General features: G+C 43.3%; 5 protein-coding genes across 7 annotated transcripts in view; 3 read left to right on the forward strand and 2 right to left on the reverse strand.

Annotated features, from left to right (window-relative positions):
• The first annotated feature begins 25565 nt into the window (after positions 1–25565).
• Positions 25566–81464, forward strand: PSTPIP2 (proline-serine-threonine phosphatase interacting protein 2). The gene is made up of 15 exons (XM_070736425.1): positions 25566–25783; positions 41123–41223; positions 45785–45862; positions 50171–50205; positions 52764–52870; positions 64030–64092; positions 64814–64912; positions 67044–67089; positions 70479–70558; positions 75041–75139; positions 76072–76168; positions 77301–77379; positions 78478–78512; positions 80254–80316; positions 80979–81464. Exons 1-14 carry the CDS (start codon positions 25751–25753, stop codon positions 80304–80306), a joined length of 1005 nt encoding a protein of 334 aa, XP_070592526.1. The 5' UTR covers positions 25566–25750; the 3' UTR covers positions 80307–80316; positions 80979–81464.
• Positions 81465–88881: 7417 nt separating this feature from the next.
• On the forward strand, positions 88882–200856 carry EPG5 (ectopic P-granules 5 autophagy tethering factor). The gene is made up of 44 exons (XM_070743629.1): positions 88882–89024; positions 98875–99711; positions 102393–102639; positions 104336–104472; positions 107027–107134; positions 108687–108760; positions 110647–110752; positions 113792–113906; positions 116418–116568; positions 117432–117587; positions 117768–117925; positions 118602–118756; positions 120337–120477; positions 122474–122641; positions 125268–125387; positions 130085–130332; positions 133228–133368; positions 134752–134896; positions 136638–136835; positions 139247–139357; positions 142515–142634; positions 142720–142886; positions 144445–144672; positions 145829–145952; positions 150640–150784; positions 154020–154191; positions 158602–158764; positions 164754–164896; positions 165384–165540; positions 166670–166864; positions 167996–168209; positions 171091–171251; positions 173965–174172; positions 178446–178521; positions 179338–179441; positions 181524–181699; positions 182724–182909; positions 187884–188093; positions 189110–189254; positions 191156–191398; positions 192751–192970; positions 193585–193800; positions 198639–198753; positions 200135–200856. The coding sequence occupies exons 1-44, from the start codon at positions 88968–88970 to the stop codon at positions 200315–200317; spliced, it is 7644 nt and encodes a 2547-aa protein (XP_070599730.1). The 5' UTR covers positions 88882–88967; the 3' UTR covers positions 200318–200856.
• On the forward strand, positions 183038–184758 carry LOC139163265 (ribosome biogenesis regulatory protein homolog). The gene is made up of 2 exons (XM_070744217.1): positions 183038–183217; positions 184135–184758. The coding sequence occupies exons 1-2, from the start codon at positions 183038–183040 to the stop codon at positions 184756–184758; spliced, it is 804 nt and encodes a 267-aa protein (XP_070600318.1).
• Positions 200857–218180: 17324 nt separating the features above from the next.
• SIGLEC15 (sialic acid binding Ig like lectin 15) lies at positions 218181–224113 on the reverse strand. The gene is made up of 4 exons (XM_070736921.1): positions 224056–224113; positions 221352–221735; positions 219580–219939; positions 218181–218203 (listed from the first exon to the last, which is right to left on the reverse strand). Exons 1-4 carry the CDS (start codon positions 224111–224113, stop codon positions 218181–218183), a joined length of 825 nt encoding a protein of 274 aa, XP_070593022.1.
• Positions 224114–238432: 14319 nt separating this feature from the next.
• Positions 238433–263046, reverse strand: part of SLC14A1 (solute carrier family 14 member 1 (Kidd blood group)) — a 54825-nt gene continuing 30211 nt past the window's right edge. For all 3 annotated transcript variants that reach the window (XM_070736429.1, XM_070736426.1, XM_070736428.1), the window contains 7 exons: positions 260372–260561; positions 258858–258986; positions 256645–256837; positions 243829–243976; positions 242579–242713; positions 241535–241584; positions 238433–238979 (listed from right to left, as the gene is read on the reverse strand). In XM_070736429.1, coding sequence (XP_070592530.1) covers positions 238797–238979; positions 241535–241584; positions 242579–242713; positions 243829–243976; positions 256645–256837; positions 258858–258986; positions 260372–260561 — 1028 coding nt within the window. In that variant the 3' untranslated portion in view covers positions 238433–238796. The remainder of the gene's footprint in view (positions 238980–241534; positions 241585–242578; positions 242714–243828; positions 243977–256644; positions 256838–258857; positions 258987–260371; positions 260562–263046) is intronic.

Below are 263046 nucleotides of genomic sequence, written 5' to 3' on the forward strand. Positions count from 1 at the left end.
GCACTTGGGGAAAAGGAATCCTCAATCTGAGTATTACATTGGCAGTTCTGTGTTAGCAAAAACTTCAGAAGAGAAGGATTTAGGGGTAGTGATTTCTGACAGTCTCAAAATGGGTGAGCAGTGTGGTCGGGCGGTAGGAAAGGCAAGTAGGATGCTTGGCTGCATAGCTAGAGGTATAACAAGCAGGAAGAGGGAGATTGTGATCCCCTTATATAGAGCGCTGGTGAGACCACATTTGGAGTACTGTGTTCAGTTCTGGAGACCTCACCTACAAAAAGATATTGACAAAATTGAACGGGTCCAAAGACGGGCTACAAGAATGGTGGAAGGTCTTAAGTATAAAACGTATCAGGAAAGACTTCATGAACTCAATCTGTATAGTCTGGAGGACAGAAGGAAAAGGGGGGACATGATCGAAACATTTAAATATGTTAAAGGGTTAAATAGGGTTCAGGAGGGAAGTGTTTTTAATAGGAAAGTGAACACAAGAACAAGGGGACACAATCTGAAGTTAGTTGGGGGAAAGATCAAAGGCAACATGAGAAAATATTATTTTACTGAAAGAGTAGTAGATCCTTGGAACAAACTTCCAGCAGACGTGGTTGGTAAATCCACAGTAACCGAATTTAAACATGCCTGGGATAAACATATATCCATTGTAAGATAAAATACAGGAAATAGTATAAGGGCAGACTAGATGGACCATGAGGTCTTTTTCTGCTGTCAGTCTTCTATGTTTCTATGTTTCTAAGACATAGAAACATAGAAGACTGACGGCAGAAAAAGACCTCATGGTCCATCTAGTCTGCCCTTTTACTATTTCCTGTATTTTATCTTACAATGGATATATGTTTATCCCAGGCATGTTTAAATTCGGTTACTGTGGATTTACCAACCACGTCTGCTGGAAGTTTGTTCCAAGGATCTACTACTCTTTCAGTCAAATAATATTTTCTCATGTTGCCTTTGATCTTTCCCCCAACTAACTTCATATTGTGTCCCCTTGTTCTTGTGTTCACTTTCCTGTTAAAAACACTTCCCTCCTGAACCCTATTTAACCCTTTAACATATTTAAATGTTTCGATCATGTCCCCCCTTTTCCTTCTGTCCTCCAGACTATACAGATTGAGTTCATTAAGTCTTTCCTGATACGTTTTATGCTTAAGACCTCCCACCATTCTTGTAGCCCGTCTTTGGACCCGTTCAATTTTGTCAATATCTTTTTGTAGGTGAGATCTCCAGAACTGAACACAGTATTCCAAATGTGGTCTCACCAGCGCTCTGTATAAGGGGATCACAATCTCCCTCTTCCTGCTTGTTATACCTCTAGCTATGCAGCCAAGCATCCTGCTTGCCATTCCTACATCATGGATATAACACTAATCAAGGTGAGATCCAACCTAAAATCTGGAAGAAATTAATCAGCGGAAGTTGGGGGTGTTTCATCATTGTGATCTAAGGTGTCTCCTGCTTGATCAGGAGTTTGGACTAAGTCAGTGTTTCTCAATTTTTTTCTGTTACGCCCCCCCCTTCCAGGAAGTAAACATTTCGTGCCCCCCTCCTCGATCTTTTGGCGGGATGATTGCAATATTCGCCAAGTTTCCACTGCAAAAACCCGTGGCTTATCAGCATGATTGAGTTGTAATGTGTTTAAGTGATGCCTTAATTTATTATGGCTTCATGCTGTCCGGTGCCAACATTTTTACACACAGTAGACATATCGGTTTTTCCTCACATCTAACTGTAGTCACATTGAAGCCAAGTGCTACATACCCTTTGTCATACTTCCTTGTCTTAGCTTTCAGGAGACTTGGATTTGTCTCATTATCTCCGCCTATCTCTTCAATCCTGTTAAATATTTTTCCAGGGTGTCTCTTAAGGGTTTGTTATATGCACTTCATTCAATTCAATTATTTATTAGATTTGTATGCCGCCCCTCTCCGTAGACTTGGGGCGGCTCAAAACAATAATAACACAATATAAAACAAATCTAATAATTAAAAGTCATTTAAAAACCCCTTATTAAAAAGAAAACATACACACAAACATACCATGCATAAACTGTATAGGCCCGAGGGAGATGTCTCAGTTCCCCCATGCCTGGCGGCAGAGGTGGGTTTTAAGAAGTTTACGAAAGATGAGGAGGGTGGGGGCAATTCTAATCTCCGGGGGGGAGCTGGTTCCAAAGGGTCGGGGCCACCACAGAGAAGGCTCTTCCCCTGGGTCCCGTCAGACGACATTGTTTAGTCGACGGGACCCAGGAAAGGCCAACTCTCTGGGACCTAACCGGTCGCTGGGATTCGTGCGGCAGAAGGCGGTCTCAGAGATATTCTGGCCCGATGCCATGAAGGGTCATAACCAACACTTTGAATTGTGACCGGAAACTGATCGGCAACCAATGCAGACTGCGGAGTGTTGGTGAAACATGGGCATACCTAGGTAAGCCCATGACTGCTCTCACAGCTGCATTTTGCACGATCTGAAATTTCCGAACACTCTTCAAAGGTAGCCCCACATAGAGAGCATTACAGTAGTCGAGCCTCGAGGTGATGAGGGCATGAGTGACTGTGAGCAGTGACTCCTGGTCCAAGTAGGGCCGCAACTGGTGCTCCTAATTTGTGCTGTGTACTATTCGGTGCAAAAAAAAAATCTACTTGTAGCAATGCCTCCCCGGGGGCCCGCCCCACTATTTGAGAAACACTGGACTAAGTGTTGGTTATTACCTTTAAAGCCCTACATGGATTAGGACTAGACTACCCATGGAACCGCCTTCTGCTACACACCTCCCAGCAGCCAATAAGGGCCCACAGAGTTGCCTTCCCCAGGTCCCGTCTACCAAACAATAGCCCAATAGAGCCCAAAACACAGCGGAGGAGCTGGTCAGCTGTGCTTCGGGGCGAAGAAATTAATAATAATAATAATAATAATTTATTAGATTTGTATGCCGCCCCTCTCCGAAGACTCGGGGCGGCTCACAACAACGATAAAAACAATATTATAATGGCACAAATCTAATATTAAAAAACTAAAAACCCTATCATAATTAAAAACCAAACAGCACATACATACCAAACATAAATTATAATAAGCCTGGGGGAAAGATGTCTCAAATCCCTCATGCCTGGCGGTATAGCTGGGTCTTAAGTAGTTTACTGAAGATAAGGAGGGTGGGAGCAGTTCTAATCTCCCAGGGGAGTTGATTCCAGAGGGGCAGGGCCGCCACAGAGAAGGCTCTTCCCCGGGGTCCCGCCAGACGACATTGTTTAGTCAATGGGACCCGGAGAAGGCCAACTCTGTGGGACCTTATTGGCCGCTGGGATTCGTGCGGTAGCAGACGGTTCCAGAGGTACTCTGGTCCAATGCCATGTAGGGCTTTAAAGGTCATGACCAACACTTTGAATTGTGACCGGAAACTGATCGGCAGCCAATGCAGGACACGGAGTGTTGTAGATACATGGGCGAATCTGGGAAGCCCCACGACAGCTCTCGCGGCCGCGTTAAAGCTCAGGATTTACCCGCGGACGGGCTTTTTTCAAATGGAAAAGGAAAAGCCATCCAAAGATGGAAAAATTCACTGAAGATTCTAAAAGATGGCGGCGCCAGTATCGGGTTGCTACCACTACGGATGAGGATGGCACATTGGTAACGAACGTTGGGCTGCGTGCGCAGCTTCTATTCTGCATGCGTGGTTTTGCTTCTGTGCATGCGCAGGAAGCAAAATCTTGCTGGATGCGCGCATGAGAGAGATTGGTGATTCTTTGCTTCTACGCATGTGCGGAAGCAAACCGCTGAAATCTCAGTGATCAGTGACTTTTTGCTTCTGCGTATACGCAGAAGTAACACACTGGGTATGCGCGCAAGCAGGCAGAAGTAAAGCGGTGGGTGTAGTGCAGCGTTAGCGGGAATGCGAATCTGCCCCCGGCAGCATCCACAGACCAGCACTGGATAGAACCTGATCCGTGACATCATTGTCACGTCACTAGCAGTGGATCGCTAACGGTTCAGGCAATCTTGTCTGAACTTACTTACTTACTTACTTACTTACTTACTTACTTACTTACTTACTTACTTACTTATTGGATTGTATGCCGCCCCTCTCCGTGGACTCGGGGCGGCTAACAACAGTGATAAAAACAGCATGTGACAATCCAATACTAAAACAACTAAAAAACCCTTATTATAAAACCAGACATACATACAGACATACCATGCATAAATTGTAGAGGCCTAGGGGGAAAGAATATCTCAGTTCCCCCATGCCTGACGGCAGAGGTGGGTTTTAAGGAGCTTACGAAAGGCGAGGAGGGTGGGGGCGATTCTGATCTCCAGGGGGAGTTGATTCCAGAGGGCCGGGGCCGCCACAGAGAAGGCTCTTCCCCTGGGTCCCGCCAAACAACATTGTTTAGTTGACGGGACCCGGAGAAGACCAACTCTGTGGGACCTAATGGGTCGCTGGGATTCGTGCGGCAGAACTGGGGGGAATCCACCCCCTGGTCTGAAATCCTGCCTATTTCAGTTGCAAATTTAGGGCTTCATGACAGCAAGTGATTCAGGACAGCTGTGCTATTCCTCCTTTCCCATCTAAGTCATCTCCAAGGGTGTCCATTGATGAGCAAAAGACCCGCTCCCTTCTTAACCAGGGGGGAGTTGGGGAGCAAAGGACCATCTAAAAACGCTCAGCGTGGGGGCGGGTGAGAGCCGCTGCGACCTGGGCGTCTCCCAAGGACTCCTGCCCAGCTGAGGACCGGAGGGGGCTGCTGGCGGCTATTTAAAACCTCCCAAGACGCCAGAAACGCCGAGGACCATCTAAAAACGCTCAGCGTGGGGGCGGGTGAGAGCCGCTGCGACCTGGGCGTCTCCCAAGGACTCCTGCCCAGCTGAGGACCGGAGGGGGCTGCTGGCGGCTATTTAAAACCTCCCAAGACGCCAGAAACGCCGAGGACCATCTAAAAACGCTCAGCGTGGGGGCGGGTGAGAGCCGCTGCGACCTGGGCGTCTCTCAAGGACTCCTGCCCAGCTGAGGACCGGAGGGGGCTGCTGGCGGCTATTTAAAACCTCCCAAGACGCCAGAAATGCCGAGGACCATCTAAAAACGCTCAGCGTGGGGGCGGGTGAGAGCCGCTGCGACCTGGGCGTCTCCCAAGGACTCCTGCCCAGCTGAGGACCGGAGGGGGCTGCTGGCGGTTTTTTCTTTTTTTTCTTTTTCTTTTCCGGTTCCGGCGGAGCAGTGGGAATGAAGGAGGGATGCCGCTGCTCCGCTGGACTACGGTGATAACAACAATAATATAGGTGATTTTGAATTGGTTTGAACGCCTGTGTGCATGTTTAGTGAGTTGGAAGTTCCTTGTCTCGGTGTCCGGTTCCTGTGTGGCGTCCTCTCCTTGGTTTTGCTGTGGGAGAGTTGAGAGCTGGGAGCCTCGATCAGCTGGGGCTCGGAAGATGGCGGCCGCTGTGGAGCGAGCGAACTTGACAGCCAGGCAGACCGAGACGCCGAGCAGCTGTGAGGTGGGTGCGCTCGGCGCTGGAGAAGACCTGGCGGACGGAGGACCGACCATTGCAATAGGAGAGAGGAGATTGAAAGGAGACCAAGGGAGGAGGACTGGTAGATCAAGGTCTGGTGGTGGGAGAGTTTTACAGACATGGACGCCCCCCTCCCTAGTCTGGAAGGGGGGGAGAGAGAGAGATGCTGAATGATCCCTGATTTTTGAATAACCTCTGCCCCTGAGAACTTGGCACTTTGAGAAAATTGGCACTTTTGAGGAACTTGGCACTTTGAAAAACTTGGCACTTGAAAAACTTGACACTTTGGGAAACTTGGCACTTTGAGAACTTTAGCACTTTATTAGTTGCTGCTGACCGGATTTCCTAAGCGAATTGAACTATTCATTATTACCTATGTTTGTATTCTCTGTATTTTTATTGTTATTTTATTCAGTTTTTTAATAGTGTTTTAATATTAATATTGTTTTTAATTGCTATTTTATATTGCTATCAATTTAATTGGTTTTAACATAATTGGGGTTTTATATAATGAGTGACTGGGATACGTATACTTATGGGTATGAATGGAATGACTGGTATGACTGGGTGGGTGGGGGTGGGGGGGTTATAGTATGGATGAGTTGATTGATAGTAGTGTGAATGATAGATTTGGCCCACCTGACGCCCGGGAGACGGGAGAGGGAGGGGCACCGATCTCTGGGGTGGCAGAGGGTCGGAATATTCCAGTGTTGCTGGGGAGAGGCAGATATGGCGGGGGCCACAGAGTTAGCCGTTCCAGGGGAACGAGGGACCGTTGCTTAATAACGGTCCCCTGTTCTGGCTCTGTGAGCCCAACCTTGGGTACTGGTGATGAGTGTAACTCTGGCCCTGGGCTCAGGTTGCTGCTGTTGAATGCCAGGTCGGTGGTTAATAAAGCTCTCCTCATCCGGGATTTGATCCTGGATGAGGAGGCCGACCTGGCATGTATTACTGAAACCTGGCTGGGCCCGGAGGGAGGTGTTCCTCTCTCTGAAATTTGCCCAGCCGGGTTTCAGATATGGCATCAACCGCGACCCCAGGGGAGGGGGGGAGGAGTGGCTATTGTAGCCAGGGAGAGCCTTTGCCTGCGTAGACTCATTGCTCCGGAAATAGCGGGTTGCGAGTCTCTCTTGATGAAGTTGGACTTAGGAGTTCAGGTGGGCTTATTCCTCACGTACCTGCCTCCCAGCTGCGTGTCAAAAGCCCTGCCTGTGCTACTCGAGGAGGTAGCCGGGTTGGCGGTAGAGTTCCCCAGACTTATTGTCTTGGGGGACTTCAATCTGCCGTCACTCGGCGAAACCTCTGGGTTGGCACAGGAGTTCATGGCCACCATGACAGCCGTGGACCTGACTCAAGTAGTTCAGGGTCCGACTCACGAGGGAGGGCACGCACCTGACATGGTATTCCTTTCCGAGCAATTGAGTAATGGTCTGAGACTAAGGGGCTTAGAAGTGTTGCCTTTGTCATGGTCAGACCATTTCCTACTACGGCTTGACTTCCTGGCTCCAATCCTCCCCCGCAGGGAGGCGGAACCAATGAAGATGTTCCGCCCCAGGCGCCTGATGGACCCAGAGGGCTTTCAGACGGCGCTTGGGGTTATTCCAGAGGCACTCGTCCACAGTTCGGCGGAGTCTCTCGCGGAGGCCTGGAACAGGGCTGCAGCGGGGGCTCTTGACCGGATTGCGCCTTTGCGACCTCTCCATGGCGCTAGACCCCGTAGAGCCCCATGGTTCAACGAGGAGCTCCGGGAGTTGAAACGCCAAAAGAGACGTCTAGAGAAGCGATGGAGGAAGAGTAGGTCTGAATCCGATCGAACACTTGTAAGAGCTTTTATTAAGACTTACAAAGTGGCGCTCAAGGCGGCAAGATGCGCGTACCATGCCGCCTTGATTGCATCAGCGGAATCCCGCCCGGCCGCTCTGTTTAGGGTGACCCGCTCCCTTCTTAACCAGGGGGGAGTTGGGGAGCCCTTGCAGAGTAGTGCCGAGGAGTTTAACACGTTTTTCGCTGATAAAGTCGCTCAGATCCGGGCCGACCTCGACTCCAATTGTAAAACAGAGTCGACTGACAACGAGTCAGTCGAGGTGACTGGGGCACGTACTTGTCCACCTGTCTGGGAAGAGTTTGATCTGGTGACACCTGATGAAGTGGACAAGGCCATTGGAGCTGTGAGTTCCGCCACCTGTTTACTGGATCCGTGTCCCTCCTGGTTGGTTTCGGCCAGCAGGGAGGTGACACGGAGCTGGGCCCAGGAGATTACCAACGCTTCCTTGGGGAGGGGAGTTTTTCCATCACTCTATAAAGAAGCGCTTGTGCGCCCCCTCCTCAAGAGGCCCTCCCTGGACCCAGCCGTACTTAACAACTATCGTCCAGTCTCCAACCTTCCCTTTATGGGGAAGGTTGTCGAGAAGGTGGTGGCACTCCAGCTCCAGCGGTCCTTGGAAGAAGCCGATTATCTAGGTCCCCAGCAGTCGGGTTTCAGGGCCGGTTACGGCACGGAAACCGCTTTGGTCGCGTTGATGGATGATCTCTGGCGGGCCCGGGACAGGGGTTTATCCTCTGTCCTGGTGCTCCTTGACCTCTCAGCGGCTTTCGATACCATCGACCATGGTATCCTTCTGCACCGGCTGGAGGGGTTGGGAGTGGGAGGCACTGTCCTTCAGTGGTTCTCTTCCTACCTCTCTGGCCGGTCGCAGTCGGTGTTAGTGGGGGGCCAGAGGTCGACTCCTAGGTTTCTCCCTTGTGGGGTACCTCAGGGGTCGGTCCTCTCCCCCCTGCTATTCAACATCTACATGAAACCGCTGGGCGAGATCATCCAAGGACATGGGGTGAGGTATCATCAATATGCGGATGATACCCAGCTTTACATCTCCACCCCATGCCCAGTCAACGAAGCGGTGGAAGTGATGTGCCGGTGCCTGGAGGCTGTTGGGGCCTGGATGGGTGTCAACAGACTCAAGCTCAACCCGGATAAGACGGAGTGGCTGTGGGTTCTGCCTCCCAAGGACAATCCCATCTGTCCGTCCATCACCCTGGGGGGGGAATTATTGACCCCCTCGGAGAGGGTCCGCAACTTGGGCGTCCTCCTCGATCCACAGCTCACATTAGAACAACATCTTTCAGCTGTGGCGAGGGGGGCGTTTGCCCAGGTTCGCCTGGTGCACCAGTTGCGGCCCTATCTGGACCGGGACTCATTGCTCACAGTCACTCATGCCCTCATCACCTCGAGGTTCGACTACTGTAATGCTCTCTACATGGGGCTACCTTTGAAAAGTGTTCGGAAACTTCAGATCGTGCAAAATGCAGCTGCGAGAGCAGTCATGGGCCTACCTAGGTATGCCCATGTTTCACCATCACTCCGCAGTCTGCATTGGTTGCCGATCAATTTCCGGTCACAATTCAAAGTGTTGGTTATGACCTTTAAAGCCCTTCATGGCATCGGACCAGAATATCTCCGAGACCGCCTCCTGCCGCACGAATCCCAGCGACCGATTAGGTCCCACAGAGTGGGCCTTCTCCGGGTCCCGTCAACTAAACAATGTCGGTTGGCGGGCCCCAGGGGAAGAGCCTTCTCTGTGGCGGCCCCGGCCCTCTGGAACCAACTCCCCCCGGAGATTAGAACTGCCCCTACTCTTCCTGCCTTCCGTAAACTCCTTAAAACCCACCTTTGCCGTCAGGCATGGGGGAACTGAAACATCTCCCCCTGGGCACGTTTAATTTATGCATGGTATGTTTGTGTGTGTGACTGTTAGCATATGGGGTTTTTTAAATATTTAAATATTTTAAATTTGTCTGATTGCTTATGATTTGTTTTTTACATGTTGTGAGCCGCCCCGAGTCTTCGGAGAGGGGCGGCATACAAATCTAAGTAATAAATAAATAAATAAATAAATGTGCTTCAGAAATGAGCACATGACGCATGAAATCGCAAAAGGTTAACAGAGTCAGCAGTGGAGGAAAAAATATCTTGTCATTAACTCACCCTGCAAAGCATTAAGAGACCCATTTCCATGTGCTGGCAAGCAAGTTCTGTCGTTCTTTCTTTCTTTCTTTCTTTCTTTCTTTCTTTCTTTCTTTCTTTCCTTCCTTCCTTTCCTTCCTTCCTTCCTTCCTTTCCTTCCTTCCTTCCTTCCCTTCCTTCCTTCCTTTCCTTCCTTCCTACCTTCCTACCTTCCTTCCTTCCTTCCTACCTTCCTTCCTACCTTCCTTCTTTCCTTCCTTCCTTCCTTCCTTTCCTTCCTTCCTTCCTTTCCTTCCTTCCTTCCTTTCCTTCCTTCCTTTCCTGCCTTCCTACCTTCCTTTCCTTCCTTCCTTCCTTTCCTTCCTTCCTTTCCTGCCTTCCTACCTTCCTTCCTTCCTTCCTTCCTACCTTCCTTCCTTCCTTTCCTTCCTTTCCTCTTATTTCTATTTTTTAAAATTTTTCTTTTTTCCCCCCTTCCTCCTTTCTCCCCCCCTCTTTTTGTGTTGGTTGCTTGTGCAGGGTTTTTTTTCCTGTTAAAGTTGTTCGATTTGTATACTGCAATTTTGATACTGTATATGTTTTCAATAAAATATTTTAAACCTTTAAAAAAAAACAAATCAAACTATATATAATAGAGAAAAAGAAAAAGATAATATACCAGCGAAAAGATAATATACCAGCAGTCGGTTGCTCCCAGTTCAGCCCAGTTCTGCAAACTGGTAGCACCGGCAGCAGGAGGCTCCGCCTACATCTCCCGTCAATGCAGGCTAAACGGTAGCAACAGGTTTTAGAACTCACTACTGAAACATACTCCCATGTTTTGGCATGTGGTAAAACAATGGAAGGTTGGCTTCAAATACAGTAAGTCCTTGAATCCTCAGGTCCAGGATTCAGCCTAAAAGTTTTCTTCCTAAGTGAATCACTGCAGTTGTTGGATTTGTATTGTTTTTGTTGTGAGCCTCTCCGAATCCTAGGAAAGTGGCATCATACAAATCTAATAAACAAATAAATAAATAAATAAATAAATAAATAAATAAATAATAAAATAAAATAAATAAATAAAATAAAATAAAATAATAAAATAAAATAAATAAAATAAATAAAATAAATAAAATAAATAAAATAAATAAAATAAAATAAAATAAAATAAAATAAAATAAAATAAAAACACGGTTGCAAAGTGAATCCAGCTTTGCTCCTTGACTTGGCTCGTCAGAAGGCTGAAAAAGGGGATTTAATTTAATATAATTTAGTTGACTTATACGCCCCCCAATCCCTTGGGACTCAGCGGGACTTATGACATGATCCTGGGATAAGGAAACTGTCATAACTGTCAAAATGTTGGTTATGACCTATAAAGCCCTTCATGGCATCGGACCAGAATATCTCTGGGGCCGCCTTCTGCCGCACAAATCCCAGTGACCGATTAGGTCCCACAGAGTGGGCCTTCTCCGGGTCCCATCAGCTAAACAATGTCGTCTGGCGGGTCCCAGGGGAAGAGCCTTCTCTGTGGCGGCCCCGACTCTCTGGAACCAGCTCCCCCGGAGATTAGAATTGCCCCCACCCTCCTTGCTTTCCGTAAACTCCTTAAAACTCACCTCTGCCGTCAGGCATGGGGGAATTGAGGCATTCCCCCCTCCCCCGGGCCTATACAATTTATGTATGGTATGTCTGTGTGTATGTCTGGTTTAATAATGGGGTCTTTTAATGTTTTTTAAATTTATTAGATTTGTTATGAATTGTTCTATTGTATGTTGTGAGCTGCCCCGAGTCTACGGAGAGGGGCGGCATACAAATCGAATGAATGAATGAATGAATGAATGAATGAATGAATGAATAAATAAATAAATAAATAAATAACTCGCTCAGTTGTCAAACATCTGGATTTTGATCAATGTTGCACTGCTGCAAACGGTCAAGTGCAAAAGGGTGGCTTGATTTGGAACAAGTTACATCCTGCAATTATACCTTTAATATTATTAAACAACATCCTCTTAGCCAATATCACTGAAGAAAGGTGATGAAAACCCACACAAACACACAACCAAGAATGAAACGGACCCTTTGGTTCATACAGGAATTCTAACCATTATATCCATTATACCCTCAAAATGGCACTATAGAGCATTGCACACCAAGACAATTAGATACAAAAAACAGTTTTTCCTCGAACGCCATCACTGCTAAACAAATATTTACCTCATCACTGTCAATATTTCCGTCACTACTATTCACTAAGGCTGCATTACTATTACTCTTAGTCTTTTCTCATCATTCCTATCACCCATCTCCACCCATTTATGAGTGTATGACTGTAACCTGTTGCTTGTACCCTTACGATTTATATTAATATTGTTTCCTGATGGCTTATCTGAACCCTATGACAATATTGTGTTGTACCTCATGATTCTTGACAAACGTGTCTTGCCTTTTATGTACTCTGAGAGCATCTGCACCAAAGACAAATTCCTTGTGTGTCCAATCACATTTGGCCAATAAAGAATTCTGTTCTGTTCTGTTCTATTTACTGACCCCTCACATCCTGGACATAAACTGTTTAAACTCCTACCCTCAAAATGTCACTACAGAGCACTGAACAACAATACAACTAGACACAAGAACAGTGTCCCCCCCCCCAAATGCCATAATTCCCTCAACACTGTCAAACTGTTTACTAAGTCTACACTACTATTTCCACTAGTTTTTTCTCATCATTCCTATCACCCATTTCCTCCCATTTATGAAAATATGAAAAATGTGCCGTGGCTCAAAAAAGGTTGGGAAACACTGACATAGGGGAAGGTTTTGTAGGGAAGGTTTGCCTGTTTGCCGATGACTCTAAATAAGATTTTTATTAATATTGATTATTTCCTCATTTCCTCATTGCTTATTTGACCCCTATGACAATCATTAAGTGTTGTACCTTATGATTTTTGACGTGTACACTGACAGCATATGTTCCAAGACAAATTCCTTGTTTGTCCAATCACACTTGGCCAATAAAGAATTCTATTCTATTCTAATTTTCTATTCTTTATTCTCTATTCTATTCTACTCTATTCTATTCTAATTTTCTATTCTTTATTCTCTATTCTACTCTATTCTATTCTACTCTACTCTATTCTAATTTTCTATTCTTTATTCTCTATTCTACTCTTCCTCCCTTTTGTATGACTTCCAACAGTTTCGGTTGGGACGTGCATCTCATTCCCATTTCTCTGTGACGAAGTTTTTGGCATTATCCAAGAGGTTGCAGGAAATTATAAGCAGGGAGCGTGTTTGGGTTTTCCCCATCTCCGATCTTACTCCATAGACAAGACTGCAGGTAGCTGTTGTATTTTACCGGTGGGTAAACCACCTTGAGCCCAAAACACAGCCCTGTTCACACCCGTTGCTAATGTCCCACCACAATGCCTCAACTTCAGGAGGGAAAGGAAGCATGGAGTTAATGTGGAGTACTTTTGCTGTGGCGGGAAGGACGTTCGCGAAGGAAACAACTTTACCGAAGGAGGTAAGGAACAGCTACAATTGATCTTGGTGAATAATTTAATTTTGAGCACTGTATCTCTGTCTGGGCTTGTCTAGCACACCCACAATCTGTGCAAAGAAGGTGATAGGATTGTGATCTAGCGAAGCTTGTTAAGTGGATCATAAATCATATACTTCAATATAAATTTTTAAATGCTGCCTTTCCTGTGTATATTTTCTGCTTAGAGTGAAGGCTTTAAATTAAAGTTTCTCAACTGAGATCAGTAAATAGAATAGAATAGAATAATGCCTCATTGATTGTCCAGCTGATTAATTATTGTCTAGTTAATTAATAGTTAATAGTGAAATAATAGTCTAGATTGACTTTTTAGAATTTAAATAATTAATTAGAATTTAGAATGGACTGGATTGGACTGGACTAGACTAGAATTCTTTATTGACCAAGTGCAAAAGGAATTTGTCTTTGGTGCAGATGCTCTCAGTGTACATAAAAGAAAATATACATTTGTCAAGTATCATGAGGTACAACACTTAATGATTGTCATAGGGGTCAAATGAGCAATGAGGAAACAATCAGTATTAATAATCGTAAGGATACAAGCAACAAGTTACAGTCATACAGTCATAAGTGGGAGGAAATGGGTGATAAGAATGATGAGAAAAAACTAGTAGTAATAGTAGTGCAGATTTAGTAAATAGTTTGACAGTGTTTAACTATTTTAATTGATATTAATTGATTAGAGTTACATTGTTAACAGATTAATTAATCATAATTGATTAATTTTAAAATATTACTGATGTATTAATTACCTGATTAGCAATGCTCAATTAATTGATTGTCCATATGATTAATTATTGCCTAATCAATTACTTACCATAATTAGCAATATTTAATTAACTGATTGTTAATTAATTGGTTGTTTGTTAATTAATTAATAGTCTAGATTGATTTACTAGAATATAAAAAGTTAATTGGAATTTAATTATTTTAATTGATTAGAGCAGTGTTTTTCAACCAGTGTGCCGCGGCACACTAGTGTGCCGCGAGACCTGGTCAGGTGTGCCGCGAAGCTCAGAGAGAAAGAAAGCAAGAGAGAGAAAGAAAGCAAGAGAGAGAGAAAGCAAGAGAGAGAAAGAAAGCAAGAGAGAGAGAAAGCAAGAGAGAGAGAGAAAGCAAGAGAGAGAGAAAGCAAGAGAGAGAAAGAAAGCAAGAGAGAGAGAAAGCAAGAGAGAGAAAGAAAGCAAGAGAGAAAGAGCGAGAGAGAGAGAGAGAGAAAGAGAACAAGAGAGAGAAAGAAAGCAAGTGAGAGAGAAAGAACAAGAGAAAGAAAGAGAGAGAAAGAGAGACAAAGAAAGCAAGAGACGGAGGGAAGGAGAGAGAGAGAGAAAGACATAGAGGGAGGGAGGGAGAGAGAGAGCAAAAAAGAGAGGAAGGAAGAGAAAGAAAGAGGGATGGAGAGAGAGAGAAAGAAAGAGGAAGGAAGGGAGAGAAAGAGGGAGGGAGAAAGAAATAGAGTGAAGGGGGGGAAGAGAGAGAGAGAGAATTTTTTTGTCCAAACTTTTTTTAGCAGCCCCCTCCCCCCCCCCGCTCAATGTGCCCCAGGGTTTCGTAAATGTAAAAAATGTGCCGCGGCTCAAAAAAGGTTGAAAATCACTGGATTAGAGTGACATTGTGTACTGATCTACTGTTAATAGATTAATTATTGTGAATATTGCAACACTGACTTATTGTGAGTTTTAAAAGAAATTAAATTTTCTTTTAATTTTCAATTTAATTTTTTAAATTTAAATAAAAGTAAACTTTTTAAAGAAATTAAAAATGAGTGGAACCCCGATCACTTAATTTTTCCACATCTTGCAACCATCCGTGGCAATTTAGCTGCGAGAGCTTAATAAACTTCTTCAATGAAAAGTGAAATGTCTTCAAATAAAAACCAGAAAGTCCAGTTATCTCTGGGGGAAAAAAGCACTTTTGGACAACCTGGACCTGGGTGGTTCTTGCAACCGTTTATCATATGGTTTTAGCTTTCAGTGCCTTAATCATCTTTGTTGCTCTTCTCTGCACTCTTTCTAGAGTCTCAACATCTTTTTTTTATAGTGTAGTGACGAAAACTGGATGCAGTATTCTACTGCTACTCTAATACTCTTACTAAGACTTTATATCCATAATGGTGAACCTATGGCACAGGTAGCAAGACTTTGCCATATTTCAGCTCCAGCATGCATGTGTGCTGGCCAGCTAATTTTTGGTCTTTTTGTCCCCTGGAAGCTTCCTTGAAGCCCCGGAGGCAAAAAAAAATCAGAAGTTCAGAGGAACACACTTCCTGTTTGCCGTTGTGCTGGGGGTTTTTGCACTCTGGAGGGTTTAGGGAAGCTTCCTGAACCCCCAGAGTGCAAAAAACAGCACAAAGGGCAAACTGGAAGTGCATTTTCCAAACTTCTGGTCTGCCTGATGTTGTGGTTAGCTCTGGCCCAGCTCCTTCCCCAAGAACTGAGGAGGTGGATGCTGCGGAAACATCAACATGTCATAGGCCTGTTTTGCTGCTGACAGAGTCAGATGGTGAATTGTCCTCTGCAGAAGGAAGTGGTGGTGAGATGAAGGAGGGGGGCTTGGAAGACAGCCCAGGAAGAAGTCAATCATCCTTATCTTCCTTAGATTCGGATGAGGAAATAATGATAGACCCACGCTTGCGTAGAGCTATACATAGGAGTGAACAGCTTCAAAAGTATTATAGGAGATAATTGAGTCCACCTGTGGTTGGGTGGGGTTTAAGTAATTAGGGCTGCTGTTAAATTGACAGCGTGCTGGCCTCGCAGTGTGGAGATTATCTGATCATACTGGTTTGGACCGTGACTTGCTGTTTCAGACCTCTGTTAATTTTTCAAGATTTTGAAACCAAGGCAGAGCAAAGCGTGTGTGTTTCAACTCGTGGAAGAAGGAGGGCTGTGACGTTTCTTCACAGCTGCTAGCTAAGTACTTAAGGACTGTTTAAGGGGTTTTTACAGCCTACACGTTTGTTTTGGGAAGAGTGCTCTTTGCAATACAAAAAGGGTGCTTTGTTTCTTTTGAATTTTGTGATAAAAAACATTGTTTTTGAATTTTCAAGTGTGTTTGTGTATGTGTGTGAATTTTTTACCCTTGAATTTTCGGGAGGCTCATACCATAGAGCCCTGCTGAACACCTGTTGTGCTGTTTTTTGCACTTCGGAGCTTCTGGAAGCTTCCCTGAACCCCCTGGAGTGCAAAAAACAGCACAAACGCAAACGGGAAGTGCATTTTCCCGAACTTCCTGTTTGCTTGTTTGGGCACTTTTTTCACCTACCAGGGTTTAGAAAGGCCTGTGCGCATGCAGGAGGGGGACAGCATGTATGTGTGTGTGTGTGGGGGGGGTCCACATGTGTGGGGGTGCGCAGGTGTGGTGTGGAGGGAAGAGGTAGGGCACATGCACACAAGGTAGCACACACACATACACACACACACACACCCTTTTCGCATGTGAATCAAAAAAGTTTCCAGGATAACACACTATGGGCAAAATTGTGCCCTAGAATGTGCAGTATTTACTACTCCTTTTTTAAAAAAAATATATTTTATTGATTTTTCATAAAAAGACAAAAAAAACAGACGAACATTGAGCATATACAGGGGCTACAGTTGCCCCGCTCAAAGTAGGAGTCTTCCTAATACAGTGATCCCCCGTTTATTGCGTCCCCAACCATTGCGAACAGGGTACTTCGCTATTTTTCAACCCAGAAGTCAAAATACCATCTACGCATGCGTGCCCGTGGACACGCATGCGTAGATGGCAACCGGGAGATCAGCTGCTGGGCGGCTTCCCTGAGTCTTCCCCCTCTTGCTGGCGTCAGCGAGGAGTTTCCCCACCGCCCACGCAAACTCCTCGCTGCCGCCCGCCCTTCGCCCGCCCACGCCGTTCGTTCTCGCCGCTTTCGAGCTGAATCCGGGAGCGAATTCGCTCCTGGATTCAGCTCGAAAGCGGCGAGAATGAACGGCGTGGAAAAGGCGTTCCTTGCCGTTCGTTCTCGCCGCTTTCGAGCTGAATCCGGGAGCGAATTCGCTCCTGGATTCAGCTCGAAAGCGGCGAGAATGAACGGCGTGGAAAAGGCGTTCCTTGCCGTTCGTTCTCGCCGCTTTCGAGCTGAATCCGGGAGCGAATTCGCTCCCGGATTCAGCTCGAAAGCGGCGAGAATGAACGGCGTGGAAAAGGCGTTCCTTGCCGTTCGTTCTCGCCGCTTTCGAGCTGAATCCGGGAGCGAATTCGCTCCCGGATTCAGCTCGAAAGCGGCGAGAATGAACGGCGTGGAAAAGGCGTTCCTTGCCGTTCGTTCTCGCCGCTTTCGAGCTGAATCCGGGAGCGAATTCGCTCCCGGATTCAGCTCGAAAGCGGCGAGAATGAACGGCGTGGAAAAGGCGTTCCTTGCCGTTCGTTCTCGCCGCTTTCGAGCTGAATCCGGGAGCGAATTCGCTCCCGGATTCAGCTCGAAAGCGGCGAGAATGAACGGCGTGGAAAAGGCGTTCCTTGCCGTTCGTTCTCGCCGCTTTCGAGCTGAATCCGGGAGCGAATTCGCTCCCGGATTCAGCTCGAAAGCGGCGAGAGCCAGCGCCCCCCGGACCCCCAACCCGGGTTTGGGGGGCTGCTAGGAAGCCATCCATGCCGGCGGCAAACAGCCGCGCCGCCCCCAATCTTCGGCTCCTCGCTAGCGCTGTGGGAATAAAAACACCATCTGCACATGCGCAGAAGGTGTTTTTACTTCCGCATCGCTACTTCGCGAAAACCCGCTCGTTGCGGGGGCTCCTGGAACGGAACCCTCGCAATGAGCGGGGGATCACTGTACAGAAAAGAGAAAACTAAAGTTTATAATATCAATACAAAAATTATGTTCAGATTTCTTATATATTAAGGCATTGCTAAGAAGTAAATTCATGTATATATTCTTTTTATTCAATTCATTTACTATTCTTTTTATTCAACCATATATAAATCCTCTCCCAAGTTTTATAAAAGTCTGATTCTTCTTTATTATTATTATTTATTGGATTTGTATGCCGCCCCTCTCCGGAGACTCGGGGCGGCTAACAGCAATAACAAGACAGCATACAATAATAATCCAATACTAAAAACAATTAAAAACACATTATTATAAAAACCAAACATACACACAGACATACCGTGATTAAAATTGTAAAGGCCTAGGGGGAAAGAGTATCTCAATTCCCCCATGCCTGGCGGCAGAGATGGGTTTTAAGTAGTTTACGAAAGGCAAGGAGGGTGGGGGCAACTCTGATATCTGGGGGGAGTTGGTTCCAGAGGGCCGGGGCCGCCACAGAGAAGGCTTTTCCCCTGGGTCCCGCCAAGCGGCATTGTTTAGTTGACGGGACCCGGGGAAGACCAACTCTGTGGGACCTAACTGGTCGCTGGGATTCGTGCAGCAGAAGACGGTCCCTGAGATAATCTGGTTCGGTGCCATGAAGGGCTTTATAGGTCATAACCAACACTTTGAATTGTGACCGGAAATTGATCGGCAACCAGTGCAGACTGCGGAGTGTTGGTATAACATGGGCATATTTGGGAAAGCCCATGATTGCTCTCGCAGCTGCATTCTGCACGATCTGAAGTTCTTGATTGTTTAACCACCTCGTCATCATGTACATCTCTGCACGCTCTATAATTCTCCTAATACAGAAGCTGGAAACTGAGAAAGGGAGGCTGTACAATTGTAATTACACACACACACACACACACGACCACACACACACACACACGACCACACACACAGAGTGTATCCATGTGGCTACACAATAGGCAGGCGCTTCTGCACTGCACTTTGTAAGATCTGGAAAAGGGCAGGTTGCAATTAGTCAACCACACTCATTAGCATAGAATGGAAACTCTACCTGTCCTTCCTGTAACGAGGATTAGCAGTGTTACTAAAAATACAGCTGAACAACACGGAAGGTCACCCAGGAGAATGTTGGTTCCATGTTCAAGAGTCATGAGGAAGAGCTCCCTCGTGCCTCCGGTCTCTGGTTGCTGATCACGGAAAACAGAATATTTGAATATTCTGAATAGGAATATGGCTTTAAAAAAAAACCTGTGGGATTTAAATTATTTTTAAATTTATTTTTTAGAGGTTTTAATACTGATAGCAGTCTACAAGTATATGAGGGAACATGATAGCAGTCTACAAGTATATGAGGGGATGTCACAGAGAGGAGGGGATCACTTTATTCTCCAGGGCACCAGAGGGCCGGACGAGGAACAACGGATGGAAGCTGACCAAGGAGAGATTCAACATGGAGATAAGGACGAACTTCCTGACGGTCAGAGCGATCAACCAATGGAACAACCTAGCGGACGTTGTGAACTCCAACACTCTGGACATTTTTAAGAGAAGAGTGAACTGCCACTTGACTGGTGTGCTATAGGGTTCCTGCTTGGGCAGGGGGTTGAACTTGATGGCCTTCATGGTCCCTTTCAACTCTAACAATAAATAAATAAAAATAAATACTGTTTATATGGTTTACTTTTTGTTCTGAGCCGCCTGGAGTCCCTAGGGCAGCGATGGCAAATCTTTTTCTGTTCGGGTGCCAAAAGGACATAGGCGCATGCAATGTACCCACACCGATAATGCAACTGGCCCTCCTGCAAATGCGTGCAGACTGAAACCTCCGGACTTCCAGTAGGTCCGTTGGGCTATTTTTCGCCCTCCCCAGGCTTCAAGAAAGTCTCCCGAGTCTGTGGATGGCGAAAAACAGGCTCAACGGGCCTAACAGACTCCTGTAGCCTGGACAGGCAAAAAAATGCCCCAATGGGCCTAACTTCTGGTAGGCCTGTTGGGCCTGTTTTTTGCCCTCCACATTCTCCGGAGGCTTTCCTAAAGCCTGGGGAGGGTGAAAATGGTTTGTAAGTTTATCAGGAAAGACTTAATGAACTCAATCTGTATAGTCTGGAGGACAGAAGGAGAAGGGGGGACATGATTGAAACATTTAAATATGTTAAAGGGTTAAATAAGGTTCAGGAGGGAAGTGTTTTCCATAGGAAAGTGAACACAAGAACAAGGGGACACAATCTGAAGTTAGTTGGGGGAAAGATCAAAAGCAACGTGAGAAAATATTATTTCACTGAAAGAGTAGTAGATCCTTGGAACAAACTTCCAGCAGACGTGGTTGGTAAATCCACAGTAACTGAATTTAAACATGCCTGGGATAAACATATATCCATTGTAAGATAAAATACAGGAAATAGTATAAGGGCAGACTAGGTGGACCATGAGGTCTTTTTCTGCCGTCAGTCTTCTATGTTTCTATAGGGCCACCTGTTGTAAAATGAGGCAAACTCATTTAACAAATGTCTCATTTAAGTGAAATTTTGGGTACCATTGTGGTCGTAAATTGAGGACTTCCTTCCTAAACTTATGATCATTTTTATATGATGGTTGCGGCTTCCCTGTGGTCACATGATTAAAAGTGAGACACTTAGCTACTGACTCATATTTACAACGGTTACCATGTCCTGAAGTCATGTCATCACTAGTGATGGGCGAACCCAACAGTGTTCGGGTTCGGCGAGTTCAGCCGAACTTGCCGTGAATTTCGGGTGAGTTCGCCGAACTCGAACACTCTGTGACGTCAAAGCTCCGCCCCCGGAATGGTGGCAAGAAAGCTTAGAACTACGTCGCCTTAAACACGACCTAAGCAGAGCCCATAAAGTCATCTGCTACACCATCCTTCCTTTCAATGACTACTTCAGCTTCAACCACAACAACACTAGAGCACACAACAGATACAAACTTAAAGTAAACCGCTCTAAACTCGACTGCAGGAAATACGACTTCAGTCACCAAGGAGTTGAGGCGTGGAATTCACTACCTGACTCTGTAGTATCATCACCTAACCCCCAAAACTTTACTCTTAGACTATCCACTGTTGACCTCTCCCGATTCCTAAGAGGTCAGTAAGGGGTGTGCATAAGTGCACCAGAGTGCCTTCCGTCCCCTGTCCTAATGTTCAATTCAATTTATTAGATTTGTATAGAAACATAGAAACATAGAAGACTGACGGCAGAAAAAGACCTCATGATCCATCTAGTCTGCCCTTATACTATTTCCTGTATTTTACCTTACAATGGATATATGTTTATCCCAGGCATGTTTAAATTCAGTTACTGTGGATTTACCAACTACGTCTGCTGGAAGTTTGTTCCAAGGATCTACTACTCTTTCAGTCAAATAATATTTTCTCAAGTTTCTTCTGATCTGTCCCCCAACTAACTTCAGATTGTGTCCCCTTGTTCTTGTGTTCACTTTCCTATTAAAAACACTTCCCTCCTGAACCTTATTTAACCCTTTAACATATTTAAATGTTTCGATCATGTCCCCCCTTTTCCTTCTGTCCTCCAGACTATACAGATTGAGTTCATTAAGTCTTTCCTGATACGTTTTATGCTTAAGACCTTCCACCATTCTTGTAGCCCGTCTTTGGACCCGTTCAATTTTGTCAATATCTTTTTGTAGAACTGAACACAGGATTCCAAATGTGGTCTCACCAGCGCTCTATATAAGGGGATCACAATCTCCCTCTTCCTGCTTGTTATACCTCTAGCTATGCAGCCAAGCATCCTACTTGCTTTTCCTACCGCCCGACCACACTGCTCACCCATTTTGAGACTGCCGGAAATCACTACCCCTAAATCCTTCTCTTCTGAAGTTTTTGCTAACACAGAACTGCCAATGCAATACAGTTACTCAGATTGAGGATTCCTTTTCCCCAAGTATGCCGCCCCTCTCCGAAGACTCTCTTACTAGTATCATGTACCTGTATATAAACACTGTTATCTCTTTGTATACCACCAATATCTACTTGACAAAACAAACAAACAAACAATAAATAAATAAATAAATAAAAATGAGACAAAACTCACTTAGGAATTGTCTCTCTCAGCCACAGAAATTCTGGGCTCAATTGCAGTTGTAAGCTGAGAACTACCTGCCTGCAGTAAAACTCCAGTAGAATTGCTGAAATAGACATATGTGCCCTACCCATAAATGACTAATTAACCCATCAAGCAGGAACTCTTTGAAATTATGGATAAAGGCCAAGGAGGAGTTGTTGAGGTGTCTTTGATCTCCAGGCAAAACACTTCAGTAAAGCAAATTGATAGCTTTTAAAGGGCCTGTCTATCTGAGCAAAATGCCCCATGGGTTCCTCAGACAATTCTTGGGAAGTTATAAATTAAAATCCAAACTGTGCCCAGAGCAACACTGATTTTATCACCTGAACAAAAGAGAAGGAAGAGAGAGAGAGAGAGATAGAGAGAGAGGTTAAAAGATAGAAACATAGAAGTCTGATGGCAGAAAAAGACCTCATGGTCCATCTAGTCTGCCCTTATACTATTTTCTGTATTTTATCTTACAATGGATATATATTTATCCCAGGCATGTTTAAATTCAGTTACTGTGGATTTATCTACCACGTCTGCTGGAAGTTTGTTCCAAGGATCTACTACTCTTTCAGTAAAATAATATTTTCTCATGTTGCTTTTGATCTTTCCCCCCAACTAACTTCAGATTGTGTCCCCTTGTTCTTGTGTTCACTTTCCTATTAAAAACACTTCCCTCCTGGACATTATTTATTTATATTAAGTGATATTTATTTATTTTTATTTATTTATGTATTGCTCAAACAATTATAGGATGGTAATTTGTACAAACAGAACATTAGATAAGTAATGATAAAAAGTAATGATAGAAGACAATAGAAGAGTAGGACAGGGACGGCAGGCACAATGGTGCACTTGTGCACGCCCCTTGTTGTGTAACGTTATCTAAAATTGCACTGCAGACTCTATTATTCCATTAAACAAATCTGTATTATTTTTAATGTGCCAGAGTTTATAATTCTTGCGACTCTGATTCTAACAACTGCAGCATGTTATTTACTATGAGGCTTCACTTGTAACAGTAGATTTATCGTTGTTGTAAAGACAGCCTAGAACCACAAATTGCAGCTTGCTTAAAGGAACGAGCCTTGTGGCTGAAGACTTCTAGCAATTTTCTAAGTATAGACCTGGCTTTGGAAAGATTGATGAAAAGAAGCACAGTCGTGGGCTATTTACATTCTGGGGATGCAAATGAACTCCAAACCTCACTCTTTTCTAATTTTGTGTGCAGTTGATGGACTTTTTGTGTGCAGTTGATGGAGTTATTAAGAATTCATTAAGTAATTAGTAATTAATTAGTAATTAATTAGTAATTAAGAACCTAATCCTACGTAGCTTCTGCTCTGGCAATCTCACACTACTTACCAGAGCTTACAAAACTTTTGCCAGACCTCGAATACAGCTCATCTGTTTGGAACCCATATCGCATCTCAGACATCAACACCCTTGAAAATGTCCAAAGATACTTCACCAGAAGAGCCCTTCACTCCTCCACTCGAAATAGAATACCCTACGAGACTAGACTTACAATCCTGGGCCTAGAAAGTTTAGAACTAAGACGCCTTAAACAAGATCTAAGTATTGCCCACAAGATCATATGCTGCAACGTCCTGCCTGTCGACGACTACTTCAGCTTCAACCGCAACAACACAAGAGCACATAACAGATTTAAACTTAATATTAACCGCTCCAAACTTGACTGTAAAAAATATGACTTCAGTAACCGAGTTGTGGAAGCGTGGAACTCATTACCGGACTCCATAGTGTCATCCCCAAACCCCCAATACTTTACCCTTGGATTATCCACGGTTGACCTATCCAGATTCCTAAGACGTCAGTAAGGGGCGAGTACAAGTGCACTAGAGTGCCTTCCGTCCCCTGTCCTATTGCTCTCCTATATTTCCTATACCTTTCTTCTATTCCTATATCTCTTCTTCTATTCTTTCATTGATATGTTCTATTACTATATCTTCTTTTCTATTATTTCTTAGATATATTTTACTATGAGTATCTCCTCTATAACCTTCATCATTTATTTTACTATGTGTATATATATATATATATACCCACTAAATCCCTCATTGTGTATTGGACAAAATAAATAAATAAATAAATAAATAAAATAAATAAGTGTGTGTGTCTGAAATTTGTACCCTTGAATTTTCGGGAGGCTCCTACCAGAGAGCCTGGCAGAACAGACAGGAGTGGGGTTTATTTATTATTTATTTATTTATTTGATTTTTATGCCGCCCTTCTCCTTAGACTCAGGGTGGCTTACAATATGTTAGCAATAGCACTTCTTAACAGAACCAGCATATTGCCCCCACAATGGAGAGGAGGAAGAGGAAGATGACCAGAATCCTTGGTGCTCTCTGAGCTTTCTTGCTTTTTTGCAGATGTTTCACTACCCAACTAATTAATGTCATCAGCGCCAGGAGTGGGGTTTGCTTTTTGTTTATTATTTATTTATTAATTCAATTTCTATGCCACCCTTCTCCTGTGACTCATATACGGTTTATATGCAGTGCACAGTCTGTAGATATTCTTAGCCCTGAGGATGTTACCTAGTTTGGGAAATGAAACAATCTTCAACAAAACAACCAAAGTCAAGAGAGCACCGAGGAGTCCTTAAATATTTTTTTTTAAAGTGTTTTAAAAATCCCCCTTTTTAAAAGCTGCGGGGTTGCTGCGTTCAGGAGAATTTGTCAAGAATCCTGCTCCGTCTGAGGGCTTTTGATCCGCTCTCTGAGGGAGATGGAAGTATGTTGCATGTTGTTATATGTTGTAAGCCCCTCCAGTCCTCGGAGAATAGAGCAGAACAGAACAGAGTAGAGTAGAATAAAATAGAATAGAATAGAACAGAACAGAACAAAGTAGAGTAGAGTAGAGTAGAGTAGAATAGAATAAAATAGAATAGAACAGAACAGAGTAGAATAGAATAGAATAGAGTAGAGTAGAATAGAATTATTGGTCAAGTGTGATTGGACACACAAGGAATTTGTCTTGGTGCAGATGCTCTCAGTGTACCTGAAAGAAAATATAGATTTGTCAAGAATCATGAGGTACAACACTTAAAGATTGTCATAGGGGTCAAATAAGCAATGAGGAAACAATATTAATACACATCTTAGGATACAAGCAACAAGTTACAGTCATACAGTCCTAAGTGGAAGGAATTGGGTTATAGGAATGATGAGGAAAAAACTAGTAGTACTGTACTAGAAGTGCAGAGGGCATATAAATGAAATAAATAAATAAATAAATAAATAAGTTTGAGTGAATGAATGAATGAATGAATAAATAAATAAGTTTGAGTGAGTGAGTGAGTGAGTGAATGAATGAATGAATAAATAAACAAACTACAAATATTGGTCTTTTGAGACTGAAGGGCGCCAATGCAATGCATTAAAATTTTATTTTTTTTACAAAAAGGTGAATTTAAATTTAAAAAAAGTTTTAAGAACTTTTTTTAAAAAAAACCCTTTAGTCTACCGATCTGCCCCCCCTCCCTCTCCCCCCAAATCGCAGAGCCTCGATTCCTGCCAGGCCTGCTGAGTCAAGGTTAAAAACCGACCAAGCCTTCCCCCCAATTGTGTTGCGATTTGTCGATTGTGTCAAAAACCAGCGGCCGAAGGAAAAAGGCGGCTAGCCGGCAGTTCCCCTCTGCGGCCGCCCGGCGCCCTCGGTGGCAACTTGGGCGAGCGGGCGGAGACTCGGCCGGCGGCCCGTCCCTTCCTTCCCGGGAGGGAGAGGAAACGGGGATCCCAGCCGTCCAGACCGTCGGATACTCGAGCTTCGCCTTTCGCCCCTCGGCAGCCGCCGCCATGAGGGAAACCCTCTTCAAGGACAACTTCTGGGTGGGTGAGCACCGGGGCGGCGGTAGGGGGGAGGCGGGGGGTCCGCCCCGCTTGCAGCCACCGCCGACGGGGGTCCCGCCTCGGTCGGTGGGAAGCGGAAGGCTGCTCCGGAGGGACTCGGGGAACGGCTGGAGACGGGGAGAGAAGCGGGGGGCGGCCGGTTTGGGGAAGGCCGCTTCGGTGATGGGGAACCGTCGCCGCCTTGGTTCGAGGGGACGGGGACGGGACGCCTGTTTTCGGGATCGGGGTGGCAGCTCGGGAACGAACGGGTTTCTCACGATGCTTTTGAGGGAGTTTTCCTCAGAAAGTTTTCTTATGGGTTGAACTAAGCCAGCTGGAGTATCTATTTAATTTTTTTAATTTAATTTATTTTATTTTAATTTTATATATGTATGTATGTTTGTATTGGTTGTTGTTGTTATTATTATTATTATTATTAATTAATTAATTAATTTTAATTTTATTCATGTATGTATGTATGTTTGTATTGATGATGATGATGATAATGATTTAGAGTATAGAGTAGTAGTAGTATAGAGTAGTAGATGCTTGGAACAAACTTCCAACAGACGTGGTTGGTAAATCCACCGGAACTGAATTTAAACATGCCTGGGATAAACATCTATCTATCCTAAGATAAAATACAAGAAATAGTATAAAGGCAGACTAGATGGACCGTGAGGTCTTTTTCTGCCGTCAATCTTCTATGTTTCTATTATTATTATTATTATTATTATTATTATTATTATTATTATTATTATTATTATTAGAATAGAATAGAGTACAATAATAAACATATATCCATTGTAAGATAAAATACAGAAAATAGTATAAGGGCAGACTAGATGGACCATGAGGTCTTTTTCTGCCGTCAGACTTCTATGTTTCTATTATTATTATTATTATTATTATTATTATTATTATTATTATTATTATTATTATTATTATTATTATTATTAATAGAATAGAATAGAATAGAATAGAATAATAAACATATATCCATTGTAAGATAAAATACAGAAAATAGTATAAGGGCAGACTAGATGGACCATGAGGTCTTTTTCTGCCGTCAATCTTCTATGTTTCTATTATGATTATGATTATGATTATTATTATTATTATTATAGAATAGAGTACAATAATAAACATATATCCATCCTAAGATAAAATACAGAAAATAGTATAAGGGCAGACTAGATGGACCATGAGGTCTTTTTCTGCTGTCAATCTTCTATGTTTCTATTATTATTATTATTATTATTATTATTATTATTATTATTATTATTATAGAATAGAGTACAATAATAAACATATATCCATCCTAAGATAAAATACAGAAAATAGTATAAGGGCAGACTAGATGGACCATGAGGTCTTTTTCTGCCGTCAATCTTCTATGTTTCTATTATTATTATTATTATTATTATTATTATTATTATTATTATTATTATTATTATTATTATAGAATAGAGTACAATAATAAACATATATCCATCCTAAGATAAAATACAGAAAATAGTATAAGGGCAGACTAGATGGACCATGAGGTCTTTTTCTGCTGTGAGACTTATGTGTTTCTATGTTTCTATGTTTCTACAATAGAATAGAATAGAATTTTTATTGGCCAAGTGTGATTGGACACACAAGGAATTTGTCTTGGTGCATATTATTGGTGCTTATTATCATTATCATTAGTATTATCATTATTATTAATTAGATTTGTATGCCGCCCCTCTCCGTGGACTCAGAACGGCTCACGACAAAATAACACAGTATAACAAAGCTAATATTAAAAAGCATTTAAATTGGATTGATTTGGATTCATATGCTGTCCTTCTCCGAAGACTCGGGGTGGCTTACAACATATAAAAAAACAATGTACATTGGAATCCAATTAATTAAAATTAAAATCTAAAAACCAATTAAAATACACTCATATCATTATATGCCGCCCCAAGTTTTCGGAGAGGGGCAGCATATAAATCCAATAAATAAATAAATAAATAAAAAAAATATCCATTCCATCCACAAACAATTCGACTTCTATTGCAAATATTTTTTTCTGCGGACCACCAACATTTTCTCACGGACCACCAGTGGCTACCATAGACCACTGGTTGTTGACCACTGGTCTAGAGAAAAAAGAATTATTGGGGGGGGGGGCGGAAAACATGGTAGCAATAGCACTTTTATACCGCTTCACGGTGCTTTGACAACCCACTCTAGGTGGTTTACAGAGGCAGCCTCTTGTCCCCAGAAATTTGGCTCCTTATTTTACCCACCTTGGAAGGATGGAAGGCTGAGTGAACCTTGAGCCTGGTGAGATTCGAACTGCCAAATTGCAGGCAGCCGGGAGTCAGCAGTAGTAGTAACTTACAGTGCTGCATTGATAACAGTCTTCCAATATTTGAGGGGCTGCCATAAAGAGGAAGGGGTCGACCTATCCTCCAAAGCAGTGTTTCCCAACCTTGGCAACTTGAAGATATTTGGACTTCAACTCCCAGAATTCCCCAGCCAGCGAATGCTGGCTGGGGAATTCTGGGAGTTGAAGTCAGATATCTCCAAGTTGCCAAGGTTAGGAAACACTGCTCCAAAGCACCAGAAGGCAAGGCAAGAAACTAATCAATCTGAAAGTAAGGAGAAACTTTCTAACAGGGAGGACAATTAACCAGTGGAATGACTTGCCACCAGAAGTTGGGGAGGGGTGCTTCATCACTGGAGGTTTTTAAGAAGAGACCAGACAGTCACTTGTCTGAAATGGCTTAGACCAGAGCTAGGCAAAGATGGTTCTTCTATGACTTGTGGACTTCAACTCCCAGAATTCCTGAGCCAGTCATGCTAGCTCAGGAATTCTGGGAATTGAAGTCCACATGTGATAGAAGAGCCAACTCTGCCTACCCCTGGCTTAGATCCATATTTCTCAACCTATAGTGGATTAATTAAAGCATCAGACTAGTGCAGGAAGCGGGAAACCATGAGTTGTCTAGTCCCGTCATAGGCACGAAAGCCATCTGGGTGACTTTGGGGTCAGTTACTCTCTTTCTCAACTCAAAACCAAGTGACAGGGTGGTGGTTGTAGAAACAAACAGGAGGAAGATGCATTGCCTGTTTTCATTGCCTTGAGTTTATAAAAGTAACAAAAAGAGCCGAGGTGGCGCAGCAGGTAGAGTGCAGTACTGCAGGCCACTGAAGCTGACTGTAGATCTGTAGGTCAGCGGTTCAAATCTCATCACCGGCTCGAGGTTGACTCAACCTTCCATCCTTCCGAGGTGGGTAAAATGAGGACCCGGATTGTGGGAGCAATAAGCTGGCTCTGTTTTTAAAAAGTGCTATTTCTAACATGTTGTAAGCCGCCCTGAGTCCAAGGAGAAGGGCAGCATAAAAATCGAATGAATGAATGAATGAATGAATGGATGGATGGATGGATGGATGGATGGAGAGATAGATAGATAGATAGGCAGGATATAAACAAACAAATAAGCAAATAAATACTCCTTGCCAGCTTGAAGACGTGTCGTTGGTTTATGGATAGCTTCAAGGCAGGATCAGACAGATTCATGGATGCTAAGTTGTTGAAACGGATGTCCATGTGCCGCCTCTATGTTGGTTGAGGGCAGGCAGGATTCCCTTGAGTACATTTGTTGGAGGTCAAGGGAAAGGGAGGATTTTGCCTTCTCTTTCTGCTCAAGATCCCCATGGACAATTGTGACACAGAATGCTGGACTCGCTGGGCTTTGGCCTGATTCAGCATGGCTCTTCTTATGTTCTTATGTGGACTTCAACTCCCAGAATTCCTCAGTCAGCTGTGCAGAACTAAAAAAAAGAGACAAATTTCCCATGGTGTTGGGAAATAAAGCTTCTATTCTGGCGCCTTGGAACATATGTTTACAATCCGACCAATCAGGAGTTTACCGTGGGGCTGTCCCTCTGACCTTCCTGCCAATCAGCCTAAAGCTCTGTTGAGAGAATTGGCGCTAGACTTATTGTTGGGGGTCACCACAACCCGAGGAACTGAATTAAGGAGTCGCAGCAGTAGAAGGGTTGAGAACCACTGCCAAAATTTCATCTCTCTACATCTATAGTTGTATGGTTGGTCTGCCGGAAACTGCAGGAACTTCAGTGCCTTTTGGGGGATCCAAAATTCTGATGTTTAATTAAATTAAAACACTTTGAATTGTGACCGGAAATTGATCGGCAACCAATGCAGACTGCGGAGTGTTGGTGTAACATGGTCAAGAGCCTCCGCTGCAGCCTTGTTCCAGGCCTCGGCAAGAGACTCCGCCGAACTGTGGATGAGTGCCTCTGGAATAACCCTCTGAAAGCCCTCTGGGTCCATCAGGCGCCTGGGGCGGAACTGCCTAATCGGTTCTGTCTCCCTGCGGGGAAGGATTGGAGCCAGGAAGTCAAGCCGCAGTAGAAAATGGTCTGACCATGACAAAGACAACACTTCTAAGCCCCTTGATATCAGACCATTACTCAATTGCTCAGAGAGGAATACCATGTCGGATGCGTGCCCCCCCTCGTGAGTCGGACCCTGTACTACTTGAGTCAGGTCCATGGCTGTCATGGTGGCCATGAACTCCTGCGCTCACCCAGAGATTTCACCGAATGACGGCATGTTAAAATCCCCCAAGACAATGAGTCTGGGGAATCCCACCGCCAACCTGGCCACCTCCTCGAGCAGCACAGACAGGGCTGTTGACCCGCAGCTGGGAGGCAGGTATGTGAGCAACAAGCCCACCTGAACCCCTAGGTCCAACTTCACTAGGAAGGACTCACAACCCGCAAACTACTGCGTATGAGCAGAAAGCAAACCCTACACTCACTAGCTCTGATGATGTTGCCTAGTTAGGTAATCAGATGTCTGCCAAAAACTCAGAAAATACCAAGGATTCTGCAATTCAAGCCTGAGGTACAAATATTCTTTTCTATTGAAATGGCTTGGAAAATTACCCCAGAAGACCAGTCACTTTTGACTTCAGGAGAAACTTCCTCAAAAGACAGGATTCGTTTTTTAAAAAAAGGAAGCTATTTACAAGAAGCCAGGACACCCAAAAATTATTTTAAACTTTAAGCTTTAAACTCCAGAAAAAAATACGAAGGCAGGAAGGGCTCAAGAAAGTCGCGCAGGTTGCCAGGGAGTTTAAGAGCAAATCTCTAAAAGTAAAAAGCGAGCTTTTCTGCAGAGAACAAAGTTCTACCAGATCAAAAAACCAAACCAAACCAAAATATTGTATTTCTCAAAAACTGAAACACAAAACATCCAGCATGTATGCAAAAAAAAAAAAAAAAGGGAAGCTGCAAATGATATTCAAAAATATTTGAATACGCAAAGTCTAGGAAATTAGCAAAGGGTTTAGTTTCTGGATATGTTATTTGCATTGATCTTTTTCACCCGAAGGTGAAGAGGTCATAATGTTTTCCTGGATGAATACTGTATTTCAGAAAGGGACGAAAAGAAGACCCACAAAAGCTACGTTTTTCCAAACCTTATTGGAAAGAAAAGATGAACAAATGAGCAGATGCATATGTTTTCTGCTGAACTTGTGTCCCACGTCAGGAGCAAAGGAAACTGACCTTTGGGCGGTCACTCTCCCTCAGCCCTAAGAAGAAAACAATGTAAACCTCTTCTGCAGAAACCTTGACAAAATAGAATAGAATAATAGATTTGGAAGGAACTTTCTGACGGTAAGGGTGATAAACCGGTGGAACAGTTTGCCACAGGAGGTGGTGAGCTCGCCTTCACTGGAGGTCTTCAAACAGAGACTGGACAGTCATACTTTCTGCATTGAGATACAGTATTACCTATGGATTTTTAATTCCTGACACCCAGTAGCCGGTAAGGGCCCACAGAGTTGGTCTTCTCTGGGTCCCGTCAGCCAATCAGTGTCGGCTAGTGGGTCTGCCGGCGAGGGCCTTCTCCGTGGCTGCTCCAACTCTCTGGAACTAGTTACCTTCTCAGATATGGAGCACCCCAACCCTACTGACCCTCCAGAAAGCGGTAAAGAGTGGGCTTTTCCGGCAGGCTGTGGGCCGTAGATCCGATGATGGTAACCACCGAGATCCGGCCATAAAGAGTATGCAAGGGTTTCACTCTTTCATTTTAATTGTTTTTAAAGTGTTTTACAGGTTTTTAGTATTATTTGGATGTTATATTTTTGGTTGTAAGGAGCCCAGAGTCCTTAGGGAGAAAGAAACAAAGGAAGGAAGGAAGGAAGGAAGGAAAGAAGGAAGGAAGGAAGGAAAGAAAGAAAGAAAGAAAGAAAGAAGGAAAGAAAGAAAGAAGGAAAGAAAAGAAAGAAAGAAGGAAAGAAAAGAAAGAAAGAAGGAAAGAAAAGAAAGAAAGAAGGAAGGAAAGAAGGAAGGAAAGAAAAGAAAGAAAGAAGGAAAGAAAAGAAGGAAAGAAAAGAAAGAAAGAAAGAAAAGAGAAAGAAGGAAAGAAAGAAAGAAAGAAAGAAAGGAAGAAAGAAAGGAAGAAAGAAAGAAAAAAGAAAGAAGGAAAGAAAGAAAGAAAGAAGAAGGAAAAAAAAAGAATTGCTTGTTTCTCACGCTGGCAGGGAAGTGCTCCAAACGGTAGTGGCCCTTTTGGGTTTGTTATGTAAACTTTTGAGGAAATTGAAATTTTAAAAGAGAACTGAAGGCAGACCGACCCACCACGCTACCAAGAAACTTAGCAATAATCCCCCAAATGGGCCATGCCATCAATAGTTTAATCTTTAACATAGTGTTTCTTAACCTAGATGCTTCCAAGTAGGGGCACTCCACTTCCCAAAATTCCCAGCTAGGGCTACGTAGGCTGGGATTTCTGGGAGTTGAAGTCAACATGTCTGGAAAACTGCCCAAATTGAAAAAGAGTGTTTTAATCTTCAGGCCTCCCTCCTTGATCCTAAGAGAATGCATTTGGGGGGCAAAAGAACACCTGGCATCCTGAACCTCTCTCTCTTTCTTTCTTTCTTTCTTTCTTTCTTTCTTTCTTTCTTTCTTTCTTTCTTTCTTTCTTTCTTTCTTTCTTATTTATTTACTTACTTACTTACTTACTTACTTACTTACTTACTTACTTACTTACTTACTTACTTACTTAGTCAAACAATTATAGGGTGGTAATTTGTACATATTAAACATTAGATAAGTAATGATAAAAAGTAACAAAGGGGACAGGGACGGTAGGCTTATGCACGCCCCTTACAGACCTCTTAGAAAGGGGGAGAGGTCAATTGTAGATAGTCTAAGGTTAAAGGTTTTGGGGTTAGGAGTAGAAACCACAGAATCAGGTAGTGCATTCCAGGTGATGATTACTCTGTTGCTGAAGTCGTATTTTTTGCAGTCACGTTTGGAGGGGTTGACATTTAGTTTAAATCTATTTCGTGTTTGTGTGTTGTTGCGGTTGAAGGTGAAGTAGTCGTTAACAGGTAGGACATTTTGGTATATGATTTTATGAACTATAGTTCAGTCAGAACGGAGACGATGCAGTTGTAAGTTGTGTAATCGATGAATTTCAAGTCTGGCGGAGTAAGGAATTTTGTTGTGAGAAGAGGAATGAAGGACTCTTCTTGTGAAATATTTCTGGACTCTCTCAGTTGTGTTGATGTCAGATATGCAGTGTGGATTCTGAAGTAGATCCAGAGACAGGGTTAGGTGAGAACGGTTCCTTTATTTCAGCTCAGTAAGGTAAGTGACTTCAGCGGATACCGTCTGCTCTACCTGGGAGAAACCGCTTCTTTTATACATTTGCGGTTCCCGCCAAAGAGAGAGCAGCCGCGTCTGAGCCAATCAGGAGCGACTTCCTGATTCTTGCTCAGACAGCGTTTCCACACGGAACCAAACTATTTACAAGGATACAACACCCCTCCCTCCTTAGTCAGGATACATCAATCACGAAAGCCACGTGACGAAGTCATCCAATCTGCTGGGTCTTCGCGAGGCTCGCTCCGACCTGCGCAGTTCAATTGAGTCCTCGCTGCCGACGGTGGAGGTCGGTTCGTTTGCGCTTTCCCGGTGCGGCTGGGGCCTGGTTTGGGCTCCGGCCTGCTGGGTTGATCTAACCGGCACAAGACTGACCTCGGAGGATGAAGATGGTTCGGCGTCGCTGGAGGATCCTTCCTGACCCGATAAGTCCATTTGCCAGTCTATTAAATCGGGTTGCGCGTTACAGTCTGTTAAAGTGGGAGGATCTGTTTCAGCGGGTTGTTCCGATGAGTTTCCCATGCGCTTACGTACATGGTCAATGTGCCGCTTCCACATTCGACCATCCTCTAACTTAACAATATATGTTTTTGGAGCGGTCTGTTGTACAATTTTTCCTTTCATCCAATTTACACTCCCATCAAAATTCTTTACAAACACATTTTGCCCCAAATACATTTGTCTCTCAGGGTTCACATACATAGGATTTTTGGTACAAAACCTTGGGTGTAACCTATCCAGGGGGGACCTCAGTTTCCTTCCCATCAGTATCTCAGCAGGGCTTATCTGCGTGTGAGAGTTTGGGGTAATATGCTGGGTTAACAAAAACTGGTCCAAATTCTGTTGTACATCTCCAGGGCCTGATCTGCGTAAAGCTTCCTTTGCCACCCGAACGTAACGTTCTGCCAAACCATTAGCCCAGGGTGAGTAAGGTGAGATAAGCGCATGTCTGATTCCTAAATTATCTAAGAACAATTCAAATTGCCTGGCTGTCAATTGGGGCCCATTGTCAGACACTAAGATATCAGGACAACCATGGGTGGCAAACAAACGGCGCAGAACCTTAATGGTGGCACTTGTAGTTATATTGTTCATTGCTATGATTTCCACCCACTTGGAAAATGCATCAACTACTATTAGAAAGTATTGTGACCCCACTGGCCCTGCAAAATCAATATGGACCCTGGAGCATGGCCCTGCCGGTTGTTCCCACTCTGCTGGAGTTGTTTTGGGGGGATTAGGCCGTGACTCTTGGCATGGATCACATTTGGCTACCCAGTTTTCAATATCAGTGTCCAAACCTGGCCACCATAAGTGCCCCCTAGCTAGGCCCTTCATCCTGACAATCCCAGGATGGCCCACATGCAACATTTTGAGTACTTTGGTCTTTAGACTTCCAGGAATGATTACTCTATCACCCCACAACAGGCAACCTTTTACATATGACAATTCTAGTCTTTTGGTTTTGAAATCACACAATTCAGGTTCCACAGAGTCGTTCTGCCACCCCTTAAGTACACAGTTTACTACCTTTTTTAGGATTGGGTCTTGCTGCGTGTGTGCAGCCACTTCCCTTGCAGTGGTTAGTGGGTTGTCTTCAAGTTCTATCATTAGGACATCCGCAGACGGGGCAGGGTCCTCTACTAACTCTGCCATGGGGCACCTACTGAGACCATCTGCATGGTTGATGGTTTTACCCCCTTTATGAATGAGCTCGTACTGGTATCCTGAGAGGAAAAGGGCCCATCTGATTAACCTTGGGGACATAAATGGGGGAGTAGGTTTGTTGGGGGCTAAGAGGCCTAGTAAGGGCTTGTGGTCGGTAACCAATTAAAAACTCCTGCCAAAGAGGTAATTATGGAACTTCTTCACTCCTGCCACTAAAGCTAGAGCCTCCTTATCGAGTTGGCTGTAATTCCTCTCAGTATTGGTCATTGTTCTCGAAAAGAAGGCAATTGGGGCCTCTGTATTATTTGGTAAAACGTGTGTCAAGACCCCTCCCACGCCATATGGGGAAGCATCGCACGTAAGCCTGATGGGTAGCGAAGTACTATACTGGACTACCACACTTTTAGAAGTTAGCAACTGTTTAATTTGTATAAAGGCTTCGTGTTCAGTTCTCCCCCATGTCCAAGGGGTTTCCTTCTGGAGCAAACGGTGTAGAGGCTCTGCTGCTGTTGCCTTCTGTTTTAAAAAGACGGAGTAAAAGTTAAGAAGGCCTAAAAAAGCTTGCAATTCTGTCTTATTTTGTGGTTCTGGGGCTTCTCTAATGGCTCTCAATTTTTCAGTAGTGGGGTGGATACCTTCCCCATCGATTTTATAACCTAGGAATTCTACACTGTTGGTTCCCCACACACATTTGTCAGGTTTGATTCTTAGCCCTTTGTCCTGCAGTCTCTGAAGTACTTCCCTTATTCTTTTGTTGAGCTGCTCTTGGTTTTCCCCTGCAATTAAGATGTCATCAAAATAGGGAATGGCCCCTTTAATCCCTGATAACAACCGTTCCATTATGCTTTGGAATATCCCTGGGGCTATGCTTACTCCAAACTGTAATCTGGTACATTTAAAGGCACCCCTGTGGGTTACAATTGTCTGTGTGCGTGCTGTCGGTTCATCGACAGGGAGCTGTTGGTAAGCTTGCGCTAAATCGATTTTTGCGAACCTTTTCCCTTCCCCCAGGGAGTGAAGGAGCTGTTGTACCACAGGAATGGGGTAAGGGTGATGTTGGAGGGCTTTGTTGAGCGTAGATTTATAGTCAGCGCAAACCCTTAAGGAGCCATCAGGTTTCAGAGGCGTGACTATGGGTGTTTCCCATGGCCCCTGCTCTACAGGAATTAAAATGCCTTGGCTTATGAGCTTATCCAGCTGTAGGTCTAGTTTGGGGAGGAGCGGAAGGGGTACCCTGCGAGGTTTGAGCCGTACAGGCGGGACCTTGGGGTCAATAGAAAACGAGATAGGGGACCCTTTATACGATCCCAAGGTGGGGCTAAACACTTCTGGGAATTCTTGTAAAAAGTTAGGCATGCTATCAGAGTTAACAGTACAAATACCAGAAATTTCAATTCCCAAAGGTTCCATCCAAGCCAACCCCAGGAGGGAGTGTTTAGCCCCTGTAACAACAATCATTGGTAGGGTACATTTAACATTTTTAAACACGATAGGTACATTCACTTGGCCTAAAACATGAATTATTCCCCCTTGAAAATCTCTAATTACCAACGAGGTTTGTACTAGCTCAGATTTGGAGAGGTTAGGCATATATAGTTTAAGCTTTTCCCACGGCATAATGGTGTATTTAGACCCCGTATCAAGTTCCATAGAACATGGTTTGTTGTTCAAAAGCAGGGAAATTACAATTTTGCCCCCATTTTTTGTTGCTGTGTTATTCACAGAAAATTGATTGTTACCTCTTGAGTAGTCGCGGTTAGCGGTTGGGTAGTTCTTGCGGCCGGAAAACCGGAAAGACCGGTTTTCGCGCGGTTGAGGTGTTTGATTCTGGAAACAGTGAGGACGCGGAGTGGAGAAGGCTTTTTCAGGCACAGCTGCTCTGCAGGCTTCGGCGATATGGCCGCGTCGGTTGCAGCGGCGGCAAATGGCGTCCCGGAAAGGGCATCGTTGGCGCGGATGGTTTCCTCGGCAGCCGGCACAGGGGGCGACGGGGCGAGGGTACCTGGGATGTCTTGGCTGGTCCTGTTGCAGCAGGAAACAGCTGTCCTCGTTGAGAGCTGGTGGGCTGAGGTCGTCTGGGGCCTCGGCGCGGGAAAACGTGGAGTCGATCTTGGCGATGACCTCCCGCTTGTCGTGCTCCTTCAGTTCTTTGGCAGCAGCGTCGGCGACCTCTGCGGTTTGAGCCAGCTTGATTACTGCCTGTAGGGTCGGCTCGTCTTCGGTGAGGAGTTTGTTCCTGACCGTGGCATTTCTCATGCCAAAGATTAAGGCATCGGTGAGGCGAGCTTCCGGTTATCAAACTTGCATTTTGCAAGCACCGTTCGAAGTCGCGTTGCGAATTGATTGATGGATTCCGATTCGAGCTGAGCCATTCTGGAAAATTGGTGCCGGAAAACGACGGCTGGTTTCGTTGGCTTGAAATGGCTCGCAAGCTTGGCTTGCAGGACGTCCCAAGCGGCGGATTTGGCTGGCAGCGGGTCGGTGAGCGTCTGGGCGAGGTCGAAGATTTCTGGACCGCAGTAGTTCAGGAAGATGGCCCGCTTTCGTTCGGCGTCGGCGTCCCTTATTCCCGCTGCCTCGAGGAAGATCTCGAACTTGGCTATGTAGGCGTCCCAGGAGGATTTCTCCGGGTCGAAGAACTCGGGAGCCCGGCCGATCTGTAGGTTGTTCATTCTGCACGCGTGGTTCTTCCGTCCGTCGTCGCCAGTGAAGTAGACCCAGAGACAGGGTTAGGTGAGAACGGTTCCTTTATTTCAGCTCAGTAAGGTAAGTGACTTCAGCGGATACCGTCTGCTCTACCTGGGAGAAACCGCTTCTTTTATACATTTGCGGTTCCCGCCAAAGAGAGAGCAGCCGCGTCTGAGCCAATCAGGAGCGACTTCCTGATTCTCGCTCAGACAGCGTTTCCACACGGAACCAAACTATTTACAAGGATACAACAGATTCCATACAGGCGAGCTGTATTCTAGGATTGGTCTGACAAATATTTTGTAAGCTCTCATTAGCAGTTCAATATTACCAGAGAAGAACGCTGGAAATAAAATGGAGGCTGTTTACAAGGAAAGAAGGTCTCTGTTTATTTGGTTTTCCAGAAACTTCAGTGACAACAGAAATGTTTCTGGGGTGGCTGAGAAAATGGCTCAATGAGTGGATGGATCTTTAAAAAAAAAAAAAAAAAAATTATTACATCTTTAACATACAAACATTTAAACACCATACAAACAACATTGAACATTTACAATTTCCTATATACATAAAAAATTAATCTTTTACAATTCTATTTACTATGCTTTTTTTTTTTAGTTTCCACCCAATTGTACAGTTTCTCCCACACTCTGTAGTAGTCCTTATTTTGTTGATTTTGTATTTCATATGTTAATTTGCTAAATTTGGCGCAGTCTAACATTTTTTTAATGACCATTTCTTCGTTTGGAGTCTTTTCTTGTTTCCATACTTGTGCATAAGCCAATCTTGTAGCTGTAAGTATGTGATTTATTAAATAATAATTTTCTTTACTATGTTTGCCTCTAATTATTCCTAGTAAGTACATTTCTGGTTTCATCTCAAGTTTGTAGTCCAATATTTCTTCCATCCATGTCTGAATTTGGGTGCAGAATTTTTTTGCTTCCGTACATTGCCACCAAATGTGGAAGCATGTTCCTACCTCTTTTTTGCACTTCCAACATTTGTTGCTTACATTCACATTTATTTTGGCTAAGCGCGCTGGCGCGTAGTGCCATCGAAAAAACATTTTACAGAGGTTTTCTTTATAGGGTATTGATAGCATCATTTTATAGTTTACTGACCATAATTTTTCCCAGTCTTCCAGTTGGATCGCATAGCCAAAGTTGGTCATCCAAGCTATCATATTGGGTTTAACTATTTTTTCAATGTTTTCGTAGTTTAGTAGATAATTATACATTTGGGTAATGATTTTTTTGTCAGGACCTGTTAATATTTTATCTATTTCATTTTGTTTTTTACATATTCCGAATTTCACTAAGTCTTTTTTGTATCTACTTTGAATTTGGTAATATGGTAGCCAATCTATAACTATGCCTTCATTTTTAAGTCTTTCTCTAGTTTTTAGACTTCCTTTAATATTTAAGAGGACTTCATATGTTATCATTTGTTTTTGGCTAATTATATTTGGATGGATCTTGATTAGATTGTGGGGCTTTGTGATATGAGATGCTCCAGAGAGTTGCTCAATGTACTCAGCCACCTCTAGGCCTAGGACTGTTGACTCTCCATCTGAGAGCTGATGGACGGTCCAGGCTCCACCTATGTCTTTCTATCGTGGCTGGCTCCATTCCCTCCTAACTCTCAGAGCTCTCAGGTTGCCTTGATGCTGGCCCTGACCCCCGCCCCCCCGACTCCTCTGATTTGGTTGCCGGAGGCGCCAGCGGCTGACAGGCCACATGTTAGGCCAAAGCCATTGTTGACTTGGAGATTTTGGCCTGCCACACTTTACCCTTTAGAACAGTGATGGCGAACCTATGGCATGGGTGGACAGTGTGATCAAGTGGTAGAGAAAGCAAGTAGGATGCTTGGCTGCATAGCTAGAGGTATAACAAGCAGGAAAAGGGAGATTGTGATACCGCTATATAGAGCCCTGGTGAGACCACATTTGGAACACTGTGTTCAGTTCTGGAGACCTCACCTACAAAAAGATATTGATAAAACTGAACGGGTCCAAAGACGGGCTACAAAAATGGTGGGAGGCCTTAAGCATAAAACGTATCAGGAAAAACTTAATGAACTCAATCTGTATAGTCTGGAGGACAGAAGGGAAAGTGGGGACATGATCGAAACATTTAAATATGTTAAATAAGGTTCAGGAGGGAAGTGTTTTCAATAGGAAAATGAACACAAGAACAAGGGGGCACAATCTGAGGTTAGTTGGGGGAACGATCAGAAGCAACGTGAGAAAATATTATTTGACTGAAAGAGTAGTAGATCCTTGGAACAAACCTCTAGCAGACGTGGTTGGTAAATCCACAGGACCTGAATTTAAACATGCCTGGGATAAACATCTATCCATCCTAAGATAAAATACAGTAAATAGTATAAAGGAAGACTAGATAGACCATGAGGTCTTTTTCTGCCATCAATCTTCTATGTTTCTATGTTTCTCTATTTGATGGGTCTGACAGCTGAGCGATTAGCAGATGCTGAGCTGGTCAGATGGAACCACCAAGCTCAGAAACCACCAAGGACCCCACATACCCTGTTGGCACCCGAGCCAAAAAAGGTTCACCATCACTGCTTTAGAATGTATTCTTGCTAGAGGAACTTGGAAGGGCTGTTGCATGAGAGATGTAGGATGTAGCCATAACAAATTCCTTCTAGATTCTCAAGGTCATCTTTTGTTCAGTACCTGCCCGGAAGCTGATGGGAGTAGCGGACACATTAGCAGAAGACAACTGGTCAACCTGATGGACTTGTGGGTGTGGGAGCAAGGGAATGAACTTTAAACTGGGTGGAGAAACCCTTGTGCTTTAGATTCGGGTTTCTCACACCCACAACATTTTACCCTTAGACTATCCACAGTTGACCTCTCCAGATTCCTAAGAGGTCAGTAAGGGGCATACATAAGCACACTAGCGTGCCTTTCGTCCCCTGTCCTATAGTCTCTCCTATATCTCCTATATCCTCTCTTTTATCCCTATATCTTTTCTTCTATTCTCTCATTGATATATTTTATTCCTATGTTTTCTATTCTTTCTTTGATATATTTTACTTCGAGTGTATCCTCTATAACCTTCATTGTGTATTATTGTGTATTGGACAAAATAAATAAATAAAAAATAAAATAAATGTGCCAGCGTGGCTCTTTTAATAAATTGGAACTAAGAGGTAATCCGTGCCTCGGACTCTGATTTCAGATGCTATTTGGAACCCTGACATCACAACAGGTTGCTTCTTTTCACTAACATGGAAAATGCATGTTATTTACCTAACAAAGTTTTAAACTTTCTTTTTCAGACAACAGATTTGGTCAGCACAACCGGATATGACAGCATTGTCCAACACTTGAACGACGGCAGGAAGAACTGCAAAGAGTTTGAAGACTTTTTGCGAGAAAGGTATGTATTACTGCTCACGAACTTTCTAGCTCCAATACTTGATTTATGAACACCCGCTTAGTGAACATTTGTAATTATGACGGACTTATGGAGAGCTGCTTATGATCCTGTTTCAAACTTCTGATGGCTGGCCACACACTTTTGCTCTAGCGGTCACACATCGATCGCAAAGTAAAGTTATATATATATAAAGTAATAAAATGGTTTATACAAGAAACATCCCCGATTGGTGGTGGGGTATGAATGTTTGTCTGGTGGTGGGCACAATTCACAAAGCACTTGTTTTATGTTGTGTGAGTCTTATATTGTAATTAAAACTAATTTTTTTTAAAAAAAGCAAAGTAAAGTTAGACTTAGGTAAGAAAAACCAAAAGGACACATATAGACGGAGTGAAACCAGGCTTCGTAGAAGTAACTGCGGGAGGGATCTTGGAGACTTAGTGGACAACCAACTAAATTTTTTTTTTAAATTTAATATTTTAATTGATTTTTACAATGACAATATATCAGTAAAACATTCACAGAACATATAGCAATGTGCTCAGTTCTCAAAGTGCCCACCACCAAACAACATTCATACCCCTCCACCAAAATGGGGCATATTTTCTATATACCATTTTAACTCAAGGGCAGTATATCTATTTACATATTATATAAAGATTAGTATAATATTCTTTATTTATTCTAATTTATTCTTTATACCTTGGTCTCGAATTCTACTAACCACATGCCCTCTTGCCTTGTTCCAACAATCAATTAAATATAATCCAATAGTGTGTGGCAGCGGCCAAAAAAGCCAATGCAATCCTAAACTGCATTAACACAGGGATACTCTTAAGATCAAGTGAGGTAGTAGTAGAGTAGAGTAGAGTAGAGTAGAGTAGAGCGCTGGTGAGACCACATTTGGAATACTGTGTTCAGTTCTAGAGACCTCACCTACAAAAAGATATTGACAAAATTGAACGGGTCCAAAGACGGGCTACAAGAATCGTGGAAGGTCTTAAGCATAAAACGTATCAGGAAAGACTTCATGAACTCAATCTGTAGAGTCTGGAGGACAGAAGGGAAAGGGGGGACATGATCGAAACATTTAAATATGTTAAAGGGTTAAATAAGGTTCAGGAGGGAAGTGTTTTTAATAGGAAAGTGAACACAAGAACAAGGGGACACAATCTCAAGTTAGTTGGGGGAAAGATCAAAAGCAACGTGAGAAAATATTATTTCACTGAAAGAGTAGTAGATCCTTGGAACAAACTTCCAGCAGACGTGGTTGGTAAATCCACAGTAACTGAATTTAAACATGCCTTGGATAAACATATATCCATTGTAAGATAAAATACAGGAAATGGTATAAGGGCAGACTAGATGGACCATGAGGCCTTTTCCCGCCGTCAGTCTTCTATGTAGAGTAGAATAGAATTTTATTGGCCAAGTGTGATTGGACACACAAGGAATTTGTCTTGCTGCTGATGCTCTCAGCATATATAAAAGGAAAAGATATATTTGTCAAGAATCATGTAGTACAACACTTAATGATTGTCATAGGGGTCGAATAAGCAATGAAGAAACAATCAATATTAATATTAATAAAAATCGTAGGATACAAGCAACAAGTTATAGTCGTACAGTCCTAAGTGGGAGGAAAAGGATGATAGGAATGATGAGAAAAACTAGTAGAAATAGAAGTGCAGATTTAGTAGAAAGTCTGACAGTGTTGGGGGAATTATTTGTTTAGCAGAGTGATGGCTTTCGGGGAAAAAACTGTTCTTGTGTCTAGTTGTCTTGGTGTGCAGTGCTCTGTAACGACGTTTTGAGGGTAGGAGTTGAACCAGTTTATGTCCAGGATACGAGGGGTCAGTACATATTTTCCCCACCCTCTTTTTGACTCGTGCAGTATACAGGTCCTCATGGAAGGCAGCTTGGCTGCTCTATAAAGCCTTATTAAGACCACCCCTGGAGTACTGCATCTAGTTTTGGTCACCCCACTATAAAAAAGATGTTGAGTCCAGAAGAGAGCAACCAAGATGATTGGGGGGACTGGGGACTAAAACATACAAAGAGTGCATCGAAGGCCTGCCGTGTTTGGCGCTACCGTTGCGCCCTCTGAGGTGGGTGCGGGCGTGTCCAGGTGGCGCATGCACCCATCGGCGCGAGATTTGGTTTCTGTGCATGCGCAGTAAACGAAATATCATGGGAGGACACGCGAATGAGCAAGAACAAGGGGACACAATCTGAAGTTAGTTGGGGGAACAATCAAAAGCAACATGAGAAAATATTATTTTACTGAAAGAGTAGTAGATGCTTGGAACAAACTTCCAGCAGACGTGGTTGGTAAATCCACAGTCACTGAATTTAAACATGCCTGGGATAAACGTATATCCATCCTAAGATAAAATACAGGAAATAGTATAAGGGCAGACTAGATGGATCATGAGGTCTTTTTCTGCCGTCAGTCTTCTATGTTTCTATGTTTCTGCGCATGCCCAGAAGCGAAATATCGTGAGAGCACATGCGAATGAGCAAGATTTCGGTGATTTTCACCGATATTGTTTCTTCTGCGTATGCGCAGCAATCCTGGCATGCCCACCCCTGCCTGTGCAGTCATATCCTGGGTCAGATGTAGTTTCCATGTGGTGTTTTCAAAGGCCATCCCACGTAGAGCACAAATTTCACCCGCTTTTAACAACCAAATTTGGAGTCTTGAACTAGGGTTGAAAACAGGAGCAGTTGGTTTCTCCAGAGTGCTCTCTGCTGATCTTTACGTTTTTGAAAAGCAGATCTCTTGAATTTTGCCTATTTTTTAGTTGAATTTTAGCGGCTGATCCTTGGCAGGGTGCGTTGCTGGCATTTCCAGTGCGCTCCTGGTGATCAGATATTCATTCATTCATTCATTCATTCATTCATTCATTCATTCATTCATTCATTCATTCATTCATTCAATTTTTATGCCGCCCTTCTCCTTAGACTCAGGGCGGCTTACAACATGTTAGCAATAGCACTTTTTTTAACAGAGCCAGCCTATTGCTCCCACAATCCAGGTCCTCATTTTACCCAACTCGGAAGGATGGAAGGCTGAGTCAACCTTGAGCCGGTGATGAGATTTGAACTGCTGACCTACAGATCTAAAGTCAGCTTCAGTGGCCTGCAGTACAGCACATAGAAACATAGAAACATAGAAACATAGAAGATTGACGGCAGAAAAAAACCTCATGATCCATCTAGTCTGCCCTTATGCTATTGTCTGTATTTTATCTTAGGATGGATATATGTTTATCTCAGGCATGTTTAAATTCAGTTACTGTGGATTTATCAACCACGTCTGCTGGAAGTTTGTTCCAAGGATCTACTGCTCTTTCAGTAAAATAATATAGCACTCTACCTGCTGCGCCACCCCGGCTCTTATATTTATATATTTATTTATATTTAACTGGATTTGTATGCCGCCATTCTCCGAGGGCTCGGGGCGGCTCACAGCATATATAGTAGACATAGCAATACAATAAATAAATTCAATTAATTTTTTTTAAAAAAAATTCTAAAACATTGTAAAAAACATTCATTAACATTCACCCAATAACTTACACTTAAAACATTCATTGGTCAGGGGGAAGATCTAATTACCCCAGGCCTGGCGACAAAGATGAGTTTTTAAACTCTTTCGGAAGCAAGGAGGGTGGGGGCAGTGCGAATCTCTGGGGGGAGCTGATTCCAGAGGACCGGGACCCCCACAGAGAAGGCTCTTCCCCTAGGTCCTACCACCCGACATTGTTTGGTCAATGGGACCCTAAGGAGACCAACTCTGTGGGACCTCACTGGACGCTGGGATTCGTGCGGCAGGAGGCGGTCTCGGAGATAATGTGGTCCTATGCCATGTAGGGCTTTATAGGTTATAACCTATAGCCCAGATGTGGGTGCACACACATCTGGCAGGTGGGCACGCATGCATCGGCGCAAGTTTCAGCTTCTGCCCATGTGCAGGAAGACAAATCTCATGGAAGGATGCTCAAGTTATGAGAGTTTTTGCCGATTTTGGGTTATTTCTTTGCTTCCGCACAAATCTGAAATCTCGTCCACGCAAACGTCCTCCTGTAATATTTGTGCCTGCCCACCATTAAATTGTTTTTAACTATTGGATTTGTACTTCTTTTGTGTTGTGAGCTGCTCCGACTCTTCGGAGAGGAGCGGCATACAAATCTAATTAATAATAATACTAATAATACTAATACAGTAATACTAATAATACTAATACAGTAATACTAATAATACTAATAATACTAATAATACTAATAATACTAATAATACTAATAATACTAATAATACTAATAATACTAATAATACTAATAATACTAATAATACTAATAATACTAATAATACTAATGATGATGATGATAATAATAATAATAATAATAATAATAATAATAATAATAATATGGTTCTGTGTGCGTAGCTACATTTTCGCTACCTCTCTATAGAGTGGGCCATACCGGCTGGAACCCATTACTGGTCAGAGGTCTTCGCTGGCCTAGATCCTGAATTTTACACCAATCTTTATTTGTTTCAGGGCTTCTGTAGAAGAGAGATATGGGAAGGAGCTGATCAACTTGTCACGGAAGAAGCCCTGTGGACAGACAGAGCTAAAGTAAGCCAAGACCACTTTTTTGGGGGGGAAAATGGGGTTGGAGAAACGTCTTAGCCATAATTCTTGGTCAAATATCACGTTACTCACCTAGACTGGCAATTTATCTCTAGTTTAAAAAAACAGGTCCAGATGAACTTCTGAAAATAGAAACATAGAAGATTGATGGCAGAAAAAGACCTCATGGTCCATCTAGTCTGCCCTTATACTATTTCCTGTATTTTATCTTAGGATGGATCTATATTTATCCCAGGCATGTTTAAATTCAGTGACTGTGGATTTACCAACCACGTCTGCTGGAAGTTTGTTCCAAGCATCTACTACTCTTTCAGTAAAATAATATTTTCTCACGTTGCTTCTGATCTTTCCCAGGGAAGGAAATCTTATTTGAAGCCCTTGCTTGGATGGTGTATTTATTTTTGAATAATGACTCACCTATCAACGGTTGCATCCATGCAGGAACGAATTCATAGGAAGCCTCTACTGAGCAATTATAATCACTTTGCTATTTGTTCTGGTTGGTCAAGTGGGAATACCTCCAAAGGTAGAAATTCAGTTCCTAATTTGGTAGGAAAACGCAGTTATGGAAAGACAACTTGTCTTTGGCTTGGTATGTGGCTAGCACCTGAGGGCAGGACAAGAAGCAGTGGGTGAAAACTAAACCAGGAGAGAAGCAACTTAGAACTCAGGAGAAAATTCCTGACAGTTAGAACAATTGATCAGTGGAACGGCTTGCCTCCAGAAGTTGTGAATGCGCCAAAACTGGAAGTTTTTAAGATGTTGGATATCCATTTGTCTGAAGTAGTGTAGGGTCTCCTGCCCAAGGTGGGGTTTGGACTAGAAGACTTCCAAGGTCTCTTGCAACTCTGTTGTTGTTGTTTCTGCTGCTGCTGTTGTTATTATTATTATTACTCGCCATCACTGTTATCAAGTTTGTAACCCAATGCTAGAATCAGTGGGGCAGTGATGGATAACCTATGGCATGGGTGTCACAGGTGGCACACAGAGCCATATCTGCTGGAACATGAGCTGTTGCCCTAGCTCAGCTCCAATGTGCATGTTTGTGCCGGCCAGCTGATTTTTGGCTTACACAGATGCTCTAGGAGGGTGTTTTTGGGTTCCAGAGAGCCTCTGGGTGGATGGGGGAGGGCATTTTTACCCTCCCCCAGCTCCAGAGAAATCTTTGGAGCCTGGAGAAGGACGAAACACGAGCCTACTGGGCCCACCAGAAGTTGGGAAACAGGTTGTTTCTGGCCTCCAGAAGGCCTCCGGGGGGGTGGGAGGAGCGTTTTCGCCCTCCCCAGGCATTGAATTATGGGTAGTGTTGTACATACTCTTGATCAGTTGGAGGACGATGAAGATATTGAGGACTCGGATTCAGATAGTGTTTATGAAGTAGTGGGGGGGCCGGGGTTACAGGTAGTAGAACAGGTGGGAGGCCAGCCACAGGATGGGGCTATGAGTTCAGGATCTAGCGAGGGAGAATCAGACGCTTGCTGGGTTAACCCTAAATTCAGAAGGATTCAGAAACGTAGAGAGCAAAGGTCTGGACGAAGATATTAAGGAGAGGAATGGGTTAAATATTGTAGTGAGATAATTGGCACGTCAGGGGGCTAGTGGAGAAGAAGGGTGGAGTTTCAACGTTGCTGAAAAGAAATATGGAGGGGTTTTCGCCACGCTAAAATAAGCCAAGTATTTTGTATTGTATTTAGTCAGTGCTGCTGTCTTTTTTAAAGCTATGTAGTTAGGAAATAAATCTTGTCTAAGTGAAGCAGGAAAAGGAATGTGAGAAATGCGGGTAAGAGAGAGATAACGGACCGAGTGATGTCTGGAATGTGTTGAAAATACAGGAGAGCAAAGAAATAAACGGAGTTGCTTTACTCATGAAATGATGCATTTAATTAGAGTTATTTGTAATGACTAAACTTCTACCAGAAACCAGAACAGGTGTGGGCGCTCGCGCATGCCATCACTGCAGTAGGCCAACTTGGTTTAATCACTAGGCCAGCCTGGTTTAATCTCAAAGCAATCAGGGAACAGGGTGTGAACCTGGAAAGGGCAAACATTTGGATTTTCCGTTGTTTTAAGGCAGAGGTCCCCAAACTTTTTACACATGGGGCCAGTTCACTGTCCCTCGGACTGTTGGAGGGCCGGACTATAAAAAAAAACTATGAACAAATTCCTATGCACACTACACATACCTTGTTTTAAAGTAAAAAATAACATGGGAATGTACTACAGTAGTACCCCTAGATACGAGCATAATTCGTTCCATAAGGGAGCTTATATCTCGAGGCAACTCGTATCTGGAACAAGTTGTTTTTCCCCTCCGAGATTATCAAAAGCAAGGATTCTTGCGCCACCTAGTGGACGCTCGGCTCGTATCCCGAATTTCAGCTCAGAACTAGAACAGAAATGTCTCTCCCCTCCTGGCTCGTATCTTGAAATGCTCGCATGTGGAGCATAGTTCCCTCTAAGCTGAGCAGTGAGCAATCGCTCACTTAAAAATCATCATCAACTCAGAGTTTTCCAAACCTGCCCAGAAGCCGAGAGGGAAAGAGTGAGAGGGAAGGAGAGAGAGAGGAAGAGAGAGAAACAAAAAAAAGAGAGGAAGGAAAAGAGAAAGAAAAAGAATGGGAGTAAGGAAGAGAGAAAGAAAATCAAAATCTAGTTTGAAACTAGCTCAACTATTTAAGTGGCATTTTGATATTGATAGAGTTTCCCTATTATGAGCTCACTGTTATAGACACACAGTACAGTAGGGTGGGGTTTTTATTTGTTTGTTTGTTTGTTTGTTTATTTATTTAATATTTCTGTGCCGCCCAGTCCCAAAGGGACTGCCGCTCAGACACTATACTTTTCCGCCCCCCCAAAAAAAAAATTAGAGGGAACACTGATGTGGAGCAGCTCGTAATTAGAGGTACTACTGTATTTAGAGGGGGGAGAAGGTCTGAAATTCATATATGAAATTCATAATGGTTAATAAATCAGAAATATAATTGGTGTTGCACTTTTTGAAGGAACATTAAGGAGGAAATTTAATTTAAAAAAATGAATGTAACTGGATGACAAAATTAGAAAAAAAAATTTTGCAACTTTTTTGATGATTGATATGAGTTACTAACAAAATACTGCATTTTATTCACGGAAAATTAGGTGGTACACTGTGTTGTTTGAATGTATGTTGAGAGAAAAATTAAAAAAAATTACCACCACCCCAAAACAGTCCTTCCTTCCTCTGTCCCTCCATTCATTTCATTCTTCCTTTCTTCTTTTCTTCCTTGTTCCCTCCATTTCTCCTTCCTTCCTTCCCTCCTTCATTCCTCTCCACTTCTACTTCCCTCCCTGTCTTTCCCTTTTCTTTCTTTCTCTCTCTCTTTTCCCTGTGCTCTTGTCACTCACCGGCGGGCCGGATAAATGGCCTCAGTGGGCCGCATGTGGCCCACGGGCCATAGTTTGGGGACCGCTGTTTTAAGGAGCATGTTGCTCCCCCTTTCATCCCTCCAACACAGACATAGCACATATTTGTTTTACAAGCCATTTGCTGGTTTGTATATTTGCAAGGCAGCAAAATGTGTTTTGCTTCTCCACGGTTTAGATCAGGGATTCCCAACTGGGGGTCGGGACCCCTTTAGGGGTCGAACGACCGTTTCTCAGGGGTTGCCTAAGATCATGGGAAAAGACAAATTTCCCCTGGTGTTAGGAACTAAAGCTTCTATTCTGGCACCTTGGAACATATTTTACAATCCGGCCAATCAGGTGTTTACAGTGGGAGTGTCCCTCTGACCTTCCTGCCAATCAGCTTAAAGCTCTGTTGGGAGAATTGGCCCTAGACTTATGGTTGGGGGCCACCACAACATGAGGAACTGAATTAAGGGTTCGTGGCATTAGAAAAATGGGGAACCACTGATTCAGAGGATCAGAGGGGCCAACTAAGAAGGTAGTCAACTCATTCATCGTGCGCTAGTGCATTGTATGAACTTGACCTGGTGCATGAGGCACGCAAGGTTCTTCTTCTGGATTTTTGCATTTTGAGTGTCCTTGGGATGATTGAGAAATGTTTCCTGGGCCACTCAGAGAAGTCACAGGCAAAGGAGGAAAGAGAAGTTCAGAAATTTATCTGACTTGTAGAGCTACGTTTTGAGTTTCATAACTTGCCTAATCAGATGTTGAAATTGAATTCATTTCTGAAAGCCCGTATCAAAGTCTTGGGATTTTTTTTTGTGTGTGTGTGTGTCTGTGTGTTTTTCGGTGACATCCGCACAATTTCACGGTTGCTCAACCTCATTGTCAGTTTTCCTTTCATTTTAGCACCCTCAGAAGAGCCCTGGAGGTTTTCAAGCAACGTAAGTTACAAAAGTTGAACTTTGTCTGTGGGGGAATAAATCAGCTTTATCTGTGGATTCTGCCTCTGCACCAGCCGCAATTTCCATAATACCCAGATAAGGTGGCCATATCACCATACATGATGATTAATAACCCAGGGACATTTGCTGCCGCACGAATCCCAGCGACCGATTAGGTCCCACAGAGAGGGCCTTCTCTGGGTCCCGTCAACTAAACAATGTCGGTTGGCGGGCCCCAGGGGAAGAGCCTTCTCTGTGGCGGCCCCGGCCCTCTGGAACCAACTCCCCCCGGAGATTAGAACCGCCCCTACTCTCCTTGCCTTCCGTAAGCTCCTTAAGACCCACCTTTGTCGTCAGGCATGAGGGAACTGAGACATCTCCCCCGGGCATATACAATTTATGAATGGTATGTCTGGATGTATGTTTATTTAGAAAATGGGGTTTTTAAAATATTTTTAAACAGTAATTTAGATTTGTCGTAAATTGTTTTTCACTTTGTTGTGAGCCGCCCTGAGTCTGCGGAGAGGGGCGGCATACAAATCTAAATAATAAATAAATAAATAAATGATGGTTGGAGGGAAAACCAGTGGAGGTTCTATATAGTAGAAGAGTAGATCAAGGTGGAGAATAGGACAGAATAAAATAATAGAATAGAACTGACAATAGAATAGAATATAGAATACAATAGAACATAGAATAATAATAATAATAATAATAATAATAATAATAATAATAATAATAATTTATTAGATTTGTATGCCGACCCTCTCTGGAGACTCGGGGCGGCTCACAGCAATAATAATAACAATATGACAATGTAATAAATCTATTTTTAAATTTACTTATTCTGATTTTATGTATAGTGGGACTGGTCTCGGGGTGTCACACGACTTTCGTTGCCAATGACAATTCGTTGTTTTTGACAATGACAATAAATTTATTATTATTATTATTTACTTAACCAAAAATATCATAAAATTGAATACAATCGCATGGCAGCAATAGCAGTAGCACTTAGATTTATACACTGATTCACGGTTCTCTACATACCTCTCTAAGCAGTTTACAGAATCAGCCTATTGCCCCCAACAATCTGGCTCCTCATTTTACTGAACTTGGAAGGATGGAAGGATGAGTGAACTTTGAACCTGGAGTGATTTGAACAGCCAAATTTCAGTCAGCTGGCAGTCCGCAGAAGTAGCCTGCAGTACTGCACTTTAACCACTGTGCCACCATGTCTCATGATGCCTTCACTGCTTAACGACATATTTCCCAGTGCCAATTGTGGTTGTAAATCGAGAACGTACACACATACACAAAAGTCAAGCCAAGGCAATTTCTCACCTTGCCAGAAATTTCAAGGAAGGAATCCAAGAAATTGCAAGATAAGCAAGGAATTTCTTGCTCACTCAAATTACTTTCTCTGAGCTCCTATTTTGCTAGCAGGTGTTCACATTATTTCTGCAAAGTCACCTCTGTCCTCCTTTAGGTACACATTTAACCAATCAAATAAAACCTTATTTCTTGGATTCACTCAAATAATAGCGCTCAACCTAGTTTCCTTCATAGCACAGCCAGTGGCAATTAAAGCAAGCAGGAGCTATTGTTTAGCTTGATGTGTGTAGTAAATAGCAATAGCATTTAGACTTATATACCACTTCGCAGGACTTTACAGCCTTTCTAAATGATTTACAGAGTCAGCATGTTGCCCCTAATAATCTGGGTCCTCATTTTACTGACTTTGGAAGGATGGAAGGCTGAGTGAACCTTGAGCCTGGTGAGACTTGAACTGCTAGATTAGAGAAAGAGATAAGAGAAAGAGAGATGAGAAATAGATAGATTAGATAGATAGGTGATAGATAGATAGATAGATAGATAGATAGATAGATAGATAGATAGATAGATACCGTAGATAGATGAATAGAAATAGAAACAGCACTTAGACTTATATACCACTTCACAAGATTTTGCAGCCTTCTCTAAGTGGTTTATAGAGTCAGCATACAACAAAAAAGAGCCGGGGTGGCGCAGCAGGTAGAGTGCTGTACTGCAGGCCACTGAAGCTGACTGTAGATCTGAAGGTCAGCAGTTCAAATCTCATCACCGGCTCAAGGTTGACTCATCCTTCCATCCTTCCGGGGTGGGTAAAATGAGGACCCGGATTGTGGGGGCAATATGCTGGCTCTGTTAAGAAGTGCTATTGCTAACATGTTGTAAGCCGCCCTGAGTCTAAGGAGAAGGGCGGCATAAAAATTGAATAAATAAATAAATGGAATAAATAAATATGCGTCCTTGGAAGGGTGGAAGGTTGAGTCAACCTTGAGTTGGTGAGAATCTTATTGAAGGTGAACCATGGTTACGTTGGACTTTGTTTTAAGAAGTGTGAATCCAACCATTGTGATTTGTAACCCAGATTTATGCTTAACTCTGAACTGTGAAGTTTGGTAATTGTAGTATAAAGGCATTGACCGTGTTTAAGCAAATTATAGCTTTGCGCAAGGCACGTTTCTCACCAATAAACCTGGCTTTCCTACCTGAGTTGATGCTCTTACTTCTAGGAGTGGAGACTGTTGGCCAAGCCCATATGCAGCTAGCCCAGAATATCAGGGAAGAAGCAAAGAAAATGGAGGATTTCAGAGAAAAGCAAAAACTCCATCGTAAAAAGGTGAGGAATTGGGAGGAGAGGGACGGGGGTGGGGGGAGATTTATTGTTGGATGAAAAATCCAGTTCCAGTTCCAAGCCGGGAATAAAATAGAGGCTGCTTAAGAAAGAAGGTTTATTGATGAGCAGATCCAACCACAGCATGCAGTTCTGGGACAAAATGGCTAATGGATCTTTATAGATTTCTGGGTTTTTGTGTTTGAGATGCTCCAGGGGGTTGTGGAATGTAGTGAGCCTTGTGTCTTTTGCTATTCTATTTTTGCTATTCTAAATTAATTAATTTAAATTAAGGTGGTGGGTAAATCCTATTATGTCCTAAAGGTCATGCTCTGTTCTTAGAATTTGGGTGGAGGATAATTCTTAATTCCATGATTTGGAGCTTAAGGTGTTTTGTTTATGATTAGATCATCCCAGTCTTTCTTAATTGGTACAAAATAGCCATCTCTAAGCATCTGCTGGAGGCTGTTTTACTGCGGGAAAACTGGGGCTGCTTTCTGCCTTTAAGAACATGTTTCTCCATTTCCCCTTTAAACAAATATTGTATCCTTCCTCTCTTAATATTAAGAACGAAGAATATTTAATCTGGGCAAAGCTATGCGTGAGTCTTCCTGCTGTATATTTCAGAATATCAGCAATAATTGTAGATTATGATGGCAAGGTCTCATTTGTTGAATATGGTGGTTACGACCAAGGTTACTGGGCAACTTCCCAGCCCATCCAGGGAGTCATTCGATTGCAGGCATCTACAACCTTGGTAAATTTATGACTGGTGAGCTTCAACACCCAGAATTCTGCAGCCAGACCTGCTTTGAACAGTCGATCTATACCAGAGGTCACCAACCTGGGTAACTTTATACCTTGTGGACATGTTGGCTGAGGAATTCTGTTGTAACTTCAAATGGTCACCAAGCGAACTTGTGAGAGGGATTTTGCAGTCTTAGTGGACAACCAGTTAAATATTAGCCAGCAGTGTATGGCGGAAGCCAATGCAATCCTAAATTGCATTAACAGAAGGATTTATTTATTTATTTAATTTGACTTCTATGCCGCTCAATCCTGAAAAACTCAGGGCAGCTCATAATGATATATTATATTATTTATGACAATAATAAAAAGAAGTCAAGAAGAAATGAGCATTTACCAAAATCCTGATTAAAATTTTTAAAAAACGATTTCAACAACACGCACTCAACATTCATACCAAATTCATATATATGGACAAGCTACTGGATTGATTTAGGGCCCCCAGGCCTACCGGTATAGCCAAGTCTTCGTGGCTTTACGAAAGGCCAGCAGGGTGGGGGCCGTACAGACCCCGGGGAGGGGGAGTTGATTCCATAAAGTCGGGGCAGCTACAGAGAAGGCCCTGCCCCACATTCCTGCCAACCTACATTGCTTAGCTGACGGGACCTGGGGGAGGCCGACTTTGTGTCTAATTGGTCTCTGAGAGGTATGTGGCAGGAGATGGTCCCGTAAATAATCTGGCCCTGAGCCATATAGAGCTTTATAGGTACAATCAAGATTAAAGGAGCTACTAATACCATGGTCTAAAGCCTTAGTAAGACCACATCTGGAATGCTGCATCCAGTTTTGGTCACCACACAATAAAAAAAAGTAAAGCAGTGGTTCTCAACCTTTCTAATGCCGCAACCCCTTAATACAGTTCTTCATGTTGTGGTGACCCCCAACCATAAGTCTAGCACCAATTCTCCCAACAGAGAGCTGATTGGTAGGAAGGACAGAGGGACATCCTCCACTGTAAACGCCTGATTGGTCGGCTTGTAAAATATGTTCCAAGGCGCCAGAATAGAAGCTTTAGTTCCTAACACCACGGAAAATTTGTCTTTTCCCATGGTCTTAGGCAACCCCTGTAAAACAACCCCCAAAGGGGTCCCGATCCCCAAGTTAAGAACCACTGCTGTAAAGAGCAATTAACACAATTAGAGGACTGGAGGCTATATAATAATAATTATAATAATTTATTAGATTTGTATGCCGCCCCTCTCCGAAGACTCGGGGCAGCTCACAACAATTAAAAAAACACCCAATATTATAGCAAAACAAATCTAATATTAAAAAAGAAGCATATAAAACCCTATCATATTTAAAAACCAAACAAAACATATATACCAAACATAAAATATAAAGAGCCTGGGGGAAAGGTGTCTCAACTCCCCCATGCCTGGGGGTATAGGTGAGTCTTGAGTAGTTTACGAAAGACAAGGAGGGTGGGGGCAGTTCTAATCTCCCGGGGGAGTTGATTCCAGAGGGCCGGGGCCGCCACAGAGAAGGCTCTTCCCCTGGGGCCCGCCAAACGACATTGTTTAGTCGACGGGACCCGGAGAAGGCCAACTCTGTGGGACCTAACCAGTCGCTGGGATTGATGCTTAGGTTATATCTCAAAGGTCAGAATTAAAAAGCTGCCAATTTTTAGTTTTTACTGTCGAAGGACATCCCCATGGGCTAGTTTTTCCCCTCCTCCACTAGGCGTAAGCTGAGTTTGAACATAGCACAGAGTGGAGGAAGAAACAGGTCTATTACAGGAAATATTCCTTAGTGTGTGGTGGCATTTCTCAACCATAATAGCTTCAAGAGGCATGGAAGTCTCGGACTTCCCCAGCAAACATAGGCAGGTTCCCACGTGGGAATTCCCATGGCTGTCTGGGGAATTATTGAAGTCAAGAGATCTTCAAGATGCCAAGATTGAGAAACATTGGGTTTACAGGAAGGGGAAACACAAAAAAGAAACTCAGAGTAACTCCACAGATTAAACATAGCTCCATATGGCTGAAAGGGACCTCAGATGTCTAGTTGTCCAAACCCCTCCCCAAGGCAAGAGACCTTAGGACTGTATGACTGTAATTTGTTGCTTGTATCCTAAGATTTTTATTAATATTGATTGTTTCAACTCCAAATACAAACTGAATAATCAAATTATCACAGATAATCCCCACTCGGTTAAAGACCTTGGTATACTAATAACAAAAGATTTAAGTGCCAAAGCCCACTGCAACAATATAGCCAAGAAGGCTTCAAGAGTTGTAAACCTAATCCTACGTAGCTTCTGCTCTGGCAATCTCACACTACTTACCAGAGCTTACAAAACTTTTGCCAGACCCATCCTCGAATACAGCTCATCTGTTTGGAACCCATATCGCATCTCAGACATTAACACCCTTGAAAATGTCCAAAGATACTTCACCAGAAGAGCCCTTCACTCCTCCACTCGAAATAGAATACCCTATGAGTCTAGACTTTCAATCCGGGGCCTAGAAAGTTTAGAACTAAGACGCCTTAATGAAGATCTAAGTATTGCCCACAAGATCATATGCTGCAACGTCCTGCCTGTCGGCGACTACTTCAGCTTCAACCACAACAACACAAGAACACACAACAGATTTAAACTTAATTTTAACCGCTCCAAACTTGACTGTAAAAAATATGACTTCAGTAACCAAGTTGTCGAAGCGTGGAACTCATTACTGGACTCCATAGTGTCATCCCCAAACCCCCAACACTTTACCCTTAGATTATCTACGGTTGACCTATCCAGATTCCTACGAGGTCAGTAAGGGGCGAGTACAAGTGCATTAGAGTGCCTTCCGTCCCCTGTCCTATTGCTCTCCTGTATCTCCTATACCTTTCTTCTATTCCTATATCTCTTCTTCTATTCTTTCATTGATATGTTCTATTCCTATAACTTCTCTTCTATTATTTCTTAGATATATTTTACTATGAGTATCTCCTCTATAACCTTCATCATGTATTTTACTATGTGTATATAGATATAGTATACCCACTAAAACCCTCATTTGACCCCTATGACAATCATTAAGTGTTGTACCACATGATTCTTGACAAATATATCTTTTTCTTTTATGTACGTTGAGCATATGCACCAAGACAAATTCCTTGTATGTCCAATCACACTGGGCCAATAAAATTCTATTCTATTCTATTCTATTCTATTCTACCCACGATAGCAGACCTATGGCACACGTGCCACAGGCGGAATGCGGAGCAATATCGGAGGGCACATCAGATGTTGCTCTATGTCAGTTCCAGAATGTATGCACGCGCTGGTCATCTGATTTTCAGCCTTAGGGAAGGCTGTTTCTCCCTCCGCATGCTTCCCTGAAGCCCCGGAGTGCAAAAAAACCTACCCAATGGACAAACAGCAAGTTCGGAAAACGCACTTCCGGTTTGCCCGTTGTGCTATTTTGGGCACTCTGGAAGGTTCAGGGAAGCTTCCTGAAGCTCCAGAGTGCAAAAAACAGCACAACGGGCAAACCGGAAGTGCCTTTTCCGAACTTCCAGTTGGCCCATTTGGCTGTTTTTAATTATTTATTTATTACAGTGATCCCTCGTTTATCGCGGGGGTATGCGTTCCAAGACCACCCGTGAAAAACGAATTTTCGTGAAGTAGAGGAAAGATATTTATTTATGCATTTAACGAGTATTTGGACGTTTAAAACCCACAGTCATTCTATAACGTTTCTCAGCTGGAACTACATGTGATATCCTACCAGTACTGTAGAAGAATTTTATGAATTTTTAATGGATTTAAAATTTTCAATGGATTTAACGGATTTAAGCCCGCTTTGAAAACCCGCGAAGTAGTGAATCCGCGAAAGATGAACCGCAAAGTAGGGAGGGTGAAGTAGACCCAGAGACAGGGTTTTGAGCAATCGGTACTTTTATTCAGCTCAGAGAACAAGTGACAGCTCAGCAAGGTAAAGTGACAATTCAGCGAGTACCGACTGGCTCTGCCGGGAGAAACCGCTTCTTTTATACTTTTGCGGTTCCCGCCAAAGCTAGAGCCGGCCGCGTCTGAGCCAATCAGGAGCGACTTCCTGCTTGGGCTCAGACAGCGCTGGAAAAGAGGAACAAACTATTTACAGCGTTACAAGGTAGCCATTCCAGGATACAACACCCCTCCCCTCATAGTTGGACTCATCCATCAAGAAAGCCATGTGACGAAGTCGTCCAATCGGTGAGGCCTCCGAGGCTCTCGCGCTGACCTGCGCAGTCCAATTTCTCCTTCGCCACTGACTGTGGAGGATGGCTCGCCGCTGCTCTCCCGGTGCGGCGGACTTGGCCTGGCGGGCCCAACGAAGGCTTCGGAGGACGAGGATGGCTCGGCGTCGCTGGATGGTTCCCCCTGGCCCGATAAGTCTCTTTGCGTGTTTATTAGTTCGGGCAATGTACTAAAGTCTGTTGAGGGGGGAGAGTTCAAGTCAGCGGTCTGTTGCAATTGATTTTCAGTTCGTTTCCGAATGTGGTCTATGTGTCGTTTCCACAAACGACCATCCTCCAGTTTAACAACATAAGTCTTGGGTGCGTTTTGCTTAACAATAATTCCCTTCATCCAGTTTACATTTCCATCAAAACATTTTACATATACATTTTGTCCCAAATACATTTCTCTTTCTGGTTTCATACACATTTGGTTATTATTAACACAGAACCTTGGATTTAACCTGTCTAATGGTGACCTCAACTTTCTTCCCATCAATAACTCTGCAGGGCTTACATGTGTGTGCGAGTTAGGGGTAATGTGCTGGGTTAATAAGAATTGGTCCAAGTTCTGTTGCACATCCCCAGGGCCTGACCTGTGCAATGCCTCCTTTGCCACCCTTACGTAACGTTCTGCCAACCCGTTAGCCCAGGGCGAGTAAGGCGAGATGAGGGCATGCCTGACCCCTAGGCCATCTAGGAATAATTCGAATTGCCTGGCTGTTAGCTGTGGCCCATTGTCAGACACTAAGAGATCAGGGCAACCATGGGAAGCAAACAGTCTGCTCAATACCTTGATAGTGGCACTTGTGGTTATGTTGTTCATTGCTATTATTTCCAACCATTTGGAGAAAGCATCAACCACTATTAGAAAGTACTGAGACCCCACTGGGCCAGCAAAATCAATGTGGATCCTAGACCAAGGACCAGCAGGCTGTTCCCACTCAGCCGGAGTTGTTTTGGGGGGACTGGGCCTTGACTCTTGGCATGGGTCACACTTTGAAACCCAACTTTCAATATCAGCATCTAGCCCTGGCCACCATAAATGCCCCCTTGCTAGGCTCTTCATCCTGACAATCCCAGGATGGCCCACGTGTAACATTCTGAGTACCTTTTCCCTTAGGCGTTTGGGGATGATCACTCTATCCCCCCACAGCAAACAACCTTTTACATATGATAATTCAAGCCTTTTGTTTTTAAAATCACACAATTCAGGTTTAACAATATCATTTTGCCATCCCTTTAGAACACAGTTCACCACTTGTTTAAGGATTTGGTCTTGCTGCGTGTGTGCAGCTACCTCTTTTGCTGTGGTTAGTGGGTTTTCCTCGAGTTCTATCATTAGCACATCTGTGGCAGGAACAGGGTCTTCTACTAAGTCTGCTATGGGGCATCTGCTGAGGCCGTCTGCATGATTGATTTCCTTCCCCCCCTTGTGGGTGAGCTCATACTGATACCCTGAGAGGAAAAGGGCCCATCTGATTAGTCTTGGAGACATAAAAGGTGGAGTGGGCTTGTTGGGGGCTAGCAGGCCTAGTAGGGGTTTGTGGTCAGTGACTAGCTCAAAGCTTCTTCCAAAAATGTAATTGTGAAACTTCTTTACCCCTGCCACTAATGCTAGAGCCTCCTTGTCTAACTGGCTATAATTCCTCTCCGTGCTGGTCATGGTTCTTGAAAAAAATGCTATTGGGGCCTCTGTCTTATTGGGTAGAACGTGAGCTAAAACTCCTCCTATGCCGTACGGTGAAGCGTCGCACGTGAGCCTAATGGGTAGTGAAGCACTATATTGGACTACTACGCTTTTAGAAGTTAATAAATTTTTTATTTGACAAAAAGCTTCACGTTCAGTTTTCCCCCATGTCCAGCGGGCTTCCTTCTGGAGTAAACGATGGAGAGGCTCTGCTACTGTTGCCTTCTGCTTTAAGAAAACGGAATAAAAATTAAGGAGGCCCAAAAATGCCTGCAACTCACTCTTATCTCGTGGCTCTGGGGCTTCTCTAATTGCTCTCAGCTTCTCTGATGTGGGGTGGATACCTTCTTTATCTATCTTATACCCAAGGAATTCAATACTGTCAGTTCCCCAGACACATTTATCAGGCTTGATTCGTAACCCTTTGTCCTGTAGCCTCTTAAGTACTTCCCTTATTCTTTTGTTCACTTGTTCCTGGTTTTCCCCTGCAATTAAGATGTCATCAAAATATGGAATTGCCCCATTTACCCCTGACAATAGGCGTTCCATGATGCTCTGGAATATTCCTGGGGCTATGCTTACCCCAAACTGTAACCTCGTGCATTTGAAAGCCCCCCTGTGCGTTACAATCGTTTGAGCGTTTGCTGTTTGTTCATCGACCGGAAGTTGCTGGTAAGCCTGCGCCAGGTCGATCTTTGCGAACCTTTTCCCCTCCCCCAGGGAGTGTAAGAGTTGTTGCACAACCGGAATGGGGTAGGGGTGGTGTTGGAGTGCCTTATTCAGGGTTGATTTGTAATCAGCGCAAACTCTTAAGGAGCCATCTGGCTTCAGGGGTGTCACTATGGGAGTTTCCCATGGCCCCTGTTCCACAGGGACTAAGATACCTTGACTAATGAGTTTGTCCAGCTGTATGTCTAGCTTGGGGAGAAGCGGAAGGGGGACCCTGCGAGGTTTCAGTCTAACCGGTGGGACCTTGGGGTCAATAGAGAAAGATATAGGGGGTCCCTTATACAATCCCAAGGTGGGGCTGAACACTTCAGGGAACTCTTTTACAAAGTTAGGCATAATATCACAGTTTACATTACACACACCCGAAATTTCGATCCCCAACGGTTCCATCCACGCTAGACCTAGCAGGGAGTGTTTGGCCCCCGTCACAATAAGCATGGGAAGGGTACATTTAACATTCTTAAATGCAATAGGTACATTTGCTGTTCCCAGGACCGAGATTACCCCCCCTTGGAAGTCTCTGATCACCAACGAGGTTTGAATTAGGTCAGCCTTAGACACATTAGGCATATATAGCTTAAATTTTTCCCAGGGCATGATGGTATATCTCGAGCCCGTATCCAGCTCCATTGAGCAAGGCTGGTTATTTAGTAACAATGAGATAACAATTTTAGCCCCCTTTTTGGTTGCCGTGTTATTCACGGAAAATTGAGAGTTACCTCTATTGTAGTCTCGGTTAGCGGTGGAGTAGTTCCTTTGACCCGAGTTGCGGAACGGTCTCCTTTCTCGCGATTGGGGGGGGTGGTTTTGAGGTCGCTGGTATTGTTGTGTGGCAAACGTTTCTTCTGGTGCCGTTGCCCTGCATGCGATGGCGATGTGGCCTCTCCGGTTGCAACGGTGGCAAGTAGCGTCTCAGAAAGGGCATCGATGGCGCTGGTGATTTCCCCGGCAGCCCGCGCAGGGGGCTGGGTGAGTAGCTCTAGGGTGTCTCGGCTGGTCTTGCAGGAGGAGGCAGTTGTCCCCGTTGCTAGTTGGCTGGCTGCGGTCGTCTGTTCCCATGGCGCTGGGAGACTCGGCGTCGATTTTGGCAATGATTTCTCGCCTTCCGTGCTCTTTTAATTCTCTTGCCGCTGCGTCGGCTGCTTCCGCGGTTTGCGCTAATTTAATCACGGTTTGTAGAGTCGGCTCTTCTTCGGTGAGGAGTTTATTTCTCACTGAGTTGCTCTTCATGCCGAAAACCAAGGCGTCGGTGAGGCGAGCTTCCGGGTCTTGAAACTTGCATTGAGCAAGTACCGTTCGAAGCCGCGTTGTGAATTGGCTGATCGACTCGGTTTCTCTCTGAGCCATCATGTGAAATTGATGCCGGTAAACCATGGCTGGTCTGGTTGGTTTGAAATGGCTCGCTAGTTTCTGTTGAAGGACGTCCCACGCTGTGGCTCTTGCTTGTTCTGGTTCGGTGAGAGTTTGGGCGAGTCTACGGATCTCTGCGCCGCAGTAGTTGAGAAAAATAGCCCGTCTGCGATCGGCTCCGGCGTCCTGCATTCCCGCCGCCTCGAGGAATATCTCGAAGGTGGCCATGTACTCGTCCCATGTCATTTTCTCGGAATCGAAGAGTTCTGGAGCCTGGCCGATCTGGATTTTGTCCATGTTGCACGCGAAGTTTCTTCCGTTCGTTCGTCGCCAGTGAAGTAGACCCAGAGACAGGGTTTTGAGCAATCGGTACTTTTATTCAGCTCAGAGAACAAGTGACAGCTCAGCAAGGTAAAGTGACAATTCAGCGAGTACCGACTGGCTCTGCCGGGAGAAACCGCTTCTTTTATACTTTTGCGGTTCCCGCCAAAGCTAGAGCCGGCCGCGTCTGAGCCAATCAGGAGCGACTTCCTGCTTGGGCTCAGACAGCGCTGGAAAAGAGGAACAAACTATTTACAGCGTTACAAGGTAGCCATTCCAGGATACAACAGAGGGATTACTGTAGTATTCGGATTTGCATGCGTGTGTCCTCACGTGAGATTTTGCTTGCTTCGCATGCTCAGAAGCCAAATCTCATGCCGGATGGATGCGCGTGTGTGCAACGGCCTCAGAAGGTCGCACCAGTAGTCCCGAAGATGAGCGGCCCTTCACTGTCTACGGGCCAGATCCGGCCTGTGGCAGTGCTTAGATGTGGCCCGAAGGCCTAATGAAGAAATGGGAAGGAAGGAAGGAAGGAAGGAGGGAGGGAAGGAAGGAAGGAAGCAAGGAAGGAAGCAAGGAAGGAAGCAAGGAAGGAAGCAAGGAAGCAAAGAAGGAAGGAAGCAAAGAAGGAAGCAAGCAAGGAAGGAAGGAAGCAAGGAAGGAAGCAAGCAAAGAAGGAAGGAAGCAAGGAAGGAAGGAAAGAAGATTATAATAAGAGTGAGGGGGGTTGTGAAGGAAATCAGGCATCGGAGGGTGCACCGTTAGCTCCAAAGACAGCAGGCCTTCCTTGAACAACACTGAAAAAAATGACTTATGATCGTTTTTCACATTAGCAACCCTGTCCGCATGATCAAAATACCGATGCTTGGCCACTACGTTGTGTTTATGATGGTTGCAGTGTCATGTGATTTCCCCCTTTGTTGACCTGACAAGCAAGGTTCACGGGGAAGCTAGATTCATTTAACAGATTTGTTCCGTGTGTTACCACGGAGTCCCAGGGGAAGAGCCTTCTCTGTGGTGGCCCCGACCCTCTGGAACCAACTCCCCCCGGAGATTAGAACTGCCCCCACCCTCCTTGCCTTCCGTAAACTCCTTAAACCTCACCTCTGCCGTCAGGCATGGGGGAATTGAGGCATTCCTCCCCCTCCCCCCCCGGGCCTATATAATTTATGGATGGTGTGACTGTGTGTATGACTGGTTTAATAATGGTTTTTTTTAATGTTTGTTGAATTTATTAGATTTGTTGTGAATTGTCTTATTGTATGCTGTGAGCCGCCCCGAGTCTACGGAGAGGTGCGGCATACAAATCTAATAAATAAATAAATAAATAAATAAGCCTAATGATTGCCGCACGAATCCCAGCGACCGGTTAGGTCCCACAGAGTTGGCCTTCTCCAGGTCCCGTCGACTAAGCAATGTCGTTCGGCGGGACCCAAGAGAAGAGCCTTCTCTGTGGCGGCCCCGACCCTCTGGAACCAGCTCCCCCCAGATATCAGAGTTGCCCCCACCCTCCTTGCCTTTCGCAAGCTCCTTAAAACCCACCTCTGTCGTCAGGCATGGGGGAATTGAAATTTACCTGCCCCCTAGGCTTATAGAATTTATACATGGTGTGCTTGTATGTATGAGTGGTTTTTTTAAAATTGGGGTTTTTTAGATTGTTTTTTAATATTAGATTTGTTTACATTGTCTTTTTATATTGTTGTTAGCCGTCCCGAGTCTCACGTGATTGGGCGGCATAGAAGTCGAATAAATTAAATTATATTAATTTAGCAGTGGAAATTTTGGGCTTAAAGTCAAGGATTCGGAGTCTTCGGAGTCTTCGGAGTCTTCGGAGTCTTCGGAGAGGGGCGGCATACAAATCTAACAAATTATTATTAATTATTATTATTCCTTGCAAGTTGAAACTCTCTCGGGTTAACAGAGAATTGCTCTCTGCAAGGTTAAAAATAAAAGAGTCATTTTTCCATTCCTGATGTGCGGTCTTCTATTTTTAGAAGGGGGAAATGTTTTGCCTGGAAACAAACTGTGGTCATTTTATTTTTATTTCCCTCCACAGATTGAACTCATAATGGACGCCATTCATAAAAACCGGAATCTGCAGTACAAGAAGACCTTGGAAGTGAGTTTGATGCCTCCCTTCCGTTTATTAAAATACGTGATAAAAATCATCTGTCCCTGTCAGCTTGCTCTATTTTTTTGCAATTCCAGTGCAGTCGGGCGGTAGGGAAAGCAAGTAGGATGCTTGGCTGCATAGCTAGAGGTATAACAAGCAGGAAGAGGGAGATTGTGATCCCCTTATATAGAGCGCTGGTGAGACCCCATTTGGAATACTGTGTTCAGTTCTGGAGACCTCACCTACAAAAAGATATAGAAAAAATTGAACGGGTCCAAAGATGGGCTACAAGAATGGTGGAAGGTCTTAAGCATAAAATGTATCAGGAAAGACTTAATGAACTCAATCTGTATAGTCTGGAGGACAGAAGGAAAAGGGGGGACATGATCGAAACATTTAAATATGTTCAAGGGTTAAATAAGGTTCAGGAGGGAAGTGTTTTTAATAGGAAAGTGAACACAAGAACAAGGGGACACAATCTGAAGTTAGTTGGGGGAAAGATCAAAAGCAACATGAGAAAATATTATTTTACTGAAAGAGTAGTAGATCCTTGGAACAAACTTCCAGCAGACGTGGTAGATAAATCCACAGTAACTGAATTTAAACATGCCTGGGATAAACATATATCCATCCTAAGATAAAATACAGGAAATAGTATAAGGGCAGACTAGATGGACCATGAGGTCTTTTTCTGCTGTCAGATTTCTATGTTTCTATGTTTCCTTAGGGCAAGAGGCTCTACGAACAACGATGCAGAGACAAAGACGAAGCCGAGCAAGCCGTTCACCGGAGCACCAACCTGGTCACACCGAAGCAGCAGGAGAAGGTAGAGAGGGGATCCAGGCAGGCCAAGCAGAACGTGTGAATAGAGGGGTACCTCTACTTAAGAACTTAATTCGTTCCGTGACCAGGTTCTTAAGTAGAAAAGTTTGTAAGTAGAAGCAATTTTTCCCATCGGAATCAATGTAAAAGCAAATAATGCGTGCAAACCCATTAGGAAAGAAATAAAAGCTCGGAATTTGGGTGGGAGGAGGAGGAGGAGGAAGAAGAGGAGGAGGAGAGTCATTGCCCAGAGCGAAGGGAGCGTTTCTTTTCTTTGGGCGCTGGCAGAGGTTGTTTATTATGATGATTATGATTGTGATTGTGATTGTGATTATGATTTGATTATGATTATGATTATTATGTCAGTACAAAACAGCAAACGAGATCACTATGCTGGATTTCGTATTTCATCACCAGTCGGGCGCTTCCCAAGCACCTAGGACTGCGTGACATAGCGGCGAATTATGTTTGCCGATCCCAGTAAAGCGGCCTTTTGCAATTGACAGATGGAGATTTTGTCAATTCCGATGGTTTTCAAATGTCCGCTGAGATCCTTTGGCACTGCGCCCAGCATGCCAAGTACCCCCGGGACCACTTTCACGGGATTATTATTATTATTATTATTATTATTATTATTATATTAATTAGATTTGTATGCCGCCCCTCTCCGTAGACTCGGGGTGGCTTACAGCAATGATAAAAACAATATATAATGACAAATCTAATAGTTAGAATCTAAAATAACAATAATACATTTAAAAAGTCTAAAAAACAAGGAACCCCAATATATAAAAAAACATACATACAGTCATATCATACACAGAAAACTACATAGGCAGGGGGAGATGTTTCAGTTCCCCCACGCTTGACGACAGAGGTGGGTTTTAAGGAGTTTACAAAAGGCAAGGAGGGTGGGGGCAGTTCTAATCTCTGGAGGGAGCTGATTCCAGAGGGTCAGAGCCGCCACAGAGAAGGCTCTTTCTCTGGGTCCCGCCAAACGACATTGTTTAGTTGACGGGACCCGGAGGAGACCAACTCTGTGGGACCTAACCGGTCGCTGGGATTCGTGCGGCAGAAGGCGGTCTCGTAGATACCCTGGTCCGGTGCCATCAAGGGCTTTATAGGTGATTATAGGTTTATTCCCTCTCCAAGTGGCCAGAGAAAGGAAAACGTTCCGTTCGCTCTGGACTACCAAAGCCTCCTTAAGCGTTACCAAAAGGCTCCTCTGGCAGCCCAGAAAAGCCCGAGATGGCCTTACATCCTTCCGAGGTGGGTAAAATGAGGACCCGGATTGTAGGGGCAATATCCTGGCTCTGTTAAAAAGTGCTATTGCTAACATGTTGTAAGCTGCCCTGAGTCTAAGGAGAAGGGCGGCATAAAAATCAAATAAATAAATAAATGGCCGGGATTAAAGGGGGAATGGCAGGAAACTGGCCAGGCCTTCGTGCCGCTCCCAAATTTATTTATTTATTTATTTATTTATTTATTTATTTATTTATTCATTCATTCATTCATTCATTCATTCATTCATTCATTCATTCATTCATTCATTCATTGGATTTGTATGCCGCCCCTCTCCGCAGACTCGGGGCAGCTAACAACAGTAATAAAACAGTATATGACAATAATCTAATACTAAAAACAGTTAAAAACCCATTATATAAAAACCAATCATACATACAGACATACCATGCATAAAATTGTAAAGGCCTAGGGGGAAGTGTATCTCAATTCCCCCATGCCTGGCGGCAGAGGTGGGTTTTAAGCAGCTTACGAAAGGCAAGGAGGGTGGGGGCAATTCTAATCTCTGGGGGGGAGTTGGTTCCAGAGGGCCGCCACAGAGAAGGCTCTTCCCCTGGGTCCCGCCAAGCGACATTGTTTGGTTGATGGGACCCGGAGAAGACCCACTCTATTTCCTCACTTAGCAACATAAATTTTGGGCTCAACTGTGGTCGTGCGTCCAGGACTACTTGTATTGATTTCATTATGCTCAATCCAGCTATAACGGAGTCTTTTGTTTTTCCTATCAAAATACTGAAGTAAATTTTCTCTCTTTTTTCCCTCCTTCTCAAAATTAACATGTTGCTTGCCTGTTGTTATTTATCGCCCCCAATTATTTTTTTCTTCCTTTTCAGTTGTTTGTGAAATTAGCTCAGGCCAAGACTGCCTTGGAAGATTCAGGTGAGTTGTTCTGCCTCTTAAGAGATTTTCCAATTTTCAAACCAGTTTCCACATAGAGTAGAGTAGAGTAGGGTAGAGTAGAATAGAATAGAATAGAATAGAATAGAAAAGAAAATATGGAATAGGATAGAAAATATGGAATGGAATGGAATGGAAGAGAAGAGAATAGCAGAGTTGGAAGGGACTTTGGAGGTCTTCTAGTCCAACATCATCTTTCGGCTGTCGCGAGGAGGGTGTTTGCCCAGGTTCGCCTGGTGCACCAGTTGCGGCCCTATTTGGACCGGAACTTACTGCTCACAGTCGCTCATGCCCTCATCACCTCGAGGTTCGATTACTGCAACGCTCTCTACATGGGGCTACCTTTGAAAAGTGTTCGAAAACTTCAGATCGTGCAGAACGCAGCCGCGAGAGCCGTCGTGGGGCTTCCAAGATTTGCCCACATTTCTTCAACACTCCGTGGCCTGCATTGGCTGCCAATCAGTTTCCGGTCACAATTCAAAGTGTTGTTCATGACCTTTAAAGCCCTGCATGGCATGGGACCAGATTACCTCTGGAACCGCCTGCTACCGCATGAATGCCAGCGACCGATAAGGTCCCACAGAGTTGGCCTTCTCCGGGTCCCGTCGACTAAACAATGTCGTTTGGCGGACCCCAGGGGAAGAGCCTTCTCTGTGGCAGCCCCGGCCCTCTGAAACCAACTCCACCCGGAGATTAGAACTGCCCCCACCCTCCCTGTCTTTCGTAAACTACTCAAGACTCATTTATGCCACCAGGCATGGGGGAGTTAAGATATTCCTTCCTCCTAGGCCATTACAAGATATGCATGGTATGTTTGTGTGTATGTTTGGTTTTATTATAAGGGTTTTTAGTTGTTTTATTAATTGGATTGTTACATGCTGTTTTTATCATTGTTGTTAGCTGCCCCGAGTCTGCGGAGAGGGGTGGCATACAAATCCAATAAATAAATGAATGAATGAATGAACGAACAAACAAACAAACAAACAAACAAACAAACAAACCCCCTAACTCAGGCAGGAAACCCTACATCACTTCAGACAAGCAGTTGTCTAATCTCTTAAAAACGTCCAGGGTTGGAGCATTCACAACTTCTGGAGGCAAGCTGTTCCACTGATTGTTCTCACTATCAGGACATTTCTCTTTAGTTCTAAGTTGCTTCTTTCCTTGATGAGTTTCCACCCATTATTAAGCTTAGTGATAGGAAGTTAGGGGTCAGTCAGTGTCTTAGCATGTGTTTAAATCTAAATTTGATTTATTTGAGCATAACATGTTGTGTCAACACAGCAATTGTGGGTGAGTTCTGATTTAGGATGCGTTATTTTGCATGAACTCAGGCTGTACAAAATATAGGGGGTTTTTTTTAAATAAAAAGAATAGGAGTGAAAAAAGGAAGGAAATTGCTTAAAATGTATATAAATATAGACAGATGAAGGAACTTCAACTCTGTTGGTTAAATATCTTCTTCCTTGGTTTGGAGTTAGGTGGGGGGAGACATAAGTAGAATCAACAATAAACTCTGCTTTTTAATTGTGTTAGCATAAATTGCCAGTTCACATTATCAAAGGCTTTCTGTGCATTTAGGAAGACCAATGCAATTTGCTTCTGTGGGTAATAATAATAATAATAATAATAATAATAATAATAATAATAATAATAATAATTTATTAGATTTGTATGCCACCCTCTCCGAAGACTCGGGGCTGCTCACAACAATAATAAAAACAATGTTACAGTGGAACAAATCTAATATTAAAAGAGAAAAAAATATAAAACTCCATCATTTAAAACCAAACAACACATACATACCAAACATAAAATATAGAAGCCTGGGGGAGGCGATATGTATCTTGTAATATTCGATATGTATTTCGTAATATTCCAATGTGATAATTATTATCAATATGATTGTTAAGAGTATTATATCTACTATAATATTATGTTTTCAATACGTTAAGAGGGAGAAATGAATAGAGTTATAATGCTGATTATTATTATTGTAAGATTAGAGAACTATTATCAATGTAATGGATACTGTGATTTTGACTAATAGCAAAGAGACATTTGTACCCAAATGACACACTGTTTAATGGAAGATGATATGTTCAAGTTTTAAAAAAATCTATTAAAAAGAGAAAAAAGAAACTTTTAGATTTTTTCCACATTTTTCCTAGGAATGATTTGTCCGGGATAATAAAAACTCTCCTTTCTTGATCACGGGGTTGGTCTAGAAAACCTTAAAGGGCCCTTCCAGCCTTGTGGGTCTATTTTCTATGAACCCAAGACATTGATCAGATTTGTAAGAATTTCCAAATGTCCCATTGCTCAAGAAACGCTACACCATTTCATAGAAATGGTTGTCCAACATCTTAAAAACTTCCAGTGTTGGAGCATTCACAACTTCTGGAGGCCAACTTGTTTCACTAGTTAATTATTCTAACTGTCAGGAAATTTCTCCTTAGTTCTAAGTTGCTTCTCTCCTTGATTAGTTTCCACCCATTGCTTCTTGTTCTACTCTCAGGTGCTTTGGAGAATAGGTTGACTCCCTCTTTTTTGGGGCAACCCCTGAGATATTGGCACACTGCTATTATTATTATTATTATTATTTATTATTATTTATTAGATTTGTATGCCGCCCCTCTCCGTAGACTCGGGGCGGCTCACAACAATAACAAAGACAATGTAAGAACAAATCTAATAATTTAAAAAACACTAAAAAACCCATTATTAAAAGCAAACATACACACAAACATTCCATGTATAAACTGTATAGGCCCAGGGGACATGTCTCAGTTCCCCCATGCCTGACGGCAGAGATGGGTCTTAAGAACTTTACAAAAGGCAAGGAGGGTGGGGGCAGTTCTAATCTCTGGGGGGAGCTGGTCCCAGAGGGTCGGGGCCGCCACAGAGAAGGCTCTTCCCCTGGGTCCCGCCAAATGACAGTTTAGTCAACGGGACCCGGAAAAGGCCAACTCTGTGGGACCTAACTGGTCGCTGGGATTTGTGCGGTAGAAGGCGGTCCCGGAGATATTCTGGTCCGATGCTATCATGTCTCTCCTGGTCCTTCTTTTCATTAAACTAGACATACCCAGTTCCTGCAACAATTCTTCATAGGTTTTAGCCTCCAGTCCCTAATCATCTTTGTTGCTCTTCTCTGCACTCTTTCTAGAGTCTCAACATCCTTTTTACATCGTGGTGACCAAAACTGAATGCAGTATTCCAAGTGTGGCCTTACCAAGGCCTTATAAATTGGTATTAACACTTCATGAGATCTTGATTCTATCCCTCTGTTAATGCAGCCTAGAACTGTGTTGGCTTTTTTTGGCAGCTGCAGCACACAACTGGATAACTTTATTGTTGTTTCCCATTTGCAGACAGGATGTATCAGAACAACGTCAACGCTCTGGAAAAGATTAGGGAAGAATGGCAGAATGAGCACATGAAGGCTTGCGAGGTAAGCAAAAGTCAACACAACAAACTAAAGCAGAAATCTTGTTTCTCAGTGCGATGTTTAAGGTGGGCGTGATAGAGAGGTTTCTCAGATAGTTGTGTGGCAGGAGTCTGCACCGTTTTTATGTATGTATGTATGTATGTATGTATGTATGTATGTATGTATGTATGTATGTATTTATTTATTTATTTATTTATTTATTTATTTATTTATTTATTTATTAGAGTTGAAAGGGACCTTACAGGTCATCAAGTTCAACCCCCTGCCTGAGCAGGAAATCCTACATCACCCCAGCCAAATGGCAGTCCAATCTCCTCTTGAAAATGTCCAAAGTTGGGGAGTCCACAACCTCTGCTGGCAGGCCGTTCCACTGGTTGATCGCTCTCACCGTCAGGAAATTCTTCCTTATCTCCAGGTTGAATCTTTCCTTGATCAGCTTCCAACCATTGTTCCTCGTCCGGCCCTCTGGTACCCTGGAAAATAGTGTGTCCCCCTCCTCTCTGTGGCAACCCCTTAAGTACCTGTATGCAGCTATCGTCCCCCCTAGCCCTTCTTTTTACTAGGATATCAATGCCCAGTTTATTTATTTTTATTTTTATTTATTTATTTATTTTGCCCAATACACAATGAGGGTTTTAGTGGGTATACTGTATACACATAGTAAAATACATGATGAAGGTTATAGAGGAGATACTCATAGTAAAATATATCCAAGAAATAATAGAAAAGAAGGTATAGTAATAGAACATATCAATGAAAGAATAGAAGAAGAGATATAGGAATAGAAGAAAGGTATAGGAGATATAGGAGAGCAATAGGACAGGGGACGGAAGGCACTCTAGTGCACTTGTACTCGCCCCTTACTGACCTCTTAGGAATCTGGATAGGTCAACCGTAGATAATCTAAGGGTAAAGAGTTGGGGGTTTGGGGATGACACTATGGAGTCCGGTAATGAGTTCCACGCTTCGACAACTCGGTTACTGAAGTCCTATTTTTTACAGTCAAGTTTGGAGCGGTTAATATTAAGTTTAAATCTGTTGTGTGCTCTTGTGTTGTTGTGGTTCAAGCTGAAGTAGTCGCCGACAGGCAGGACGTTGCAGCATATGACCTTGTGGGCAATACTTAGATCTTGTTTAAGGCGTCTTAGTTCTAGGATTTCTAGGCCCAGGATTGAAAGTCTAGTCTCGTAGGGTATTCTGTTTCGAGTGGAGTTCCAGCAACCTTTCCTCGTATGACCTGGTCTCTAGTCCCCTTGTCATTTTAGTTGCTCTTTTCTGCACCCTTCTAAGTTTCTAAGTTCCGTTCTGTCTTCTCTGTGTTGTTTTTACAAAAAAATAAGATATTCAGCTGAACCAACAGTTTAGTTGCTGATTCAGTTATATTTTTGAATGTTTGGTAGAGACCTTTGCGGACTCAGCCTGTAATTTAGCAGCTGCATGTAAAATACTTTCACATATGGGTATAGTTTATTTTGGAGAACCCAAGGAAGGAAGATTTTTCTTAACCAGCAAAGGAGAAGCCAACGAGGCGGAAAGCCAAACAGGTTTAAGAAAACGGATTTCCCCCTCTCCCATCCCAAATAGATGCTAGAATACATTTTTAATAATATTTACCATATTTTTCAAAGTACAGTGGTACCTCTACTTTAGAACTTAATTCGTTCCGTGACCAGGTTCTTAAGTAGAAAAGTTTGTAAGTAGAAGCAATTTTTCATCTGTTTCTTTCTGCACACACCTGATGATCGGGCGGTAGGAAAAGCAAGTAGGATGCTTGGCTGCATAGCTAGAGGTATAACAAGCAGGAAGAGGGAGATTGTGATCCCGCTATATAGAGCACTGTTGAGACCACATTTGGAATACTGTGTTCAGTTCTGGAGACCTCACCTACAAAAAGATATTGACAAAATTGAACGGGTCCAAAGACGGGCTACAAGAATGGTGGAAGGTCTTAAGCATAAAACGTATCAGGAAAGACTTAATGAACTCAATCTGTATAGTCTGGAGGACAGAAGGAAAAGGGGGGACATGATCGAAACATTTAAATATGTTAAAGGGTTAAGTAAGGTCCAGGAGGGAAGTGTTTTTAATAGGAAAGTGTACACAAGAACAAGGGGACATAATCTAAGGTTAGTTGGAGGAAAGATCAAAAGCAACATGAGAAAATATTATTTTACTGAAAGAGTAGTAGATCCTTGGAACAAACTTCCAGCAGATGTGGTTGGTAAATCCACAGTAACTGAATTTAAACATGCCTGGGATAAACATATATCCACCCTAAGATAAAATACAGGAAATAGTATAAGGGCAGACTAGATGGACCATGAGGTCTTTTTCTGCCGTCAGTCTTCTATGTTTCTATGTTTGTATGATGGCGCATAAGGTGCCCACTTGTTTATAATGTTTTTATTGTTAGGAAAGAAAACGCTTTATTTCCACAGTTACTTTGGTGTTGAACCAGAAAAGTAATGTGTATTTTATGGGTTTGCCTTTGATTAAAAACTGTTTCTTTTAATTTATATTAAGAGTTTGAATTCTTAACAGATATATCCCAAAGGTGCTATTTCAAGAGACAACTGGACATTCTGGTTTTTCTTTGAATATGTTTTGCTTCTCATCCAAGATGCTCTGATTGGATATTGAGGAAGGGAAGGATTTATATTCCTTGCAGACAGCTGGTCATTTTTAGTCTTTGACAGATTCATTCAGGCCACTTGATAAAATTGATTGTGATACCGCTGTATAGAGTGCTGGTGAGACCACATTTGGAGTACTGTGTCCAGTTCTGGAGACCTCACCTACAAAAAGATATTGACAAAATTGAACAGGTCCAAAGACGGGCTACAAGAATGGTGGAAGGTCTTAAGCATAAAACGTATCAGGAAAGACTTCATGAACTCAATCTGTATAGTCTGGAGGACAGAAGGAAAAGGGGGGACATGATCGAAACATTTAAATATGTTAAAGGGTTAAATAAGGTCCAGGAGGGAAGTGTTTTTAATAGGAAAGTGAACACAAGAACAAGGGGACACAATCTGAAGTTAGTTGGGGGAAAGATCAAAAGCAACATGAGAAAATATTATTTGACTGAAAGAGTAGTAGATCCTTGGAACAAACTTCCAGCAGACGTGGTTGGTAAATCCACAGGAACTGAATTTAAACATGCCTGGGATAAACATATATCTATCCTAAGATAAAATACAGAAAATAGTATAAGGGCAGACTAGATGGACCATGAGGTCTTTTTCTGCCGTCAGACTTCTATGTTTCTATGTTTCTATGTGTTTAGATCTGGCCCGCAGGCCTACTGAAGAAAAGGAAGGAAGGAAGGAAGATTATAATAAGTGAGGGAGGTTTTGAAGGAAATCAAGCATCGGAGCGTGCACCATTAGCTCCAAAGACAGCAGTCCTTCCCTGAAGAACACTGAAAAAAATGACTTACGATTGTTTTTCACACTTGCAATCCTGTCCGCATGATCAAAATACCAATGCTTGGTATTTAAATGTTTCGATCATGTCCCCCGTTTTCCTTCTGTCCTCCAGACTATACAGATTGAGTTCATTAAGTCTTTCCTGATACGTTTTATGCTTAAGACCTTCCACCATTCTTGTAGCCCATCTTTGGACCCGTTCCATTTTGTCAATATCTTTTTGTAGGTGAGGTCTCCAGAACTGAACACAGTATTCCAAATGGGGTCTCGTCAGTGCTCTATACAGTGGGATCACAATCTCCCTCTTCTTGCTTGTTATACCTCTAGCTATGCAGCCAAGCATCCTAATTGCTTTCCCTACCGCCTGACTGCACTGTTCACCCATTTTGAGACTGTCAGAAATCACCACCCCTAAATCCTTCTCTTCTGACGTTTTTGCTAACACAGAACTGCCAATACAATACTCAGATTGAGGATTCCTTTTCCCCAAGTGCATTATTTTACATCTGGAAACATTAAACTGCAGTTTCCATTGCTGGTAAAGCTACTAGCATTTACCATATTACAGACGCCTCCAGGAATATCAAAGTGTACTATACTCTTCAAGGAGTATAAACCCCTCCATCCCCCACCATCCTGTCAGAACTGAAGAACCTTCTTGGGTGAGAAGTGAAACATCTTCAAAAGAAAACCCCCCCAGAAAGTTCAGTTGCCTCTTGAAAAAAGCACCTTGGGGACAACCTGGATGATGGAGAATCTCCATAGCCCCGAGTCTACGGAGAGGGGCGGCATACAAATCTAATACACACACACATACATACATACATACATCATTCAATCATTCAGTCATTCAATCAATCATCATTCATTCATTCATTCATTCATTCATTCATTCATTCAATCAATCATTCAATCATTCAATCATTCAATCATTCAATCATTCAATCATTCAATCATTCAATCATTCAATCAATCAATCAATCAATCAATCAATCAATCAATCAATCTGCTTCTTTGAGGAATTCACCTGCTGATCTTCCTCTGCTGTCTCCCGCAGTTCTTCGAGAGTCAAGAATGCGAGCGGATTAACTATTTTCGGAACGCCATTTGGTTGCATGTCAATCAGCTGTCGGAAGGTTGTGTCAAGAATGATGACGTAAGAAAAGGAGCATCTATTCCTACCTTCTGTAGATCTGGCATTGGTGTTTTCAGACTACAGGAGAGGGGTGCGGACGGTGGCCAAGTGGTGGAGCTCTCGCCCCACAGTCAGGAGGCTGTGAGTTTGATCCTAGGTAGAGGCAGATATTTCTCTCTCTCTACACAATGAGAATATATCTCCTCAACAAAACTCCGCATTGGCAACAAGAAGGGCATCTGGCCAGTAAAATCTCAGCTCCATTCACTTGACCAGACTCCACCCTGCAAGGGATTAAGGTTTCATTAAAAGATGATGATAATGATGATTCTCAGACTACAGGTAGTCTTTGATGTAATTTAATTTAATTTACTTAAGATGCATAAACAGAGGAATACACTCCAAGACAAGGGAGGTGCTAATACTATTGGTATGTCTCGGTGTAGCTAGGCTATGAGACCTTTGACATACACTGAGCAGAGAATTTTAACAGAGTGTGGATGTGTGGTAAAGCCAAAGAAAAACAGACACAGACTTAGTTATGCTTAATAAGTACTATTTACATATATACAAAACAGAAACAATCCATAACAAGCACTAAGCCATACAATATAATAAGCACTAAGCAAACACACTCCCCCCTCAAGGCAAAGCAAAAACGAATGAGCATTAAAGCAACATTGAGGGAAGGAGTACTGGCGCCCTCTTATGGCGAACCAGCCCAAAATATTTAAAGTGATAGTACAAGAGACTACAATAGGTAGTTTACAATGGCAAACCCTAACAACCATGTACCTTGTACTAACAAATACCACTCTATAAGGCCCTAGTTAGACCCACCTAGAGTACTGCAGTTCTCCTCCAACGGCAGCATTTTGATTTGGGAGTAAAGGAGTGGTTCAAGGTGTGTCATTTTCCTGCCACTCAAAGCCATGTTCTCCTCTCTATGACAGAACTACGAAGAGATCCGCAAAGCCCTCGAGCAGTGCAGCATCGGGAACGACATAGAGTGTTTTGTACATATTCGCAAGACCGGCAATCTTCCTCCAGGTAAAGAGATAGATGCCCATTACCCAAGGACTCATGGCCAAACGGTGCTCAATTTTTGTCTTTAAAACATGTAAAGGAATTGGGAGGTGATTTTTTTTGGGGGGGGGGGAAGTATAGGACTGTGATGGCAAGCCTGTGGCACAGATGCCACAGGTAGCACGTGGAGCCATATGTGCTGGTACACGAGCCGTTGCCCTAGCTCAATTCCAACATGCATGTGTGTGCCGGCCAGCTGATTTTTGGCTCGCACAGAGGCTCTGGGAGGGCGTTTTTGGCTTCCAGAGAGCATCCAGGGGGATGGGGGAGGGTGTCTTTACCATCTCCCGGCTCCAGGGAAGACTTTGGAGCCTGGGGAGAGCGAAACACATGTTTTGGTAGAAAAAATATATAATTCAGAATACGCTTACAAACCCCAGAATATTTCTCACCAGTGGCTCAAAATTCTAAGAATTGTAATCTCAGTACCAGAATATCTCCGGGACCGCCTTCTGCCGCACAAATCCCAGCGACCAGTTAGGTCCCACAGAGTTGGCCTTCTCCGGGTCCCGTCGACTAAACAATGTCGTCTGGCGGGACCCAGGGGAAGAGCCTTCTCTGTGGTCGCCCCGACCCTCTGGAACCAGCTCCCCCCGGAGATTAGGATTGCCCCCACCCTCCTTGCCTTTTGTAAACTTCTTAAAACCCACCTCTGCCGTCAGGCATGGGGGAATTGAGATATCTCCCCCAGGCCTATATAATTTTTGTATGGTATGTTTGTGTGTATGTCTTGTTTTTAAATAAGGGTTTTTTAGATATTTTTAAATATTAGATTTGTTATTATACATTGTTTTTATTATTGCTGTGAGCCGCCCCGAGTCTATGGAGAGGGGCGGCATACAAATCTAATAATAATAATAATAATAATAATAATAATAATAATAATAATAATAATAATAATTATTATTATTATTATTATTATTATTTATTAGATTTGTATGCCACCCCTCTCCGAAGACTAATAATAATAATAATAATAATAATAATAATAATAATAATAATAATATCCTATCCAATGTGGGCCAGTATTACTTTGTATTACTTTGAAAAACAAGTTGACATTTTTTTAAAAAAATATTGTTTCTGTTTTTTGCAGTTCCCGTAGTCTACGAAAATTATTATAACACACAGAGGAACGCAGTGCCCAGAAGAAGCCAAGTTCCAGCGCCTGGCCCGTAAGAACAAAAAAGCATGGTTTAAAAAATCCTAATGTTCATTTCAGTTATTTACTTAGTTGTTTTATGCCAGTGATGGTGAACCTTTTCGGCATCGCGTGCCCAAACTGGAATGCGCCCGTTTGTGCGTGTATGCACGCATGCCACAGCGTGGAAAAACCAAAGACCAGCTAGCCAGCATGCACATGCCTGTTTTTTGGCTGGTTTTAGGCATTTGGGGGGCTGTTTTCGGGGCAAAAACGGACCGGAAATCGGTTTTGGGCCATTTTGGGGGTGGTTTTTGGTGCTCTGGCTCTTGCAAAGACCAGCTGGTTGGCGCATATGTGCATGCCAGAAACCAGAAGAACATACGCAGAAGCAAAAAATCATTGAAATCTTGCTTGTGTGTGTCCTGGATTCTGGTTAGAACTTTGGTTAAATTGCAAAAGCAGGCAGAATGATGGCGCACTTGCGCTTCCGAACTCTTAGGGAAGGTAAGTAGATTTCACTGCTGATTTAGGATAAACGTCATGCCCTTTGTTGAGGCTTGTTTGAGAGCTAATTGTGCTGGCTTGGCTTAAACCAGGTTGTTTGAAGTTGGGTTGGACTGATTTACCTGTATCTTGGTCCTGAAGAGACCAAGGCTGAAGAGACCTTCTTTTGTGTGATAGAGAAATTATTTTCTCTATCACACAACACTAGGACGAGGGGGCACTCCCTAAAGGTCATAAGTAAGATACTGAGGACAAATCAAGGGAAATATTTCTTCACCCAGAGGGTCCTTGGTTTATGGAATTCACTTCCAGAAGAGGTTGTGACAGCTATGAGCCTGGAAAGCTTCAAGGCAGGATTAGACAGATTCATGGATGCCAAGTGTATCGATGGTTATTGAAACGGACGTCCATGTGCCGCCTCTATGATGGTTGAGGCAGGCAGGATTCCCTTGGGTCCCATTTGTTGAGGGTCAAGGGAAAGGGAGGGTTTTGCCTTCTCTTTCTGCTCAAGATCCCCATGGACAATTGGTGGGCCACTGCGTGACACAGAATGCTGGACTCGATGGGCTTTGGCCCGATTCAAGCATGGCTCTTCTGATGTTCTTATGTTCTTCTCCTCCTGTAGGAGACCCCAGATGCCCATCCCTTCCAAAGAACCAGGTGAGTAAACCTTGCACGCCCCATCACGTCTTCCATTTTCTTTTGCAAATTTGGTTACCATGGATGGAGAACTCCAAAGAAAAATTCCAGCCTTGCTGAAAATGGAAATTAAGTGAGGAAAGAGAGAGAGCTCATGATAGCTTGTTAATTTCCCCGTCCCCTTCTGCTTTCCCTCCAACATTATGGAAAAAAAGGTGCATGGAAATTTCCCATGTAGCTAGTCCTCAATTTATGAATGGTCGCTTAGCGACCGTTCAAAGTTACAACAGATCACCCTCCTAAAAAGGTACTTATTATGACCCAGAGTCGAAGCGCCAACTCTCCAAGGTCATGTGATCACATTTGGGCCACTCAGTACTATCAAACCACAGCCATTTGCAGCATCCCAGTCACGTGATCGTGGTTTATATGCTGGTTTGTTTGTTTTTTGCGGGAAATTGGGATTTTTGCAGGAAACTGAGTCCTTCGGGATTGGGTGGCATAGAAGTCAAATATATAAATAAATAAATAAATAAATAAATTTACTTCCAGTTTCCAGCAAAAAAAGTCCATGACAGACGGTGACTTTCCTTGTGTTCTTTCCTGGTGATTCATTTAAGAACCGCTGCAAAAAAATGTCATAAAATCAGGAATTGGTCCGGTGATGATCTACTTAATGATTGTGATGACTTCAAGCTGTGGAAAGTTGAGGACTACCTGCATGGTGGACAAAGAGAGCCTTAGAAGGCAGGGAGGGTTAATTTTGGGTCCTTAAATGATAACGTTCAGTTCCTGACCTTCATTTGAATTGTCTCCAGCTGCTTGTAATAAACATTTTGTGAATCTCCTGATCTTCCTTAGCAGACTTTACACCTCTGTGATATTTCCTAAATCGGTTTTTTTTATCTTAAATTTTGTATTTATTCTGTTGTAAACTGCCCTGAGTCAGATGAGAAGTGTGATATAGAAATCTATCTGTCTGTCTGTCTGTCTGTCTGTCCGTCTGTATCTAGATCAGTGGTTCTCAACCTTTCTAATGTTGCGACCCCTGAATACAGTCCCTCATGTTGTGGTGACCCCCAACCATAAGCCTAGCACCAATTCTCCCAACAGAACTTTAAGCTGATTGGCAGGAAGGTCAGAGGGACACCCCCACTGTAAACACCTGATTAGTTGGATTGTAAAAATATGTTCCAAGAATAGAAGCATTAGATCCTAACACCATAGGAAATTTGTCTTTTCCCAGGGTCTTAGGCAACCCCTGTGAAATGGTAATTCGATCCCCAAAGGGGTCCTGATCCCCAGGTTGAGAACCACTGATCTAGATCTATCTATCTATCTATCTATCTATCTATCTATCTATCTATCTATCTATCTATCTATCTCTGTCTCTTTCTCTCTCTACCTTTGTCTGTCTGTCTGTCTGTCTGTCTGTCTCTCTCTCTCTATCTATCTTCTCTCTCTCTAATCTGTCTGTCTGTCTGTCTGTCTGTCTGTCTGTCTATCAATCTATCTATCTAGATCTCTCTCTCTTTCTCTCCCTATCTATCTACCTATCTACCGTCCATCCATCCATCCATCTATCTATCTCTATCCCTCCTTCTCTCCTTCCCTCTATCTCTCCCTCCCTCTATCCTATCCATCTATATAAATAACCAACCAACCAACCAACTGGGTGGTTAATCAAGCAGAGTTTTGCCATTTTAAGTTTGGGCTCAGACAATTTTACCCTATGGATTAATTGTCACCTTTCTTTTTATAGGGGATGCTAACTATGCTTCCGTGGATGGATATAGCTTAATTCATCCCCATTAGCCCAGAGATGGTAAGTTTGGCAATTTAAATAATAATAATAATAATCATAATCATAATCATAATCATAATATAGAAAAGGAATTTAAAGAGCTTATCTAATTAAGCATATTACTGAAGTAGAATAATACAGAATATCTCTGAGTTTATATAATCGCTTAAGGCAGTGAGTCAACCTTGAGCCGGTGATGAGATTTGAAGCACTGACCTACAGATATACAGTCAGCTTCAGTGGCCTGCAGTACAGCACTCTACCTGCTGCGCCACCCCGGCTCATTTAGTGACCAAAGTTACGACGGCACTGGAAAAAAATTGACTAATGACAATTTTTCACCCTTAACGACCATTGCAAGCATCTCCTTGGTCACATGATCAAAATTCAGATGCTTGTCAAGTGATTCATAGTTATGACGGTCGCAATGACCCCGGGGTCATATGATCCCCTTTTGTGATTTTTTGACAACGGGGATGCCAGATTCGCTTAGCCACCATATTACTAACTGCACAACTGCAATGATTCACTTAACGTTTGGGCCAAGGAAGGTTGAAAAATAGAGCAAAACTCACTTAGCAACAAGACATTTGGGGCTCAATTGTGGTTGTAAGTTGAGGATTATCTGTAGACGGATCCAGTCTGCATTTTTCTCACCCTCTGATCCTTTTCTTCCTTCCTAGATCTTGGAGTCTTTTCATTTGACGATACCTCTATGAGGAAATTAAATAGCAGCATTTTAAAAGCTGTCTCCATATATATATATATATATACATTTCCTAAATGGAGTTTTTGCTCTTTTGGGGGTGCATTAATTATTGTTCTAAAAACACAATCAGAGGTGAACATTTTGGAAAGTTGGAGGATGGTTCCACAGCAAAAATGAACCTAGTTTTCTGGCAAATAACACCAATATTCCGTTGTTTTATTCATTTATTCAGTGGTGAAATCTACTTACCTTGTGTACTGGTTTTGGACGCGCATGATTTGCATGTGCACCACTGGCTTTTTCACCCTCTGCGCATTGGGCTTTTTCACCCTCTGCGTATGACCAGAAGGCTTTGCGCTTCTGCAGGGATTAAAAAATTAAAACGGCTCTCGGTCTCCGGTAATTTTCCAAGGCTCAAAAACTCACTTCTTTGAAATAAAACTCTCTTTATTGTTTCAAACAAGCGTGATATATGTATAGATTGTAAAGCAAAGTCCAGTAGCAAAAAAGAACACGGTTCTATCTCAACTTCGGCTGGGACTCTAGGAAGCTAACCAACTAAATATGAGCCAGTAATGTGCAGCAGCGGTTAAAAAGCCAACATCATCATAAGCTGCATCGACAGGGGGATACACTCTGTTCTGTTGAGCTCTCTGGTAGAATCCTCCCAAAAATGCACAGATACAATTTCAGACACACACACAGGTTTGAAAATTCAAAACAATGTTCTTTATAATGTAAATACACTTAAACCAAGCCCTCTTTTGGTATAGCAAAGAGCACTGGTCTCCAAACAAACTGGTCATTTGTACAAGTCCCTTATCAGTTCTGTGATACTTAGCTTGCAGCTGTGAGGCAATTCACAGTCCTTCTTTTTTCACAAAGTGAAACACACTTTGCTCTGGTTTAGTTTCAAAGCGGGGAAAAATCAGCACACAAAAGGTCAAAGTCAGTAAAGCAGTCACGAAACCCAATGATCAGATAATCCTCCACAATGGCCAAACCCACAGGCTGCTCTTTATAGCAGCCTCACTAATGACCACAGCCCCACCCAACCACAGGTGGCCTCATTTTCTTTGATAATACTCTCTCAGTTGTTGTTGCCTATGCATCGCTCTCCGCATGCGTGGCTGTATCATTAACTCTTGTTCTGAATCCAAGGATGAGCTAGATAATTGATCTCCTTCTGAGGTGTCTGCCACACTCTCCTCCTCCCTGTCACTCATGTCTTCTTGGTCAGAGGAGCCTTCATCAGCAGATTCCACCGGGGGCAAAACAGGCCTGCAGCATGTGGATGTCTCCCCCACATCCACAGTCCTTGGGGCAGGAGCTGGGCCAGAGCTAACCACAACACACTCCAAGACTAGGGAGGTATTAATACCACTCTATAATGCCCTAGTCCAGAGGTAGGCAAAGTTGTCTCTTCTGTGACTTGTGGACTTCAACTCCCAGAATTCCTGAGCCAATCATGCTAGCTCAGGAATTCTGGGAGTTGAAGTCCACATGTCATAGAAGAGCCCACTTTGCCTACCCCTGCCCTAGTCAGACCTCACCTGGAGTATTGCATTCAGTTCTGGTCGCCACACTTCAAAAGAGACATAGAAACTCTGGAAAAGCTACAGAAAAGAGCAACCAAAATGATAAGGGGACTAGAAACCAAGACATACGAAGAGAGGTTGCAGGAACTGGGCATGGACAGTCTAGGGAAAAGAAGGGCCAGGGGAGACATGATAGCAGCATACAGGTACTTAAGGGGTTGCTACGGAGAGGAGGGGGTCACACTGTTTTCCAGGGCACCAGTGGGCCAGACAAGGAACAACGGATGGAAGCTGACCAAGGAGAGATTCCTGAAATTCTTCGATTAGACAACTTACAACTCCGTCGTCTCCGTTCTGACTTAACTATAGTTCATAAAATCATATACCTGTTAACGACTACTTCACCTTCAACCGCAACAACACACGAGCACGAAATCGATATAAACTAAATGTCAACCTCTCCAAACGAGACTGCAAAAAATACAATTTCAGCAACAATCAATGCCTGGAATGCATCACCTGACTCTGGTTCCTACTCCTAACTCCAAAACCTTTAACTTCAGACTATCTACAATCGACCTCTCCCCCTTTCTAAGAGGTCTGTAAGGGGCGTGCATAAGCGCACCACTGTGCCTACTGTCCCTGTCCCATTGTCTTCTATCGCTACTTTTTATCATTACTTACTAATGTTTTATTTGTACAAATTACCATCTTTTAATTGTTTGACAAAATAAATAATAAAATAAAACAAACAAATAAATAAAATAAATAAAAATTCATCCTGTAAATAAGGAAGAACTTCCTGACGGTCAGAGCGATCAATGGAACGGCCTAACAGCAGAGGTTGTGAACGCTCCAACTCTCAACATTTTCAAGAGGACATTGGACTGCCATCTTGTGAGTGACATAGGGGAAGGTCTGGTAGGGAAGGTTTGCCTATTTGCCGATGACTCTAAAGTGTGCAATAGGGTTGATATTCCTGGAGGCGTCGGCAATATGGTAAATGATTTAGCTTTACTAGATAAATGGTCAAAGCAATGGAAACTGCAGTTTAATGTTTCCAAATGTAAAATAATGCACTTGGGGAAAAGGAATCCTCAATCTGACTATTGTATTGGCAGTTCTGTGTTAGCAAATACGTCAAAAGAAAAGGATTTAGGGGTAGTGATTTCTGACAGTCTCAAAATGGGTGAACAGTGCAGTCAGGCAGTAGGGAAAGCAAGTAGGATGCTTGGCTGCATAGCTAGAGGTATAACAAGCAGGAAGAGGGAGATTATGATCCCGCTATATAGAATGCTGGTGAGACCACATTTGGAATACTGTGTTCAGTTCTGGAGACCTCACCTACAAAAAGATATTGACAAAATTGAACGAGTCCAAAGACGGGCTACAAGAATGGTGGAAGGTCTTAAGCATAAAACGTATCAGGAAAGACTTCATGAACTCAATCTGTATAGTCTGGAGGACAGAAGGAAAAGGGGGGACATGATCGAAACATTTAAATATATTAAAGGGTTAAATAAGGTCCAGGAGGGAAGTGTTTTTAATAGGAAAGTGAACACAAGAACAAGGGGACACAATCTGAGGTTAGTTGGGGGAAAGATCAAAAGCAACATGAGAAAATATTATTTTACTGAAAGAGTAGTAGATCCTTGGAACAAACTTCCAGCAGACGTGGTAGATAAATCCACAGTAACTGAATTTAAACATGCCTGGGATAAACATAGATCCATCCTAAGATAAAATACAGAAAATAGTATAAGGGCAGACTAGATGGACCATGGGGTCTTTTTCTGCCGTCAGACTTCTATGTTTCTATGTTTCTATCTGGCTGGGGATGTGTAGGGTTTCCTGCTTGAGCAGGGGGTTGGACTTGATGACCTGCAGGCTCCCTTTCAACTCAAATAAACAAAAAAAAAAGCGAGTCAACATTACAATCCTCTTAAATTTCCAAGATAACACGGCTAATAAATAAAAACATGAATCCAAGGCTCACTGGCAACTTACAAACACACAGATGCAGTTTCAGAACATTTCTGGAAGACAAAAGCCCTGATTTTAACGTTTCTGTTTAGGGACGACAAAAGGTCTCGGCCATTCCTTGTAACAATGTTATTATTATTATTTATTATTATTATTTATTAAATTTGTATGCCGCCCCTCTCCATAGACTCGGGGCGGCTCACAACAATAGTAGCGAAACAATATGTAATACAAATCTAATAATTTAAACTAAAAACCCATAATTTAAAAACATGCACACAACACACCATACATAAACAATATAGGCCTGGGGAAGTTATCTCAGTTTCCCCATGCCTGACGGCAGAGGTGGGTTTTAAGGAGTTTACGAAAGGCAAGGAGGGTGGGGGCAATTTTAATCTCAGGGGGGAGCTGGTTTCAGAGGGTCGGGGCCGCCACAAAGAAGACTCTTCCCCTGGGACCCGCCAGACGACATTGTTTAGTCGACGGGACCCGGAGAAGGCCAACTCTCTAGAACCTAATCGGTCACTGGGATTCGTGCGGCAGAAGGCGGTCCCAGAGATATTCTTGTCCGATGCTATGAAGGGCTTTATAGGTCAAAACCAATGTTGTGTGTCCACACCTCCTATTTCCCAGCCACCCTTCTTTATGTATCTTGGAAGTGACATCACCCACCAAAGAGCTACAGCAGAATTAATACTTTTTACTCTGGACTTCCTCTTGCCTTTTTGCCATCCTTCTATAGCAGTGATGGAGAACCTATGGCCTGGGAGCCACGGGTGGCACACGGAGCCATATCTGCTGGCACGTGAGCTTTTGTCCTAGCTCTGCTCCAATGTGCATGTCTGTGCCAGCTGATTTTTGGCTTGCACGGAGGCTCTGGAAGGGAATTTTTGGCTTTCCAGAGAGCCTCCAAGAGGATGGGTGAGGGCATTTTTACCCTCTACTGGGCCTACCAGAAGTTGGGAAACTGACCATTTCTGGCTTCCAGAGGGCCTCTGGTGGGTGAAAGAAGCTGTTTTCGCCCTCTCCAGGCATTGAATTATTTTTTATTTATTTATTTTGTCCAATACACAATGGGAGTTTTAGTGTGTGTGTGTGTGTGTGTGTGTATATATATTAAGTGTGTGTGTGTATATATATATATTAAAATTAAGGGAGACTAGGATGGCACCATTTCGGCCTTGTTCTGGCCTCATCAGCTAGCCACACCCTTACTGGGATTTGATCCGGCAGCCTCTGAATTAACCTCTAGGCCACCAGACCTGATCCCTTCTGTTCTGTGCCAGGGAGGGGCTATATGTTTTATATATATATAAAGGGGATATATATAGAAGAGGGAGTCAAATTATTCTCCAAAGCTCTTGAGGTTAGGACAAGAAGCAATGGGTGGAAACTAAACAAGGAGAGAAGCAACTTAGAACTAAGGAGAAATTTTCTGACAGTTAGAACAATTAACCAGTGGAACAGCTTGCCTCCAGAAGTTGTGAATGCTCCAACACTGGAAGATTTTAAGAAGATGTTGGATAAACATTGGTCTGAAGTGGTGTAGGGTTTCCTGCCTAAGCAGGGGGTTCACCTAGACCAGTGGTTTTCAACCTTTTTTGAGCCACGGCACATTTTTTACATTTACAAAACCATGGGGCACATTGAGGGGAGGTGGGCAGCTAAAAAAAGTTTGGACAAAAAAACCCTCTCTTCCTTTTGCTCTATTTCTCTCTCCCTCTTTCTCTCCCTCTTTTTTTCTCTCTCCATCCCTTTCTTTCTCTCTTCCTTCTTTCTTCTTTTTTGCTCTTTCTCTCTCCCTCCCTCCCTCTATGTCTTTCTCTCTCCCACCTTCCCTCCCTCTCTCTCTTTCTTTCTTTCTCTCTCTTGCTCTCTCTCTTGCTTTCTTTCTCTCTTGTTCTCTTTCTCACTCTCTTTCTTTCTTTCTCTCTCTTGCTTGCTTTCTCTTTTGTTTTCTTTCTCTCTCTCTTGCTCTTTCTTTCTTTCTCTCTTTCTTTCTTTCTCTTGTTTTCTTTCTCTCTCTGAGCTTCGCGGCACACCTGACCATGTCTCGCGGCACACTAGTGTGCCACGGCACACTGGTTGAAAAACACTGACCTAGACGATCTCCAAGGTCCCTTCCAACTCTGTTGTTCTATTATTCTACAAAGCCCAAGAAAATAGACGTGGTCTACAAGGACTATAAAATTGCACATTAAGAATTTGCATCAGGCAGAGCTGAAAAATCTGAAAAGAAATGAAGAAACACTTGTTTTAAAAGCAGTAAGTAAGTAAGTAGTCTACGAGTCTACAGAGAGGGGCGGCATACAAACCCAATAAATTATTATTATTATTATTATTTATTATTATTATTATTATTATTAATAATTATTATTAATTATTAAGTAAGTAAGTAAGTAAGTAAGTAAGTAAGTAAGTAAGTAAGTAAGTAAGTAAGTAAGTAAGTAAGTAAGTAAGTAAATAAGTAAATAAGTAAGGTAAGTAAATAGTAAATAAAATAATATTTTTTTTTAAAGGAGAAACCTTTCCCATTCTAACCAGCAGGGGTCACTCTTCCACGTTGCAATGTTATGACTTCGCAGGACTCCCCTTCCTCCGTGATGATTGATGGAGAAGAATGTCGGTAGACTTAAAAAAAGTGTGGAGAAGGGCATTTTTTACGGTGCTTGTTTGCAAAATGGAGAGCGCCCTAAAAATTTCCCAAAAGAGACGCAATAATCCTTCATCGTTGCAAATGAATCATGTTAAAATGTCAAAACTAATAGAAACCTTATTTTTTTAATTTGCTTTCCTTGCACATCCACGAAGGGGGCGGTCCTTCATGGCCTCCACTCCCAGAAAGCGTAGGGATAAAATAAGCCTTGAACTCCAATTGACATCTTAGAATAGAATAGAATTCTTTATTGGCCAAGTGTGATTGGACACACAAGGAATTTGTCTTTGGTGCATATGCTCTCAGTGTACATAAAGGAAAAGATACATGTCTAGGGACAAATTCAAAGAGTTTTCTCAGAAATAAGAGTGCAGTTTCCCATGTCTTATTTGAATTATTTGTTTGTCAAACACATACAAGATGGCAGGTATAGATATAAACAAACATAAACAAAGAAAATAAGTTTCCTGATTGCTTATTTGACCCCTATGACAGTCATTAACCCCTATGACAGTCATTAAGTGCTGTACTTCATGATTCTTGACAAATGTGTATTTTCTTTTATGTAAACTGAGAGCATATTCACCAAGGACAAATTCCTTGTATGTCCAATCACACTTGGCCAATAAAGAATTCTATTCTATTCTATCCTATATTTCTATTCCATTCAACTCCATATTTTCCATTCTATTCTATTCCATTCCATGTTCTATTCTAATCTATACAGTGGTACCCCTATTAAAGAACTTAATATGTTCCATGACCAGGTTCTTAAGTAGAAACATTTGTAATTTTTCCCATAGGAATCAATGTAAAAGCAAATAATGTGTGCAAACCCATTTGGAAAGAAATAAAAGCTCGGCATTTGGGTGGGAGGAGGAGGAGGAAGAAGAAGAGGACAGTTGCTATCCAGAGTTTAAGGGAGCATTTCTTTTCTCTGGGCGCTGGCTGAGGTTTATTCCCTCTCCAAGCGCCCAGAGAAAGGAAAATGCTTCGTTCACTCTGAACTGCCAAAGCCTCCTTAAGCGCCACCAAAAGCTCCTCTGGCAGCCCAGAAAAGCCCAAGATGGCCGGGATTGAAGCAGGAATGGCAGGAAACTGGCCGGGCCTTCGTGCCGCTTTCAAATTTCCTGGGAAATTTTTCCGGGCTCAGATTCTATTCTATATAAAAAAGTAAGGTTAAATGGGGACAGTAAGACAGCTGGTGTGTTTATGCAGGTCCCTTTCCCGTTTTCAGGTTAACCAGCCTCGTCTGGGATTTCCTGGTGGTCTCCCATCCTTCCTGCTTGCTGAGCTATTCCAATATGCAGACGCCCTGTAGGTGCTGCCACCTTCTAACAGGGGAGCCCCTATACGCCATTCTCTTCTTAAGGAGTGTTTTTAAGCAGCGTTTCTGCCTCTCAGAAGCTTGGAAGAGGGGTGGACTTCAACTCCCAGAATCCAGAGAATTTTTTTTCCCCACCGGGGAATCCTGGGAGTTAAAGTCCCACCTCCTCTTCCTGGCGTTTCAGGCGGAAGAAAGCGAGGCTTGAAGCCGGAAGTGGGCGTGGTTATGCTTTCCGATATGCATGAGGCGAAAGGCAGGTGAAGGGTGGGAGGTGTCACGTTCTCCTCTCATTGGAGGCGGAAGCTGCGCGCCGGCGGGCGCCTCTTCCCTTTTCCTGCGTTTAGAGGGCCCTGCTTCTTCGATCACGTGATCCTGGCCACGCCCCTCCGCCTCTTTAGGCACCGCACAGAAACAACAAGCCCGGAGGAAGAAGGGGCGAAGCGGCAGCCGGGCGGGATGGCGGAGGCGGTCAAGCCCCGCAGCCGGAGCAAAACCAGCCGAGCCAGAGTGAAGGTAACCCGGGGACTACAATACCCATAATCCCCTTCCCCTCCCCAGGAACAACACCCCCCCCCCCCATTTTTTTTAATCCACCTTAACACTCTCCGCTTTGGATGATGGGTCGGACCACGGAGTCTATGCTTCCCAGCGGACGTCAGTTGGGGTGGACTACAACGCCCATCGCTCCTGTTTTAAGACAGCCAATTGGCAGTGCAGTGGGCGGCGGTGCGTGTGTGGAGAGAGAGAGAGAGAAGGAGACTTCATCTCCCCCAAATATCGAATGACCCCAAAGGGTGGCTCGGCTGTGGATGTTGGGGGTTGTAATCCCACCCTCATATTCTCTCCCCCCTCCCATTTGGCTGTGGGCAGGGAGGTGCGTGAAGCCCAGAAATATCGTTTCAAGGGCTCAGTAAGATAGACTGCTCCTGGCCGTGGAGGTTCTCTTGGCCCCTCTAATGAGCAGGGATATTTATGTGTGTGTGTGTATGCATGTATATATGTGTGTGTACATACATACATATATCTCTGTGTAGTGTGTTTGTGTGTGTATTGTGTGATTTTTTGTCCCGTTTCTTTTTATTATCAGCAAAAATATGTTACCTATATCAGTGTTTCCCAACCTTGGCAACTTGTAAATATTTGGACTTCAACTCCAGATATCTTCAAGTTGCCACGGTTGGGAAACACTGACCTATATATGTATATGTGTGTGTGTCCATCTATTAACTCTCTATCATCACTATCATCTATCTATTATCATCTATCTATCCATCTATCTCTAAATCTGTCATCTATTAGTGATCTGTCATCTATCTCTATATATTTATCATCTATCTATATCTAATAACAATAATAACTAAAACAACAGTTGGAAGATACCTTGGACGTCTTCTAGTCCAACCCACTGCGTAGACATCTAAGCTAAGGCATCTATCTATCATCTATCTATCTATCTATCTATCTATCTATCTATCTATCTATCTATCTATCTATCATCTATCTATATCTATATCTATCTATCTATCTATCTATCTATCTATCTATCTATCTATCTATCTATCTATCTATCTACTCTCTCTCTCTCTCTAGTCTGTCTATCTATCCATCCATCTATCCATCCATCCATCTATCTATCTAATCTATCATCTATCTATCTTTATATCTCTATCATCTGTCTGTCTGTTATATATATAATTTTTATTTATTGAATTGCTACATCACCTATTCCACCCAACTGGTCGGATAGACTTCTCCTACTCCTCCAGAAAGAAAGCTTCATTGGATCACATGTCATCAATTCAGCCTTGAAAAAACCATTCCCAGCCTTGTAATTGGAGCAAGGTCATCATCCCATCTGTGTGTTTCATTAGAGCAAAATCATCACAGCTGTGTGTGTGTGTGTGTGTGTGTGTCTCCACTTGGGCCAGGTGAGGGGGGCTGGACTTCAACTCCCAGAATTCCTCCACCCAGTCCAGCTGAGATGGAGAAACCCTCATTCTTACTGGGTGATGGAGGGAGGAAAAAGCTGCCTTATCTTCTGGCAGTGCTGAAGTCCAGCCAGCCTTTGGATAAAAGGGGGGTACAGATAGTCTTCAACTTACATCAACTCATTTAGTGACCATTTGAAGTTACAACGGCACTGGAAAAACAGTGACTTACGACTGTTTTTCACTTATGACTGTTTTTCACACTTATGACCATTGCACCATCCCCATCGTGGTGACGTGGCCAAAATCCAGATGCTTGGCAACTGACTCATGTCGATGACGGTGGCAGTGTCTCCGTGTGTCATGTAATATTACCTTTTGTGACTTTCTGACAATGGGGAAGCCAGATTCACTTAACAACCGTGTTGCGAATTTAATGCCCACGATTCACTGAGGCAAGAAAGGCTGTGAAATGGGGCAAAACTCCACAGCTGTCTTAATGATAGAAATTTTGGGCTTGATTTTGGTCGTAAGTCGAGGACTACCTGGGATCCTGTTCCCCCCATACATCCCAGGGCATTGATGGTGAACCTATAGGCACAGATGCCACAGGTGGCACGTGGAGTCATATGTGCCAGCAAGCGAGTTGTTGCCCTAGCTCAGCTCCATCATGCATGTGCACCCTGGCAAGCTGATTTTTGGCACGCCTGGAGGCTCTGGGAGGGCGTTTTTGGCTTCCGGAGGGCCTCCTGGGGGATGGAGGAGGGCGGTTTTGCCATCCCCAGGCTCCAAGGAAGCCATGCTCTCTACCTTTGAAAAAAGTTCGGAAACTTCAGATTGTGCAGAATGCAGCTGCGAGAGCAATCATGGGCTTTCCTAAATAAGCCCATGTCACACCAACACTCCGCAGTCTGCATTGGTTGCCGATCAATTTCATGTCACAATTCAAAGTGTTGGTTATGACCTATAAAGCCCTTCATGGCATTGGACCAGAATATCTCCAGGACCGCCTTCTGCCGCACAAATCCCAGCGACCAGTTAGGTCACAGAGTTGGCCTTCTCCAGGTCCCGTTGACTAAACAATGTCGGCTGGCGGGCCCCAGGGGAAGAGCCTTCTCTGTGGTGGCCCCGACCATCTGGAACCAGCTCCCCCCGGAGATTAGGCTTGCTCCCACCCTCCTTGCCTTTCGTAAACTTCTTAAGACCCACCTCTGCAGTCAGGCATGGGGGAATTGAGACATCTCCCCCAGGCGTATATAATTTGTGTAGGGTATGTTGTGTGTATGTTTTTTAATTATGGGGTTTTTTAGATTTTAAATATTAGATTTGTGTTTTACATTGTGTTTACTTTTGCTGTGAGCCGCCCCGAGTCTACGGAGAGGGGCGGCATACAGATTTAATTATTATTAATAATAATAATAATAATAATAATAATAATAATAATAATAATGGAGAGGGTGAAAAACGGTCCTACCGGGCCCACCAGAAGTTGGGAAACAGGCTGTTTCTGGCCTCCAGGGAGGGGCAGGGAAGGCAATTTTCACCCCACCACCCAGGCACTGAATGATGGCTGTGGGCACTCGTGCAGGTACGATAGTGAGTGCACATACACTTTCGGCACCCAAGGGGAAAAAGGTTGGCTGGGCAGCTGATTTTCAGCCTTGGGGAAGGCTATTTTGCTCTACGGAGGCTTCAAGGAAGCTTCCCTGAAGCCCTGGAGTGTGAAAAACAGCCCAACGGGTAAACCGGAAGTTCAGAAAAACGGACTTCCAGTTTCCCCATTGTGCTGGGTTTTTTGCACTCCGGAGGCTTCAGGGAAGCTTCCTGAAGCCCCAGATGCCAAAAAACAGCCTAACAGGCAAACAGGAAGTCCATTTTCTGAACTTCCTGTTTCCCCTTTGGGCCGTTTATTCACCGTCCCAGGCTTCAGTGAGGCCTGTGCGCATATGCGGGGCGGGTTGTGGGAAGTGCAAGGGTGTGTGCATGCGTGCAGGGAGGGAATGAGTGTGGGTACGTGCACACGCGCTAATGCACACCCACCCACTCACTTTTTTGGCACGCGAACCAAAAGTTTGCCATCACTGTCGCAGGGGATTTTTGTGGCTAAACCTAACCAGACAATTGGGGTCAATTCATCTGCTGCCAATGGAGAGGAAGCCTTAGATCAGGGGGTCCCCAAACATGGCAACTTTAAGACTTGAGGACTTCAACTCCCAGAATTCTCCAACCAGCTATGGAGACCTCTGTCCTAGATGATCCTTTTGCAGTGAGTCTGCTGGGAGAATTTTGCCTTTTTCATTTCTTGCAGATTTGTGTGTGTGTGTGTGTGTGTGTGTGTTATTTGTGGGTGTTACAAGCAATCCTGGACTTAACCCTTCCTTTAGAGACCATTTGAAGTCTCTAGAAAAAATGACTTATGACCTGTTTTCACACTTAACAACTGTTGCAACATCAGGTGATCAAAATTCAGGCATCTGACAACAGGTGTGTCTTCATAATAATTGCACTGTCCGGTGCATCCATTTGTGGTCACCTTTCCCAAGCAACTTCTGACAAGGTCATGGGGATTATCTAGATTGATTTAATGACCCCATGATTCACTCACAAGCTGCCGTGATTCGCTTAAGGACAATGGCAAACAATGTTGTAAAATGGGACACAATTTGAACTGCCTTGCTTTTAGCAACTAAAAGTGTTCGGAATAGGACGGCATAGAAATCAATCAATCAATCAATCAATCAATCAATCTTTGGCTCAATCTGTGTTAGCAAAAACTTCAGAAGAGAAGGGTTTGGACATATGATCCATGAGACTATATAATTTGTGTATGGTATGTTGTGTGTATGTTTTTTAATTTTGTGTTTTTTAGTTTTTTAAATATTAGATTTGTATTTTACATTGTGTTCACTATTGTTGTGAACCGCCCCGAGTCTACAGAGAGGGGCAGCATACAAATGTAATAATAATAATAATAATAATAATAATAATAATAATAATAATAATAATAATCCAATAAGGCTTTCTTTCTGGAGGAGAAGTCTATCTAACCAGCAGTGTAGTACAGTAATTCAATAAATAATATACATACATACTGTACATACATACATACTTACATACGGACAGTATGGTCAGGCGTAGGGAAAGCAAATTGAATGCTTGGCTGCATAGCTAGAGGTATAACAAGCAGGAAGAGGGAGATTATGATCCCGCTATATAGAGGGCTGGTGAGACCCCATTTGGAATACTGTGTTCAGTTCTGGAGACTTCACCTACAAAAAGATATTGACAAAATTGAATGGGTCCAAAGACGGGCTACAAGAATGGTGGAAGGTCTTAAGCATAAAGCGTATCAGGAAAGACTTAATGAACTCAATCTGTATAGTCTGGAGGACAGAAGGAAAAGGGGGGACATGATCGAAACATTTAAACATGTTAAAGGGTTAAATAAGGTTCAGGAGGGAAGTGTTTTCAATAGGAAAGTGAACACAAGAACAAGGGGGCACAATCTGAGGTTAGTTGGGGAAAAGATCAGAAGCAAGGTGAGAAAATATTATTTTACCGAAAGAGTAGTCAATGCTTGGAACAAACTTCCAGAAGACGTGGTTGGTAAATCCACAATAACTGAATTTAAACATACCTAGGATAAACATATATCCATCCTAAGATAAAATACAGGGAATAATATAAAGGCAGAGTAGATGGACCAGGAGGTCTTTTTCTGCTGTCAGTCTTCTACGTTTCTATGTTTCAATCGTGATTGTAAGTCAAGGACTACCTGTAGGGAAGGACAGGGTGTGGGTGAGACCAGGGGTGATCATGAGATCTACCCCGTGAAGGGTTGCCGTCACTGGCAACTACTGGTAAGCCTCCTCGCTGCGCGTGTGCCTGAAGCAAAATCTCGCATGATTTTGGCAATTTTCGGCGATATTTCTGCTTCCGTATATGCAGAGAAGCAAAAAATCGCCGAAATTTGCGAGAGATTTTGCTTCGAACCCATGCGCAGAAGTGAAATCTCATGAGCGCATGCACGCACATACATCGGGCATGGAGATGTGCATGCAACTCCATTTTTTCTAATGGAGCGCCGATGCCACCCGTACCAGGTGCCGCCCGTCCCTGGACGTGCCATGTGGGGAGCCACGCATTGTGCGCCATGCACGCCCACATGCAGTGCTTTTAAAAAGCTGCACATATGCAGAAAGGGAAAAACAAGATGGCAGCACCACTGGCGCCACCGAGAAAACAGCTTGTGTGTGACAGGCCTGGGCTTCTGCCCGTTCCAGTGACCCAGGCTGCCAAGTTACTAATGGTTCTATAGAACCGGTCCGAATTGGTAGGAACGCACTTCTTGGCGAGACCTCCTTCAAGCAGAGGTGGCACCAGTGTGCATTTATTTATTTATTTATTGGATTTGTATGCCGCCCCTCTCCGGAGACTCGTGAGAACGCATGAGAAGCTTCTAGAAAAGGCATTTTATCAAATGCACACACCTTTCCCGGAGATCCTGAAAGCAGCTGCTGTGTGTTTTTTCAGGACATCCGTGATTATGTGTCACTGGCACAAAGGCGTGTTTACCTGGGGAAAATTAAAGACTAAATGAATCCTACAAATGAAGTTGTTAACATATAAGAAGGCTTGCTGCCTTGAATATTCTGCTGGCCATCTTCATTTGATATTTCTACCCCAGGGAGCCCCAAACTTTTTGGACCTCAGGGATCACCGCCGTATTATAATTTTAAATCCCACGGACCCGAATTCGTAATTTTAAGTCTCGCGGACAACTAATGTGTGGGTTTTTTTAAAAAAAAGATAAATATGTTTGTAAAAATAATGAGATCTTCCTTTTTTATTAATATTAAATGCACCTATTTAATATAACAATCACAAATGCTTATTTAACACATTTAAAGGTTGTTTTAGTTGTAACAACATTATTTAAGTTAGTGTAATTATTGCAAAATAATTGAAGTTTATTTGACAGTGGGTTGCTGATGTTGGGAAAGTCAGTCCCATATTCCAGAGCTCTTGCTGTAGTCTCTTCCCTCCCCTCTCCTCCCCTCTCTTTTTCTTTCCTTTCCTTCTTTCCTTCCCTTCCCCTCTTTCTCCTTCTACCTTTCCTTTCCTTCTTCCCTTCCCTTTCATTCCCTTTCCTTCTTTCCTTTCTTTTCCTTTTCCTTCCCTTCCCTTCTTTCCTCTTCTACCTTTCCTCTCGTTCTTTCCTTTCATTCTTTCATTCCTCCATTCCCTTCTTTCCTTTCCTCTTCTATCTTTCCTTTCATTATTTCCTTTCATTTTTTATTTTCCTTCTTCCCTTCCCTTTTTCCTTTCCTCTTTTTCCTTTCCTTCTTCCTTTTCCTCTTTCCTTTCTTTCCTTTTTCCTTCCCTTCTCCATGGAGGGGCTGGAAATCTCTGACCTCTGATGCCCCGCTACAGCTGAGAGAAGCACTTCACCCCGGCTTCTCAAGAGACAAGCACAATGGGACACTATGTACTGTACAACTTCATCTCAAAAGATTCTTGCATAGAAGTCAAATTTTTATTCTTTTTTAGGCAGGAAGAGAGGGAAGGAACCCTTCCGCCATAGATGCTTCCCCTATTTTTGTTTCCCCCCCCCCCAAAAAAAAAATATTAATTGCAGGGCAGGTAGTCCTCAACTTCACAACACCACAATTGAGCCCTAAAAGCTGCCAGTTTTGACCAGTCTGTTGCAAAAAAAAAAAAGGCACAAAAGCAGCTTTCTTCTTGGCCCAGCAACTTCTCTGCATTTTTAATCGCTAGATTAGAGACTCGTTTGAAAGGCCTGGAAATACAGGAAGCCTTCGACCTGCTGCCCCAGTGGAGCCCCGGAATTTCTGCTGCCAAGGGAAACGTCACTTAAGTGGAGATTCGCCCCGTTTTGCGACCATTCTTTGCCGTAACTGTGAAGCACATTCCTTCAGTTTCGTGTAATCTGGTTGTGAAGTGAATCTGGCAATCACTGCAACCGTCGGAAGTACATGCCAGTGGCCCTTGAATTCTGATCATGTGACCATGTGGATGTTGTGTGGAAAAACGGTCACAAGTCGCTTTCCCCCCCCAGTGATGATGATTTATTTATTTTATTATTTTATTTTATTTATTTACTTTATTAATTAATTAATTAATTAATTAATTAATTAATTGGATTTGTATGCCGCCCCTCTCCGTAGACTCGGGGCGGCTCACAACAATAACAAGAACAATGTAAGAACAAATCTAATAATTTAAAAAACGCTAAAAAACCCATTATTTAAAAGCAAACATACACACAAACATTCCATGTATAAACTATATAGGTCCAGGGGAGATGTCTCAGTTCCCCCATGCCTGACGGCAGAGATGGATCTTAAGAACTTTACGAAAGGCAAGGAGGGTGGGGGCAGTTCTAATCTCCGGGGGGAGCTGGTTCCAGAGGGTCGGGGCCGCCACAGAGAAGGCTCTTCTCCTGGGTCCCGCCAAACGACATTGTTTAGTCGACGGGACCCCGAGAAGGCCAACTCTGTGGGACCTAACCGGTCGCTGGGATTCGTGCAGCAGAAGGCGGTCCCTGAGATAATCTGGTCCGATGCCATGAAGGGCTTTATAGGTCACAACCAACACTTTGAATTGTGACCGGAAATTGATCGGCAACCAATGCAGACTGCGGAGTGTTGGTGTAACATGGGCATACTTAGAGAAGCCCATAATTGCTCTCGCAGTTGCATTCTGCACGATCTGAAGTTTACGAACACTTTTCAAAGGTAGCCCCGTGTAGAGAGTGTTACAGTAGTCACACTAAATCAGAGTTTATGGTTTAAATCAGAGTTCAGATTAGCCTGGAGAATACTGGGGGTGGAACTCCCCAAGTCTTAAAGATGCCAAGTTTGGGAAACCTACCAGTAGTGGGTTGCACATGTTATGGCACACACTATAGTGTGGTAGCTGAAATGGATATGCGCATGTATCTCCCGTCCCCGCCATGTGCACCCATGCAAGGTTCATCTTGTGCATATGTGCCGGAAGTGAAATCTTGTGCAAGGACACTTGCACGCTTGAGATTTTGCACACTTTTGCACACTCTAAAATACCTAATTTCTTAAAACCAATCACTCCCATTTCACCCTATCGTGCATATAAATTCATTCATCGGATGAGGCTAGATGTTAAACTTAATGGCCCCAAGCCTGTCAGCAAAGATGGATTTTAAGGCCTTGCGGAAGGCCAGGAGGGTGGGGGCGGTATGAATCTCTGGAGGGAGTTGGTTCCAGAGGGCCGGGGCCACCACACAGAAGGCTCTTCCCCTAGGTCCCACTAGGCGGCATTGTCCATTTGATGGGACCTGGAGAAGGCTAACTCTGTGGGACCTGACCGGCCGTTGGGATACATGAGGCAGAAAACGGTCTCTATGGGAACTTGGGAGCCCTTTGGTGTTCAAAAACAATGGTGGTTTGTGAAACCTTTCCTGGATCAGGGTTGGGAGTTATAAAACCAAGGCCAATTGAGTAACATGGCCCTCATGTGATTCCCCCCCCTCCTTGGCACATACCGTTTTTTACTTGTGTGTCTTGTGATAGACAGCTTTTTTTTATTAACTAGGGAAGTCTTTTGCTAGCGAGGAGAGATATTTCAAAATAACAAGAAGTTGCTAAATAAGGATTTTGCTCCCCCCTCGTTCGTTGCAATAGCTTTAAACAGAGAGGAAAATACCAATAGCTGGAGGTGAAAGGAAAGATCTTGGCCTGGTCAGGCTTTTTGGTGTGTGTTACTCTCATGTCTATTATTTCAGCTGTTTCGAAACATGCAGGAATATAGGTGTAAAAATTACAATTTATTCCATCCTCGATAAGACCAGAGGTTGGTTGGTTGGTTGGTTGGTTGGTTGGTTGGTTGGTTTCTTTCTTTCTTTCTTTCTTTCTTTCTTTCTTTCTTTCTTTCTTTCTTTCTTTCTTTCTTTCTTTCTTTCTTTCTTTCTTTCTTTCTTTCTTTCTTTCTATGCCGCCCTGATTGAAAGATTGTAATATTGTTTGATTTAAGGTGGTAAAAAGCAGAATAAATAATGTATATAAATTAAATCACCAGGGCTAATTCTCCCCCCCCCCCGCCATCTCTAGTAGCCATAAAAATGACCATGGAGATAATGTGTTCAATGAATGAGAATATTTTAACTTGAATATTGCTTTGTGTGTGTGTGTGTATGTGTGTGTCAACATGTGTTTGTTTGTTGTGTTTACGTTCTTTTTTTCTATATTGTTTTTTTAAATATATCTATTTCAATAATTTATATTTTTTAATTTTAAAAAGGGTGAATGATCTTTACTAATTTGGGTAAAACCAATGTTGCTATCACTTGACTGTATGGAATAGGAATTTTCCATTGTGCCTTTATTCCTGATGATTAGTTTTGTTTTGTTTTAAAAAACTGTTTTAATTCCCGCTAGGAAAAGAAGAAGAAGAACGAAGAGAAAGAGAGCGAGACCGCCGAACTGCCTTTGTGCAAACAGATTGACAAAGAGGTTTTGCGTGAGAAAAGCGTGTCTGAAGGACTCGTTTCAGAATCTAAGCCCTGCCCTCAAGCAACCCGGAAGGAAACCGGGAACACGGACACCCAAGTGCCACCGAGCGTGCTCACTCCTAAAAATGAAGGACCCCAAACCCAACCTCCCCTGGGTGCAAAACATTTGCAGGAGGAGAAAGACGCTGCAACAGCGGATGGGCAGGAACTCAAGGAAGGAACAGTTAACGTCAAGAGGACCTGTGACTCGTTGGCCAAAGATATTCCACCCACGGAAAGTGCACCCCGTAGTAGCCCCGTGGAGCATCCACTTGCCCCTCCCTCCGAAAAGGTCCATGCCCCCGTCTCCGTTCCCCAAACGGGAGCGAAAACCCACACGGAGACCCCTGTCTTGAAAATGCTATACCCCGATCTCTCAGCGTTGTTATCCGAGGAACTGCCCGGTTTCCCCTTCCAGCTGCCGCCCCTTGGGGAAAGACTGTACCCCGTGCTTCCTGTAGATCCCGAACCGATTCCTTTTACCAAAGAGCAGCTGAAGGTTTTGGAGCCCTGTTCCTGGCTGGCGAACGTCGAAGCTTACGTGGAGGAATTTGGCAGCAGGGCCTACCAGGACCGGCACGAGTTTTATGAGCTGGTGTTGAATTACTGCCGGTGTCGGAAACAGTTGCTGCTGGCTGAAGCCAAACTGCAAAGCCTTTACCTGGATGGCGAAAGCATCAAAGAGCGCCTGTGGACTTTCAGAGATAAGCAAGAGAGTGCCCAGGTGCGGGGTTAGGGAAGCTGGTTTTGGACAGAGTAACAGAAGAGTTGGAATTTCATTTAACACTTAAAGACGGGCTACAAGAATGGTGGAAGGTCTTAAGCATAAAACGTATCAGGAAAGACTTAATGAACTCAATCTGTATAGTCTGGAGCAGTGTTTCCCAACCTTGGCTACTTGAAGATATCTGGACTTCAACTCCCAGAATTCCCAAGCCAGCGAATGCTGGCTGGGGAATTCTGGGAGTTGAAGTCCAAATATCTTCAAGTGGCCAAGGTTGGGAAACCTTGGTCTGGAGGACAGAAGGAAAAGGGGGGACATGATCGAAACATTTAAATATCTTAAAGGGTTAAATAAGGTTCAGGAGGGAAGTGTTTTTAATAGGAAAGTGAACACAAGAACAAGGGGGCACAATCTGAAGTTAGTTGGGGGAAAGATCAAAAGCAACATGAGAAAATATTATTTTACTGAAAGAGTAGTAGATCCTTGGAACAAACTTCCAGCAGACGTGATTGGTAAATCCACAGTAACTGAATTTAAACATGCCTGGGATAAACATACAGTATATCCATTGTAAGATAAAATACAGGAAATAGTATAAAGGGCAGACTAGATGGACCATGAGGTCTTTTTCTGCCGTCAGTCTTCTATGTTTCTATGATCGTCACAGGGGTCAAATAAGCAATGAGGAAACAATCAATATTAATAAAAACCTTAAGGATACAAGCAGCAAGTTAGAATCGTGCAGTCCTAAGTGGGAGGAGATGGGTGATAGGCATGATGAGAAAAAACTAGTAGTAATAGAAGCACAGACTTAGTAAATAGTTTGACAGTGTTGAGGGAATTATTTGTTTAGCAGAGTGATGACGTTCAGGAAAAAACTGTTCTTGTGTCTAGTTGTCTTGGTGTGCAGTGCTCTGAAGCGACGTTTTAGAATAGAACAGAATAGAATTTTATTGGCCAAGTGTGATTGGACACACAAGGAATTTGTCTTGGTGCAGATGCTCTCAGTGTACATAAAAGAAAAAGATTCATTTGTCAAGAATCATGTGGTACAACACTTAATGATTGTCATAGGGGTTAAATAAGCAATGAAGAAACAATCAATACAGTGTTCCCTCGATTTTCGCGGGGGATGCGTTCCGAGACCGCCCGCGAAAGTCGAATTTCCGCGAAGTAGAGATGCGGAAGTAAATACACTATTTTTGGCTATGAACAGTATCACAAGCCTTCCCTTAACACTTTAAACCCCTAAATTGCAATTTCCCATTCCCTTAACAACCATTTAGATTATTACTCACCCTGTTTATTTATTAAAGTTTATTTAAAAAAATATTTATTAAAGACAAACAAAAGTTTGGCAATGACATATGATGTCATCAGGCGGGAAAAACCGTGGTACTGTATAGGGAAAAAACCCATTAAGTATTTTTTAATTAATATTTTTGAAAAGCCGTGGTATAGACTTTTCGGGAAGTTTGAACCTGCGAAAATCGAGGGAACGTATTAATAAAAATCTTAGGATACAAGTAACAAGTTACAGTCATACAGTCCTAAGTGGGAGGAAAAGGATGATAGGAATGATGAGAAAAACTAGTAGAAATAGAAGTGCAGATTTAGTAAAAAGTCTGACAGTGTTGAGGGAATTATTTGTTTAGTAGAGTGATGGCGTTCGGGGAAAAACTGTTCTTTTGTCTAGTTGTCTTGGTGTGCAGTGCTCTGTAGCGAGGTTTTGAGGGTAGGAGTTGAAACAATTTGTGTCCAGGATGCGAGGGGTCAGTAAATATTTTCCCCACCCTCTTTTTGACTCGTGCAGTATACAGGTCCTCAATGGAAGGCAGGTTGGCAGCAATTGCTTTTTCTGCAGTTCTGATTCTCCTCTGAAGTCTGTGTCGGTCCTGTTGGGCTGCAGCACCAAACCAGACAGTGATAGAGGTGCAGATGACAGACTCAGTGATTCCTCTGTAGAACTGTAGAACTGTATACAGGTTCTCAATGAAAGGCAGGTTGGCAGCCATTGTTTTTCCTGCAGTTTTGATGATCCTCTGAAGTCTGGGAAGAGTTTTGTGGCTCCCGGTGTTTTCTTTTCTGTGGAAAACAGATCCAAATGGCTCTCTGAGTGTTGACGATCTCTGACCTATTATTTATTTATTTAATTATATATTAGATTTCTATGCCGCCCCTTTCCTCAGACTCAGGGCGGCTCGCGACAGGAATAAATACAAAAACATGTAGAAATCTAAATCTAAAATACACTCTAGAATCTAAAACATGTATTTTTTTCCTTTGCGAATGGAAATGACTGATTTTAAATGTTTGGAGTTTTAAAAGAAATTTTAGCTATATTACTTGGATTTTTAGATATGCACACTGTATATTGTTTTAATATGTTGTGAGCCGCCCGGAGTCCTCGCAGAGGGGCGGTGTATAAATAATAATAATAATAATAATAATAATAATAATAATAATAATAATAATAATAACCGCTTGCGTGGCTGCATTCTGCACTCTTCAAAGTATTCGGAAACTCCGGAAACTCCGAGATACTTTTGCAGTATCCTTCCCCTGCCACACTCACCAAGCCACGCCCCCAGAACCGGTAGTAAAAAAAAAAGTTGGATTTCACCACTGCTCCACCCTCTTACCGTTTTGCAGCTTCTTTGCTGAACTTCTGCTTCTTTCAGGGTGTCTGTGCCGATCAGTGCAAAGTGTCGGGCTTCCACCGATACCAGACGGTGGAGATGAACGAAGCCGCTTTGGGAGACCTGAAGAAGCTCTTCGATGCCCAGACCGAACACCTGCACCAGGTCCTGGCTCTGCACCTGTACACCTCGGTGTTGTCCCGCTTGCAAGTCGAATCTTACCTTTACAACCTGCTGAGGGGCTCTCCCTTGCTAAAGGCGGTGGGACTTCAGCAGCAGGACTCAGCAGGTGGGTCACCTGACAGCTCCACTAGATTGACCAGACCAGGGCTAGGCAAAGTTGGCTCTTCTATGACATGTGGACTTCAACTCCCAGAATTCTTGAGCTAGTATGATTGGCTCAGGAATTCTGGAAGTTGAACTTCACAAGTCATAGAAGAGCCAACTCTGCCTACCCCTGGACCAGATCGTCAAATCAAATCCCCCCTGGCCCTGAAGGCTAAAACTTCCTTTACAGGTAGTCCTTAACTTTCCCAAAGTTGCCAAGCATCTGGTTTTTTTAAAAAAATCCTTATTAATTTTCCAACGTTAAAAAACACAAATACAAATACAATCAATATTAATATAAATCATAAGAACAGAAGCAACAATCTACGGAGAGGGGCGGCATACAAATCTAATAAATAAATAAATAAACAAGTTATAGTCATACAGTCATAAGTGAAAGTAGATGGTTGCTGGGAACAATGAAAAGACTAATAGGAACAGTAGTGCAGACTTAGTAAATAGTTTGACAGTGTGGAGGGAATTATTTGTTTAGCAGAGTGATGGCGTTTGGGGGGAAATTATTTATTTATTTATTCAATTTTTATGCCACCCTTCTTCTTAGACTCAGGGAGTCTACGCAGAGGGGTGGCATATAAATCTAATAAATAAATAATAATAATAATAAAAAAACCATGTTAGCAGTAGTACTTTTTAACAAAGCCAGCCTATTGTCCCCACAATCCAGGTCCTCATTTTATCTACCTCGGAAGGATAGAAGGCTAAGTCAACCTTGAGCCGGTGATGAGATTTGAACTGCTGACCTACAGATCTACAGATCTAAAGTCAGCTTCAGTGGCCTGCAGTACAGCACTCTACCTGCTGCGCCACCCCGACTCTTGTTCTTGTGTCTAGTTGTCTTGGTGCGCAGTGCTCTGTAGCGACGTTTTGAGAGTAAGAAACAATTTATGTCCAGGAAGCGAGGGGTCAGTAAATTTTCACAAACCTCCTTTTGACTCGTGTAGTTCCCCCCCAACCTCCTCACTGTCTGATTCTTCTGCCAACTCCACTGACTGCTGGCGGGTCACAAAAATAGCTAGGATTTATTTATTTATTTATTTATTTATTTATGATTGATTGATTGATTGATTGATTGATTGGATTTGTATGCCGCCTCTCTCCGTAGACTCGGGGCGGCTAACAACAGTGACAAAAAACAGAATGTAAAAATCCAATATTACAACAGTTAAAAACCCTTGTTATAAAACCAATCATACATACAAACATACCATGCATAAATTGTAGAGGCCTAGGGGGAAAGAATATCTCAATCCCCCCATGCCTGACGGCAGAGGTGGGTTTTGAGGAGCTTACGAAAGGCAAGGAGGGTGGGAGCTATTCTAATCTCTGGGGGGAGTTGGTTCCAGAGGGTCGGGGCCGCCACAGAGAAGGCTCTTCCCCTGGGCCCCGCCAACTGACATTGTTTAGATGACGGGACCCGGAGAAGGCCCACTCTGTGGGACCTAACTGGTCGCTGGGATTCGTGCGGCAGAAGGCGGTCCCTGAGATAAACTGGCCCGGTGCTATGGAGGGCTTTATAGGATGTAGGATGCTAATCATGTTCTGCACCGAGAACCCCAAATAACCAGGATCACCATAAATTATGCTCTTCCCCACCTCCATGGGTCTCTTAGAACCATTTTTCCCTACTTTTTTTGCAGCTCTGAAAACCGTGGAATCCCCTTCTTCAGACATGGAGTCCTTGAAAGACTGCATCAGCGTCCTCTTCAGCTTCACCCGTCGAGTCACAGAAGATCCACAGTTCCAGAGCGATGTCCTCTTGTGGCTTCGGAGGCTGGTGAGGAATCTTGTTTTTTGTCGACATCCAGGTCACAAGTCAGAGCTAGATTTCATTGAGCCCTAGGCCTGGCTTAAGAGGACCTGTTAGAATGCTTGCAAATAGAAACATAGAAGACTGACGGCAGAAAAAGACCTCATGATCCATCTAGTCTGCCCTTATACTATTTTCTGTATTTTATCTTAGGATGGATATATGTTTATCCCAGGCATGTTTAAATTCAGTTACTGTGGATTTACCAACCACGTCTGCTGGAAGTTTGCTCCAAGCATCTACTACTCTTTCAGTAAAACAATATTTTCTCATGTTGCTTCTGATCTTTCCCCCAACTAACTTCAGATTGTGTCCCCTTGGTCTTGTGTTCACTTTCCTATTAAAAACACTTCCCTCCTGGACCTTATTTAACCCTTTAACATATTTAAATATTTTGATCATGTCCCCCCTTTTCCTTCTGTCCTCCAGACTATACAGATTGAGTTCATGAAGTCTTTCCTGATACGTTTTATGCTTAAGACCTTCCACCATTCTTGTAGCCCATCTATGGACCCCTTCAATTTTGTCAATGCCTTTTTGTAGGTGAGGTCTCCAGAACTGAACACAGGATTCCAAATGGGGTCTCACCAGGGCTCTATATAGCGGGATCACAATCTCCCTCTTCCTGCTTGTTATACCTCTAGCTATGCAGCCAAGCATCCTACTTGCTTTTCCTACCGCTCTCCCATTTTGAGACTGTCAGAAATCACGACCCCTAAATTATGTATAATATTCCTGGAACAAACTTATACAGAATAGATGTGGCAGTGGTAGCTATTCAGCCAATAAACCAGACTAATAAAAGTATAGAGATATTATTTACATATATTCCATACAGGAGTCAGTAAACAGTCCAATTCATGAACAGATGCATCAAATAATCATATACAAACCAAGTATCAGAACACACAGTTCTATACACACAGCAGCTAAACAATAATACAGTGGTATCTCTACTTAAGAACTTAATTCGTTCCGTGACCAGGTTCTTAAGTAGAAAATTTTGTAAGTAGAAGCAATTTTTCCTACATGAATCAATGTAAAAGCAAATAATGTGTGAAAACTCATTAGGAAAGAAATAAAAGCTCAGAATTTGGGTGGGAGGAGGAGGAAGAAGAAGAGGAGGAGGACAGTCGTTGGCCAGAGCGAAGGGAGCGTTTCTTTTCTCTGGGCGCTGACTGAGGTTTATTGCCTCTCCAAGCGCCCAGAGAAAGGAAAATGCTTTGTTCGCTCTGGACTGCCAAAGCCCCCTTAAGCACTACCGAAAGCCTCCTCTGGCAGCCCAGAAAAGCCCGAGATGGATTAAAGGGGGAATGGCAGGAAACTGGCAAGGCCCTCGTGCCGCTCCCAAATTTCCTGAGAAATTTTTCCACGCTCGGGTTCTTAAGTAGAAAATGGTTCTTAAGAAGAGGCAAAAAAATCTTGAACACCCGGTTCTTATGTAGAAAAGTTCTTAAGTAGACTAAAGAATGCCGTCTAGTGAGACCCAGGGGAAGAACCTTCTCTGTGGCGGCCCCGGCCCTCTGGAATCAACTTCCCCCTGAGATCAGGACTGCCCCCACTCTCCTTGCCTTTCGTAAATCTTTGAAAACCCACTTATGTTGCCAGGCATGGGGAAATTAGCACACTTCTTAGCTATTGAGGTTTATGCATGGTTTGTTTGGTTTGTATGATTGTTTTTTATAAGGGTTTTTAAACTGTTTTTTAAATATTGGATTTGTATTCATTGTATTGTTTTCCTTGTTGTGAGCCGCTTTGAGTCCTTGGAGAGGGGCGGCATACAAATCTAATAAATAATAATAATAATAATAATAATAATAATAATAATAATAATATGTGTGTATGCTAATAGGCTTTTTCAGTTTTTTAAATGTAATTCTTAATTTTTTTAAAAGAAATATTTTTATTAATTTTTAACAAGTTTAATATACACACAACATAAAACAGTGCATAGTGAAATGTGCCCACCACCCAGACACACACACATACCCCACCACCAAATCGGGGGTGTTTCTTATAAACCCCACTTTAAGCCAAGAGCAATATATCTATTTACATATTATAGAGTGATTCCAATTTATTTCTTGTAGCTTGGTCTCGGATTCTACTCGTCATATATCTTCTTACTTTGTCCCACCGTCCCATCAGTTGTCTCAAGTCAGTTTCATTATCCGAATTTATCCTTTTATCCATAATTTCAAATTGAATATGGTCCACCATGTACCTATACCAATTTTGCATTGTCCATTTTGTCGCGTTCTTCCAACCCAAAACTATTACTGCCTGAGCACTTTCTATTGCTGCTTGTTTTATTTCTCTAAATTCTCCCATCGCATTGCTTTTAACTAGTACTGCCATTTTATTAGTGATTGTCCATTGTATATTAATTAATTCTTAATTTTAATTTTAATTAACCATATCTCGATGTATGCTATTTTTATATGTTGTAAGCCGCCCCGAGTCTTCAGAGAGGGGTGGCATATAAATTTTAAAAATAATAATAATAAAATAATAATTCCAGGTGTCCATCTTGCAAAGGGTGGCTTCTCCAGGAGACCACCTTTTCCTCTTAAACCACATCCTCCGGTGTCCAGCTGGTGTCAGCAAATGGGCTGCTCTGTTTGTTCAGGTGAATACACTTGATTTACTATGTGAGGAAATGTTTCTTAAGCTGTGGGCTTTTCTTGGTGGACAAAACCTGTCTGTGTGGTTGCTCAGAGTCCAAAATGAATCAATGCAGGGGTGGAATTCAGCAGGTACTGACAAGGTTCTGGAGAACCTGTAGTGGAAATTTTGAGTCCTTTGGAGAACTGGAAAATGCTACCTCTGGCTGGATCCAGAGTAGGGTGGGAATGGGGATTTTGCAGTATCCTTCCCTCAGGAGTGGGGAAGAAATGGGGATTTTGCAGTATCCTTCCCTCAGGAGTGGGGAAGAAATGGGGATTTTGCAGTATCCTTCCCTCAGGAGTGGGGAAGAAATGGGGATTTTGCAGTATCCTTCCCTCAGGAGTGGGGAAGAAATGCGGATTTTGCAATATCCTTCCCGCAGAAGTGAGGAGGGAATGGGGATTTTTCAGTATCCTTCCCTCAGAAGTGGGGAAGAAATGGGGATTTTGCAATATCCTTCCCTCAGGAGTGAGGAGGGAATGGGGATTTTGCAGTATCCTTCCCTCAGGAGGAGGGAATGGGGATTTTGCAGTATCCTTCCCCTCAGGAGTGGGGAAGAAATGGGGATTTTGCAGTATCCTTCCCTCAGAAGTGAGGAGGGAATGGGGATTTTGCAGTATCCTTCCCTCAGGAGTGGGGAAGAAATGGGGATTTTGCAGTATCCTTCCCTCAGGAGTTGGGAGGGAATGGGGATTTTGCAGTATCCTTCCCTCAGGAGTGAGGAGGGAATGGGGATTTTGCAGTATCCTTCCCTCAGGAGTGAGGAGGGAATGTGGATTTTGCAGTATCCTTCCCTCAGGAGTGGGGAAGAAATGGGGATTTTGCAATATCCTTCCCTCAGGAGTGGGGAAGAAATGGTGATTTTGCAGTATCCTTCCCTCAGGAGTGAGGAGGGAATGGGGATTTTGCAGTATCCTTCCCTCAGGAGTTGGGAGGGAATGTGGATTTTGCAGTATCCTTCCCTCAGGAGTGAGGAGGGAATGTGGATTTTGCAGTATCCTTCCCTCAGGAGTGGGGAGGGAATGTGGATTTTGCAGTATCCTTCCCTCAGGAGTGAGGAGGGTATGGGGATTTTGCAGTATTCTTCCCACAGGAGTGGGATGGGAATGGGGATTTTGCAGTATCCTTCCTTCAGGAATAGGGACAAAATGGAGATTTTGCGGTATCCTCCCTCAAGAGTGTGATCGGAATGGGGATTTTGCAGTATCCTTCCCTCAGGAGTGAGGAGGGAATGGGGATTTTGCAGTATCCTTCCCTCAGGAGTGAGGAGGGAATGGGGATTTTGCAGTATCCTCCCCTCAGGAGTGAGGAGGGAATGGAGATTTTGCAGTACCCTCCCCTCAGGAGTGAGGAGGGAATGGAGATTTTGCAGTATCCTCCCCTCAGGAGTAGGGAGGGAATGGAGATTTTGCAGTATTCCTCCCCCAGGACTGGGTGGGGATAAGGATAGTATCCTTACGGCTGTTACTATGATTATACACCCTAATTTCACTCTTGTCCCTCTTTTGTTTCAGATCCAGGTTCTGGGTAACCCACCTGGTGTATTTCACTTCATGCAGGCCCTCGCTTTGCTCATGTCTCCTGCCAAGTAGGTTCAAAGTGCAAAACGTGTTTCTTGGAGGGGGGCAGGGGGAAAGAAATAACACAATAACAATTGGAAAGGACCTTGGAGGCAATGTTCCCTCTAATTTTTTTCCAGTGTGGGCGGAAAAGTATAGTGTCTGAGCGACAGTCCCTTTGGGACTGGGCGGCATAGAAGTATAAGTAAGTAAGTAAGTAAGTAAGTAAGTAAGTAAGTAAGTAAGTAAGTAAGTAAGTAAGTAAGTAATAAATAAATAAATAAATAAATAAGAAAAAAATTCTCTTTTTTTATTAAAAGAAATTAATAATAAAACCAAACCAAAATCTATTACTATTATTACTATCTTCTCCTCTTTTTCCATCCCTGTCTCCTCCCCCCCTTGTGTGTGTGTGTGTGTGTTTGAACTCTTGAACCATTTCCAATAACAGGTGAGCTATTGGAAATGGTTCAACAGTTTACACACACACACACACACACACACACACAAACGGCTGGGGTTTTTTTTTCTCTGTTATTATTTGGGTGCTTTTTACCATATGCTTTAAATCAAGAGTCATTTCTCTCTCTTTCTCTCCCCCCCTCTTGCTTGCCTGCCCTGCCTCTACTGCAGCCCTCTTGCTGAAAGTCTGGGACGAAAGCGCTCCCAGTGAAGGGGCTGCGAGAGGGGCGGGGCGGGCATTTCCGAAGCGCACGGAGAAAGCCCTCTCTCGCAGCCCCCTGGCTGGGAGTGCTTTTGTCCCGCGGGCAGGCAGCAGGATGGGGAGCGCACCCCCGTGGAAAAGGGTGCGCGCACGCGCACTCACGCAACTTACAGGGAACGCTGCTTGGAGGTCTTCTAGTCCAACCCTCTACTCAAGCTTATACCATACCAGACAAATGGCTATCCATTCTTTTCTTGAAAGCCTCCATTAATGGAGCACCCATAACTGCTAAAAGGCCAGCCATTCCATCCTCGCTGTTAGGAGGTTTCTCCTTAATTCCAGGTTGCTCCTTTCCGGGATCAGTTTCCCTTCAATGCTTCTTGTCCAGCCTTTGGGTGCTTGGGAGAATTGTTTGACCCTCTCTTCTTTGTGGCATCCCCTCAAAACTGCATTCAGTTTTGGTCGCCACGATGCAAAAAGGATCTCGAGACTCTAGGAAGAGTGCAAAAAAGAGCAAAAAAAGATGATTAGGGGACTGGAGGCTAAAACATATGAAGGAAGGTTTTAGGAACTGGATATGTCTAATTTAATGAAAAGAAGGACCAGGGGAGACAGGATAGCAGTGTTCCAATATCTTAGGGGTTGCCACAAAGAAGAAGGAGTCAGGCTATTTTCCAAAGCACCTGAGGATAAAAGAAGAAGCAATGGGTGGAAACTAAACAAGGAGACTTATCAATTTCCCTTATGCGTTGATGTGTCTTCCTAATTTTCTTTTCTTTTCTTTTTTAATAAACTTTATTGGATTTTTCATAAAAAGACAAAACCAACAAACATACATTTAACATAAATTTGGGGTTGCAATACCCCTGCTTATTCTAGAAGTTAAGTTTCCAAACAGAAAAAGAATACCTTATTAATACTTTAAGTCAACTTAATACTTTAAGTGAAAAGAAGAAACTCTATTTGATCTTATATATATATAAAAAAACTTTCATTTATAGACTAAATCAAACACAAAATGTAAGTCATACATTCTTCTTTTTCTTATTTATCCATATATACACTTTATTCCATACTACATAAAATTCTGATTCTTCTTGGTCTTTTAACCGTATTGTCATCATATCCATTTCAGTGCAATCTAATATTTTCTTGATAACCTCTTCTCCTTTGGGGATATTTTCCCCTTTCCAATTTTGCGCATGTGTGTCTTCCTAATTTTCAAAGCCCACCATGTTTTACCTGCTGCAGAAATCGAGCGGAATTTATGTGCCATATGAAGCCGAGCGAACGAAGGCCTTCGTCCCCGGGGGCGGAATCTGGAAACTGGACTTTAGTGGATGAAGGTGGAGAAGAGGTATCTTGAAAAGAGGATTTTAATGTCCTTTGAGCTCAATCTCACTGTAGATTTCTCTCCATCTTTATGATTAGTTTGGGGTTTAATTTTCCAGAGAAGCATGTTGTAACTTGGCTGCATTTTCAAAAATGCTGACCAGTACTGCATGAACGCCATAGCAGGAAACACAGTGAGTTTATTATATTATTATTAAATGAATCCCTTCATTTTTGCCTGCTTTGAATCCCAGCGAGGGGAGCCTCAGGGGAATCCCAGTGCTTCGGCTGGCAACGGAAGTCTGGAGGCGGGGGATTCCCAGCGGCGCAAGGCAAAAGGGGTGACTTTTGGGATGGGGTTGCAAGCATTTCTAATACAAATCTAATAAATAATAATAATAATAATAATAATAATAATAATAATAATAATAATAATAATTTGCTTTTACATTGATTCCTATGGGGAAAATTGCTTCGTCTTACGAACTTTTCATCTTACGAACCTGGTCACAGAACTAATTAAGTTCGTAAGACGAGGTATCACTGTATTCCCCTTTCGGAATACATAGCAAACACACATTGGCAAAAGGAAACTTATAATATTCAAATACAGTGATACCTCTACTTACGAACTTAATTCGTTCTTTGACCAGGTTCTTAAGTAGAAACGTTTGTAAGAAGAAGCCATTTTCCCCATAGAAATCAATGTAAAAGCAAATAATGTGTGTGACTGAGGAAAACACAGGGAGGGTGGAGGCCATGTTTCCTCCCAGGAGATTCCTAGAAAGGCCCCACGGAGGCTTCTCCCTGTCTTTTCCGGCCCTGTTTCCTCCCAGGAGATTCCTAGAGAGGCCCCACAGAGGCTTCTCCCCACCTTTTCTGGCTCTGTTTCCTCCCAGGAGATTCCTGGAGAGGCCCCACAGAGGCTTCTCCCCACCTTTTCTGGCTCTGTTTCCTCCCAGGAGATTCCTAGAGAGGCCCCACAGAGGCTTCTCCCTGCCTTTTCTGGTTACAGTTTTGGAGGCTCGGGTTTGTAAATGGCAAATGGTTCTTGAGAAGAGGCAAAAGAAATCTTAAACACCCGGTTCTTATCTAGAAAAATTCGTAAGTAGAGGTGTTCTTAGGTAGAGGTACCACTGTATATATATACAGTGATCCCTCGAGTTTCGCGTCCTCGAGCATCGCGAAAGGGCTATATCGCGAGTTTTCAACCCGGAAGTAAACTCCACCATCTGCGCATGCGTGCCCTTTTTTTCTATGGCCACGCATGCGTAGATGGTGGAGTTTCCCCAGCTGGGGTCCGCTTCCCAGCTGGGAAGCGATAAGAGCAACGGGGTGGCCGGGGGAAGGCCGGGCGGCGTGCGCGCGGGGTCCGCTTCCCAGCTGGGAAGCAATAAGAGCAACGGGGCGGGCGGGGGAAGGGCGCGCGGTGCGCGCGCGAGGTCCGCTTCCCAGCTGGGAAGCAATGAGAGCAACGGGGTGGGTGGGGGAAGGCCGGGCGGCGCGCGCGCGCGAGGTCCGCTTCCCAGCTGGGAAGCAATGAGAGCAACGGGGTGGGTGGGGGAAGGCCGGGCGGCGCGCGCGCGCGAGGTCCGCTTCCCAGCTGGGAAGCAATGAGAGCAACGGGGTGGGTGGGGGAAGGCCGGGCGGCGCGCGCGCGAGGTCCGCTTCCCAGCTGGGAAGCAATGAGAGCAACGGGGTGGGTGGGGGAAGGCCGGGCGGCGCGCGCGCGAGGTCCGCTTCCCAGCTGGGAAGCAATGAGAGCAACGGGGTGGGTGGGGGAAGGCCGGGCGGCGCGCGCGCGAGGTCCGCTTCCCAGCTGGGAAGCAATGAGAGCAACGGGATGGGTGGGGGAAGGCCGGGCGGCGCGCGCGCGAGGTCCGCTTCCCAGCTGGGAAGCAATGAGAGCAACGGGGTGGGCGGGGGAAGGCCGGGCGGCGCGCGCGTGGGGGCCGCTTCCCAGCTGGGAAGCAGCGAGAGCAACGGGGTGGGCGGGCGAAGGCTGGGCAGCACGCGCGCGGACAAGCGGCAGCAGCGAGGCGGCGGGGAAACCCCAATCTTCGGCTCCTCGCTGCTGCGGTGGAAGTAAAAACACCATCTGCGCATGCGCAGATGGTGTTTTTACTTCCGCACCGCTACTTCGCGAAAAATCGATCATCGCTTGGGGTCCTGGAACGGAACCCTCGCGATGATCGAGGGACCACTGTATATTATATAGACCATTATATAGAAATATAAAACTCACTTTTGCAAAAGGAGACATATATAATGTTCAAATATATTATATAGACCATTATATAGAAATATATAGTGGTCTATATAATATATATATTTGAATATTATATGTTTCCTTTTGCAAAGGTGTGTTTGCTATGTATTTATTTTTATATGTATTTACATTATATATACCCGATTGCATTTCTAACATTTCATTGACTTATTCTTAAACATTTTTGCTAACTTCTTTGATGACATTTAAAGTTGCCAAGATTGGAGACCCTGCTCTAACCACTGTGCTACTGTGCAACATAGTTGGCTTCGTGTCTAGGGTAGGACTAGAACTCCTCATCTCCCAGTTTTAGCCTAGCACATTAAACCACTACATCAAACCGGCTCAGCCGTAACACAGAAACATAGAAGTCTGACGGCAGAAAAAGACCTCATGGTCCATCTAGTCTGCCCTTATCCTATTTCCTGTATTTTATCTTAGGGTGGATCTATGTTTATCCCAGGCATGTTTAAATTCAGTTACTGTGGATTTATCAACCACGTCTGCTGGAAGTTTGTTCCAAGCATCTACTACTCTTTCAGTAAACTAATATTTTCTCACGTTGCTTTTGATCTTTCCCCCAACTAACTTCAGATTGTGTCCCCTTGTTCTTGTGTTCACTTTCCTATTAAAAACACTTCCCTCCTGAACCTTATTTAACCCTTTAACATATTTAAATGTTTCGATCATGTCCCCCTTTTTCCTTCTGTCCTCCAGACTATACAGATTGAGTTCATGAAGTCTTTCCTAACACTATAAAATTCAGGGTTTTGATTCAGGTTTCGTTCACCCTAGGATGAAGATCCCGAAACCAGCTGGGTTCTTCTTCTAGAAGATGACTTGGTAGCCCTTTTGTCTCAGTTTCCCTTTCGCGAACTCTTCCAGCATATGCTTGGCTTCGATGCTGAAGGTGAGCAAGTTTATAAAGTTTATAATTCTTTATAAACTATAATTATAATGCTTTATAATTCTCTATTCACAATATTTTTTTTAAAAAAAATAAATTAAAATGAGAAACAGCTGTTTTTTCAGCAGGAGTCATTTGGGAATGAAGAGCTGAGGAGGTTTCTCTTGTCTTGAACTCCATTTTCACTAGCAGAGATACTGCTAGTGACCTTCTCTGTTTTCAGGGTGGTCCCAAGGGCCAGATTGAAGCACCCCGCGGGCCAGATCCTGCCCTTAGGCCAGTGATGGTGAAGGGCATGTGAGCCGTTGCCCTAGCTCAGCTCCAACGTACATGTGTGTGCCGGCCATCTGATTTTTGGCTCTCAGAAAGGCTCTGGGATGGGGGAGGGCGTTTTCACCCTCCCCCGGATCCAGGATGTTCTGCCAGACTCTCTGGTAGGAGCCTCCCCAAAATTCAAAGGTACAAATTTCAGACGCACGCACACACGTTTGAAAATTCAAAACAATGTTCTTTATCACAAAATTCAAAATAAACTAAGCACTCTTTTTGTGTTGCAAAGAGCACTCGTCCCAAAACAACCTGGTAGTCTGTACAAGTCCCTTATCAGTTCGTAAGTACTTAGCTTGCAGCTGTGAAGAAAGTCACAGCCCTTCTTCTTCCACCAAGTGAAACACACTTTGCTCTGCTTTGGTTTCAAAGTGGTGAAAAGTCAACAAACAAAGGCCGGAGTCAGCAAGACATTCATGAAACACAAGGATCAGATAATTCTCCACAACGGCCAAACCCACACGCTGCTATTTATAGCAGCAGCACTAATTACTGGAGCCCCACCCAACCACAGGTGGCCTCATTTTCTCTTGTAATAATCCTTTAGTTGTTGCTTCCTATGCATCACTATGCATGCGTGGATGCGTCATTAATTCTTGTTCAGAATCCAGAGATGATACAGATGATTGATCTCCTCTTCGGCTGTCTGCCAAACTCTCCTCCTCCCTGTCACTCAGGCCTCCTTGGTAAGAGGAGACTTCGTCGGCAGATTCCACTGGGAGCAAAACAGGCCTGCAGCATGTGGATGTCTCCCCCACCTCCACCTCCACATTCCTTGGGGCAGGAGCTGGGCCAGAGCTGACCACAACACAGGAAAGCCTTTGGTGACTGGGGAGGGTGAAATACGAGCCTACTGGGCCCACCAGAAGTTGGGAACACAGGCCGTTTCCGGCCTCCAGAGGGCCTCCGGGGGGCAGGGGAGGCTGTTTTTGCCCTGCCCAAGCATTATGGGTGTGGGCACTTGTGCATACGCGATAGTGCATGGGCACGCTCTTTCAGCACCCGAGGAAAAAAAGGTTAATCATCACTGCCCTAAGCCTTGAGATTGACACCCCTGCCTTACAGGCTCCTAGCTTATCTTATTTTGTAATATTTAACATTGTTAATGCCTGTTGTTTGCATTTTATAATGCTATAAGCTACCCTTTCACATGACAGTGAAATTGGTGGCTTCTTGCTCACCTTAGCTGTAGCTTGTGCACTAATTGCCTTTTATTTTATTTTGTTATTATTTAGTTATTTATTTATATAATAATAATAATAATAATAATAATAATAATAATAATAATAATAATTTATTAGATTTGTATGCTGCCCCTCTCCGCAGACTCGGGATGGCTCACAACAATAATAATAACAATATGACAATGTAACAAATCTAATATTTAAAAAAAACACCTAAAAACCCCATCATTAAAACCATTCAACACAAGCATACCATATATAAAACTATATAAGCCTGGGGGAGATATCTCAATTCCCCCATGCCTGGCGATAGAGGTGGGTCTTAAGCAATTTAAGAAAGACAAAGAGGGTGGGGGCAGTTCTGATCTCTGGGGGGAGTTGATTCCAGAGGGCTGGGGCCACCACAGAGAAGGCTCTTCCCCTGGGTCCCACCAGACGACATTGTTTAGTTGACAGGACCCGGAGAAGGCCAACTCTGTGGGACTTTATCAGCTGCTGGGATTTGTGCGGCAGAAGATGGTTCCGGAGGTGTTCTGCTCCAATGCCGTATAAGGCTTTATAGGTCATTACCAACACTTTGAATTGCGAATTTGTTTATTAGTTAGTTAGTTAGTTAAATTTATAGGCTGCCCTTTTCCAAGAGGACTCAGGGCAATGTACAGCAATAAAAAATACAAATAAAACACCGTTAAAACCCCCAATATAAATATCCATACTTCAGTCATTCAATGCTACTGGCCAGAGCATATATAAATAATAACAACTGAGTTGGAAGGGACCTTGGAGGTCTTCTAGTCCAACCTCCTGCTTAGGCAGGAATCCCTGCACTACTTCAGACAGATGGTTATCTAACATCTGCTTAAAAACTTCCAGTGTTGGGGCATTCACAGTTTCTGGAGGCAAGCTGTTCCACGGATGAACTGACAGTCAGGAAATTTCTCCTTAGCTCTAAGTTGCTTCTCTCCTTGTTTAGTTTCCACTAAAAATGCTTTCCTGTGAACAGGCAGCTACGTCTCGGAGAAAACGACTTCCCAAGAGATGATGAAGATCCTTACCTTCGCTAATTCCGTTGTGAACCTCCTTGCTGTGGGGCTGGAAACCTTCAACCGAGCCCGTTACAGGCAGTTTGTCAAACGGATCGGCCATCTCATCAGGTGAGGATGAGCTGCTGTCCTCTTTCCCTCATGAAACCCTTGGCTCCGTGATGGCGAAACTATGGAAGCTATGCCAAGTGGCACGCGGAGCCATATCAGCTCCAGATCGCATGTTGCTTTTGATCTTTCCCCCAACTAACTTCAGAAGAAGAAAACAAAGGACAAAGTCAGAGGAACATTAGGGGTTTGGGGTTTTTTTGCTATCAGTTTTCTATGTTTTGATATTGATAAAATTGAACGGGGTCCAAAGACGGGCTACAAAAATGGTGGAAGGTCGTAAGTATAAAACCTATCAGGAAAGACTTCATGAGCTCAATCTGTATGGTCTGGAGGACAGAAGGGAAAGCGGGGGACAGGATCGAAACATTTAAATATGTTAAAGGGTGAAATGAGGTCCAGGAGGGAAGTGTTTTTAATAGGAAACACAAGAACAAGGGGACACAATCTGAAGTGAGTTGGGGGAAAGATCAGAAGCAACGTGAGAAAAGATTATTTCACTGAAAGAGTAGTAGATGCTTGGAACAAACCTCCAGCAGACGTGGTTGGTAAATCCACAGTAACTGAATTTAAACATGCCTGGGATAAACATAGATCCATCCTAAGATAAAATACAGGAAATAGTATAAGGGCAGACTAGATGGACCGTGAGGTCTTTTTCTGCCGTCAATATTCTATGTTTCTATGTTTGATGGGGCTGAGGGCTGAGCGCTTAACAGATGCTGACCTGGTCAGATGGAATCACCAGGATCAGAAACCACCAAGGACCCCACAGTTCAAACCCTGAGCTACATATATTCTTTCTCATTGGAAACCCCCCCCCCCTGCCCCTTCTCTTTTTCTCTGTCTCCCAACTGTTCCTATAGGATGACCGTGTGCCACGTGAGTGATCACTGGGCCCAGTTTGTCAGCCGGGCCAAGGAGAGTAGCTCCGCGATGCAGCCGTATCCCTTGAAGAAGCTGCAAGTGGAATTTGACGAGTTTTTCCTGAGGGCCGTACTCCATGTCCTGAAAGCGAAAAGGTTGGGAAAAGCATCTGGAATGGAGCTCGCCCCATTGTTTTTTTATTATTGGATTGTACATGTTGTGTTTATTACTGTTGTTAGCTGCCCCGAGTCTGCGGAGAGGGGCGGCATACAAATCCAATAAATTATTATTATTATTATTAATTATTATTATTGGCTTTCAACCCCTCCCTGCAGACTTGGAGTCTGGCTCTTCATGTCCGAGATGCCTTACGGGACAGTCTCCAGCGACATGCTTTGGAAGCTCTTCTCCATCATGCACTGCGACGAAAGCGAAGATCTGGAGAAGTTCAGTTCCACCATGCAGCTGGCTGAGTGCAAGCAGAAACTCAAAGGTTTCCTTCTTCTTTTATATCCTTCTTGGGTAGAAGCTCTTGGGCAAGGCCTCTCTTGGAGCCCATGGCTTTCGGTGCATGTTTTGGAAATGGCAGATGTTCATCCAACCAAAAGATATTGACAAAATTGAACGGGTCCAAAGACGGGCTACAAGAATGGTGGAAGGTCTTAAGCATAAAACCTATCAGGAAAGACTTAATGAACTCAATCTGTATAGTCTGGAGGACAGAAGGAAAAGGGGGGACATGATCGAAACATTTAAATATGTGAAAGGGTTGAATAAGGTCCAGGAGGGAAGTGTTTATAATAGGAAAGTGAACACAAGAACAAGCGGACACAATCTGAAGTTAGTTGGGGGGAAGATCAAAAGCAACGTGAGAAAATATTATTTTACTGAAAGAATAGTAGATGCTTGGAACAAACTTCCAGCAGACGTGGTTGGTAAATCCACAGTCACTGAATTTAAACATGCCTGGGATAAACATATATCCATCCTAAGATAAAATACAGGAAATATTATAAGGTTAGACTAGATGGACCATGAGGTCTTTTTCTGCCGTCAGTCTTCTATGTTTCTATGTTTCACAGCCAATATAGGCAGTCCTCGAATTAACAGCTGTTCATTTAGTGCAGCCCATCACTGGATATAACTGTGATCTGTTGTGGCGCCAACAGATCCGGCCCACCTGGAGACCTTTGAGCGCTACCTGCAATCAATGAACAGCTCCGAGGAGATCTGCCTGCTGACCACCTTCGCCCAGATGGCCCAGACCAAACGGGAGGACGTTGACGAGGACTTCGTGAAAGTGGTGGTGCTGGAGATCTACGAGGTGAGCAAGAAACAGGCGGAGGAGCTGGTGGTGGTGGGCTGGTGGCTTTGATGATCCCCTGAGAGCATTTTCAAGGCAGGGGGCTTGCAAGGCCAAGGTGGCAGCGTTAGGAAGGAGGCGGTGTGATGTTTCCATCGGTTGAGGTGACCCTAAGTTAGGGGTCTGCAACCTTGGCAACTTTAAGACTTGTGGACTTCAACTCCTAGAATTCCCCCGCCAGCTGGCTAGGGGATTCTGGGAGTTGAAGTTCACTGATCTTAAAGCAATAGAGATTGATTGATTGATGTATTTATGTATATATATGTCACATGTTGTTTTGCTGAATTTGAAAATTAAGGGAGACTAGGATAGATCTATTTCGGCCTTATTTTGGCCTCATCAGCTAACCATGGGACTTGAATCTGCAACCTTGTAAGAATTATCCTCTAGGCTACAGTATCCAATCCCATATATATATAATTGGATTTGTATGCTGCCCCTCTCCGAGGACTCGGGGCGGCTCACAACATATCAAAGAAAGCGTGACAATACATCTAGATCCAATTAATATACCATTAAAAAAGCTAAAAGTTCTAATATTATTAAAAGCATTCATTAGCATTCACTCCGTGAAAACACACTAAAATGTGTTGAGATGATATTTATATTTCATTTTTTTTAATTTTACTTTATTTTTTAATTTAATTTAATTATATTGTTTTATTATTTATTATTTTATTTTACATTACATTACATACTTTGTGTTCTGCCTGACCGGCCTCAAGCAATGATTAACGGTCCAGGAAAGAAGGTCAGACACACACGTGCATAGTCAGTCAGCAAACTTGTATTAAACAGTAAAGAAAAAGTCTAAAGCAAACGGTCCTTACTTTCAGGAGTAACACACAGGTTGAGTTGAAAATTCAGCCAGCTACAAAGTTCAGGGAAAAGCAAACAAATACAAAAGTCACGTAGCATAAATGTTCCAAGAGGTCTCTGAATTTTCACCGCACAAAAGCAGCAGCTTGTCCCATAGTTTTCAACTCCCACAACGCTGAGTTGAAATCCAAGAGCAGAAACTTCAAAGCAGGAACAACGACGGGGACCCCGTTCCCTTTTTATGCCGTTAGCCCTCATTAAGGGAACCCCACCCAGCCCAGATGTGCTTATCATGCCTTATCATGCTTCTTAAAGCGACCCCTTCTTTGTAAGGCCCTTCGGTTGCGTAAATTAATGTATTGTCCTGCAGACAAACTGAGAGAGGACAAACTGTCCGACGAACTGCCAGCCCCTTCCCCTGAGCTGTCTGCTAATTCTTCCTGGCTCTCTGCCCCATCTTCCTGGCTGTCAGCCAGGCTTTCACAGTCACTGTGTGCCGCGTCTCCCCCATCTGTGGGGGCAACGGCTGGTCCAGGCCCAAACACAACACTTTGGGGTCACCTCAACATGAGGAACTGTATTAAGGGGGTCACGGCATTGGAAAGGTTGAGAACCACTGATGTAGAAGATGTTGGGAAGGGCATTAAGTCTTGGTTACAGTTGGTGGAGGAATGTGTTTCTGGGATACTCTTCTTTTTAAAAAAATAATAATCTCCCCTCAGGTATCTTATGTCAGTCTTTCCACAAGAGAAACTTTTTCAAAAGTTGGCCGAGAGCTTCTGGCTGCTATAACTGCTGTCCATACGAATATGATTTCTGTCCTGCTGGATCGAGTCAGGGAGACCATTGACAGAGTTGGCATGGTAAGTATTCCCCAAATCTTTGAGCAAAGCCACAAACAAACTCAAACCCCGTCTAAGGGAAAATTGTGTGCCAAGACCAAGAATTCCTCCCTCCCTCTTTTTTTAAACTTCTTTCCTTCCTTTCTCCCTCTTTCTTTTTCCTTCCTTCCTGCCTGCCTTCCTTCCTTCCTTCCTTCCTTCCTTCCTTCCTTCCTTCCTTCCTTCTTCCCTCACTTCCCACTCCCTCTTTTTTATTTCCCCCCTTCCTCTGTTTTTCTTTTCCTTCTTCCCTCCCTCCCTCCCGTCTTTCTTTCTTTTTCTTTCTTTCTTTCTTTCTTTCTTTCTTTCTTTCTTTCTTTCTTTCTTTCTTTCCTTCTTTCTTTCTTTTTTCTTTCTCCCTTCCTTCCTTTTTTCCTTCCTTTCTTTTTCCTTTCTCTCTCCCTCCCTTCCTTCTTCCTTTCCTTTTTTCCTCCCTCCCTCCCTTCCCAGCAATAAAACCCTCTACAAAACCAAATAAACTGTGACTCAACGCTGGTAACAATCAGACCAACCACTCAATGGACTCTTTGACACCCTATTGTCTCCAGGCCGTGTCTTCGGGGCCTTTAGCATAATGTCAAAAGCAGGAGCCAGTATTATTTCCACTGGAATGGATGTTCCACAGGGAGGGAGCCACCACAAAGAAGGCCCTTCTTGGTTCCACCAGCTGGAGCTTCTTAAAAGAGGAGACCCATAACATTCCCTGTCTCCCCACCATGGTGGGTTGAGTAGATGTAAGCAGCTCTTCAAGTTATTTTCCTCCTCTGCCAGGAAGGATGATAGCTTTTCTATCCTTTGGAAAATGTAGCAGCTTGTACATCTAATTTTTTCTTCTTGGCTGATACATTAGGCACTTGTTTTTCTTCTAGACATTACAAAATAAGAAAGTGCCTTAAATAAGTTTTAGCCAACCCTTAAATTGATTGTGCATCATTAACTTCTGTTTTTTTTTTAAAAAAAACTTTATTAAGTTTTTTTATTAATATACAAAACAGACATACAAAAATATATAAAAGAAAAAAACACGAAGATAACTAATCACTTTCACAACTTTTTCAAAGTATTTCCAAATCTATTTCCAAATTTCTTTTAACATTCATTAATATTTATCTAGATCTTTAAAACAGTGTTTTTCAACCAGTGTGCCGCGAGACATGGTCAGGTGTGCTGCGAAGCTCAGAGAGAAAGAAAGAGAGAGAGAAAGCAAGAGAGAAAGAAAGCAAGAGAGAAAGAAAGCAAGAGAGAGAAAGAAAGAGAGAGAGAGAAAGAGAACAATAGAGAAAGAAAGCAAGCAAGAGAGAGATAGAAAACAAGAGAAAGAAAGAGAGAGAGAGCGAAAGAGAGAAAGAAAGCAAGAGAGAGAGAAAGAGAGGGAGGGAAGGAGAGAGAGAAAGACATAGAGGAAGGGAGGGAGCGAGAAAGCAAAAAACAGGAAGGAAGGAAGGGAAAGAAAGGGATGGGGAGAGAGAGAGAAAGAGGAAGAAAGGGATAGAAAGAGGGAGGGAGAAAGAAATAGAGTGAAGGGGAGGAAGAGAGAGAGATAATTTTTTTGTCCAAACTTTTTTTAACCGCCCCCCCCCCCCCCCGCTCAATGTGCCCCAGGGTTTCGTAAATGTAAAAAATGTGCCGCGGCTCAAAAAAGGTTGAAAATCACTGCTTTAAAAAATTGAGTTTCGTAATATATTTTCCAGAACCATTTCTTCCATTTTACTTTCATATAATTCACTTGTTTATCATAGGAAAAACAGAGTAATAACTTTTATAGTTTCATCATGGATAGTCCTCATTTTATAACCAAATTTTAAGGTTTTTATTATGTTTTAACCAGATATACCATCTGTTCTGTTAACGTTTTATTGAGGTTTAGCGACCCGACAGAGAGATTTTTTCCCCTGACTATGCTTTTAAAGTTATGCCTTCATAACTCCACTGCAATTCTGTCCTCACCTTTTGTCTTCATGCTTTCTTTTCTTGTCAGGTTACTCTTTATTTGTTTAAAGAACTGCCAATGCTTCTCTGGAAATCCTCGGCTTCCGAGATCGCCTTGATCCGTGACTGGCTTCTCAATTACAGCCTGACAGAAGTCGAAAATAAACTTGCATGCATTATCCTGGAAGAGATGAACTGGGGCCCTGGCAACCAACAAGTGTGTATAAACTTTTTTTATTTTATTTTATTTTATTTTTTTATTTTATTTATTTTTATTTATTTTTTTTATTTATTTATTTATTTATTTTTTATTTATTTATTTAATTTATTATATTTATTTATTTATTTATTTATTATATTTATTATATTTATTTATACTTAGTAAATTTACAGTTAATCCATGGAACAGCTTGTCTCTAGAAGTTATGGTTTCTCCATCACTGGAAGTTTTAAAGAAGATGTTGGGTAACCATTTGTCTGAAGTGGTGTAGGGTTTCCTGCCTAAGCAGGGGGGTTGGACTAGAAGACCTCCAAGGCCTCTCCCTATTCTATTCTGTTCTGTTCTGTTCTATTCCGTTCTGTTCCGTTCCATGTTTTGTCCTATTCATTTACAGTGGTACCTCGGTTCTCGAACGCCTTGGTTTTTGTACATTTCGGATACCGAACAAAATTTTCTGCAAAACTTTGCTTCGGTATCCGAACAAAAATTCGGATGCTGAACAGAAAATTTTGTTTACTATCCGAAATGTGCGACCAGGGCAGCTTTGCAAAGCAGCTGCCACAAGGTCTGAGGGGATGGGGTGAGAGGGAGTCGGGATCTGACACGCCCCTCCTGGCCGCCCTCTTAACAGCCTCCCAATCTCTACCATCTAACTGCTCCAAGCTGCAGGACGGGTAGGGCTGGCTGCAATACTGGCAGCTTCGGAGGGCTCCTTTCCTCAGCGGTTCAGTTCGTTACCTCCAGGCAGCTGCCCCAACTTTTTCCTTCCCGGCGGCGGTGGCTCCGGCGGCTTCCCTTCGAGGAGCAGCAGCAGCAGCAGCGTCAGGAACGTCACATGATGAAGGGAAGCCATCGGAGCCGCCACCGCCGGGAAGGAAAAAGTTGGTGCAGCTGCCTGGAGGTGACGAACTGAAACGCTGAGGAAAGGAGCCCTCCGAAGCTGCCGGTATTGGAGCCAGCCCTACCCTTCCTGCAGCTTGGAGCAGTTAGATGGTAGAGACTGGGAGGCTGTTAAGAGGGCGGCCAGGAGGGGCGTGTCGGATCCCGACTCCCATTCCCTCTCACCCTGTCCCCTCAGATCTTTATCCCATAGGAAATAGAGGAAATACTGTAGATTTAATTGGTCCTCAGCAAGTCAATGGGCTGGGAACCAATTAAATCCATTTCCATTATTTCCTATGGGATAAATTAATTCGGTTCTCGACCAAATTGGTTCTCGACCACACTTCCGGAACAAATTGTGGTCGAGAACCGAGGTACCACTGTATTTATTTTATTTTTTTTGTCAAACAATTATAGGGTGATAATTTGTACAAATAAAACATTAGATAAGTAATGATATAAAATAACCAAAGAAGACAATAGGACAGGGACGGTAGGCACAGTGGTGCGCTTATGCACGCCCCTTACAGACCTCTTAGAAAGAGGGAGAGGTCAATTGTAGATAGTCTAAGGTTAAAGATTTTGGGGTTAGGAGTAGAAACCACAGAATCAGGTGGTGCATTCCAGGCGTTGATTACTCTGTTGCTGAAGTCGTATTTTTTGCAGTCAAGTTTGGAACGGTTAACATTTAGTTTAAATCAATTTCGTGTTTGTGTGTTGTTGTGGTTGAAGGTTAAGTGGTCGTTAACAGGTAGGACATTTTGTTATATGATTTTATGAACTATAATTAAGTCGGAACGGAGACGACGGAGTTGTAAGTTGTCTAAACCAAGAATTTCAAGTCTGGCGGAGTAAGGTGTTTTGTTGTGAGAAGAGGAGTGAAGGACTCTTCTTGTGAAATATTTCTGGACTCTCTCAATTGTGTTGATGTCAGATATGCAATGTGGGTTCCATACAGGCGAGCTGTATTCTAGGATTGGTCTGACAAATGTTTTGTAAGCTCTTGTTAGCAGTTCAAAATTACCAGAGAAGAAGCTGCGAAGGATTAGGTTAACAACTCTTAAAGCCTTTTTGGCAACGTTGTGGCAGTGGGCTCTAGGACTTAGGCCTTTGGATATGAGTACGCCAAGGTCCTTGACAGATTGAGGGTTATCAATAAGTTCAATTCCTCCAAGTTTATATTTAGTATTCTGATTCTTTTTACCAATGTGTAAGACAGAGCATTTAGTGGTGGAGATTTGAAGTTGCCAGGTTTTAGACCATTCTGCTACATGGTCAAGGTCTTTTTGAAGGGTAGCAGCATTGTCGGTGGTATTCTATTCTATTCTATTCTATTCTATTCTAGCCGCTCTGAGTCTCCAGAGAGGGGCGGCATACAAATCTAATAAATAAATACATACATACATACATACATACATACATACATACATACATACATACTACACTGCACTCTATTCTTCCATGCCATTCCATATTTTCTGTTCTATTCTATTCTATTCTATTCTACTAAGCAGGCCACCTCTTTTATTTTAGCAATAGCAGAGCCTCTTGCACAGTTCAAGGTTGAAATGTTGGGATTTTGGCGTTCTCTCAGCTTCGATGCTTTGCAAATGTTTCCCGTCAATCGTTTCAAATGTCACCCCTAATTTGGCGATGAAATGTTTGCAAGAAGAAAACCAAACTGAGCTTGACGCCATAATCCCAGCATTCCTCTAAGGGCTATTGCTGTGTTTTTGAGCAGGGCCACCTTCACATCAGCCCAGCAGTCCACACGGAGGTTGCGTTGATGATCTTAGAAGCGTATCAGAAGTATCTCCCCCAGAAGCCGTACAGCGGACTCCTCTCCGAGAGCTTCAAACAGGTACCTCCCTTTCGCTGCTTTTGAACCTCTCCTGGTTGAAGTGATAAATCACGTTTGACATCGTTGCTAAAAGAAGCAATTTTATGGGTTCTGACAGTACCCTGGGACCTTAAATTAAAAAAAACCCCTGATCTCAGATGGACTGCTTGGTTCTCTTTCACCTTGGTTGTTTTCTTAAAGACATTTCATTACCCAACTATGTAACATCCTCAGTGTTAGTGAGTATGGGACTTGCTCCCTATTTATGCAGTGTAAGTTACTCTATATCAGGGATCTCCAGACTTGGCAACTTTAAGACTTATTTATTTATTTATTCATTCAATTTTTATGCCACCCTTCTCCTTAGACTCAGGGCGGCTTACAACATGTTAGCAATAGCACTTTTTAACAGAGCCTGCACATTACCCCCACAATCCGGGTCCTCATTTTACCCACCTCGGAAGGATGGAAGGCTGAGTCAACCTTGAAGGCATTTATTTATTTATTTATTAGATTTGTATGCCGCCCCTCTCCATAGACTCGGGGCGGCTAACAACAACAATAAAACAGCATATGTCAAATCTAATATTTAAAATAACTAAAAATCCTTATTAAAAACCAAAGGGGGAAGGAATATCTCAATTCCCCCATGCCTGACGACAGAGGTGGGTTTTAAGGAGCTTACGAAAGGCAAGGAGGGTGGGAGCAATTCTGATCTCTGGGGGGAGCTGGTTCCAGAGGGTCGGGGCCGCCACAGAGAAGGCTCTTCCCCTGGGTCCCGCCAAACGACATTGTTTAGTCGACGGGATCCGGAGAAGGCCAACTCTGTGGGACCTAACTGATCGCTGGGATTTGTGCGGCAGAAGCGGTCCCGATATTCTGGTCCGATGCCATGTAGGGCTTTATAGGTCATTACCAACACTTTGAATTGTGACCGGAAACTGATCGGCAGCCAGTGCAGGCCGTGAAGTGTTGATGAGACATGGGTGTACCTAGGGAAGCCCATGACTGCTCTCGCGGCCGCATTCTGCACGATCGGGAGTTTCCGAACACTTTTTAAAGGTAGCCCCGTGTAGAGAGTGTTGCAGTAGTCGAATCTCAAGGTGATGAGGGCATGAGCGACTGTGAGTAATGACTTTATCAGAAGGTTGGACTAGAACAGATTTCCCAAACCTTTCCGGCGTGGTGGCCTGGGGGGTGCGGTGGGGGAAATTGGGGATAGTTTTGTGAGTGGGGTAGGTGTATGTGTGCATATGTATGAGCATGGACTAAACAATGTCGGCTGTTGGGAAGAGCCTTCTCTGTGGCGGCCCCAACCCTCTGGAACCAGCTCTCCCAGAGATTAGGATTGCCCCCATACTCCTTGCCTTTCGTAAACTCCTTAAAACCCACCTCTGCCATCAGGCATGGGGGAACTGAGAAATCTCCCCTTGCCTATTTAGTTTTATGTATGGTATGTTTCTGTGTATGATTTTTAAATAAAGGGGCTTTTAGACTTTTAATGTTAGATTTGTTATTTTAGACTTTTAATATTAGATTTGTCACTGTATATTGTTTTATCACTGTTGTGAGCCACCCCGAGTCTGCGGAGAGGGGTGGCATACAAATCTAAATAATAATAATAATAATAATAATAATAATAATAATAATAATAATAATAATAATAATGGTCCCAAGCGTCTTGACACTTGCACTAGTGAACCCATGAGAGCTCGCAAGGCTCATACAAGTGAGGCTCCATCACACTCACTTAAGTGGGGGACGTTCACATGAGTGGGGCCCCAAGCTCCCGTATTGCTTGCGCAAGTGGAACTGTGCACCCATGTGCACGCACCAGCCAGCAACTTGCGCAACCCAGTTGCAAATAGGCTGTCAATCAGTAGTTGGCCCTGTTATTGTATTAGCAGAATAATCTTTGTTTAACAAGGTTGTGCACACACAGAAATGTTTAGATTGAGATTAGTTGTAAATAACTCAGCCACACACAGATACACTGACTAAAATTAAAGTTTACTTTGAGAAACAACATTCAGGTAAACAGTCTAAAGTCATACACGTAAGTCAGAATAACAATCCAAATACAGTGATCCCTCGATTTTCGCGATCTCGATCTTCGCGAAACGCTATATCGCAATTTTTCCACCCGATGACGTCACTCTCTTCCTTCCTTTCTCATCTTTCTTTCTCTCTCTCTTTCTCTCTTGCTTCTTCCTCTCTCACACTCTCTTCCTCCCTCTCTCATTTCTTTCTTTCCTTCTCTCTCTTTCTCTATCTCTCCCCCTCTTGCTGGCGGGCGGCGGGCGGCGGGCGGGCGAGCAGGGGCATCAGCGAGGAGCCGGGGTTTCCCCTTTGCGTGGGCGGCTGGGAAACCCCGATCTTCGTCTGCTCGCTGCTGCTGCGCCGAGCAGATCAGCTGCTGGGCGGCCGAAGGAACCTTCCCTGGGTCTTCCCCCTCTTGCTGGCGGGCGGGCGAGCGGCGGGCATCAGTGAGAAGCCGGGGTTTCCCCTTTGCGTGGGCGGCCGGGAAGACCCAGGGAAGGTTCCTTCAGCCGCCCAGCAGCTGATCTGCTCGGTAGCGCAGCAGCAGCGAGGAGCCGAATCGGGGTTTCCCCTTTGCGTGGGCGGCGGGGAACGCAAACTCCACCATCTACGCATGCGCGGCCATAGAAAAAAAGGGCACGCATGCGCAGATGGTGTTTTTACTTCCGCAACCCTACATCGCAAAAAATCGATTATCGCGAGGGGTCTTGGAACGGAACCCTTGCGATAATAGAGGGATCACTGTATTACTAAGTAAATAGTCTTTCTTACCAGTTGTCTTTGTCATAATCAGTAAACAAGATATAAATCCTAAAGTCATTTTAGCTATAATATATACAGTGGTACCTCTACCTAAGAATGCCTCTACTTACGAACTTTTCTAGATAAGACCCGGATGTTCAAGATTTTTTTGCCTCTTCTCAAGAACCATTTTCGAAATACAAACTCGAGCCTCCGAAACTGTAACTGGAAAAGGCAGGGAGAAGCCTCCGTGGAGCCTCTCTAGGAATCTCCTGGGAGGAAACAGGGCTAGAAAAGGCAGGGAGAAGAAGCCTCTGTGGGGTCTCTCTAGGAATCTCCTGGGAGGAAACAGGCCAGAAAAGGTAGAGAGAAGCCTCCGTGGGGCCTCTTTAGGAATCTCCTGGGAGAAAACAGGGCCGGAAAAAGCAGGGAGAAGCCTCTGTGGGGCCTCTCTAGGAATCTCCTGGGTTGAAACGGGGCCCGAAAAGGTAGGGAGATGCCTGGGTGGGGCCTCTCTAGGAATCTCCTGGGTTGAAACGAGGCAGGAAAAGGCAGGGAGAAGCCTCGGTGGGGCCTCTCTAGGAATCTCCTGGGTTGAAACGGGGCCTGAAAAGGCAGGGAGAAGCCTCGGTGGGGCCTCTCTAGGAATCTCCTGGGTTGAAACGGGGCAGGAAAAGGCGGGGAGTTGCCTGGGTGGGGCCTCTCTAGGAATCTCCTGGGTTGAAACGGGGCCCGAAAAGGCAGGGAGAAGCCTCGGTGGGGCCTCTCTAGGAATCTCCTGGGTTGAAACGGGGCAGGAAAAGGTGGGGAGTTGCCTGGGTGGGGCCTCTCTAGGAATCTCCTGGGAGGAAACAGGGCCTCCACCCTCCCTGTGGTTTCCCCAATCGCACACATTATTTGCTTTTACATTGATTCCTATGGGAAAAATTGCTTCTCCTTACAAACGTTTCTACTTAAGAACCTGATCACAGAACGAATTAAGTTCATAAGTAGAGGTACCAATGTAACTACAATACAGGGACATTGCAGAGAAAATGCAGAGCAAACCTAACAGTGAATAGCCCGACAAAGAGAAACAGAGAGGGTGACTCAGAGAAATAAGCTGTGAACTCTATCTCCCTCTTGTGGCAGGCTGCAGCACCTCAGCTAAATAGACATAGCTCAGTTACAATACATATTGTTGGTTTATATACAGTGATCCCCCGGTTATTGCGTCCCCGACCATTGCGAACAGGGTAATTTGCGATTTTTGAACCCGGAAGTCAAAACACCATCTGCGCATGCGTGCCCTTTTTTTCTATGGGCACGCATGCGTAGATGGCGCCGGGCAGATCAGCTGCTGGGCGGCTTCCCTGGGTCTTCCCCCTCTTGCTGGCGGGAGGGCGAAGCCCCCCCCCAGCACCCGCTCGCCCGCCCTTCGCCCTTCGCCCGGGAAGTTCGCCAGGAGTCAGCGGAGAACGGCGCGCCTGTTTTAAAACGATCGGAGCCAGCCGGCTCCGATCGTTTTAAAACAGGCGCGCCGTTCTCCGCTGACTCCTAAAGCGGGGAAGTTCGCCAGGAGTCAGCGGAGAACGACGCGGCTGTTTTAAAATGATCGGAGCCGGCCTGGGGGGATTGGAGCCGGCCTGGGGGGGCTTTCCCTTTCAGGGCGGGCGAGCGGCGGGCGCGGCAGCAGCGAGGAGTTTGCGTGGGCAGCGGAGAAACCCCAATCTTTGGCTCCTCGCTGCTGGGAAGTAAAAACACCATCTGCGCAGCGCTACTTCGCGAAAACCCGCTCGTTGCGGGGGGTCCTGGAACGGAACCCTCGCAATGATCGGGGGATCACTGTATTGCCATCCCAGCCATTATGGACAGAGTCCTAACGGGTCCCACCAGTTGAAGACCTCCAAGATCGCTTCCAACTCTTATTATTCTGTTGTGTCGCTTCTGTTTACCAGGTCTCCTATTTGGCCAGCATTGTCCGTTATGGCGAGACGGCAGAAAGCTCCTTTAATCAGTGGGCCTGGGGGATGATTTTGAGATTAAAGCTGCACATGAACGATTATGGGGTGCAGGGACCCTGGGCTCCAGCACCCATACCTGACCTGACAGATTCACCCATCTTTCACCCGCTGCTGAAGGCGGTCAGATCTAGTCTCCCAATTGGCTGCTATCTTGCATTGGCTATGTCCACGGCCGGCCACAGGTAAAAATTCATTTTCTTTGTACTTATAATTCAGGTTTCCTAAAAACATTCGTAGTTCCTTGAGGCTCCGATAACTTTTTCCCCCACCTTATGGCTAAGTTTGGCTGTCGGGGTCAGCCAGGATTGTAAATATTATTATTATTATTATTATTATTATTATTATTATTATTATTATTATTATTATTATTATTATTATTGGGAAAAGGAATCCTCAATCTGAGTATTGCATTGGCAGTTCTGTGTTAGCAAAAACTTCAGAAGAGAAGGATTTAGGGGTAGTGATTTCTGACAGTCTCAAAATGGGTGAGCAGTGTGGTCAGGCGGTAGGAAAAGCAAGTAGGATGCTTGGCTGCATAGCTAGAGGTATAACAAGCAGGAAGAGGGAGATTGTGATCCCCTTATATAGAGCGCTGGTGAGACCACATTTGGAGTACTGTGTTCAGTTCTGGAGACCTCACCTACAAAAAGATATTGAGAAAATTGAACGGGTCCAAAGACGGGCTACAAGAATGGTGGAAGGTCTTAAGCATAAAACGTATCAGGAAAGACTTAATGAACTCAACCTGTATAGTCTGGAGGACAGAAGGAAAAGGGGGGACATGATCAAAATATTTAAATATGTTAAAGGGTTAAATAAGGTCCAGGAGGGAAGTGTTTTTAATAGGAAAGTGAACACAAGAACAAGGGGACACAATCTGAAGTTAGTTGGGGGAATGATCAAAGGCAACACGAGAAAATATTATTTTACTGAAAGAGTAGTAGATCCTTGGAACAAACTTCCAGCAGACGTGGTTGGTAAATCCACAGTAACTGAATTTAAACATGCCTGGGATAAACATATATCCATTGTAAGATAAAATACAGGACCATGAGGTCTTTTTCTGCCATCAGTCTTCTATCTTTCTATTATTATTTATTGGATTTGTATGCTGCCCCTCTCTGTAGACTCGGGGCGGCTAACAACAGTAGTACAAAAGAGCATGTAAATCCAATACTAAAACAGTTAAAAAACCCTTATTTGTAAAACCATACATACATACAAACAAATAATTCTGGTTTTAGTCACAACGTTTTCCTTTGTGTGAATTTCATGCGGCTTTCTCAACCAGCATGATCCGAGCATATCAGTGGTTTTGTGGGACTGCTTTACAAATACAGATCATTGTGACTTCCCCATGTGCCGTCTGCTTAAGAACCACAGGGCAGCAAAAAGAGCAGGATTGGAAATTTACGGCTGAAAACACAAGACAGGGCAGGCTCAGTAACAGTTCTTCTCATTGCCCGTGGCAAAACCTGCCAATCAAGTCTCATTCCATCAGAAAAAAAATATGTTAGCAAACTGGAGCTTCTGTGTTGCTGATTTTATTCAGTAAAATATTTTGTCAGGGTTCCAAAAAGCATCTGAAATTAAATCAAGAGTCCGAGGCATAGCATTCTTCAAAGTTCCAATGTATTAGCAGAGCCATGTTGGCACATTTGTGAAAAAACCCGAATTTAAGTTTAAAAGTTCATTCCCTTGTTCCCATACCTACAAGTTCATCACGTTTGACCAGTCTCCTTAGCGTGTCCATTACTCCCATCCACTTCAGGGTGGGTGTTGAACAAAGGATGACCTTGAGACTCTAGAAGGAATTTGTTATGGCTACATTTCTACTTCCCTCATGCAGCAACCCCTCCCAAATTCCCACAGCACGAATACAGTCTAATGCCTAATATGTGGCAGGCCAAAGTCCCCAAATGAAATGATGACTTTGGCCTGATAGGTTGCTTGAAATCGTCCCATTTTTTTCTCTTATTTTAGAATTACATAGAAACATAGAAGATTGACGGCAGAAAAAGACCTCATGGTCCATCTAGTCTGCCCTTATACTATTTCCTGTATTTTATCTTAGGATGGATATATGTTTATCTCAGGCATGTTTAAATTCAATTACTGTGGATTTACCAACCACGTCTGCTGGAAGTTTGTTCCAAGCATCTATTACTCTTTCAGTAAAATAATATTTTCTCAAGTTACTTCTAATCTTTCCCCCAACTAACCTCAGATTGTGCCCCCCTTGCTCTTGTGTTCACTTTCCTATTAAAAACACTTTCCTCCTGAACCTTATTTAACTTTTTAACATATTTAAATATTTTGACCATGTCCCCCCTTTTCGTTCTGTCCTCCAGACTATACAGATTGAGTTAATGAAGTCTTTCCTGATAAGTTTTATGCTTAAGACCTTCCACCATTTTTGTAGCCCGTCTTTGGACCCGTTCAATTTTATCAATATCTTTTTGTAGGTGAGGTCTCCAGAACTGAACTCAGTATTTCAAATGTGGTCTCACCAGTGCTCTATACAGCGGGATCACAATCTCCCTCTTCCTGCTTGTTATACTTCTAGCTATGCAGCCAAGCATTCTACTTGCTTTCCCTACCGCCTGACTGCACTGTCCACCCATTTTGAGACTGCCAGAAATCACTACCCCTAAATCCTTCTCTTCTGAAATTTTTGCTAACACAGAACTGCCAATACAATGCTCAGATAGAGGATTCCTTTCCCCCAAGTGCATTATTTTACATTTGGAAACATTAAACTGCAGTTTCCATTGCTTTGACCACGTATCTAGTAAAGCTAAATCATTTGCCATATTACACATGCCTCCAGAAATGTCAACACTATCGCACACTTTAGAGTCATTGGCAAATAGGCAAACCTTCCCTACCAAACCTTCTCCTATGTCACTCACAAATACACAAATACTGTATATTAAAAAGAATTGCAATTCTCAAAGTCCTCTTTATAGGAAACCATGGTAGTTAAACCAGTGTAGGACTAATTAATTACAAACAGGTGGGCAGTTGGATAGAACAACTGAGAGTCCATTTTCCTATCTCGTCTGCTTGTTTGACAGCATTGAGAAGTTCTGTGCCGAAGGGATCCCTTATTTGGGCATCCTGGTCCAATCACGGCATTTGAGAACCGTCGTTCACGTCCTGGATAAAGTGTTGCTTCTGTTCTACCCGTGCCATTATTACCTTCTCAAGAACGAAAAGTGAGTTTATCACGGTTTGGCTGTTTATCACGGCTTGAACTTGTATCATGGCTTGGCTGTCCTTTTATTGTTTATTAATTGTTTATTGATTGATTTTGTCCAATACACAATGAGGGTTTTAGTGGGTATACACATAGTAAATTACATAATGAAGGTTATAGAGGATATACTCATAGTGAAATATATCTAAGAAAGAAGAGAATAGAACATATAGGAATAGAACATATCAAGGAAAGAATAGAAGAAGAGATATAGGAATAGAAGAAAGGTATAGGAGATATAGGAGAGCAATAGGACAGGGGACAGAAGGCACTCTAGTGCACTTATGCACCCCCCTTACTGACCTCTTAGGAATCTGGAGTATCTCCTCTATAACCTTCATCATGTATTTTACTATGTGTATATATATATATTGGATTGAATACTGTAGCCTAGAGGATAATTCTCTGCCTTACAAGGCAAAGGTTGCAGGTTCAAGTCCCAGTGGGTATGGCTAGCCGATGAGGTCAAAATAAGGCCGAAATAGATCTATCCTAGTCTCCCTTAATTTTCAAATTCAGCAAAAAAATATGTGACACATACAGATAGAATTGTGGGCTATCAATAAAATTAACTGCCTTGGAAATGGTTCTGGGTTGGGCCGAGAGGCAAATAAGGAGCTGTGATGTTCCTTCAATACACCAGGGTGATTCGACAGAAAAATATGTAACCCTTCCCTGCTGCAGAGCTAAAGGGATTGGATACTGTAGCCTAGAGGATAATTCTCTGCCTTACAAGGCAAAGGTTGCAGGTTCAAATCCCAGTGGGTATGGCTAGCTGATGAGACCAAAATAAGGCTGAAATAGATCTCTCCTAGTCTGCCTTAATTTTCAAATTCTGCAAAAAAACATGTGACTTATATATAATCATCAATACCAAATTACTGTTGTACACTGTTTTATTGTCGCTGTTAGGCGCCCCGAGTCTCTGGAGAGGGGCGGCATACAAACCCAATAAATAAATAAATAAACAAACAAACAAACAAACAAACAAACAAACAAACACACCCACTAAAACCCTCATTGTGTATTGGACAAAATAAATAAATAAATAAATAAATAAATATGCTCTCAATGTACATAAAAGAAAATATACATTTGTCAAGAATCACGAGGTACAACAATTAATGATTGTCATGGGGTCAAATAATCAGGAAACAATAAATATTAATATAAATCGTAAGAATACAAGCAACAAGTTACAGTCATGCAGTCGTAAGTGGGAGGAAATGGGTGATAGGAACGATGAGAAAAAACTAGTAGTAATAGTAGTGCAGACTTAGACTTAGTAAATTGTTTGGATTGGTTTATTCTATCCTATTCTATTTGTTTGTGGCTTCCCTAGGTTTCTCTCCTTCTTCCACCAGTTCCTTCAGCTGGACAGCGGGGTTCCTCAAGGGATGACTCAGCAGATGACCCAAAGGGTGACTCAGCATTTGACCAGCACGAGTTACGGCAAAAACATTAAGCTGTTGAACTCCATGATTCAGGTCAGGAAATAGCCATGGCAATATAGATTTACAGTGTTCCCTCGATTTTCGCGGGTTCGAACTTCGCGAAACGTCTATACCACGGTTTTTCAAAAATATTAATTACAAAATACTTCGCGGTTTCCCCCCCTATACCATGGTTTTTCCCGCCTGATGACGTCATATGTCATTGCCAAACTTTCGTCTGCCTTTAAAAAACATTTTTTTAAAATAAACTTTAATAAATAAACATGGTGAGTAATAATCTAAATGGTTGCTAAGGGAATGGGAAATTGTAATTTAGGGGTTTAAAGTGTTAAGGGAAGGCTTGTGATACTGTTCATAGCCAAAAATAGTGTATTTACTTGCGCATCTCTAATTCGCAGAAATTCGACTTTCGCGGGCAGTGTCAGAACGCATCCCCCACGAAAATCGAGAGAACACTGTATATATCGTTTTACAGCCCTCTCTAAGCGGTTTTTAGTATCAGCATATTCCTTCCCCCCAAAAATTGGGCTCCTCGTTTTACCTTCCTCGGAAGGAGGGAAGGCTGAGGGTCAACCCTGAAATTGGCCGAATTGTGGCCATTTTCTTCTGTATCTTTTCTCCAGGACAGTGATGGTGAACTTTTTTGGTTTGCGGGCCATAAAGGGATGTGTTTGCATGCACGTGTACTCACACCCATTCCCCCCCCCATTCATGTGCCCCCTGCCCCCCCGCTTCCCCTGCGCCTTGCAGGAGATGGGTGGGTAGGATTCCGGTCTTCCAAAAAACAGCAGTTAAAACCTGGCTTTTCTGGCAGGCGTGGGATTAGGAATGATTGAGCCTATGCATGGTTATTTATGTATTTTAATGCTATTTGTTCTTTTTATTGCTGTTGTACTTTATACTGTTTTTATTTTGTTACGATTACTGTGAGGCACCCAGAGTCCAACTTGAGTTGGGCAGCATGTCAATAGGAAGGAAGGAAGGAAGGAGGAAGGGAGAGAGGAAGGGAGGAGAGGGTGGGAGGGAGAGTGGAAGGAAAGGAAAAAAAGGAAGGAAGGAAGGAAGAAAAGGAAAGAGGGAGGGAGGGAGGATGGAAGGAAGGAAAGGAAGGAAGGAAGAAAGAAAGGAAAGGAAGGTAGAAGGAAAGAAGGAAGGTAGGAAGGAAAGAAAGAAAGAAGGGAAGGAAGAAAGAAGGAAGGAAGGAAAGAATGAATGAAAGAAAGAAAGAAAGAAGGAAGGAGGAAGGGAGAGAGGAAGGGAGGAGAGGGTGGGAGGGAGGGAGAGTGGAAGGAAAGGGAAAAAAGGAAAGGAAGGAGGGAAGAAAAGGAAAGAGGGAGGGAGGGAGGATAGAAGGAAAGAAAGGAAGGAAGGAAGAAAGGAAAGGAAGGAAGAAGGAAGGAAGGTAGGAAGGAAGGAAAGAAAGATGGGAAGGAAGGAAGAAAGAAAGAAAGAAGAAAGAAAGAAAGAAAAAGATAGAAAGAAAGAAAAAGAAATTCCCATGAGTTTGCTAGGGATCCTCCAACAAGCAGAGTCAATGGAGGGGAAGCCAAGACTACATGACTCCCTTAACAACTGTTGTGGTTTGCTTAACAACCATGGTAAAAAAGGGTCATAAAACGAGGCTGAACTCACTTAACAACCTCCTTAGCAGTGGTTATTTTGACCTCAATTGTGGTCCTAAATTGAGGGCTCCCTATATAGGATCTTTTCCTCTTTTTTTTTTTTTTACTGTGAGCCCAATTGTCGCTCTCTCCTTTTTTATTTTTTTTGACAGAGCCATGTTTTTATGAGCAGCCATCCCAGCGGAATCGGCCCGGCTGCTGTGTTGGAATTCTGGGTCCAGGTCTTGACCACCCAACCGCTCTGGCACAAGGAGAAAGCCGTCCTCGAACTGATGGACGGTTTGTGCCAAGCCGCATTTCAGTTCAACCAAGAGGATTGCGTGCAGAAGTTGCTCTATCAACAACACAAGGTAGAAACATAATAAACATAGAAGATTGACGGCAGAAAAAGACCTCCTGGTCCATCTAGTCTGCCCTTATACTATTTCCTGTATTTTTATCTTAGGGTGGATATATGTTTATCCCAGGCATGTTTAAATTCAGTTACTGTGGATTTACCAACCACGTCTGCTGGAAGTTTGTTTCAAGCATCTACTACTCTTTCAGTGAAATAATACAGTGGTACCTCTACTTACAAATACATCTACCTACAAACTTTTCTAGAAGAACCGGGTGTTTTTTTGCCTCTTCTCAAGAACCATTTTCCACTTACAAACCTGAGCCTCCGAAACTTTAACCAGAAAAGGCAGGGAGAAGCCTCCGTGGGGCCTCTCTAGGAATGTCCTGGGAGGAAACAGGGCCAGAAAAGGCAGGGAGAAGCCTCCGTGGGGCCTCTCTAGGAATGTCCTGGGAGGAAACAGGGCCAGAAAAGGCAGGGAGAAGCCTCCGTGGGGCCTCTCTAGGAATCTCCTGGGAGGAAATAGGGCCGGAAAAGACGGGGAGAAGCCTCCGTGGGGCCTCTCTAGGAATCTCCCGGGAGGAAACAGGGCCTCCACCCTCCCTGTGGTTTCCCCAATCGCACACATTATTTGCTTTTACATTGATTCCTATGGGAAAAATTGCTTCTTCTTACAAACTTTTCTACTTAAGAACCTGGTGACAGAACGAATTAAGTTCGTAAGTAGAGGTACCACTGTGTATTCTCATGTTGCTTCCGATCTTTCCCCAACTAACCTCAGATTGTGCCCCCTTGCTCTTGTGTTCACTTTCCTACTAAAAACACTTCCCTCCTGAACCTTATTTAACCCTTTGACATATTTAATGTAGGGGTAGGTGTCCCCATCCTCTCCAACCTTTCCATGAATTGGGAGAAGAATTCTGGTCCCAAACACGACAAATTCTCTGAAGTTAACTCAGATTCCTTTATTAGGAGTGCCATTAGAAATCTCCTTTTGATTAGAACACACACACAAAGTGGCACACACACACACACTCACTCACACACTCACTCACATACAAACCGAAGTCATGACTCCAATTTCCTTGTTTACAGAGAAAGGAAAATTGGATTGTTACCATTCTCTAAGAATGAGTCTCTTAATGGGAGCTGATTAAACACAGTCTATGGATTAAAAATATGGGCATATTTTTTTGGAACGATGGTTGTAAACGAATCTCCCTGTTGTATCTTAACCTGGCAACATCACATAATTTGCTCATTAGCAAAACTACAATTGTCTGAATTGTCACAATGCCTTAAGCCGTAAACTGTATTTTGCAACTGTAATGGCTGGGTTTACAGCATAGAATAGAATAGAATAGAATAGAATAACAGAGTTGGAAGGGACCTTGGAGGTCTTCTAGTCCAACCCCCTGCCTAGCAGGAAACCCTACATCACTTTAGACAAATGGTTATCCAATCTCTTCTTAAAAACTTCCAGTGTTGGAACATTTACAACTTCTGGAGTCAAGCTGTTCCACTGATTAATTGTTCTAAGTGTTAGGAACTTTCTCCTTAGTTCTGAGTTGCTTTTTGTTCTGCCCTCTGGTACTTTGGAGAATAGCTTGATTCCCTCTTCTTTGTGGCAACCGTTGGCATATTGCAATACTGCTATCATATCACTTTTAGTCCTTCTTTTCCTTAAACTAGACATGCCCAGTTCCTGCAACCATTCTTCATGTTTTAGCCTCCAGTTCCCTAATCATTTTTGTTGCTCTTCTCTGCACTCTTTCTAGAGTCTCAACATCCTTTTTGCATCGTGGCGACCAAAACAGAATGCAGGATTCCAAGTGTGGCCTTACCAAGGCCTTATAAAGTGGTATTAACACTTGGTGTGATATGGACGTTGCCAGATTCAAATAAGTTGCATGATGGCTAGACACGATTCTTTAAAGTGTATTTTCCAGGGGCTCTAACTAGGGATCGACATTAATTTTTAGAAATTTCAGTCCTGGAATTTTTTTTATGTTCCTTTGTCATGGAAGGACTCAGCTTTGCTTTAACCCACGTATCTGTCAGAGTTGCGTTCAGAAGTTTACTGATCAGATGCAGAAAAATTACCAGGAACTGGAGACTTTGAAGAACGAAGACAATGCAGCAGGAAGTCTCTTTTTTGTATCAAATCTATATTCTCTATTTTCTATGAACAGACCACAATATTATCTTACTATACAACACCACCATTCACTACAACTAACCATGAACCACTACAAACCACACACTAACTACAACTATGCAAAAGTGCATTTCTGTTTATACAATTCTAAACCAATCAGGTTGTAGCTTACTCATCGTGACTACAGCCTTTCAGCTGTAAATAGAATATTACTTCAGGACAGTGTTGATCCCGACAGTATCTTCTCTTTTCTTCAAATCTCCCAGAATGCTTTGGGCTACCACAGTGACAAAGGGCTGCTGTCTTCTTTGGTCAGCTGGATTGTGGCAGGAAACATCACACCTTCCTTCATCGAGGGAAATGTTAATTCCACGCAGGTAAGAAAGCAACCTGGAGTTGATGAGCTAATGTTTAGCTTGGGGTTTTTGGCCCATTCTGGTAGAAAATGACCAAACAATGTCGTTTGGCGGGCCCCAGGGGAAGAGCCTTCTCTGCAGCGGCCCCGGCCCTCTGGAATCAACTCCCCCCGGAGATTAGAACGGCCCCCACCCTCCTTGTCTTTCGCAAGTTACTCAAGACCCACCTATATCGCCAGGCATGGGGGAATTAAAACATCTCCCCCAGGCTTTCTTATATTTTATGTTTGGTATGTATGTGTTGTATGGTTTTTAAATTGTTGGGGTTTTTTAATATAATTTTATTATTAGATTTGTTCCATTATTATACTATTTTTATTATTGTTGTGAACCGCCCCGAGTCTTCGGAGAGGGGCGGCATACAAATCTAATAAATTGAATTGAATTGAATTGAATTGAAATGACCAGGTGGAGATTGAAGGTGGAGTCAAACATGCCATCAGTTTTGAATCTTTACATACCATAAGAGGCCTAAGTCCTTGCCACTGTGTATTCCGTTGACTCTTATCTAGCACCAGTTCCCCCTTTCCCTTCTGACCTCCAGACTGTTCTGCCAGGCTCTCTGATAGGAGCCTCCCGAAAATTCAAGGGTACAAATTTCAGACACACACACAAACGTTTGAAAATTCAAAACAATGTTCTTTATCACAAAATTCAAAATAAACTAAGCACTCTTTTTTATATTGCAAAGAGCACTCTTCCCCAAACAACCGTGTAGTCTGTACAATTTTCCTTAAGCAGTCATTAAGTACTTAGCTAGCAGCTGTGAAGAAACTTCACACCCCTTCTTCCAACGAAGTGAGAAACACACACACACACACGTTGCTCTGCTTTGGTTTCAAAGGCGTGAAAAATCAACAAAGTCCAGCAACACAAGATTCCTGACGAACTCCGATCAGATATTCTTCCACAACAGCCAAACCCACATGCTGCTATTTATAGCAGCAGCCCTAATTACTGGAACCCCACCCAGGTGGCCTCCCTTATTTCCTGTAATATGTTCTTATTTGGTCTCTTCTTCGCATAATTCTGCGCTTGCGTGGGTCCAAAATGTCATCATCTGAATCAACGGAAGATAAGGGAGATTGACTGCCTTGGCTGTGTGCCAAGCCCCCCTCTGCCGAGTCACTCCCACCTTCTTCTTCGTCCGAGGAAACTAAACTCTGAACTGATTCTGTCGGCAATAACACAGGCTTGTGACATGTTGAATTTCCCCCTGCCTCCACCTCCCCATTCCCTTGGGCAGGAGCTGGGTCAGAGCCAACCACAACACAGACTATACAGATTGAGTTCATTAAGTCTTTCCTGATAAGTTCTATGCTTAAGACCGTCCACCATTGTTGTAACCCGTCTTTGGACCCAGATGATATGGAAATTTGACATATGTATATGGTTGGATATTGGTATTGTGTTTTGTTATTTACATATGTTTTATCCTAAGGTGGAGAAGAAAAAAATTATACCCAGAACGAGCTGATTCCCAGAATGAGCTGGAGATAGGTGGTGGGAATACATTGCCTTTTTAGCAATGGGGAAGAGCCTTCTCTGTGGCGGCCCCGACCCTCTGGAACCAGCTCCCCCCTGAGATTAAAATTGCCCCCACCCTCCTTGCCTTTCGTAAACTCCTTAAAACCCAGCTCTGCCGTCAGGCATGGGGAAGCTGAAATAACTTCCCCAGGCCTATATTGTTTATGTATGGTGTGTTGTGTGCATGTTTTTAAATTATGGGTTTTTAGTTTAAATTATTAGATTTGTATTACATATTGTTTTGCTACTATTGTTGTGAGCCGCCCCGAGTCTACGGAGAGGGGCGGCATACAAATTTAATTAAATAATAATAATAATAATAATAATAATAATAATAATAATAGCATTTAGACTTTTACAGCCCCCTCTAAGCGGTTTACAGAACCAGCATATTTCCTCCAACAATCTGGGTCCTCATTTTACCCACCTGGGAAGGATGGATGGCTGAGTCAACTTGAGACGGTGGTGAGATTTGAACTGCTGAACTACAGCTAGCAGTTATTTATTTATTTATTATTCGAGTTGAAAGGGACCTTACAGGTCATCAAGTTCAACCCCCTGCCTGAGCAGGAAATCCTACATCACCCCAGCCAAATGACAGTCCAATCTCCTCTTGAAAGTGTCCAAAGTTGGGGAGTCCACAACTTCCGTTGGCAGTCCGTTCCACTGGTTGATCGCTCTCACTGTCAGGAAATTCTTTCTTATCTCCAGGTTGAATCTTTCCTTGGTCAGTTTCCAACCGTTGTTCCTCGTCCGGCCCTCTGGTGCCCTGGAAAACAGTGTGTCCCCCTCCTCTCTGTGGCAACCCCTCAAGTACCTGTATACAGCTATCATGTCCCCCCTAACCCTTCTTTTTACTAGACTATCCATGCCCAGTTCCAGCAACCTTTCCTCGTATGACCTGGTCTCTAGTCCCTTTATCATTTTAGTTGCTCTTTTCTGCACCCTCTCCAGAGTCTCTATATTTCATTTCATTTCATTTCATTTTATTGGATTTGTATGCCGCCCCTCTCCGTAGACTCAGGGCGGCTAACAACAGTAATAAAAACAACGTGCGACAATCCAATACTAAAGAAGCTAAAAACCCTTATTTTAAAAACCAATCATACATACAAACGTACCATACATAAATTGTGGAAGCCGAGGGGGAAAGAATATCCTAATTCCCCCATGCATGACGACAAAGGTGGGTTTTACGAAGCTTGCGAAAGGCAAGAAGGGTGGGGGCTATTCTAATCTCTGGGGGGAGTTGGTTCCAGAGGGCCGGGGCCACCACAGAGAAGGCTCTTCCCCTGGGTCCCGCCAAACAACATTGTTTAGTTGACGGGACCCGGAGAAGGCCAACTCTGTGGGACCTAATTATATATCTTTTTTGAAGTCTGGTCACCACACTTAGCTGAAGTAGTTAGTAGTTAGTTAGCTGAAGTAGCCTGCAGTGCTGCACTCTAACCACTGTGCCACCCCGGCCTTTGTTGTTTGTACTGGACTTTCGTCCTTTTGAGCCACCCAAAGTCACTGACAGTGTGTTGGGCAGCAGTATAAATTATTTTAAAATAAATAAAGAGTTCAATGTTGCTTTTGTAATTTACAGGTTTGGTTTGCCTGGAGCGTTCTGAATATGGAGTCAATATTTGAAGAGGATTCTCAGCTCCGTAGAGTTGTAGTGAGGGAGTTGGTTACCAATTCCGTTTCGCCAGATCAGGCTCTGAAGGTAAATCGGAGAATTATTCTTGATTTATGTAGTAACACGTCTCAGAATGATGTATTTACCCATCCTCCCTCCCTCCCTCCTGCAGAAAGCTCAGGCCCAGCTGAAGTTGCCAGTTGTGCCTTCTCTCCAGCGCCTGCTGATTTACCGATGGGCTCACCAAGCCCTAAGCACTCCAGTGGATCACCCTCTCCTTCCTCTTATTTGCCAAAAATTCTTCCTTCTCTATTTGCAACGCCCGGGATTGCAAGATGGGTGAGTGATAGTTGATTAACAACGGGAGACTTTGTTGAATTGTGTGAATTGTTTTGAATGTTGAAAGCCCCCTTCTTCAAATGGTCTAGGCTTCTAGTTTCAAGAGAGCCAGTTGGGTCCAGTGGTTAAAGCACCAGGATAGAAATTATGAGACTCTGAATTCTAGTCTCGCCTTAGGCATCAAAGCCAGCTGTATGACTTTGGACCAATCAAAGCCAGCTGTTATGACTTTGGGCCAATCACCAGGAGGCTTTGAGTTCTAGTCCCACCTTAGGCATCAAAGCCAGCTGTATGACTTTGGACCAATCAAAGCCAGCTGTACGACTTTGGGCCAATCACCAGGAGACTTTGAGTTCTAGTCCCACCTTAGGCATCAAAGCCAGCTGTATGACTTTGGACCAATCAAAGCCAGCTGTTATGACTTTGGGCCAATCACCAGGAGGCTTTGAGTTCTAATTCCGCCTTAGGCATCAAAGTCATCTGGGTGACTTTGGGCCAATCACCAGAAGACTGTGAGTTCTAATCCCACCTTAGACTTTAGGAGGGGAGTCCAAAGGTGAGGGGTCAGTAAATATTTTCACAGCCCTCTTTTGGACTCTTGCAGTATGCAGGTTGGCAGCAAAAGGCACAGAAATACAGTGATACCTCTACTTACGAACTTAATTCGTTCCGCGACCAGGTTCTTAAGTAGAAAAGTTTGTAAGAAGAAGCAATTTTTCCCATAGGAATCAATGTAAAACAAATAATTTGTGCGATTGGGAAAACCAGAAGGAGGTTGGAAGCCTTGTTTCCTCCCAGGAGATTCCTAGAGAGGCCCCATGGAGGCTTCTCTCTGCCTTTTCCGGCCCTGTTTCCTCCCAGGAGATTCCTAGAGAGGCCCCATCGAGGCTTCTCCCTGCCTTTTCCGGCCCTGTTTCCTCCCAGGAGATTCCTAGAGAGGCCCCATGGAGGCTTCTCTCTGCCTTTTCCGGCCCTGTTTCCTCCCAGGAGATTCCTAGAGAGGCCCCATCGAGGCTTCTCCCTGCCTTTTCCGGCCCTGTTTCCTCCCAGGAGATTCCTAGAGAGGCCCCATCAAGGCTTCTCTCTGCCTTTTCCGGCCCTGTTTCCTCCCAGGAGATTCCTAGAGAGGCCCCATCGAGGCTTCTCCCTGCCTTTTCCGGCCCTGTTTCCTCCCAGGAGATTCCTAGAGAGGCCCCATCGAGTCTTCTCTCTGCCTTTTCCGGCCCTGTTTCCTCCCAGGAGATTCCTAGAGAGGCCCCATGGAGGCTTCTCTCTGCCTTTTCCGGCCCTGTTTCTTCCCAGGAGATTCCTAGAGAGGCCCCATCAAGGCTTCTCCCTGCCTTTTCCGGTTACATTTTCAGAGGCCCGGGTTTGTGAGTGGAAAATGGTTCTTGAGAAGAGACAAAAAAATCTTGAACACCTGGTTCTTATCTAGAAAAGTTCATAAGTAGAGGCGTTCTTAGGTAGAGGTACCACTGTATACCGTTATTTACGTACCAGGAACAGTAAAATGGGTTGGTTTGTGTTGGTTGCAAACAACAGAATTTCTTCTTTGAAGGCTACCCAAAGATGGCTGCATTGGGAAGAGGTTTTTCCAGAGTCCTGTTCAACTCAGCCTGTTGAATGATCTGAAGCAGCATCTGATTGAGGCCACTGACTTCCACCACGCAGCCAGCAAAATGCTCCAGTTGGACAGCCCAGCGGGTGGAAGCGAAAAACCAACAGCGAAAGGGTTCAGCAAAGCCAATTACGTGACTTTCCTAGAACTTCACAAAGACCTTGTCAGGTAACCTTTGATGGCCTTTAAGCTGGTGTTTCTTCAAGTTAACCTCCGTTAAGTCCAAGATCCATGGACTCATGCAGGTTGGGTGTGTTCTATTCTGGGCCTACTCAGATGGAAAACCAAGGAAGAATTCCACTCAATCCTCCACTCTAAAGTATGCAATAGGGTTGATATTTCTGGAGGCGTCTGTAATATGGTAAATGATTTAGCTTTACTAGATAAATGGTCAAAGCAATGGAAACTGCAGTTTAATGTTTCCAAATGTAAAATAATGCACTTGGGGAAAAGGAATCCTCAATCTGAGTATTGTATTGGCAGTTCTGTGTTAGCAAAAGCTTCAGAAGAGAAGGATTTAGGGGTAGTGACTTCTAACAGTCTCAAAATGGGTGAACAGTGCAGTCAGGCGGTAGGGAAAGCAAGTAGGATGCTTGGCTGCATAGCTAGAGGTATAACAAGCAGGAAGAGGGAGATTATGATCCCGCTGTATAGAGTGCTGGTGAGACCACATTTGGAATACTGTGTTCAGTTCTGGAGACCTCACCTACAAAAAGATATTGACAAAATGGAACGGGTCCAAAGAGGGGCTACAAGAATGGTGGAAGGTCTTAAGCACAAAACGTATCAGGAAAGACTTCATGAACTCAATCTGTATAGTCTGGAGGACAGAACGAAAAGGGGGGACATGATCGAAACATTTAAAATATGTTAAAGGGTTAAATAAGGTTCAGGAGGGAAGTGTTTTTAATAGGAAAGTGAACACAAGAATAAGGGGACACAATCTGAAGTTAGTTGGGGGAAAGATCAAAAGCAACATGAGAAAATATTATTTTGCTGAAAGAGTAGTAGATCCTTGGAACAAACTTCCTGCAGACGTGATTGGTAAATCCACAGTCACTGAATTTAAACATGCCTGGGATAAACATATATCCATTGTAAGATAAAATACAGGAAATAGTATAAGGGCAAACTAGATGGACCATGAGGTCTTTTTCTGCTGTCAGTCTTCTATGTTCTATGTTCTAATTTTTTCTGTGGACCACCAAAATTTTCTTGTGGACCAGCAGTGGTCCATGGACCCCCTGTTGGTGTCTCCTGCGTTACACAACGGCCAAAAAATTGAGCTCCTGCTTCAAACCTTCTCTCTTGGATATGTTTTCAGGCTTTTTTCCACCTTTGTTCTGTGGCTGGAAGAAGAAAAGTTTCAGAAAGGAGACACATACATTCCTTCTTTGCCCAAGCAATATGATAGACATCGGCTTGCCAAGATCATGCAGAACCAGCAGGTAAAAACAAATGGACCAGGTGGGTTTATGCTGTGTTGAGGATGATTTTGAAAGCATTCCTTGGCACTTTTTTTTTTTTAGAATAAACTTTATTGATTTTCTTAAAATTGACAAACATACAAACATACAACATAAAATTGGGGTTGCAAATACCCCACTTATTCAAGAAGTCAAATTGCAATACAGAAAAAAGAATACATTATTAATATGTTAAATCAAGCTATTATTTTAAGTGAAAAGAAGAAATTTTATGTTACCTTATTATAAAAAAAACCGTAAACTTCATATCTAAGCAAAGTACAAACACAAAAATTAAGTCCTAACCATACTACTATTGTGCATTTTTTAATTCTTCTTTTTGTCTATCCATGTATACACTTTATTCCAAATCACATAAAATTCAGATTCTTCTTGGTTATTTAACCGTCTTGTCATCATATCCATTTCAGCGCAGTCTAATATTTTCTTAATAACCTCCTCTTCTTTGGGAATATCTTCCCCCTTCCAATTTTGCGCATATACTATCCTGGCCGCTGTCATTATGTGAATAACTAGATGTAAAATATCTTTCTTATACAGTATTTCTGTTTAGTTATACCTAATAAGTAAAATTCTGGAGTTTTTTCTATCTCTTGCTTTATTATTTCTTTTATTATTCTTTCTATCATTTTCCAATATGTCTTGGCTTTGCTACAGCTCCACCATTGATGATAATATGAACCTATTTTTTACACTTCCAGCATAATGGGGACATAGTAGGGAACATTTTTGCAATTCTACTTGGTGGAAGATGCCACCTATAAAACATCTTAATTTGATTTTCCTTTAGCGATACCGACTTTGTCATTTTCCAATTAAAAGTCCAGACTCTTTCCCATGTATCTAAATCAATTTCTCTGCCGATATTTCTACATCAACTTATCATGTTGTCCTGCCAATGCAATACTCAGATTGAAAAGGAATCCTCAATCTGAGTATTGCATTGGCAGTTCTGTGTTAGCAAAAACTTCAGAAGAGAAGGATTTAGGGGGAGTGATTTCTGACAGTCTCAAAATGGGTGAGCAGTGTGGTCGAGCAGTAGGAAAAGCAAGTAGGATGCTTGGCTGCATAGCTAGAGGTATAACAAGCAGGAAGAGGGAGATTGTGATCCCCTTATATAGAGCGCTGGTGAGACCACATTTGGAATACTGTGTTCAGTTCTGGAGACCTCACCTACAAAAAGATATAGAAAAAATTGAACGGGTCCAAAGATGGGCTACAAGAATGGTGGAAGGTCTTAAGCATAAAATGTATCAGGAAAGACTTAATGAACTCAATCTGTATAGTCTGGAGGACAGAAGGAAAAGGGGGGACATGATCGAAACATTTAAATATGTTAAAGGGTTAAATAAGGTTTAGGAGGGAAGTGTTTTTAATAGGAAAGTGAACACAAGAACAAGGGGACACAATCTGAAGTTAGTTGGGGGAAAGATCAAAAGCAACGTGAGGAAATATTATTTCACTGAAAGAGTAGTAGATCCTTGGAACAAACTTCCAGCAGACGTGGTTGGTAAATCCACAGTAACTGAATTTAAACATGCCTGGGATAAACATGGATCCATTGTAAGATAAAATACAGGAAATAGTATAAGGGCAGACTAGATGGACCATGAGGTCTTTTTCTGCCGTCAGTCTTCTATGTTTCTATGTCCTTTAAGGTTAAGTCTATATTTTTGTGACCAATCATATATTTATATGCTTTCCCAATTAGTTTAGTCTGTTTTGTAATTAATAAATTAATAAATTACTCTTATTAAAGACATAAACCTTGCTGTCCCTCTGAAATTTAGTCTGAATTTGAATAAATTGCCACCAATCTATTTTAATCCCTTCTTCCTGTGGTTTATTCCTTGATTGTAATTTCATTTGATCATCTAACAAATCTTTATACCTGAATATTTTCATTTCCTGTATCGATTTAGGGTACTTCTTAGCTACTTCTTTGACACCTTCTGAAACCTACCTTGGAATACCTTGAAATACCACACTTTAGATTTAGATTACTAGAGTTGGAAGGCACCTTGTAGGTCATTTAGTTCAACCCCCTGCTCAAGTAGGCGTCCCCACGCCATAGCTCCCAGCGACCAATTAGAGCCCACAACACTGGAAGTTTTAAAGAAGATATTAGAGGTTGGACTAGAAGACCTCCAAGGACCCTTCCAACTGTTTTATTCTGGGTCTGGCTGCCGATCAGTTTCCGGTCACAATTCAAAGTGTTGGTAATGACCTTTAAAGCCCTACATGGCATTGGACCAGAATACCTCCGGAACCGCCTTCTACCGCACGAATCCCAGTGGCCGATAAGGTCCCACAGAGTTGGCCTTCTCCGCGTCCCGTCGACCAAACAATGTCGTCTGGCGGGCCCCAGGGGAAGAGTCTTCTCTGTGGTGGCCCTGGCCCTCTGGAATCAACTCCCCCCAGAGATTAGAACGGCCCCCACCCTCCTTGTCTTTCGCAAATTACTCAAGACCCACCTATATCGCCAGGCATGGGGGAACTGAGACACCTCCCCCAGGCTTTTATATTTTATGTTTGGTATGTATGTGCTGTATGGTTTTTTAATTGTTGGGGTTTTATATATCTTTTTTCTTTTAATATTAGATTTGTCTTACTGTTATATTCTCTTTTACTATTGTTGTGAGCCGCCCCGAGTCTCCGGAGAGAGGCGGCATTCAAATCTAATAAATTATTATTGTTATTATTATTATTCTGCTTTGGGTATTAATTACACAAGTGTGATCAGTGAAGGGCTGGAAAAAAAATTATTACCACATTGTGGGCGTGGCTTATTTTGTGGGTGTGGCTTGCCAGCCGTGTGACCAGTCAGGATTAGCTTGATGATCATGTGACCAGGGGATGCTTAAAGGTCATGTGACTGGCTTAAAGGTGGCGTCAAGGATTTGGGTTAGGGTGCCTGGCCTCTCCTCGCCTCCAAGAGATACATTTTCCCTATTTACTATTACTGAACATCCAAAATATACTCTTTAATTCTACATATATATATGCCATATGTGTACATACATATTTCACACAGCCACACAGAAATATACATTTATTTATTTATTTATTTATTTATTTATTTATTTTATTTATTTATTTATTATTTATTATTTATTTATTTATTTATTTATTTATTTATTTATTTATTTATTTATTTATTTATTTATTTATTTATTAGATTTGTATGCTGCCCCTCTCCGAAGACTCGGGGCGGCTAACAACAGTATAAAAAGACAATGTAAACAAATCTAATATTAAAAATAATCTTAAAAAACCCAATTTAAAGAACCACTCATACATACAAGCATACATGTATAAATTCTATAAGCCTAGGGGGAAGGGAAATTTCAATTCCCCCATGCCTGATGACAGAGGTGGGTTTTAAGGAGCTTGCGAAAGGCAAGGAGGGTGGGGGCAACTCTGATATCTGGGGGGAGCTGGTTCCAGAGGGCTGGGGCCGCCACAGAGAAGGCTCTTCTCCTGGGTCCCACCAAACGACATTGCTTAGTCGACGGGACCCGGAGAAGGCCAATTCTGTGGGACCTAATCGGTCGCTGGGATTCGTGTGGCAGGAGGCGGTCTCGGAGATATTCTGGTCCAATGCCATGAAGGGCTTTAAAGGTCATAACCAACACTTTGAATTGTGACCGGAAACTGATCGGCAGCCAATGCAGACTGCGGAGTGATGGTGAAACATGGGCATACCTAGGTAAGCCCATGACTGCTCTCGCAGCTGCATTCTGCACGATCTGAAGTTTCCGAACACTTTTCAAAGGTAGCCCCATGTAGAGAGCGTTACAGTAGTCGAACCTCGAGGTGATGAGGGCATGAGTGACTGTGAGCAGTGAGTCCCGGTCCAAATAGGGCCGCAACTGGTGCACCAAGCGAACCTGGGCAAACGCCCCCCTCGCCACAGCTGAAAGATGGTTCTCTAATGTGAGTTGTAGATCGAGGAGGACGTCCAAGTTGCCCCCCCAGGCTGATGGACGGACGGATGGAATTGTCCTTGGGAGGCAAAACCCACAGCCACTCCTCCGTCTTATCAGGGTTGAGTTTGAGTCTGTTGACACCCATCCAGGCCCCAACAGCCTCCAGACACCGGCACATCACTTCCACTGCTTCACTGACTGGACAAGGGGTGGAGATGTAAAGCTGGGTATCATCAGCGTACTGATGATACCTCACCCCATGCCCTTGGATGATCTCACTCAGCGGTTTCATGTAGATATTGAATAGCATTGTGTACTATATAAATCTACATACAAATCTAAGTAATAAATAAATAAATAAAGTGTATGTACACACACACACACACGCACAGCTCTTCTAAAATTATACACATCCAACCTCATTTACTGCGATAGGAAAAACATGCCCAGAAAAAAAAGAAAAAAAAATGTTTTTTCCCTACCGGTTCTGCGTACCTGACCGTACCCGTAGGAGCCCATCACTGAATGTGATTCCGCTTGTGCGGGGGGAGGGGGGGCCATAGTGCTTCCATTTCATTTGACATCCACTCTGCTTGGCAGCCATCCCAACACAGGGTTAAATTGAAGTGAGGGCTTGAATCGATCTGGCTGGCAATAAAAATGTCCAATTCTTCTTAACTGCTGTTTCTTGCTGTTTTTCCCCTGCTGCTGGCGTGAAGGATCTCTGGATGGAATTTGTCAACGTTCAGCAGATACAGTGTGAATTCCAGGAAGCCTTAGACCTCTGGTTTCGAGTCAGAGTGGGACCCCTTCCTGCCTCCAGTGCTTCTCCAGTGCAGACAGACTTCACGGACCCTTTGTTAGGTATTTTATTTTTGTTTTCTTATTTTCTTATTTTCTTATTTTTTTCTTATTTTCTTATTGTTTTCTTATTTTCTTTCTTTCTTTCTTTCCTTCTTATTTTCTTATTTTCTTTCTTTCTTTCTTTCTTTCCTCCCTTTCTTCCTTCCTTCCTTCCTTTTTTCTTTCTTTCTTTCTTTCTTTCTTTCTTTCTTTCTTTCTTTCTTTCTTTCAACTGCCCCCACCCTCCTTGTCTTTCGTAAATTACTCAAGACCCATCTATACCGCCAGGCATGGGGGAGTTGAGACACCTTTCCCCCAGGCTTTTTTATATTTATGTTTGGATATGTATGTGTTGTTTGCTTTTTAAATATGATAGGGTTTTTATGTGCTTTTTAATATTAGATTTATTTTCGCTGGAATATTGTTTTTATTGTTGTTGTGAGCCGCCCCGAGTCTTCGGACAGGGGCGGCATACAAATCTAATAAATTGAATTGAATTGAATTTCCTTCCTTCCTTCCTTCCTTCCTTCCTTCCTTCCTTCCTTCCTTCCTACCTACCTACCTACCTACCTACCTACCTACCTACAGTATTTTTTGGAGTATAAGATGCACCGGAGTATAAGACATGCCTTAGTTTTGCGGGAGGAAAATAGGGAAAATTACCAGATATTCATCTGGTTAGCATCCTTAGTCTGGTCAGCTTTAGCACATTATTGTATCCCAATAACAATGAAAGAGCTTGCAAGCCAGTAAGAACTGGGAACATCGTTAGCACCTGGTTAGGGCTGGAAAGAAATATTTGGAGCAAGTTAGAGCAATAAAAAAAACCTGCAAAGACTTAGGGCTTGGAAAACATTCTTCGTAGAGTAACAATGAAAGAGCTTGCAAGTGGGTAAGAACTGGGAAGATCGTTAGCACCTGGTTAGGGCTGGAAAGAAACTTATTCTGAGCAAGTTGGAGCAATGAAAAAAAAACCTGCCAAAGATTTAGGGCTTGGAAAACATTCTTTGCAGAGAGTAACAATGAAAAAACCTGCAAGATAAGAGCTGGGAAAATCGTTAGCACCTGGTTAGGGCTGGAAAAAAAAGCTTAGAAAAAAGCTACAGAGTATAAGACACACCTGAATTTTAAGCCTCTTTTAGGGAGGAAAAATACGGTACATACATACATACATACATACATACATACATACATACATACAATTATAGAGCCCTTGCGGAGTTGAGCGGCATAGAAATCAAATAAATAAATAATAATAATAAATAAATGTACAGTGATACCTCGTCATCATACAAACTTTTCGAGAAACAAACCCGGGGTTTAAGATTTTTTTGCCTCTTCTTACAAATTATTTTCACCTTACAAACCCACCGCCGCCACTGAGATGCCCCGCCTCCGGACTTCCGTTGCTAGCGAAGCACCCGTTTTTGCACTGCTGGGATTCCCCTGAGGCTCCCCTCCATGGGAAACCCCACCTCTGGACTTCCGTGTTTTTGTGATGCTGCAGGGGAATCCCAGCAGCGCAAAAACGGGCGCTTTGCTGGCAATGGAAGTCTGGAGGTGGGGTTTCCCAGCGAGGGGAGCCTCAGTGAAATCACAGCATCGCAAAAACACAGATGTCCGGAAGTGGGGTTTCGAGGACTTTGATTCTCCTGCTGGGATTCCCCTGCAGCATCGCAAAAACACCGAAGTCCGGAGGTGGGGTTTCCCATGGAAGGGAGCCTCAGGGGAATCCCAGGAGCGCAAAAACGGGCTGGCAAAAGGGGTGAATTTTGGGCTTGCACGCATTAATCGCTTTTCCATTGATTCCTATGGGAAACATTGTTTCGTCTTACAAACTTTTCACCTTAAGAACCTCGTCCTGGAACCAATTCAGTTTGTAAGACAAGGTATCACTGTATTTGATGGCCCATCTCGCTTGTGATGATTCCATGTGGCTTATGGAAATAAAGCTTCAATAATAAAACCCAACAAAACCTTTTTTTCCTCTGGGGGCAACAGTGACACCAACCACTTGATAGGCTCCATATCTCCCTGGAAGTTCCCAGGCCTGCTGGCAAAACCACGTCTTCGGGATCTTCCGGAAGAGTATCAAGATGGAGGCCAGTCTTATTTTTGCAGGGATGATGTTCCACAGAGAAGGAGCCAACATGGAGAAGGCCCTTCTTCATGGTTTCACTAGATCACAGTTCCTCAGGATCACCTGAATAGCGCAGATGGGAACCTTCTAGGAACTCCTAAAAGGACCATGTTGTAAACAGTACAATAGAATAGAATAGAACAGGATGTGTTATTTGAGTGTTCCCTTTATTTTTTTGAGCAGTACAGTGTTCCCTCGATTTTCGCGGGGGATGCGTTCCGAGACTGCCCGCGAAAGTCGAATTTCCGCGAAGTAGAGATGCGGAAGTAAATACACTATTTTTGGCTATGAACAGTATCACCAGCCTTCCCTTAACACTTTAAACCAGTGGTCCCCAACGTTTTTTCCACCAGGGACCAGTTTCAGCAAGGCAATTTTTCTATGGCCCGGTGGGGGCGGAAAGGGGTGTGGTTGGGGGCGGGATTAAGCATGGGGGTGCTGGTCCTTCCCGCCCCTCTTTCCCGCCATCGCCCTGTGGCCGGCAGAACCTGCCTCCCAAACCCTCTTGCCCGGCGGCAGGTGAAGCGCTGGAGGGAGGGGGTCAGGCCGGCCCTCCTGCCTCCCCCCCCAGCCAAAAACGCAAAGGCGTGCCACGGCAGAAGCCAATTGAGGCTTGAGCCTCCCGGTCCTTCCCGCCCCTCTGTCCCGTCCATCACCCTGTGGCCGGCAGAACCTGCCTCCCGAGGCCTCTTTCCCAGCGGGAGATGAAGCACTGGAGGGAGGGGGCGGCGGCAGGAGGACTGGCAGCTGCTGACTCCACGGCCCGGTGCAACATGCCCCGCGGCCCGGTACTGGTCCGCGGCCCGGTGGTTGGAGACCCCTGCTTTAAACCCCTAAGCTGCAATTTCTCATTCCCTTAGCAACCATTTAGATTATTACTCACCATGTTTATTTATTAAAGTTTATTAAAAAAAATATTTATTAAAAGCAGACTAAAGTTTGGCGATGACGCATGACGTCATTGGGCGGGAAAAACCATGGTAAGGGGGGGAAAAACAGCAAAATAATTTTTAATTAATATTTTTGAAAAACCGTGGTATAGCCGTTACGCGAAGTTCGAACCCGCAAAAATCGAGGGACCACTGTATATTTATGTTTTCCCTTTTTCCCCCCCAGCTAAGGAGAGGATTATCAGCAGCTTGAAGAAGTCCGATGCGCCCCAACCCCCTCTAGCTGTTCAGCCAATGAAAGCGCCCGTATCTGTCATTTCTCCCGCGAGCTTGGTAAACCAGCACGAAGCCAAAGAATTGACTTGCACTAACCTCAGGATCTTTCAACAGCATGCTAAGTAAGGATTTTTCTTATTCTCTTCTTGTGTTTGGTTTTCCCTCTTCTGATATATTTAATATTTAATTCCGTATTTAATTCTGGTGCCCTTTAAGTACATCCAGACGGACTAGGGGTGATTTGATAGTAATCCTCCAATATATAGAGCGCTGGTGAGACCCCATTTGGAATACTGTGTTCAGTTCCGGAGACCTCACCTACAAAAAGATATTGGTTGGTTATGACCTATAAAGCCCTTCATGGCACCGGGCCAGATTATCTCAGGGACCGCCTTCTGCCGCACGAATCCCAGTGACCAGTTAGGTCCGACAGAGTGGGCTTTCTCCGGGTCCCGTCAACTGAACAGTATTGGTTGGCGGGGCCCACGGGAAGAGCCTTCTCTGTGGCGGCCCCGGCCCTCTGGAACCAACTCCCCCCAGAGATTAGAATAGCCCCCACCCTCCTTGCCTTTCGTAAGCTCCTCAAAACCCACCTCTGCCGTCAGGCATGGTGGAACTAAGATAATCTTTCCCCCTAGGCTTCTACAATTTATGCATGGTATGTTTGTATGTATGATTGGTTTTATAACAAGGGTTTTTAGCTGTTTTAGTATTGGATTTTTACATTCTGTTTTTGTCACTGTTGTTAGCTGCCCCGAGTCCACGGAGAGGGACGGCATACAAATCCAATCAATCAATCAATCAATCAATCAATAAATAAATAAATAAATAAAATAAAAAGATATGGATCAAATTGAACGGGTCCAAAGACGGGCTACAAAAATGGTGGAAGATCTCAAGCATAAAACTTATCTTTTTTAAAAATTAATATTTTTATTGATTTTTATAATATAAAACACACATATAACATGTGCTCAGTGATCCCACCACCAGACAATCAATCATACCCCACCACCAGTTGGGGGTATTTCTTGTATAAATCATTTAAACCCAAGAGTGAAATGTTTCTTTACATATTATAGAGTAAAGACCGGCTACAAAAATGGTGGAAGGTCTTGAGCATAAAACCTATCAGGAAAGACTTCATGAACTCAATCTGTATAGTATGGAGGACAGAAGGGAAAGGGGGACATGATCGAAACATTTAAATATGTTAAAGGGTTAAATAATGTTCAGGAGGGAAGTGTTTTTAATAGGAAACACACGAACAGTGGGGCACAATCTGAAGTGAGTTGGGGGAAAGATCAGAAGCAACGTGAGAAAATATTATTTTACAGAAAGAGTAGTAGATGCTCAGAACAAATTTCCAGCAGACATGGTTGGTAAATCCACAGTAACTGAATTTAAACATGCCCGGGATGAACATATATCCATCCTAAGATAAAATACAGGAAATAGTATAAGGGCAGACTAGGTGGACCATGAGGCCTTTTTCTGCTGTCAATCTTCTATGTTTGTAATATTTGAGGGGTTGTCCTAGAAGAGAAGGGGTGTGTTAATAATATTATTATTATTATTATTATTATTATTATTATTATTATTATTAATTAAATTTATATGCTGCCCCTCTCTGTCCCCTCTCTGTTGCCAGTCTCTAGTGTGGCTCAGTAGAAATAAAGAAAGAGTCCCGGTATACTGCACTCTAACCACTGAGCCTTGGTGGTGCAGTGGTTAGAGTGCAGCACTGCAAGCTGCTTCTGCTGACTGCTGGCTGTAGTTTACCAGTTCAAATCTCACCAGACTCAAGGTTGACTCAGCCTTCCATCCTTCCGAGGTGGGTAAAATGAGGACGCAGATTGTTGGGGTCAAGAGTCTGGTTCTGTAAACCGCTTAGAGAGGGCTGGGAAAGCACTGTGGAGTGGTTAGACTTTATAAGTCTAAGAGCTATTGCTATTTGTCTCAATAAGATATATGCTTTTATGCAACTGGAAAAAAAATTGGACCCACTCAAAGTCAGAGGGAACCCTGAACACATTTTGACCGTATTTACCGTATTTTTCGGACTATAAGAGGCACTGGTGTGTAAGACCAGAGATGTGGATTCCTGCTGGTTCGCACCGGTTTGCCCGAACTGGTAGCAAACTGCTGGTGATGTCACGGAGTCAGTTTGATCGGGGGCCGTCGATGGATGCCACCATCTTTCTTTCTTTTTTATTTTTTTATTTTTTTGGGGGGGGGTTATGGGATTTTTTTGCTGTTTTTTTCTTTTGCGCATGTGCAGAAGCCGAGCCCCAGCACTGTGCATGCGCTGCCATCTTGTTTTTGGCTTTTTTTTGCTTGGCTTTAAAAAAGAGAAATCAGACTGGCTGATTGACTGACAAATAATAAAATAAAAAAATAAAATAAAATAAAAAATAAAATAAAATAAAATAATAAAATAATAAAATAATAAAATAATAAAATAATAAAATAAATATAAAATATAAAATAAATATAAAATATAAAATAAATATAAAATATAAAATATAAAATAATATAAAATAATATATAAAATAATATAAATAAAATATAAAATAATATAAATAAAATAAATAAAATAATAAAATAATAAAATAAAATAAATAAATAAAATAAATAAAATAAATAAAATAAATAAAATAAATAAAATAAAATAAATAAGTAAAGTAAAGTAAATAAAATAAAATAAAATACATAACATAACATAACAAACATAAAATTCCTCAGAGACTTCTTGCCAGGAATTAATTTACAGCTTTGATGCTGGGCATCATGAAAAGGTAAATTTATATCTTATAATTCATATACTTATAGCACCAAGATTAAGCTTTGCACAAAATTGGAAAAAAGAAAATATACCAACAGAACAAATGGTAATGAGAAAGATACTAGAATGCGCAAAATGAGTAAAATGACAATGGAATTGCAAAATAAACAGGGAAAGGACTATTTATTTATTTATTTATTTATTGGATTTGTATGCCGCCCCTCTCCAGAGACTCGGGGCGGCTAACAGCGACAATAAAACAGTGTACAATAGTAATTTGGTATTGATGATTAAAAATCAATTAATATAAAAACCAAACATACATACATACATACCATGCATAGAATTGTAAAGGCCTAGGGGGAAAGAGGATCTCAATTCCCCCATGCCTGGCGGCAGAGGTGGGTTTTAAGTTGTTTACGAAAGGCAAGGAGGGTGCTGGCAGTTCTAATCTCTGGGGGGAGTTGGTTCCAGAGGGCTGGGGCCGCCACAGAGAAGGCTCTTCCCCTGGGTCCCGCCAGGCGACATTGCTTAGTTGACGGGACCCGGAGAAGATCCACTCTGTGGGACCTAACTGGTCGCTGGGATTCATGCAGCAGAAGGCGGTCCCTGAGGTAATCTGGTCGGGTGCCATGAAGGGCTTTATAGGTCATAACCAACACTTTGAATTGTGACCGGAAACTGATCGGCAACCAATGCAGACTGTGGAGTGTTGGTGTAACATGGGCATATTTGGGAAAGCCCATGATTGCTCTCGCAGCTGCATTCTGCACGATCTGAAGTTTCCGAACATTTTTCAAAGGTAGCCCCATGTAGAGAGTGTTACAGTAGTCAAGCCTCGAGGTGATGAGGGCATGAGTGACTGTGAGCAGTGACTCACGGTCCAAGTAGGGTCGCAACTGGTGCACAAGGCGAACCTGGGCAAACGTCCCCCTCGCCACAGCTGAAAGATGTTTCTCTAATGTCAGCTGTGGATCGAGGAGGACGCCCAAGTTGCGAACCTTCTCTGCGGGGGCCAGTGATTCTCCCCCCAGGGTAATGGATGGACAGATGGAGTTGTCCTTGGGAGGTAAGATCCACAGCCACTCCGTCTTGTCTGGGTTGAGTTTGAGCTTGTTGACACTCATCCAGGCCCTAACATCCTCCAGGCACCGGCCCATCACTTCCACTGCTTCGTTGGCTGGACATGGGGTGGAGATGTATAACTGGGTATCATCGGCGTATTGATGATACCTCACCCCATGCCCTTGGATGATCTCACCTAGCGGTTTCATTATACCGTATGGGGAAAATTATACAATTGGATGGAGAAAAAAACAGAAATGAACAAACTAAACAAAATAAAAGAAGACAATGCAGAAAAGGCAATGTAAAAACAACATTAATTCAAAATGTACACGTTTCCATAAACTGCTTGTATGTATTGTATGATGTGTCTATTTTTTGTGTTTGTTTGTTTTTTGTTTCCAAATATTCAATAAAATAAAATAAATATTAAAATAATAATAATTTATATCTTTGCGACTTGAAGCTCTCGGCCTGGCAATTAGCAAAGGGCTGATAAGGTCTGTTTTTGCAATTTATCCTTGGAAATATTATTGCCTGGACTTTTCCCCATGTGAATGCCATGAATTCATAGTAGCTAAATAAAGAAGAGGGTTTTTCAGGACAAAGAATCTGTTGGTTCTGCTAAGGCTGGGTCAGAACAGCGGCTCAACTCTGATGGATGGCTGTTGTTAAATTTTAGACTGGCAGCTCTTCGGGAATCCCAGCAAGTGGCTTCCAGTAGCGAAATCCTGGACACTCTGCCAAAACTTTATACCAACCGAGAAGAACAGGTCACTCTTCACCTGGAATGTCGGGGTGGATCTGGTAAAAGTTGCCACGGAGCAGCTCATGTAACAATCCAGGTTAGAACAGAATTCCCCCATCTCTTTCTCTTTGAAGATTTCAATCTAACCCTCCCTCTAATGTCTGCCTGTTCTGTAGATCAGTGTTTCCCAACCTTGACAACTTGAAGATATCTGGACTTCAACTCCCAGAATCCCCCAGCCAGCATTCGCTGGCTGGGGAATTCTGGGAGTTGAAGTCCAGATATTTTGAAGTTGCCATGGTTGGGAAACACTGCTATAGATCCCTGGGGGCCCTAAATCAACCACTAGCTTGTCCATATATATGAATTTGGTATGAATGACTAGTACCTATTGCTGAATTGTCTTTTTAAATTGTAATTAGGATTATAGAAATTACTCGGTTTTTTCCTTGACTTCTTTTTACTATTGTCATTGTTTTTTTGGGTTTTTTTATATTTTTATTTATTTTATATGACTTACATTTAGACTTCAAACAATACATTAAACATTTACACTTGATATACAGTATTTACAAAATTTATTTTTTAACAATTCTATTTACTATATCTTTTTCTTAATTTCCACCCAGTTGTAAATTTCCCCCCACACTTTGTAATAGTCCTTATTTTGTTGGTTTTGAATTTCGTATGTTAATTTACTAAATTTGGCGCAGTCTAATATTTTTTTAATTACCGTTTCTTTGTTTGGAATCTTATCTTGTTTCCAGACTTGTGCATATGCTAATCTTGCAGCGGTAAGTAAGTGATTTATTAAGTAGTAATTTTCTTTGCTATGTTTGCCTCTAATTATTCCTAATAAGTACATTTCCGGTTTTATTTCAATTTTATAGCCCAATATTTCTTCCATCCATGCCCTAATTTGAATCCAAATTTTTTTTGCTTCGTTACATTGCCACCATATGTGGTAGTATGTTCCCACTTCTTTTTTACACTTCCAACATTTGTTACTAATGCTTACATTCATTTTGGCTAGGCGCGTTGGCGCATAATGCCATCGGAAGAACATTTTATAAAGATTTTCTTTATATGGTGTTGACAAAGTCATCTTATAGTTAACTGACCATAATTTTTCCCAGTCTTCTAGCTGAATTGCATATCCAAAGTTAGTCATCCAAGATATCATATTAGGTTTAACAATTTCTTCAATGTTTTCATAGTTTAATAGATAAATATACAATTTGGTTATAAATTTTTTGTCAGATCCTGTCAATATTTTGTCTATTTCCTTTTGTTTATTACATATTCCGAATTTTACCAAGTCCCTTTTATATCTACTTTGAATTTGGTAATATGGAAGCCAATCTATTACTATGCCTTCCTCTTTAAGTCTTTCTCTAGTTTTAAGACTTCCTTTAGTATTTAATAGGACTTCGTAGGTTATTTTTTGTTCTTGGCTAATTATATTTGGATGAATTTGAGCTTCTAGAGTGGATAGCCATCTGGGTATTTCATTATAGTGTTTTTTCCTGACTTTCCGCCAGTGTGTCAATAGTGTATTCCGAATTTGGTGCCGTTTAAACTGAGAATGTGCGTGCCATCCTTCATTTATATCATGGCCTTCTATTGTTAGAATTCTAGGATTTTCAAGGTTGACCCATTCTTTAATCCATAGTAATTTAGTGGCTTGGTGGTATATTTCTAAGTTGGGTAAACTGAATCCTCCTCTTGTTCTTAAATCTTGTAGGCTTTCATGTTTATTCTTGGTTTTTTGTTGCACCAGATAAATTTAGAAATTATTTTATTTATTTTAGCAAAGAACGATTTGTTTAATTGTATTGGTGCTGTTTGGAAGAGATAGAGCCACCTTGGAAGTATATTAGACTTTATTGTATTGATCCTTCCCATTAAGGATAAATTTAACTTTGACCATTTTTCTAAATCTTCTTTTGTTTTTGTTAATAATTTCATATAATTTAGTTCTTTCAGTGTCATTGTTATTGTAATTTTATATTGTGTTGAGTCCTTCGGGATTGGGCGGCAGAGAAGTTGTTGTGGTTAGCTCTGGCCCAGCTCCTGCCCCAAGGACTGTGGATGTGGGGGAGACATCCACATGCCGCAGGCCTGTTTTGCTCCCGGTGGAATCTGCTGATGAAGGCTCCTCTGACCAAGAAGACATGAGTGACAGGGAGGAGGAGAGTGTGGCAGACAGCTCAGAAGGAGATCAATTATCTAGCTCCTCCTTGGATTCAGAACAAGAGTTAATGATACAGCCACGCATGCGGAGAGCGATGCATAGGCAGCAACAACTGAGAGATTATTATCAAAGAAAATGAGGCCACCTGTGGTTGGGTGGGGCTGTGGTAATTAGTGAGGCTGCTATAAATAGCAGCCTGTGGGTTTGGCCATTGTGGAGGATTATCTGATCTGTTGTGTTTCGTGCCTGCCTTGCTGACTTTGACCTTTTGTGTGCTGATTTTTCCCCGCTTTGAAACTAAACCAGAGCAAAGTGTGTTTCACTTTGTGAAAGAAGGAGGACTGTGAATTGCCTCACAGCTGCAAGCTAAGTATCTCAGAACTGATAAGGGACTTGTACAAATTACCAGTTTGTTTGGAGACAAGTGCTCTTTTCTATACAAAAAGAGGGCTTAGTTTATTTGAATTTTTGGTATAAAGAACATTGTTTTGAATTTTCAAATGTGCATGTGTCTGAAATTTGTATCTGTGAATTTTCGGGAGGATTCTACCAGAGAGCTCGACAGAACAGAAGTCAAATTAATTAATTAAATAAATAAAATTTCAAAATAAATAAGTTTGGGGGGGAGTTTGCTTGGGGAGAGGGTGTCATGCAACCATTGGTCTAGAGCCGTGATGACGAACCTATGGCACACATGCCACAGGTGGCAACACGTATCCATATCCAAGGGCACGTGAGGCATTGCCCTACGTCAGCTCCAGCGCGCATGCTTACCCTAGCCATCTGATTTTCGGCCTGAGGGAAGGCCATTTCGCTCTCTGGAGGCCTCAGCGAAGCTTCCCTGAAGGCCCGGAGCACAAAAAACTGCCCAACGGGCAAACCGGAAGTTCGGAAAACAGACTTCCAGTTTGGCCATTGTGCTGTTTTTCGCACTCTCGAGGCTTCAGGGAAGCTTCCTGATGGCTCCGGAGTGCGAAAAACAGCACAACAGACCAACCAAAAGTCTGGTTTTGCGAACTTCCGGTTTGCTCACGTTTTCACCACCTCAGGCTTCATGTGCAGGGATGGGGGGGGGGGATTTTGCGCATGTGCGAGGGTGTGTACGCATGCGTGAAGGGGAAGGGAATGGGTGTGGGCAGGTGCGCGCCTGATCTGACACGCACATACCTCCTTTGGGCAAGTGAACCAAAAAAGGTTTGCCATCCCTGGGCTAGAGGGCTGGTGATAGAAAGGGCTCTGCCTCTTGATTTATACAGGTAGTCTTCTACTTAGCACCATTCCTGAGGTAAAAAATGTCTGCTGTTATGTGTTAAGTGAAGCTTGCCTCATTTTACGACCTTTCCTGCCACAGTAGTTATGTGAATCATATCAGTTATTTAAGCTAGTAACACAGTTGTTAAGTGAATCTAGCTTCCTTTTTGACCTTGTTTGTCAGATCACAAAAGAAGATCACATGAACCCCCCCCCAGACGCTGCAACCATCATAAATATGAGTCAGAATATGCCCCGTCTTAATTTTGATCACATGATCATTTTTACCGACGGTTCCCATCTCTTCGGCGCTACCAGTGCGCCCTCCGAGGGCGTTGTGGGCTCACACGTGTTGTGGTTGGCTCTGGCCCAGCTCCTGCCCCAAGGAATGTGGAGGTGGATGCAGGGGAAACATCAACATGTCATAGGCCTGTTTTATTGCCGACAGAGTCAGGTAGTGCAGTTTCCTTGGACGAAGAAGAAGGTGGGGGTGACTTGGAAGAGGGGGGCTTGGCACACCGCCCAGGAAGCCAATCTTCATTATCTTCGGTCGATTCGTTAGACCCACGCATGCGCAGAATTATGCATAGAAGAGACCAATGGAAGAAATATTACAGGAGATAAGAGAGGCCACCTGTGTTTGGGTGGGGCTCCAGCAATTAGAACTGCTGATATAAATAGCATCATGCTGACTTGGCCGTTGTGGAAGATTATCTGATCGTTGTTTCTTCAGAACCGTGCCTGGTTCCAGACTTTGTTGATTTTTCACGACTTTGAAACCAAAGCAGAGCAAAGTGTGTCTGTGTTTCACTTCATGGAAGAAGGAGGGCTGTGGCGTTCCTTCACAGCTGCTAGCTAAGTACTTAAGGACTGATTAAGGGGATTGTACAGCCTACCAGGTTGTTTTGGGACGAGTGCTCTTTGCAATACAAGAAGGGTGCTTTGTCTCTTTTGAATTTTTGGGATAAAGAACATTGTTTTTGAACTTTCAAGTGTGTGTGTGTCTGAAATTTGTACCCTTGAATTTTCGGGAGACTCTTACCATAGAGCCCAGCAGAACAACACGTGTGAGGACACACCCAAGAGCAAGATTTTGGCTATTTTCACTGATGTTTTTGCTTCCATGCAGGCGTAGAAGCAAAAAATCACCAAAATGAGCGTCCTCACACAAGATTTTGGTTACTGTGCATGTGCAGAAGCAAAATCTCACACGGGGGGCGCACAGTTGTGTGCGCATCCCAGATTTCCCTACCAGGATGGCGCAACAGATGGCGTTACCTGGAACCCATTACTGATCATATGGATACTGCTGTGGTTGTGAGTGTGAAAAAAATAGCCTTAAGTCACATTTTTCAGAGCCGTTGCAACTTCAATGAATGGTATGTTTGAGTGTATGTTTTCTTTCTATAAGGGTTTTTTTAATGACTTTTAATTATTAGATTTGTCATATATTGTGTTATTGTTGTGAGCTGCCCCGTGTCTATGGAGAGGGGCGGCATACAAATCTAATAAATTGAATTGAATTGAACTTTGAACAGTCACTAAGCAAACTGTTGTAAGTTGGACTCCAGGTAATTCCCAAGGGAAATTCTGTTCTAATCCCATAAGAGTAGTAGATGCTTGGAACAATCTTCCAGCAGACGTGGTTGGTAAATCCACAGGAACCGAATTTAAACATGCCTGGAATAAATCCATCCTAAGATAAAATACAGGAAATGGTATAAGGGCAGACTAGATGGACCATGAGGTCTTTTTCTGCCATCAGACTTCTATGTTTCTATTTGTGCCTCTGCGCTCAGAAATCAAAGTGGTGGGCCAGCCGTTGCAAATCTAACATAAATATCTGTTGTGGTTAGCTCTGGCCCAGCTCTTGCCCCAAGGAGTGTGGATGTGGGGGAGACATCCACATGCTGCAGGCCTGTTTTGCCCCTGGTGGAATCTGCTGATGAAGGCTCCTCTGACCAAGAAGACATGAGTGACAGGGAGGAGGAGAGCGTGGCAGACAGCTCAGAAGGAGATCAATTATCTAGGTCCTCCTTGGATTCAGAACAAGAGTTAATGATACAGCCACGCATGTGGAGAGCGATGCATAGGCAGCAACAACTGAGAGATTATTATCAAAGAAAATGAGGCCACCTGTGGTTGGGTGGGGCTGTGGTCATTAGTGAGGCTGCTATAAATAGCAGCCTGTGGGTTTGGCCATTGTGGAGGATTATCTGATCCTTGTGTTTCCTGCCGGCTTTACTGACTTTGACCTTTTGTGTGCTGATTTTCCCCCGCTTTGAAACTAAACCAGAGCAAAATGTGTTTCACTTTGTGAAAGAAGAAGGACTGTGAATTGCCTCACAGCTGCAAGCTAAGTATCTCAGAACTGATAAGGGACTTGTACAAATTACCAGTTCGTTTGGAGATGAGTGCTCTTGGCTATACCAAAAGAGGGCTTAGGTTAAGTGAATTTTCATTATAAAGAACATTGTTTTGAATTTTCAAACGTGTGTGTGTCTGAAATTTGTACCTGTGAATTTTTGGAAGGAGTCTACCAGAGAGCCCGACAGAACAAATAACAGTTGATTTATTGCATTATTCTAATAGGGAATTAATTTATTCGGTCGAATGCAATAACGTCCTCTCTCCAATTTAGTTCGAGGGCAAACACAAAAACGAAGCCGTCAGCCAACAGTTGCACATTTTGGAGAAAGAAACGAAGCACCTGCAGGCAGAAGCTGCTCAGATGCCGCCTCTCAATGTTGTGGGAGCTGCGGTCTACGTGGAGAACTTCATAACGTGAGTTGTGTGGTTTGTTCTCTGCCGCAAAATCTTGTCTTGCTTGTGTTTCCGATTCTTTTTTTTTGGTGTGTGTGTGTGTGTGAATTTTTTATTTATTTTTCTTCTCCAATCACTTGTACAGAAAAAAAAAGATACCATTAATTTCAAATTAATTTACAATATATCATTTTTGCAGTTTCGGTATACACAGATTAACCAATGCCACCTCCTTACGATTTAACCTCTGGACCAAAAAATAATTATTCCAATTCCTTATGATAAAAAAAGTTTTTTTAAAAAGAAAAAAACTGTATACATTTTAAGCTGTTACTATTCTTAATCATATCAAATTAATGAATTGTGTCCGGAAACCAATCGGCAGCCGATGCAGTCTGCAGAGTGCTGGGGAAATATGGATACTATTCCAAAACATGAACGACATTACTGTTCTCCACCCTTTGCTAATGTGGTTTTTTTTAATCTTGATTTTTCTACCTGCCACTAGAGGTTTAATAAATATCTATAAGCTCCAGTCTACACCAAGGATCCAGCGAATTGGCATCAGCCTGTTCTTTGCCGTGGTGGAATATGTGTGCGACGAAACACAGCGTCATCCCCCGTCCAGGCAGTTCTTCACTTCCTGCATCGAAGTCCTTGGCCAGGTGAGTTATTTCGGGGTAGGATTCTCTCACGGAGAAAACTAAGTTGAGGCCAATTTAGAATCCTGCGATGAATTATTTTAACAGGGCACCGAGAGCTTGCTAAAGTGGAGGGGAAATAATATATGTGTGATGCTAAATAAATAAGCTGTGTGGATAATTTTGGAAGTCGCTTTATTGGTGAAATGGAGGGAGGGAGGAATTGAAGGAAGGAAGGAAGAAAGGAGGGAAGGAACAAAAGAAGGGAGGAAGAAAAATGAAGGGGGAGGGAGGGATGAAAATACGGAGGAGGGAGGGAAGGAAGGAAGGAAAGAAGAAAGAAAGAAAGTAAAATGAAAGGGAAAGGAGGGAGGGAGGAAAGAGAAGGGAGGAAAGGGAAGGAAGGAAGGAAGGAATAGTAGCAATAACCGAGTCTTCGGAGAGGGGCGGCATACAAATCTAATAAATAATAATAATAATAATAATAATTATTATTATTATTATCAATCCCAGGGGACAGCAGAATAGAGGAGAAGCAGCTAGAGAAATTAGTGAAATACGAAGATCTAAAAATCGAGCTGCAACGACTCTGGCATAAGCCAGTGAAAGTGGTCCCAGTGGTACTTGGCACGCTGGGCGCAGGGCCAAAGGATCTCAGTGGACATTTGAAAACCATCGGAATTGACAAAATCTCCATCTGTCAATTGCAAAAGGCCGCTTTACTGGGATCGGCAAACATAATTCGCCACTACATCACGCAGTCCTAGGTGCTTGGGAAGCGCCCGACTGGTGATGAAATACGAAATCCAGCATAGTGATCTTGTTTGCTGTGTTGTATTGACATAATAATAATAATAATAATAATAATAATAATAATAATAATAATAATAATACCATCACCAGTGGTGATGAAATACAAAATCCATCATAGTGATCTCGTTTACTGTGTTGTACTGACATAATAATAATAATAATAACAACAACAACAGCAGCAGCAGCTATATGTTGCTCCATAGTGCTTTAAAGCCCTCTCTAAAGAGTTTACTCTGCTCTCAATAAGCTGGACCCTCTTTTTACTCACCTTGGAATATTGGAAGACTGAGCCAACCTTGGGCCTGTCTGAATGAAGCCTCCGTCTTATTTCTCATTCCAGGTGTTCATTGCGGGGACCAAGTCCGAATGTCAGCGGCTTTTAGAAACCATTCTGAAGAACCGAAGGCTTTGCACACTGCTCTCCCCTTACTTCACTCCTGTTGCCTCCCCGGAGGAATTTGTCAACTTGTACGAGAAAGTTGTGGCTTTCCTGGGTGACGACAACGGTGATGTCATTTTCATGCTTCTGACGAAGGCAAGAGAGGGGAAGTGGCTTTGATGTCTGAGCAATTGATTTGGGAGGCTCTCTTTTTTTTTTTCATCCTGTCATCCTGAAAGCGATGCCTGGATTTTAATAGAATAGAATAGAATTTTATTGGCCAAGTGTGATTGGACACACAAGGAATTTGTCTTGGTGCAGATGCTCTCAGCGTACATAAAAGAAAAAGATACATTTGTCAAGAATCATGAGGTACAACACTTAATGATTGTCATAGGGGTCATATAAGGGTTTTGTGCTTGTATGTATGTATGTATGTATGTATGTATGTATGTATGTATCTATGTATCTATCTATCTATCTATCTATCTATCTATCTATCTATCTATCTATCTATCTATCTATCATCTATCTATCATCTGTCTGTCTGTCTGTCTGTCTGTCTATCATCTATCTATTTATCTATCTGTCTGTCTGCCTGCCTGCCTGCCTGCCTGCCTGTCTGTCTATCTATCATCGTCTGTCTGTCTGTCTACCTACCTACCTACCTACCTACTATCTATCTATCATCTGTCTGTCTGTCTGTCTGTCTGTCTGTCTGTCTGTCTGTCTGTCTATCTATCTATCTATCTATCTATCTATCTATCTATCTACTATCCATCCATCCATCCAGTTTCTCTCTCTCTAGTCTGTTTGTCTACTCTCTGCCTGCCTGCCTGTCTATCTCGTATGTCTGTCTGTCTGTCTATCTATCTGCCATTATTTGATTAGACCCATAGAAATGAAGTACAAAACCCTAAAATAAAATTAGTGTAATTTAAAAAGTAGACAGCCATTCCTGCAGGCAGGAGAGGGGAGTCAGGAAAAATTATATATTCTCCTTTTTCAAATTTACTGCACCTTTTGACCTTCTTTAAAACCCTTCTTCACTTGCTAATAGTGAATATTCAGCAAAAGGACGACCGGTTGGTTCCTCATAAAAGTTTTGAGAAACTATCACGACCATAGTTTTTCTTCTGTGGACCATTGCTAACTTGCTCTCTTTCTTTCGGAATTAATTAATTAATCAGCCTCACTTCTCTCTCCCCACCTCTCCCATTTCTCTCCATTTATGTCCCAACCTCAACCCCCACCCACTTTATTAAAACAACAACAACATCAACACAGTTTGACCTCCTGGAATGGTTGCAGAGCTCAAAACCCTCCCTTCCAGAACGTAGCCGGCTCTTGGAGTCCATCCATGTGGGTCTGAAGACTTGTGGCTTTGAGCCTGCGAAGGACGCCTTAATGCCTTTCTCCATCTTCTGCAAACACGGGGTTTGCCTTCTCCAGTACCAATTTCCTGACCACTACGGTGGCTTTTTGAGGCTCCTCCTTCAAAGTAAGTACCAACTCCACTTTTAAGGCTAGTTTTCAGCAAGTAAGAACGTGAAAAAGAGTCTTGAGGATGGATGGCTCCATTGTTTCTCATCCTGGACAAATTTTAAGACGTGTGGACTTCAACTCCCAGAATTCCCCAGCCAGCGTGGTCGCCTGGGGAATTCTGGGAAGTGAAATCCACACATGGCTGGCTGGAGAATTCTGGGAAATCAAATTATTGTAAAATTATAATTATAATTATAATTATAATTATAATTATTTTTATAACTATAATTATTTTTATAATTATAATTATAATTATTAATATTAATAATAATAATAATGATAATAATGATAATAATAATAATAATATTTGTATGCCGCCCCTCTCCGTAGACTCGGGGCGGCTTACAGCAATGATAAAAACAATATATAATGGCAAATCTAATAGTTAAAATCTAAAATAGCAACAATACATTTAAAAACTCAAAAAACCCCCAAGAAACCCCAATATATAAAAACATACATACAGTCATATCATACACAAAAAACTACTTGGCTGCCTGTGGAATTCTGGGAATTTATTTATTAATTTTTATTTATTAAATTTGTATGTAGCCCAACTCCCAAAGGACTCCAGGCAGCTTAACAACAGAATAAAATATTAAAAACATCTTAAGCATCAAAACAATTGAAACCCATACATATCATTCCATTGCCAGATCTCATCGATTATAACCTTGAGTTCGATGGCCCCAGGCCTGCCGGGAAAGCCAGGTCTTAACTGCTTTTCGGAAGGCCAATAGGGTGAGGGCAATCCTGACTTCTGGAGGTAATTGGTTCAGAGATCCGAGGAAGTCACAGAGAAGGCCCTCCCCCATGGGCCTAGGTCTTGAAGATAATTTGTGGGGCAGCCACAGAGAAGGCCCTCCCCTGTGGGCCTAGGTCTTGAAGATAATTTGTGGGGCAGCCACAGAGAAGGCCCTCCCCCGTGTGCCGAGGTCTTGAAGATAATTTGGCCCTAAGCCATGTAGGGCTTTAAAGGTAATGACCAACACCTTGAATTGTGCTTGGAGACCAATCGGGAGCCAGTACAGCTCACGGAGAATTGGTGTGATGTGGGGGTACCTAGGTTCATCCACCACAGCTCATGCAGCTGCATTCTGGATCAGTTGAAGTCTCCAAGCACCCTTTGAGGGTCACCCCATGTAGAGCGCGTTGCAATAATCTAATTTTGAGGTGACAAAGGCATTATCGACTATGAGGAGTGCAGCTGGGGAATTCTGGGAGTTGAAGTCCAAGTTCTCCAGATTGAAAAACACAGTTTTAATGTGTACCAGGTAGTCCTTGACTTCAGGGGTGGGTTCCAGTTACTTTCCCTACTGGTTCGCATCGCATCACATCACGCAAAACACCTGGAAATGACCCTCTATGCATGCACAGAACCCTTTGTCCATGCGCAGAGGGGTTTTTTTGCAAGCTGCAGCGACCGGAGGACCAGTTTGGGAGTATGGACTGCTGGTAATCATTGCTGGTTTGGCAAATGGTGGTAAATTTCCTCTACCGGTTCTAAATAATACAACACACAGCCATTAATGTCTCCATAAGCAACAAAAGTGAGCACACCCCTAAAATATTGATATTTTGGGTCCCATTTGGACATTGTCATTTAGGGTTGTACTCACTTTTGTTACCAGCTGTTTGGACATTAACGGCTGTGTTTTGTGTTATTTTGAGGGGACAGAACATTTATACTATTAACACTCACTACTTTACATTGTACCCAAGTTTCATTTCTTCAGTGTTGTCACATGGAAAAATACACTTAAATACAGTGGTACCTCGGTTCTCGACCACAATTCGTTCCAGAAGTGTGGTCGAGAACCGATTTGGTCGAGTACCGAATTAATGTATCCCATAGGAAATAATGGAAATGGATTTCATTGGTTCCCAGCCCCTGTTGACTCGCTGGGAACCAATTAAATCTATTTTCTTTATTTCCTATGGGATAAAAATCTGAGGAGCTCTATAGGCTAAGCGCTCCAAGCTGCAGGAAGGGTGGGGGTGGCTGCAATACCGGCAGCTTCGGGGGGTTCCTTTCCTCAGTGCTTCGTCTTGTTACCTGTAGGCGGCTGCACCAACTTTCTCCTTCCCAGCGGCAGTGGCGGCGGCTTCCCTTCGAGGAGCAGCAGCTCCGGGAGGTCACGTAATGAAGGGAAGCCTCTGGAGCGGCGGCAACTGCTGAGATGGCTCTGGCGGCTTCCCTTCATCACGTGATGTTCCCGGCGCTGCTGCTCCTCGAAGGGAAGCCACCGCCATCGCCGCCGCTGCCGCCGGGAAGGAGAAAGTTGGTGCAGCTGCCTGCAGGTAACAAGACGAAGCACTGAGGAAAGGAGACCCCTGAAGCTGCCAGTATTGCAGCCGCCCCCACCCTTTCTGCAACTTGGAACGGTTAGACTAAAGAGACTGGGGGGCTGTTAAGCGGGCGACCAGAATGGGTGTGTCGGATTCCGACTCCCATTCCGTCTCGCCCCATCCATTCAGATCTTGTGGCAGCTGCTTTGCCAAGTCGCCCTGGGACTCATTGGACTCAGCCCCCACCCCATGTTGCAGAGAGGGGGTGTAACATGCAGGAGGCATAGACATCGGCCATTTCGGATAATAAACAACATTTTCTGTGGCTGTTCGGTATCTGAAATTTTGTTCGGATACCAAAGCAAATTTTTGCTGAAAATTTTGTTGGGTATCCGAAATGTACGAAAACCAAGGCGTTCGAGAACCGAGGTACCACTGTATTTATCAAATGTGTGGAGCGTGTACTCACTTCTGTCACATACTTGTATATTGAACTTAATTCAGTCTCGGTGTGAAATTTTAATTTTTGGTTTGAATTTTCATCCCAGGTTCTTCCGATCATCTCCTCAGCCCTGACTGTTGGAAAGCCTCTCTTAGAGCTCTGGGCTGCCCTACGTCCACCGTTGCAAAAGAAAACAGTAGGAAATCAACGGTGAACTCAAGCATCTCGCTGCAGCCTTCAACGGAGCCAATTTTATCACCTGAACAGGTGAGCAATCTGTGTGCGCGGGTTCTGCTACAATGCTCAAAAGAACCACTGTAGACCAGGGTTGTCAAACTCGATTTCATTGAGGGGCGCATCAGGATTGCATTTGACCTTGGGAGGAGGGGGGGAGGCTGCGGGTGTCTCCAGGCTGGGCGTGGCCACTTCGAGGTCATTTCCGAGTCTACGGAAAGGGGCGGCATACAAATCTAATAAATAAATAAATAAACTTATGTCGGGAATAGTGTGGCCCAAAATGGAGCTAAAATGGAGCTTGGAAAGACCACTGGCTGGTCCTTCGCTGTTTCCAGGGAGGCCTCACGGATCAGATCTAAGCATACCGATGACCCGGTTCCTCAGACCTGGACAGGGAGAAAATGTTGGGCCACCTCTCTCCGCTGGAAAGACAGAGCTGCTTCCCAGCCCCAGATGCAAGGGGCATTGGGGTTCCCAGGGCTCAGTTTGTGGGACCAGCAGGCCGGAGAGATTCGCCCCAACTGTGGCCAAGATAGAACAGAACAGAATAGAATAGTAATGCTCTCTACATGGGGCTACCTCTGAAAAGTGTTCGGAAACTTCAGATCGTGCAGAATGCAGCTGCGAGAGCAATCATGGGCTTCCCTAAATATGCCCATGTTACATCAACACTCCACAGTCTGCATTGGTTGCCGATCAGTTTCCGGTCACAATTCAAAGTGTTGGTTATGATCTATAAAGCCCTTCATGGCACCGGTCCAGAATATCTCCGGGACCGCCTTCTGCCGCACGAATCCCAGCGACCAGTTTGGTTCCACAGAGTTGGCCTTCTCCGGGTCCCGTCGACTATTATTTACTATTATTATTATTTATTAAATTTGTATGCCGCCCCTCTCCGTAGACTCGGGGCGGCTCACAACAGTAACTAAACAATGTCATTTGGCGGGACCCATGGGAAGAGCCTTCTCTGTGGCGGCCCTGACCCTCTGGAACCAACTCCCCCCAGAGATCAGAATTGCCCCCACCTTCTTCGCCTTTCGCAAGCTCCTTAAAACCCACCTCTTTCGTCAGGCATGGGGGAACTGAGATATGCCCTTCCCCCTAGGTCTATACAATTTATGCATGGTATGTTTGTGTATATGTTTGGTTTTTTAAATTAGGGTTTTTAAATTATTTTAAATATTAGATTTGTTATATGTTGTTTCACTGCTGTTGTTAGCCGCCCTGAGTCTGCGGAGAGGAGCGGCATACAAATCTAATAAATAAATAAATAAAATAAATTGTTTACTGGCCAAGTGTGATTGGACACACAAGGAATTTGTCTTTGGTACATGTTCTGGTTCCCGACTAGAGCCTTGATTAATTGGAAATAAGGCTTACTGAATGCAGAGATTTATAAAGCAAAACACATCATCTTTATTCCTTCTCCCCTTCTGTTACAAAACTACGTCGTTTGCAGGCAAACACTTTTATCTCATTCTTTAGTGGTAAAAAACCCCATTAAAAACATTCTCCAAGCGCTCCTCCCTTATCTTAAGATTTATGGCTAGGCAGCATTAGCCCAGAGTAATAAAAACACCAGTTAAAAGGCACAAAAAACATAGCTTACTTCACAGCCGCAGAGCGGCACCTCCATATTGATTTATAGCAACATTGAAAACTCCGCCCTCCTTCTCCGCTGGCACCCGGACTGACGAATTAATTACTTGATTCATTAACCCGTTCCTCACCTTAATATTTCTTCCCTGACACTTGTTCTCTTCGCCTTTGTAATAGTCTGAAATGAGGATTTAACCATCTATTATCTGTCTCTCCTTCACTGGAGTCTGGACTCATAGAAACGTCCTGTGGTTGGCCTCCCCCTTGCTCTGCTGCCTGTAAATCAGGACCTGTCACTAATTCATAAACCCTATCTGAATCAGAATCTTCAAAATCCTCAAACTGAACAGGAGTACAGTGTTCCCTCGATTTTCGCGGGGGATGCGTTCCGAGACCGCCCGCTAAAGTCGAACTTCCGCGAAGTAGAGATGCGGAAGTAAATACATTATTTTTGGCTATGAACAGTATCACAAGCCTTCCCTTAACACTTTAAACCCCTAAACTGCAATTTCTCATTCCCTTAGCAACCATTTAGATTATTACTCACCATGTTTATTTATTAAAGTTTATTTTAAAAATATTTATTAAAGGCGGACGAAAGTTTGGCGATGACGTATGACGTCATCGGGCGGAAAAAAACGTGGTATAGGGAAAAAAACAGCAAAGTATTTTTTAATTAATATTTTTGAAAAACCGTGGTATAGCCGTTTCGTGAAGTTCGAACCCGTGAAAATCGAGGGACCACTGTAGTCTGAAATGAGGATTTAACCATCTGTCTCTCCCTCACTGGAGTCTGGACTCATAGAAACATCCTGTGGTTGGCCTCCCCCTTGCTCTGCTGCCTGTAAATCAGGACCTGTCACTAATTCATAAACACTATCTGAATCAGAATCTTCAAAATCCTCAAACTGAACAGGAGTATACACAACAGTACATATGCTCTCAGTGTACATAAAATAAAATATACATTTGTCAAGAATTATGAGGTACAACACTAAATTAAATTAAATTAAATTAAATTAAATTAAATCTAAATAAATTTGAATGAATGAATGAATGCATGTAAGTAAATCAATCACCAATAAGTTGGGAATAGATTTGGAGCTGTAACCTGCAGCTAATTTTTTCCTTCTTTTCTTTGCAGGTCACAGAGACCATAGAGTGGCTTTCCGACTACTTCCTCAAACTCCGGTTGTCTACTCAAGACTATCGAAGTTTTGGGTTATTTTCCAAGTGGGCCCCTTACATCGCTCATGTCCGACGTTTCATGCAATATCTGATCCGCCGTCTAATTGACTCCAGAACGGACAGCTTAGCACGGGAGCCCGTAGGCAGCAACAGGGTATTTGAAGGTAATGAAGTTTGGTCCTGCCACGAGTACCAAGAACCTGCCAAAACTTAGAGTTCCAGGTTTATTGGGTGTCTGTTTCTTTTATTGGTTTGTTCTCCAAGTCTTCGGAGAAGGGTGGCATACAAATCTAAATAATAATAATAATAATAATAATAATAATAATAATAATAATAATAATAATAATTATTGTTGGTATGTCTCGGTATAGCTAGGCTATGAGACCTTCGACATACACCGAGCAGAGATTAAGAAGAGTGAGGATGTGTGTGTGTTATAGCAAATAATGACACAGACTTAGTTATGCTGATTAAGTACTATTTACATATATACATAAAACAGAAACAATCCATAAACTGCACATAGCAAGCACTAAGCAATACAATATAAACTGCATATAACAAGCACTAAGCAATACACACTCCCCCCTCAAGGTAAAGACAAAAGTGAATGAGCAATTCAGCATCATTGTCAGGAGAGAGTACTGGCGCCCTCTTATGGCGAGCCAGCCAAAACTCTTAAAGTAATATTACTACTTAAATACAAGAAACTACAATAGGCAGTTTAACATGGCAATCCCAAACAACCATGTACCATGTGCTAACAACAACAACAACAACAATAAGTAATAATAAAGTGCAGACTCTGTAAAGAAACAGATGAAACAATCGATCACATACTCAGCTGCTGCAAAAACATCGTACAGACTGACTACAAGCATAGACATGATGCTGTGGCACAGATGATCCACTGGAACTTGTGCTGGAACTACCATTTCCCAGTGGCAAAGAACTGGTGGGATCATAAGCCTGAAAAAGTGGTCAAAAATGAGCAAGCAAAACTACTGTGGGACTTCCGACTTCAGACTGACCGAATTCTGAAGCATAACACACCAGACATTGTGATCGTGGAGAAAAAGAAAGCATGGATCATCGACATCGCAATCCCAGGGGACAGCAGAATTGAGGAGAAGCAGCTAGAGAAATTAGTGAAATAAGAAGATCTAAAAATTGAGCTGCAACGACTCTGGCATAAGCCAGTGAAAGTGGTCCCAGTGGTACTTGGCACGCTGGGCGCAGTACCAAAGGATCTCAGTGGACATTTGAAAACCATTGGAATTGACAAAATCTCCATCTGTCAATTGCAAAAGGCCGCTTTACTGGGATCGGCAAACATAATTCGCTGCTACATCACGCAGTCCTAGGTGCTTGGGAAGCGCCCGATTGGTGATGAAATACGAAATCCAGCATAGTGATCTCGTTTGCCATGTTGTACTGACATAATAATAATAATAATAATAATAATAATAATAATAATAATAATAATAATAATAATAATCCATTGTTTATTAGATTTGTATGCCGCCCCTCTCCGAAGACTCGGGGTGGCTTACAACATAACAGCAATACAATATAAATACAGTGATCCCTCGAGTTTCGCGATCTCGATCTTCGCGAAACGCTATATCGCGATTTAAAAAAAAAAAATTAATTAAAAAAAAACCCCACTTCCGCGTTTGGCTTCGGGAGTCAGCTGGGAAGCGGCGCGGCTGTTTTAAAAGGTCGCAGCCGGCCTGGGGGGCTTCCCAGCACCCCCCCAAACCCCCAACCTGGGTCTTCCCGGCCGCCCACGCAAAGGGGAAACCCCGGCTCCTCGCTGATGCCCGCCGCTCGCCCGCCCGCCAGCAAGAGGGGGAAGACCCAGGGAAGGTTCCTTCGGCCGCCCAGCAGCTGATCTGCTCGGTAGCGCAGCAGCAGCGAGGAGCCGAATCGGGGTTTCCCCTTTGCATGGGCGGCGGGGAACGCAAACTCCACCATCTACGCATGTGCGGCCATAGAAAAAAAGGGCGCGCATGCGCAGATGGTGTTTTTACTTCCGCAACCCTACATTGCAAAAAAACGATTATCGCGAGGGGTCTTGGAACGGAACCCTCGCGATAATAGAGGGATTACTGTACAAATCTAATGTTAAAAACTTTAAAAAACTAATTTTAAAATACATTGTTATAAAAACTTAATCTGTTACACAATCATACACACTCAGACCAACTGAACATAAACATAATAAAGGTCAGCGAAAAAAAGAGGGGGGGAGATTAATCCCCCCACGCCTAGCGGCAAAGGTGAGTCTTCAACATTTTATGGAAGGCGAGGATCTCCGGGGGGAGTTGATTCCAGAGGGCTGGGGCCACCACAGAGAAGGCTCTTCCCCTGGATCCCGCCGGACGACATTGTTTTGTCAATGGGACCCAGAGAAGGCCAACTCTGTGGGACCAAATTGGCTGCTGGAAGAAACATGGAATCCTAGCAGATACCCAGTATATAGGCGATATAAGTAATGGTTCAGTCATACAAACCAGATACATTAAAGCATATAAAATAGTATTTACTTTAGCAAATATTGTAGTCAAGTTGATCAGTCCAGTCAGGCACAGTCAAATCAGTCAATAACTCTCAATACATTAGCAATACTACAAGCCTTCTTTGGTTTTTTTTGGGTTTTTTTTAAAAATACTTTATTAAATATATACATTAAAACAGAAAGCTAACAAAAGACAACAAAATAACAATATATACATAACATGCAAATAGAAAAAAGAATAAAGCATCTTGCTTTATACATGGAATATTTGGTTTCATAGCTTAGTGTCTGCACCACCTAAGAAGTGGTGTGGTTGGTTTGCAGCTCATATATAATACAAAAAGGAATATTTTCCTTTTAATAGTTATTACATGTATATTACATATATATACAACCTTTTGGTTTTCTTGTTAGTGTATCCATTTTATTTCATTTTCTCAATGGTATAGTAGTGCTTTGTATTGTTAATATTTTTTCTTAATATCAATTTAATTTTTCTCTCCAAATTTAATTTTTAAGTTCCCAATTTTCTTTCATTTTAACTTGTTTTTTGCAATCCAGATATGCCATCTGTCCCAAGTTTTATGAAAGTCCTCCATGTCCTTGTCCTGTAGTTCATGCGTTAGTTTAGTCATTTCTACTACCTCGTAGATTTTTTCTATTAAGTTGTACATTGTTGGGGTGGATTCCTGCTTCCAAGATTGTGCATATATTATTCTTGCCGCTTATTTGTACAGCTTACCAACACATAAACTATCATCGAACACACAGTTCTTACTACAGCAATCATAACGAATCAGCAATACCAAACAGAGGAATAACGGAGACACACAGAGAGAATCATGCTTCTGGTTCCCTCTTATGGCATATATTATTAAAGCTAACTCTTAAAGCTATAGTGCTTCAATACATACAAGCATTCATTGTTAGCACCGTGTGCCACTCGTGAAGGGCCCTGGGCTGCCTCGTCCTGCTCCTCCCCACATTCCTCGGAAGACCCCAAAGCCGCCCCCTTGATCTCAGTCTGCTCCAGCTCATTGCTGTTCGAAAGAACTCTGGTTGGCTTACCATGTAGTAAAACACTGGTTGCCGATTGGTTTCTGAACACAATTAAAATTGTTGGTAATGACCTATAAAGCCCTATATGGCATTGAGCCAGATTACTTGCGGGACCGCCTTCTGCCGTATGAGTCCAAGCGACCGATTATGTCCCACAGAGTCGGCCATCTCCAGGTCCCATCAACTAGACAATGTCGCTTGGCAGGGCCTAGGGGAAGAGCCTTCTCTGTGGAGGCCCCGGCCCTCTGGAATCAGCTCCCCTGGAGATTCGCGCTGCCCACACCCTCCTTGCCTTTGGTAAGAGTCTTAAGACTCACCTATGTCGCCAAGCTTGGGGCAATTAGGTCTCAGCCCCTTGGCCAATGAAATGAGACATATGTTGTATGATTGAACTGGTATGATTGTTTTTAAATATTGGATTTTTAGATTGTAATTTTAAATTTAATTAGATTTGCCGTTGTACTGCATTATTGTGTACTGTATGGTCCTTGGAGAAGGGCGGCATACAAATCCAATCCAATCCAATAAATCAACAAATCAATAAATCAATAAATCAATAAATCAATAAATCAATAAATCAATAACAACACAGAGAGAGAGGTATTGTTATAAATTATAAATAGAAAAACCATGCAGACGATGTCTTTTGCCTAACGGCAGAGTAACTTTTGTCTCAAATCACAGTTTATTCCCACGTAAGGAAGACACGTTCGTTTTGGCCGAGTGGGAAACGGAAAAAGCTAAAAACAATATCCATCTTTTGTGCAGCCCCCTTTTAAAACTTCCTTAAAAAAGTTGGACATGTGTGGTTGGAAGCGATTCACGAGAAGTCTCTCTCTCTCTCTCTCTCTTTTCAGCTTTGCATTCCCTGTTTTTAACGACCATTCAACTCTTCAAGCCCTGGCTTGAGGTTTTAGAGGGGGAAGAGACAAGGTAAGTGGGAAGGGGTTTGGGAGGTTAAAGAAAATAGAATTGACATTTGGGGGATGGTGGACATGTTAGAAATTTTAAGCACATGTTTTTGGTTCTCTCTCTCCTCCCCTCTCTTCTCTCTCTGTCTTCTTTCTCCCTATTCTCACGGTCTCTTCTCTCTCTCCCTCTTTTCCTTTCTCTCTCCTCTTCTTTCTCTTCTTTCTCTCTCTCTCTTCTCTCTTCTCCATGTCTCCTCCCTGTCTCTTCTTTCTCTCTCTTTCGCTCCTCTTTTCTCTCTCCTCCTTTCTCTCGTCTCTCGTCTCTCCTCTCTCTCCTCTTCCTCCCTCTCCCTCCCTCTCTTTTCTTCCCTCCCTCCCTCCCTCAATATCTCTCTCTTCTCTCTCTCGCTCTTTCTCTCTTCTCTCTCTCTCCTCTTTTTTCTCTCCTCCTTTCTGTCCTCTCTCCTCTCTCCTCTTCCTCCCTCCCTCTCTCCCTCTCCCTCCCTCTCTTTTCTCTTTTCTTCCCTCCCTCCCTCCCTCCCTCAATATCTCTCTCTTCTCTCTCTCTCCTCTTTTTTCTCTCTCCTCCTTTCCCTCCTCACCCCTCTCCTCTCCCTCATCTTCCTCCCTCCCTCCCTCTCCCTCCCTCTTTTTTCTCTCTCTTTTCTTCCCTCCCTCCCTCACTCAATATCTCTCTCTTCTCTTTCTCTCTCTCTCTCCTCTCTCTCTCCTCCTTTCTCTCCTCTCTCCTCTCCCTCATCTTCCTCCCTCTCCCTCCCTCTCTTTTCTCTCTCTTTTCTTCCCTCCCTCCCTCAATATCTCTCTCTCCTCTCTTTAGCAAACAGCGCTGCTACCCATGGCTGGAAAGTGACGCTTCCATTGCATCAGCTATGGTGGAATTGTTTGCATCCAGCGTAGCTGTATTACACAAAGGTTTTAAAGGTAGGAAGATTGAGTGCTGGGATCTCAGCGGCTTCATGGGTCGGACACTTATAAGGTAGCTCCTTATGTCACAGATGTGGACTAATGCACTTGGGGAAAAGGAATCCTCAATCTGAGTATTGCATTGGCAGTTCTGTGTTAGCAAAAACTTCAGAAGAGAAGGATTTAGGGGTAGTGATTTCTGACAGTCTCAAAATGGGTGAGCAGTGTGGTCGGGCGGTAGGAAAAGCAAGTAGGATGCTTGGCTGCATAGTTAGAGGTATAACAAGCAGGAAGAGGGAGATTGTGATCCCCTTATATAGAGCGCTGCTGAGACCATATTTGGAATACTGTGTTCAGTTCTGGAGACCTCACCTACAAAAAGATATTGAAATAATTGAATGGGTCCAAAGACGGGCTACAAGAATGGTGGAAGGTCTTAAGCATAAAACTTATCAGGAAAGACTTCGTGAACTCAATCTGTATAGTCTGGAGGACAGAAGGAAAAGGGGGGACATGATCGAAACATTTAAATATGTTAAAGGGTTAAATAAGGTTCAGGAGGGAAGTGTTTTTAATAGGAAAGTGAACACAAGAACAAGGGGACACAATCTGAAGTTAGTTGGGGGAAAGATCAAAAGCAACATGAGAAAATATTATTTTACTGAAAGAGTAGTAGATGCTTGGAACAAACTTCCAGCAGACGTGGTAGATAAATCCACAGTAACTGAATTTAAACATGCCTGGGATAAACATATATCCATTGTAAGATAAAATACAGGAAATAGTATAAGGGCAGACTAGATGGACCATGAGGTCTTTTTCTGCCGTCAGTCTTCTATGTTTCTGTGTTTCTAATTCTTCCTTTACAAAAAAATATATAACCCCGGTAAGGAGCCCTTGGTGTGTACTCTGAGCTTGGTTGGTTTCTTACAGACTTTTCATTTCATTCAAACCAGTAATGAATTAGTGACTAGCACTGACTAACATCATCAGTGCTAGTGAGTCCTTTAAAAAAAAATGTTATTTAAACTTTTATTATTAACCCCCCCCCCAAAAGGCCATACCATTGTTCTCACAGATCTAATACCGTTTCTATTAACACGTCATCATTACAACTCTTTTTGTTATGTCATAAGCAAATCAAATACAATCATTACATTAATATAGAACAGAATGTTGATATTTCCAAGTCTTTTGCATATACACCTATATACTCTATATTGTCAGTTTTGTTTTTTATTGCGGATCCAACTACAGTGATCCCCCGATTATCGCGAGGGTTCCGTTCCAAGACCCCTCGCGATAATCGATTTTTCGGGATGTAGTGGTGTGGAAGTAAAAACACCATCTGCGCATGCGCGCCCCTTTTTCCATGGCCGCACATGCGCAGATGGTGGAGTTTGCGTGTGGGTGGCGGGGAAGACCCGGGGAAGACCCAGGGAAGGTTCCTTCGGCCGCCCAACAGCTGATCTGCTCCGCAGCGCGGCAGCAGCGAGGAGCCGAAGATTGGGTTTCCCCGTTGTCCAGGCAATGGGGAAACCCCATCTTCGGCTCCTCGCTGCTGCCGCGCTGCAGAGCAGATCAGCTGTTGGGCGGCCGAAGGAACCTTCCCTGGGTCTTCCCGCCGCCCAGGCAAAGGGGAAACCCCAAGATTGCTTACCGCTTGCCCATTCGCCCGCCCGCCCGGCTGCTCGCTTGCCGCTCGAGAGCAAGAGGGGGAGAGATAGAGAGAGAGAAGGAAAGAAAGAGATGAGAGAGGGAGGAAGAGAGTGTGAGAGAGGAAGAAGCAAGATAGAGAAAGAGAGAGAGAAAGAAAGATGAGAAAGGAAGGGAGTGACGTCATCGGGTGGAAAAATCGCGATATAGCGTTTCGCAATGATCGAGATCGCGAAACTCGGGGGATCACTGTATACCATTTTCTCTATATCTCTTTATGCATAGCTGGCTGGAGAATTCTGGGAATTGAAGTCCACAAGTCTTAAAGCTGCCAAGTTTGAAAACCTCTGATCTAGGCGTTGAGAAAGAAAAGAACATTTCTTGTGATTTTTGCGGTGCGTTTTGATTTCTTGAAATTGAGACTGTTGTTTCTTGTTGTCGTAGATAAGGTGCTGCCAAGCGACCCCGGCATCCTTTGGCTTCTGGTGATGCACTATTGCGAGTCGTACACAGCACCCAAAATACCGGAGCACATTCTTCATGTATTCCATGCGGAATTGGGTCTCCTGCCCTGGAAGGAAGTACATCCGGATCAGCACCTCATGGAGAAATTCTTTCAGGTAATTGGCTTGTTTCCAGGTGAGCATAATGCAGAAAGAGAAGGAACGTGGAGAGAGGAACGAAAGGAGGCCTCACCTAAGATCCGAGCTTCGTGCTCAGGTCTTCAAATTGTCCGAAGGCTTTTAAAATGTTATTCCGTGTGGGAGCCATCACAGGCGCAAGGTGGGAGGGTATTGGAATTTATAGGGAAAAAACGGTACAAGCAAGGACGGTAGAATGGTGGTTGTGGAAAAGGATGATGGGAAGGAGACAAACAGAATAACAAAGGGATAGGAGGAACCATTTATCCTTCCTCCCTCCCTCCCTCCCTTCCTCCCTCCTTCCCTCCCTTCCTCCCTTTCTTTCATCCACCCACCCTATTTTCTTTCTTTTCCCTCCTTCCTTTCATCCTCCATCCCCCTTTCTTTCTTTCTTTCTTTCTCCCTTCTCCCTCCTCCTTTTCCTTCCTCCTTCCCTCCCTTCCCTCCTTCATTCTTCCCTCCCTCCCTCCCCTCCTTCATCCTCCCTTCCCTCCTTTATCCTTCATCCTCCCTTCCTTCCCTCCTTTATCCTTCCTTTCCTCCCTCCCTCCATTTTCCTTCCACCCTTCCTCCCCTCCTTCATCCTTCCCTCCCTCCTCTCCTTCATCCTCACTTCCTCCCTTCCTTCATCCTTCCCTCCCTCCCTCCTTTTTCCTTTGTCCCTCCCTCCCTCCCTTCCCTCCTCCATCCTTCCCTCCCTCCCTTCCCTCCTTCACCCTTCCTTCCTCCCCTGTCCCTTCCCTATTATCCTTCCTGTCTTCCTCTTCCTCTCTCTCTCTCTTTCCTTCCTCCTTATCTCTTCCCTCCCCCTCCCTATTTTCCTCCCTCCCTCTTCTCCTTCCTTCCTTATTCCCCTTCCCTCCCCCTCCCTATTTTCTTTCCTCCCTCCCTGTTCTCTATCTTCCTCCCTTCCCCCTTGCTCCCTCTCTCCCCCTCCTTCTCTCTATTTTCCTCCTCCCCCCTCCCTTTCTCCTTTTTCCTTTTTTTTTTCTTTTCCTCCCAGGTAGAAAGAGGCAGCCCCAAGAGCTGTTTCCTGTTCCTGGGCTCAGTGCTGTGTGAGGTCAACTGGGTCAGTGTCCTGGCTGACGCCTGGGATCCCACCCCTCCCTCGGACAGCCACAGCCTGATCGTGTGCCTGCTTTATATGGTGATCCTGCTGGCCAAAGAGGAAGAGCTGGTCAGCAAAGAGGTAAGGGTCAAGCCCTCCCCCCCGGACGTGCGCTTGGCTCCTGGTGGCTTCCAGGAACATCCATCGAATCTTCCTGGTAGCAGAGATGGTTTTTGTCCTCGAACGAAGTGCAATGCATCCCTCCCAGGATGGTGTTGCAAGATCCGATCTGGAGTCGGTTCCTAGGATCAAAAGTTGAGCAGGAGCGTTGTGACCCTCCATCAGTCAAATCAGAGGAGGAGGAGGAGGAGATGAGGAAGTCAGGATCAGCATCAAGGCAACCTGAGTGCTTCGAGTGGGAAGAGGGAATGGAACTGGCAGAGAGAGTGGTATTAATACCACTCTATAATTATAATTATTTATTATTTATTCTTTTGTTTTTATGCCGCCCTTCTCCTTAGACCCAGGGTGGCTTACAACATGTTAGCAATAGCACTTTTTAACAGAGCCAGTCTATTGCCCCACAATCTGGGTCCTCATTTTACCCACCTCGGAAGGATGGAAGGCTGAGTCAACCTTGAGCCGGTGATGAGATTCGAACTGCTGACCTACAGATCTAGCAGTCAGCTTCAGTGTCCTGCAGTACAGCACTCTACCCACTGCGCCACCTCATCTCTAATGCCCTAGTCAGAGCATACCTGGAGTACTGCATCCAGTTCTGGTCACCACACTTCAAAAGAGTCATAGAGACTCTGGAAAGGGCACAAAAAATAGCAACCAAAATGATAAAGGGACTAGAGACCAAGTCATACGAAGAGAGGTTGCTGGAACCGAGCATGGATAGCTTAGTGAAAAGAAGGACCAGGGGGGGACATGATACAATATACAGGTACAGTAGAACCTCGACATACGAGCTGCTCTATATACGAGCATTTCGAGATGCGAGCTAGGAGGGGAGGGATATTTCTGTTCTACTTACGAGCCCAAATTTGGGATACGAGCGCTCACTGCCTGTCCCTGTCAGCGGCCCAGCCACCTTCACCCGCCCGGACAACCGCCAGAGGGGCTCCTCCGGAGGGGCGCACGGAGAAGGGCTTGAGCCGCCACCTTCTCCCTTCCCCTTGGGAGCGCCGCACCTCTTGTCTGCCCGGCCCGAGAGGCACGAAAGCGCCGCTTATTCCGGGCGGTCCGCCTGGAACGCCAGCAATGCCGCCGGGCCGATTGATGAGCGGGGGCGGGGCGCGGGAGGAGGCAGCGCCGCACCGGACCCCTCAGGCTGCTCCGCCCGGGATGGGGCTCCTCCAAGCCCTCGACGCGCCTGCCCAGGGAGAAGCCGCTGCCCAGACCTCGGCCGCTCACCAAGTGGGAGCAGTTCGTGCGCCTCAAGGGCATCCAGCCGACTCGCAAGAAGCGTGGCACGCTTGTCTGGGACGAATCCGCCCAAGAGTGGAAGCAGCGCTGGGGTTACCGCCGAGCCGGCGGCGACCCCTCCCGCGAGTGGCTCATGGAAGTGCCCGACTTGGTGGACCCCATGGAGGACCAGTTCGCCAAGCGGCGCCACGAGAAGCGCGAGCGGGTGGCGCGCAACGAACTCAACCGCCTGAAGAACCTGGCGCGCGCCCAGCGGGGCTGCCCGGCCGCCGACCTCCACCCGACGGGCCACCAAGATCGAGCCGAGATGAGCCGCGTCGCCGCCCTGGCTCGCGTCTTCACCGCCTCCCGGGGCCGCTTCCAGCCTCGCCTGCCCAAGGAGCCCGCCGTCGCCCAGACCAACACGGCCCGCGGCAAGAAGCGGCGCTTCCAGCCGCTGCTGGGCGACCTTGAAGGGGAGAAGAAGCGGCACCGGGAGCTGGCCCGCACCCTGAGTAGCAAGAATCCCGCCCTGGACCTCACCCGCGCCGTCAACAAGCAGCTCCGCGAAGACGGGTGAAGGTGGCTGGGCCGCTGACAGGGACAGGCGGTGAGCGCTCGGAGGGGGCACAGCCCGGACCGAGACTTGGCCTCCGCTGCGGCTGCTTTTTGGGCTTGCACGCATTAATCGCTTTTCCATTGTTTCCTATGGGAAACAATGTTTCGTCATACGAGCTTTTCAACTTACGAGCCTCCTTCCGGCACCAATTAAATTCGTAAGTCGAGGTTCTACTGTACTTGACGGGTTGCCACAGAGAGGAGGGGGTCACTCTATTCTCCAGGGCACCACAGAGCCAGACGAGGAACAATGGATGATGATGATGATGATGATGATTATTATTATTATTATTATATATTTTTAATTTTTTAATTTTTTTATTTAATTGGATTTGTATGCTGCCCCTCTCCATAGACTCGGGGCGGCTAACAACAGTAATAAAAACAGCATGTAAATCCAATACTAAAACAACTAAAAATCCTTATTGTAAAACCAAACATCCATACAAACAAACATACTATGCATAAAATTGTAAAGGCCTAGGGGGAAAGAATATCTCAGTTCCCCCATGCCTGACGGCAGAGGTGGGTTTTAAAGAGCTTACGAAAGGCGAGGAGGGTGGGGGCAATTCTAATCTCCGGGGGCAGTTGGTTCCAGAGTTATTATCCAGGTTGTTGTTGTTGTTGTTGTTGTTGTTGTTATTTTTATTTTTATTATTATTAATTAGATTTGTATGCCGCCCCTCTCCGTAGACTCAGGGCGGCTCACAACAGTGATAAAAACAATATATAATGACAAATCTAATAGAATCTAAAATAAGAATAGTACATTTTAAAAGTCTAAAAAACAAGGAACCCCAATATATAAAAACATACATACAGTCATACCGTGCACAAATCTACATAGGCAGGGGGAGATGTTTCAGTTCGCGCACGCTTGACGACAGAGGTGGGTTTTAAGGAGTTTACGAAAGGCAACTGACCAAGGAGAGATTCAACCTGGAAATAAGGAAGAACTTCCTGACGGTCAGAGCGATCAACCAGTGGAACGGCCTGCCAGCGGAGGTTGTGAACTCCCCAACTCTGGACACTTTCAAGAGGAGATTGGTCCATATATTAGTAGCTGCTAGGATAGTTTTTGCACAAAGATGGAAAGAAACGGAGACACCGAAAGAAGAAGAAATACTTAGGAAAAATTTAGAATGTGCTGAGCTCGATATGATGACGAGGCGGTTAAACAACCAAGAAGAATCGGAATTTTATAATATTTGGCAGATGGTCTACATCTGGTAGGGGAAAAAAATACATAAGGCTGTTGAAATATTAGTAAAAAAGTCAAATTTAATAGAAAAAGCAAGCTAGATAGTGATGTTTTATAATAGAATGTATTATTTTCTCTTTTTTTATTCGATTTAACATATAATTAGAAACATAGAAACATAGAAGACTGACGGCAGAAAAAGACCTCATGGTCCATCTAGTCTGCCCTTATACTATTTCCTGTATTTTATTAGGTTTTCTTTTTCTCTTAGAAAATATATATAGTTTAATATCTTATTAGATTTGTTTTTAAATAGCCAATTGTAACAGATATTCTTATATATTCTCTGGATTGATCTAAATAATAATAAGGTTTTTTTCCTTCTGTACAACGAAGACTTCTATCTTGAGCGGAGCGATTGTAGCTCCTTTTTATGTTATGTGTTGTGTTTGTAATGTTTGTCTTTTGAAAAGTAATAAAAACATTTAAAAAAAGAGAGGAGATTGGCTGGGGTGCTGTAGGATTTCCTGCTTGATCAGGGGGTTGGACTTGATGACCTGCAAGGTCCCTTTCAACTCTAATGTGGGATAAAAGGCAGGGGGTGGAGATGAAGGCCCCTTCTACCTCTGTTCTGCTTGATGGATTGAAGTTGTAAAATTGGAATGGAAATTAGCACTAGCACTTAGACCTATATACTGCCCCACATTGCTTTACAGCACTCTCTGGGCACTTTACAATGTCAGCCTCTTGCCTCCCAACTATCTGGGTCCTCATTTTACCGACCTGGAGAGGATGGAAGGCTGAGTCAACTTTGATCAAACTCCAGGCTGTGTGCAGAGTTAGCCTGCAATACTGCATTCTTTTTTTTTTATTAAAAAAATGATCTTTATTAGGTATTTACCTAAAGCAAAAAACAAACAAACTGTAGTACAGTGGTACCTCTACCTAAGAACACCTCTACTTACGAACTTTTCTAGATAAGAACTGGGTGTTCAAGATATTTTTGCCTCTTCTCAAGAACCATTTTCTACTTCAGAACCAGAGCACGGAAAAATTTCCCAGGAAATTTGAGAGCGGCACGAAGGCCAGGCTAGTTTTCTGCCACTCTCCTGGGAGGAAACAGGGCTGGAAAAGGCGGGGAGAAGCCTCCGTGGAGCCTCTCTAGGAATCTCCTGGGAGGAAACAGGGCCTCCACCCTCTCTGTGGTTTCCCCAATCGCACACATTATTTGCTTTTACATTGATTCCTATGTGAAAATTATTTATTTATTTATTATTTATTACTTAGATTTGTATGCCGCCCCTCTCCGAAGACTCGGGGCGGCTTCTTCTTACAAACTTTTCTACTTAAGAACCTGGTCACGGAACGAATTAAGTTCGTAAGTAGAGGTACCACTGTACATGGTATAACAATATAACAATAATATCAGGTATAGAAAAGAAAAAGGAGAAAAAAAGAATGAGGGAGAAAGGAATGGGTTGAGGATAGCTATAGGTTGGCACTTCAGTATTATATGACCAGTGGTTTCAAAATAGGTAGTAGGTGTAGGTGTCCTCTCAATTAAATTTGTTAGGATAATAGTATACAGTGTATAAAAGTTGGCACATGGATAACAATAGCTAACAATTAAGTACTATGATTATTTTATGTTTGTATTCAATAACATACAATTCATTAAGGTTAATGTATCGATGCCGATTTGTTATTGTACTTATTTTGTTTTTTTTGTCAATTTCTGCATTCTAACTGTATTCTAACCACCACACTAACAGAGGTTTTCTGATGGCAATTCTGGTTTCAATTGTGACTGTTAAGGAAGGAAGGCAACCCGTAGGGTGGGGAGAAGGAGCCCTGAATGAAATCCCCATTTCTCCTCTCTTCTCCAGCAATCCCCGCTGCTCAACCTCCTGGGCCAAACCAGCTCCCTTCCCTGGCAGCACATCAACATTGCCTCCTATCAGAGCATCCTGGGTTACTTCAATAGCCACTACCCTCCCGCCATCCTCCTAGCCAAGGAACCGGCCGCGGAACTGGTGGTGAAGCTCTTGAAGGTGTCTGCTGGATTCAGCTCCTCTTTGGACAGCAGTGGGCACCTAGTAAGCAGGTTTTCTTTTCCTTCCTCCCTCCCTCCCTCCCCCCTCCCTTCCTTTCTTGCATCCCCCCACCCTCCCTATTTTCTTTCTTTCTTTCTTTCTTTCCTTCCTTCCCTCCCTCCCTCCCTCCTTTCTTCTCTTCTCTTCCTCCCCACATCCTTACCCCTCCCTCTTCCTTCTTTCCTTCCTTCCCCTCCCTCCCTTTTTCCTTCCTTCCTTCCCCTCTCTCCCACTCTCCCTTCTTTGTTTCTTTCTTTTCTTCCTTCCCTCCCTCCCTCTTTCTTTCCTTCCTTCCCTCCCTCCCTCCTTTCTTTCTTTCTTCTCTTCCTCCCCACATCCTTACTCCTCCCTCTTCCTTCTTTCCTTCCTTCCCCTCCCTCCCCTTTTCCTTCCTTCCTTCCCCTCCCTTCCACTCTCCCTTCTTTGTTTCTTTCTTTTCTTCCTTCCTTACTTCCCTCCCTCCCTCTTTCCTTCTTTCTTTCTTTCTTTCTTTCCTTCCTTCCCTCCCTCCCTCCTTTCTTCTCTTCTCTTCCTCCCCACATCCTAACCCCTCCCTCTTCCTTCTTTCCTTCCTTCCCCTCCCTCCCTTTTTCCTTCCTTCCTTCCCCTCCCTCCCACTCTCCCTTCTTTGTTTCTTTCTTTTCTTCCTTCCTTTCCTCCCTCCCTCTTTCTTTCCTTCCCTCCCTCCCTCCCTCCTTTCTTTCTTCTCTTCTCTTCCTCCCCACATCCTTACTCCTCCCTCTTCCTTCTTTCCTTCCTTCCCCTCCCTCCCCTTTTCCTTCCTTCCTTCCCCTCCCTTCCACTCTCCCTTCTTTGTTTCTTTCTTTTCTTCCTTCCTTCCTTCCCTCCCTCCCTCTTTCCTTCTTTCTTTCTTTCTTTCTTTCTTTCTTATCTCTTCCTTCCTTTCTTCCCTCCCTCCCTCCCTATAGCAAAACCTTTCTTTCCTACCCCCCCGATTCTGTTGGAAGAGCGATGACAGAGGGAGGGCGTGGCTTTCCTTGTTTTTCTCCCCTCTTTAGGATGCCAGCCTCAAGTGCCAAGCCTTCATTCGGCAGGTGGTCCACTTCCTTGGTCTTCTCGAGCAAAATGGGACGATTTCTCCAGCAGCCCTGGAGCAGGAATTCTCAAAACTGCTGGATGATATTGCCATCTTTAATCCCCCAGGTGGGTCCTGGGAACACTTGAAATCACCTAGAATAACAGCCAGTGAATCGGGGTGTTTGGCTTCACCCTCCATAATCTGGTCAACTAGAGTTCGTAATATTTATTTATTATTTATTTTATTTATTTTATTTTATTTTATTTTATTTTTTTATTTTTTTATTTCTATTTTCATTCATTCATTCATTCATTCATTCATTCATTCATTCATTTATTAGATTTGTATGCCGCCCCTCTCCGTAGACTCGGGGCAGCTCACAACACAATAAAACAGTTAATAACAAATCTAATAATTTAAAAATTTAAAATATTTTAAAAACCCCATTATTAAGCAGACATAGATACAAACATACCATACATAAATTGTATATGCCCGGGGGAGATATCTCAGTTCCCCAATGCCTGATGACAAAGGTGGGTTTTAAGGAGTTTACGAAAGGCAAGGAGGGTGGGGGCAGTTCTAATCTCTGGGGGCAGCTGGTTCCAGAGAGTCGGGGCCACCACAGAGAAGGCTCTTCCCCTGGGTCCCGCCAAACGACATTGTTTAGTTGACGGGACGCGGAGAAGGCCCACTCTGTGGGACCTAATCGGTCGCTGGGATACCTTGTTTACACAAGCTTGTAGAGGAACATACACGGCAACTAGGAGCAATGAATCAAACTTTCGTGGAGGGCAAAAAAAGGTTTACAGTTGATAAGTAAAGACTCTGTTTTCATCACAGAATGTATGCATTATAGTTATATCCAGCTGTTGTTTATATATATATGATTCGACAGAAAAACATGTAATCCTTCCCTTGTACAGAGCTGAAGGGATTGGATACTGTAGCCTAGAGGTTAATTTTTTGCCTTACAAGGCAAAGGCTGCAAGTTCAAGTCCCAGTGAGGGTATGGCTAGCTGATGAGGGCAGAACAAGGCCGAAATAGATCTATCCTAGTCTCTCTTAATTTTAAAATTCAGCAAAAACATGTCACACACACACACATTTATATACTGCTCAAAAAAAATAAAGGGAACACTTAAACAACACAATATAACTCCAAGTAAATTAAACTTCTGTGAAATCAAACTCTCCACTTAGGAAGAACACTGATTGACAATCAATTTCACATATGCTGTTGTGCACATTCAACTTTGTACAGAACAAAGTATTCAGTGAGAATATTTCATTCATCCAGATCTAGAATGTGTTCTTTGAGTGTTCCCTTTATTTTTTTGAGCAGTGTATATATAAGCCTTCTCCCTTCTTTTCATCTGATGATCTTCCAATCCTATCCGCTCTAAGTATCTGAAACCCTGGTATATGCATGCTGTTGTCATCAATTTTCCCATTTCCCCAGGTTTTAATAAAGCATACAGCAGCTGCGTTGTAAAAAAATCAGAATTACATCTATTTAAAAGGAGTATTTCATCCATCTTATTAGCAAGTGAACGTAAATTGGTCAGAAATATTGAAGTGAGCAGGGTTTTTTTTATTTCCCCTATTCCTTAGCTTATTCAAAATTCCTGCTCTTTTACCTCATTGGTGTCGGCGGCGTCTGCACTTGCTTTTGGGGATCTATAGCTCTGGGGAATTTGCTTCTTCCTGTGTTAGAATCTCCTCTGTGTTCATAAAGACAGGTGGGGGTGAAGTTACAGAGAGCTGCTCCTTAAAGAAACATTTCTTAATTCTTAGCAGAGGGTCTCGTGAGTATGAAATCCATAGAGAATCACAGAGCATAGTAGAAAATAAAGAAACCATTAGAGAGCATTTCATCGAGGCAGCTGTCGGCAGCCCATCTTGGAATTGGATCTCTCTCTCTCTCATCTCTCTCTCTCTCTCTCTCTCACACACACACACACACACACACACAAATAAAAGAAGTTCCCTTGGTTCTCAACTGTTTGACAACTTTGCTTTGCAGACGCTGATGTCCAGGTTCGCCATGTGTCCTTAACCAGCCTCTTTGCCGAAGCCCTGATGTTGATCAACAATGCCGGTGCCGCCTCGGCAGAATCCCTCCTGGTTTGCCTGTGCTGCTGGATCAATGGCACAATGCGTGGCTTAGGGGTGATGCCCCTCTTAAGAGCCTCTTGTCAGAGCTTGGCGTCCGTCCGACACATGGCCATGACGATGGAGGCTTGTGTCACTGCCTACTTTAACGAAGGTGAGCTGAGAGGGCTTCATTCCAGGCAGATTGCATGCTGGGACTTCCAAGTTGTCTCTCTCTCTCTCTCTCCCTCCCCCCCTCTCTCACTCACTCTCTCTCACACTCTCCCTCTCTCTTCCTCTCTCTCTTTCACTCTCTCTCACACACTCTCTCTCTCCCTTTCTCTTCCTCTCTCTCACTCTCACACACTCTCCCTCCCTCTCCCTCTCTCTCCCTCTCCCCCCTCTCTCCCTCTCTCTCTCTCTCTCTCTGTCTCTCTCCCTCTCTCTCCCTCCCTTTCTCCCTCCCTCTCTCTCCCTCCCTCTCTCTCCCTCCCTCTCTCTCTCCCTCTCTCTCCCTCTCCCACTCTCTTCCTCTCCCTCTCTCTCTCTCCCTCTCTTTCTCTCCCTCTCTCCCTCTCCTCCCTCCCTCCCTCTCTCTCCCCACCCACGACATGCCCCTGCGTGAGATTTGCCTTCTGCATATATGCAGCAAGTGAAATCTCACACGAGGATGCGCGCTAGAACAAGATTTCAGTGATTTTCATTGATTTTTTTGCTTCTGCGCATGAGCGGAAGCAAAAATGTTGCTGCATATGCGCAGAAGCCAAATGTCATGCTGATGGGATCTCCTGCTTGACCAGGGGGTTGGACTATAAGACTTCCAAGGTCCCTTCCAACTCTATTCTGATTGATTGATTGCTATGATGATGATGATGATAATGATAATAATCATAAGCCTGAAAAAGTGGTCGAAAATGAGCAAGCAAAACTACTGTGGGACTTCCGACTTCCGACTGACCGAATTCTGAAGCATAACACACCAGACATTGTGATCGTAGAGAAAAAGAAAGTATGGATCATCGACATCGCAATCCCAGGAGACAGCAGAATTGAGGAGAAGCAGCTAGAGAAATTAGTGAAATATAAAGATCTAAAAATCGAGCTGCAACGACTCCGGCATAAGCCCGTGAAAGTGGTCCCAGTGGTACTTGGCACGCTGGGCGCAGTACCAAAGGGTCTCAGCAGACATTGGAAAACCATCGGAATTGACAAAATCTCCATCTGTCAATTGCAAAAGGCTGCTTTACTGGGATCGGCAAACATAATTCACCGCTACATTCCGCAGTCCTAGGTGCTTGGGAAGCGCCCGACTGGTGATGAAATACGAAATCCAGCATAGTGATCTTGTTTGCTGTGTTGTATTGACATAATAATAATAATAATAATAATAATAATAATAATAATAATAATAATAATAATAATATTCATCATTACCCAGATGAGTTAGTCTTACAGCTTTTCTTTTTTCCCTCCTCTTCTCTCCCTCTATACACCATTTCCCCCTCCCCTTCTTTTTTTGGGATGAAGACCCTCCTCTCAACCAAGATTTGGGCTGGGGACCAATCGTGGTCTCCTTGCAGGTTCCAGAACTCACAGCCGAAGACTTCCTTCAAGAGTCCCTTTCATTGGGAGGCTACCTGACCCTCTATGTTTACACCCTGCAGCAGCTGAAAGCTGACCAGACACCAAACAACGAAATGAGAGTGCTCTTAACGCTAAGCAAGTGGTTGGAACAGGTGTATCCCAGGTAGATCCGTATAGGACAGTGTTTCTCAACCTTTCTAATGCTGCGACCCCTTAATACAGTTCCTTGTGTTGTGGTGACCCCCAACCATAAGTCTAGCGCCAATTCTCCCAACAGAGCTTTAAGCTCCGTTAGGCAGGAAAGGTCAGAGGGACACCTCCACTGTAAACGCCTGATTGGTCGGATTGTAAAAAATATCAGGAAAGACTTCATGAACTCAATCTGTATAGTCTGGAGGACAGAAGGAAAAGGGGGGACATGATCGAAACATTTAAATATGTTAAAGGGTTAAATAAGGTTCAGGAGGGAAGTGTTTTTAATAGGAAAGTGAACACAACAAGGGGACACAATCTGAAGTTAGTTGGGGGAAAGATCAAAAGCAACATGAGAAAATATTATTTGACTGAAAGAGTAGTAGATCCTTGGAACAAACTTCCAGCAGACGTGGTAGATAAATCCACAGTAATTGAATTTAAACATGCCTGGGATAAACATATATCCATTGTAAGATAAAATACAGGAAATAGTATAAGGGCAGACTAGATGGACCATAAGGTCTTTTTCTGCCGTCAATCTTCTATGTTTCTATGTCTTTCTGGGTTTGCTTCCCTGCCCAGCTCTGCCAAAGATGAAGCCAAGCTGTTCCTTTGGTGGCACAAAATCCTGCAGATCTGCCTGCTCCAAACCGAACAGGACGATCCCGTCTTGATGGAATCGGTCATCCGGGTCTTGACAGCTCTGCAAGGCCGGCAGAACCTGCTGGCCGAAGAGAGGCTCACCTCTGGACTCCTCGGCGCTATTGGGCTGGGCAGGCGGTCTCCTTTATCAAACAGGTAAAAAGAGAGAGAAACAAAAGGGGGCCCTTCCTGGTTGTGTGGAATTGCCTCTGTCTTTGGAGATTCTCAGTCATCCAGGTCAGGGTATGAACCTTGGTGGCGCGGTGGTTAGAGTGCAGCACTGCAAGCTACTTCTGCTGACTGCTGGCTGTAGTTCACCATTCAAATCTCAGTAGGCTCAAGGTCAACTCGGCCTTCCGTCCTGCTAAGGTGGGTAAAATGGGGACCCAGATTGTTGGGGTGATATGCTGACTCTGTAACCCCCTTAGAGTGGGCTGTAAAAGGTCTGTGAAGCGGTATATAAGTCTAAGCACGATTGATTGGACTTTTATCCCGCCCCTCTCTGAGGACTCGGGGCAGCTTACAACATATAATGGCGGGACCCAGGGGGAGAGCCTTCTCTGTGGCGGCCCCGACCCTTTGGAACCAACTTCACCCAGATATCAGAGTTGCCCCCACCCTCCTTGCCTTTCATAAGCTCCTTAAAACCCACCTTTGTCATCAGGCATGGGGGAATTGAGACTTTCCCTTCCCCCTCGGCTTATAAAATTTATGCATGGTATGTCAGTATGTATGATTGGTTTCTTAAATTGGGGTTTTTTAAAATTAACTTAAATATTAGATTTGTTTACATTGTATTATTATTGTTGTTAGCCGCCCCGAGTCTACGGAGAGGGGCGGCATACAAATCTGATAAATAAATAAATAAATAAATAAATAAATAAATAAATAAATAAGAAACATCTTAATCCAATTAGTTAAATTTAAGATCTTAAAAAAACCGAAATCATAAAAACAAGTCATTTCCTTTCAATCAACTTTCTCTCAACACATTCATTGGTCAGGGGGCAAGAATTTAATGCCCCCAAGCCTGGCGGCATAAATGAGTCTTAAGACGGAAGGCGAGGAGGACTGTGCTGTGATATAGATGATGTATCCCACCTGCTCTGTTGGGAGAGGGTCATTCAGGGAAATGGGAGGATTTATATTTTGGACAGAAAGAACTGCTGGTTTGAAAGAGGGGTCAAGGAGGCCATCATTCGTGGCTCTATTTGGACAGGGAGTCTCTTCTCACAATCACTCATGCCCTTATCACCTCGATGTTTGACTACTGCAATGCTCTCTAATGGGGCGACCTCTGAAGAGCGTTCGGAAACTGCCCATCGAGCAGATATGCCCAGGTCACTCCAGCACTCCGTGGACTTCATTGGTTGCCGATTGGTTTCCAGATGACCAGTCAGATCCCAAAGAGTCGGCCATCTCCAGGTCCCATCAGCTAGACAATGTCACTTGTCGGGGCCTAGGAGAAGAGCCTTCTCTGTGGGGGCCCCAGCCCTCTGGAATCAGCTCCCCTCGGAGATTTGCATTGCCCCCACCCTCCTTGCCTTTCACAAGACTCTAAAGACTCATTTATGCTGCCAGGCTTGGGGGCATTAGACTCTAGTTCTCTGGCCGATGAAACATAATGTATGTTGTTGTGTGCATGGGGATGACTGATTTTTAATATTATTGGTTTTTTAGGCTAATTAGGTATATTAATTGGGTTAGGAAGCTTATATTGTTTTTATATGTTGTCAAGTCCTTGGAGAGGGGCAACATATAAATCCAATCTGGAAGGAAGGAAGCAAGGAAGCAAGGAAGCAAGGAAGGAAGGAAGGAAGGAAGGAAAATGAAGACAGAAGGAAAGAAGGAAAAGACAGTGAGAAGAAGAAAGAAGGATGGAAGGAAGGAAGAAGAAGGGGGAAGGAAGGGATAGAGGGAGGGAGGGAGAAATGGAGGAAGGAAGGAAAGAAAGAAAGAAAAAGAAAGATGGCATCATCTTTCTCCAATCTACATTGGAGAATGTACATTGTAGTCCTTTCAGGAGCTCCACGCCCATTTGCATCACTCAGGTGACCCTGAGGACACGGACAAGCCTCTAAGTGGCGTCAACGACCCTCCAAAAGGATGCAAATGACCAACCATCTGCAAGGAGTATAAACCCTTCCGTTCCCCACCATCCAGTCAGAGCTGAAGAAACTTCTTGGATGAGAAGCGAAACGTCTTCAAAGAAAAACGTTGCCTCTTGAAAAAAGCCCCTTTGGGAAGCCTCTGAGACTTCATGTTACCTGAGTGTCTCAGTGCTCACCTGTACCCTATGGTATTTTGGCTTAAAAGATGGAGTCTCACCTGCCTATCTTGCCTTACGATATGATAATCTATCTTGCATTCTGTTGTGATTTAGTCTGAGGCTCCTCAGGGAACGGCTGGAACTCTGCCGGCTCCATGCTCAGAGGGGGAGGACGAGGAACAGGAGGAGGAGGAGGACCAGGCAGACGGGGAAGAGGAATGTCAGGACGAGGAGGAGGGGGAACGGCCTGAGACCCCCGGGGGGGAGCTCTCCCCAGCGAGTAGCCTGGAGTCATTAGATGAGAACACACAAACCATCATAGATATGAGGCAGAGAAGGGCAGCACAAAGAAGGGGACAATTAGCCAGGTACTTCCATCCCTAATAGGCAACAGCTGGGTTTGGGTGTGGTTCTCCTCAGAAAGGTTGAAAAGGCAGGCACGCCCTTCCTGTATTGTGGAGAGTTATCTTTTGGGAGTCCTGTGACCTTGCTTCCATCCTTGGCGTCTGTGATTCTGGCTTGTGGCCTCGAAGGCTGAAAACTTGGGGGAGGCGTGGGTTTTATTATCTACAGTGGTGTGTGTGCCAGCAAGAAGCCTGTTATATTGTCTGGCCGTCGTGACTCTTCTGTGAAGCTTCACAGCATTCCAGTTTGTAAGAACAGTTTTTGTTATCTGTGTTTGTTTTCAAAGATATAAAATGACTTTGCTTTTTACCAGCGTGTCTGGATACTCTTTTTAGTTGGTGTTGGCGTCTGGGGGAACCCAGACAGAACACATTCAAATAGGCTTGAGTCTGCTTGGGATAAAAATAGCTGTGGTTTCCCCTTGTGACACAAACCACTCACCATGACTGATTTTGTCCTTGCCCTCGGTGGCATGGGACACAGGCTCAGTTAAACCCGGTGATTTGGTCTGTGCCTTCTGTATTTGATTGAAAAAAGCATTAGGGGAAAACCTGGCTGGCCAAACCATGTTCATGGAGGTGGGTTTTTCCACCTGACTGTTTAAAATCCGCCACCTGTCCATTCTCCTACGATCAAGTGTAGGGATGCTAAGACAAACATTTGCACAGATGTACAGATAATACAGTGGTACCTCTACATAAGAGCACCTCTACTTACAAACTTTTCTAGATAAGAATCGAGTGTTTAAGATTTTTTTGCCTCTTCTCAAGAACCATTTTCCACTTACAAACTCGAACCTAGAAACATAGAAGTCTGACGGCAGAAAAAGACCTCATGGTCTATCTAGTCTGCCCCTCTGAACCTCTGAAAATGTAACTGGAAAAAGCAGGGAGAAGCCTCCGTGGGGCCTCTCTAGGAATCTCCTGGGAGGAAACAGGGCCAGAAAAGATGGAGAGAAGTCTCTGTGAGGTCTCTCTAGGAATCTCCTTGGAGGAAACAGGGCCTCCACCTTCCCTGTGGTTTCCCCAATCGCACGCATTATTTGCTTCTACATTGATTCCTATGGGAAAAATTGTTTCTTCTTACAAACGTTTCTACTTAAGAACCTGGTCACAGAACAAATTAAGTTTGTAAGTACTAGGGTTGGGCGAACCCAACAAAGATCGGGTTCAGCACCCGATATTTTTTTAAAAGTTCGGGTTCGGCACCAGAACCCGAACCTGAACTTTTGCCGAACTTTCGAGTTTGGCGCTCGGGAAAGCACCTTCCGGAACAGCTGGGGCACTTCCTGGTGCTCTCCCGAACCTGAACTTTTGCTGAACGTCAAAATTCGGCGTTCGGGAGACCACCTAGAAGCGCTCCGGCTGTTTCTGAAGGTGATAGCTGGGCAGTGGCGCTTCCCAGAAAAGCCAGGGAGCTGTCGAACGGTCGGGAAGCGCAAAAGGAGGTAGGGGATCCCATGGGGGGATTCCAGGGGCGGAGCTTTGATGTCACTGAGACGTCCTGCCTGGAGTCCCCGTTTCAGCCAGCCAGGAAGGACGTCTCAGTGACATCAAAGCTCCGCCCCTGGAATCCCCTTGTGGGATTCCCCACCTCCTTTTTTGCCTCCCGACTGGCCAATAGCTCCCCAGCTGTTTTGGAAGGTGACAGCCAGGTGGGGGCGTTTCCCGGCGTTCTCTGGAGCCCGAACCCGAACTTTTGCCGAACTTCTGCCGAACTTCTGAGTTTGGTGTTCAGGAGAGCGCCGGGAAGTGCCGCCGCCCAGCTGTCACCTTCAGAAAGAGCCGGGGCGCTTCTCGGCAGTCACCCGAACGCCGAACTCAGAAGTTTGGCAAAAGTTCGGGTTCAGATTCGGGCTCTGGAGAATGCCGGGAAGCGCCCCAGCTATTCTGGAAGGTGACAGCTGGGTGGCGGGGCTTCCTGGTGCTCACCTGAACCCGAACTTTTGCCAAACTTTGGCAAAAATTCGGGTTCGGGTTCGGTATACTGAACTGCACAATGTTTGGTACAAACCCGAAGTTTGCGGGTTCGGTTCGCCCAACACTAGTAAGTAGAGGTACCACTGTACTTGGGATAATTTCATAGACTAATCTGGCTTCCCCATTGACCTCGCTTGTCAGAAGGTCGCAAAAGGGGGGATCACTTGATCTAGGGATGCTGCCATCGTCATACATATGAGTCAGTTGCCAAGGGTGTGACTTTGGATCATGTGACCATGTGTGTGTGTGTGTGTGTTCATGTGCGTGAAAATGAGCATGTATAAAGCCTGCTTCCCAGTGACTTGACTTTTAATTCTCTTCTCTGGCTTTTATCTCGGCAGGTTCCGTGTCCTGGCCCGGAGCATGTCCACCTTCCTTCTGGTGCAAGTTCCGGTAGAGAATCAAATTCGGCTGAGATCTGGGGTGGAATTGCAATTGTCCTCCAAAGCTCAGCAGGTCCATTGGTTTCTTTCTTTCTTTCTTTCTTTCTTTCTTTCTTTCTTTCTTTCTTTCTTTCTTTCTTTCTTTCTTTCCTTCCTTCCTTCCTTCCTTCCTTCTTTTTTATTTGATTGATTTCTATGCTGCCCTTCTCAAAGCAACTCAAGGCAGCGTACAACATGATAAATATAAACAATATACTGTATGTGAAGAAATCTACCCGTATTTTTCGGAGTATAAGATGCACCTTAGATTTGGGGAGGAAAATAGGGAAAAGAATCTGCTTACCAGATATTTATCTGGCTAACATCCTTAGTCTGGTCAGCTTGAGCACATTATTTTACCCCCTGGTCAGGGCTTTAAAAAAAAAACTTATTCAGAGAGAGTAACAATGAAAGAGCTTGCAAGCCAATAAGAGCTGGGAACATCATTAGCACCTGGAAAGAAACATTCGGAGCAAGTAGAGCAATGGAAAAAAAAATCCTGCAAAGACTTAAGGCTTGGAAAACATTCTTTGCAGAGAGAGTAACAATGAAAGAGCTTGCAAGCCGGTAAGAGCTGGGAATATTGTTAGCACTTGGTTAGGGCTGGAAAAAAACTTATTTGGAGCAAGTTAGAGCAATGAACCTCCCCCCCCCCCTGGGCAAAGACTTAGGGCTTGGAAAACATTCTTTGCAGAGCGAAATAATGAAAGAGCCTCCGAGGTAAGAGCTGGGAATATCATTAGCAGCTATTTATTTATTTAATTTATTTATTTAATCAGATTTGTATGCCGCCCCTCTCCTCAGACTCACAGCAATAATAATACAATGTAAACAAATCTAATATTTAAGTTAATTTAAAAAACCCCAATTTAGAAACCAATCATACATACTAGCATACCATACATAAATTTTATACGCCTAGGGGGAGGGAAAATGTCAATTCCCCCATGCCTGATGACAGAGGTGGGTTTTAAGGAGCTTACGAAAGGCTAGGAGGGTGGGGGCAACTCTGATATCTGGGGGGAGTTGGTTCCAAAGGGTCGGGGCCGCCGCAGAGAAGGCTCTTCCCCTGGGTCCCGCCAAATGACATTGTTTAGTTGACGGGACCCGGAGAAGGCCAACTCTGTGGGACCTAACTGGTCGCTGGGATTCGTACGGCAGAAGGCGGTCCCGGAGATATTCTGGTCCGGTGCCATGAAGGGCTTTATAGGTCATAACCAACACTTAGGGCTGGGGAAAAAAAGCTACATTCAGAGTATAAGAGTGTATTCTGATTAGCTAAGGAAGGGTTGTCAATTGGAAATGATGGACCGTCCATCATTTCATTGGAAATCTGTATTGCAAGAGAACTTACAGTGATAGCATCTTGTTTCATGAATCCATCCACTTGACATGTTTCCTGTCTGTCCACGTAGGCACTCAACTCCCTGGAATCTCTGGCATCAAACAAACAATACTCGGACTACCAAGGGCAGATCCTCCAAGCAGCCCAGTTCATCAAAGACTCTCACCATTGCCTTCACGATGGGACTCACCTCCTGGCTATTCTCCTCAACACTTTATACGCGGAAGTGCGTTACTTGGACGCAATACGATAACCGGAACCAAGCTCAGAGGGTTGTTGCTTCTTGCTCTAATCATGGATTGTGTTCAGTTTACAGTCAGATAATGTTGCACAACGGGATTGGCATCCCTGGGGTTTTTCGCCGGTCGTCGGAGACGAAAGGAAGGACGGAGAAAGGAAGGATGGAAAAGAAAGTTTGAATCCCTGCCGCTGTACTTTAAAAGCGATTGGGAAGCCCTTGGCTTTCTGCCAGATGGACCATTTCCTTGGGATCTGTTCAAGAGAACCACTTTTGCTTTGTTCAAAGGCCAACAAGGTCCATTTTCTATCCGACTGCCTTTTTGTTTGCACTTTTTCAAACTTTGCTCTGGTGCCATCTTCTTCTTCGTTATCTTTTGGTTTCTTTCTTTCTTTTGAATGTGGAACTGTTTCCATCTCAAAATGCTGGATGGTCCTTTGACTTGCTGCCCTATTTAATTTGTTTCCATCGCTCCCCTGAAGTGAATGCTTTGCCCTGGTTGGGATGTGAAAAATAAATCCCAACCTTAAATAAATTTAAGTCTGTGAATTAAATCGGAGATGCTTTGTGCTCCCCTCCCCGCTCCACTGGATTTATCTCTGGAAGGATATTCGGAAGGGGGACCCTCATGTGAAGTTTGCACAATTGATTCTACGTGGAATAAATCACTCTCTTTCCCGATGACTCGCTCATCATGAAATACAGCGAGACACAATATTTGCAAGAGCACGGAGAATGTATAAATCGGATTAATTACGGTGGGGTGGTTAATTTAATTTAGATCATTATAGATTTAATTTAATTTAGAACAATATAATAATAATAATAATAATAATAATTATTATTATTATTATTATTATTATTATTATTATTATTTATTGGATTTGTATGCCGCCCCTCTCCGTAGACTCGGGGCGGCTAACAACAATAATAAAAACAGCATGTGACAATCCAATAAGAAAACAACTAAAAACCCTTATAATAAAACCAAACATACAGACAAACATACCATGCATAACTTGTAATAGCCTAGGGGGAAGAGCTATCTCAACTCCCCCATACCTGGCGGTATAAATAAGTCTTGAGTAGTTTACGAAAGACAGGAAGGGTGGGGGCAATTCTAATCTCCGGGGGGATTTGGTTCCAGAGAGCCGGGGCCGCCACAGAGAAGGCTCTTCCCTTGGGGCCCGCCAAACGACATTGTTTAGTCAACGGGACCCGGAGAAGGCCAACTCTTATCGGTTGCTGGGATTCGTGCGGTAGCAGGCGGTTCCGGAGGTTTCTATAGATTTCTTGGAGCAGGTACCTTTTGGGGAAACATAGCCCAAAGGTTTTGCAGGATTCTGGTTGCTTCGGGCTGGTGGCTTGACTCTTAAAAACATGCCACCGTGTTGAAATGGCTTTGGTTTCTTCCTTCAAATCTGACATAAGTAACATGCATTAAACCCAACAGTATTCTCACTTCCAATAAGATAAGGTAGAGGTGTCAAACTCAATTGCATTGAGGGCTGCATCAGGGTTGTTTTTGACTTCTGTGGGGTGTGGCCACTCGTAATGGGGCGCCTGTGGCGGCCTGAGCAAATTAGGTTCCCCAGCTCCGTTGCCTCCTGCAACCCTCTGCCAGCAAAAATGAAGCACGGGAGGGCTGCACGCAGCATTCACAAGCTCCATTTTTGCTGGCAGAAGCACAGTGAACCAGTCCTTCGCTGTTTCCAAGGCGGCCCGACGGGCCAGATCTAAGTACCCCCGAGCCAGATCCGGTCATCCCCCCTCCTTCCTCACGGGCCTTGAGTTTGGCACCCATGAGCTACGGTGATTGTGCCTAGAGACACAGACAAAAGACACAGCTTTTAGTCTGTGGTGTAGGCAGGTTCTTACAATAAAACAGTTGGGTGTTTGTAGTCGTAGGAATAGTTGGCTCTACGGGACAAAATACACCTGTTTCTATTTTGCTCCAGAATGCATCCAAATCTAATCCTCAAAATACATCTTTCTTTCTTTCTTTCTTTCTTTCTTTCTTTCTTTCTTTCTTTCTTTCTTTCTTTCTTTCTCTCTCTTTCTCTTTCTCTCTCTCTCTCTCATCTATCTGTCTGTCTATCTATCCATCGATCCACCTATCTATCTATCTCCTATCATCTATCTATCTATCTATCTATCTATCTATCTATCTATCTATCTATCTATCTATCTATCTATCTATCACCTATCATCTATCTATCTATCATCTATCTATCTATCTATCTATCTATCACCTATCTATCTATCTATCTATCTATCTATCTATCTATCTATCTATCTATCACCTATCTATCTATCTATCTATCTATCTATCTATCTATCTATCTATCTATCTATCTATCATCTATCTATCTATCTATCTATCTATCTATCTATCTATCTATCTATCTATCTATCTATCTATCTATCTATCTATCTATCTAATCTACCTACCTACCTACCTACCTACCTAGCTAGCTATCATCTATCTATCTATCTATCTATCTATCTATCTATCTATCTATTCTATCTATCTATCTTATCTACCTACCTACCTACCTACCTACCTATCTAATTTCTATGCCGCCCTTCTCCGTAGACTCAGGGCGGCTCACAACAGAGATACATACAAAGAACAGAACATATAAGAAATCTAAACTTAAAATATAATCCAAACCCCCAATTCTTAAAAGCAGTAATCCACGTTCATCCCATAAATTATACATTCATATCATCGACTGTAGCTGGATGTTAGCACTCAAGAGCCCCAGGCCTGCTGGCAAAAGTGAATTTTTAAAGCCTTGTGGAAGGCCAAGAGGGTGGAGATGGTACGAATCTCTGGAGGGAACTGATTCCAAAGGAATCCCTGAGCACATCTGGGATCATCAGTTTAGTTCGATACAGTACCAACCGCACTTAATAGCCACCCACCCTTTAAAAGTGATCTACCAATTTAACTGGTGCAGAGGCCTTGTTTTGTTACGGGAAACTTCAAGAATTAGCATCAAAAATGAACAGAAACAAAGGCGATGCTTTGCTGAGGCTGTCCTTGTGATCATTGGGTGCTGGCATTTCACACAACACACACACACACACACACGTGTGTGTCAAATGTGCTCCGCACATTATTATTATTATTATTATTATTATTATTATTATTATTATTATTTATTAGATTTGTATGCCGGCCCTCTCCAGAGACTCAGAGCAGCTCACAACAACAAATACAGTACAAATGTAATGATTAAAAAACAGTTTAAAACCCATTAACATAAAAAACCAGTCATACATCCCAAACAAACCATATATAAAATGGAACAGCCCAGGGGAATCAACTTCGCCATGCCCGACGGCAAAGGTGGGTTTTAAGAAGTTTGCGAAAAGCGAGGAGGGTGGAGGCAGTCCTGATCTCCAGGGGGAGTTGATTCCAGAGGGTTGGGGCCGCCACAAAGAAGGCTCTTCCCCTGGGGCCCGCCAGACGACATTGTTTCGTCGACGGGACCCGGGGAAGGCCAACTCTGTGGGACCTAATCGGTCTCTGGGATTCGTGCGGCAGAAGGCGGTCCCAGAGATAGCCCCCTCCCCCATTTTAATTTTAAAACACTTTTTCTTTTCGGGCGCCCGTCACTTAAAACGCAGTAAATCGCGTTTCCTTTTGAGAAAAAAAAAAAAAGGTAATTGCATTTTCGCACCTCTGCTTTCTCCTTGGCAGCGGAGTGTGTGCTTTCTGCCTAACAGCCCGTTCGGATTCATCTGCATCTTATTGCGCCCCGGCGGTGTTAGTGATTTGCCTTTCAGCTAATTATTGCAAAATTAGTCGCTTTGCCAAATTATGCAGATCAGCTCTTTTTTTCTCAGTCGTTATCTTGAGAAAGGAGGAGGTAGATTGCAGATGGAGATGTTACATCGTCTCTTTGATGGGTTGATTTTAAAAAAACAACAACAGCCATGCAAAGAGAGGGGGAGAAAATATTTTTAATGTTTCAAAGGAACTTTGTACAGATCTCATAAATGTGTGTGGTTTTCTTTTTGACACAAAGCATCTTTAATGTCTCTTATTTTGGCACAGCGGAAATGATTCAAGGAACACGTTTGTGGAGGTGCAGACTGCGGGTGTGTGTGCATTAAAATTTTTTTGGGGTACGGGTATGGTTTGCACAGAAAGCGCGTTTAAAATAGTTACTTGTCTGGTCACATGAAATAAAAGAGAAATGCAGTACCAGTTTGAACCGCTTTGTAAAATGCTTTGCCACTTGTGACTTACAAACCAATGTATAGGAGGTGGACAAAAAAATGGAAACACTTTTTGGCATCATAATGTTTGAACATGTTCAAATCAATCAAAACCTGACCTATTTTAATGGTTTTTTTAAAAAAAAATTCTGTTATTTGATATGTTTTTTTAAGCTACCTTTTTTTTTAACAGAAATTTAAGGAAATTGGTTACAACTTTCTAGAAAGGGCAGACCTCTCAGACTTTGAAAGAGGCCAAATTGTTGGTGCTCGAACGGCAGGCGCTGGTGTAACAGAAAGTGCCCGAATGTTTGGCGTTTCAAGAGGTCATGTCTCAAAATTAATGACTACTTTTGAACAGGTCTGGTCGAAAGTCGAAGTTGTCTGAGAGAGACCGTCGGACTCTAAAGCGAATTGTTAGAGCGGATCGCAAGACCACAGCTCCTAAACTGCAGAGCTCAATAGACACGTAAAGAACCCAGTTTCCACAAAAACTTTTCAAAGGGAGCTTCACAAATCTGGATTCCACATAAGAGCTGCAAGGTGTTTCCATTGTTTTGTCCACCCCCTCTATGTCAATGTACAAGTGTTATCCGGAAAGTGTTCCAATATCTCAGGGGTTGCCACGGAGAAGAAGTCAACTTATTCTCCAAAGCACCTGAAGGTAGAACAAGAAGCAATGGGTGGAAACTAAACAAGGAGAGAAGTAACTTAGAACTAAGGAGAAATTTCCTATAGACAGAACAATCAGTGGAACAGAAATTGTGAATGCTCCAACACTGGACGTTTTAAAGAAGATGTTGGATAACCATCTGGCTGAAGTCGTGTAGGGTTTCCTGCCTAAGCAGGGGGTTAGACTAGAATCCCCTTATATAGAGCGCTGGTGAGACCACATTTGGAGTACTGTGTTCAGTTCTGGAGACCTCACCTACAAAAAGATATTGACAAAATTGAAGGGGTCCAAAGATGGGCTACAAGAATGGTGGAAGATCTTAAGCATAAAACGTATCAGGAAAGACTTAATGAACTCAATCTGTATAGTCTGGAAGACAGAAGGAAAAGGGGGGACATGATCGAAACATTTAAATATGTTAAAGGGTTAAATAGGGTTCAGGAGGGAAGTGTTTTTAACAGGAAAGTGAACACAAGAACAAGGGGACACAATCTGAAGTTAGTTGGGGGAAAGATCAAAGGCAACATGAGAAAATATTATTTTACTGAAAGAGTAGTAGATCCTTGGAACAAACTTCCAGCAGACGTGGTTGGTAAATCCACAGTAACTGAATTTAAACATGCCTGGGATAAACATATATCCATTGTAAGATAAAATACAGGAAATAGTATAAGGGCAGACTAGATGGACCATGAGGTCTTTTTCTGCCGTCAGTCTTCTATGTTTCTATGTTTCTAAGACCTCCAAGGTCCCTTCCAACTCTGTTGTTGCTGATATTATTATTATTATTATTATTATTATTATTATTATTATTATTATTATTATTATTATGTCAGTACAACACAGCAAACGAGATCACTATGCTGGATTTCGTATTTCATCACCAGTCGGGCGCTTCCCAAGCACCTAGGACTGTGATGTAGCGGCGAATTATGTTTGTCGATCCCAGTAAAGCGGCCTTTTGCAATTGACAGATGGAGATTTTGTCAATGCCAATGGTTTTCAAATGTCCGCTGAGATCCTTTGGCACTGTGCCCAGCGTGCCAAGTACCACTGGGACCACTTTCACGCGCTTATGCCAGAGTCGTTGCAGTTCGATTTTTAGATCTTCGTATTTCACTAATTTCTCTAGCTACTTCTCCTCAATTCTGCTGTCTCCTGGGATTGCAATGTCGATGATCCATACTTTCTTTTTCTCCACAATCAGGATGTCTGGTGTGTTATGCTTCAGAATTCGGTCAGTCTGAAGTCGGAAGTCCCACAGTAGTTTTGCTGGCTCATTTTCTATTATTATTATTATTATTATTATTATTATTATTATTATTAGTAGTAGTAGTAATAGTAAGATTACAACGCACATAGTTCTCACGGGGAATGTTCGTGGAGGAAGTTGGCATTACTATCGTATAGCGGGAAGCCAATGGAAGAGAATGAGCAGTTCCAGTGGTCAGTAGATCATCGACTGGCATTGTGGTGAAGGTTAGAGATGAGCGTCCTCATTCCGTTTCCCTCCAAGTGCAAAGTGCGCACTGTAATACGCTACCTGAATGCTAAGGACATGAACGCTGTTGTGATGGGTCTCCCAAGATGCTTACTGAAGCGTACAAAATCAACAGAGAATTTCCTGACCATTTTCAGATGGAAAGTGAGGCTTTTCTCATAGTGACAGGAGATGAAATTTGGGCTTCTCACCATACTCCAGAGAGCAAACGTCAATCAATGCGGTGGCGTCATGCCCATTCTCTTTCAGCCGAAAAATTCAAAACTCAGCAATCGGCGAGAAAAATCTTGGGCACCCATCGCGCACAAATCTTTGGGCATTCTTCTTGGAAAAGAAGCTTCAGGGAAGCTTTTTGGATGTGAAAAAAACGAAGTACAGTTGTCTTTTGGAAAAAGAATATTTGGGGCAACCACAAATGATAAGATGAACATTCAGTAGCAACAGAAGAGACAAGATTGGACTAACGACAGAATAACACCGAACTTTACAACATTAAAATATCCTACATAGCTAATGGGAATTTAAGGTGTTCCAACTTGACATTCCCAACCAGGATGGATTCAGAAATGGTGTTGACTCCAGAATTGGATGTATCTACTTCAAGTTCTCCACCCTAGAAATAACCAGTTAGTCCATTATTGGCACTCACGTCGACAACCATGGTGATCTTGTCAAAACGGTGACAAACTGGGACCTCCTCCAGAAGAAAAAGAGAGCCAAAGATTTTGATCTTTAAAAAGTGTGTGTTACTCTAGATTCTGGAGACAGACTTTGACTTATGGAGTTGATTCTCCGTTGGAAGTTTTCGTATGGAGATTCTTGCTTTGGTTGTCTGTGGACGAAAGCATCCATGTTAGCAGCATATATGTAAGATAAGTTTAATATATACTGCTCAAAAAAATAAAGGGAACACTTAAACAATGTAATATAACTCCAAGTAAATCAAACTTCTGTAAAATCAAACTGTCCTCTTCGGAAGCAACACTGATTGACAATCAATTTCACATGTGTTGTGCACATTCAACTTTGTACAGAACAAAGTATTCAATGAGAATATTTCATTCATTCAGATCTAGGTTATTCGAGTGTTCCCTTTATTTTTTTGAACGGTATATTTCCACGGTAATGGAATATCTGTAGCTCAGGACTGAATTTTGGGGTCCTTGATGCTCTCTCACCTTGGTTTTTTTCTTGCAGACTTTTCATTACCAAGCTAGGTAACATCATCAGAGCTAGTAACAGTTATCATATTTTTCAGAGTATAAGACACACCTTTTCCTCCTCCTAAAAGAGGGTGGAAATGTCGATGCATCTTATACACCAAATGCAGCCATTTTTGCTGTCCCGAAGCTCCGACCCCAGCCTGCAGAGAGCACCAGGGTGCTGGGGAATGGCAAAAATACTTCTGTTTTTGTGAAAAACGGGCCGTTTTTTGCCCATTCTTTCACAAAAATGGTGTGGGGAAAGGGCCTGGGGAGCCTGCAGATGCTGCAAAACCCCCATTCCCTTCCCACTTCTGAGGGAAGAATACTGTAAAATCCCCATTCCTTCCCCACTTCTGAGGGAAGAATACTCCAAAATCCCCATTTCTTCCCCACTTCTGAGGGAAGAATACTGTAAAATCCCCATTCCTTCCCCACTTCTGAGGGAAGAATACTCCAAAATCCCAATTTCTTCCCCACTTCTGAGGGAAGAATACTGCAAAATCCCCATTTCTTCCCCACTCCTGAGGGAAGTATACTGCAAAATCCCCATTTCTTCCCCACTCCTGAGGGAAGAATACTGCAAAATCCCCATTCCCTCCCCACTTCTGAGGGAAGGATACTGCAAAATCCCCATTCCCTCCCCACTTCTGAGGGAATGATACTGTAAAATCCCCATTCCTTCCCCACTTCTGAGGGAAGAATACTCCAAAATCCCCATTTCTTCCCCACTTCTGAGGGAAGAATACTGTAAAATCCCCATTCCTTCCCCACTTCTGAGGGAAGAATACTCCAAAATCCCAATTTCTTCCCCACTTCTGAGGGAAGAATACTTTAAAATCCCCATTTCCTCCCCACTTCAGAGGGAAGGATACTGCAAAATCCCATTTCCTCCCCACTTGGGAAGGATACTTTAAAATCCCCATTCCCTCCCCACTACTGAGGGAAGAATACTGTAAAATTCCCATTTCCTCCCCACTTCTGAGGGAAGAATACTGCAAAATCCCCATTTCTTCCCCACTCCTGAGGGAAGGATACTGCAAAATCCCCATTCCCTCCCCACTTCTGAGGGAAGGATACTGCAAAATCCCCATTCCCTCCCAACTCCTGAGGGAAGGATACTGCAAAATCCCCATTCCCTCCCCACTACTGAGGGAAGAATACTGTAAAATCCCCATTCCCTCCCCACTACTGAGGGAAGAATACTGTAAAATTCCCATTTCCTCCCCACTTCTGAGGGAAGAATACTCCAAAATCCCAATTTCTTCCCCACTTCTGAGGGAAGAATACTGCAAAATCCCCATTTCTTCCCCACTCCTGAGGGAAGTATACTGCAAAATCCCCATTTCTTCCCCACTCCTGAGGGAAGAATACTGCAAAATCCCCATTCCCTCCCCACTTCTGAGGGAAGGATACTGCAAAATCCCCATTGCCTCCCCACTTCTGAGGGAATGATACTGTAAAATCCCCATTCCTTCCCCACTTCTGAGGGAAGAATACTCCAAAATCCCCATTTCTTCCCCACTTCTGAGGGAAGAATACTGTAAAATCCCCATTCCTTCCCCACTTCTGAGGGAAGAATACTCCAAAATCCCAATTTCTTCCCCACTTCTGAGGGAAGAATACTTTAAAATCCCCATTTCCTCCCCACTTCAGAGGGAAGGATACTGCAAAATCCCATTTCCTCCCCACTTGGGAAGGATACTTTAAAATCCCCATTCCCTCCCCACTACTGAGGGAAGAATACTGTAAAATTCCCATTTCCTCCCCACTTCTGAGGGAAGAATACTGCAAAATCCCCATTTCTTCCCCACTCCTGAGGGAAGGATACTGCAAAATCCCCATTCCCTCCCCACTTCTGAGGGAAGGATACTGCAAAATCCCCATTCCCTCCCAACTCCTGAGGGAAGGATACTGCAAAATCCCCATTCCCTCCCCACTACTGAGGGAAGAATACTGTAAAATCCCCATTCCCTCCCCACTACTGAGGGAAGAATACTGTAAAATTCCCATTTCCTCCCCACTTCTGAGGGAAGAATACTGCAAAATCCCCATTTCTTCCCCACTCCTGAGGGAAGTATACTGCAAAATCCCCATTTCTTCCCCACTCCTGAGGGAAGGATACTGCAAAATTCCCATTCCCTCCCCACTTCTAAGGGAAGGATACTGCAAAATCCCCATTCCCTCCCCACTCCTGAGGGAAGGATACTGCAAAATCCCCATTCCCTCCCCACTCCTGAGGGAAGGATACTGCAAAATCCCCATTCCCTCCCCACTCCTAAGGGAAGGATACCGGAAAATGCAATCTAGAGGGACCATAAATCCTTCATCCATTATCTAGGGCAGCTACAACTTCCTCTTGTGGCCTGAGAGCTCCCCACTCTTTCCAACGGTAGACAACCTGCTGCTATTCAATTGTAAAATTAACGTATAAAATTGTGAACATAAAATAACAGCTGCTATTCTCTGGAAGGTTGCAACCAGGGCGAAAATGAATATCTAATGTGCAATACATTTCGGCTCTCTTGTTTTCTGCTCTTTTAAGAAGGAACCATGATTCACTGTTTCCCAAGTTAAGAGGCCTCAGTTATGCTGATCTCTCCGTTTCCTGAAGGAATGGATTCTATTAGTAACCCTGCAAGTGGCTTTTTTCTTTTTTTGAGAAGAAAATAGAAATGAGTGTCCTCTTCAGGATATTTTGCCCCCCTTCCACTTTTCTCCTCTGACAACTCCAGAATGATTTACCATTGTTTTTTGGGGGTTGTCAAGATTATTATTATTATTATTATTATTATTATTATTATTATTATTTATTGGATTTGTATGCCGCCCCTCTCCGCAGACTCGGGGCGGCTAACAACAATGATAAAAAAAACCAGCATGTAACAATCCAATTAATAACACAACTAAAAACCCTTATAGTAAAACCAAACATACACACAAACATACCATGCATAACTTGTAATGGCCTAGGAGGAAAGAATATCTTAACTCCCCCATGCTTGGCGACAAAGGTGGGTCTTGAGTAATTTGCAAATGACAAGGAGGGTGGGGGCCATTCTAATTTCTGGGGGGAGTTGATTCCAGAGGGCCGGAGCCGCCACAGAGAAGGCTCTTCCCCTGGGGCCCGCCAAACGACATTGTTTGGTCGATGGGACCCGGAGAAGGCCAACTCTGTGGGACCTTATCAGCTGCTGGGTTTCGTGCGGTAGAAGGCAGTTCTGGATGTATTCTGGTCCAATGCCATGTAGGGCTTTAAAGGTCATTACCAACACTTTGAATTGTGACCGGAAACTGATCGGCAGCCAGTGCAGGCCGCGGAGTGTTGCAGAAACGTGAGCGAATCTAGGAAGCCCCATGATGGCTCTTGCGGCCACATTCTTCACAATCTGAAGTTTCCGAACACTGATGTGTCAACCTATGATGTGTCAACCCATGTCAGCTTCTGCCTCAGTATCCCAGCAGCCGGTCAGATCCCACAGACTTGGCCTTCTCCAGGTCCCATCAGCCAAGCAATGTTATCTGTCAGGGCCTAAGGGAAGGGCCTTATCTGTGGTGGCCCTGGTCCTTTGGAACCCACTCCCCCTGGAGATTCATACTGCCCCCACTTTCCTGGCTTTTCGAAAGGTTTTAAAAATGCACCTTTGCTGGCAGGCCTGGGGCCATTGAGCATTGATGCTCTGATTGGTATGATTGTGTTTGGAATGAATCAGGTTGAATGGTTTTTAAAAATTGTTTGGATTTTAGTCTTGGCTTATACTTGGTTTTTTTTAAAAAAACCTTTGTACTTTGTATTGATTTTGATGGCTCAGTGCCAGATTATTTGCTGGACCGCCTCCTCCCTCATACCTCTCTGCAGCCACTAAGGGCCCAAACAATCAGCCTTCTCCAGGTCCCGTCTGCCAAACAATGTCGATTTTCGCAAATTTCTTGTTTCTGCGCTTGCGCGGAAGCAAAAATATCAGAGAAAACCGCCAAAATCTCGCTCGTGCATGCATCCTCACATGAGATTTTGCTTGCTGCTCATGGGCAGAAGTCAAATCTCACACCGACGGGTGGATGCTCGACGGCCGGACACACGGATGCCCACGACAACCTCAGAGGGCACTCCAGCAGTGCCAAAGACGGCAGTCCTTCGCTGTTTTGGAGGCTCTGGAGTCAGCGCAGACCTCTCAGATGGCCCAGGCTGGATATCTGGTTCTAGCACCGAGCCTTCTCCAAACTCCAGGCCTTGACCATGTTTGTTTGTTTGTTTGTTTGTTTGTTTGTTTGTTTGTTTGTTCATTCATTTATTCAATCATTCATTCATTTATTGGATTTGTATGCCACCCCTCTCCGGAGATTCGGGGCGGCTAACAGCAATAATAAAACAGTGTACAATAATAATCCAATACTAAAAACAATTAAAAACCCATTAATATAAAAACCAAACATACATACAGACTTACCATGCATAAAATTGTAAAGGCCTAGGGGGAAAGAGTATCCCAATTCCCCCGTGCCTGATGGCAGAGGTGGGTTTTAAGAAGCTTACGAAAGGCAAGGAGGGTGAGGGCAATTCTAATCTCTGGGGGGAGTTGGTTCCAGAGGGCCGGGGCCGCCACAGAGAAGGCTCTTCCCCTGGGTCCCGCCAAGCGACATTGTTTGGTTGACGGGATCCAGAGAAGACCCACTCTATGGGACCTAACTGGTCGCTGGGATTCGTGCGGCAGAAGGCGGTCCCTGAGATAATCTGGTCCAGTGCCATGAAGGGCTTTATAGGTCATAACCAACACTTTGAACTGTGACCGGAAACTGATCGGCAACCAATGCAGACTGCGGAGTGTTGATGTAACATGGGCATATTTGGAGAAGCCCATGATTGCTCTTGCAGCTGCATTCTGCACGATCTGGAGTTTCCGAACATTTTTCAAAGTTAGCCCCATGTAGAGAGCGTTACAGTAGTTGAGCCTCGAAGTGATGAGGGCATGAGTGACTGTGAGCAGTGACTCCCGGTCCAACATCCTCGTTGTATGACTTCGTGGGTCGTTGGTGGAACACAACCGGGACAACCATGACAGTATTACTGAGGATTTCCATAGACATGAATTAGGAGGTTCAATGTACACTTCAAAATAGATTCTGACCTCATACAAAGAGCCAGATGATGGTCAAATGATGGGAGACCAAAGTGGCTGGCTGACCATTTTTTTTAAAAAAAAAGTCTAGTCGTGGGCTGCTTCCTACTAGGAACACAGGTGTTCAAATATCAGCTCTGTCCAATTGAAATTTTGCAAAGTAAAGCCTTCCCACAGTGTTGGGCAGCCACTGACCTCACTACCTGGACAATCCTTGGCAGCTGGCGCAGGCGCGCGTGCTCCCAACACCTGCACGCACATGCCCCTCGTGAGAATTGGCTTCTGCGCATGGGTAGCAAACCAGTTCTTGCAATATTTTCACCAATATTTTTGCTTCCATGCATGCTCAGAAGCACAAAATTGCAAAAAACGACGAAATCTCACGAGTGCAAACAAGATTTTGGCTATTTTCCCTGGGATTTTTGCTTCCACACGTGTGCAGAAGCAAAAAAAATGGCGATTTTCATCAGTATTTTTGCTCCTGCACATGAGCAGAAGCAAAAAAATTGTGATTTTTGTCAGAAATCTGTCAGTCACGGGTGCGACCGACTGACGGTAGCTGAAGCTGCTCCTGTGGCTCCTTTTCCACTCTCCCGATGGCGTTCCCCCTTGTGGGGGGAGCTGCCCAACGGTGCCTCCCCGTTTCCTTCCAAATTGTGGAAACTGCCACGAGATCAATCACTTCTAGAAATGTATTTGTATTCAAGAATCTTACCGTGAAAAGCTGGTGGGAACCATAAAGTTATCTGTAATGCAAAAGGTAAGAAAACTAATGGAAAATATTCATGCATTTCTTGCTAAACTATCTCTAGGCGCTCATTATACAGTGATACCTTGTCTTACAAACTTAATTGGTTCCGGGACAAGGTTCTTAAGGTGAAAAGTTTGTAAGACGAAACAATGTTTCCCATAGGAATCAATGGAAACGCGATTAATGCGTGCAAGCCCAAAATTCACCCCTTTTGCCAGCCGAAGCGCCCGTTTTTGCACTGCTGGGATTCCCCTGAGGCTCCCCTCCATGGGAAACCCCACCTCCGGACTTCTGTGTTTTTGTGATGCTGCAGGGGAATCCCAGCAGGGGATTCCCAGCATCGCAAAGACGAGCACTTTGCTGGCAACGGAAGTCTGGAGGTGGGGTTTCCCATGGAGGGGAGCCTCAGGGAAATCCCAGCAGCACAAAAACAGGTGCTTTGCTGGCAGTGGAAGTCCGGAGGTGGGGCATCCCAGCGGCGGCGGTGGGTTTGTAAGGTGAAAATAGTTTGTAAGAAGAGGCAAAAAAATCTTAAACTCTGGGTTTGTATCTCGCAAAGTTTGTATTAAGAAAGTTGAAATGGCTAAGGAACTTGATAAGTTACATCACGAACGTCCAACCTTGGCAATTTTAAGATCTGTAGACTTCAGCTCCCAGAATTCCCCAGCCAGCATGGCTGGGTGGGGAATTCTGGGAATTGAAGTCCACAAGACTAAAGAGTTAGGTAGAAAACTGTTGACTTATGCATCTTTCTTTGGATTCCATATGAAAGTTCAGAGGCTTCAGAGCCACATTATTTAAAGATTCTTCTCACTTAAAAGACAAAACAAAAAAAATTGTTGGACAATGGGCTACAGTGGAAAATCCTTTTCCATATGCTGGTTTTCTTCCTTGAAAAATCTTGTGGATTTAAAGTTTGGAAGTTAGATTGAAGCACCTGGGCTTGGCTGAGATATTTTGCACCTGCAAAGAGGATGCTGTCAGAACTAGATGATCTTTCAATCCAGCTGATAGGACATTTTCAATCAGTGTCTGATTGAGTATTTATTTATTTTATTTATTTATTTTGTCCAATACACAATGAGGGTTTTAGTGGGTATATATATATACACACATAGTAAAATACATGGTGAAGGTTATAGAGGATATACTCATAGTAAAATATATCTAAGAAAGAATAGAAAAGAAGATATAGTAATAGAACATATCAATGAAAGAATAGAAGAAGAGATATAGGAATAGAAGAAAGGAATAGGGGATATAGGAGAGCAATAGGACAGGGGACGGAAGGCACTTCTAGTGCACTTGTACTCGCCCCTTACTGACCTCTTAGGAATCTGGATAGGTCAACCGTGGATAATCTAAGGGTAAAGTGTTGGGGATTTGGGGATGACACTATGGAGTCCGGTAATGAGTTCCACGCTTCGACAACTCGGTTACTGAAGTCATATTTTTTACAGTCAGGTTTGGAGCGGTTAATATTAAGTTTAAATCTGTTGTGTGCTCTTGTGTTGTTGTGGTTGAAGCTGAAGTAGTCGCCGACAGGCAGGACGTTGCAGCATATGATCTTGTGGGCAATACTTAGATCTTGTTTAAGGCGTCTTAGTTCTAGGCTTTCTAGGCCCAGAATTGAAAGTCTAGTCTTGTAGGGTATTCTGTTTCGAGTGGAGGAGTGAAGGGCTCTTCTGGTGAAGTATCTTTGGACATTTTCAAGGGTGTTGATGTCTGAGATGTGATATGGGTTCCAAACGGATGAGCTGTATTCGAGGATGGGTCTGGCAAATGTTTTGTAAGCTCTGGTAAGTAGGGGTTTATAAAGGGTTTTTAGCTGTAGTTTTTTAAAAAATGTATTAGATTTGTTTTGTATGTTTTGTTTCTCTATTTATTCTGTGAGCCGCCACAAGTTTCGGAGAAGGGTGGCATACAATCTAATAAATAATAATAATAATAATTATTATTATTGGTGCACAAATATGCTACTTCTCGGATAATTTGCCATTGTGGCTGCATCTCAACATTTACCATCTCAATAGCTGCCTCAACTCATTGAAATAAGCCTACATTGATTGTCTTCACTCAACACTCTTAAACTGAGTTTCCATAATGCACTGAGCACCCTACCAACGAAATTGATTGTATTCACTGGAAAACAGTTTAATATACAGTATTGGTAAATTGCAACTGACCAGTGACTGTTCATGTAAATATTTGGTCCTATAGGTAAGCCACAGTTCATAAACAGCAATGGTGTTTACACAATGCACTAAACCAGTGGTTCTCAACCTTTCTAATGCTGCAACCTCTTAATACATTTCTTCATGTTGTGGTGACCCCCAACCATAAGTCTAGTGCCAATTCTCCCAACAGAGCTTTAAGCTGATTGGTAGGAAGATCAGAGGGATATCGCCACTGTAAACGTCTGATTGGTCAGATTGTAAAAATATGTTCCCAGGTGCCAGAATAGAAGCTTTAGTTCCTAACACCAGGGGAAATTTGTCTTTTCCCGTGGTCTTAGGTGACCCCTGTGAAATGGTCATTCGACCCCCAAAGGGGTCTCTGTTGTGGTTGGATGACAGCCAGCTCCTTGAATCACAGACTTTGAAGAGGAGGAACCGGGTCCGTCTCAGCATCATAGACCCGTGTGGCTATCAGAGGAGTTGGATAGTGAGGGTGAGGAAGGGATGGAGATTGAAGGTCCTGTGGACAATACAGAACACCCAGCTAGGGCCTTGTCTGGGTCTGATGAGGAGGGGGAGATTATGGATCCTATTTTAGATGCATGGGTGAGAAGAATGCGTGGGAGAAAAGAGAAATAATAATAATAATAATAATAATAATAATAATAATAATTATTATTATTATTAATTAGATTTGTATGCCGCCCCTCTCCGAAGACTCGGGCGGCTCACAACAATAACAAAGACAATGTAAGAACAAATCTAATAATTTAAAAAACACTAAAAACCCCATTATTAAAAGCAAGCATACACACAAACATACCATGTATAAACTGTATAGGCCCGGGGGAGATGTCTCAGTTCCCCCATGCCTGACGGCAGAGATGGGTCTTAAGAACTTTACAAAAGGCAAGGAGGGTGGGGGCAGTTCTGATCTCCGGGGGGAGCTGGTTCCAGAGGGTCGGGGCCGCCACAGAGAAGGCTCTTCTTCTGGGTCCCGCCCAATGACATTGTTTAGTCGACGGGACCCAGAGAAGGCCAACTGTATGGAACCTAACCGGTCGCTGGGATTCGTGCAGCAGAAGGCAGTCCCGGAGATATTCTTATGCAGATGTTAGTGGGAGGCCTTGAATACTGCTGTGCACTGTGTGTAATCACTGTGTTTAAAAGGGGGGGGGGAGATTGGGAGGTTCCCTTTGCAGGAAAACAACATTTATACCTACAAGAGGGAAAGAGCAAGTTCAGAGTCTCCCACCGCCTCTCAAATATTGCTGCAGTCAGTGTTCCCTCTAATTTTTTTGGGGGGTGGGCGGAAAAGTATAGTGTCTGAGCGGCAGTCCCTTCGGGACTGGGCGGCACTCTTTCTCTCTCACTCTTTCCCTCTCGGCTTCTGGGCAGGTTTGAAAAATTCTGAGTTGATTATGATTTTTAAGTGAGCCATTGCTCACTGCTCAGCTTAGAGGGAACTATGGCTGCAGTCTTGAAAAAAATATAGTTTTGAGAAGTCTGTGAGTATTTCTGCTTCAGCCAAGCTACAGGCTTTAACTTACAACTTTGTTTGGGAACATCCCTTATCGTTTTTGCTGCTCCCTTTGAATTTTGGCAGTCAAAGGACATTCTTTGCTTTAATTTGTGGTTTTCAACAGGTTTGTTTGTAGAATAGACTATTATACTTCCCAACTCTGCGTCTGAGCATGTTGCCTAAAGCTAGTAATGTTGCATGTCATTGACAGTATGAGTAGTACACAGGCTGTAAAATGCCACAAAGTTCACTTCACAAAAGTCTCACTTAACAACAGAAATGTTGGGCTCCATTCAGTGAAGGGCTGCATAATTTTTTACTACCACACTTTGGGCGTGGCCTATTTTGTGGGTATGGCTTGCCAGTCATGTGACCCGGTGGGAGTGGCTTGATTATCATGAGACTGGGGATGGCTTAAAGGTCATGTGACTGGCTTAAAGGTGGCCAACTTGACGTCACTCACGTCAAGGGTTTGGCTCAGGGTTGGGGTGCGTGGACTCTCCTCACCTCAAAGAGATACCATTTCCCTACCTATTTAGTATTACTGAACATCCAAAATATACTATTTAATTCTATGTGTATATACCATATGTGTACATACATATAACACACAGACACACAAAAATATACAGTATCTATAAACTGTACTCGCATGTACATACACACATGCACAGCTCTTCTAAAATTATAAACATTCAACCTCCTTTACTGCCACAGGAAAAACATATCTAGAACCCAGAAGGGGGGGGGGACTGTATCCGTAGGAGCCCATCACAGGCTGCATTGCAGTTGTACACCAAGGACTAACGCTATCCTTTCTGGATTCATTCAACATGTGAACTATTTCATTATACAACCACTCCTTGTTTAAAGATTCCATTCCATTCAGACAACTGGATTGTGGAACACAATGGTTGCAATCTCTTCCTGATCCACTTTTCTTCACGGGCACGCTACTTCTTAGCACAAATTAACAAGCTCAGATCTGATCTGGGTGCTGCCAGAAACTGACAAGACTTTAATCATTTCCCTTGGAGGGTGTTAGTTACCAGGCGCATGAAATTCTGTGCTAAATACATGCACAAATGATCGCAAAATGAAGTGGTCGTTAAACATGGAGCGACTGTGCCACAGTTTATTGAATCAACTCCAACTATGTCAGGGGTCCACATTGGAGTTTCCTGGTTGCTTGAACTCAAGCCAAGCCTATCCTCTCTTGATCTATACAGCCGTCACTGGCACCATGGTAATATGGTAAATGATTTAGCTTTACTAGATAAATGGTCAAAGCAATGGAAACTGCAGTTTAATGTTTCCAAATGTAAAATAATGCACTTGGGGAAAAGGAATCCTCAATCTGAGTATTGCATTGGCAGTTCTGTGTTAGCAAAAACTTCAGAAGAGAAGGATTTAATGGGAAGTGATTTCTGACAGTCTCAAAGTGGGTGAGCAGTGTGGTCGGGCAGTAGGAAAAGCAAGTAGGATGCTTGGCTGCATAGCTAGAGGTATAACAAGCAGGAAGAGGGAGATTGTGATCCCCTTATATAGAGCGCTGGTGAGACCACATTTGGAATACTGTGTTCAGTTCTGGAGACCTCACCTACAAAAAGATATGGACAAAATTGAACAGGTCCAAAGACACGGGCTACAAGAATGGTGGAAGGTCTTAAGCATAAAACGTATCAGGAAAGACTTAATGAACTCAATCTGTAGAGTCTGGAGGACAGAAGAAAAAGGGGGGACATGATCGAAACATTTAAATATGTTAAAGGGTTAAATAAGGTTCAGGAGGGAAGTGTTTTTAATAGGAAAGTGAACACAAGAACAAGGGGACACAATCTGAAGTTAGTTGGGGGAAAGATCAAAAGCAACATGAAAAAATATTATTTTACTGAAAGAGTAGTAGATCCTTGGAACAAACTTCCAGCAGACGTGGTTGGTAAATCCACAGTAACTGAATTTAAACATGCCTGGGATAAACATATATCCATCCTAAGATAAAATACAGGAAATAGTATAAGGGCAGACTAGATGGACTATGAGGTCTTTTTCTGCAGTCAGTCTTCTATGTTTCTATGTTTCTATTTAAACGAGTGATACCTACCTCCTTTGCAAAAGGCCCCGATCCCTAAGATCACCAGCAGTGCCACGAACTTGATCCCCAAAGCTACGTACAAGAGAATCATGATCCAAGACCCACTTCCGGCTTTGAACTTGTAGAAGTAGACAGTCCCTTCTGCTCTGCCATGGCTGTTGGTGGCCACACAAGTGTATTTCCCATCATGAGACAGGTGCTGAAGCTCCTTGGTGACCTGGTGGCCTGCACTGGACACTGAGGTGGCATTTCCAGACAGTGGACCAGCCCACATCAGGAGAGGCAGCGGTTCGCCTTCAGCTGTGCACTTGGCATTGAAGTCATGATCTTGTCCAGCTTGGACAGAGATATTTATAATCCTGGGAGCAGCTGCAGAAAATCCCAAAAGAGGAACCATAAATCACACTGGTCAACATAAAAAATCATCAGCAAACCTACCTACATTTTTGTTTGTATGTTTTTTTGTCTTTGTTTCTGTTGTTCAAATATAAAAATTCAATAAAGATTTTTTAAAAATGATTTAGCTGTAGTAGGTAAATGGTCAAAGCAATGGAAAATGCAGTTTAATGTTTCCAAATGTGAAATAATGCACTTGGGGAAAAGGAATCCTCAATCTGAGTATTGTATTGACAGTTCTGTGTTAACAAAAACTTCAGGAGAAGGATTTAGGGGTAGTGATTTCTGACAGTCTCAAAATGGGTGAACAGTGCAGTCAGGTGGTAGGGAAAGCAAGTATGATGCTTGGCTGCATAGCTAGAGGTATAACAAGCAGGAAGAGGGAGATTATGATCCCACTATATAGAGTGCTGGTGAGACCACATTTGGAATACTATGTTCAGTTCTGGAGACCTCACCTACAAAAAGATATGGACAAAATTGAACGTGTCCAAAGACGGGCTACAAGAATGGTGGAAGGTCTTAAGCATAAAACGTATCAGGAAAGACTTAATGAACTCAATATGTATAGTCTGGAGGACAGAAGGAAAAGGGGGGACATGATTGAAACATTTAAATATGTTAAAGGGTTAAATAAGGTCTAGGAGGGAAGTGTTTTCAATAGGAAAGTGAACACAAGAACAAGGGGACACAATCTGAAGTTAGTTGGGGGAAAGATCAAAAGCAATGTGAGAAAATATTATTTTACTGAAAGAGTAGTAGATCCTTGGAACAAACTTCCAGCAGACGTGGTTGTAAAATCCACAGTAACTGAATAAACATGCCTGGGATAAACATATATCCATCCTAAGATAAAATACCGAAAATTGTATAAGGGCAGACTAGATGGACCATGAGGTCTTTTTCTGCTGTCAGTCTTCTATGTTTCTATGTTTCTAAGAATGGGTGTGATTGGTTTTTTAATGCAATTAGGGATTTAGATAGCCATGTAATTTTAAAATGAATTGGATTAATTTTGTTGTAATTTACTGGGGTTTTTTATATGTTGTAAGCCACCCCGAGTCTTTGGAGAAGGGCGGCATCAAAATCCAGTAAGTAAGTAAGTAAGTAAGTAAGTAAGTAAGTAGGTAGGTAGGTAGGTAGGTAAGTAAGTAAGTAAGTAAGTAAGTAAGTAAGTAAGTAAGTAAGTAAGTAAGTAAGCAAGCAAGTAAATAAGTGAGTAAGTGAGTAAGTAAGTGAGTGAGTAAGTAAGTAAGTAAGCAAGTAAGTAAATAAGTAAGTGAGTAAATAAATAAATAAATAAATAAATAGATAGATAGATAGATAGATAGATTGATAGACAGACAGACAGACAGACAGATGAATCCAATTCCACGTCTTCTCACCTATGAGGCGGAGGTGGATCCCCATCCGGCTCTCGTATTTGTCATGGACATCGCCTGAGAATTCAACCCGGCAAAAGTATCGGTTGGTGTCGTTCCAGTTCAGATTCTCGATTTGGAGCGAGAGGTTGTTTTGCCTTGGGTTGCCCAGGAGTTTGTACCGGTTCTTCAAGCCGACCGTAACTCTGCAGAGATCGCTCGAGCTTTGGGTGACGCACTTGAACACCACCAACCCGTTGAAAGGCTCCCTCACACGCCAAATGGCGGTCAGGGCCTTGTCGTACATCTTATGGGGATGCGTGAAAGTGCAGGGCAGGGCCACAGACTTGCCCACCTCACCGACCACCTCTGATGGGACGTGCATGGACCACCCTTTGGAAGACACACCTTGGGGAGCAAAACAAAAGGTCAGGGGCTTCTTTTACCAAAAAGATCATTATGCTTTTGGTACATCATGCATTGCTCCACTTAAATGGCTAAGGGTCAGTTAGTTGAATTTCTAGATTTCCCATCCATCCTTCCTTCCTTCCATTCATATCTACCATCCATCCATCTACCTATCTATCTACCTTCCTATCTACCCCTATCTACTTATCTTCTGTCTGTCTGTCTGTCTGTCTGCCTGCCTGCCTGCCTGCCTGCCTGCCTGCCTGCCTGCCTGCCTGCCTGCCTGCCTGCCTGCCTGCCTGCCTGCCTGCCTGCCTGCCTGCCTGCCTGCCTATCTATCTATCTATCTATCTATCTATCTATCTATCTATCTATCTATCTATCTATCTATCTATCTATCTATCTATCTATTAATCCATCTATCTATTAATCCATCTATCTATTAATCCATCTATCCACCCATCCACCCATTCACCCACCCACCCACCCACCCTTTCTTCCTTCCTTCCTTACATTCATATACACCATTCATCTATCTACCTATCTATCTACTACCTATCTACCTATCTTCTGTCTGTCTATCTATCTGTCTGTCTGTCTATTTATCTATCTATTAATCCACTCACCCACCCACCCTTCCTTCCTTCCTTCCTTCCTTCCATTCATATCCACTATCTATCTATCTATCTATCTATCTATCTATCTATCTATCTATCTATCTATCTATCTCCCTCCCTCCTTCCCTATCTACCTATCTACCTATCTTCTGTCTGTCTGTCTATTTATCTATCTATTAATCCATCCATCCACCCACCCATCCATATCAATCATCACTCTACCTATCTACCTATCTTCTGTCTTTCTGTCCGTCCGTCCATCCATCCATCCATCCATCCATCCATCCATCCATCCATCCATCCATCCATCCATCCATCCATCCTAGTAGACTGGAAAGCCCCCAAGGTCCCTTCCAACTCTGTTGTCATTATTATATTTATGATATGTCAAGAAATGTTCCCCATGCAAATGAGTCTTTGGAGAGGGGTGGCATATAAATCTAATTAATTAAAAAAAACCCTACCTTTATCAAAGAGGCAAAGCAAGAATACGAGAAAAAACGGATGGCTTTCAATCTTGTGAGCCATTTTCCCCTAAAAACCTTGCTTCCCCTGACTGGATTGATCAGATCCACTCCACGCTCCCTCGTCAGCCTGTCCTCATCACACATTCTGCAAAATAGAGGCAGAGGGACTTTTTCTTACCCTGGAAAAGATGAGGGAAGTTGGCTGGTCCAGTGACTAGCAAGGGAAAAAAATAATCATGCGGGGCTGAGCAGAAAAACCATGGAATGAATAAGCCGTCCACTTCTTGTTTATTTATTTTTATTCAGTTTTAAAAGCAAAATACAAAACACAAGTATCACACATAAAGTTGACCAGGATAAATTAATTGATGCCCTCAACACCTCGAGGCTCGACTACTGTAACGCTCTCTACATGGGGCTACCTTTGAAAAGTGTTCGGAAACTTCAGATCGTGCAGAATGCAGCTGCGAGAGCAATCATGGGCCTTCCTAAATATGCCCATGTCACACCAACACTCCGCAGTCTGCATTGGTTGCCGATCAGTTTCCGGTCACAATTCAAAGTGTTGGTTATGACCTATAAAGCCCTTCATGGCACTGGACCAGAATATCTCCGGGACCGCCTTCTGCCGCACGAATCCCAGCGACCAGTTAGGTCCCACAGAGTTGGCCTTCTCCGGGTCCTGTCAACTAAACAATGTTGTTTGGCGGGACCCAGGGGAAGAGCCTTCTCTGTGGTGGCCCCGACCCTTTGGAACCAACTCCCCCCAGATATCAGAGTTGCCCCCACCCTCCTAGCCTTTCGTAAGCTCCTTAAAACCCCTCCTCTGTCGTCAGGCATGGGGGAATTGAAATGTTCCCTCCCCTTAGGCTTATAAAATTTATGCATGGTACGCTAGTGTGTATGATTGGTTTTAATTTGTGGTGTTTTTTTTTTTTTAAATTAATTTAAATATTGGATTTGTCTTACATTGTATTGCTATTGCTGTGAGCCGCCCCGAGTCTGCGGAGAGGGGCGGCATACAAATCTGATTAAACTAAACTAAACTAAACTACATTGACTTTTGCAAAGCTTTTGATTCAGTTGTTCATGACAAACCTCTTCTGAAACTTAAATCCTATGGCATAATTTTTATTAAATATTTCAGTACTAGCTCCCTACCCACACTATGGTCACTTGCCACAGTCATCCCTATTTTCAAAAAAGGAGATCCAAGCAACGTTGAAAACTACAGACCAATCTCTTTGGGTTGCGTCACTTGCAAAGTCATGGAATCAATCACAAACCAATCCATTACACTCTACCTGGAAACTAATAACCTGCCCCAAGGGCTGTGGATGTGGGGGAGACATCCACATGCCGCAGGCCTGTTTTGCCCCCGGTGGAATCTGATGATGAAGTCTCCTCTGACCAAGAAGACATGAGTGACAGGGAGGAGGAGAGTGGGGCAGACAGCTCAGAAGGAGATCAATTATCTAGCTCCTCCTTGGATTCAGAACAAGAGTTAATGATACAGCCACGCATGTGGAGAGCGATATATATGCAACAACAACTGAGAGATTATTATCAAAGAAAATGAGGCCACCTGTGGTTGGATGGGGCTGTGGTAATTAGTGAGGCTGCTATAAATAACAGCCTATGGGTTTGGCCATTGTGGAGGATTATCTGATCGTTGTGTTTCATGACTGCTTTGCTGACTTTGATTTTTGTGTGCTGATTTCCCCCCGCTTTGAAACTAACCCAGAGCAAAGTGTGTTTCACTTTGTGAAAGAAGAAGGACTGTGAATTGCCTCACAGCTGCAAGCTAAGTATCACAGAACTGATAAGGGACTTGTACAAATTACCAATTTGTTTGGAGACCAGTGCTCTTTGCTATACAAAAAGAGTGCTCTGTTTATTTGCATTTTCGGTATAAAGAACATTGTTTTGAATTTTCAAACTTGTGTGTGTTTGAAATTGTACCTGTGAATTTTTGGGAGGATTCTACCAGAGAACTTGACAGAACAATAACCTACTTTCCAACAAACAATTTGGTTTCACAAAAAAACTATCCTGTAATCTACAACTTTTACATTGCAAAATCATTTGGACCACCCAACTTAATCAGGGTATATCAATTGATGCTATCTATATCGACTTTTGCAAAGCCTTTGACTCAGTTGTTTATGACAAACCTCTTCTGAAACTTAAATCCTATGGCATCTCCGGACTACTACATGATTGGTTAATAATATTCCTATCTAACAGACAACAAGTGGTCAAAATAGGAAGTGCCACATCTAATCCTGCTCCTGTCAACAGTGGAGTCCCTCAAGGCAGTGTTTAGGACCAACACTTTTCATACTTTACATAAACGATCTTTGTGATCACATCACAAGCAACTGCATTTTCTTTGCCGATGATGTTAAACTATTTAATACCACCGACAACACTGCTACCCTTCAAAAAGACCTCAACCACATAGCTGAATGGTAAAAAAACTGACAACTTCAAATGTCTACCACTAAATGCTGTGTCTTACACATTGGCGAAAAGAATTAGAATACTAAATATATACTTGGAGGAAATGAACTTGTTGATGAACCCAACTCTGTCAAAGACCTTGCAGTACTCATATCCAATGACTAGTGATGGGCGAACCTTATGCAAAATTTGGCCAAACCTGAACCCGAACTTGAACTCGAACTCCGAACGCTACGTGACGTCAAATCTCCGCCCACGGAATCCCATCATTTTTTATTTTTACGGATTTTTAATTTTTATTTATTTTTATTTTTACGAAAAAGGATGCCACAGTGGCGCTGCAAGCAAAGGGAGGTCCTTTCACGTAAAAATAAACATTTTTATTTTTATGTGAAAGGACTGCCCTTTGCTTGCAGCGCCGCTGCGGCATCCTTTCATGTAAAAATAACAATGTTAACAAAATCAATCAATAAACAATCCTGGACACAAACTGCTTCAATTCCTACCCTCAAAACTACGCTACAGAGCACTGCACACCAAGACAACTAGATACAAGAACAGTTTCCCCCCCGAATGCCATCACTTTGCTAAACAAATAATTCCCTCAACACTGTCAAAATATTTACCAAGTTTGCACTGCTATTACTACTACTTTTTTCTCATCATCCCTATCACCCATTTCCTCCCATTTAGGACTGTAGAATAGAATAGAATAGAATTTTATTGGCCAAGTGTGATTGGACATGCAAGGAATTTGTCTCAGTGTACATAAAATAAAATATATATTTGTCAAGAATCATGTGGTACAACACTTAATGATTGTCACAGGGGTCAAATAAGCAATGAAGAAGCAATATTAATAAAAATCTTAGGATATAAGCAACAAGTTACAGTCATACAGTCAACATGGGATGAAAAGGATGATAGGAATGATGAGAAAAACTAGTAGAATAGAAGTGCAGATTTAGTAAAAAGTCTGACAGTGTTGAGGGAATTATTTGTTTAGTGGAGTGATGGCGTTCGGAAAAAAACTGTTCTTATGTCTAGTTGTCTTGGTGTGCAGTGCTCTGTAGCGATGTTTTGAGGGTAGGAGTTGAAACAATTTGTGTCCAGGATGTATCACTAACTTGTTGCTTGCATTCCTAAGATTTTTATTAACATTGTTTCCTCATTGCTTATTTGACCCCTATGACAATCATTAAGTGTTGTACCACATGATTCTTGACAAATGTCTCTTTTCCTTTATGTACATTGAGAGCATATGCACCAAAGACAAATTCCTTGTGTGTGCAATCACACTTGGCCAATAAAGAATTCTATTCTACTCTACTCTACTCTACTCTACTCTACTCTACTCTACTCCACACCTGGCCCACAATATAATCAAGAATCAGACATACCTGAATGGATATTATCATCCTTGTCGTCACTGTTATCATTGTCATCGTTGTCATCTAGTTTCTAAGGGTCAATCCCAACTTGATGGTACATAATAATCAACCAAGGTTCAAATTATCTCAGCACTTGGTCAATCTCTGGTTTTGAGAAGCCCCAGGTTGCCACTAGAGGGCAGTGTGGTGTAGAGAAGAAGCTGTTGTCTTGTCTATGGGTCATGGTTGTCCCAAAAGTGCTTTTTTTCAAGAGGAGACTTTCCAGAGGGTTTTTTTTTTAAGATGTTTCGCTTCTCACTCAAGAAGCTTCTTCAGTTCTGACTGAATGATGGAGGAATGAATCCTTCCATTCCAGTCACAGCTGAAGAAGCGTGTGCAGCTGGGGCCATCTCGTGGGCATGCGCTATGCACATTTGCATGCACCCCCAGCGTGATTTTACTGCTGTGAATGCACACAAATCAAAACCACACCAAAATCTTATGATGTGTGTGAGATTTCGGTGATTTGTTCCCCTTCCATGCGTGCGTGGAAGCAAAAAATCATTAAAATCTCGCATGTGTGAGCGTCCCTTGCGAGATTTTGCTTCCGTGTCTGCACATGAAGCAAAAATTACCAAAAAATTAAAGATTTTACTAGATAAATGGTCAAAGCAATGGAAACTGCAGTTTAATGTTTCCAAATGTAAAACAATGCACTTGGGGAAAAGGAATCCTCAATCTGAGTATTGCATTGGCAGTTCTGTGTTAGCAAAAATTTCAGAAGAGAAGGATTTAGGGGTAGTGATTTCTGACAGTCTCAAAATGGGTGAGCAGTGTGGTCGGGCAGTAGGAAAAGCAAGTAGGGTGCTTGGCTGCATAGCTAGAGGTATAACAAGCAGGAAGAGGGAGATTGTGATCCCCTTATATAGAGCGCTGGTGAGACCACATTTGGAATACTGTGTTCAGTTTTGGAGACCTCACCTACAAAAAGATATTGACAAAATTGAACAGGTCCAAAGACACAGGCTACAAGAATGGTGGAAGGTCTTCAGCATAAAACTTATCAGGAAAGACTTAATGAACTCAATCTATATAGTCTGGAGGACAGAAGGAAAAGGGGGGACATGATCGAAACATTTAAATATGTTAAAGGGTTAAATAAGGTTCAGGAGGGAAGTGTTTTTAATAGGAAAGTGAACACAAGAACAAGTGGACACAATCTGAAGTTAGTTGGGGGAAAGATCAAAAGCAACATGAGAAAATATTATTTCACTGAAAGAGTAGTAGATCCTTGGAACAAACTTCCAGCAGACGTGGTTGGTAAATCCACAGTAACTGAATTTAAACATGCCTGGGATAAACATATATCCATTGTAAGATAAAATACAGGAAATAGTATAAGGGCAGACTAGATGGACCATGAGGTCTTTTTCTGACGTCACTCTTCTATGTTTCTAAGAACAAAGATGGCGGCGCGCGAAGGACAGGCACCGGGGTGGTGGGACGCAAATTGCACAATCGGGCGTCCGATACCGCGAGCAATTGCCCTAGCTCACCTCCAACATGCAGGTGTGTGCCGACCAGCTGATTTTCGGCTTACACAGAGGGGATGGGTGTTTTTGGCTTCCAAAGATCCTCCAGAAGGGATGGGGGAGGGCATTTTTACCCTCCTCTGGCTCCAGTGAAGCCTTTGGAATCTGGGGTGGGTGAAACATGAGCCCATTGGGCCCACCAGAAGTTGGGAAACAGGCCATTTCCAGCCTCCAGTGAGCCTCTGTGGCAGTGGTGGGCTACCAAAGTTTTTGCTACCACACTGTGGGCATGGCTTATGCATTTTGTTTCAACATCTTTCAATGCAAATTGGGTGCTCTGGGGTGGAGCTCAAAATTTTGCTACCGGAACTGCATTCCTGACCGTTCCCGTAGGAGCCCATCACTGCTCTGGGGATTGACGGAAGTTGTTTTTGCCCTGAATTATGGCATTGAATTATGGGTGTGGGCACCTGCGCATGTGCGATAGCGTGTGTGGTACAGAGACCAAGCGCACAAAATCTACAGGATCTCTTGGGACGCCAAATTTTCTTCTTCTGGGGCCTCTTCCCCAGGCTGCGGATGGAAATTTCCCTGCTGGGAAAATTCCACTGCCCTCTTCAGGTCACCTCCTGCCCCGTCAATGGGACTGAGACACGTTTTTATAGAAGACAAACATGCCGGAGCCCGGCATTTATAGCTTGGCACGTTTTTAAAAGCTGGGTGGGGTTGGAATTGCCATGGTGAAAGGCCCAAAATTTGAGGGTGAGGTTCTGAAAGGGAGGGAGGGGGGGGAATCAGTCAGTGGAGGTTAAGGGCCATTTTCATTTCATTTATTCGATTTGTATGCCACCCCTCTCCAGAGACTCAGAGCGGCTCACAACACAAAACAAGATACAAATCCAACAATAAAAAAGCAATTTAAAACCCTACGTATAAAAAACAATCAGGTTATCTCAGGGACTGCCTTCTGCTGCACGAATCCCAGCGACCATCTTCTCCGGGTCCCGTCAACTAAACAATGCCACTTGGCAGGACCCAGGGGAAGAGCCTTCTCTGTGGCGGCCTCGGCGCTCTGGAACCAACTCCCCCCAGAGATTAGAATTGCCCCCACCCTCCTTGCCTTTCGTAAGCTACTTAAAACCCACCTCTGCCACCAGGCATGGGGGAACTGAGATACTCTTTCCCCCTAGGCCTTTACAATTTTATGCATGGTATGTCTATATGTATGTTTGGTTTTTATATTAATGGGTTGTTAATCGTTTTTATTATTGGATTATTATTGTACGCTGTCTTATTATTGCTGTTAGCCGCCCTGAGTCTCCGGAGAGAGGCGGCATACAAATCCAATAAATGAATGAATGAATAAACAAACAAACAAACAAACAAACAAACAAACAAATCATACATCTCAGATGCTTTGATCCAGGGGTTGGTGGGATGCAGCGGTGGGCTACAAGCTGGACCGCTAAATTACATTGCCCCCGTGGCTCGTGAGTGCTTGCAGAGCCAGTGTGATTTTGCTACTGCACCTGTGGAGGTAGCACAATCGCGCACGGAGCTGCAGATGCACCCATGTTTCAGCGAGGTTTTTTTGCTTCTGCGCATGCTGAAACATGGGCACACCTGCGGCTCCATGTGCGATTTTGCTACCTCCACAGGTGCAGCAGCAAAATTGCGCTTGTCCCCCAAAGGACTTATGAGCCGCTGCGGCGAGCGCAATTTAGCAGTCCAGCTCGTAGCCCACCTCTGGTGGGATGTCATCAGAGGCTGCAAATGGACCGGCCGGATAATGTTAAAAATTGGCAGGACCAGCCCTTCGACCCCATTTGGAACCCTTTTCCCCTTCTTCTTTCAGGTGGGGTCAAAAGATGCATGGGGACAAAACCTTCCATAAGATTAGGTTTTTAAACTTTTAGGATGTTTTTAAAGTCTTTTGTTATTAATTGGATCAAATTGTTTTATTATGCATTCTATGTCTGTTGTGAGCCGCCCCAAGACCACAGAGACGGGCAGCATACAAATCCAAATAATAATAATAATAATAATAATAATAATAATAATAATAATAATAATAGTAGTAGTAGTAATAGTAACAGTAACAGTAACAGTAACAGTAATAATAGTAATAATAGTAATAATAGTAATAATAATAATCTAAAAATTGAGCTGCAACGACTCTGGCATAAGCCAGTGAAAGTGGTCCCAGGGGTACTTGGCACGCTGGGCGCAGTACCAAAGGATCTCAGTGGACATTTGAAAACCATCGGAATTGACAAAATCTCCATCTGTCAATTGCAAAAGGCCACTTTACTGGGATCAGCAAACATAATTTGCCGCTACATCACGCAGTCCTAGGTGCCTGGGAAGCGCCCGACTGGTGATGACATATGAAATCCAGCATAGTGATCTCGTTTGCTGTGTTGTATTGACATAATAGTAATAATAATAATAATAATAATAATAATAATAATAATAATAACAACAACAACAACAACAATAATAGTAATAATAATAGTAATAATAGTAATATTAATAGTAATAATGATAATAATAATAATAATAATAATAATAATAATAATAATAATAGTCCAGCCCCCTCCTCAAGCAATAGCATTTAGACTTATATACTGCTTCACAGTGCTTTACAGTGGTTTACAGAGTCAGCATATTTTGCTCCCAACAAACTGGGGTCCTCATTTTACCCCCCTCGGAAGGATGGAAGGCTGAGTCAACCTTGAGCCTACTGAGATACAATCTGCCAAACTGCTGGCAGACGGTGATCAGCAGAAGTAGCTTACAGAACTGCACTCTAACCACTGAGCCACTTTGGCTCTTAAACAGGAGAACCTGTTGCCAATAAGACCAGTGACGGCGAACCTTTTCTTCCTCAAGTGCCGAAAGCACGTGTGCGTGTACCCACACCCATAATTCAATGCAAATAAGCAACCAGGAAACAATCAATATCAATATAAATCTTAAGGATACAAGCAACAAGTGATAGTCATACAGTCATAGGTGGGAGGAGATGGGTGATGGGAACGATGAGAAGATTAATAGTAATACAGCCTTAGTGGATAGTTTGACAGTGGTGAGGGAATTATTTGTTTAGCAGAGTGATAAATAAATAAATAAAAATAACACTGGTATCATGTCACCCATGGTCCTTCTTTTCATTCATTAAACCAGATTCCTCTGTTAACGCAGTTAATCCTGCTAATGCCCTATTTGGACAGGGAGTCTTTGCTCATGGCCACTCATGCCCTTATCATCTCGAGGTTCAACTACTGCAATGCTCTCTACCTGGGGCTACCTCTGAAGAGTGTTTGGAAACTTCAGATCGTCCAAAATGTAGCCGCGCGAGCAGTTTTGGGTCTCCCAAGACATGACCATATCTCGTCATCACTCCGCAGACTGCATTGGCTGCTGATCTGTTTCCGGACACAATTCAAAGTGTTGGTGATGACCTATAAAGCCCTACATGGCATAGGGCCAGACTATCTCCGAGACAGTCTTGTGCCGCACGAATCCCAGCAACCGGTGCAGTCCCACAGAGTGGGTCTCCTCAGGGTCCCATCGACCAAACAATGTTGGCTGGCGGGACCTAGGGGAAGAGCCTTCTCTGTGGGGGGCCCGGCCCTCTGGAATCAGCTCCCCCTGGAGATTCGCACTGCCCCCATCCTCCTTGCCTTCTGAAAGAGCCTAAAAACTCATCTTTGTCGCCAGACCTGGGGTCATTAGATCTTTCCCCTTGACCAACTAATGTCTTTAGTACGATTGTTGAATGAATGGAAATGGAAGTTTTTAAAGTAGATTTTTAAGGATTGTTTTTATGTATTAATTGGATTGATTTTACTATTGTCTCTTTATATATGTTGTGAGCCGCCCCGAGTCCTCGGAGAGGGGCGGTATACAAATAGAAATAAATAAATAAATAAATAAATAAATAAATAGATAGATAGATAGATAGATAAATAGATAAATTGATAAATTAATAAATAGAGAAATAGATAAATAGATAAATAGATAAATTAATAAATTAATGCTCCAAAGCAAATGGTTGCAGACTGAATACCAAATAGCATCAATTTGGTTTTAAAGAATCGTAGAATATAAGGTTTGGAAGGGATCTTGCAGATCATATAATCCAGGGGACTTCAATTCTCAGATTTCCCCAGGCTGGCAGGGGAATTCTGGGAGTTGAAGTCTAAAAGTCTTGCCAAAGTTGGACATCTTTGTTCTAGCCCAATTCCTTGTCCGGTGAAATAATTCACTACTCTGCTCCAGCATCTTCTGTAGGTTGCTGCTTTGTGTCAATAAACCACACGTGCAATAAAAGCTACAGTAGACAGTGTACAATAGCAATAAATCAAGACATTTTAGGCTGGTCTCTAAAGCAAACATTTAATGCCAGATTGGTATCTGTCTTGTGAAATTCAGTTTAGACAGCAGGAAGTAAGAGGCTGACTTTGGAGTTAAGAATATTCAAGAGAATAAGAAATGCAGTTTAACACAGCTGGCAACTAGGAGAACTATGTGTGTGTGTGTGTTTAGGGGAATATAAGAAATCTGATTTTGTAAATAAATAGCCCTGTAACTCATTTATTTGGGTGTGGAACATGAAACTTAATTAGCACTGTAGTAAACTTCCAGCACATTTACACATTTTGTTCCCTTTGTTACAGTCTGCCCGGAATCCTTATCAGCAAAAATTTTAAAAATGAAACGTATTCATAACTGAGTACGGAATCCTAGTGCTGTAATTCAGTCCAAAATTTCCATTGCTAAGTGATGCAGTTGTTAAGCGAGTATGGCCCCATGTTACGACCTTTCTTGGCTGAGTTGTTAAGCGAATCGCTGCGGTGCTTAAGTTAATAATACGGTTGAAAGGGAATTTAATTTCCCCGTTGAGTTTGCTTGGCAGGGGGGAGCTCGCACAAGGGGATCACATGACACCAGAATACCGCAACCATCATTCAATCGAGTAGGTTGCCACCCTCCTGAATTTTAATCATGTGATCATGGGAAGGCCGCAATGGTCATAAGTGTGAAAAGCAGTCATATAAGCCACTGCTACTAAATGGAAGTGGGTTAATCCTGTTATATCCTAAAGGGTCATGTTTTAAGCCCATCACCCTGCAGTTGAAGGTCTTTTGTTTTTTAGATAAGATGGCCCAGTCTATTAGGGTTTGTTGCAAAAATCAAAGCTAGAAGCACACACTGATGACTGATATAGCTGGATTCATAAACATAGTAACAGGTGAATTCACAATACCATTAGCAGAGTTCTATCTTCAAACAGTTAGACAGCAGAAAACAGTTAGTTTCATTTCAGCAGAGTTCAGAGAGTGCAAAGTGGGGTGAGCCATGCCCAGCCTTAAGCTTAAATTTCCAGTTTCGATTATCTGCACAGATTCAGAAGTGGCTAGCTCCTATTGGCTGACTCAGTTGCTATGCCTATTCATTGGCTAATCGTATTAACAAAACTCCCCCAGTCATGATACAGTCTTTCTTAATGGGCACCAAGTATCTGTTGTTGAAAGGGAGCTGTTTCTGTTTCCCTTAAGATTTTATTTATTTCCCTTTTAGGAGAAATATTTTATCAAAATATTTCATTCTTCTAGGAGAGAGGTAGCTTCCCACAAGAGTGTAAGGGAAACCCATTATTAATCCTTAAAGTAGCTTTAGGATGTCTTCTTTCAGGTGTGAAATGAAATGAATGGTATCCATGAGTAAAGTCAGCTAAAACTCACCTTTCTCTCTCAAAACATAGATGTTTATGTGTTTTGGGGACTTAGATGTAACCCCTAAAGCTTTACTTGTGATTTTCAAAGGATTTCCTCCAGCCTATTTTATCTTTTTAAAAGCCTAACTATATCCAGTTCAGACAGCTTTGTGCCAAGAAGGCTATTCTCCTTCTCAGTCACATCCAGGAGTGACCACACAACAAAAAGGAACATCACTTTATAACGCCCAGGAATATTGATTTTTTTTCTCCTGAGTATTCACACCGCTTGGTCAGTGTTCCCTCTAATTTTTTTGGGGGGTGGGTGGAAAAGTATAGTGTCTGAGCAGTAGTCCCTTCGGGACTGGCCGGCACAGAAATAATAAATAAATAAATGAATTAATAAACAAACAAACAAACAAACAAATAAAAAACCCACCCTGTTTTGCCTCAGAGAATTTCAAAATAAAATACTGTACTGTGTGTCTATAACAGTGAGCTCATAATAGGGTAACTCTATCAATATCAAAATGCCACTTAAATAGTTGAGCTAGTTTCAAACTAGATTTTGATTTTCTTTCTCTCTTCCTTACTCCCATTCTTTTTCTTTCTCTTTTCCTTCCTCTCTTTTTTTCTATCTGTTTCTCTCTCTTCCTCTCTCTCTCCTTCCCTCTCACTCTTTCCCTCTCGGCTTCTGGGCAGGTTTGGAAAACTCTGAGTTGATTATGATTTTTAAGTGAGCGATTGCTCACTGCTCAGCTTAGAGGGAACTATGCGCCTGGTCACAGATTGGATGCTGGAGCTCAGTTCATTATTGATTGATTGATTGATTGAATTTGTATGCCACCCCTTTCTGAGGACTCAGGGCGGCTCACAGCATATACCAAAAAACATAACAATACAATTTATCCAATTAATATACTAAAAAGATTCTTAAAAATTCTAACTTAAAACATTCATTTGCATTCATTCAATAATCACACACAGGGGAAGATTTAAAAACCCCACCAGCAGGTTGATAAGGACGTCAAGGTGATCGCTTCCTGGATTCCATGGAATCCAGGAAGTGATCACCTTGGCATCCTTAGCAACCTGCCAGTATATGTGACGTCAAAGCTCCACCCCAGGAATCTCTTCATGGGAGGAATTCCCCAGCTCCTTTTGTGCCTTCCTCCCATCCTCCCGATCAGCCGACAGCTCCCCAGTGTTCACCTTCCTCTGATGCCACCTGTTCTGTCTGGGTCCCCCCAGACGCCAACACCAACCAAAAAGAGTATCCAGACACACTGGTAAAAAGCAAAGGCAGTTTATATAATTGAAAGCAAACACAGGTAACAAAAACTGTTCTTACAGACAGGAACACTATGAAGCTTCACAGAGGTTTCACGAAGGCCAGGCAATAAAACAGGATTCTTGCTGGCAAAAACAACGCTGGAGATAATAAAACCCACGCCTCCCCCAAGTCTTCCAGACTTCTAGGCCACAAGCCAAGATCAGAGACGCCGAGAATCGAAGCAAGGTCACAGGACTCCCAGTTGATAACTCTCCACAAGACTGTAAGGGCAGGCCTGCCTTTTCAACCCTGCTGAGGAGAACCACAGCCAAACCCAGCTGTTGCCAATTCAGGGATGGAAATACCTTTCTAATTGGCCCCGTCTTTGAGCTGCACGTCGCTGCCTCATGTCTATTATAGCCTGTGCGTCTTCATCCAATGAATCCAGGCTACTAGCTGGGGAGAGGCCCCCCCCGGGGGTCTCAGGCTGCTCTCCCTCCTCCTCTTCCTGACGTTCATCTCCCCCGTCTGCTTGGTCCTCCCCCTCCTGTTCACTGTCCTCCTCCTCTGGGCATGGATCCAGCAGAGCTCCAGCCGGTCCCTGAGGAGCCTCAGGCTGAATCACAACACCACCGACGCCTGGCTTCTCCTCCTCTTATCAGCAGATGACAGCCGGGTGGTGGCTTTTGCGGTGTTCGGCACAAACGCTGAACCAAAGCACAAATTTTTTTAAAAATTCAGGTTCGGGTCCGGTATGCCGAATACCACAAAATTCGGTACAGACCCGAATTGTGCGGATTCCGTTCACCCAACACTACTCGCAAGGTCTTTGTCACGGCTGATTGGATCTCTTCTATGGATGAAAAACGCACCTTGCCACAATGCGCTATGGGTCCATGAGTTTCTGGCCAAACACCAGGTGCCCACCCTGCCCCACTCCCCCTATAGTCCAGCAGACTTCTTTTTGTTCCCTGGGATTAAGGCAGCCCTGAAAGGAACCTGTTTTTCGTCCATAGAAGAGATCCAATCAGCCATGACAAAGACCTTGCGAGAGGTCCCCAAAGACACTTTCCAGGGCACGTACCGGTCATGGCAGAGTCTCTGGAAAAAATGTGTAGAGGCCCAAGGACCGTACTTTGAAGAATTTTAAGTGTTTGTGCAAATCTATTCAATAAATTCCTTTAAAAAACTAATTGCATTACTTTTGGAACACACCCTGTATATGCAAAGCCTTCTTTGTTTAAATTTTGCTCTGGCACTGGCCTCTCTTGACTTTCTGTGTTGCGAGGGATCAGAGGATGTCGTAAATGTATCTTATAACAATTTGTTTCCTGAATATTTGTATAAAGAAAATATTGTCTGTCTAATCGCACATAGCCAAATAAAGGATTCACTCATTCATTAATACCTTGCATGTAACAGCTAAGTTTTGTAAATAAAATGATAATCTCTCTTCTTTACAACATTGCCCTTGACTTATATACAATGATAATTGGTACCAGAATTTACATTGCTAAGCAAGGCAGTTCTTAAGTGGGTCATGTCTGATAATATGCCTTTTTAAAAACAAGGCTGAGAGTTGAAGACCACAAGTCTTAAAGTTGCCAAATTTGGGCACCTCTGGTCTAAACTGAATTGTCCCACCATATATGCATACATGCACACATTTATTTACATGGTTACATATTTTTGCTGATAAGTGAAAAGGAAGGGAGCCTAGTATAGATCTATTTCGAGCTTGTTATGCTCTCATCAGCCAGACATACCCTTACTGGGATTTGAACCTGTAGCCTACTGCATGCAAAGGCCATGTCGAGAGCATAACTGCATTGGCTGCCGATTGGTTTCCGGACACAATTCAAAGTGTTGGTAATGACCTATAAAGCCCTACGTGGCATCGGGCCAGATTACTTGAGGGACCGCCTCTTGTCGTATGAGTCCCAGTGACTGATTAGGTCCCATAGAGTCGGCCTTCTCCAGGTCCCATCAACTAGACAATGTTGCTTGGCAGGACCCAGGGGAAGAGCCTTCTCTGTGGGAGCCCCGGCCCTCTGGAATCAACTCCCTCCAGAGATTCGTACTGCCCCCACCCTCCTTGCCTTCCGCAAGAGTCTTAAGACTCATTTATGCCACCAGGCTTGGGGTGATTAGATCTTACCCCTCTGGCCAACAAATGTTTGTATGGCTAATGTTTGAATGTATATGATTGATTTTAACCTATCTGGGGATTTTAGATTCTTTGTTTAGTGAAAATAATTGGATTTATTTATTGCATTTTGTTGTTTTTATATGTTGTAAACCGCCCCGAGTCCTCGGAGAGAGGCGGCATATAAATCCAATTAATAAATAATTAATAAACAACAAGCTCGAAATAGTTGTTCCCTTCCTTTTTACTTATCAGCAAAAACATGTAGCCATGTAAATAATAGTTTGTCGACTGTAAAAAAAATTATCTGCCTTGGACAATGGCCCCTGCATAGGGCCGAGAGGCAAAACGAAAGCAAAGTTGCTTCCTCCCATATTTGGGAATACCAGATACAGTATATATTTATGTTGTGGTTGGCTCTGGCCCAGCTCTTGCCCCAAGGAATGTGGAAGTGGATGCAGGGGAAACATTAACATGTCATAGGCCTGTTTTATTGCCAACAGAGTCAGGTAGTGAAGTTTCCTCCGAAGAAGAAGAAGGTGGGGGTGACTTGGAAGAGGGGAGTTTGGCAGACAGCCTAGGAAGAGATCAATCATCCTTATCATCCCTGGATTCTGAACAAGAATTTATGGCACATCCACGCATGCGTAGATGCATAGGAGAGAACAACTGAAGAATTATTACAGGAGATAAGTGAGGCCACCTGTGGTTGGGTGGGGCTGCTGTAATTAGTACTACAGATAAAAGAGCAGCCTGCTGTTTTAGCTTCAGGGCAGTTTATCTGATCCATAGTTTCATCAAGATCGTGGCTTTTGCTGTTCAAGTTTGTATGTGGACTTTCTGGACTTTAGAATTGGACTCAATTTCCTAGTTATTGGGTGAGAAATTGGATTGCATTTAGCCTGTGCCTTGTGTGTACCAGAAAATCCCTTTGACATTTAAAAAGGGAGCTGTTTCTGTTTTTCTGTTGATAAAGACTTTTGGGTTTTCCTTCTATCGTGTGGTGTGTGTCTTTCTGGACTAATTACCCTGTAATTACGGGCGGTTGAGACATGCCGGCAGAACATATTTAAATATAATTTTTTTTTTATTGAGAATTTAAAAAAATTAAAATTGTAATTTTTTTATAAAAACACAGTTTGACATATACAAAAAACACATTCAATACATTAAAGAAACACAAGAAAAAAACAACAACAAAAGAAAAAATACATAGGCACAAAAAAAAAGCAAGCGGCGCCAACAGGTGTATATACATTTGTAACTATAACATGCTCCTTAATGTTCCTTTCCAGATGAGTACATACATTCACTCCTGATTGAAGAACACCTTGGGAGTTGAACTTGACAGATCCAAGCGAAGGCATCTTCATTCGAGAAGAACAAACTGTCCATCAAAAACTAAGGGTTTCCCCCCCTTTTGTTCTTCCTTGGGAAGACTCTCCAGTTGCAAGACCGACTTACACTTGGCTTACACTTTGTCGCAAATGGAGTCCAGGCACGGCTTCCTTCTCTCCACATAGTATACCCGGTTGGCTTCTGGATAGCTGACTTTGGAAAGAGGCAGCTTGAAGATGGCCTTGTTGGTGGTGGTTAAGAGCAGGAAAGTCAGCGTGGATAAGCAGAAGGGCCAAGTGCCTATGGGCAACCCAAACTGGAAAAGAATACAAACAACAACATCTGTCAGCAATGTCAAAATCAAGAAGGTAGCCACAAAGATGAAAGAGAAAAGCAACTTAGAACTATGGAGAAATTTTCTGACAGTCAGAACGGTTGATCAGTGGAACAGCTTGCCTCCAAAAGTTGTGGGTGAAAGTTTTTAAGCAAATGTTGGATAACCATCTGTCTGAAGTAGTGTAGGGTTTCCTGCTTAAGCAGGAGGTTGGACTAAAACAAGGGTAGGCAAAGTTGGCTCTTCTATGACATGTGGACTTCAACTCCCAGAATTCCTGGGCTAGCATGATTGGCTGAGGAATTCTGGGAGCTGAAGTCCACAAGTCATAGAAGAGCCAACTTTGCCAACCCCTGGACTAGAAGACCTTCAAGGTCCCTTCCAACTCTGTTGTTGTTGTTGTTGTTGTTGTTGTTGTTGTTATTATTATTATTATTATTATTATTATTATTATTATTATTATTATATAGTCAAATCCCTCTCTGTTTTTACATCTGTTCTAAACATAGAAAGTTGTACACACAGTTCAGTAGTGGGTTGCACGTGACATGGGCCACGCTATAGTGTGGTACCGGAAATGGAGATGAGCATGCATTTCCGAGTCTAAAAAATGGACATTACAGAATTGGTACTGGTACGTGGTGGATCACATTCATTTTGAAATCATGGAAATAAGATTAAACAATTTTGACGAAAATAAATTGGAGAAGCTGATGGTACGATGGAATAAGGTGAAAGATTATATGCTGAGTATAATTTGTGACAAAAATGTGAAAAATAAACTCCAATCACTCTTTCAATAATAAACAAATGCAAAGTAGAGCTAAGGAAATAAAAGAATATAAACTAGTAAATATTTGAAACCCCCGCAATTGGTGGTGGTGGAATTGTCAGTCGGGGGATGGGCACATGCACTGTGCACCGTTTTATGTTCGTTTATGTTAATTTCAATGTGCAAAATAATAAATTTTTAAGGTCCGGCCAATCAGGCGTTTACAGTGGGGGTGTCCCTCTGACCTTCCTGCCAATCAGCTTAAAGCTCTGTTGGGAGAATTTGCGCTAGGCTTATGGTTGGGAGTCGCCACAACATGAGGAACTGTATTAAGGGGTCACGACATTAGAAAGGTTGAGAACCACTGTTGTAGAATATGAACTCAATTGAATTTTGTGGAAGGAGGGAATTTCAGGTATTCCTTAACTCACGACTGCAATTTTGCTTGTCGTTAAGCAAGTTACCAGTTTATCTTAACTTTTACACAGCAGCAGAGGTGGCTTCCTACTGCTTCAGATCACTTCTATAGAACCGTTAATAATTTGGTGGCCTGGGCCTCTGGAACTGACAGTGACCCAGGCATGCCATACCCCCGAGCAAGTTCTCTAAGCGGACAATGCGTGCCGCCATCTTGTTTTTTGCTTCTGCGCATGAGCAGAGGCTTTTTAAAAAGTACTACGCATGCATGCATGTATGCTCAAAGCCTGGCATGTGACCCTGAGCAAACCGGCAGTAGTAGAATCTGGAACCTACCCCCGCACTGCAAGTGGGGTGTTTCAAGGTTAAAATTTAGCCTCCTAAATTTTATATCATATATATTATGTGGGAGAAACTGTACATATGGCTTGAAAAAAGAAAAAAATATATAGAAACATAGAAGACTGACAGCAGAAAAAGACCTCACGATCCATCTAGTCTGCCCTTATACTATTTTCTGTATTTTATCTTAGGATGGATATATGTTTATCCCAGGCATGTTTAAATTCAGTTACTGTGGATTTACCAACCACGTCTGCTGGAAGTTTGTTCCAAGGATCTACTACTCTTTCAGTAAAATAATATTTTCTCATGTTGCTTTTGATCTTTCCCCCTACTAACTTCAGATTGTGTCCCCTTGTTCTTGTGTTCACTTTCCAACCATGTCTGCTGGAAGTTTGTTCCAAGCATCTGCTACTCTTTCAGTAAAGTAATATTTTCTCACATTGCTTCTGATCTTTCCCCCAACTAACCTCAGATTGTGCCCCCTTGTTCTGGTGTTCCCTTTCCTATTGAAAACACTTCCCTCCTGAACCTTATTTAACCCTTTAATATATTTAAATATATTTAAATGCTTCGATCATGTCCCCCCTTTTCCTTCTGTCCTCCAGTCCAGACTATACAGATTGAGTTCATTAAGTCTTTCCTGATAAACTTACAAATTGTAATGAGACATTAATAAAGAATTGTAAGTGTAAATTTATAATTGCGATATTAAGAAAAAAAAGAAATATATTTATTTACACACATGTAAATTGTATATTTATATAAACAATTGTCAAGAATATTATACTGATGCCAAGGAAGAGAATATTAGTGAAATATCAATAACACTGTTATATTGTATCGTTTCTTTTCTTGTTGTTTGTTTTTCTTTCTTTTTTGTTGTACATGTTTATCTTATTAAATTTAGCCTCCTGTAATTCCCCCCTCCCAAAGTGAGCGAAGAATAGATCATGATAAAACAGATAGAAATGCAATCTTTGTTCCTCAGTTGTCAGTAACGTACCACAGAAAAGAGGCGGCCCATCGCTGCTGCCACGTAGGTGGTAAAAAAGGCTGCACAGAGAAAGACAAATAGATAAAGTTGTTATTTGTGTAAGAGGCTCTGAAATAGGAAGGAGTTAAGGGCCCGGCGGTGCAATGCACTACGATCTATTACTTTGGGCCAGGCCCCAACCCACCTCACAAGGTTGTTGTTCTGGGGGGGCGGGGAAGAGAAGGAGGAAGGTGTGTTGGAGTTGTTTGCTGCCTTGAGTTTGTCTGTCTGTCTGTCTGTCTATCTATCTATCTATCTATCTATCTATCTATCTATCTATCTATCTATCTATCTATCTATCTATTTGTCTCTCTCTCTCTCTCCATCCATCCATCCATCCATCCATCCATCTATCTATCTATCTATCTATCCTCTCTCTCTCTCTATCTATCTATCATCTCTCTCTATCTATCTATCATCTCTCTCTCTCTATTTATCATCTCTCTCTCTCTCTCTATCTATTTTTGTCACGTAGGTATTGTTGGTATACAAAGATATACTATTTATATACATGATACTAGTAAAAGAGAAACAGGGGACAGGGAATGGAAGGCACGCTGGTGCACTTATGCAAGCCCCTTACTGACCTCTTAGGAATTAGGAGAGGTCAACAGTGGATAGTCTAAGGGTAAAGTTTTGGGGGTTAGGGGATGATACTACAGAGTCAGGCAGTGAGTTCCATGCATCAACTACTCGGTTGCTAAAGTTCCTGCAGTCGAGTTTAGAGCAGTTTACTTTAAGTTTGTATCTGTTGTGTGCTCGTGTGTTGTTGTGGTTGAAGCTGAAGTAGTCGTTGACAGGAAGGATGTTGTAGCAGATGATTTTATGGGCTATGCTTAGGTCGTGTTTAAGACAACATAGTTCTAAGCTTTCTAAACCTAGGATTGTAAGAATAATCAAGGCGGGATACAAATAAGTAAATAAAGCTATTTTGGGGAGATTCCTACAAAACTTTGATCTATAAACATACAGTGGATTGATGGGGCCATTACTATAAAGACCCTGGTTACTTACCGCAAACTACTGCCAACACAAATGTCTCCCAGGTGAGGGCATAGAACATCCCTCCAATGGCAATGCAGGAGAGGCAGCTGTTGTAATTGCACAAGCCAGCATAAATTTTGTTCAAAGGGGTGGCGAGACTCAGGGCTACAAAGCGAAACGGATGGAAAAAAATTGGTGAGCTTGAGTCCATAGAGAATGTACCCGTACAGAAGGTCTCCTGGTGTCCCCCTCTCCCAATCTGTAGCTTTAATTTGAAATGAGTGCGATCCCATGGATCTGTGATGGAGAACCTATGGCATTCGTGCCACAGGTGGCATGCAGAACTGTATCGGAGGGCAGGCGAGAGGTTGCCCTATGTCAACTCCAGCGCGCATGCGTAAGCTGGACAGCAGATTTTCATTCTCCGGATGCTTCAGGGAAGCTTCTGGGAGTGCAAAATAATTGCCCAAGGGACAAACCGGAAGTGCGTTTCCTGAACTTCCGGTTTGCCCATTGTGCTGTTTTTTCCATTTCTTATTATCAATCAATGTTAGATAATCCCAGAGTTTGCTACATGTATGGCCAACATAGTACACTATCTCAACACAAAACTCTTGAGATATTCACATTTTATCCCATCCCATATACTGAGAGCATGTGTACCAGGACAAATTTCTTGTGTGTCCATTCACACTTGGCTGATAAAAACTCTATTCTATTCTATTCTGTTCTGTTCTGTTCTTTTCTTTTCTTTTCTTTTCTTTTCTATTCTAGAAACATAGAAACATAGAAGACTGACGGCAGAAAAAGACCCCATGGTCCATCTAGTCTGCCCTTTTACTATTTCCTGTATTTTATCTTACAATGGATATATGTTTATCCCAGGCATGTTTAAATTCGGTTACTGTGGATTTACCAACCACGTCTGTATTCTATTCTATTCCATTCTACATTCCAATATTATTCTATTCTATTCTATTCCACATTCCAATATTTACTCTACTCTACTCTACTCTACTCTACTCTACTCTACTCTACCCTACCCTACCCTACCCTACCCTACCCTACTCCATTCCATTCCATTCCATTCTTGAGATACTGGAATGGCTGAAATTTCTTTTTCTCAGGACATTCCATCAACGAGTCTTCGGAGAGGGGCGGCATACAAATCTAATAAACTATAACTATGTCAAGTAAGAATCCTGAGCTATGGCCCAACACATTGGAGAGTCTTCTAAGTTGGAGAAAGTTGCAAAACGATACAATGCCGTCCGTCGTACCTGCAGGTATTCCAACTGCTGAGCCAATCACTGCATGAGTGAAGATGAGAGGGGATGAAATGAAAACAGCCAGCATGACGATCCCGCCAGTCCAAGGGTTATCGCAACCGTACACCTGCCCAATTCCTACTGGGATAGACTTCAGGAGCTGTGAAACGAGCGTTCAAAGAAAAGAGGTCAAGGTTGTATCAAAAGGACTTCCACTGATATCTTCAGCAAGTGGTCAATATTATTATTGTAATAATAATTATTGCATTCTGGCAGGCTAATGACCAATGTGTGGAATGGATGTGAAATAAGACTTGCTACGAAGCTCAAAGTCTACCAAACAGTAGTGCTAACTACCCTGTTGTATGCCAGTGAGACTTGGACTGTATACAGGAGACAGGATAAGGTGCCTGACACTGAGGTCCACTCCAGAGCAGACCTGCCATCAATTCCCACCCTGCTGATGAACGTTCAGACAAGCTGGGCAGGCCATGTTGCTAGGATGCCAGACCATAGAAATATAGAAACATAGAAGACTGATATATATTTATCCCAGGCATGTTTAAATTCAGTTACTGTGGATTTACCAACCACGTCTGCTGGAAGTTTGTTCCAAGGATCTACTACTCCTTCAGTGAAATAATATTTTCTCAAGTTGCTTTTGATCTTTCCCCCAACTAACTTCAGATTGTGTCCCCTTGTTCTTGTGTTCACTTTCCTATTAAAAACACTTCCCTCCTGAACCTTATTTAACCCTTTAACATATTTAAATGTTTCGATCATGCCCCCCCTTTTCCTTCTGTCCTTCTGTTTGGGTTTGGGTTTGGGTTTGGCGAACTCACCCAAACTTCATGGCAAAGTTCGGGTGAGTTCGCCGAACCCGAACTTTGTTGGATTCACCCAACAGTACCCACAACCCATTAGATTTCAATGTCTGCCTTTAACACAATGGATGAACATTATTATTATTATTATTATTATTATTATTATTATTATTATTATTATTATTATCATCACCATCATCATCATCATCATCATCATCATCATCATCATTAATACAACACAGCAAATGAGATCACTATCATATCTCAAGACCTAAAATGGTCACCTAACATCAAAAACATCATCAAAAAAGCACAACAAAGAATGTTCTTTCTGCGCCAGCTCAGGAAGCTCAAACTGCCCAAGGAGCTGCTGATACAGTTCTACAGAGGAATCACTGAGTCTGTCATCTGCACCTCTATCACTGTCTGGTTTGGTGCTGCAACCCAACAGGACCGACACAGACTTCAGAGGACAATCAGAACTGCAGAAAAAGCAATTGCTGCCAACCTGCCTTCCATTGAGGACCTGTACACTGCACGAGTCAAAAAGAGGGGAAAATATTTACTGACCCCTTGCATCCTGGACACAAACTGTTTCAACTCCTACCCTCAATACGTCGCTATTTGTGCCTGTACAATATTGTTTTATCGCTTGTTGTGAGCCGCCCCGAGTCTTCGGAGAGAGGCGGCATACAAATCTAATAAATTATTATTATTATTATTATTACAGAGCACTGCACACCAAGACAACTAGACACAAGAACAGTTTTTTTCCGAACGCCATCACTCTACTAAACAAATAATTCCCTCAACACTGTCAGACTTTCCACTAAATCTGCACTTCTATTCTACTAGTTTTCCTCATCATTCCTTTCACCCATTTCCTCCCATGTTGACTGTATGACTGTAACTTGTTGCTTATATCCTAAGATTTTTATTAATATTGCTTCTTCATTGCTTATTTGACCCCTATGACAATCGTTAAGTGTTGTACCACATGATTCTTGACAAATGTATATTTTATTTTATGTACGCTGAGAGCATATGCACCAAGACAAATTCCTTGTGTTTCCAATCACACTTGGCCAATAAAATTCTATTCTATTCTATGCTGGATTTCGCATTTCATCACCAGTCGGGTGCTTCCCAAGCACTTAGGACTGTGTGATGTAGCGGCGAATTATGTATGCTGATCCCAGTAAAGTGGCCTTTTGCAATTGACAGATGGAGATTTTGTCAATTCCGATGTTTTTCAAATTGTTATTATTATTGTTATTGTTGTTGCTGTTGCTGTTGCTATTGCGATTGCGATTGCGATTGCTATTGCTATTGCTATTGCTATTGTTATTTCATTTATTTTATTTATTTATTGTGCAAGGTTGACTCAGCCTTCCATCCTTCTGAGGTGGGTAAAATGAAGACCTAAATTGTTGGGGACAATATGCTGACTCCGTTAAGTGAAGGGCTACTTATATTAAACTTAACACCTGTGAAGAGTGCCCTCTTAATTAAATTTAACACCTCTAGAGGGCGCCCTGAATATATACAGTGATACCTCGTCTTACAAACGCCTCATCATACAAACTTTTCGAGATACAAACCCAGGGTTTAAGATTTTTTTGCCTCTTCTTACAAACTATTTTCACCTTACAAACCCGCCGCCGCTGCTGGGATGCCCCACCTCCGGACTTCCATTGCCAGCGAAGCACCCATTTTTGCACTGCTGGGATTTCCCTGAGGCTCTCCTCCATGGGAAACCCCATCTCCGGACTTCCATGTTTTTGCGATGCTGCAGGGGAATCCCAGCAGGGGAATCCAGCAGTGCAAAAATGGGTGCTTCGCTGGGAACTCAAGTCCGGAGGTGGGGTTTCCCAGCAAGGGGAGCCTCAGTGAAATTGCAGCATCACAAAAACACAGAGGTCCAGAGGTGGGGTTTCCCATGGAGGGGAGCCTCAGGGGAATCCCAGCAGTGCAAAAACGGGCGCTTGGGCTAGCAAAAGGGGTGAATTTTGGGCTTGCACGCATTAATCGTTTTTTCATTGATTCCTATGGGAAACATTGTTTCGTCTTACAAACTTTTCACCTTAAGAACTTCGTCCCGGAACCAATTAAGTTTGTAAGACAAGGTATCACTGTATTTCATATGTAGAACTGCATCTCTGCATTTTTATCCAATGGCCGCCTCCCGAAGGTCACTTCTCATGATGCGACTTTTACTCGTGACTTCTCCCTTAATCGAACCTTGACTGGATCAATTCCCGAAAAGTAATAAACCAGGCCTTTTGTTTGCTGAGCTCCACCCAGGAGTGGACAGGGGTCTTCCCGTTCTTTTGAACAAGGAGGTAATGTCAAACTGCTCTTATTTTATATCTGAACTGAGATGAACTGAACATGGCAACAATGGACCTATTCTTGAATTAAATCAAACCATTCCTGCCGGAGTCTGTTTGACAGCAAAAAGCAACAGCTCATTATTGCTTTGGCTAAGTCATCAGGGAATGTTCCTGTAAACGAACCTGGCATTCACTTCACTGAAGCCTCTTGCTGAGATAAGATTAAAAGGCAACAATTCTAATAACTTGCCAATCTTGCATAAATGCCGCCTCTCCCTGTAGAAATGAAATGAAAGGTTTGAATTCCCAAACCTACGAAGGACTCCATGCCTAAGTTGTAATTTTTGACAGCGTTTGACAAACTCAAGGTTGCTTCCGGCTACACAATCCCTCCTATTTTACAAGAAATTTGCTCCTGTACAGGTGTTTTATCTAGCTATCTGTCTGTCTGTCTGTCTGTCTGTCTGTCTGTCCACCCATCCACCATTCCATCCCTCCCTCCCTCCCTCCCTCCATCCATCCATCTATATTCGACTTTTATGCCATCCAATCCCGACGGACTCAGGGCAGCCTACAACAATACAAACACAATACAAAATAAAAAGAAGTCGAACATCAATAATGAACTGTAAAACTCCCAATTATAAAACTCATGCTAAAACTATAAACCTGCATTATAAAACCCAGATCCAGTAGTAAACATAGAAGATTAATGGCTGAAAAAGACCTCCTGGTCCATCTAGTCTGCCCTTATACTATTTCCTGTATTTTCTCTTAGGATGGATCTGTGTTTATCCCAGGCATGTTTAAATTCAGTTACTGTGGATTTACCAACCATGTCAGCTGGAAGTTTGTTCCAAGCATCTACTACTCTTTCAGTAAAATAATATTTTCTCACATTACTTCTGATCTTTCCCCCAACTAACCTCAGACTGCGCCCCCTTGTTCTTGTGTTCACTTTCCTATTAAAAACATTTCACTCCTGAACCTTATTTAACCGTTTAACATATTTAAATGTTTCGATCATGTCCCCCCTTTCCCTTCAGTCCTCCAGACTATACAGATTGAGTTCATGAAGTCTTTCCTGGTAAGTTTTATTATGCTTTGGAAAAGGAAAAGGTAAGTGTGGCCCATCACTGGCCAAAATCAAGTCAATGAAGCAGTGGAAGTGATGTGCCGGTGCCTGGAGGCTGTTGGGGTCTGGATGGGTATCAACAGACTCAAACTCAACCCGGATAAGACGGAGTGGCTGTGGGTTTTGCCTCCCAAGGACAATTCCATTTGTCTATCCATTACCCTGGGGGGGGGGAATCATTGACCCCATCAGAGAGGGTCCGCAACTTGGGCATCCTCCTCGATCCACAGCTCACATTAGAGAAACATCTTTCAGCTGTGGCGAGGGTGGCATTTGCGAAAGGCAAGGAGGGTGGGGGCATCTCTGGGCGGAGTTGATTCCAGAGGGCCGGGGCCGCCACAGAGAAGGCTCTTCCCCTGGGTCCCGCCAGATGACATTGTTTAGTCGACGGGACCCGGAGAAGGCCAACTCTGTGGTGCCTAATTGGTCACTGGGATTCGTGCAGCAGAAGGCGGTCCTGGAGGTATTCTGCCATGTCGGGCTTTATAGGTCATAATCAACACTTTGAATTGTGACTGGAAACTGATTGGCAGCCAGTGCATAATGACCATAAACTCAGTTCTAAGGTTTTTGAAAAGAGATGAGGGTGGTTTTCAGTGATAGGCTCCTACGGGTATGGTCAAGTACCCGGAACCAGTAGAAAAATTTTGGTCTGGTACCCAGAACCGGTAGAAAAATTTTGGTCTGGTACCCAGAACTGGTAGAAAAATTTTGGTCGGGTGCATAGAACCAAGAGAGAAGAGAAGAGAGGGAAAGGGAGAAGGAGGGAAAGAGGGAGGAAGAGGGAGGGAAAGGGAGATGGAAAAGAAAGAGAAGGAGGAGAAGAAGGAAAGAGAGATAGAGGGAGGGGGAAAGAGAAAGGGAGAGGGAAAGAGAAGAAGATGGAAAGAGAGATAGAGGAAGGGAAAGAGAGCGAGAGGGAAAAGGAAACGGAGGGAAGGAGTGAGGGTGGGAGAGAGAGAGCGGGAGAGGGGGGAAGGAGAGGGAGCGAGCAAAAGAGAGAGAGAGAGAGATTAAAAAGCAGAAGCATTTGTTAACGACAACCCACGAAACATTTTGCATTTAATAAAATGTGTTGATCGGAAATGGGACTACCAACCTCCCCTTCATTTTTAGCATAGTTAAAATCTCTCTCTCTCTCTATTTTTTTTATTATTGCGACACAGACCTGGATCTTATGATTTGCAAACACTTGCTCATTTTTTCTCCCCAGTTGGAGAAAACAACCGACAGCATTTTTTCTCCAGGTATAATCAAGATGAAATAGAGAGGAATGAACAGTTTGCTGGCTGATGACCAAGGCCCTAAATAACATAATCCACACAGGAATTGTGCAACTGCTAAAACAGCAACAACAACAGACCCAGGAGATATGCTGACACAATTGAAGGATGAATACACAGCATTGAATCACAATCTGAAATGTGACGGTTTAAAACAGGTTTTTTTTTCACCTTGGCACCTTTAAGATATGTGGACTTCAACTCCCCAAATCCCCCAGATCCAGCAATGCTGGCTGGAGGATTCTGGGATTTGAAGTCCGTTCATCTTAAAGGCGCCAAGGTCCAGAAACGTTACTTTTGGAACATCATGTTCTGTCTGGGTTCCCCCAGACCTCAACACCAACTGGAAAAAACAGCCAGACACTCTGGTAAAAGCCAAAAGTATTTTATAACTGGAAAAAATAAGCACAGAGGAAAACCTGTTCTTCCCAACAGACAGGATATAATACGGTACAGCAGGGTCCTGATGTCCAGACAATACAGCAAGCTTCTTGCTGGCACCCCCCCCCCCCAAGGTTTCAATAGTCAAAGGCACAAACCAGAATTCCAAGACGCCAAAGTTCACAGTCAGGTCCCACGACTCTCAAAGATAAAACTCCACAAGCCAGGAAGGGTGGGTCTGCCTTTTAGCCTTTCCCAAGAGCACCACACCCAAACCCAGCTGTTGCCACTTTAATGCTGAAAGTATTTAGCCAATTGATTCCGTCTCTGAGTAGCTCTTCGTTGTCGCAGATCAATTATGGCTTGTGCACTTTCCTCTAAGGAATCCAGGCTGCTTGCTGGGGAGAGCTCCCCCTGGTGGGACTCTGGCTGTCCTCCCTCTTCTTCAGCCTGGGATTCCTCCTCCTCGTCTGTCTGCACCTCCTGTTCCTCAGCCTCTCCCTCTGAGCTGGAAACCGACAGAAGGTCAGCCGTTCCCGAAGGGGCCTCAGACGGAACCACAACACATCATAATCTTTTTTGCAAGAGGAATCAAAGAAGGAACCTGGAGGGTTTTACTTGCAAGCAACCATTTTTACAATCATTTTTATGAAGTCTCAAACCTAGCCTTATCCCTTAATTTAATAACTTTTATTCTAGCAATTTGTCCTTTTTAAACCATTCAGAATCTCAATTCACCCAAGATGATAAAACCATTAAAGACCAACTGGCAGCATTTGCAAAACTATTTTAAGCTGGAGGCTAAAACCAGACTCTATAATACAGTGGAACCCCGACATAAGAGCTGCTCTACTTAAGAGCAACTCGAGATAAGAGCTGGGAGGGGAGAGATATTTTTGTTCTACTTACAAGCCCAAATTCGAGATACAAGCGCCAAGGAGCTGTCTCCTGAAGCCAAACGCTAACTTCCGCGTTTGGCTTCAGGAGACAGCTGCGAAGCGGCGCGCGTGTTTTAAAAGGTTGCAGCCGGCCTGGGGGGCTCGGGGGGGGGGGCTTGCAGCTTTCTTTCTTGCTCTTTTTCTTTCTCTCTTTTACCTTCCCTTCCTCTATTTCTTCTTTTCTTTCTCCTTCCCACCTTCTTCCCTCCCTCCCTCCTTTCACTCATTCCTCTCTTACTCTCCCCTTTCATAAGTTTCCTTGCTTCCTTCCTCTGTTCCTGTCCCTTCCCCCTTTCTTTCTTTCTTTCTTTCTTTCTTGCTCTTTTTCTTTCTCTCTTTTACCTTCCCTTCCTCTATTTCTTCTTTTCTTTCTCCTTCCCACCTTCTTCCCTCCCTCCCTCCCTTCACTCATTCCTCTCTTACTCTCTCCTTTCATAAGTTTCCTTGCTTCCTTCCTCTGTTCCTGTCCCTTCCCTCTTTCCTTCCTTCCTTCCCACCCTCCGTCCATTCATTCACCCATTCCTCTCTTGATCGCTTAAAGCCGGTCCCTGGTGCAAAAAGGGTTGGGGACCTCTGTCCTACAGGATTGGGTGGCAGAGAAGTTGAACATATGTAAATTTAAAAGTTTAAGAAAGTTTACAAGTTAAGTGAAAGAAACTTCATTATTCATTTATATGTACATGTACATTTCTTCATTAAAAACATGTCTTTCTGCATAATTTAGACTAACTTTGTGAGTTTTTTGAGGGCTGGAACCAATTAAAATTATTTACATTAATTCCTATGGGGAAAAGTCGTTCAAGATAAGAGCTGCTCGACTTAAGAGCCCAGGTCCGGAACGAATTAAACTCGTATCTCGAGGTACCACTGTATAATCATCTCAACTCCAAAAATTTTCCCTTAAACTATCCACTGTTGACCTCTCCCAATACCTAAGAGGTCAGTAAGCTGAGTGCACACGTGCCTTCCGTCCCCTGTCCAAAAGTTTCCCTTTTACTAGTATCATGCATATAAATCATCTGTTTGGAACCCATATTGCATCTCAGACATCAACACCCTTGAAAATGTTCAAAGATACTTCACAAGAAGAGCCCTTCACTCCTCCACTCGAAACAGAATTCCCTACGAGACTAGACTTACAATCCTGGGTCTTGAAAGCTTGGAACTACGACGCCTTAAACATGATCTAAGTATTGCCCACAAGATTTATTTATTTTTATTTATTTATTTTGTTCAATACACAATGAGGTTTTTAGTGGGTATATATCTATATACACATAGTAAAATACCTGAAGAAGGTTATAGAGGAGATACTCATAGTAAAATATATCTAAAAAATAATAGAAAAGAAGATATAGTAATAGAACATATCAATGAAAGAATAGAAGAAGAGATATAGGAATAGAAGAAAGGTATAGGAGATATAGGAGAGCAATAGGACAGGGGGCGGAAGGCAGTCTAGTGCACTTGTACTCGCCCCTTACTGACCTCTTATGAATGAACAAACAAACAAACAAACAAACAAACAAACAAACGAGTTCCATGCTTCAACAACTCGGTTTGCAGCATATGATCTTGTGCGCAATACTTAGATCTTGTTTAAAGTGTCTTAGTTCTAAGCTTTCTAGGCCCAGGATTGCTGGTATGTGGGATTTCCCATATCTGCTGGTATGTGAACCGTTGGCCTAGCTCAGCTCCAACATGCATGTGTGCGCAGGCTAGCTGATTTTTGGCTTGCACAGAGGGTCTGGGAGGGCGTTTTTGGCTTCCAGAGAGCATCCCGGGGATGGGGGAGGGTGTTTTTACCCTCTCCTGGCTCCAGAGAACTTTTGGGAGCCTGGGGAGGACAAAACATGAGCCTACTGGGCCTACCAGAAGTTGGGAAACAGGCTGTTTCTGGCCTTCAGAGGGCCTCTGGGGGGGGGAAAGCTGTTTTCACCCTCCCCAGGCATTGAATTATGGTTGTGGGTACTCGCGCATGTGCGACAGCACACACACTTACACACTATTTTGGCATCTGAGCAAAAAGGTTCATCATCACTGCCCTATACCATTTCAGACAAAGGATTGTCTGGTCTCTTTCTTAGATACCTCCAGAGATGGAGTACCCATCCACTGAAGGTAAGCTGTTCCACTGGTTAATTGTTCTCACTGTCAGGAAATTTCTCCTTAGTTCTAAGTTGATTCTTTCTTTGTTCAGTTTCCACCCACTGCTTCTTGTTCTACCCTCAGGTGCTTTGGAGAATAGCTTGACTCCCTCTTCTTTGTGGCAACCCCTTAGATATTGGAAGACCGGCATAATGTCTCCCCTGGTCCTTCTTTTCATTAAACCAGACATAGACATACAGTGGTACCTCTACCTAAGAATGCCTCTACTTATGAACTTTTCTAGATAAGAACTGGGTGTTCAATTTTTTTTGCCTCTTCTCAAGAACCATTTTCCACTTACAAACCCGAGCCTTCATGGGGCCTCTCTAGGAATCTCCTGGGAGGAAACAGGGCTGGAAAAGGCAGGGAGAAGCCTCTGTGGGGCCTCTCTAGGAATCTCCTGGGAGGAAACAGGGCCTCCACTCCCCCTGTGGTTTCCCCAATCACACACATGATTTGCTTTTACATTGATTCCTATGGGAAAAATTGCTTCTTCCTACAAACATTTCTATTTAAGAATTTGGTCACAGAACGAATTAGTAAGTAGAGGTACCGCTGTACTCAGTTCCTGCAACTGTTCTTCATATGTTTTAGCTTTCCGTCCCCTAACCATCTTTGTTCTTCTTCTCCACACTCTTTCTAGAGTCTCAATCTCTTTTTTATTATCTTCATTATTCCCCGAAGGCATCAATTCACTTGAAGATCTGAGCGTTTTTTTTACAGTTGATGTTTTGGAATGACATCTGAGCATCAGATGAATTTAGTGCATGGTAGATTATAAACCGATGATCGTTATCTAAGATCCAGCACTTGAAGCCAAGTAAGCAGAGAGGTCACCAAATAACCTTGCCACGAAAACAACTTTTCCTGCACTTTGACCCACCAAAACATTGTTTGTTATTTGTGACATAGTGCTTTTACAGCCCTCTCTAAGTGGTTTACAGGATCAGCATATTGCCCCCAACAATCTTGGTCCTTATTTGACCGACCTTGGAAAGATGGAAGGATGAGTCAACCTGGAGCCTGGTGAGGTTTGAACTGGTGAACTACAGCTGGCAGTTAGCTAAAGTAACCTGCAGTGCTGCACTCTAACCACTGCACCACCCTGTCTCTTAATTGATATGGCTTATATCAAAGCCATAGAGCAGTATATTGGAAAACTGCCTTTGTGGGCTGGGTTAGGAAATATTATTATAGCACTTGACTTTATAGGCGGTATAAACCGCCTCCAAACATATTACCCTAATTGGGCATAATTAACATGTTATAAAATTCTATATATATATTATATAATCTACTTTCTGACTTCTAAGAATTGTGGAAATTTTGATCTCTTGGCAGAAAACAATAAAAGTAACCCAACCTAACAGGATAAAAAATCGAAGGACACCAGTAGCTGGCTGCCAATTCAATTTTATTTTATTTTTTAAATTGGGGTTATACTATAGGTATCTATAGACCAAACGGTCTCCATCCTTCCTGGTTTAGACATTGATTATATGTATTTATTTTAATTTGATTGTAAAAAGAATTTTAAAAGAGTTGCATGACCGCTCATCTTAAAACAGCCCGAGGTGTCTCGCAACAATAAAAGTATGAAAACTATAAAAACATAAAACATAATTTCATAAAATATGAAAACTATAAAAATATAAAAGTCCCATGGGATTGGGTGGCATAGAAGTCAAAGAAATTAAAACTCAGTGCCCCGATCAATCTCTGAGTGACCTATAACAACTCTTAGAAGTCTCCACTGGACTGGATTAATTGCTCTTGGCCATATCTGGTCCAGGGCCCAAAATTTCTTGATGGACCACCAAAATTTTCTCATGGACCACCAGTGGTCCACAGACCACAAGTTGGTGAGCAGTGTTTCTAGACAATGCCAGCTTTTCACAGATTGCCTGTTAAGAGATGCATAGCAGCAACCAAACCATCGGGGTCAATTTGCACACCATGTATTCATCCTTATGTGAAGCTAATGGGTCCCCCCAAGGCAATGGGTCCAGGTGGCATCCACCCCAGAGTTCTTAAAGAACTCAGATCTTTCATTGCTACCCTCTTGACTGATTTGTTTAGCCAATCCCTTTTAACTGCCATCACTCTACTAAACAAATAATTCCCTTAACACTGTCAGACTTTTTACTAAATCTGCACTTCTATTCTACTACTTTTTCTCATCATACCTATCATCCTTTTTCTCCCACTTAGGACTGTATGACTGTAACTTGTTGCTTGTATCCTAAGATTTTTATTAATATTGATTGTTTCTTCATTGCTTATTTGACCCCTACGACAATCATTAAGTGTTGTACAACATGATTCTTAGCAAATGTATCTTTTTCTTTTATGTACGCTGAGAGCATATGCACCAAGACAAATTCCTTGTGTGTCCAATCACACTTGGCCAATAAAAATTATATTCTTCTATTGTATTCTATTCTATTCTATTCCATTCCATTCCATTCTATTCCTGATGATTGGAGAATGGCCAGTGCTGTGCCTATCCACAAGAAGGGCAGTAGAGAAGAAGCTGGTAACTACAGGCCAGTTAGCTTGACATCAATTAAAGTTAAAACGATGGAGACTCTACTCAAAAAGAGGAAAAATCGGCACCTAAAAACCAATAATTTATTGGACCCAAACCAGCATGGCTTTACTGAGGGCAAATCGTGTCAGACTAATCTCATTGATTTCTTTGACTATGTCACAAAGGTATTGGATGAAGGTGCTGCCATGGATATTGCCTTTCTGGACTTCAGCAAAGCCTTTGATACGGTTCCACATAAAAAGCTGATAGATAAGTTAGTGAAGATTGGACTTAATCCTTGGATAGTTCAGTGGATTTGCAGTTGGCTGAAGCATAGACATCAGAGGGTTGTTGTTAATGGTGAGTATTCTGAGCAGAGACTGGTTACAAGCAGTGTGTTCATGAGGGGAGTGTTTTTCATAAGAAAGTGAACACAAGAACAAGGGGGCACAATCTGAGGTTAGTTGGGAGAAAGATAAGAAGCAACGTGAGAAAATATTATTTTGCTGAAAGAGTCGTAGATGCTTGGAACAAACTTCCAGCAGACGTGGTTAGTAAATTCACAGTAACTGAACTTAAACCTGCCTGAGATGAACATAGATCCATCCTAAGATAAAATACAGGAAATAGTATAAGGGCAGACTAGATGGACCATGAGGTCTTTTTCTGCCGTCAATCTTCTGTGTTTCTATGTTTCTAAGAAAGAAAGAAACAGGGAGGGAGGGAGGGAGGAAAGAAAAGAAAAGAAAGGGGGAAGGAATAGAATAAATGGAATGGAATGGAAAAGAATAGAATAGAATAGAATTGGAAAAAAGGAAGGGAGAAAATAAAAGGAAGAAAGGAAAGAAAAGAAAAAAAGAAAGAAGGAAAAGTTAGGAGAGGATGGGGAAAAGGAAAGAAGGAAGAAAGGATGAAAGAAAGGAAACAGAAAAGGAAGGAAGGAAGAAAAAAGAAAGGAAAGAAATGGAAGGAAGGACTAACCGAATTTAAACATGCCTGGGATAAACATATATCCATCCTAAGATAAAATACAGGAAATAGTATAAGGGCAGACTTAGATGGACCATGAGGTCTTTTTCTGCCGTCAATCTTCTGTGTTTCTATGTTTCTTCCTTTAGAGATTTCTCCACCCCGCCCCCTAACACATGCACACCAAAGGGCACACAGTAATTTAATTAATTTAATTCAATGTATTAGATTTATAAGCCGCCCAACTCCTTCCGGACGTAAGGGGTACATGGCGGGCATCCTCTTACCATTGTCGTTTGAGCATCCGACCAAGAGATGTTGGGCAAAAAGGCAGTGGGTTCGATCAGCGTTGTAGGGAAGAAAGAATTGTAATGGCCAGTGGCTCCTAGAAACAGACTCAGAGCCAAATTGAAAGGCAGCGTCAAAACCGGAAGGTCCCACTTGCTGAAGAGCGAACTTAAAGCGCTGGTAAAAAGAGGGCTGAAAAAGAAGAACGAGGAGGATTGCAAATCAGAAAAGGGCACAGTCGGTTTTTTGCTAGAGTCTTTATCAATATCATGGTTTTCCTTTTTAAAAATCAGGACATAGGATTGAAATATTACCAGATTATATATATACAGTGGTACCTCTACCTAAGAATGCCTCTGCTTACAAACTTTTCTAGATAAGAACTGGGTGTTCAAGATTTTTTTGCATCTTCTCAAGAACCATTTTCCACTTACAAACCTGACCCTCTGAAACTGTAACTGGAAAAGGCAGGGAGAAGCCTCTGTGGGGCCTCTCTAGGAATCTCCTGGGAGGAAACAGGGCCGGAAAAAGCAGGGAGAAGCCACAGTGGGCCTCTCCAGGAATCTCCTGGGAGGAAACAGGGCTGAAAAAAGCAGGGAGAAGCCTCTGTGGGGCCTCTCTAGGAATCTCCTGGGAGGAAACAGGGCCGGAAAAGGTGGGGAGAAGCCTTCGTGGGGCCTCTCTAGGAATCTCCTGGGAGGAAACAGGGCCGGAAAAGGAGGGGAGAAGCCTCCGTGGGGCCTCTCTAGGAATCTCCTGGGAGGAAGCGGGGCCTCCACCCTCCCTATGGTTTCCCCAATCACACACATTATTTGCTTTTACATTGATTCCTATGGGAAAAATTGCTCCTTCTTACAAACTTTTCTGCTTAAGAACCTGGTCACAGAATGAATTAAGTTCATAAGTAGTTCGAAAGTCAAATCTCATATGGGCACATGTGTGCACACGTGGGGGCATGGAGATGCATGTGCATCTCCATTTCTGCTACCGGAGCCCCGATCCCAGGTGTACCAGCTACAACCCATTACTGATATACATAGAGAGAGACTGAGTGGTGCGGTGGCCCAGAGGTTGAACTCTCACCTCAGAAACAGAAGGCTGTGAGTTTGATCCTAGGTAGAGGCAGATATTTCTCTCTCTGGGCAAGATGAGAATATATATCTGCTGAACAAAACTCCATATTGGCAACAGGAAGAGCATCTGGCCAGTAAACACTTAGCTCCATTCGGTTGGCCACATTCCACTTCGCAAGGGATTATGGGATCATTAAATTTGTGTGTGTGTGTGTGTGTGTAACATATTTTTTGCTGGTAATTGTTGTGGTTAGCTTTGGGCCAGCTCCTGCCCCAAGGAATGTGCAGGTGGATGTGGGGGAGACATCCACATGCCACAGGCCTGTTTTGCTCCCAGTAGAATCTGCCGACAAAGCCTCCTTTGACCAAGGAAGCGTGAGTGACAGGGAAGAGGGGATCTTGGCAGACAGCCCAGGAGGAGATCAATCATCTGTATCATCCTTGGATTCTGAACAAGAATTAATGACACATCCACGCATGCGTAGAGTAATGCATAGGAGACAACAACTGAAGGATTATTACAAGAGAAAATGAGGCCACCTGTGGTTGGGTGGGGCTGCTGTAATTAGTGCTACAGATAAAAGTGCAGCCTGGTGTGTTAGCCTCATGGCAGTTTATCTGATTCATTGTTTCATCAAGATCGTGGTTTTTTGCTGTTCAGGATTGTGTGTGGACTCTCTGGACTTTAGAATTGGACTCAATTTCCCAGTTATTGGGTGAGCAATTGGACTGCATTTAACCTGTGCCTTGTGTGTACCAGAAAATCCCTTTGACATTTAAAAAGGGAGCTGTTTCTGTTTTTCTGTTTATAAAAACTTTTGGGTTTTCCTTTTATTGTGTAGTGTGTGTCTTCCTGGACTAATTACCCTATAATTACAGGCGGTTGAAACACACCGGCAGAACAGTAATGATAATTTTTTTTTATATTACTGTATTGGCATGTATATATGTATGTATATAGAGAAAGACAGAGAGAGAGAGAGATATATGTACATACATATATACATACATACATACATACATACATACATACATATGTACATACATATATACATACATACATACATACATACATACATACAGACAGACAGACAGACAGACAGACAGACAGACAGAGAGAGAGAGAGAGAGAGACTCACCAGGTCATGGACATGAGAATAACAGGAAGTAGGAGCCACCAGTAATATTCACCCTTGTCTGAGAAGACAGCCATCAACATCCCTACCAGGACACCATTGTAGCCATGAAGTCCAGCAGCCACTGCCGATCTGGGTAGCAAGCACAGAGAGTAATTACTTTGCAAATATAGGATGCAGACACTACCAAAGTGGGTGTTCTTGAACATCACACAAACTCATGCAGAGCTACTATTTGGAATGCACTTATCTTCAAAGTCAAGCAATTTTTTTAAAAAAATGAACATTTATTTTGTGGGTGGCTGTAAAAATTGAGCGAATAAATAAATAATGACCTCCGGACTCCAATTTTTTTAAATTAATTTCAGTAGATCTCCCCATCAAAAATTTAAAACAGTATTTTTACAGGTTGAATGGCTTAATAAAGAAGTGGATATATTACAGTATTTTTCCTAGTTTGTGTTGTGGTTGGCTCACATCCGGCTCCGTGGGTCACAGACTTTGAGGAGAATGAACCGGGTCCATCAGGATATCATAGGCCAATACCAGAGGATTCAGATAGTGAGAGTTGAGGGAGAGTTAGGGCCTGGGGAACCTACAGAGACTGCAGAACCCCCAGCTATGGTAATGGTGGAATCAGATGAGGAGGGGGATATTGTGGACCCAATATTAGACACTAGGGTAAGAAGCATGCATGGGAGACAAGAATATCTCCAGTAACGCAGATCTAGGTGTTGAATACTTCTATGCACAGCTTGTCATCACTGAAAGTATAAAAGGGGAAGATGATGGGAAACTTCAACGTTCAAAGTTCAACGTTCCTATAGAGAGAGAGAGAGACAGATCTAGCAGCCGAAGAGTCTCTCTCTTAAATCCTTCTGCAATCCTGAAAGCCTGGTTTTTGAAGGCATTTGTGAGTACCTGTCAACATCGAGAACTAATTACTTCAATTTATTACTTTATGGTGGACACTTGGTTTGAACTGTGCTGATAACAGGGAACTTTTGGCAGTTGGCTTGACATTCCTACAAATTCATTGCTGTTTCCAGTGCGTTTCTTTGTAAATAGACAAATATAGATAGCGACTTTGCTTTTGAGACTTCATTGGGGATTAATTAGTGATAATTAACCGGCAGGCCGGAACAGTTTGATAATTGTATTTGGGCATAACTAACTCCTTTTAAATGTACTCTTATATTGTAAAGCTGCCCCGAGTCCTCAGAAAGGGGTGGCATATAAACCCAATCAATCAATCAAGAAATCAATCAAGAAATCAATCAAGAAATCAATCAAGAAATCAATCAAGAAATCAATCAAGAAATCAATCAAGAAATAAATGAAGGAAGGAAGGAAGGAAGGAAGGAAGGCTGGTCAAAGATCATGATAAAGATATTTCATTTTTGTATAAATGTTGTCAAGAGAAATCCAGTGCCTAATTTCATCTCAGCATTAGGAGAGGAGGAGGAGGAGGAAGAGGAAGGGGAAGAGGAAGAGGAGGAAATTAGAGGACAACCTACCTCTCCTGGCTTAGAATAACTGCAGTTAAAGTTGAGACAATCACTCCAGTGCAACACATAAGTGTCAGCCATGGGCTCTGGACCAGGAATCCGATAAGCAGGATGAGGCCACTGAGTGGATTGCTGACAAACATCACTTGAGAAACCCCTCGCAGAAGCCAGTCAACAAATTGGAAGGCCACAGGCTTATCTGAAAAACAAAGCATTTGACGATGTATCATGTGATATGATGGTACAATATGGGTAAATATACAGGATAGATGTTCCTGTAGAAAGGAATATAGAGAGGGCCTTGGGGGAGGGTGGGAGGGAGGAAGGAAGGAGTGGGAATGAAAGAAGGAAGGGGAGGGAAGGAAGGAGAAGAAAGGAAGGAATGAAAGAAGGAAGGAGGGAAGGAAGGATGGGAGGAAGAAAGAAAGGAAGGAAGGAAAGAAGGGAAGAATGGAAGGATGGAAGGGAAGGAAGAAAGGGGAAAGAGGGAACCAATAGAATAGAATAAAGGACTATTAGTACCTCACTCTATCTTGATTGCATCCTTCTGTTTATACAATTTAGGACTGCATTGGCTTTTTTGGCTGCTGCTACACACTGCTGGCTCATATTTATCTTAGTTGTCCACTAAGACTCCAAAATCCCTCTCACAATTACTGCTATGAAGCCTGGTTTCACCCTGCATGGAAATGCTGATTCATTTTCTTTTTATTATGGTCTCTTTTCTTCCCTGAATTATCTTTGACCTGGAAACTATGAGACAGCACAACAAAGTTGTGTGTTTGCAAATAGGCAAAATGTTTAGCAACGAAGTGCAATTTCAGTTGCTTCCCCATAGCCCAGGGTTCAAAAACCTTTGCCTGGATGGTTTATAACAGTGATCATCACCATAAAGAGCAAGAATAGTATATGGTAATAAAAAACTTCCTTCGAAGAAAAGAATAACACACAGCCTGTTTTCTCTTGTTTATAAAGTTTTCTGTAATAAGTCCATACTATCTTCATTTTATATTCTTTTTGATATGGAATGTCTCCAACTTCATCTTCCAGTTGTTTAATCCGTTTCTTTTCTTTCTCTTTTTTCAGTTTGTATGCTAACCCTCTTCCTGGTTTATTATTTTATTTTATTTTATACTGGCTAACTTATGATTCAAAATACAGTGGTACCTCGTCTTACGAACGCCTCATCTAACGAACTTTTCATGATATGAACCCGGTGTTTAAGAATTTTTTGCCTCTTCTTCCAAACTATTTTCACCTTACAAACTGAAGCCACCGCTGCTGCAATGCCCCGCCTCCAGACTTCCATTGCCAGCGAAGTGCCCATTTTTGCACTGCTGGGATTCCCCTGAGGCTCCCCTCGCTGGGAAACCCCACCTCCGGACTTCTGTGTTTTTTCAATGCTGCAATTTCCCTGAGACTCCCCTCGCTGGGATTCCCTTCATTTTTGCCAGCGCTGCTTTGAATCCCAGCTTCGCTGGCAACGGAAGTCCGGAGGTGGGGTTTCCCAGCGAGGGGAGCCTCAGGGGAATCCCAGCAGCGTAAGAACGGGCGCTTCGGCTGGCAACATAAGTCCAGAGGTGGGGATTCCCAGCGGCGTAAGGCAAAAGGGGTGAGTTTTGGGCTTGCACGCATTATTCGCTTTTACATTGATTCCTATGGGAAACATTGTTTCATCTTACGAACCTTTCACCTTACGAACCTCGTTACAGAACAAATTAAGTTTGTAAGGTGAGGTACCACTGTACTATGCTTCCTTAGAACATTTATCAATACTGCTCAAAAAAAAATAAAAGGAACACTTAAACAACAGAATATAACTCCAAGTGAATCAAACTTCTGTGAAATCAAACTGTCCACTTAGGAAGCAACACTGATTGACAATCAATTTCATTTTGTTGTCAGCACATCCAACTTTGTATAGAACAAAGTATTCAATGAGAATATTTCATTCATTCTGATCTAGGATGTCCCTTTATTTTTTTGAGCAGGGTAGTTTAATGAAAAGAAGGACTAGAAGGGTCATGCTGGCAATCTTCCAATAGTTCAGGGACTTCCACAAAGAAAAGGGGGTCAACTTATTGTCCAAAGTACATGAAGGAGGACAAAAAAAGCAATGGATGGAAATTAATCAAGGAGAGAAGCAACCTAGAACAAAGGAGAAACTTCCCAACAGTTAGAACAATTAACCAGTGGAACAACTTGTCTCTAGAACAATGTTCTCAACCTTTCTAATGCCGCGACCCATTAATACAGTTTCTCATGTTGTAGTGACCCCCAACCATAAGTCTAGTGCCAATTCTCCCAACAGAACTTTAAGCTGATTGGCAGGAAGGTCAGAGGGACATCCCCACTGTAAACGCCTGATTGGTCGGATTGTAAAAATATGTTCCAGGGCGCCAGAATAGAAGTTTTAGTTCCTAACACCATGGGAAATTTGTCTTTTCCATGGTCTTAGGTGACTTTTGTGAAACAGTCGTTCGACCCCCAAAGGGGTCCCGATCCCTAGGTTGAGAACCACTGCTCTAAAAGTTGTGGGGGCTCCATTACAGGAGGTTTTAAAGAAGAGAGCCATTTGTCTGGAATGATAAGAATATGTCCTGTTTGAGCAGGGGGTTGGGCTAGAGGATCTCCAAGGTCCCTTCCAACTTTGTTATTCTGGTTAAAATGGGTTAATTATTATT

This window comes from Erythrolamprus reginae, chromosome 2 (genome assembly GCF_031021105.1).
Source record: "Erythrolamprus reginae isolate rEryReg1 chromosome 2, rEryReg1.hap1, whole genome shotgun sequence".
Lineage (NCBI taxonomy): Eukaryota > Metazoa > Chordata > Lepidosauria > Squamata > Dipsadidae > Erythrolamprus > Erythrolamprus reginae.

Excerpts from the sequence above, each read along its gene's own strand:
- PSTPIP2 (XM_070736425.1), top strand. The coding sequence starts at position 25,751 with ATGAGGGAAACCCTCTTCAAGGACAACTTCTGG. Across the intron at positions 70,559-75,040 it reads AGCACATGAAGGCTTGCGAG|TTCTTCGAGAGTCAAGAATG; the intron begins GTAAGCAAAAGT and ends TGTCTCCCGCAG. Across the intron at positions 76,169-77,300 it reads GACCGGCAATCTTCCTCCAG|TTCCCGTAGTCTACGAAAAT; the intron begins GTAAAGAGATAG and ends TGTTTTTTGCAG.
- SIGLEC15 (XM_070736921.1), bottom strand. The coding sequence starts at position 224,113 with ATGGATTGGTTTGTGATTGATTCCATGACTTTGCAAGTGACGCAACCC. Across the intron at positions 221,736-224,055 it reads GACGCAACCCAAAGAGATTG|GTGTGTCTTCCAAAGGGTGG; the intron begins GTCTGTAGTTTT and ends TTGCTCCCCAAG. Across the intron at positions 218,204-219,579 it reads CGGGGCCTTTTGCAAAGGAG|ATATGTTTTTCCTGTGGCAG; the intron begins GTAGGTATCACT and ends TCTGGGTTCTAG.
- LOC139163265 (XM_070744217.1), top strand. The coding sequence starts at position 183,038 with ATGGTGTTGCAAGATCCGATCTGGAGTCGGTTCCTAGGATCAAAAGTT. Across the intron at positions 183,218-184,134 it reads TGGAACTGGCAGAGAGAGTG|CCCTCGACGCGCCTGCCCAG; the intron begins GTATTAATACCA and ends GGCTCCTCCAAG.
- EPG5 (XM_070743629.1), top strand. The coding sequence starts at position 88,968 with ATGGCGGAGGCGGTCAAGCCCCGCAGCCGGAGCAAAACCAGCCGAGCC. Across the intron at positions 120,478-122,473 it reads CCATTGACAGAGTTGGCATG|GTTACTCTTTATTTGTTTAA; the intron begins GTAAGTATTCCC and ends TTTTCTTGTCAG. Across the intron at positions 142,635-142,719 it reads CGCCAGATCAGGCTCTGAAG|AAAGCTCAGGCCCAGCTGAA; the intron begins GTAAATCGGAGA and ends TCCCTCCTGCAG.